This window comes from Xiphophorus maculatus, chromosome 8 (assembly GCF_002775205.1).
Source record: "Xiphophorus maculatus strain JP 163 A chromosome 8, X_maculatus-5.0-male, whole genome shotgun sequence".
Taxonomy (NCBI): domain Eukaryota; kingdom Metazoa; phylum Chordata; class Actinopteri; order Cyprinodontiformes; family Poeciliidae; genus Xiphophorus; species Xiphophorus maculatus.
In genome coordinates, this window is record NC_036450.1 from 27,275,489 (window position 1) to 27,493,894 (window position 218,406).

The 218,406-nt window shown below is 39.5% G+C and overlaps 6 protein-coding genes across 14 annotated transcripts; 3 read left to right on the top strand and 3 right to left on the bottom strand.

Moving 5' to 3' along the window:
* The first annotated feature begins 235 nt into the window (after window positions 1-235).
* Window positions 236-93,875, top strand: tln1 (talin 1). Of its 2 annotated transcripts, XM_023338296.1 has the most exons (58): window positions 236-421; window positions 19,278-19,334; window positions 20,747-20,909; window positions 24,838-24,935; window positions 25,107-25,236; window positions 25,376-25,528; window positions 32,485-32,627; window positions 32,818-32,945; window positions 33,076-33,136; window positions 33,341-33,445; window positions 34,312-34,467; window positions 35,754-35,855; window positions 36,005-36,081; window positions 38,266-38,446; window positions 39,013-39,126; window positions 39,524-39,632; window positions 41,406-41,614; window positions 41,698-41,796; window positions 43,358-43,420; window positions 45,526-45,693; window positions 46,140-46,434; window positions 47,729-47,895; window positions 47,984-48,112; window positions 48,230-48,343; window positions 49,304-49,417; window positions 50,990-51,124; window positions 51,238-51,366; window positions 51,516-51,618; window positions 51,872-52,080; window positions 52,173-52,292; window positions 62,173-62,370; window positions 63,129-63,268; window positions 63,353-63,446; window positions 64,412-64,501; window positions 64,696-64,818; window positions 64,895-65,038; window positions 65,128-65,289; window positions 65,592-65,732; window positions 66,711-66,892; window positions 67,644-67,776; window positions 68,783-68,884; window positions 69,585-69,755; window positions 70,349-70,597; window positions 70,782-70,901; window positions 70,991-71,137; window positions 71,807-71,973; window positions 74,043-74,226; window positions 77,157-77,282; window positions 78,115-78,231; window positions 78,386-78,571; window positions 79,226-79,333; window positions 85,818-85,923; window positions 86,567-86,691; window positions 86,960-87,085; window positions 87,273-87,335; window positions 87,423-87,605; window positions 91,785-91,910; window positions 92,558-93,875. In XM_023338296.1, the coding sequence occupies exons 3-58, from the start codon at window positions 20,780-20,782 to the stop codon at window positions 92,690-92,692; spliced, it is 7,689 nt and encodes a 2,562-aa protein (XP_023194064.1). In that variant the 5' UTR covers window positions 236-421; window positions 19,278-19,334; window positions 20,747-20,779; the 3' UTR covers window positions 92,693-93,875. The 2 variants fall into 2 exon arrangements, with proteins under 2 accessions (XP_023194064.1, XP_023194065.1); XM_023338297.1 differs by lacking the exon at window positions 43,358-43,420 and having other exon boundaries at window positions 237-421.
* A 3,350-nt stretch (window positions 93,876-97,225) lies between these two features.
* On the top strand, window positions 97,226-118,511 carry LOC102218310 (tropomyosin beta chain). Of its 2 annotated transcripts, XM_005809985.2 has the most exons (10): window positions 97,226-97,455; window positions 107,532-107,657; window positions 109,765-109,898; window positions 111,029-111,146; window positions 111,821-111,891; window positions 113,481-113,556; window positions 115,218-115,280; window positions 117,177-117,246; window positions 117,996-118,117; window positions 118,226-118,511. In XM_005809985.2, exons 1-9 carry the CDS (start codon window positions 97,342-97,344, stop codon window positions 118,076-118,078), a joined length of 855 nt encoding a protein of 284 aa, XP_005810042.1. In that variant the 5' UTR covers window positions 97,226-97,341; the 3' UTR covers window positions 118,079-118,117; window positions 118,226-118,511. The 2 variants fall into 2 exon arrangements, with proteins under 2 accessions (XP_005810042.1, XP_005810041.1); XM_005809984.2 differs by having other exon boundaries at window positions 117,996-118,511.
* Window positions 118,512-126,798: 8,287 nt separating this feature from the next.
* Window positions 126,799-153,985, bottom strand: dennd1a (DENN domain containing 1A). Of its 2 annotated transcripts, XM_023338125.1 has the most exons (23): window positions 153,833-153,985; window positions 150,254-150,318; window positions 148,178-148,221; window positions 147,844-147,893; window positions 144,539-144,658; window positions 142,869-142,938; window positions 142,506-142,586; window positions 142,013-142,066; window positions 141,218-141,328; window positions 140,149-140,249; window positions 138,344-138,389; window positions 138,077-138,178; window positions 137,804-137,929; window positions 137,375-137,476; window positions 137,154-137,241; window positions 136,012-136,052; window positions 134,057-134,128; window positions 133,781-133,837; window positions 132,413-132,562; window positions 131,092-131,156; window positions 129,721-129,858; window positions 129,293-129,533; window positions 126,799-128,802 (listed from the first exon to the last, which is right to left on the bottom strand). In XM_023338125.1, the coding sequence occupies exons 1-23, from the start codon at window positions 153,847-153,849 to the stop codon at window positions 127,762-127,764; spliced, it is 2,982 nt and encodes a 993-aa protein (XP_023193893.1). In that variant the 5' UTR covers window positions 153,850-153,985; the 3' UTR covers window positions 126,799-127,761. The 2 variants fall into 2 exon arrangements, with proteins under 2 accessions (XP_023193893.1, XP_023193894.1); XM_023338126.1 differs by lacking the exon at window positions 129,721-129,858.
* Window positions 153,986-161,817: 7,832 nt separating this feature from the next.
* On the top strand, window positions 161,818-179,646 carry LOC102221602 (serine/threonine-protein kinase Nek6-like). 3 transcript variants are annotated; one of them, XM_023338527.1, is made up of 11 exons: window positions 161,818-162,021; window positions 166,605-166,752; window positions 167,466-167,559; window positions 167,995-168,135; window positions 168,398-168,460; window positions 170,298-170,408; window positions 170,937-171,045; window positions 172,555-172,662; window positions 172,908-173,002; window positions 177,384-177,497; window positions 178,286-179,646. In XM_023338527.1, the coding sequence occupies exons 3-11, from the start codon at window positions 167,482-167,484 to the stop codon at window positions 178,394-178,396; spliced, it is 930 nt and encodes a 309-aa protein (XP_023194295.1). In that variant the 5' UTR covers window positions 161,818-162,021; window positions 166,605-166,752; window positions 167,466-167,481; the 3' UTR covers window positions 178,397-179,646. The 3 variants fall into 3 exon arrangements, with proteins under 3 accessions (XP_023194295.1, XP_023194294.1, XP_023194296.1); XM_023338526.1 differs by lacking the exon at window positions 166,605-166,752; XM_023338528.1 differs by lacking the exon at window positions 166,605-166,752 and having other exon boundaries at window positions 161,818-161,937.
* psmb7 (proteasome subunit beta 7) lies at window positions 179,558-190,516 on the bottom strand. 2 transcript variants are annotated; one of them, XM_023338529.1, is made up of 9 exons: window positions 190,433-190,516; window positions 189,689-189,782; window positions 188,006-188,103; window positions 187,735-187,875; window positions 182,608-182,723; window positions 181,857-181,915; window positions 181,615-181,766; window positions 181,239-181,265; window positions 179,558-179,762 (listed from the first exon to the last, which is right to left on the bottom strand). In XM_023338529.1, the coding sequence occupies exons 1-9, from the start codon at window positions 190,492-190,494 to the stop codon at window positions 179,651-179,653; spliced, it is 861 nt and encodes a 286-aa protein (XP_023194297.1). In that variant the 5' UTR covers window positions 190,495-190,516; the 3' UTR covers window positions 179,558-179,650. The 2 variants fall into 2 exon arrangements, with proteins under 2 accessions (XP_023194297.1, XP_005810040.1); XM_005809983.3 differs by lacking the exon at window positions 181,239-181,265 and having other exon boundaries at window positions 179,566-179,762.
* Window positions 190,517-195,703: 5,187 nt separating this feature from the next.
* Window positions 195,704-201,034, bottom strand: LOC102221339 (nuclear receptor subfamily 5 group A member 2-like). 3 transcript variants are annotated; one of them, XM_005809998.3, is made up of 7 exons: window positions 200,921-201,034; window positions 200,597-200,708; window positions 200,341-200,482; window positions 198,950-199,542; window positions 197,398-197,517; window positions 196,637-196,784; window positions 195,704-196,200 (listed from the first exon to the last, which is right to left on the bottom strand). In XM_005809998.3, the coding sequence occupies exons 2-7, from the start codon at window positions 200,696-200,698 to the stop codon at window positions 195,947-195,949; spliced, it is 1,359 nt and encodes a 452-aa protein (XP_005810055.3). In that variant the 5' UTR covers window positions 200,699-200,708; window positions 200,921-201,034; the 3' UTR covers window positions 195,704-195,946. The 3 variants fall into 3 exon arrangements, with proteins under 3 accessions (XP_005810055.3, XP_023193707.1, XP_023193708.1); XM_023337939.1 differs by lacking the exon at window positions 200,921-201,034 and having other exon boundaries at window positions 200,602-200,703; XM_023337940.1 differs by lacking the exon at window positions 200,921-201,034 and having other exon boundaries at window positions 198,950-199,072; window positions 200,597-200,703.
* Window positions 201,035-218,406: the final 17,372 nt, after the last annotated feature.

A 218,406-nucleotide genomic window follows, 5' to 3' on the forward strand; every position in this document is an offset into this window, starting at 1 on the left:
TTATCAGTTCTTCTAATTAGTATAAGATCGAGTGTCGTCGGGAGTACGTCATAAGTCAATGTCTATTATCATAAGCATCAGTCAGAGTGCAGTCCTGCGCGAGGACAACCCTGCAGTTGGTTAATGCAACAACGCAGTTCTATCAAGGGAATAGCTGCTCATTAGTGGTTTACTAATAAGCTAACATGAGTAGAACAATCTGGGCAGGAAAAAACACCGCCCTCTGTACGTAGACAAGCAGGGTGGAGTTTCAGGCAACGGCACCCCAGTTCGGAGCGGATAGGGAGGGGAGAGAAAAGTCGCTTTGGGCCTTTCCCCTGGTTTAAAACTTTATTCTGTTGGGAAACTGTTAGAAAAAACTTTTACGGACGTGACTTCATCGCTCGAAGAGCCGTCGACGGGACAGGAGTGAGGCGCTCAGGTCAGAGGGAATGTTTCTAACCTTCAAAAGTTTCCAGACTTGGTGCAAGACGTTTTTGACGTCACCAGAAAGCTGTAGCTGCAAAACTTTAGCCATCTAAAGCAGACGCACCTGCGGCGTTCTCAGACAACACTAGATATCGCGTTTTAAAATGCACAGGTTCGGTTACACAATCAGGAAACGGCTCCGAATCACGCCCGCCACATAGACTCGAGCCCTCCGCTCCACCATCACCAGTTTACTCACACACGCACTCTGCTAAAGGTTTTGTTCTGTATTATAGTGGAACATTCTGTTTGCGTTTTCAGGCTGTTACTGTGGCATGTTGCTCAAGATGTTCGTGTATATTTCAGTCTTGGCTGTTCTGAAACTGTGAGTCTGTGAAAGTTCCGTATTTCAAAGACGGTCTTGCCTTTGAGACCGCCCATCCACTCTTCTCTCACTGCGCCTTTTATGACCTACAGCACAAGTTCAGCTCCTAACTCTCATTGTGTAGGCAGCTCAGCTCAGCTCTCAGATTGTTGGGCGTGTTTAACCAGGCACAGCACGACAGAAATGTAGCCTCCGGCTGTGAATTCTTCTTCCACTCAGATCAGATCAAGTGAAACAAACTGATGGAATCTGAATTCAGATTTGTGCTTTCTAATAATTAGGTGTAATGGGTTGCAAGTCGAATTTATCTAAAGATTAGGTCTGGTGTAGAAGTTTTATGGAGTACCTTCGCCATTTATGTTAAATGTTTAGTTTTTTTATTATTTTTGAAATAACCTGCATTCAAGCAGGAGCTTTGGCTAATGTTTCTCTCAAATAAATCACTCAAAATGCTATTGAAAGACTTACTTTCAGACAAAGAGTGAGACAGATTTAAAAATCAGAAACGGTGCTAAACAAATCAGTATGTGCATCTGGTGAACACTTATTCTAAGTGTCTCTTAGTTTCTTTTATTTTCCAAAACAGAGCCACAGATGTGATTTCTATGCTTTATTGATCCCAGCCAGTCTTGCTTTATTGAAAGTTCGTGTGGAATTATCACAATTCCTTCTCTCACTGACTCAGGTTTGTACCCACAAATAAAAATGTTTGGCCATTTAACACAATATGGGGCCCAGGATGAAGTTCTAAAACAATTGACATACCAAATGTGTGTTACAAATTTTAGGTTAAAAACCACCACTAGAATGTCTTTTAGAATATCTGCTTTTAACAAATAGGTGTTAAAGATGACATTTAGTCTCTTGTGGTCACATGTGTTTTTGCAAAGCTTGCGATATAACAGCACTAAGAAAAAAGCCTATAGCATTTTAACAGTGGCTGCTTTTGAACAGCAGAATGCTATAACCTGGTCTTCATGGTATCCTGCTTTACTGTACCTAATTTTACAGATCATTTCCGTAAGTTTTTTTTCTCTTCTGCTTTTGCTTCTATACCACCCTGAAGATTTAACCCCAACCTTGTTTTCAGTACAGGCTGTCAGTTTTTAGATGCTGTCAACCTAATCCAGTGTTTCTCAGTGCTTGTCCTCAGCCCCCCTGCCTTGCATATTTTAGATGTGTTTCTGTTCCAGAACAACTGATTCAAATGATTGTATGGCCTCTTCTGTAGCCATCAAGTGAAGCAGAGGCTTGTTAATCACCCACAAATTCAAGCCAGGTGTGTCAGAAGGGAAACACTTAAAGCAGTGGTGCCCAAAGTTGGGCCGGCATCCTGCATGTTTTAGTTCTCTCCCTGGTCGTAGTAACAACCTTTTCACCATGTCAATGTTCTTCCTAGGCCTTCTAATGAGCCATCATTTGATCCAGGTGTGTTAAACCAGGGAGAGAACTAAAACATGCAGGATATCGGCCCTCGAGGACCGACTTTGGACACCACTGCTTTAAGTGTTTCCCTTCTGATACACACCTGGCTTGAATTTGTGGGTGATCAACAAAATTGTATAAGGCAGGGGGGGTGTGAGGACCCAAATTGAGAAACACTGACCTAATCTAAATAATTGTATAATCTTAATCAAAGTATGGAGCCAATTGTCCTTAGTTATTGGAGCTTTGGATTCCACATCATTACTGTTCAGATATAGCAGCAGAAGACCGATGGCGCTAAGTGGACTGTTGATTCACGTTTCAAACAGCTGATGATTAGAATGCACTAGAAGGGGAAGCACTCCTATCTGGCTGTTTTTTTTCTTCCTGTGGTGATGGGGGGGCTAAAAACCTAATAGAGTGGCATTGTATGAAAATTAGCAATAATTTTCAATATTGTGAATTTGGTCACAACTTAAGAAAATCATATAGACTAAAACCTAAACTGAAACAATGTAGAAGCTCAGTTTAACAGATCCACAGAATCATCACACAGTCATGGACTGCTCAGAGACACTCAGCAGACTAGTAAACATTAAAACCTCTCCAACTCAAGACATATCTAGTGAATGACTGCAGCTGCTCTAGCTGCTAAGATTATGTATATATGTTTTTATTACGCAAATTCTGTTATGAGATGTTAATTTGGGGTCTTCCCCTGAGAGGAGCAGTCCACCATGAGCCAGTGTATTTTTGTGTTTTAAAAATATTACAAGTTGACAAGAAATTTGAAACTATGACTTAGTAAATTACATTATTGGAAGATATTATTGACAATATTTAAACACCAATTATAGTCTTAAAAAGGCATTAAAAATATATAACAAATAAATCTAAAATAAAATAATAATATAAAATAAATAAAACTCTTTTATGCATGAGGCCCCTGGACTGTCTTTGTTGTAATTAAAATGTTTTTTCATGTGCTGAGCTTATGGTACTGCATGAGTGTGTCATGTATCGTCAGTGTAGAAGACTGTTTATTTAAATTGAAAAACTTAAGGACATTTTCAGAGTGAAGGAAAAAGTCTGTGTTTGAAAAGTTGGTAAATGTGGTGACAGAGGAGCTACTAGAAACATGGCTGTCAGCACTGGGCTTACAGTTTCACACCAGTTAAGGAAACCTGCTTTTCATTCCAGTCTGTTACACAGGATGGCGTGTTGGTATAACTAAGCCATATTTGGCTACAACAAGAAATCCTGCAACTTCTGCTACTACTCCAGCATAAGAAACAATTTTTTAAAGAGCAAACTGGTTCTCAACCCTCATCAAATACCTGGCTAGTTCAGTCTGACTGAGGAGACGCCTTGCTTTGTTTGGATCATATAAAACCATCTCCAGGTGGGATTTAAGACAGTAATAAACAATCCTGCTTCAGGAATTTACTCGATGTTAATTGGGAATTCAGTTAGACATATGAGTTCGAATTGATTTTGACATGATTTTACAAGTTTGTGGTGAAATAGAAATCTAGTCCTCTGGCATGTATGCAGAGGACACATACCACTTCAGGACAAAATTAGCAGTTCTGTTTTAGGGCTGGTGTTAAAAGGTGATCCTAAGTGCTTAAGTAGAAGGCACAACTTCAGCACTGTCTTATCATTAGGACTATCTTGTACTGGACTGAGAATCTATAGCATTGTGGGTCTAAGTTTATTTTCTGTGAATGCACTTGGATTTTCTATGGTCAAAAGCAGAGCTAAGGTATCACATAATTTTAGTCACATCATTTGTTAACCCCCTCGCTGGTTTGTGTTTTTTAAATCCCTGTTCAGGTCTACAAGACAGATCACACAGTTTCTTGTTTTACTACAAAAGCACGTCTTAGTACCATCTTTATAATCTATAATCTCTTTTTTTAAACAGTCTGTCTTTTTGAAACTCTGTTCACTGTCTCCACTTGTATCATCAAGAGTTGGAGTCACTACAAATTCAGTGACCTAATGCACTGAATTTGCAGGGGAACATTCACACAGGGAGGACCTCCCTGCTGTGCAAACCTGACACATAATTTCTTCTTCATATCTACATGAAATGTACAAGAATTTATTTTATGTGAATTGAATTAAAATCATTTTGTAATTAGGCGCTGACTTGTTTTTGTAGTGGTTGTGCCAAGGTGGAGTAAAAAAGACAGATAATAGTTACTGTGTGTGCAACTTAACCTTGTCAGTTTAACACATCTTCAGATATGGAATATAAATATGTTACATGAGCACTTGATTCATCTGGTCAAGGTATGTGTGTTTTGACGACATGCTAAATTTGCAGCATCATATAGTACATTGGCATGACAGCTACCTTGGATTCAAAGTGTCTTGACAGCCTTTTTCACACAGTGACTTTGTATAGCACATTTATGCTCATGTTGCATCTGTTTTCCAACACTAGAATGGATGCTTCAACAGTTCAAACTAAAAAAATCATTTGTTACTGGCTTAGAACGAGGACTGACCTGATGCGGTGATGAAACTCTCTCTCAACATGTCAAATAAGCATGGACTCCAATCTGATAGATAACACCAGGTAATTTGGTCATTTGATTTGTTGTTGTACCAAGAAGCTTCCTCCAACTTTGCACTGTGAACTTTCATGTCTCGTCTTTAAATTTATTTTTACCCCATATGTACCAGAATATCCAATGGGCAAAAAACAACATGCATCCAAATTTTTTTTTTTTTTTTTGTCTGTGGCTCTAATGGCCTTTATTGAACTGACCGGAAAGCAGGTTCTGAGAGAGGGGGAAGAGATGCTGCAAAGGTCACTGAGCCAGGACTCGAACCCATGAGAGCCACATCGAGGACTAAAGCCTGCATACATGGGTCTTACTTTACCCCTGTGCAAAAACTGTGTCCAACATGCATTCAAATTGCTGTAGTTACACTTTAATTGCATGCTCCAACATTAAGGTGCATTCATAAGGGAGTAATACTCAGAAAAGACTAGGCTTCAACTTTTCTATAGCAACTAACTTGATGAGCTCCAGGTTTCAGTCTAGCTTTATAAAAAAAATGCACTTATAGAACATTTTCAGGTCAATACTAATATTAAGCTTTATTTGAAGTAGCCTGACCAATTGTTACCAAAGCAAATTCCAACAGCATTTTAAGTCTTTCTATTCTTTAGTCTGTTTGCTTTTTCTGTGACACACAGACACTAATAAAAACCCCATTGGTAGAATGAGATTCACTGACTTGCAGAGAGAAACTTCAAAATACGAATTGAAGAAATTGGAGATCAAAACACTGACCTTCCTATCTTAAGGACACATCATCTGGGCAGAAACATGTACAAAAGCATTTGTACATGCTTTTGTACAAATGCTCATTCAACCTAGAGCAGTAGCTCTAGGTTGAAATTTGACAAGAAATTTCTTTCTTGTGAAGTATAAAATTTCTTTGCCAGAAGGAATTTGTTGTTGCCACTTTGTTCTTAAAAGAACAAATTTCTCTGTTCTTGTGGAACATGTTTTGACCTTGAATCAAACTGAAGATTGAATTGGCTCTTTTGGGAGTTGTTTTTGGGTAACGTACAACAAACTGCCATTCTCTACTGAGAACTTGCATAAAATATTCTGTTTTGTTGAATTTAGATTGTTGTTGAACAGCACCAGCCTGCAATGAATTTGAGACTAATTTGACACGGTTTGAACTTGTTTACTTTGCAAACAGTTTGGTGATTTCTGTAAACTAGTTTTATTTAGCGATAATCGGAACTGAAACTGGGATTAATTGGTATTCTCCATTAAATGTCATTCTGAATGTTCACAGGCCATGGAATACAACGTAAGCACCCAAATAGAAACAGACTGCCCTGCCCTTTGTTTTTGTAGGCTTAGCTAAGACTAAAAGTGTTACAAACATGTTATCTTCTCTCTGCCACAGGACCTCTGTCTTTATATTTTTTTGTTACTTTTGGAATGATGACAACCCAAAACCATCTACTGGTGACATATGCATGCGTCTCTCCCTGTGTTTGTGTTTTCCTGCTGCTATTCCAGTGCATTCCATTGTTGAATTCCTCTTCGTAGCAGCAGAACGCAGTCAAGCTGTTTTGAATAACAGCTGTGCTTCATCAGGCCTTCCAGTAGACACTGCTAATCCACCAGCAGTCTTCCAGAGGTTATCACCACAAATTAAATTAATAAAAAAAATATTATTGGAAGGTGATGGCATGGTACCAGACGATCATGACCTGTTCTGTTTTTCTCTGACAAGAGTCTGTTCCTTCTGTCTGTGTTCAGCAGAACATTCTTGTGTCCAGAATGGGGGGGGAAACAAAACTGGACCACAGCATCACAGTATTGTGACATATCAACAAAAAATGTTAAATTCATAACATCTATTTAAGAAAAGACAGAAAAGCAATAATTAATTTTTGTGGGTGTGTAATAATTTGAAAAATATACATTTATTATTATTGACACATGTATTTATTATTATTATTGCTCCCCATGTAGACATGCATGAATAGCAAGAGAATCATGTCAGCAATTCACCAATCAGTATCTTTTAGCTAAAGATCTTTAGAAAAATCTAAAGTTAAGTAGTATTTCATTCATATGTGGGGAAATGTATTTAAAGTTGGTGTCTAATGAAACTATAGGTTGTGTTCAAGGATTAGTTTTAAAACATTTTTTCTCAAAGATGTGTACTGTGATGCAGACCCCTGGTCTAGCCATAATGTGAAGAGGGTGTTGTGGCCCCAGCTCAATCAACATTCAGCACAGACTTGAGGGATTTTCAGCGGTTTTATTTTCTTTTTGATCCAGATCACCATGATCAACGTGAAAACTAAAAACATGCAAACTGCAGTAGCTCCCCAGCTCTTGATTTACTCAGCGCAGTCTTGACGGGTGATTTTCAGCATTATTTTCTTTTGATGCAGATCAATCACGATTATCACAGTCACATCAGTCATCGTGAAAACTGAAACATACACAAACATTAGAATACAAACCATAGACTTACAATACAAACAACAAAACAAAACGTACCTCACTGCTTTCACCAGGGAATGTTAAGCATTTGTGTCTTTGTGCCAAACACATTTTCCTGACAGCTGTTTAAGCCATTCATTGGTACAACTAATGCTGCCAGCTTTTACAAGGCATGCCCTCATTGGCTACGGCAGCCCGTGAGATACATACAAAATAAACAAACATTACAAAGTACAAATACCGTTAAACAAAATATAAATCACCAACAGTGTTAATCAAAACAAACATCCATAAACAATCTGCAACATTCATAATTTAGAAAATTCTCTTTCAATAATTTACAATTTTAAATAATTTAAACAATTTATTTCAAATAATTTACTATCTGTTATACAAACATTAAAATATGAAACGTGGGCTTACAATACGACTACTCTGGAGTGTTTACGTGATCTCGGAGTGCTACGGAAGCAAGACCCAGCGGTCCGTAGCGCAGCGGACTTGCCTAGCAGCACTAGCCGGAGGAGGAGAAAGCGAAGGCGGTGCGACCGGCAGCGGAAGCGTGGCTGTCGAAGTGGACTAACAGCTAAGCTAAACACTAACCCCCACAGATCGCCGCTTCCGTCCATCTTCCTCTCCAACGTCCGCTCTCTGGACAACAAAATAGACCATCTGCAACTAGAACTGTCTTCAACGAGAGAGTTGAGGAACTGCTGCGCTCTCATTCTGACAGAGACATGGCTCAACTCATCCATACCGGACAACGTTGTTAGCCTGGAGGGGCTCGCTACATTCCGCGCAGACAGGAGCAGCGCTCTCAGCGGTAAAACCCGAGGAGGGGGGCTGTGTATTTACATCAACAATAACTGGTGTAAAAATGCCATGACTGTTGCCAGTTACTGCTCCCCGGACATCGAGCTTCTGACTGTTAACTGCAGACAATTCTACCTGCTCAGGGAGTTTACTGTTGTTAGCATCACTGCTGTGTATGTGCCCCCCAGTGCTAACACTAAAGAGGCTATGAGTGTTCTCTACCGGACCATCAGTGAGTTGCAATCCTCACACACAGAGGGCGTTTTCATCATTGCTGGGGATTTTAACCAGGCCAACATGAAGACTGTTCTCCCTCACTTCAACCAGTATGTGGATTTTCCAACCAGGGGAGGAAATACTCTAGACTTGGCCTACACCAACATCAAAGAAGCATTCAGAGCAGCCCCCCGCTCCCACCTTGGCTCTTCAGAGCACCTATCTGTTATGCTAATTCCTGCATACAAGCCCCTGCTGATCAGAACAAAACCTACAGTGAGGCAGGTGAGAGTGTGGACTGAGGGGGCCATGGAGGCACTTTAGGACTGTTTTGAGTGCTCTGACTGGGAGATGTTCAAGGCAGCAGCCACTTACAACGACCAGATCAACATCGATGAGTACGCCATGACTGTGTCAGCCTACATCAACAAGTGCACAGAGGACGTCAGCATCACTAAGAACATTATCACCCGGGCCAACCAAAACCCCTGGATGACTAAGGAGGTACGGGAAATGCTAAAAGCACGGAACTCAGCCTTCAAGTCTGGCGACAAGGAGGCACTGAGGACAGCGAGAGCCAACTTGAACCGTGCTATCAGGTTAGCAAAGCGAACCCACAGTCGGAAAATACAGGAGTTCTTCCACGACACCAGCAACACCAGGAGTATGTGGCAAGTCATAAAGGCGATCACAGATTACAATCCATCCTCCCCCCCAGTGGGTCCAGTTGATGCTGACTTTCTAAATGGACTCAATAACTTCTTTGGGAGGTTCGAGGCACTGAACAGTACTCCGGCAAAGAAAACTGTTCCACACCAGGAAGAGGAGGCACTCTGCCTGGACACAGCCGATGTGTTGAAGACTCTGAAAAGAGTCAACCCACGGAAGGCCCCAGGCCCCGACAACATACCTGGGTGGGTGTTCAGGGAATGCGAAGGTCAGCTGGCTGGTGTCCTAACAGACATTTTTAACACCTCACTGGACCAAGCCACAGTGCCAGCCTGTCTCAAAACTGCCTCCATCATTCCGGTGCCAAAGAAACCTCAAGTCACCTCTTTCAACGATTACCGGCCTGTGGCACTGACTCCCATCATGATGAAGTGCTTTGAAAGGCTGGTAAAAGAACACATCGTCTCCAGACTCCCCCCAGTTTGCCTACCGCCGAAACCGCTCCACTGAGGACGCTTTCTCCTCTGCCCTACACCTGAGCCTGGCTCACCTGGAGGAGAAGAACACTCATGTGCGGATGTTGTTCCTGGACTTCAGCTCAGCCTTCAACACAATCATCCCACAGCATCTGGCAGAAAAACTGGGACACCTGGGCTTCAGCACCCCCCTGCGCAACTGGCTGCTAGACTTCCTCACCGACAGACCTCAGTCAGTCCGAATCGGACAACACACCTCCGATGTCATCACCCTCAGCACAGGCTCCCCTCAGGGCTGCGTCCTGAGCCCTCTGCTGTTCACTCTGATGACACACGACTGCGTCCCCAGGTTCGCCACCAATCACATTGTGAAGTTCGCGGACGACAAAACGGTGGTGGGCCTCATCAGAGACGACAATGACCTGGACTACAGAGAGGAGGTGGAGCAGCTGGTGGACTGGTGCAGAGACAACAGCCTGATCCTGAACGTTGACAAGACGAAGGAGATGATCGTCGACTTCAGGAAGAACCGGCCCAGCCACGCTCCACTGCTCATCAACAGCTCGGCTGTGGAGGTGGTCAGCAACACCAAATTCCTGGGGGTGCACATCACAAATGACCTCACCTGGACTGGGAACACCACGTCTCTGGTCAAGAGGGCACAGAAACACTTGTATTTCCTGCGGAGGATGAGAAGAGCACACCTGCCCCCGCCCATCCTCAAGACGTTCTACAGAAGCACCATAGAGAGCATTCTGACCAGCTGCCTCTCTGTGTGGTGTGGAGGCTGCAGCGCCTCCGACTGGAAGAACATGAGGAGAGTGGTGCGGACAGCAGAGAGGATCATCGGGGCCCCCCTTCCCTCCATTCAGGACATTTCATCCCAGCGCTGCGTGTCCTGAGGCCGAAACATCGTCAGTGACCACTCACACCCCCACCATGGACTGTTCCCCCTGCTGCCCTCTGGAAGAGGTTCCGCAGCATCCGGTGCAGGTCCACCAGGTTCCGAAACAGCTTTTTCCCACTTGCCATCAGACTGCTGAACTCTTAACTGGACTGCACTCAAAAACTGGTCTCCACTTCATACCTTGCACATATACATAGCTAAGTAACTTCCATTTTACTGTCAGTCCTGCACTTTATACACTGCTCAAAAAAATAAAGGGAACCCTTAAACAACACAATATAACTCCAAGTAAATCAAACTTCTGTGAAATCAAACTGTCCACTTAGGAAGCAACACTGATTGACAATCAATTTCACCTGCTGTTGTGCAAATGGAATAGACAACAGGTGAAAATTATTGGCAATTAGCAAGACACACTCAATAAAGGAGTGGTTCTGCAGTTGGGACCACAGACCACTTCTCAGTACCTATGCTGTCTGGCTGATGTTTTGGTCAGTTTTGAATGTTGGTGGTGCTTTCACACTCGTGGTAGCATGAGACGGACTCCACAACCCATACAAGTGGCTCAGGTAGTGCAGCTCATCCAGGATGGCACATCAATGCGAGCTGTGGCAAGAAGGTTTGCTGTGTCTGTCAGCGTAGTGTCCAGAGGCTGGAGGCGCTACCAGGAGACAGGCCAGTACACCAGGAGACGTGGAGGAGGCCGTAGGAGGGCAACAACCCAGCAGCAGGACCGCTACCTCCGCCTTTGTGCAAGAAGGAACAGGAGGAGCACTGCCAGAGCCCTGCAAAATGACCTCCAGCAGGCCACAAATTTGCATGTGTCTGCACAAACGGTTAGAAACCGACTCCATGAGGATGGTATGAGGGCCCGACGTCCACAGATGGGGGTTGTACTCACAGCCCAACACCGTGCAGGACGCTTGGCATTTGCCAGAGAACACCAGGATTGGCAAATTTGCCACTGGCGCCTTGTGCTCTTCACAGATGAAAGCAGGTTCACACTGAGCACATGTGACAGACGTGACAGAGTCTGGAGACGCCGTGGAGAGCGGTCTGCTGCCTGCAACATCCTTCAGCATGACCGGTTTGGCAGTGGGTCAGTAATGGTGTGGGGTGGCATTTCTTTGGAGGGCCGCACAGCCCTCCATGTGCTCGCCAGAGGTAGCCTGACTGCCATTAGGTACCGAGATGAGATCCTCAGACCCCTTGTGAGACCATATGCTGGTGCGGTTGGCCCTGGGTTCCTCCTAATGCAGGACAATGCTAGACCTCATGTGGCTGGAGTGTGTCAGCAGTTCCTGCAAGATGAAGGCATTGAAGCTATGGACTGGCCAGCCCGTTCCCCAGACCTGAATCCGATTGAGCACATCTGGGACATCATGTCTCGCTCCATCCACCAACGTCATGTTGCACCACAGACTGTCCAGGAGTTGGCGGATGCTTTAGTCCAGGTCTGGGAGGAGATCCCTCAGGAGACCATCCGCCACCTCATCAGGAGCATGCCCAGGCGTTGTAGGGAGGTCATACAGGCACGTGGAGACCACACACAATACTGAGCCTCATTTTTTTAAGGACATTACATTAAAGTTGGATCAGCGTGTAGTGTTATTTCACTTTAATTTTGTGTGTAGCTCCAAATCCAGGCTTCCATTGGTTAATAAATTTGATTTCCATTGATGATTTTTGTGTGATTTTTGTTGTCAGCACATTCAACTTTGTACAGAACAAAGTATTCAATGAGAATATTTCTTTCATTCAGATCTAGGATGTGTTATTTGAGTGTTCCCTTTATTTTTTTGAGCAGTGTATTTTATATTCATATTTATACTCACATTTTATACTGTATTTTATTCTGGAGTAACCTCACAACATTGGAACCTCAAAACAATGTCCTGAGCCGTATGCAACGAAATTTCGTTCTGTATACACCCTGTGCATGCAAAATGACAATAAAGTCAGTCTAAGTCTAAGTCAATTCAACAAAACAAAACGTACCTCTCTACTTTCACCAGGGGAATTTGTCTGTTTATACAAACATTTGAATCTCGCAGACAGTTATTTTCCAGCCATTCACTGATACAATTGACAGCTCCCAGCTTTTCTACTATTAAATCAAATGAAATATAAACAACCAACAGTGTTAATCAAAACAAACATCTATAAACAGTCTGTAAAATTTGGAAATTCATTTGAAAGAATTTACACAATTTATTTCAAATAATTCACTATCCATTGCAAACAGTATTTTTGATTTTTAACATGGATTTGACATCGGAGTGAAACTGTCAACAAGTCTGTCCATTTAACTTTTTTAAGAAAGGGGGAGAGCTGTCAAAATAAAGAGAGATTTGCTTTTACTGACTGTGGTGCTACCTGCTAACAGCATCATGTTGCCCTGCTTCCATTATGTTGCAGCAGCAAGTCAACAAGTGCTGGTGGAGCCCACAAAGCCACACAAGATGTGAACCTAGAATTCATACTGAAAGTCTTCAGCTCAACTAGTTTTAGTTTTACTGCTCGCGGTGCCATCTTGTCCTCTTACCCAAGGGTGAATGCAAGGGTAAAGTTTCTGTGGTAAGCAGGAAATGTAGAAGAACAGTTGTATCAGAGCTGTGGTGTGCCTCTTTATAGAAAATAATGACTTAGTCTGTTTGCTGTTTTTCTTTTGTCCAATACTAAAAATATAGCCACCAGCCTTCAGACTTGATAAGGAACATATCATGGAATTTAAGTGACACCTCAGACTTAGTTTGGAATCCTGGATTACTTCTAAAGAATGGAACCATATAAAAGATATATTTGTGTGTTTCGAATTAAACAAAATTAACTATTTAAATTTGTTGGAATATTTATTTGCCGGACAATAGAAATCAGATAACTTTCAGAATAGTTACCAACTAGCTTCACTGTGTTTAATAAAGCAAAACAGAATCATGTGCTGAGTGTAGAAGAAACAAAGCTGCAGTGTTTCATGTACATCTTTTTTGCTAAATCACCTTTTAGTTACAAGCCACGAGCAGAGTATCAAGGCTGATGTTCATAGAATCTGTGAGGTGAACTTTAAAAAGAGAATTCAAATAACTCCGAGCAAACAATGAGCAGTGAAAATGGCTCACTCCAAAGAATGAAAAACATGTCAGAACAATGCTGCCGTTTGAGCTCTGGAAGACTGAAACACACATTTCTACCCATACTAGTATTTTATACACTTCTAGTTTTTACTCTTAAATGAAGTCAAAGCAAATGGTTTTTATATTTCCCTAACTTCGTGGCATTTTATAATCTACCTATCAATCTTTTTAAAACAAACTTTCACCATGTTTGTAAAATAAAGAACCTCATATGATTTCAACATAGGTAAAAAAACATTCTTTTTTGAAAAAAAAACCAACCTAATTGTATCAAAGTTCAAAATACATTTTGTTACTTTACATAGTTATGTATAGTAACAAAATGTTTATAGTAACAAAATGTATTTTGTTACTATATTCAGAAGAAAAGGATTGTCTTACAATGTCACTCTTTTGCCCGAACATACAGAGAATTGTACGAGAGATTGTCACAGGTAGAACGCAGCCAGTACTTTCAGGAAATTCCTTCAGTTTGCTGTCAGCCTCTTGGCAGCTCCGCTTACCAGCTTCTGATTGATCATTCCATCAGTTTTAGGTAAATATTCAGTTTTTGGGAAAACTTGGCTTTAGCTACAGGATGCAAATGTTAGTAAAATGAACTTTATTTTAGGTTACTCAGATTCACTGTAATTGGTTGGTACATGACAATTTTTAGCAGTATCAGCAGTTTGTCAGAATGAGTTGTAAAACACAGTACATGCAAAATAAAGTCCAATGTACAATTTGAATGGCTGATGCACTGTCATTTCTTTGTGAGAAAGTGTTGAGAAAGTGTAACAGTTTATTAACACTCATGGATCTCCATAGCTTTTCATTTCAAAAGGGCACTTTTACTTATTTGTTGCTAAAAGAACCTGAAAACTTTGACCTAAAAGAATTGAATCTATTGTTGAGCAGGAAGATGCTTGGCATGTAGATTCTATGTATCACAAAAATGACCAGCTTTCAGTTATAAGTAATGTAGTTTGCTGTAGAAGAAACGTTTTAAAAATAAGCATGTTTTTTGTGGGCAGTTGCACTGTCACTCAACATATCATGGCCAAACCTGAAGCACAAGATAGAGACACTACTGTGTGACATTTGAGTGTCGGAAATAGAGCGGATGTTTGGTTCAGGGTGACAACTGGCTGCTGGAGCTTCACTATGGAAGAAGTTTGGAGCTTTTGAAGCTGCAAAGTCATTATTGGCAGCCTGCTGCTATAGATATATTAACCACAAAGAGGTAACTGTTCTGATGCATACTTTTGACAAACATTTTTATTTTCTGGTTTCTTAAAATTTTCAAACATCTAATAAAAGTTTGATTATATTTATTCACTTGCTGTTTTCAGAATACTCAGTTGATGAAGGCTACACTTCCTCATTCCTCAGTAACTACAGTAATTACTGTTGTGACCCTGCACTTCCTCTGGGTGGACTGAGAGATATTAACAGCACAATTTCAAAAGTCTCCAGACTTTGTGTAATTTGGACAAATTTCCTGTTTGCTTTGACTGATATTAATTGTACAGGAAGAGCAGTAGGTTTGAAGAGCCTTGTTTAAATACAAGATTTAAACAATGTTTAAATCCAGTCATAAATAGGCTTTTGGAATAGTGAACTTTTTTATCTTCCTTTAGTCAAACTAGCACTGTGCAGACAGGATTACATACTCCCAGCTGATTCATAGCTGGGAGTATACGGATGTCTAAAATGCCCTTTTATGGTATTTTTGGGCCTTTAAAAAAACAGGAAGAGGCATTGGGTCATCTGATCTCAAAAGAAACATGTCATTTCAGAGCTGTGGAGTTCTGGTTTGTCTCAGTGCAACAGCAACACTTGCACCAATATTTAAAATAACTCAGAAAATATCCAGTATAGACAAACAAGTAAATTAATGTGACTGAGCTTAGAACAAATACATATTTTGCAACAAGTGTCAGTAGCTTTGGGTCTGATTCTGTTTGAAAAATACATTTCAAGATTTGTAGGAGTAAAATCTCTGGTTTCATATGAACATGTTTTCTTTGAGTGAGGTGTACCAATATGGACGACCACAACTTACATAATTAAAAATAAGAACAGAAATATGTATATATTTTGTATCCTGTTTCATATGAATGTTTTTTCATCAAGAAATGTTTATATTTCTTGATGCCCACGCATTCTGTATGAGCGTCCACATGGAACTCCACCGAATTATGCTCATTAATAGACTATTTTAAAACTACAGTTGGTACGGAAGCTGGCTGGGCTCCCACATAAATAGCTTGACTATAATCTCCAGCAAAATTAGATGTTTCATTCCTAGTATTACTAAAGAAAGAGCAGAATGGTAGCTCACAATCAGTTGTACTTATTTGCACAAGTCTATGGATTAAACTCAAAATAACTAATAATGAAAGGCAATTAGCATTATTATAACTATATAAAAATAATACTAGTCTAGCAGCAAGATGAACTATTTGTGCTTTTCTGTGTTGATTAAGGCAAGTTATTGATCGTTATTGATTTTTGTTTAAAACTTTTATATTAATATTATGAAACTCCAATATTTTTACTTCATTGTTGAAATGTAATAAGGTTGTAGTACTGCTAGTACCCAGAGAGAGGCCAAGACATTATTTTGCAAGTCAATAGTTAGACTCAAATTACTACAGTCTTGAGTTACGTCACAATTTTTAATGTAAGGTCTTAGCCTGGTCATTTCAGAATAAACGGGCTGCATAGTGGCGCAGTTGGTAGAGCTGTTGCCTTGCAGCAAGAAGGTCCTGGGTTCAATTCCCAGCCTGGGGTCTTTCTGTATGGAGTTTGCATGTTCTCCCTGTGTATGTGTGAGTTCTCTCCAGGTACTCCGGCTTCCTCCCACAGTCCAACCTGTTAGGTTGGACTAACAGGTTGGAAGTTACAAAGCAGGCAACCTCACAGGTTGCCTGCTTTGTAACTTCTCCCTAGGTGTGAGTGTGTGTGTGTGCATGGTTGTGTGTCCTGTCTGTTTCTGTGTTGCCCTGCGACATACTGGCGAGTGGGTGTACCCTGCCTCTTGCCCAGAACGTTAGCTGGAGGTAGACAGCAGCACCCCTCCCAACCACTCTAAGGGACAAAGGTGTACAGAAAATGGATGGATGGGTTTCCTCCAGAAATGAGGTACCCTGACCACTTTGTTAAACCTGGTGGTCGGGTCACCGAGGAGGTCTGCAGGCAGCTCACTGTGTTTTTGTATTAAAAGATGTTAACAAGTTAACAAGAAATGTAAAATATTACTGGAAGACCTTACTGACAGTTCCCAAAAACACAACTATAGCATATTAAAAACAACAAATGAAAAAAATAGGGCTAAAATAAATATCAGTTATTTGCACTTCTGATAAATCCAAATGAAGTCATCAATCAGTCAGTGGATCTAAAAACATGATGCAATGCTGGTCACATTTGGAACCGGCCCAAGGCAAAAATGTACTAAGCAGCTGCTTATGCCCCCCAGCCCCCCCGCAGTCCTTCAGGGTCCCCATATATGCTAACATTTTAACACATACCACAGATATAGAAATTTAACATTTATTTACTGAGAATATCAATGCTGTTAAATTTGATTTAATGGTTTGAGCACAGATAAATTGAAAGATTTTAAATTGTTTAATATTTAAACTTAAAACTTTAAAGTGGTGGCAAATTTTCTTTGTAAAGTTCAAAGAACAATCTTCATAACAGAACAATCTAACTGTCTTCATAGTTAGATTGTTTTGTTACCACAGCTACAATCTGATGCTTTAAGTTTGAGCTTTGTTTGTTCACAAATGTATCTCAGGAAACTACAATTATCACTGATTGCTTTTAAGGTTGGCCATTGAAACTAGTCCCACTCTTCCAGAATCGATCTTCAAATGTTGTTAGTGGTGCTGATATTCCTAGCAGGAATATCAGCTAGATCAAACTTTGCACAAGGCCTCATGCAACCTTGGGCCTGCCCCGGATACAGAGGGACAGACTGGAGATTTAATTTATGTGGCTATAGTAGCTCTTCCATTTCATGTCTATTGAGTTTTTAATAAGCGCCAGAGACTGTTTTGGTTGCCCAAGCTTAGTGGGACTACTTTTCCTGATGTATGCGTGGTCACACTTCAACTCTGCCTAAAAGAACTTGATATGGTGCATTTTGATGCATTGCGTCAGTGCAAAAAATAAAATAAGATAAAATAAAAATTAAACTAGACAGTTAAACATCTCCTCTATGGGCTGAACTACTGGTCTACTAACCAGTGAGCACATCCTTAAACTATCAGTGCAGACACAGTCAGCGTGTTGAGATGTAAACTCACATGGCACACATAATGCTTTGTTCACAAAGATATATCATTCTCACAGCATGCTCAATGCACACCTCTAAACACGCATCTATATTTTCAGTTCACATTGAGCTTTGGAAGCAGAGCAAACACAGTGGCTTTTAAACTTGACTGATAGGTTGGGGCAAGTAAAGCCTAGTGGCCCGCCAGGCATCTAATACACTGGGGGAAACCCTGTAAACATTGGAGGAGGTTAAATATAAGAACAATGTGTATATACACCCAATATTTTTTGTGGTACTTCAAATATGTATATTTAGTTTGACAGTGGAGGATCTAACCACTCCACCTATAGGGTGCTCATTGTGTTCATCAGAGAGACAGGCTGGATGGAGATGATTGATCAGTGCAGTTTGGTCCTGTCCTGTTTTGTGGATGAGACAAACCACACAGTCATGGACATTAACATAACAGACTAAGTAACTAAGCAATGAGTAATGAGACTGTAGCAGATGAACCTTCCAGTTGCAGAGGAAGGTTGGGTACTACTTGAATTGCTGTAGGAAGTTTGATCTTTGCTGGGCCTTGCTCTGAATTGTGTCCATGTGTGAGGACTGTCTCAGGTTGTGAGAAAGAGAAGAACCAAGTGATCCACAGTGATGTGCTTCTTTTGAAACAGTGTTGCAGTTTTTTAGTGTGGTTTTATCTGTGGTGGGTTAGGTAATAAGCTGTCAGTATTTTGGAAGTTCACCATAGAGGTGTGAACTGTTAAAGCTGTGGTGGGATGTAAGCACCAGACAGAAAAAAATAGAACTCCCTCTGTGAATCAAATAATCTACAGTTTTAAAAAAAGTAAAAACGTGTAGAGGTAGCTCTACATGTGAGAACTACCTACATGTAGCTCTCACATGTAGGTGAGAGCTACATGTCTGTACTGATGAGCATAACTGTATTTTTACCATGTCTGTATCTCTGGTAATACCTACAAAGCATTAAGCACTGAAGCTATCTTCAGTGCTTAATACTCTGAAGCTACACTTGCATTGTACTTTCACCATGTGTACCAAGAGTAGGAGAATTACTCCTGCTGCGACATGCAGGAAAACAAGCTGCTGCCATCGAAATGAAATTAAGCAGATTTTAAAAAAGCTGATATCCTTGCCTGCTTTGTAAGTTTTTGCCACTGTTTTTCTGTGCACTGACTCTGCTGTCGGGAATGTGTGTTCACCTGCGTGGCTGTGCACCTGCAGTGGCGTGGCAGTGGGTCAGAGCATGTGAGTGTCACTGATGCACAGTAGAAGCATGCTTTTGTAAATGAAGGAGGGGGGAAGAGTGTCTCATGTCACCCCCACAAGATGCTGAACTGGCAGCTGCCCATGTCGCCCATACCAGAATCTGCCACTGTAGATATATGTAAGCAAATATCTAAAACTACATATGTTAGCAAAGTAGATTTAAGCAATGTTACTTTTACCGCTGGTTTGTGAGAAAGCTATTTTCAATTGAAGCTTTATGTATGTCACACTTGCATTTGTACCTGTTGAAACTAATTACAACATGGTTTCTGTTTTTCTTTTAGGACGTGTTCAACCCCCAACTTTGACTGGACAGTCTGTAACACACTGGTTATCTTCAGGTATTTATTTCAGTGCTCTGAACTTTGAATATGCAAGTAACGAGTAAAACAGAAATTAACAGAAAAAAAAATCTGTAATTTATTTTATTGCAGACAGTATCAACATGAAGTGTTTGATCTCGTTTGAACTTTTTTACGTGGTAATATACAATTAGTTCATCTCAGATCCACAAAACACAATATTAAAAAGATGGCACAACAGATCCTGTACCTCTTTGTAATGTTTTCATGGCTCTTAACAACACTTTACCATGTTGTGGCATTGAGGATATCAAGAGATAAACTTTTTGGTTTATGTTTTTTCTTTTACCTCACTGTACATACAGTGACAGGAACAAAAGAAGAGTAAAACTGACTTGTTATTTGGGTTTTGAATACTAAAAGATTCTCCTTCAGGTACCGATCAGGACAGGGATACCCGCCCAATGCTAGGTTCTTGTCTTCCTCATCCATGCCAGCAGAATTTGGTTTCCCACTGTCTTGTTGAAAAAAACTCCTTGGTGTTTCTGATCATTATCCCGGTAGACCATTAGTGAGGTCAGGATATGATGTTGGAATGAGAGGGGAATTAATCTCCCCTCAATTCATTCCAAAGATGCACAATACATCAGCATCAGTATTGGCCAATGTTAATAATTTTTTAACATATCCGTATCGGTCTGATAAGTAAAACTGAACCAATGTTGACTGATGTTTACTTCTATCTTGTTTCCATTTTATAATGTAAATCAGGACAGCAGGGAGGTTGGCTATGTGATATTTGTTCAGTCATGCGACAGTGGCAGTGATGCAGCACAGGATTATGGGATTGTTAAACAAGATCAGAAGAGCAATTCACATTGTGTCCCACAGATAGTGGAAATCCATCTGGGTTTCCACTAGTTTTGAGTTATGATGACTAATAATAATGTGAGGAGAGAAAGAAAGTGATTTAAAAGGTAAAAATATGTAGGAGGCAGGAATTCCAAGCATCCTAGGTGCCTGGGCATATCAGTAACTCAAAAGGAGCCACCCCCTTATATGTGCAGCAATGTATAATAAGTAATTAAATAAGTAATATTTAATAAATATGATCTGCTGAAAGTGAAAATTATTTTCCAAGAGTACACTGAGTTACCATTTGTGGTACTTGCATGTTAAGGTTTTTTTTTTAAATCTCATTTATTATTTTAACCTGGAAACTCAAAGTTTTACTAGGTGTGTTGCTTCATGTTGACACACCGGAGTAAAACTGGTTAGAGATCAACGGTTGGGTCTGGTTGGGCCCAAAGTTTGTCAAATTTATTAAGCAACATCTCGACAGGTTCATCTTCAGATTCATTGGCAGTGTTGATTCTCTGGATAACTTTGATTAAATCTGCCATTTTTGATTGCAAAATGACTTTCCTGGCTGACTTTTGTCCCTTTTACAGGTGTGGAGTGGGTGGCAGAGCGGAGCTGCAATCATGGTTGCCTTGTCATTAAAAATTGGTGTGGGGAATGTGGTCAAAACAATGCAGTTTGAACCCTCCACAATGGTCTATGATGCCTGCCGCATCATCAGGGAAAGAGTTCCTGAGGCACAGCTTGGCCAGCGTGAGTAACATTTCTCTTTCCCCACACACATGCGCACACACCCCACCCGCCGATACACACAGGTGAGTTTGAGTGGTTTTTCTGGGATGAACTGGATGCTTAAAGAGGGGCTTATTATTGGTCATATATCTGAACCATTTGGAGGAATTGTCTGTTTTAATGAACTGGATTATTTTAGTTTGACTCTGGAAAATCTGTGATCTTTTTCATTGTGAAATATTCTGTGACACATGTGAACTAAACTCAACCTTGAGAAGAATTATTCATTACATGTAGTAATGACTGACAGGGAGAGGCAAAGAGTCTGGAGGGAGAATGATTCTAGGGGAGAATGTATGCCCAAAAATGAGAGGAAGCCATCATCCACAATAAGCAGTATGGCAACGGTGCATCACCTACTGAATTCTGCTTGCTGTGTCTTTCTACTGTGCATGTAGTCTATAATTACACTCATCAAAAAACCCACTATTCATCCAGAAATCCTTTCAAATTACAGACCCATCTCCAATCTGCCTTTCATAACCAAAGTGCTACAGAAAGCAACCTAAAACTCAATAACCTCTATTTCAATCAGGTTTCTTTACTGTCACTCCACGTCTATAGAATGCCGTACCTGACACTCTGAGGGCACCACAGTCCACCGATTGTTTTAAAAATGAAGACATTTCTTTTTTTTAGATATTGGTTTTAATTTATTTTGTTTATGTATCCATTTATTTAAATATTTTATCCATTGCAATTCCTTGTTTTGTTCCCGTTTCCTGCCCTTTGAGATTTAAAGATATAAAGGGCATTATAAATATAACCTATTATTATTTATTATTATTAATCTTTACTTTGAGGGAAAAAAACTATCCTGTAAATTAATTAATTAAAAACAACTTATTGTTTTCCTCTGGAAGAGTTAAATAAGAAGCTGGTGAAAGAGTGGGGGTAGTTTCGAGAATTGGGAGAACTCGGGGTTTCTGTGGATCTCTCTCCTCTCTCTAGACTTCTTCCTTTTGGATCCTTGATTAAGAGGGAATGAAAATTAATGTTTGTTTCTTGCTCTAGCTAGTTAAAGAATTAATGTTTTGGAGTTTCTTCTGGACCTGCTTATTTTCCTTGTGAAAATTCAGAGTAAGATCAGTAAAAATGTTTAATAAACACTGTTTGCCTCTCTACATTCAGAAGAAAACAGTTCTGCATTTTGATTGTAGTCTACATCATCTGAATTCTATGATGCTGTTATGTTCTGTTACACAAGCTATTTCAACATTAGCTCCCTGCACAACTTGCTCCAGCATGTAAGCTATTTTACATTAGGTTGTGGGTGAGGTACATAATACCCATGGGAAAAGCTTGTCTCTACTGGCCAGTAAATTACACAGTCCAATTTTGCAAATGTCTTGCACAAAGCCCTTCAAGTTGGAACTTCTTAATATAGCTCAGCAAATGGAGAAGGAAGAGAACAATCAAAGGTTGTTTTTTTTAACGTTGTTAACAGTCTGACAAAGACAAAGCTCCATTAAACTCTGTTCCTTAAACCCTAAGCAGTAATAAATGTTGCTTCCTGTCAGATAAATGTAATCTCTTTTCATTTCAACCCTGTCTGACATGTGTCCTTTGGTACTCCAACTTCTGAATGACTGTTGGAGCTAAGTTTGGATTGACATTGTTTTGTCTTGTTGAACACTCTGAGCTCATCTCCAGGCCATTTAAAATAACTTTTGTCTTTCATTTATCTTTGGTGTCCAAATGTTGACTTGTTTTTCTTCCAGTAATTGGTGTCTCTATTTTGGATTGCATGCATTTATCATTGTGGATAAGATTCTCACCACAAGCTTTGAAGATTGCTGTAATGACATGAATAAATTATTTTGTAATTGAGCAAATGATTCCTTTGTGTGGTTTCAGCTGGGATTTAGAGTTCATCATAAAACCGGACCAAATCACAACAATCTCTTGTTAGATTGTGTTCTGCATGCAGTGAGCTGCGTCTAATTTTACTGCTGCATTGAGATGACAACAGTATTTTAGAGAATCTTGAGCAAGTCTTTGGAATTTAAAGAACATCACGTATTAAACTGTTTATTTCATAAATTTCTTGAATTTTTTTTGCACTAGCTTAAGCCACAAAAAAAAGCATTGGCTTAAGCCACTAATACACATAGAACTGAAACAAAGTTCTATATTTTCAGCTTTAACTACTCAACCAAATGCTGCTCAGCTTTTCTTATTCATAAAACTAAGGGACAGAAATCAGCTGTGTTGACTTCAGGGTAAGACTACAGTCTTACCCTGAAGTCAAGACTTTCTATTTAACTTAATTTTATTTTTCACAGTTTATTCAATGGTAAAGGTTTTGTGTTCTGATATGAACACATTAAAAACCTACAATGGCATGCAGAACATTGAAAATGTTTCTGATTATGATTCTACACCTTTGAATTTCCGTATCATTAAGTTTAGAACAATGGTTTGATCTGAATTCCTGGGATATTGTTGCTCCTCAGATCCCTGGTTTCCTCTGTTCTGAGGCATTTTAGAGCAACTCGTTTGCCTGAGGTTTTTTAAAAAGTGAATGAGACGGGCGTGCCGTGGTGGCGTAGGAGTTGGCGCGACCCATATTTGGAGGCCTTGAGTCCTCGACGCGGCCGTCGCGGGTTCGACTCCCGGACCCGACGACATTTGCCGCATGTCTTCCCTTCTCTCCTTCTCCATTCCTGTCAGCCTGCTTTCGTAAAAGGGACACTAGAGCCCACGAAAGACCCACTGGAGGGGTAAAAAAGAAACAAAACAAAAAAAATAAAGTGAATGAGACATTTCAAGCCCTGCCCCCCTCCAGGTCACAGAGTGTTCCACTCCTCCCCGTTCAGCCATTTTGGTAGATTGATGGCGACAATATGATTATTTACTGGCAGAGAAACATTTTATTCCAAAGTTTGTTAAAGATGTCAACAACATAAGACTTGTCCATCCACCTTACAAGTTGGAGCCAGAGTCTGACCCAGAACAGGAGAATGAAGACGACCATCCTGCAGAATGCATCACAGTGGTGTTATTAATGTATTTACACCCTCTACATCCATATCAACTACCTACAATATGGAGTGTAGTTTAATTATACTGTCCATGCATGTTAAAATATTAATGCGAAAACAATATGAATAAAGTAAATAAAGCCTTGACATAATTAAGGAGTTAGCTAAAGTGAATGTCAAGAATGTAGCTGAATTCATTTGGATTATTTTTCTCCCCAAGACAAAAATTGCAAAACAAAGCCAAATAATTATATGTAAAACATGAAGTACAGTTATATCCTCAAAGAGGCAGCTAACAGCTAGCACACAGTACTAACAGAATACTATTGAACGCATGCCCAGTATGTCATTATCAACATTATCAAATTCTCATTAAGACGTCAAAATAGCTTTAGAATGTCTGCAACTAATAAGGGATGTTTCAGCAAAACTTTGGAGAGATTAGAGAAAAAAAACATTTCTCTTAATTTTTCAATGACAAAGCTCTATCAGTATTTCTCATTCCTGGTCTTCAGGGACTGCTACCCTGCATGTTTTAGGTTTCTCCCTTCTACATAATTCCTAAATTGAATAAGTGGATGATTAACAGGATTCAGCAGCACTTGATGACATGCAGAAGACACAGTGCAATCACTTGAACCAGGTGTTCTGGAGCGACAATTCTAAAACGTGCAGGGCAGGGGACCTGAGGACCCATACTGAGAAAAACTGCTCTATTATATTCAAGCTACAATCTCTCTGTTTTGCTATTAAGCTGATTTAGAACTTGTACATAGAAGTGGAAGGCAGAGCATTCAGTTGACACACTGCTGTAATATACTTGTAGCACAAGCACATTATCTTCATAGTAGCTTGATATTTCAATCTGCAGCTACATCAGTTTTACCTTTTCTTTCTTTCTGTAGCCAATGACTACGGGCTGTTTCTGTCTGACGAAGACCCAAAAAAAGGTATCTGGCTGGAGGCTGGAAAGGCGCTGGATTACTATATGTTAAGGAATGGGGTGAGTGGCACTGAACACTTAATAGGGGTGGCAAGACATTTCTGGTGTGGCTTATTATGGCTCAATAATTTTTTCATTTTATTGAATTCCCTGCTGAGAGGGGCTCAGATGGAGTTTTTCTGTGTAGCTGATTTTTTTTTACCAACTATCAACCACTCCTTTCTCTGGTAGGACACCTTGGAATACAAGAAGAAGCAGAGGCCTCTGAAAATCCGCATGTTAGATGGCACAGTAAAGACTGTCATGATAGATGACTCCAAGATCGTCAGTGACATGCTCATGACCATCTGTGCTAGAATAGGTCAGTTCTTTTACAATTTCATGTTTTTATCTGAGGAACCCTCATCTTGTTTACAATACTTTCTGTCTTGTCTGCAGGCATACCGACCATAAGTTAAAAACAAAACTGAAATTAACTCAAAGCTGTGTTTGTCTACCAGGTATAACAAATTATGATGAGTACTCACTGGTGCGAGATATTGGTGAGGAAAAGAAAGAAGAAACCACAGGAACACTGAAAAGAGACAAGACTCTCCTAAGAGATGACAAGAAGATGGAGAAGTTGAAGCAGAAACTCCACACAGACGATGAGTGTAAGATTCACAGTGGGCTCACAATCCTATACAAAAAGGACATCTGTCAAAAGGGCCTTAAGAATTCTAAAGGTTGGGGTGCTGTGGTGGTGCAGGGGTTAAGCACAACCCACTTAGTCCTCAATGCAGATGTCACAGTTTCGATTCCCGGCCTGGCACTCTTTGCCACATGTCTCTCCCCTTCTCTCATTACCTACTTTTCCTGTCAATTCACTAGCAAATAAAGGCCACTTGAGCCAATAAAACCATTAAAAAAGTCTAAAGGTCCTGACAAAATCTTCAATGAGTTAATTAACTCACTTGCAGCTGATATTCATAAACACACTCACATGTGATTATGACTCGTTCTGGAATTTTTAAGGCAGGAATAATAATTCCTACCAGTTCCATGTAAAATATCAGCTAGAGCAGTAAAACTTGTCCTGTTGAAAAATTATATATTAGTTGCATGAAGTCAAATGTATTCATTTGGATTATGAGAGCCTCCTTAAAGTGTCTCTGCTGTTTGCTTTTTCTGATCAAAACTACCTTTGGCAAAAATCCTGACATCCGTGTTGTCTTTGTGAACTTAACATGATGTGTCCTGTGTGTGTTAATGTACAGAACTGGACATTATCTTTTTTTTTTTTTTTTTTTTTTTTTTTTTTTAACTTTATTTTTATTGGAATTTTTAGAATATTTTCAAAAAAAATAAAAAAATCAAACACTACAAAAAGACAAACAAAAATAAAGCAGAACAAACAAAACAAATATAACATAGTGGGGGGGGAGACTCTTATTACAGTATCACAAGATTCAAGGGTACCGTTCGTATCCAAAATTAGTCCTGTAACGTTGATGTGATGTTTATCCATTTTTCCCATTTGTCCTGGCATTGCTCTTCTTGTGTCCTCAGTCTATGTGTTAGAATCTCCATCTCATATAATGAGTTCACAGTCTGTATCCATTCCTTTCTGGTGGGAGGGTCAGATTGGCACCACTTCCTAGTTATTACCTTTTTGGCAGCCACCAACAGAATTTTAAATAAGTAACAGTCATTATTAAGAACAACATTCTCCAAAAGGCCAAGATATAAAACCAGCCCAGTCTTAGGTATTGTGTAGCCTAATATTTTTACAATCTCTTTGTGTATTTCGTTCCAGAACTGTGTAATTCTAGGACAAAGCCAAAAAACATGCGCATGGTTAACATCAAATTCTCCACAATTTCTCCAACACGGTTGGACAATAGATTTGAATTTGCTGGTAATTTTGGGTGTTATAAAAAATCTGATTATATTCTTCCAACAATGTTCTCTCCAAATTCTGGAAGAGGATGTCGTAGTTTGGGTCTTCCAGATACTAAGCCAGTCGTTTTCCGTTAGCAGGATATCTAATTCCCTTTCCCATTTTGTTTTAATATCCAGAGTATTTGTGCCTCTATTTTCCAATAGATGTTTATAAATTAAAGACACAGTTCTGTGTTTTTTACCCTTATAGGTCTCGACCAGCATTTTGACAATCCCATTTTCATTTTGGTCTACTCTGTGTTTTATCTCTTTGTTATAAAAATCCCTTAATTGTAAATATCTAAAATGATCTTGAGTACTCAGAGCAAATTCTTGTTGTAGTTCCTGGAAACTTTTGAAATGCCCATCTTTAAGGACTACACATAGAGCTGTTAAACCTCTTTCTAGCCATTGTTTAAATCTTAGGTCTTGAGTAAAATATTTATTATAGGCTGGCCATTGGATCAAACATAATTGTTCCTCTAGTTTGTATTTTCGAATTATATATAACCATTTACCCAGTGAGAAACTAGTAATAGCATTAACTTTCTCAAGTGTATTCTTGGTGGTCTCTATATCTCCAATGATACTCCGCAATTCTCTTCCATGGACTTTTTGTTCAATATTTTTCCATTTCGCTTCATAATTTATGTCACTTATATTTATTATGGGAGTTATTTGAGCAGCATGGTAATATTCTCTAAAGTCTGGTAATGCCATACCTCCCTTCTCTTTTGGTAATTGTAAAGTTTCAAATCTTATTCTGGGTTTTTTGGCGTTCCATATGAATCCAGATATAATCCGGTTCCATGTTTTAAACTGTCTGTCTGGGATTTCTATAGGTAGTGCCAGGAAAAGATATAGCAACCTTGGTAATACGTTCGTTTTTATGGTTTCAATTCTAGAGCTGAAATCTAGTGTTAAGACGTCCCACCTTCTGATGTCCCTCTTAATTTCTTGGTCCACTTTAATAAAATTTGCTTTATATAGGTCATCCATATTTTTTGTTAGCTGTATTCCTAGATATGTCATTATAGTAGCATTCCAATTTAATTTATATTGTCTACGAATCGTTTCTGATGGTGTGTAGCCGAATGTTAAAACCTGTGTCTTTTTCAAATTTAATTTATATCCTGAGTAGAAGCCAAATATCTCCAACTGTTTGATTAGACAGGGCAGGGAATTTTCAGGGTTTGATAGATAACAAATTACGTCATCCGCGAACAAACCTATTGTGTGAAATTCATTATGTATATCAATGCCTTTGAGATCATTATGTTGTCTTAGGTGTTGTGCCAGTGGTTCAATATAAATTGCAAACAGTGTTGGTGATAAACAGCACCCCTGACGTGTAGAACGTTCCAGTTTTATATTATCAGTTAGGTTTCCGTTAATCTTGATTCTGGCCACTGGTGATTTATATAAGGTCCTCACACACTGTACGGCCTTTTCATTAAAACCAAATTTTCCAAGTGCTTTATATAAGAAGTTCCAGCTTACGCTGTCGAAAGCTTTCTCTGCATCGAGACTGATTAAAATAGCTCTTATTTTTTTACTTTGAATATGGTCTATAATGTGAAGTGCCCTCCTGATATTATCCCGTGTTTGGCGACCTTTAATGAATCCTGTTTGGTCCTCATCAATGATATCTCCAATGAATTGTTCAAATCGTTTTGCTAATATTGAGGTATAAATTTTATAATCCATGTTTAGAATAGATATTGGTCTATAATCAGAGCATGTCTCACTCACCTTTTTTTTTGGAATAACTGTTATAATTGCTTCTCTCCAAGATGGAGGAAGCACTGCATGTTCTAGAGTATAGTTAAATGATTTTTCTAGTAATGGTAGGAGATCTTCACTAAAGGATTTGTACCACTCGGATGGCAATCCATCACTACCTGGTGTTTTACCGTTTTTTAACCTATTAATTGCTTTTTGTATTTCTATTCTTGTTATGGGAGAAGTGAGAAGTTTATTCTGGGTTTCTCCAATTGAGGGCAAGTCCAGTAAATCCAGGAAGGTTTCTATCTGTCCATCGTCAGCGGACGGAGGTTGACTGTATAATCTTTGATAGTACGTCCTAAACATGTCCTCAATAATTACAGGGTCGTGTGTCATTTGATTTGTTTCACCATCTTTTAATTTATAGATATTCCTATCCGACTGCTGCTTTTTCAGTTTCTTTGCCAGCAGTTTTTTTCCTTTAGGCCCGACTTCATGGTATGATTGTCTAATAAATTTTGATTTCTTTTCAATTTCATATGTAAGCATTTTATCAATGTTGTTTCTTACATCTTTTATTTTAATAAGCAGATTGGGATTTTGGGTTGATTTATGTTGTTTTTCTAGATCTATTAATTTAACTCTTTCTTTTTCATAGGCTTCCATTCTGGATTTTTTAAGAGCCACAGTTTTTGAAATCAGTTTTCCTCTTAATACTGCCTTAAGTGCGTCCCACAGTATTACCGGGTTAACCTGACCATCGTCATTCTCCTCTATGTAGGTTTTGATATCATTAGAAATTTCAGTTTTGAATGTTTTGTGGTTCAGCAAGCCTACATTTAATCGCCAAGTTGTTTTGCGTTTACTGGAAAGTAAGTTAAGTTTTAATGTTAGGGAAGAATGATCAGATATACTTGTTTCTTCTATTTTACATTCCTTTACTTTATATATGTCAGATTTATTCATGAAAAGGTAGTCAATTCTGGAATAACTTTTATTGGGCGCAGAATAGTGGGTATAATCTTTTGTTTTAGGGTTTAATTCCCTCCAGACATCAACAAACCCAAATTCTTCAAGTGCCAGTTTAAATTTTTTTGTAGTTAAATTTTGTTGTTTTTTATCATTTGTTGTATCAAGCTTCGTGTTCAATATCATATTGAAATCTCCTCCCAAGATCAGCATTCCCTCTGTTTCCATAATTATTTTATTGAGGAGATTATTAAGAAATTGAATATTGGTGTTTGGGGGGTTGTAGACATTGACCAGTGTTACCTTTACGTTTTCAAGAGTCCCCTTCACTATCACATATCTCCCTTCTTTATCTGATAGATCATGGCTGCAGTCAAATTTTACTGAGTCATGAATTAAAATTGAAACTCCTCTTTTGTTTCCAAGTCTGAATGAGCTATAAAATGTATTTGAGTAGCCAAAGCCCCTCAGTTTTTCATGTTCTGATTTAGACAGGTGTGTTTCCTGTAAATAAATTACCTGCGCATTCTCTTTTCGCATTTTAGTTAAAATTTTTTTGCGTTTTATAGGATTGTTCATACCGTTCACATTCAACGAAACAATCTTGATACTATCAACCATTATTTAGTTTAGAAAGGTCACCCTTTGATATCAGAAAAAGAACCCCCAACAAATAACTAAACGAGCTATTAAAACATAGATGAACAAATAGAACAGAAACTTCCAAAGGTAGAGATGTGTAAGGACATCCCTCCAGGTCCCTGCTGGTGGGAGGAAGGCAAAACACCACCCTAAGGTGGGGGCCCTCTCTAGTAGTAGCCTGAGGTCTACTTATACTAGATAAGTCCAACATTTGGTAAACTCTGCAACATTTACTCCATTCGGTATTTGGTTAAATATCTAACAAAGACCTATAACAGATAACTTTGGTAACAGAAGCTCTTATAATAATGCGAACCTATGGTTCAATGTTCAGTCACTGGTCTTCACGTCTGAACTCGGTAAGCTTCTCCCTCGCGCGTTGACCTGCATCGGTGTTGATAATCCGTTTCCATGGCAACAGTGAGTCGAGCCTCTCCTTGGCCAATCTTATCTTGTTTTCTTTTGGAACCCAGGTCAAGCCGAAGCCTCTCTTGATCATATCCGATGCCGTTTCGTCCGCGTTCTCATAGGTCCGCACTCCAGAGTCCCAGAAGATTCTCATCTTTGTGTACGGCGTCTGGAATCTGATACCTTTCTGTTTCAAAGCTGCCTTTAATGGGCCGTACGCTTTGCGTCTTTCTATGACATCCGAAGCATAATCGTTATCAAAATAAAGACGTTTGCCTTCCATCTCCATTTTCTGCTCCCACGCTTTCTTTAGAATAATTTCTTTAGTATTGAATTGCAAGAAATTCACAATTATAGATCTCGGGGCTTTGTTAGGAGGCGGTCTGGGTACCAAAGCTCGGTGTGCCCGCTGTATCTGGAGTTCACTTCCATCTGGTAACTTCAGCTGTTTATTTAGCAAATCGGTGACAAACTCTGAGACCGATCTACCTTCTTTGCCTTCCGGAACTCCATAGATACGAAGATTATTTCTCCGGCTTCGACTCTCCAGATCCACAAGTTTGTCGTTCATAGCTTTGTTCCTTTCTAATGTCTCAAGCAGCTCATTTTTCATTTCGAAGCACGCAGCTTCCAGGTCAGCCACTCGGGTCTGTATCTCGGTGATACTGCCCTTCTGGTTCTGCAGCTCGCACATCATTTCCTCCCTGAATCTGCTGAGATCTTCCTTCATTGTGGCTTTTACATCTTCTTTGAGTTTTTCTATGTCGTGCTTCATTTCGTTTTTAAACTCTTTTAGTTCTTTTGAAAGCGTCTTGATACCCTCCAGCAACGCGTATTGCTGTGAGTCAAGGCTAGCCTTCCTCGTGGTAGCATTAGCTTCATCTCCACTAGCATCTCCCGACTGTTCGTCATTTTCTTGTGTTTTAGTCGTTTTCTTTTCGGTCTTGTTAGTTTTCGGCATTTTCCCCCTTTAAGTGATTTAGCCTGTCGTTTTGATAATTATCTGAATTAAGCGAGGGGGAAAAGTTTAATTACCGTCACGGAGGAGCCTGTTTTTATGCGGCCATCTTGTTGCAGCGTTGACCCGGAAGTCCTGGACATTATCTTTTATAATGTTCTGGATCTAGATAAGTATAGAAAAAAGAAAACAGAGAATGAATATCCATCCATCCATCCATTGTCTGTACACCCTTGTCCCTTAGTGGGGTCTGGAAGGGTTCTGGTTCCTATCTCCAGCTAACGTTCCCGGCAAGAGGCGGGGTAAATCCAGGACAGGTTGCCAGTATGTTGCAGGGCAACACAGAAACAGACAGGACACACAACCATGCACACACACACACTCACACCTAGGGAGAATTTAGAGAGACCAGTTAGTCTGACAGTCATGTTTTTGGACTGTGGGAGGAAGCCGGAGTACCTGGAGAGAACCACGCATGCACAAGGAGAACATGCAAACTCCGTGCAGAAAGACCCTGGGCCGGGAATCGAACCGGCAACATCCGGTTGTTGTTGGTAGAGCAGCCCATGAGAATGAAAATATTTTAGATTTTTTTTCAGAGTTTTTACCTTCTCTAATTTACAAAAGCCAAAATGCTAGTAAGTCTTAAATGCTTTGAATACTTTATCCTATGAGTTTTACATATTTATTTCTTTAATTTGCAAAATCATATGATGTAGTATTTTTTTCAATATATTTTAATCAAAATGTCAACATTTCAATTTTGGGCTTGCTTGCTAAATACCTTTCATTATTGGTTTAACCTACTGTTTAAGCATACAGTTAAAACTCTGCATTTAAATGTCCAAAATGCTGTAAAAATTTCAGGACAAAATATCCGAAAGGTGTGGGATTTTGTAAGAAACAAATTCAGAACCCTGTGATCTACATCTACTTATTGATTTCTGGATGTTATTTATTGTCTAACATAAATGATTATTTTGTTAGTGAACTGGTTGGACCATGGGAGGACACTGAGGGAGCAGGGTGTGGAAGAGACAGAGATGTTGCTTTTGAGAAGAAAGTTTTTCTACTCAGACCAGAATGTGGACTCCAGAGACCCTGTCCAGCTTAATCTGCTTTATGTACAGGTAATTGAGAACATACAATCTTTGCTTTTATTTATTTATTATTCAGCTTGATGGGGTTGGCACTATTTGCTGCTCATGCATCAGGGTTAGTCTAATGTTTGTTTTTATCAATGATGATTGCTGTTGCTCTTCGGATTGATCCTGAATTTCTACTCTGTGTGTGTGTGTTTGTCTGCGTGTGGTGGAAAAGGCTCGTGATGACATCCTGAATGGATCACATCCAGTTTCATTTGACAAGGCCTGTGAGTTTGCAGGCTATCAGTGCCAGATTCAGTTTGGTGATCACAATGAGTCCAAACACAAGCCTGGATTCTTAGAGTAAGCACTGGCCTCATGTTTTATTGAGTTGTCTTTCTTTTGGTTCCATCATTTTGATGTTTTGATGGTTCTTTGAAATCCTGATAAAGTCATGCTGCTTGTTTGACGTGGTTGAACTGTTTCTTCTCAGTTTAAAGGAGTTCCTGCCTAAGGAATACATTAAAAATAAAGGGGAGAAAAAAATCTTCCAGGTAAGAGAATCTGTGGAGGTTTAGAAGTTTAACTGTTTTGATTAAAAAAGACTCATACAGGTTAAATAATATCTTATCTTTCAAAATGTATCCACGACAACTGAAATGGAAAACATGCTGCATGAGTCATTAAACTAAATGTAGAGGTCTCCTTTATGCAGCGGTGAGCTAATTAATGGACTTCTGTTCTTCCTGCGTCTGCAGGCACATAAAAACTGTCAGAACATGACGGAGATTGAGGCCAAAGTCAGCTATGTGAAGCTGGCCAGGTCTCTGCAAACCTACGGCGTCTCGTTCTTTCTTGTTAAGGTAAGTGAAAAATCACTGTTTTGTTTTTCGTCTGCTGCCTAAATCTACACAAAAATTATGGATGCTTCTACAGGCTATAACACTCTACTTCTAATGTGCTTCCAATGAACTGATGTCTTGTGCTTCTTAATTCAATTGTATGCTGGATGCTTTTAGTGGCAGTTTTAAAAATATCAAACTGTTTGTAGTAGCAGGGCAGTAAAATCATCCGATTGACCTTGTGACTTGTTGATGGTCAGTTCCAAACTCATCTCAAATGTTACCATATCACATCTGTGTGAGTCCTGCCTGAGTTAGTCCTTTTAAAGTAAGTGGGACTTTAAAGGGGAGCTGAAAATCTGTTTTTTGCTTCCCTCAGAAGATCCAGTCAGGGTAAAGAGACAGGACATCCCCTTTAAATTCTACCCTGTTTACTATTTTGTGTGTTTTCAGTAAGGAAAGAAAGGACAACTGTAATTTTTTCCCTTCACTTTTACCATCTTCTGTTTCCATTGTTTTTACTTTCTTTAAAATAAGTAAAAGCTTATCTCGAATTCATTCTTAGAGATCACTTTCTCTCATCTGCCCCTTTTTATTTTATTTATTTATTTTACATAATTTCTCAGTGTGGATAATAAACCCTTGCCTAGTGTTCACCAGTTTAAGATTTTCAAGTTTTACTGTTTCAAATCTGGAAACTAGAATATATGTTATAATTTCATGACAGCTTTCAGTAATAAATATAATTAAAGGTTATTTATTCACTACTGGAACTGTGAGTAGTGATGAATCAGCTTCCAGTAGATTTACTGAGTCCAGAGCTCAAAAGCCAATTGGGATTTGTCTGCTTTCAGTAAGAATATTCCGCTTTTCTTGATTCATTGCAGGAAAAAATGAAAGGCAAAAACAAACTGGTGCCTCGTCTGCTTGGAATCACCAAGGAGAGCGTAATGAGAGTAGACGAGAAGACCAAGGAGGTCATCCAGGAGTGGAGTCTGACAAACATCAAACGCTGGGCTGCGTCACCCAAGAGCTTCACTCTGGTGAGTTTTCCTGTCAACAGTTTTTCATTATTTCTCAGCACATAAATAAGATGACAGCGCAGGAGGTTGTTAGAACAGTAGATTAGGATTAGCAGTGTAGCTCTGATGGGACAGAAAATCCACTAGCATGTTCTGTGAACCTGCGATGTAAGCTGCCTTGAGGCAGGCCAAGTATAGGGCTGCCAGTGTCAGAAGCCATGGAGTCAATCACAACTTTCCTTGACCTGGTCCCCCACTGGTGGTTGATGTGAAAAACCACAATGGTGTTGTCTGACCTCACCAGCACACACTTACCCTGCAAGCACAAAAGAAAGCTCCGAAGAGCCAGAAACACAGCTCGTAATTCCAGGACACTGATGTGCTCCCTGTTCTGCCGCGGGGCCCATGTCCCCTGTGCCATCTGACCCTGCCAGGTCACACCCCAGCCTGTGGATGCATCCATAAGCACAACCTCTCGTCGACATGGGATGGAACCTATTGGGACCCTCTTTGTCATAAACAACCTCATCTTCCACTGGGACAGAGACTGAAGACACTGAAGTCTTTTGAGACAATGAGCATTCCAGTGGGGTCCAGATTCAACCACATCTGGAGGGGCTGCAATGACAGCAGCCCCAAGGGCACTACACCGGATGCTGCTATGAGCATGCCCAAAAGTCAAACATACCACACAAGAGGCAGCGTCACGCCGCGCCTGAATTTCCCGAGCATGCTCAATTTACTGTCGGGGCGAGAGGCAAGCAGTTATTGAGATGGAATTCATAACAATGCCCAGGAAGATTGTCTCCTATGAGTGAATCAGACTGCTTTTCTCCATGTTCACCTGGGCATCCCACATGATTGAACACTTATTAGGTGTCTCAGACCGCCTGGTCCCATGGTGCTGCAAAATGAGCCAGTCTTTCAGTTATGGGAGGATCCTCAATCCTTGTGCCTGCAGAGGGGACAGGTCTGCTGCGAAGCATCCTGTGAACACCCTGGGAGACAGCGAAAGTCTGAACGGGAAGACACTGAACTGGAAATGACATCTCTACATGTTTAAGAGATTGAGTTTAATGTGTTTAAAAAGCTCTTTAAAAAAACAACTAAAAATGATTGGAGAGCATGAATGTCTTAGTTCATTCATTGTTCTTCTGTCTTTCAAAACCCTGCATAACATGTTATGCAAGAGTTCAAAAACATGCATAACTGATTCATACAGAGAATCAATACAAAGTCCAGGACTTGAGTTCTACACTGCATGTGCTCATCTTTTAATCCAAAGCTGTCATTTGATCTGCTGACAGGACTTTGGAGACTATCAGGATGGGTACTACTCTGTGCAAACCACTGAGGGAGAGCAGATTGCCCAGCTTATTGCTGGTTACATCGATATCATCCTCAAAAAGGTCAGTAGGAACATTCAAATGTAGTAAATGACAATACTCCAAACAAGAAAAATATTTGTAAATAAAATATTTAGTTGTTTGAAATTCTCTGGTCAATCAGCGGCAGCTTAAAACCGTATGTGTGTCTTCATATTGCTGTCTTTTAATAGAAAAAAAGTAAGGACCACTTTGGCTTTGATGGAGATGATGAATCACCCATGGAGGAGGACTCTGTGTCTCCCAAAAAGTAAGTGTGTTTCTTTACAGATAAATTGGGTCAAATCAGGACAGAAAATCCACATGTGGATTTCAATACATACATTCAAAGAGTAAACCATTAAATATTCATTATACTCAGTTACTGTATACGTGTATGTATTGTATATTAAGGTTGGGGTTTTACAGTGTTAATATTGATTAATCAACTACAGATAAAAATAACACATTAAAAAGAATTACCTTATTTTATCACACTGCAGCACGCTTGAACGACAAACCCCTTTAAAAAATTATTAAAATATGAAAAGCCCATTTATTTCAGAAACTACAGATTAACTATACACAGATATTTTTTGAAAACCCCTATTTCTGTGAATTAGGATGATTCACCTAAAATTCGGGCTGAATTGGGCCAAAATTATTTACTTGATGGTGGGTCAGGCTTCTGTGGCGCATTTAATAAACCTCAAGTACATACACAGAGAATGCCAAAAGAGAATGCAGGATCAAGTTGTGTTATTCTACTTATTAGTCTAAGCAGAGGAGTAGATGTCTGTTAAAAGTGCAGTTCGCTGCACCGTAGTGCACCACAGTGGTGGAACAGCTCCACCACTATGCTCCAATTAATCACACAACCCAGATGACCAATGTTAAAAATGGAAGAAGTTGCATTGTTTACTCTAATGGTGCTCAAATAACAAAACCAGTTAAAGCTTAATTAAAATAATATTTCATCCCCTCCAGGTATCTAACTTCTCCGTTCTCTCTGTTGTTCTTCTGTTTTTTTTATTTGTTTTTGTTTTGTTTTTTTGGGAGGATCAGCAAATGACTTATTGATGCCCTGGAGGCTAAACCACATTTAACCTCCAGGGCAGCCCAGGAGGAAAGCCCAGCAGAAATAGTGGTTGCTTTTATGAGTACTAGTACTTGATGCTGTATCTGGTTCAATACTGGCAGCGGAATCAGTATTGGGACACCACTAGTAAATAATGGATGTCAGTGAATCCAATAAATAATAAATCCATTATTTATTGACACTATTTACTGACATCACTAAATATCTGGTAGAGGAAATAACATGTCACTGTTTATATGTCAAAATGGTTTTAATCCAGAAAGTTTCTGCTTTTGCTTTATTGGCTCTTGATTAATTATGCATCATTCAGACTGGGCTCGAGGCATTAATGGAAACATTTATCTGTAGAGAACAGAAAATTACATTTTCATTAGTAAATGTAGAACTAAATGCCATAAACATACTTTAAACCATTCAGAGTAGACTAGAACCAGAAGACCTGAGTGGTCTGGAAGGTTGATACAACTGCAACAGTATTTTAAAAACTATTCTCTCAGTGGAAGGACTTTATAACATGGGGTGATGTGCTTTATCTTCCTGGTTTTAGTGAGAACACAATCATCAGCATTTGAACTAAAGTTGAAATGCTGATGCATAGCATGGCTGAACACTAATGTGTTTAGCATGGCTGAGTTTATCTAGATCTTGCTGCAACATTAGTACTTTAAGTGTACAAATGTTCTTCAGGTGATAGAAAGTTGAGTTACAATTATCTTTATATGTCTCAGAAGGTTCAGGTTAGAGTCCATCACTACACTCAGAGTTTGGGCCTGATCTCTAGTTTTTGGTTCTAATAACTGAAGCTTTGTGATGACTCTGGATTGTTCCTCTATAGGTCAAAGAGTATAACTTCAGTTTTGTTTCTATTCAGCTGAAGAAATTTGTGGCACATCCACACACCTCAGCATTTGTTCTCAGCATCTGTTCAGTGCTTTGGAATCACTTGGTGACATTGTAGGTTTGGATAGTCGTGCATACATCGCATCTCTTGGAGATTCCATTTTAATCCAACTGTTTCATTTTGGTGTGGGAAAAGAAATAACTTTTCTTTCATTTAATCACTCATCATTCTAATGTGGTAAGAGGTACATATATACGTATATGGCATCGCTGTAATTATTATCATTCTTTTAGATTAAGTAGAGAATATTATGAGTTTGTGCAAAACACACTATAACTTTTCACTTAGCCATTGATGAGGTTTTCTTAAGAGTTGATTATTGCCACTTCTAGGAAAACAGATTTCCTAACTTTACACCGGCTATTGTGATATTGTACTATCTAAAGTTACTGCTCACTTTGTGGATGCATAAGCTGCTATAATTCTCTGCATATCCTAAACTTGTGTGACTCCAGGTCGACTGTAATGCAGCAGCAGTTCAACAGGATGGGCAAGGCAGAGACAGGCTGTGTTGCCCTGCCAGCCATCATGCGCTCAGGAGCTGGAGGTCCAGAGAGTTTCCAGAAGGGTTCCATGCCCCAGGCCAAACAGCACATTACCAGTGGGCAGATGCACAGGGGACACATGCCTCCTCTGGTAAAAAAAAAAACAAAAACACAAGACGACCTGTTAATGCTCATTGGTGGTAGTAGTGTTGGTGCTGGTTGCACTGCAATGGGTGGATCTAAAATCAGACATTTTGGGTACAGTACCCTCCCACTACATCCCCTGCTTCAGACTACCCTTAGCCTGACTTTAGTCAAGATCTGTGCAGATTTTTCATATGTAGCTTCTGGTCTTTTCAACCCCAAAATGATATTTAGCTCAATAAAGCTGAGTATATGAAAGGTTTGTGTGAACCCCTGAAGCCAAACACCATGTCCTCCTTATCAGTATCATTTAGTTTTAGGATCTATACATTGTTCAGAAGAAATGTTGGGGGTATAAGAACAAAATGGCTTCATTTTCGGTTTGAATATATTAGTATCTTGTTCTTGAAACATCATCTGAGCCAAAACTTTTTTCTTGCATGGTTTGCTACAACAATTATGTACAAATCTGCAGTAGGAGGGACTACTGAGGATCAAGACATGTACTGGCCAGAAAGAGGTCTCTGAAATGTGTTAATATTGACTTTAATGAGGTGTATTTTCTTTCTGCAGACATCAGCACAGCAAGCCCTAACTGGAACCATCAACTCCAGCATGCAGGCTGTCCAGGCAGCCCAGGCCTCTCTGGATGATTTTGATACGCTGCCCCCATTAGGAACAGACGCTGTGAGTTTTACATTTTGTCTGCTGGGAAAAGTGATTCCAGGGCATAATTCAGGAGACTGCTTAGCAAACTGTGAAATGATCATTCAGATAGCTGATTTTTTTTCCATGGGTTAGATTTATTGAATTGTGTGAAAGATCGAGAATACGAGTGCAACAATAGCTATTGTCAGATTTTTTGCATAATTCCCTTTGTAAATCGTAAATGTTCTTGGTGATTATATAAACCCTGAAATACAATAGCAATAGCAGGTTACAGATGCAGAAAATATTAAGTTTCTAATATAATATTAAGTTTCACCTTGCTTTTCACCCATCAGCACTGACAAACATGAGGACCCAACCTCTGTAGTCCTTTAGGGGTTATTGACATACACTGCATTATGTTCCTCTTTTTAAGGCATCCCAAGCCTGGCGCAAAAACAAGATGGATGAGTCCAAGCATGAGATCCATTCCCAGGTGGATGCCATCACAGCAGGCACAGCATCCATGGTCAACCTCACAGCAGGTAGAGAGAAGAAAAGATCAGCTTGTTTTCAGAGTTGTAGAACTGAATTGTATCTCCCAGAGAGGATAGAGCCGGTTAGCTCGATTGTGTAGAGCAGGAGTGTCAAACTCCAGTCCTCAAGGGCTGGTGTCCTGCAACTTTTAGATGTGCCTCTGCTGCACCACACCTGAATAGAATAATCAGGTCATTAGCAAGACTCTTATCTACACAAGAAGGAGGTAATTAAGCCATTTCATTACAGTGTATTGTACCTGCGGCACATCTAAAAACTGCAGGACAGCTGCCCTTGAGGACTAGAGTTTGACACTTGTGGTGTAGAGAAAGTAAAAATCACTGCAGAGACCTTCAAGCAGTTAAATACTTTTATCACAAAATGATGACAATGCTACTACAGACTTTTTAGTGTAAAGAGTCGTGAGATGTCTTGAGAATTGGTGCTATATATGCAAACTCAATAGAACAGCAGTGTGGCTTGCTGATGATGGGTATGAGCAAACCATCCTTACTGTGTCCAAATCAAGTAAAGAAAACCTATACAGCCAGCTGACCTAACAACATGCAGGTTAGTTTGGTGTACAGTATTTTCCGCACTATAAGGCGCACCACATTATAAGGCGCACCTTCAATGAATGGCCTATTTTAAAACTTTTTTCACATATAAGGCGCACCGCATTATAAGGCGCATAGAATAGACGCTACAGTAGAGGCTGGGGTTACGTTATGCATCCATTAGATGCGCTAAAGGGAATGTCAACAAAACAGTCAGATAGGTCAGTCAAACTTTATTAATAGATTACAAACCAGCGTTCTGAAAACTCCATTCATTCCCAAAATGAATAAACAGCTGTTTTATTATTTTCCCTGAGGTAAAGTAAGTGACGTGGTATTTTCGTTACACAGTTTATCTTTTAACAACAGCAAGGTATAACATATAGTGGAGGGGAAGTTTTCCTCGATTCAATAAACACGTAAAAAACAGTCTGATACTGTTACGGTAAATCAAACGTTAGTGCAATCACAATATATATCCACTTCCGCTATAACCATTGATTCGTTCATGTTAAATTCTCTGGCTGCTGCTCTATTCCCGTGTTCTACTGTGTGACTGATCGCCTTGAGCTTAAACTCTGCGTCGTAAGCGTGTCTCTTAATAGGAACCATTTTGGGGTCTTTACACAAAACCCAGCGTGCACCGCGCGCTTCTTCTTCTACGGGGGAAAATGAAGTTGGCAGCTGCTTTCCGTAGTTGCGAGACCTGTTGTGGCTCAGTATCGGTCCATATATAAGGCGCACTGGATTATAAGGCGCACTCTCGGCTTTTGAGAAAATTGAAGGTTTTTATGTGCGCCTTATAGTGCGGAAAATACGGTAATCACTCTGATTGGTCAGAGTGATGCGTTCAAATATTCTACTGATAATGCTTTTTGAAAATGTGACTCATAAATCTGTCAGCTGGTTTGTAATCAAATTTTTTCCCACAACTTTTATCAGATACTTATTTTTTTATCCCAGTAGAATATATGACAAACTCATTCCAGACTGCATAGTAGTCTATAGTATTCACAAAGAAAAAACATTTTATGGTCCTAGTTGTTCTATAGAAATTCTGTGATATGTAATGAGATTTACTCACTGTCGATTTTGCTGTTTAGAGCCCGATGCATACGGCAATTTAGATTTTTTATGTTCATTTCTCATGTAAATTTGTTTCTGATACACGAGAGAAATTATATTTACTTTGGGAATAAATGCAGTTGCTATTTGTGTTCTAAGGTGATCCAGCTGAGACGGACTATACAGCAGTTGGCTGTGCAGTCACCACAATTTCATCCAACTTGACTGAGATGTCAAAGGGTGTGAAACTACTGGCAGCCCTGATGGAGGATGAAGGTGGAAATGGGCAGCAGCTGCTGGGTGCTGCCAAGAATCTGGCCAGTGCTGTTTCTGACATGCTGAAGACAGCTCAGCCGGCAAATACAGAGGTAGATAGCAGCTTTAAGAGGAGGAGACATTGTTATGTTTGTCTTAAGTCATTATAGTTGTTGTTCATGTCTTACTTTTCCAGCCTCGTCAGAACTTGTTGCAAGCAGCAGGAAATGTCGGTCAGGCTAGTGGAGAACTCCTGTCTCACATTGGAGAGACAGATACTGATCCACAGTTCCAGGTTTGTCAGTCCTTACTTTTATTGAAGTGTTCTTTGATTTACAGTCTATAGTCAGAGAAGGTTTAATATGAGCCTAACCTATCTTTGCAAATATAACTACTTTAAGTATTCTGGGATGGTTTTCCTGATTGTTTAGGTGTGTTTTATGTGAATTACAATTTCTTCAAATGTGCATTTGTGAGGTCAGACCATAATGTTTAAGGGGACAGCCTGGCAATGGTACATGGTCATGTCGAAACATGAAAGTGGCAACTTTCATGTTGAACCCACAGATTGCTTTACAGGAGGTAGGAGTTTGTTATATAACCAGTAGGTTAATGGTTCAAACCCTGGCTCTGTCTGACTTTTCCTATCTATGGGCAAGACATAGACTTTACTGCTGGTGGTTGGTACTGGGTCCAACTGGTGGCGTGGCTGCATGGTAGCTTTGCCTCCGTCACTCTGCCCCGGGGCAGCTGTGGCTACTATGTAGCTCACCACCATCAGTGTGGAATGAATGACTGACTACTTGTAGTGCACAACGTTTTGGATTCCTCACACTATACAAGTACAGACCATTTACCATTCCCCAAAATGTCTTTATATGTTGTAACCTTAATAGTTCCATTGACTAGAACAAGGAGACAAATAGTTCCTCTCACTAGAATGTCTGCTCATCACAATAACCCCCATCATAATCCTCAACCTTTACACCTGACACATGCAGCGAGCCAGACAAATACTATTCACTTAGCAACTATCAAACCCAGACTCCAATCCATTGGCCTGCCAGATGGGAATCAGGATTTATCCCTCCAGAAAACATGTCTCCAGTTTTCTAGAGCCCTGTGATTGTGTTCTTCATTCCACTGCATTCAACACTTGGCATCATACTTGGGGATTTAAGACTTGGATGCAGCTGTTTGGCCATGGAAATCCATTCCATGGAGCTTACCACACACTGTTCTTTAAATTATCTATTTGCCACATGAAGTTTGGACAAACTTCACAACAGATCATGAAGTTTGGAGGTCTGTAGCTATTGACTCTGCAGAAAGCGGGCAACCTCAATATCTACTGAAAATGCTCTCATGCCCAATTGGTATAACACACTGTTATAATACCACAAAGAATTGACTGTGGAATATTTTATGACTGAACTGTTTGCACAGGTGGGATACTGTCATTGTTCCATCGTGGAATTCACTGAACTCCTAGGAAAGAACTTTTCTTTCATAATGTTTGTGGAAGCTATTTGCATGCCTTGGTGACCTGTACCTGAGGTCATGGGAACTATTTAAACATGTGAATTCAGTGATGTGTGAGCCAATACTTTTGACAATATACTGAAGTAAGAGTAGTATTACTGCAATATATTTTTGATTAAAGTAGAAGTATTCATCCAAAAAATGACTGGAGAGTTGAAAAGCAAGAGATAAAAAGTATTTGGTGAAGATACTTATATTTCCGATTTGGAGTGTACATTCAAACATGTGTGGTCCTTAATAAAAGTCTTATGGATGTAATACACATTTCTCACCATATAAAACTTTGTTCCGTGTTTAATGAATATATTTGACAGCATTGGCCTAAAGGATCTTTCAGGGATTCCAGATGGAGAACTCTCTCTAACGTTCAAGTGCTGGTAACTAACGTATCCTCCAGATAAAAGCATGACTCATTTTACCTAATCAAGCGTATTACTATGTTTCATACTGTATATATTACTTTATCTTTAAGATCAATCAACAAATCTTTTGCCTTTATAAGGTAGTAAGAATAAAGACTAAAAGCTTCTAGTTTTTAGTAGTAGGATTGGTTATTGGCAGCATTATTGATCACAATAACATATTGTTATATGTTATTGGTAAATTTACTCTGTAACAATCTGATTGTGGTGAAATGTTCCAGCATACACCTTAGCATCCAACCAGTCCATCATACAGTCATGGCCAGAGGTTTCCATGGTGACAAACTGTGGGTATAGAGTAAGAAATAACCTTTATTGTCCTTCAGTGGAAAAAATAATTGCTAACAAGAGAGCTAAGCTTTCTTTTTTATACCTACACCTGTACAGTATGGAAAGGAAGTTAGCTAAGTATTTTGCAGAAATATACTGTCAATGTGGATTGTGTTATAAAGTACACTTTAAGGATAATATGTTCTTTATGAATGAATGGAATGATTACATGAGCTGATCACTCTCTATTCAGGGTAAATGAAACTGTCCACACCAAAACCAAAGTTGTAAAATTTGTAATACACATTTGCCATTGTACTTTTTTTTTAAACAGAAAAGGATTGTTGGGGCAAGTATTAAAAACACGCTTACTGAGGAAAGCATATTTTCCTCAGTCACACATTTGTGGTTCTTTATAGCACAAACAAAGGATAATTTGCAATGATTTGCAGATGAAATATAGTTGATGAAATGGGGCCTAATTGGTTGCCATGGTTGGGGCCCATCAGTTGCTAATGCTTGTGTTGTGTTCAGCTGAAGTTCCCAGGCAGACTAGCTGGGAACTTTCTGTCCTAGCATGGAAGAGCAGCTAACTCTTTAGTTTATTAGCTAATCAAGACTATGTGAAGGTTTTTTTAGGTAACAGTTTATTTTTCTTCTGTTTACAGTGCAGAAGTGACAGATGTTTTGGGCAGACTTTAATAAAACCAATACACTACATAAGAAATGGTTAATTTTGGTAATTAGGATATTTTGATTATTGAGAGCCTGGTACATAAAATGTAGTAGGCTTTTAATACCTGCTACAGTAGGTAGCAGGTACAGTATTGAGCTTTTTAATTTGAAAAAGACCTAAGGAGCATTAAAAATATCAATTAAAGTGCAATATTGCACCTAAAATTAAAATTCACATGACCACAATCAGTGACATATTACTGCACACATGCTGGGATCATAAAACAGTAGCAGCAGTTTCCACAGCACTCCATCCGGGACTATTAACAGATGTATTCTGACAGTGGACTCTCACGACCACTCATGTTATGTTCTAGCTTATACTTGATTAACAGAGTATAATTATACTTTGTTAATTATACTTGATGAACAGAGTATCTATAGATTAAAAACACCTCAAACTCAGCACTGCTGTCACCTGACATTGCTCCGGATAGAACCCTCCCCAAAAATCTAGATTTGCTGTTGCAAAGGCTTCAACTAAAGAACTGCTCATCACAACAAACGGCTTCTTAGGAGCAGCAGACAAGGAACTTCATATTTAAGATTTCTTTTAGATTTTACACTCTGCTGGAGAGTCGGCAGTCTACTTTTCATCGTTCACTGAACTTGACATGAATGAAATCTATTTGTGCTAATTCCCACAGAAGTGTTAAATTAGCAGGTTGTAGTTTGAGAAAGAAGCAAACTTTGATATGCAATAATATAGGGTGGTGCATTCTGTAGAATTTAATAGGGCAGTCAGTTTTAAATAACTGCAACCTCATCAAAGTATGTGTTTCTCCTTTCTAATATCTATTTGGATCACTTGGTTTATCTTCCTACTGATTACTTTCCAAACTATTTAAATCAACTATTGGCTCGTTGATTAAACTATTGATTGATAGGACAACCTTGATTTCACATTTAATTGTGCAAATTTTAAAAATATTATCTGTGCAATCTTGGAAACATTGAACTTCTTTGTGATTGATATTATTGTGACTAGTGTCTGTCCCTTCTTTACCCACAAGCATGGAGGGGACAGTGATAATTAGGCTGTGCACTTTTGACAGGATATGTTGATGCAGCTGGCAAAAGCTGTGGCTAATGCTGCAGCAGCTCTGGTGCTCAAAGCTAAGAATGTGGCCCAGAAGACGGAGGACTCGGCCCAGCAGAACCGGGTTATTGCAGCAGCTACACAGTGCGCTCTCTCCACGTCTCAGCTGGTCGCCTGCACCAGGGTGAGTACTGGGACCTGCGGTGGTTGGTCAGAAAGATCACAGCTGATACTTTTAAGAGCTTTAATGTTCCTGTTAAAGTGGACACCAGTTAGGCAGAGCATTATGACCAAGGAAATGTATTCTGAAAGATCTTTTTTTACATTTAATACATGGAAGTGGCTGAGATTGGTTTATTTATTACAAACATATTCATAGCCTTTGAGCAGTTTCACAATTTACAACATTACAACTGTAAACTTAAGTCTGGACTTTGACTAGACCAATAGAATACATGATTATGCTGTGATCTAACCCTGGGGAATCAGTGCTCATATTCTACAGTACAAACTTGTTTGTTATATGTTTTATATATTTGTACAGCATATTGGTCTGCTGCTATGTTGATTCTAATGTGCTTCAGCTATAAAGTAGCAAGGTATAGTAAACATGTGTTCTCTTTCCACAAGGTGGTGGCTCCAACCATTAGCTCCCCAGTGTGCCAGGAGCAGCTGATAGAGGCAGGCAAGCTGGTGGCCAAGTCAGTAGAAGGATGTATGGAGGCCTCCCAGATGGCCACCAATGAAGAGGGTCTTCTGAAACAGGTTGGCCAGGCGGCCACAGGGGTCACTCAGGCCCTCAATGAGCTGCTGCAGCACATTAAGCAGTACGCCAGTGGAGGCCATCCTATTGGACGGCACGGAGAGGCCACCGACTGCATCCTGGATGTTACTGAGAAGATCTTTAATGCAATGGGAAATGCTGGTGAGTGGAAGTGGCCACCTTAGTGCTGTGGATGAATGGGTGGTAATGATGCAGGTCTTACTCTTACACCAGCAAAAAGGATCAAATCATATTATTCATATGTATATTACTCCTTATAAAGAGATAGATTTGAATTTTAAAATTGTGTTAATACTCTATAAAGCACTAAATAGATTTGTGCCAAATTGCATTTCAAAATTGCTGGTCAAATAAGTAGTGTGCCAATTGGTGGTCAGTTTAAAAAAAAGAAAAGGGTCAGAATATTTCATTCAAGTTTTGACCTGCCAGTACTCGGTACTAATATATGACTAATTCTGATTTCTCTTTGATAACAGCAATATAATGAAAGGTCATAAGAAAAACATTTTCGATTACTTTCTGCTGTAAGTGGCCATTTGTTATTTATCTTACAAGCAGAGGAGACATGTTATGTGTGGGTCAATTGCAGTAAAACATGATTATAATAACACAATAAAGCAAAGAGAGAGCTATTACAGCTATTTTAAATTGTCTTATGTTTAGTGTGGTTACTTAGGATAGCGTTGTTAAAATGGCAGTCCTTATTTCAAAAAGGCTGCAAACATTGATGACACATAGGTTGAAATGCCAATAGGATAAAATAAAGCAGCTTTAGTGTACTCCATACAGCCTTCCTGTTATCTGCTGAGAGTCTTGCTTTTTCTTGCAGCCGGAATGGACTACAAGTTGTTTAGATATGAAGTCATAAAAGTAACTCCCCCTGCTTTGAGCCTCCTTCTTTCAGTAACAGCCATGAGAGTGTTGCTGTCAAGACATCCTAGTAGCTATTATGTGTCATTCAGTTGCCTAATTCTTGCCACCAACTGATTTCTCGTTTCTGTTCTTGTGAGACAATAAACCATTAGCATCACATTTCCTTTTCCTAAGCCTTCTGCTCACATAGATGCAAGCAATTATATATATTTTTTGTTTTTTTACCAACATTATACAGGAAGAGTACAATATTCATACTTTTATAGGTTATCAGTTATGACTACTTTAATTTTAAACTACAAACTTCACTCACCTCTCTTCAAGGAGGTAATTTTGTTGTGGAATATTAAGTCTGTTGTTCCTCCCCCAATCTGCTCTAGTATGTGTGAAAGAGTAAAAAGTAAGAGTCAGTGAGTAATGAACATTGTAATGAAGGTTGTAAAAATAAAATCTGTAAAACACACAAAGGAAATAAAGCAGTGTGATGATATTCCATATCAAGGAACAAAACCTCTTCTTTGAACCACATTCTCTTTTTCTTTCTCTCTCTCTCACATACCAGGTGAGATGGTTCGCCAGGCTCGCATTCTTGCCCAGGCCACGTCTGATCTTGTCAATGCCATCAAGATGGATGCAGAGGGAGAGTCTGATCTGGAAAACTCCCGCAAGCTTCTCTCTGCAGCCAAACTTCTGGCTGATGCCACTGCTAAAATGGTGGAGGCTGCTAAGGTCAGCCCACTTCAGTATGTCCCGATCTAAATAGAAATGCTCTAATCTGTCTGTAAGTTGACTGTGAGCTGCTGTGGTGTTTCTGCAGGGTGCAGCTGCCAATCCTGACAGTGAGGAACAGCAGCAGAAACTGCGTGAAGCTGCAGAAGGCTTGCGGATGGCCACCAACGCTGCCGCCCAGAATGCTATCAAGAAGCGGCTCATCAACAATCTGGAGGTAAAATAAAATGGAACATACTCAGGTTATAACTTTTTACATTCAGGATATAGGATTAAGAAAACCAAACACTTTTCATGTGTAGCAGACTGAAGTCTTTAATATTTTCTCTGGTAGAATGCTGCCAAACAAGCCGCAGCAGCTGCCACTCAGACAATAGCTGCAGCACAGCATGCTGCCTCGTCCAACAAGAATCAGGCTGCACAGCAACAGCTCGTCCAGAGCTGCAAGGTGAGCCCTCAACCTGCTCTGATCTGTTCACACAAACCCACACAGTGGCATAATTCAGCACAGAACCCGAAAAAGTCAAACATTCCATATCCTCCTTTTTAAACATAGGTTTTAGTGCTGAAGTGTCTGGGTGTTTTCTACCAGGTGTCAACTATCTGCTCCAACAAATCCTGGCAAGGAGCACACATGTTGGTGAAAGCAATGTTTCTGGCAAACGTCTCAGTAACTTTTGCAAAACTGCTGCTGCGAACTGTGTTAAAGTATCTATATTGTTATGATAAAGAGCATGTGCAGATGTGATTAGCAATATAAGTTTGGTAGTTTTTTGTTGCAGCATGTTATGGACAGTCTTAGAGCTGATTGTTTGAATACAGTAAAATAAGGAGATTTTACTGAGGGACAAAAACAACCAAAATAATCCTTCTGACAGTGAAGTGTTATCTTAGAAGCTATTTGCGCTACAGTTGCCCCCCGCCTCAGGACACATACAAGATTCACTGATTTTGCAAGATTCTTTCATCTTGTCAAGTCAGCTGTATTTCTTCAATACATTTTGACACGACAGCTCCCCACATTACAGTACCTGCCTATGTGTCACAAGGAAACACTTGGTCTGGTAAAGGTTACTTTAAAACCCAATAAAAAAAATTTTTATGAGCGAGGGTAGCACTCAGTTGAAGTTTGGTGTTTATCTAACCTCTTTGAATTGCAGAAAGTAGTCTGGATCTGTTTAAATCCACTGCTGTCCACTGCACTGGAAACTGTTTTACTTCTACAAAACATCTCTTATTAGTAACAAAGCTGAACTTCAGCACTTTTGAACCAGAAATAATTAATTGACTTCCCATCTTTTGTTATATTGTGAAGTATAACAATGCCATAAGTATCCATGGTGTAAACTGAGTAGTTTTTAATGAGAGGTTATGCTTTGTGTGTGCATGTGTCTGTGTGTGTGATCAGGTGGTGGCAGAACAGATCCCTCAGCTGGTTCAAGGAGTCCGAGGCAGCCAGTCCCAGCCTGACAGCCCCAGTGCCCAGCTCGCCCTCATTGGTGCTAGTCAGAACTTCCTGCAGGTGACTGATTACCTGCATGAAACTGAATTGTGTTTTAAAATGTTTTTTATATGTTTATTTCAGTATTTTTAATTAAGCAGGAAAACAGATCAGATGCTAGTACGTCTCTGGTGTGATGAATTGATACTTTAAGTTGCTGCTCTTCTCCCAGGTACTAATCTTCAATCTATGCTGTCCAAACAAGGCAAACATAAATACATTTAGAATCAGAATCAACTTTATTTGCCAAGTTGTGCACACAAACAAGTAGTTTGAGTTTGATCCTGTATTTATTGGTGTTTTCAAACTAGAGTTGCTCCGATCAGGTCTCTTGTTTCCAATACACCAATCACCGATGAGGGCCGATCACTGCGGATCACCAATACTAATCACCTGCATTGGCTGTTAATTTTTGATTTAGGTATAAATGCTGCTGACTATGCGATCTGGTAAGAAGGATGACTGAAAAACAGTTATCAGTAATACAATATTTAACAGCTTGAAAACAGTAAGGCTCTCAACAGCCTAAATTATACAGAAAGTCAAATCAATCCCAATACACTGCTTATATCAAGTAATGTCAAGACAAAGGAAACATTCAAAGTCAAATGCAGGTTCCATTCAAATAAACAAACACGGGTTCCTAAATCTAAACTGCCTGAGAACATGGCTAATTGTTTTGTGCATGTGCAAACCCTCTGCTGTGCAGTGTCAAAGCATGACTGACAGTTTCGAGACTCTCTTTCTGACTCTGATTGGTTGTTTCTGACCAAGCAGCATAATTCTGCAGAACATAGGGAAGAGGTAGAGGAGCTTGATTTTTTTTTCTCTTTTTTTCTTGTTAAGGCATATGTAAAAACTTTTTTTTAAGTTGCATGCCGCAGCTTTAAAGAGACATTCGATGTGAGAGTCCACTGTCAGGTGGAGGTTGAACGGCGCTGCGTCTGTGAAATATTGCATCTCAGTAGCACGTAGCAGTCAGTGGAACCCAGCTTCTTCCTCCTCTGACAAAGGCTGGCCTTCTAGCCTGATGAATTTGATTCTTTTTTTTGTGTTATTTCAGTTCTGCCTTCTGACCGTCATGCTCATCTGGGCCAATGTTTGCAATTGTGCGCTGCTTTAACTGCTGTCTGACTTGTCTAGGCGTCTTTTTGTTCCTGCTTTGAGCCTCCAGAACTCACCATATTCCATCGACTGCTTTTTTTTAAATGTCACAAATTCTTTGTGTTGATACATTGTGATGTACTGGGCCCCTGAGGTATTTTTCCATTGCAAAATGCAAACTTCACATCACTAAGTGCAAAAAGTTCACATGACATTGCCTAGGATTTCCTGCATAGATGTTCTATGTGGAAAATGTATAGGTCTGCAGGGGGTGGTTAATTAGGTCTACAATTTCCGATAAATAACTTGTTATATTTTGCTTTACTATTAATCTTCAAAATGTAATAATTGGTGTGTTGGGGACTTCCATTCCAAAAGTTCATCTTGGTTCTAATATCACGCTTGGTGAGCACTTCAGATAATCTGCATAAATCACATTTGTCTTCCTATCTAAGTTAATTCAGTCTGTCTCTTCCTGTCCTCTTCCAGCCAGGAGCTAAGATGGTAACAGCATGCAAAGCCACTGTTCCAACCATCAATGACCAGGCATCAGCCATGCAACTCAGCCAATGCGCTAAGAATCTGGCCAGCGCCCTGGCAGAACTTCGCACTGCCTCACAGAAGGTAAAAGGTCATGACCTCCACCTGAATCATTGTCTCCTGCCCCATGTTGATAGATGACAGGAGACATGAAAACAGACAAACATGCTAAATGGTGTATATGTGTAATATTTCAGGCCCAGGATGCTTGTGGTCAGCTGGAGATAGATAATGCTCTGAACATGGTGAAAGATCTGGAGAAGAACATTCAGGATGCCAAGGCTTCTGCTCAAGCAGGCAAACTCAAACCGCTGCCAGGCGAGACGGTAATGAACACCCACCACCAGTTCATTTAGCTTGGACAAACGTTGGACTGAAAATTCTCATGAGATTAAGCTTCATTTGAAGCAGTGGCTGTAGATCAGAAGATTCTGAATCCTGGGCAGTTGGTCTAAGTGTTTGTTTTGTTGTTCAGCTTGAAAAATGTTCCCAGGACCTGGGCACCAGCACCAAGGCTGTCACGTCAGGTATCGCCCAGCTCCTGAGTGAAGCCACTCAAGGAGATGAAAACTACATAGGTGGGTAAAATGAATGCACCTCCCAGAAGAGCACAAGGCACTCCAAACATGCTCTGCAAAAGCTATGCAGTTTTACTGGAAATACGTGAAAACAGTCCTGTTGGTTTAAAGGTGGTCCAAAGTGGGGATGTTTGATTTAAGTCTCCTAATTACTTGACTTAATCATATAATTACATTCTCTTTCACCAACTGTTTAGTGTGACCTTCCTTGTTAGCACAGACTCAGGTTTCTCCGCCCTCCTATTGCATCTAGGCATGTCAGCCAGAGATATAGCCCAGACTCTGAAGTCCTTGGCCTCGGCAGCCAGAGGGGTCGCTGCTACCGCAGATGACCCAGCAACACGCAGTGCCGTGCTGGACTGTGCTGGTGATGTCATGGACAAATCAGCCAAACTGATTGAGGAAACCAAGAGGGCAATCGCTAAGCCAGGAGATGCAGAGAGTCAACAGAGGCTGGCTCAGGTCGGACACAAAGCTTCCGACCAATATTTCAATACACTCAGTAAGGCTGATAATCAGAGTAATATATTCTGTTCTTTATGACCTGTGTGTAGGTGGCCAAGGCAGTGTCCCAGGCTCTGAACAGATGTGTTAACTCCCTTCCTGGTCAGAGGGATGTGGACAACGCCATCCGCACAGTGGGCGAGGCCAGCAGATCACTTCTGGCTGATTCTGTTAGTACATTATCACCATTACATAGTAGAGTCAGAGTGAGAAAATCAGAGTTTTCTCTCTCTGGCATCAGGAGCCATGTTTGGAAACATTTTCACAGTGATCATCAGCAAAATTTGACAACAGTTATGATTGGGTATTGCATTTCAGTACAAGAATCATACTGCATCTTAATCTACTAGATTTCTTTACCATTTATAGTAGTGTTAGTGAACAAATAAAATAAATAATCTAAACCACGGGTGCTCAAACCTTTTGAGACTAAGATCTACTTTTTCTCTCATCAGCTGGCTGGGATCTACCAAATGACATGAAGATATAAAAATTGTAAATGAAACTCTCTATGCGAATATATACCAGTTATAGCTGACATATTAAAGTGGTAGAAAACCTGATGCAGTAACTTCCTCATTGAGATTTCTGACACTGGGAGCGGTCGCCTGAACACAGCCATGGTTGTTTAGCTAATTGAAACTCTTGCTCTGCTCTGCTCTGCTAGTGATGTCAGACAGTTGGTCTCTGAATCGCCTTTGTTTTTTGTTTGTTTGTTTGTTTTCTCACGATGGCGGCGCGCGTAGACGCAGCGGCTCTGTGCTCACCGACTCGAAGTTCGTCTTTTCCACTTTGCTCGGTTAAAAACACCTACAACCGACAAAATTTACTGGCCATTGGTCAAGCAATCGGGGGAAGTCTGTCACAGGAGCTTTTCCGTGTCCACAACAACATTCCGGTCGATATTGCACGGACACCGGGCTCTCCCTGGATTACAATCCCAGTAACTACGACAAGGCGACGGCGCGAGATCGTAAACAAAAGAGGGGGTGTCGCAGCGGCGTGTTAGCGAGGCTCAGGAAACAGCCACACAAACCACCGCTACCAAGCATTTTTCTCTCAAACGTGAGGTCTCTCGCTAACAAACTGGACGAATGGAAGCTGTGGATTGCAACTGGCAACCTCATCCGGGAATGATGCATTCTGTTGATCACAGAGACGTGGTTAAATCCAACTATACTGGACCCGGAGATCGAGCTAGCAGGCTACACAGCACACCGACAGGACCGATCGGCGAGCTCTGGTAAGAAAAGAGAAGGCGGACTATGCGTTTATGTAAATACCAGCTGGTGTAGGAACTCCACAGTAGTTGTTAGCCACTGTTCTCCAGGCGTGGAGTTCATCACAATTAAATGCAGACCCCGATACCTCCCACGTGAGTTTAAGGCCATTCTACTCACTGCGGTTTACATAGCACCGGATGCTAACGCTAGCTCGGCCGTGGGACTCCTGCATGATACTATCGGCAACAACCAGAACAAGTACCCCAAGGCTGTTCACATCGTCTCTGGGGACTTTAATCATGCTGATCTGAAATCAGTCAGTCTGGCAGAGGAGATGAATATCTTCTTTGCCCGCTTTGAGGCGACACCTACCACAGCTCCATCACAGCTGCCTGTCCACAGCAGCTCTGCTCTCACAGTAGAGGAGTGTGAGGTGAGGCAGGTGATGAGGAAGGTGAACCCAAGGAAGGCTGCGGGACCTAACGGTGTGTCGGGACGGGTGCTTAAAGACTGTGCAGACCAACTGGCTGGAATCTTCACAAAGATTTTTAACCAGTCCCTGTCTCAAGCCACTGTCCCTCCCTGCCTAAAGTCCTCTACCATTGTCCCCCTGCCGAAAAGAACCAACATCAACACCCTGAACGACTACCGTCCAGTGGCACTCACACCGATCATCATGAAGTGCTTCGAGAGACTGGTGCGGAGTCACATCCTCGCTGGCCTGCCTGCTGAGCTGGACCCTCTCCAATTTGCCTACAAAGCAAAGAGGTCCACAGAGGACGCTGTATCCACTGCACTTCATGCTGCCCTGACCCACTTAGAGAAGCAGGGGAGCTACGTCAGAATGCTCTTTGTGGACTTCAGCTCAGCATTTAATACTATACTTCCCCAATGTCTGGTGTCCAAGCTAGCAAACCTTGGGCTCCCATCAGCCACCTGCAGTTGGATCCTGGACTTCCTAACAGGTCGCTCTCAGAGGGTCAGACTGGGCCCCCACACCTCCACTGCTCTGAGCCTGAACACTGGATCGCCACAGGGTTGCGTGCTCAGCCCACTTCTCTACACCCTCTACACTCATGACTGTGTCTCCAACCACCTCAGCAACAAGATCATAAAGTTTGCAGATGACACAACTGTTGTTGGTCTCATCTCAGGCGGGAAGGGGGAGCTGGAGTACAGGGATGAGGTGAAGCGGCTGTCAGAGTGGTGCAAAGTCAATAACCTGCTCCTCAACACCTCCAAAACAAAGGAGCTGGTGATCGACTTCAGGAAGAACAAAACGGACATCCAGCCTCTCACCATCAGTGGGACCTGTGTGGAGAGGGTCCCAGTGTTCAGGTTTCTGGGCATGGAGTTGGAGGACAAGCTAACCTGGAGCACCAACACCAAGGAGCTGTTGAAGAAGGCACAGCAGAGACTGTACTTTCTGAGAATACTCAAGAAGAACCGTCTCCCCTCAGACCTGCTGCAGGCCTTCTATCACTGCTCCATAGAGAGTGTGCTCACGTACGGTCTGTGTGTGTCTGGTACGGCAGCAGCACATCTGCGGACAAGAAGGCGCTCCAGAGGGTTGTTAGGGCAGCAGAGAGAACCATAGGCTGCCCCCTCCCCACTATGGAACAGATTTACACTTCCAGGCTCCACAAGAAAGTTTTGGACATTTTAAATGACTCTTCACACCCTGGCCATGGTCTCTTCCAGCTGCTGCCATCAGGCAAGAGATACAGAGCAAAAAAACCCAGGACAAATCGCCTAAAAAACAGTTTTTACCCGATGGCAATCATGGCACTAAATTCAAAGGCATAAGAACTTCTGCTCTTGACACCACTTTGTTATAAATGTAAATTCTGTTGCGACACCTCCAGGCACTTCAACCATCTTCCGATGTCTAAGTTTATTTCTCATTTTGTACTATTCATTTTGGTATATTACGTATATACACATAACCTGCATCTTAACTCGAGTCGAGCAAATCTCAATCTCGTTGTAATCTGTTGATGACAATGACAAATAAATCTTATATTATCTTAACTTATCTTATCGTATCTTATCTTTTTCTTTCTTTTCTTTCTGTTCACGGAACCGAAACATATGGAAGCCTGTTTCCGCCACTCTTTAATGCAAAATTGCATTAAAAGTGCATTAAAAGTGTTAACTTGCATTATTTGGTAAATACTGACACTTTTTTTTTTTATCGCCCCGCAAGGGGTCTTTTTTTTGTGGGCTCTAGTGTCCCTTTTTCAAAGTAGGGTGACAGGAAAGGGGGAAGGAGAGGGGGGAAGACATGCGGTAAACGTCGTCGGGTCCGGGAGTCGAACCTGCGACAGCCGCGTCAAGGCCACGTTGCCTCTGAATGTGGGTCGCGCTAACCCCTCCGCCACCACGGCACGCCCGTAAATACTGACACTTTTAAAAGCAAAGTTGCATTAAACTTGCATCAAAAGTTAATTAAAATTGTCAACTTTTCATTAGAAGGGTCATTATTTACAGAATCACACTTACTGACAACAGTCATAAGCATTCATGAAATCTCATTCATCTTCATGACAGGAGTTACGTCACATTTATGACAGTTTCATGACAGTCTGATGGACACCCCGACAAATAAAGTGTTACCGAAGTTTTTAACAATGTATTGCTGTGCATTTTTTTTTTTTTGAACTTTATTTTTTATTTTATTTTTTTTTTTACAACACATGTTCAAGGTTACATTCTTCCGTCTCTTACTGACATTTGTCATCTGCATTACAACTTGGCAACAGGAGATGAGACAGTAGGTGTTCTTAACAAATGTAATAATGATTACAAAACAACAAAACAAAATCAACAGACAGATAACAGCAAAATAAAATAAATACAAAACATACAATTAAATCCTCCCTGAGTTAAAGTGGTTCCCACCATGGTATTTTAGACCGACCCAAGAGAACATACAAGTGCAAAAGGGCAATCCTGTAATTGTGTCACTGAAATAATAACGGTATGACAGAGCTCCACCTTATATTAACAACTGTTTTTTGAAGCCTTAAGGAATATGTGATTTCTTCCATCAAATGAATGTCCCAAACTTTTTGTATCCATGTGTTATATGTAGGAGGTCCTGGCTTCAGCCATCTGATAGTTATGCATTTCAATGCTGCTGTGAGCAAGATTCTTAGAAGATATCTATCATCCTTCCTGTCCAATCCATCGGGTATTACTCCCAAAATTGCCACCAAGGGGGTTTTTGGAACATTTCTTCTGAAAATTACCTTGAGAGCTTCAAAAATGTCCTCCCAGAATACACTTAGTTTAGGACAAGCCCAAAAGATATGAGTATGATTTGCATTCTGCGTTCCACAGTTTCTCCAGCACGGACTGGGTTGTGTTGGGTTCATTTTACTGGTTATTGCTGGTGTTCTGAAAAACCGGACTATTACTTTCCATTTGAATTCTCTCCATGTATTAGAATTTGTTGTTAATTGTGCTTCAGTACATATTTCTTCCCATGTGTCTCCTGCTATTGACTCCTGCAATTCAGTCTCCCATTTATGCTTTATGTTTGTGGAATCGTGCACATTTATGGACAGAAACAAGTCATATATTTTACTAATTACTTTATCATTTCCCTTTCCCCTTTGTATGTCCATTAGGAAATTTTCTATAGGTGTAGATTCAAGAAGTTTAGTCCAATTGTTGTGTGTCGTCACAAAGGTTCTAAGTTGTAAGTATCTATAGAAGTCCGTCTTAGGGAGGCCAAATTCACTTTTTATCTGTTCAAAGGTTTTGAAATTCCCCTTATTAATTAATTGGTGGATATGAGATAGCCCATAATTAGACCAGTTTTTGAACCCAGAATCTAAATTGTTCGGTGTAAATGTCTTCATATATCCTATATTTGATAAAAGTGAAATCTGTTTTGATAATTTAAAAGCCGATTGTATTTTGTTCCAAACTTTGAGGGTGTTTTTTGTCCAGATTGTCATTTCCTTTGCAGGAGTATCTAAGAAAGGTAATGTTTGTAGTGGTATTGAGCACCTGCTTTCCTCTATTTCCAGCCAACGAGTATCTGCACTATTCTGTAGCCATACTAATAAGGGTTTAAGTTGTGCAGCCCAGTAATAATATTTGAAGTTTGGGAGCTTGAGGCCCCCTTTGGGTTTAGGTAACTGCAGGGTTTTCAATCTGATTCTAGGTCGCTTTTTTTGCCAAATGAATCCAGTTATCATTTTATCTAAAGTGTCAAAGGTAGATTTGGGAATCTCCACCGGTAGCATCTGGAATAGATAGAGTAGTCTTGGTAAAACGTTCATACGGATACTTTCAACACGACCTATCAGAGAGATAGGGAGTGTATCCCAACGCTCCAGGTCATTTTTAATGACTCGTAGAAGTTTGCTATAGTTTGCCTCATAGAGGTCACATAGAAGTGGAGGTATTTGAATACCCAGATATTTGATACCGTTCTTGGGCCACTTAAAGCCACTCTGTACTTTTATGAAGTCTGAAATTGTGCCATTTACATCCATAGCTTCCGTCTTTTCTATGTTGATTTTGTAGCCTGAGTAAAATCCATATTGAGAGATGAGCTCTTTCAGGTGGGGGATTGTTGATTTAGGTTCCGTCAAATACAATAATACATCATCAGCATATAATGAGATTTTGTGTACTTTCTTGTTAATTTCTATCCCTTTAATATTAGCATCATCTCTAATGATTTGGGCTAACGGTTCAATACTAATGGCAAACAGAAGGGGTGAGAGCGGGCACCCCTGTCTACACCCCCGTTCTAATGAAAATCTAGCAGACCTAAAGCCATTAACTTTAACTGCTGCCTGTGGAGAGGAGTAAAGTGTTTGCACCCAGTCAACAAAATGTGGGCCAAATCCAAAACATTTCAAAGTATGAATTAAGTATTTCCAAGACACTCTGTCAAACGCCTTTTGGGCATCTAAGGATATGATTGCTGATTCAATCTTTCTCTCTTTTTGAACGCTTGTTATGTTTAGTAAGCGCCTTAGATTATCAGCATAGTACCTGCCTACAATAAATCCTGTCTGATCGGGATGTATGATTTGGGTGATGAATTTGTTAAGTCGTCTTGCTAGGATTGCTGTGAGTATGCGTGAATCTGTATTCAACAGTGATATAGGTCTATAGGACTGGCAGTCTGTAGGATCCTTACCCTCTTTGTGGATTACTACTATAGTGGCTTCTGTCCAAGATGGTGCCATAGTTTTGGATTTTAAAGCATGGTGATATGCTTTTAATAGCAGGGGGGCCAGAAGATCTAGAAAAGTTTTATAAAAATCGTTTGTAAATCCATCTGGGCCTGAACTTTTGTTGTTCTTAAGTGATTTAATTATCTGCTTGATCTCCCATTCCTCAATCGGTTGATCTAAGTTCAACGCCGCCTCATCCGTTAAGTGGTTCAATTTTATATTATTTAAAAAATCTGTGAGCTCTTGGTCATTATTACAGGTATCGGTGTTTGTATATAATAATTTGTAAAATTTTGCAAAGGCCTCTGCTATTTTGTCAGGTCTTGTCTCAATAGACTCTTGGGATTTTATTTTATGAACCATGTTGGAGGACTGTTGTTTCCTCAATCTAAATGCCAATAACCTACTAGCCTTCTGGCCATATTCATAATATTTTTGATTAGTGAACCTCAAGTTGCCCTCTACTTTATCTGACAATAGGCTGTTTAGTTGTCTGCGGGTTGCATTTAATTCCATCAAGATTTTAGCTGAAGCGTGTCTTTTATGTTTAAGCTCTAATTCTTTAATTTTGTCCTCCAAATCTTTTTGTTTAGCATTCTTCTGTTTTTTCCTCGCAGATGTGAAGGATATTATGCGGCCCCGAAGGAATGCTTTGGCACAGTCCCATAATATCAGAGGTGTTGTTTCTGTAGATGTATTAGTTTCTAGGTATATCCTGAGCTCCTCTGTAATAAATGCAATGAATACCTTGTCGTTAAGCAGGGACGTATTAAGCCTCCATTGTTTAGATGTTAGCCTGTGTCCTATATTCCATTTTAATAAGATAGGTGCATGGTCAGAAATAGTAATAGGTAATATTTCGATATCTACTATTCTATGCAGTTCTGACTTTGGGGTAAAGAAATAGTCAATCCTAGAGTAGGAGGCATGACTGTTTGAGTAGAAAGTAAAGTCTTTAGTTCTGGGAAACCTGCTTCTCCATACGTCTACAATACCCGTCTCTATAATCTGATGTTTAAGCATCCTACTCATTCTAGAGAGGGGGGTTTTTGGAGTGGGTAATCTGTCCAATATTTGTGACAGAGTACAGTTGAAGTCCCCACCCAGCAACAACAGCCCAGTACTGTGCTGTAATATTACCTTAAACAGTGACTTTATGAAATCAGGCGCATCCGTGTTGGGTGCATACACATTTACAAGCGATACTTCTATGCCATCAATTGTACCATTAACTAATACATATCTTCCCTCTGTGTCTCTATGTAGCAACGTTTGTGTGAAATTAATCTGTCGGTGCACAAGTATGACAACGCCCTTTTTTTTCCCCGACTGGTGGGATGAGTAGAAAGCCTTATCTGCCCAAGATTTTTTTAATTTTTCATGCTCTGTATCAGATAGATGAGTTTCTTGCAAAAAAGCAATGTGACAGTTGATTTGTTTTAATTGATTCAATATTTTCTTTCTTTTGGCTGGATTGTGGAGCCCTTTTACATTATAAGTTACGATTTTAAGTGGGTCATCCATTATCTCTATGTGGTCTATGTTTAGACATCTCAGAATATATCATAAATGGCAACAAACCCTTTATGCATAACACTGTCTTATCTGTGTGGGGTCTAAGGAATATGTACAGAATGTCCACAAAACCAAACAGGGAGGAATAAAGCAAATTTTTGACAACTGTGACCAGCATTTCTAGTCTCACAGAATGAGTATGAGCAAGAAATGAGGCAAAATGATAATAACAGAAACAAAATAAGTTTGCAAAAATAATTTGCGCAGGGTCCCCGGGGAACAGAGGGATCCGAACTAGAAAAACATAGAACAGGTAAATACAATGTTTGAATATTTGGGACATAGTCCCCAGCAGCTAAAATGAGCCGCTAAAGTGCACAACCAAGATTGAATATATGTGCAGTAGGTGCGCTTAGATATGTACACAAGGTGGGAAGTAAGCTAAAGTCATAATGGGGAAAATAATATAACCACGTAAGCTTCAAATATACTGCAGAAACTCCCGCAAATCCTAAAAAAGAAATCTAAAATAAAACAGCGTATTTGCTCCTATCGTTGAAATCTATAGATTTATCATCATAAACCTTATAAAGAGAGCTATATGAACGTTAGCCATGACAATGAGATATTTTCTAATATTATTGTCTCTATAGGCTAGCGATACCTTTATTCGGCTGACTCTGTTGGAGTAATATTGTTCCGGACGTATTCCATAGCCGTTTTGGGGTCGAGGAACTCCTTTTCTTCATTATGATATGTAATCCGAAATCGGGCCGGATAGAGGAGGCCGTAGCGGACCTCCTTGATGCCCTGCAGCGCCCTCCGTACCTCCGTGAAGGTGGCTCTTGCTTTGGCTACGCTGGCCGTGTAATCGGGGAAGAAGGCGACACGGTGGCCATTGTGAAAAAGCGGAGCTCTGCCCCGGGCTCTCCTCAGGATCTCCGCCGCGTCCCCGTCATGATGTAATTTAGCGATGATGACTCTTGGTGTCTCACGGTCCCTGGGTCCTCTCCCCGTGAGTGTACGGTGTGAGCGGTCCACCTTTATGTCTCGGTCCATCTGCAGAACTTCTTTGATGATTTTTGCCACAGCTTGTGGGGAGCTGGAGCCAGGACGTTCTTCAATGCCCGCTATACGGATATTAGACCTTCTCATTCTCCCCTCTAGATCTTCACATTTATCTTTGAGCGTTGACATTTCCTTCTGTAAACTTGTTACAGTAGACTGTAGTGAAGTAACCTCGTCTGACCACGTTGATAGGCCGCCCTTTAAGTCCAGAACGTCCGTCTTTATAATATCCATTTCAGCTTGTATGGCCTTTGAGTTGTTAGCAATTTCGGAACGGACCGCTTGCAGTTCGGATCTTATAGCTTGGAAATCTTCCGCTAATGCGCCTTTAAGCTCGTCTCTTATCACTTTAGCGATATCTCCTCTCAGTGACAATAAGATGTCCGCTTTCATTTCTTCGTTACTCATATTTGGCCCGTCAGACCCGGTGGTTGTCGGTGGGTCAGCGTCGCCTGTTGCCCGCTGTCTCGTGGTCCTAGCAGGCCTTGTAGCATTAGCATCGCTTCCGCATCTATACTTTTGCAGTTTTTCGGCCATTCAGGATGATTATGTTCGGATTGTCCGGCTGTTTATGACCGTAAGGTTTTCTCTCCAATTTTTCTCTCCAATTTTTCAACAGATATTACCGTGGTTAATGCTGTTTTTTTCTCTTTTTTTATGTAATTAAAACGGATTTTGCAGGAGCTCTGAAAAGTACGTCCTACGCCATATCTTGCTCACCAGCGCCCCTGCTGTGCATTTTTTAAACCATTTGCTACACTTCCTTTTTTCTTACATTTCCTTTAATTTTGTCCAAAACAACATCTCTTTGGTTTTTTTCTGGGGTTGAGCTTAAAGGGAAGAAAGTAAGGTAATTCTAGCTATAAAATCTGAAGAAGTATTTCATGACTAGAGTAAACACTGGACAGTACTTTATATTTTTCTAAATTTAAGATAACGACCTCTTTCTAACTTGTGCATTCTCAAGAAAAAAACCTGAGTTTTTTTATTTTGAATTTCCCTATGCCCCATTCAACATTGGTATTCTTTCTCTAACCTTGTAGTTCCCGTCCAGTGGACGAAGTTTCCAGGAAATTCAGGCTCAGCTGAATGAGGTGGCAGCTGGCCTTAACCAGTCAGCCAATGAGGTGGTCCAGGCATCCAGAGGGACCACCCAGGACCTGGCCAGGGCTACCAGCAAGTTTGGACAAGACTTCAACACCTTCCTGGATGCTGGTGTTGACATGGCTGGAACCTCCCAGGTAGGATTAGATAAGACTGCCACAGAGTTCATGTTGGCTAAGTCACAATTTTGAGACAACTGATCCATAGTAGCAGGAGTATTTGATTTCTAATAAGGAGATGGCAAAGAGCTATTATTAAATATAGGAAAGTGTCTTAAGGAAGTCACAGGAAACCAAACTAGTGGAGCATAAGCAAAGTGAGCACATTTCAGAAAAGAGTCTAACATGATATGGCAAGTAGTTGAACTCTGTGGCAGAGGAATGATGATACGTTATTATATATTAAACGTTCATTACTGAATTAACTTTTTTTGGTCATCATCATGAGACATGCCCTCTGTTAAATGGAAGCTGTTAATAAAATATTCCAGCATCTGCCTGGGGGAAAAAGACCATCGAAAAAGAATCTATTTTTCTTTACTATCCAGGAGAAATGAAGAAACTGAGACTTTTCCGCTTTGCAGTGTCCAGTTAGTTATTTTCTTATATAAATTTGGATTGTGGCTTTTAGTATTCCAAAAATGTCACCTTCAATTTTTGACACTTCGTTTAGGGTTTTAAGAAGCAGGTAAGTTCACATTTATTCATTTTGGTTTTTAAAAACACTCTGCATGTTGTTATCATGTGTGGCTTAAGAGTTCATAAAACTGGTCAATCAAACTTCTGATTCAAATTCTCCTAGCCTTACAAAACTGAACATTCAGCAGCTTTATTCAAGAATAAGCATTTAGTGCTCTAACTGAATTCAAACGTTCAGCCTTTCTTGTCTCCTGTAGTCCAAAGAGGATCAGACACAGGTAGTGTCCAACCTGAAAACTATCTCTATGTCATCAAGCAAGCTGCTGCTTGCAGCCAAGGCTCTGTCCACCGACCCCAGTTCACCCAACCTGAAGAACCAGCTAGCAGCAGCAGCTCGGTGAGAAATCCTCTCCCCCTTGTAAGACTGTGACTTTTCCATAGCTAGTCTGTACTTAACATGTGCGAGTCTTTATGTCTCCAGGGCAGTTACAGACAGCATCAACCAGCTCATCACCATGTGCACTCAGCAGGCTCCAGGTCAGAAGGAGTGTGACAACGCTCTCAGAGAGCTGGAGGTAACATCTGTTATGCTAGAGCTGCCATTCACAAGTCTCCATATAACGTTATACTATATGTGAAGTATCAAATGTGGTTTTTAGTTTTACTTTTCACATTGTAACTTTCAGTTCAGATATCAGAAGATTAGAAACAGGGATAATACTGTATTTGGCCATTGTGACTCATGTGACCCACAGCATATCTTTCTTAGACTGTTACCTTGCCAAGTATGTTGGCTTGTCTAAAACTGTTTTTGGAGCCATCATGGACCAAACATGCAGAAATGGAGCTCCTTTTACAAAACATCAAATGCATTCTAGTCTATCTTTTTATGTTTATGATGTGCTTTTGGTTGCATTGGGATTGTTTTTTTTCTCATACTTACTGGTTGTCTGACCATCTTAGGGTGAAAGTTGTTCTTTCAAGCCATATATTCATTAGATGTGCAGAAAAGTTATGCTGAAATCCAGGAATGGGTTAGTTCATGGTTCTTGGGGGATAAGAACGTTTAAATACAATAAAACATGTTATATATACTGTATATTATTTAATGTAATATATCTGGTATATTACATAAAATAATCTCAGCTCTTTGGTTTAATATAGAGAAGCAATAATAAATCCCCTTTCCTGAAGCAGACATTTTTTTTGCTTTTTTTTTACCCCTCCAGGGGGTCTTTTGTGGGCTCTAGTGTCCTTTATATGACAGTAGGCTGACAGGAAACTGGGAAGGAGAGGAGGGAAGACATGTTGCAAATATCGTCGGGTCCGGGAGTCGAACCCGCGATGGCCGCGTCAAGGACTCAAGGCCTCCAAATATGGGTCGTGCTAACCGCTACGCCACCACGGCACACCCCAAGCAGACATTTTTTAAAACTTTGATACTGATTTCCAGTCCATTAGAATTAGTGTGTCATCATATGTCATAGAGTGACAACAGTAATAGAAACATACTTTGCAATAGTTCGGTCTCTGTGTGCAGTCAGTGAAAGGGATGCTGGAGAACCCCACAGAGGCAGTGAATGAGCAGTCGTTCTTCGAGTGCATTGACAGCGTCATGGAGAATTCTAAGGTACATCACACACTGAGCTGCTTTTCTTATCCTATTTAGTTTCCTTTCTGCGAGGTTACTCTTACAGACTAAATTGTTTAGGTTGAAAACAAGCAATAGGCTTAAAATGATGCACTGTACTATCACTGAAACTAGTAGTAAAAACATGAAACCTCTCTATGTGGCACGGCTGATTGTCTGTTTGTTGTGGACAGGTTCTTGGTGAGTCCATGGCAGGCATTTCACACAATGCCAAGAATTCTAACCTGCCAGAGTTTGGAGACTCAGTCAGTGCTGGATCCAAAGCATTGTGTGGTCTCACTGAAGCAGCTGCACAGGTAAAATACTTTCCGTATAATACTATCTGTTTATTACCATTGAGTGTTGTAACCAACCACCTGCTGGTGTGTCTAGGCAGCTTATTTGGTGGGAGTGTCAGACCCTAACAGTGTAGCAGGTCAGAAAGGTCTTGTGGATCCCACTCAGTTTGCCCGGGCTAACCAGGCTATCCAGATGGCCTGCCAGAACCTGGTGGATCCAGCCTGTACCCAGTCTCAGGTTTGTGGTTACCACATTGCTTAAGCTGGTTTTGGTTTCTTTTAGAGTGATCCTTCATGTGGTGAATTGCTTACCTACTCTCTGCTCAGGTGCTTTCTGCAGCGACCATTGTTGCCAAACACACTTCAGCTCTGTGCAACGCCTGCCGCCTGGCTTCTTCCAAAACACCTAACCCTGTTGCCAAGAGACAGTTTGTCCAGTCAGCCAAAGAAGTGGCCAACACCACTGCCAACCTGGTGAAATCTATAAAGGTTTGTACTTTTTCACTTTATGACCAGTAATATGACAAAATCTCTCACTTGATTTACAAACATCTTGCTTGTTTGTGTATACTGGTTGCTGAGCTCAGTCCTGTTTGGATTTTAACGCTTGAAATTTGCAAGTAGAAAAATAGTTTTAAAATGAGTTCCCGAGAAAACTGATGGTTAGGAACTAGTTCAGAGGGGCCCATAACTAAGCAATAGTTATCTCTCAGCAAAATGCAGCTCAGAGGTCCAACTAGGCTCTAGAATTGTAGTCTTTTGGAAACGTTTGATTGATGTCTCTTTTGCAGGCTTTAGATGGAGCTTTTAATCAGGAGAACAGAGAGAAGTGCAAGGCTGCTACTGGCCCTCTGATAGAAGCTGTGGACAACCTGACTGCCTTTGCCTCAAACCCAGAGTTCGCCAGCATTCCTGCTCATATCAGTCCTGAGGTTAGTCCTCTCCTACCTTTCAACTGTAGACTGCTTTCTTAATTAGGCAACACATAGTGTTATTGTGATTACATTTGATTTGGATTATGAGTTATTTCACTTCTCCACTTGTCCACTAGTTGACAGCATCCTCTGCTCTAATTTAATAACCAGCAAACCTGTGCCTATTGTTTTTTTTTACTGTTATTAAAAAGTTTTCTTGAGAAACCTAAAAGTGGATAATTTTCTTTACTTGTGATGATAAAAGTGAAACATCTCGTTTATCCTTCAAATATATAACAATGCATCACCAAAATAAAAACTGATGATGCACCAGCAAATTCTTATGTTTGATTTGAACCATTAAAACTGTCATTCTTGTTTAAGAATGAATGCTTAAATAAGAATGCTTATCATGATTGTTCAACATGCTGTTTGAACCAGAGTTGGAAGGCTGATACTGAAAGGTGGGCAAACTGTATTGGGTACTGAACATTTTTGAGCAATCTGTTTAGCTGTGTGGTTGTTATTTTCACCTTTCAAAAACAAAACAGTAACTCTTACATTTACATTGCAATGACTTTTTGGATGCTAACAACATGTCGTCATTAACAGTTATGACGAATACATTTAAAAACTACAGGAAAGCATATGAACAACATTTGGAGATGTTGATGTCTCTTTTGCAGGCTTTAGATGCAGCCTTTAATCAGGACAACAGAGAGAAGTGCAAGTGTTTCTGCTGACTAAACACTTATTTAAGTCATATTTAATAAATCTAAGCAGAAAAAAAGCTAATTTATAAAAGTGGATATAAGCCTTAATTCCAGAGAGGGAAATATCCTCCATTAGTTACAGTAAAAGAGACGGGAGGCTGGAGTAGCAGAGGAAGTAAACTTGCAGCTTTTAGCCATTGATAACACTTATATCACAGTAGAACAGAAGCTGTGCCAAATGTTCTGGAGTCATTTAAAAATGAGTTTAATCCAAATTCTTCAGGGGCATGCAGCCATGGAGCCAATTTTAACAGCAGCACAGATGATGCTGGAGAGCTCGACAGGCCTGATCCAGACCGCCCGGTCCCTGGCGGTCAACCCCAAAGACCCTCCTAAGTGGTCAGTGCTGGCGGGACACTCGAGGACCGTGTCTGATTCCATTAAGAAGCTCATCACCAACATGAGGTATGCTTCAGTCTGACTGCTGTTGCTTCTCCTTATGATGAAACAAATTTTCAGCATCAATTTTTAAATTACAATGCAGAATAATATTACATGAGCAAAACAATATATACTGTAATATTGAATGATGAAGAAGCATCTTAAAGAAGCATATTGTTGGATTACAATATTTAATTATAGAGGCTTAGGTTCATTCACACAGTGCATTTATTTATTTTAGTTACATTATTTATTTATTTTATTTTTATTTATTCACTTTATTAATGTTACCATAACAATAATGTCTGTTTTCACATGTGGTAAATACAACTCTAAAAGAAGAACACTACAATATTGTCTGTCACTATCATTCAGTAAATAGTACATCAATGCAGATTTAGCATTGATGTAAATCTGCACTGATTTAGTATCAGAAACTACTTTTATCAGCAAACATTTAAAGCATGCAGCTTGTCTTCTGCCCATCAGCCTGTCTGTGTTGGGGAGAAATTTGGTCCAACTCTTCTTTACAACATTGCTTCAGTTTATTGTTGTAGATTTATGAAATCATATTAAACAATGACTCTATATCAAGACTTTAATCCTACATTTGGTAACTATTGTTATCAGTCTTGGTTTGTATATGTTTACAAATTACGTTTCTGGACTAAAGCTATTGTTCCTTAGCATTTATTAGGTTGACTTGAAGTATATCAGAGTAGCTGCTCATTATGCTCTCATCATTCCTTCCCTCCCGCTGTATGTATGTGTGCAGAGAGAAGGCTCCAGGCCAGAGAGAGTGTGATGACGCTATAGAGGTGTTGAACGGCTGCATCCGTGAGGTTGACCAGGCTTCTCTGGCTGCAATAAGCCAACACCTAACACCCCGAGACGACATCTCTATGGAGGTAAAGACAGCTCTAAATTCTACTTTTCCGCCTCTGTGGTTCATAATGAGCTTTAAAAGTTGACAATAAAACGCCATTTCTGATTAAACAAAGATGTTTGTTAGTTGAGTGCTTCCAAATTTTCTTGTTACAAACTTTGCCTTTCAAAATGTTATTTTTTATATTTATCTTGGATTTTATTAATGATTTATTTTAGACACTGGTTTGAGTGTGTTCTGTAAAGCAGTATTTTAAAGATTATTCAATACATACAGAAACACATTGACATAATCAAAAAAGAGGGACGCTTTTGGTTGCTTTGATAGTTTCTCTCTTTTTTGTGCTGTTTTATTGTTGGGAAGAAAATTAGTTTCTTAAGTTATTCCCTTTATATGCACTAGTAATGCACAATTTAACAATTGTGCATTGTTAGATTTATTGTGTTTTATAGCATGTTTACCACTATTATCACAATATGTCTGTTTACTTCTTAAACATTTTCAAAATTCGGTCAATTTAACATACTTTATATACTGCTGGGGATTGGGAGAACGAACCAGACACAGTAATACTGGAAGTCAGCACTCTACTTCCCACAGAGCACTAACTGTGTGAGTGGAAAACAGTGCACAGGGCTCATGCCATGGTAGCAGTTAATCACAGCAGTAACCTCTGCAGTGGCTTTGTCCAGGAAAGGGAGAGAGAGAGGAGAAAGTTTAAAAATCTTCTTGAGGTGTAACAATTGATATATTGTAAGTGGTATCTAGAATATATATTTCTGAATGAGTGGGGCTCATTTTTACCACCTTATAGGAACTTTGGGTAGTAATCCAAAAACTATGATTTTTCTAAACCTATAAAAGGTCAAACTATAAAATATATCAGCACCATTTTTTTGACAAATTGTTTTTCATTATAAAGATTACAATGAAATGACCTTACCGGGCAATTTTTGATCAGCTTCTTTATCTAGAAGTGAATGATAGTTGAAGTGACTTTCCCAATGTTCTGCTGCCGTGTACTGTAGACTCTTCATGAACAGATGGCTGCTTCAGTTCATGAGATCAGTAACCTGATTGATCCTGTGGCAGTGGCGGCTCGATCAGAGGCCTCCCAGCTGGGACACAAGGTAAGCACAACTACAAACACATCTGCCCTCACACACACTGTTTAACATGGTGTTTTAGATAGCCATCTGTGACTTCTCTTACAAAATGACTTGATGTCTCCTAATGTAAATACTAGCGCTGCATTTATTGCAGTTTTCTGGCCAATGGCCAATTAAAAAGTCTGACTTGCCAATTCAGATTTTGGCCCATACCAATTTTTTTGACTGAAATGTTAAATATAGCAAGAAAGTCACTGAGTTTTCAACAGTGGGGTGATCATTGTTAACTGCAAATGTACAGACAGGAGCTGGTGGACTGGTCTGTCAGTCAAACCTCTCACTGTAGAGCAGAAGTGGACAGTGGCTGATTTTTAGACTTTGCTGAGGTAGAAAAGATTGGTGGATACTGATCTGCTTACTGCTTACTACTTACTGCTTCACATGTAAGTATCAGCTGATCAAAGATCTCCCAACATGAAGGAAATTGTCACCAATAAATCTGCTGGCCGATAAATTGGTGCACCCCTAATAAATACTTAGTAAAGTTTACAAAGCAATGTTTTAAATACTGCCCCTATATTGTTTTAGAATATTCTTTCTAAAAATCAGACATTGGCTTCACAGTTCAGATCAGTACATGCCCAAACATTGGTGTTCATCAGATGGTGGTGCATTGGAAGGCTGATCATGTGCTTCTCCTTCCTGGAACGGTTTCTCCCAGGTTTCTCAGATGGCCAGCTACTTTGAGCCCTTGATCATGGCTGCCATTGGCACAGCGTCCAAGATCCTCAGCAGCCAGCAGCAGATGGCTGTCTTAGACCAGACCAAGACCTTGGCAGAGTCAGCGCTGCAGATGCTCTATACTGCCAAGGAGGCTGGAGGAAATCCCAAGGTACTGAACTAAGTGCTCTGGATCTTTAACTGTACTTCTCACGTCCTTGTTCACAAAACGTGATGTGTTGTATTTAAATGTTTTATCCTTACATACACCATGCAATTCAGAATCATGTAAAAAATGATTGTGACAGCTTATAATTTTGAAGGAGTTTCCTTCTAAGCAAGCCTGACAAAATGTACTGGCAAAAACAAATGAGTGCTTTTTGCCATCTTTTTGATCAAATTGTTTTTAATTTTTAAATATTCCAAAATATGAAATGCAGCACCTCCCTTTGTTGTTTGGAAAACCTCTCTTTGTCATGTGCTACCATAATAAAATTATTATTATTCAATGAATTGACTATATCCACTCAGTTTTCAGTTTTTCTTTGATAAAGAAAAACCCTTATTAGGAGTTACCTATCTTAAATCATTTGATGTATTTGGTGTCTTTTAAGAAATGCACTGATCCACACTCAGTCCCAATCAGGATAACGTTAGTTGAAAGCATGTGGGGGGGGGAGGATCGTCTTTTGAAAACAAATATTCTAAATCTCTGTGATCCTGAGCTGTCAGCCTTACCCACTTGTCTATTTTTCCTTGTTGCAGGCAGCACACATGCAGAATGCTCTGGAGGATTCAGTGCAGATGATGAAAGAAGCAGTAGATGACCTGGGGGCCACGCTGGCTGAGGCAGCCAGTGCAGCAGGTGCTGTGGGTGGCATGGTGGACTCCATCAACGACGCCATCAATAAAATGGAAGACGGGCCTGCAGATGAACCAGATGGCACCTTCGTAGATTACCAGACCACCATGGTGAAGACAGCCAAGGCCATTGCTGTTACTGTACAGGAGATGGTAAGAAATCTGTTATCTGACAAAGTTTTAGTATTTCTCAGAAATCTAATTAGGTTTTTCTGTTAATGTTTCAGTGCCTTCATGAAACTGTCATAGAGAGCTTTCCTCAGACAGCTGTTCAGTTTTCTGAACACCTCATTCCGACTGAATTCACAAACTGTAATATTTTCTCATTGCTCTTCAGGTGACCAAGTCCAACACCAACCCAGATGACCTTGGAGGACTGGCCAACCAGTTGACCAATAATTTTGGAAATCTAGCAAATGAGGCCAAATATGCAGCACTCACTGCAGAGAATGATGAAGTGAATAAATACTTCTGCTGGCTAACATGTTGTTCATTTTTATACATTTCATGTATTTTATTTCTTTCTTCTACTGTTTTATTTCTCAGATTGGTTCTCACATTAAGAAGCAAGTGGGAGAGCTGGGCTTCACCTGCACAGGTCTGGTTACCAAAGCTGGAGCTCTGCAGTGCAGCCCCAACGACACATTTACTAAGAAAGAACTAATTGAAAGCGCCCGCAAAGTCTCAGAGAAGGTCAGATTTTTGAACATATTGATGTCTTTTTCTGTTTGTGATTTGTAGTTGTAATTTAAGCATTTTTATTTTCATGTTTCTTACGTATTTCTGTTTTAATGTAAAGCCATTTGGCTACCCTAGCGGTTTTTGAAATGTGCTAAAAATAAAGTTGATTGATTTTTTTTGATTATCAGTGCAAAATTACAGACCACTGACCACAGAACTGTTTCTCTCTCCTTTATTGCTGCCTGTTCCTCAGTGAGACAAGCTGCTGTGGCGCTGTTAAATCACAGTCATTCCAAAACCTTCTGCATGTGTTCCTGGTTCTGCTTGTGATTAAATTCATAATTGTGCCTCCGTACTGAGCAGCTCTCTTATAGCAAACAGCATGTCTGCTGTCCACAGCTAAACTATAATGTTGTTTTGGAGTTTGATGTGAGGTCATCAGACCAAACCAACTCAAATTGGTTTGGTGCTGTACTCGGCTTGGTGTGGCTAATACTACCCCTGAAGTAGGTATCAATACATGAGAACTGCTGGGCAGAACAGCGCCGGATTTGCTAATGGAAAATGACTCTGGTTGGGACTGACTGAGACCGAATTGGTTAGAGACGGGCTAGTAGAAAAGTGCCTTATGTTTGCTCTGACACAAACTCTCAAATATGTCCCTTTGTTTTTTTGTGCTAGGTCTCTCATGTGTTGGCATCCCTTCAAGCTGGTAACCGTGGCACCCAGGCCTGTATTACAGCTGCAAGTGCTGTTTCTGGAATCATTGCAGATCTCGACACAACCATTATGTTTGCCACTGCTGGTACCCTTAATAGAGAGAATGCTGAAACTTTCGCTGACCACAGGTACCAGGTTCTCATTTAGGACCCTCTCACTTGATGTGTGTCATGAATCATTTTGCTAGTAGCTCTGATGATGCTTATCACATCATATAATTTAAAAGTTTTAATTCTCTTAAGAATAAATTGAATATGATAAAAAGTATACCAATAACTCGCCTAGAACGACCATGTGTTTTCCTTAAATTGGTTGCAGATATGGCCACAGTGCCAGAGAAAATGGAAGGTTTATCTTGCTAATGGGCCTGAAAAATGTTGCTGCTCCCTGCATGGATAAAAACATTAAACATCAGATTCCAACCTCTCCCAAACAGACTAGAAATATATGTGTATGTCAGGACCTGCAGCCTTATTAGACATTGTGCACCTTTCTTTAAATACCAGATAAGCTGATGTTAAGTGCATGATTACTTTTCTGGTTTGGTTTACCCTTTGTTAGTAAAAGTAGTCAGTAATAATTGTTTGTCTGTAACTGGAACCACTTTGTAGGAACATAATTCGATAGTTTGACAAAATCTTCATTCTATTTAAGGAATTCAATTAACTACCCAAAACCCCTTTTGAAAATTAAAATATATCATTTGTATTTTTTCTGCTATGCTAAAAATTCTGATGATCAATACAGATATTTGGGGAAAGAGAACAATGAACCTAAAACTGTCTACATTTCTCCCTGCCATTCATGCAAATTTTCCTCTGGACTAGATAAATTGCTGTGCAAGAACAGACCATTAACTGTTCTGCTTGATCCCAAACCTCAGCAGGCTCTGCTCAGCATAATGTTTACGCAATTACAGCATAAACGTCAGTTTTTATATCTAATTCACAAGAACTCAGACTCATTTAGTACTTTAATTATGGGAGTAATTAATTATGGGAGTAAATTATTACAAGTGGATTGTATTAGCACATTTATTAAGTTTTTTCATAATGTATGCTTCACCTACTGGCATAGATCTGTAAAGTCATATTGGGCACACATGTAGACTTATTTGATAATTTAAAACAAATTATTTGTTATTCTTTAAAGGGGCAGTATTAAAATCAACTTTTTTGAGGTTTGCATTATATCATAAAGTTATTCTCTCATCAAAAATATACCTGGAGTGTAGGGATGTACAATATCCCTAAAATTCATATCTTGATAATCACACAAGCACTGTGATTAATCTCTATTGATCACAACACTTAATTTTGTATGTATGAAATGTAAAAATGCACATTGTCCTAAAAATGTTCAAGAAAATCCTTTCTCTCAAACTGAACATTTTAGTTTTCCAAGTTGTTATATTCATGTCGGTCTAAAGAAGTTATTTTGTATCAAACATAACTAAGAAATGTTAACTATAAACTGGTTGTGCTTCGATGGAGAGATAATTTGTCACTGTAGTAAGTAAGTTACATACTGGCTTGGTGTTATCCAAACATTCATCGTGGTGTATTGTATAGCAAAATGTGCCACTGAGCACACCAGTCTGCCTGACTCTCCTCGCTCATCTTTTCATTTGCGTTTGTGACTCTGACAGCAGTGCAGTCTTGTGTGCTCAGACAAAAACATAAGAAAGAGTCTATGCTGTCAGCAATGCAACTAGATAACCATCTGAGGGGGAGAGGTGTCTGAGTCCAAATAAGTCATCCGCATTACATAATATTAAGGTGTTAAATGTTTTAGTTAACGTTGACGGTCATGGTTTAATCCAAACCAGATCCAGATTATTGATGTTTTGCACTTGCCTTTTTAACCAGCTCCTCCCTTATGCTTCCACCTCACAGAGCAGCCCTCCCTTGCAACAATCCCGATTTCAAGGTGTTAAATTACTTAATATTTCTTTTAAGTCATGTCTTATATTTAATATTCATAGCATTTTTTAAACAACTGAAGGTAGAGTAGTTACCTGATTTCTGCTACAAAATGGCACTATGTGCCTGGATAACACACATTACTGCGTTGAATGAGCATAATAATCATAGCATTGCTTTGTCTTGTTTAACAAGCAAGTAAAAGAAATATGTCTAAAATTGGAGGCGGTTATGTTGCCATGGTGATTTAACTCAAAACATTTGCTGTTTTTCAGAGAATGCATTCTGAAGACAGCTAAGGCCCTAGTAGAGGACACTAAGCTGCTGGTGTCTGGTGCTGGAGCCAGTCAGGAGAAACTGGCTCAGGCTGCCCAGTCTTCGGTTATCACCATAACCAAACTGGCTGATGTGGTCAAACTGGGAGCAGCCAGCCTGGGTTCTGAAGACCCCGAGACTCAGGTAGTCTTTGCAGAGCATTTCAAATATTTTTGGGACAGCTTGTTTTCTAAAGTACTCTGTTGTTAGGAGCAGATGGATTTTCATTTCATTTAGTTTCTTTTCAGAAGAGGAGCATTTCGTATTAATGATCCTTTTTGAACAACACAAATATAAATCCACCCAACAGCCAAGGCAGGTTTCCATTGTTTGTCCTCCTGTCAGATAGTACTGTCTGAACTAGAAAATTTCGGAAGAAATTTAGCCGGGGCCTGCCAAGGCGTGCCCGTCGGTTTGGGCCCGGCGTTGTCACGCTACAAATTGGCATCGATGCTAAAGAACGCTGCAATGTAATCAATAGCATGCTGAGAATCACAAGAACGTTAAGTAAGGTGGACGTGCACCATTCAGTATGATTTAAAATGTTGTCAAGGCTTTTATTTTGGAAGTTTTGTTAAACTTCATTTCAAAGGGCCAAACTAATCCCATGCGTAATAGTCCTTGGGTTAAAATAGTTATGTAATGCTCAAAACACAAGTAGTTGATGTAAAAATATTAAAGGCTTTTATTTTGAAATGTTTGTTAAGCTTCATTTCAAAGCGCCAAACTAATCCTATGTTTATCAGTGCTTTGGATGAAAAAGTCAAATAAAGCCAAAAAGAGCAATTACGTCATGTAAAAATATTCAAGGCTTTTATTTTGAAATTTTCAGTATGCTTCATTTTAAAGTTCCGAACTAATACCATGTGTAACAGTGCTTTGGATGAAAAAGTCAAATAAAGCCAAAAAGAGTAATTACATGATGTAAAAATATTCAAGGCTTTTATTTTGGAATTTTTGTTAAACTTCATTTCAAAGGGCCAACCTAATCCCATGAATAACAGTCATTGGATAAAATCAGTTATATAATGCTCAAAACACAAGTAGTTGATGTAAAAATATTAAAGGCTTTTATTTTGGAATTTTTGTTAAACTTCATTTCAAAGGGCCAAACTAATCCCATGTATAACAGTCATTGGGTTAAATCAGTTATATATTGCCCAACAGAGCAAATATCTGATTTAAAAATATTCAAGGCTTTTATTTTGAAATTATTATTATGCTTAATTTTAAAGTTCCAAACTAATCCCATGTGTAACAGTTACTGAGTTAAATCAGTTATATACAGCCCATAGCAGCAAGTAGTTCTAAAGGCCAGTTCAGTCCTGATATGTTTCAACTGATGGTTCCACTATAGCACAGGTGTCAAACTCCAGTCCTCGAGGGCCGCTGTCCTGCAGTTTTTAGATGTGCCACAGGTACAAAACACTGGAATGAAATGACTTAATTACCTCCGTCTTGTGTAGATCAGTTCTCCAGAGCCTTAATGACCTAATTATTCTATTCAGGTGTGGTGCAGCAGAGGCACATCTAAAAGTTGCAGGACTGCGGCCCTCCAGGACTGGAGTTTGACACCCCTGCACTATAGATAGGACTACAGTGATGCGTATTTGTAGTCCTAATCAGCAGCCAATAGCCTCTTGAGTTCCGTTGCTATGTTAAATAAGTTTCTCACCAAGGTGTGAACTGTTAGTGAAAGAGCCTGAGACAGCCTAGAAAATCCTGTCGCATGACTTTGCTCTGAAGCACCGTGACAGAAAACCGTACGGTCTAGATAAATTTCGAAAACATTTTACCGGAGCAGACATGTGTATCAATGTGAGGACCGATTTTGATACCAATCGTGCGATATTTGTGGGCGTGATGGCGATTTCAAAATTATTTTGGGCTCAAAAAATCTCTTCATTTCTCACTCTAGCTGAGATCTAAAGGCCCTGGCTCTCACTCTAATTTTCGGAAAAATGAGAAACTTTGGGTCGCTTAGAGACAAATTGTGGACAAACCGTAACTGGTATCGACGAGCCGTCTTCACTTTCGAAGAGATCACAGACGTATCTACAAAATGAAATTTGAATGGTATTTCTACGTGAATTCGTGACGACACAGAAAATCCTCAAAAATAGGGCATTTCTAGGATTTTTCCCATTGACTTATAATGGGGTTTTTTTCGTAGTTTTTTGCGAATTATGTTGCCACGTTAAGCCCAAATCCCACCAAAAGCAATAGCTCCAATGGCGTGAATTTTCTGCACGTTTTGATACCTCATTTGTAGGTGTGCACCCAGCGGTATGAGCCGCATTAACGGTTACGGATGAAAAATAAAGAATTGGGAGAATAGTAATAGGTTCCTGCCATTGCTTTGCATGGCAGGCCCCAATAACCTAAAATTACAGTTAAAAATAGACAGACAAGGAAAGAAAAAATAAGAAGTAGAATATATAGAACATTTCAAGCTAGTTGTCAAATTCCATATATAAACTTTTTATATATATATATACTTTAATGCTAAGTAATTTTGTCATTGAGTATTTTGCTCATGTTTGGTACCCAGTTGTTCATTTGTTTTATATATATGTTTTAATTGTTTTATGTATTTATATATTTGTTTATACTGATGATGCCGACATTGGTGGGTGTTGGACGGATCTGGATGTGAAGTTATTTTTACTGACTTCCATTAGTAACTGTTCTAAGAGGTGATTACCATCAGCGACAAAAACAATAAAATAAAGAGAGGCCTTATAGATATTGTGTAGTGATATTTAGAAAGTTGCATCACATCTGAAAGATATGTTCAGTCAAATCAGATTTCTTTTAAGACATTTGAAACCATAACATGTTGGGACAAGACCATGTATAATTCTCAGGCACTTAATCCATGTTCTCTAAAGCTGATCAATGCTTCATTAAAACAAAGAAACAATAAAAAGAATGGAAAAAAATATTTATAAATCATGCAAATAAGATGTTCATCTTCAGAAACTAACTTTCTGAGAAACTGTATGCGCTGAACATGGTGTGTGGAGACAAAGGCTGATTATATGCAGCTCTCTAATTTGCTTTGTTCTCTTCAGGTGGTCTTGATTAATGCGGTGAAGGATGTGGCCAAAGCTCTGGGTAACCTAATTAGTGCTACTAAGGCAGCTGCAGGTAAACCTCATGATGACCCCAGCATGCTCCAACTTAAGAGTTCTGCTAAGGTAATATTCAAAGGCCACCACTACATTTTTACTATCAATCTGTTTTATGTAGTAGAATTGTGATCCACACTACAGTATATCTTTCTTGTTAAATACCACATCTATATCGAGCCAACATTATAATTATTTAGCTTTGCACCAGTGTAACTTTGCATTGAATGTTGCATGCGACTGAACAACAACCACAGAATAAACATAAAGGTATACGGTAAGACTAGAAATAGCAGTGTTATTGCACAGGTAAGGCAGAAGAAATATCGATATGCAGAACACCACAATATGTGGTCTGGAATAAAACACATTGGATTCAAGCAGACAATTATCTATTGGTACTGCATGACTGTATTTCACTATAGTGTATCACTTTAAGGTAAATTTCATAAACATTTTATACAAAAAGACTTCTGATGTTATTTAAACACCTTTTAAATTAAATCTCAAACACCAAATCAGGATTTAATGTCCAGTCTGAGGCTGGTAAGATACAAGATTATGTCGTCTATGGAAATACTTTAATGTGTATGTGAACTATTTTTATAAATGCTAATTTAACTATGAATGCAGACGCTTTTGCTGTGGTTAATTAGTTGCCTGCAGACACACTGTCAATGTCAGAAATGGGTTAGAAAATTTACTGCAAAAGAACTGCTGGGAACCTCATATTCACAAGGCAAGAATAATGTGTTCTGTTTTAACGTACTTCAGCAGCTGCATCCAGTCTCTGTAGAAGGTGATAAAATGCCCTGCAACAATTCCCCTTGTGTAGTTTTACATTGAGGAACGTTGAGATCAGCCTGATTTGTGGCAATTAAACTCGACTTTCCTTCTGCAGGTGATGGTGACCAATGTGACATCTCTGCTGAAAACTGTCAAGGCAGTGGAGGATGAAGCCACCAAGGGAACCAGAGCTTTAGAGGCCACTATTGAACACATCAAGCAGGAGCTGACTGTAAATCTCCACATATTTGGTTCTGCATAATTGGTGGCCATACATAACCTTGCTTTCAGCTGGGATGGATTAAGAATTTCTATTGGAGAATACATGCACAAATAATTGTTGATGAGTTATGTAGTCACCATCTACTTATGTTATTGGTACACAGGTGTTCTGTAGTTCTGATCCCCCACCAAAAACGACCGCGCCAGAGGAGTTTATTCGTATGACAAAAGGAATCACCGTGGCAACAGCGAAAGCAGTGGCTGCGGGGAACTCATGTCGCCAGGAGGACATCATCGCCACTGCTAACCTCAGCAGACGAGCTATTGCTGACATGCTGCACTCCTGCAAGGTACAACAGATATTTATTTGCATAAGTTGGGCTCCTTGTTGCCTTCAAAACTTCCCTCAATCTTCATGACTTGGATTTAACATGGAATAAAAAAACATCTCCCAAATGTTGGTCAGTATGTACATTATGACATCACACAATTGCTGCAAATTTCTCAGTTACACATCCATGATGCAGATCTTCCATTCCACAATTTCCAGTTTCCTCCTTCAAGATTGGAATATATTTTGTATACCTTGGTTGTAAAAGGTTGCTGTTCATTGGATTATTTATTTATTTCATTTTTGGAACATAATTTGTAAACACAAAATGATTAGAAAACCCATCAGATCAGCAGTTTTTGAAATGCTCAGATCTGTCTATCTGGCATCAACAGCCATGCTGCATTTAATGTCACGTACATTTTCTTTCTTTGTTATCATGTTTGTTTTCACACTCTGACCCTTGCACCAGGTCTTGATGCTTGTATCTACCATGTGTTGGAGGGATCTGTTAGCTATTGAACAGGTGTAGCCAGGGTTGTTGCTAGCTGTTTGGGTGCCGTAAGCATAAATGCTTTGTGTTGCTTTTTGGTCAATATTGTGAAGACCAATTGTGCCCTGCTGTGGCTCTCAATAATGGAAATGGAATGCATGTTCCTCTTTTGTTTTTCAGGCAGCTGCCTACCACCCAGAGGTCAGCAAGGACGTCCAGATGCGTGCTTTACGCTATGGTAACGAATGTGCTTCAGGATATTTGGGACTGCTAGAACATGTCCTGGTGGTAAGATGGCATTCTTTCTTTTAACTGTTAAGTTAAAGTTTTGAGATTGGTTTGAGTACAAGGGCAGGTGGGGCCATCCATCACCAACAGAATAGAGCCACCAATGTGTTCTGCTACTCTATTTTTAGGTTGTGTTTTCTTTTTACATACCATTTGCTGCCATTAAATGTGTACATCAACTGAAATATCTCTGAGTTATCTTCCACTTGTTTCCCCTCTAAATCTGCAATACGTAACTTGAGTGTAATATGTTCTTTACATTGTTAAAAGTGTCACCATGTCGTGACAGTGTAGACTTAGACTTAGACTTGTACTTTATTGATCCCTTGGGAAGACTCCCTCAGGAAATTGAAGTTACCAGCAGCTCCCAGGCACACAGTAAGCAAAAGTGCAAAAGAATACAAAATACAAATTAAATACTAAGGTACACACCAAATGTGAGTAACCAAAACCTTAAATTATGCAAGAAAAACCTTAAATTATGCAAGAAACAAGAATATAGAATATAAGTAAATATAAATACAACACAAAAAAATATAAGAATTTGGCAGATAGATTGACCAGTGATATCGTATTGCACTATGTGGTTTGACCTGATAAGTATGGAGAAAAATACAAGGGGTCACTACTCCTTCCACCCTCTGTCCTGTGTCACCTCCCCCCCCCAATGAGGAATTGTACAGTCTGAAGGCATGGGGGACAAAAGAGTTCTTAAATCTATTGGTCCGGCACTTGGGAAGCAGCAGTCTGTCACTGAACAGGCTCCTCTGGCTGCTGATGACGGCGTGTAGAGGGTGGCTGCTATCATTCATGATGTCCAGCAGTTTGTTCAGTGTCCTCGCCTCTGCCACCGTCACCAGAGAGTCCAGCTTCATGCCGACCACAGAGCCGGCACGCCTGGTCAGTTTGTCCAGTCTGGACGTGTCCTTCTTGGATATGCTGCCTCCCCAGCACACCGCGGTGTAGAAGAGGACACTGGCAATCACAGACTGGTAGAACATCCAGAGCAGTTTGCTGCAGACGTTAAAGGACCACAGTCTCCTCAGGAAGTACATCCTGCTCTGCACTTTCCCATACAGGTGGCTAGTGTGTTTTGACCAATCCAGTTTACTGTCCAGCCACAGCCCGAGGTATTTGTAGGAGTCCACGACCTCAACCTCAGTTCCCTCTAATGCGACTGGTCTCGGCTTTGGTCTGGACCTCCCAAAGTCTATAACCAGCTCCTTTGTCTTAGCGGTGTTGAGTTCCAGGTGGTTTGTGTGGCACCAGAGAGCGATACTCCTCCTCTCTGTCGTCTCTGATACATCCGACTATGGCTGTGTCATCAGCATACTTCTGTATGTGACACAGCTCCGAGTTGTAGTGGAAGTCAGAGGAGTACAGGGTGAAGAGAAGAGGGGCCAGCACTGTGCCCTGGGGGGCTCCTGTGCTGTTGACCACAGTGTCAGACACGGTGTCCTTCAGCCTGACATACTGCGGCCTGTTGGTGAGGTAACTATGGATCCAGGTGACCAGGTGCGGGTCTACTCCCATGCTGTTTAGTTTATCCTGGAGCAGAAGGGGCTGGATTGTATTAAAGGCACTGGAGAAGTCCAAAAAAAGGATCCTCACCGTGCCGCTGCCCTTATCCAGGTGGGAGTGGGCCCGGTGCAGCAGGTAGAGGATGGCATCCTCCACACCAACATCTGACTGGTAGGCGAATTGCAGGAGATCCTGGGCATGTTCCACCTGGGGTCTGAGGAGGCCGAGGAAGAGCCGCTCCAACGTCTTCATCAGGTGTGAAGTAAGTGCCACGGGCCGAAAGTCATTCAGCTCGCTGGGCCTGTTCTTCTTGGGCACTGGGACGATGCAGGATGTCTTCCAGAGGGTGGGCACTTTCCTTAGCTGCAGGCTGAGGTTGAAGATCCACTGTAGTGGCTCTCCCAGTTCAGTAGCGCAGGTCTTCAGCAGCCTTGGACACACCTGGTCCGGCCCTGCTGCTTTCCTGGGCTTGAGCTTCCTCAGCTGTTCTCTGACCTGGTCTGTGGTGAAGTGGGGCAGGGGTTGTGCTGAGGTGTGTGGGGGGGTTGTCAGTGTAGTGTTGTCTGGGGGGAGGTGTGTGGTAAGGAGCAGGGGTGGCTGCAGTGAGAGAGGGGGTTGGGGGGCCATGGACTGGTTGAACCTGTTGAAGAAGTTGTCCAGTTCGTTTGCCCTGCCCTCTCCATTGTTCCCCCAACGACTCTGGTCTTTGTGTTGAGGCCAGTGATGGTCCTCACACCTTCCCAGACCTCCTTCATGTTGTTCTCTCTCAGCTTCTGCTCCACCTTTCTCCTGTAACCGTCTTTTGCTTCCCTCACACACCTCCTGCTGTGCTGCCTTCATGGCCTCCCTGTCTCCTCTCCTGAAGGCAGCCTTCTTCTTATTGAGGATAGTTTTGACTTCCCGCGTTACCCATGGCTTGTTATTAGGGTAACAGCGGACAGTCTTGGCAGGGGATACCACATCTGCACAGAAGTTCAGATAGTCCGTCAGGCAGTATGTCAGCCCCTCTATGTCCTTGCTATGCGGGCTGAACAGTGCATCCCAGTCCGTGGTGTTATAACAGTCTCTCAGAGCACTCTCCATCTCAGGGGACCACCTCCTGATGGAGCGGGATGTTATAGGCTGCTTTTGGACCAGGGGGGTGTACAGTGGCTGTAAGTGAACGTGGTTGTGATCTGACTTCCCTAGTGGGGGCAGGGGTGTTGCTCTGTATGCATCCCTCACATTGGCATACAGGAGGTCGATTGTCCTGTTATTCCTAGTGTGGCAGTCAACAGCTTGGTGGAAAGTGGCCAAAGTAGAGTCCAAAGTCACATGATTGAAGTCCCCAGAAATTATAATAAAAGCGTCAGGATGTTGTGTCTGTAGCCTTGCTGTGACAGAGTGGATTTTTTCACATGCAGTGGTAGCGTCCGCTCTCGGTGGGATGTAAACGCAGATGGAGATCACGTGACTAAACTCCCTCGGCAGGTAGAATGGCCGCAGGCTAACGGCTAGTAGCTCGAGGTCCCGGCAACACCAAACAGTCTTTACAGTGATATGTCCTGGGTTACACCATCGGTTGTTCACATACATGATGAGTCCCCCACCATTTCTTTTACCACTCGCTTTCGTGTCCCTATCAGCCCTCACAGCGGTGAATCCTGGCAGGTCCACGTTAGCATCCAGCACGAGGTGGTTTAGCCATGTCTCTGTAAAGATGAACAAGCTGCTCTCTCCGTAGATCCGCTGGTTGTTCAGTGCAGACAGCTCATCGATCTTGTTCGGCAGCGAGTTCACATTCCCCATGATTACAGTGGGAATCGATGGCTTGTATAGCCTCCTATTGTCCGCTAGCTTGGCCTTCAGTTTAGCCCCAGCCTTGCAGCCCCTCGGTCTCCTCCTCAGCTCCACCGGAATGTTGTGCCTTATGCCGGCTTGTCCCATTGTTCTCCAGTCCAGCAGTTCCTCTCTTGAATAAGTGAGAAAAAAGTCTCCTGGTTGCGTATTTGGTTTGAAATTATGCATGGGATAAATAAAGAGCACACACAGCAACTGTGTTTTTATAAAAATTACACACTTCATCTTTAAGTTTTTTAATAATAATTTAAAGAACCTCATATTCCTCTTTGGCAGTCACACAAGTTTCTCCAATGGAATCTTAAGCCAGAGAACTTAAAATAAACAGTTTAAAGAAGTTTTTATGTAATGATATATATATATATATATATATATATAGTTCCAGAAACATTTTGCTTCATTCAGCTGCAGCTTTGCATACCTTCAAGACCTTTTCCTGGGAACTCTTTGGCTTTGTGTCATGTGACCCTCAATTGTGCCCAGAGCACAATTCTCACAGAATGTCTGATTTGACATTTTCATTTTCATTCTCTTTTTTTTTTCCAATGGTTTGCCTATGTTTCTTAAAACTGATATCTCACTGATGTTGGGGCTAGCCGGTGAGTAGTGAGTACACAGCATGATTGAAGTGCACATGTGTGGGGCTGTGTTGTTTGAAAAGTAGTCTGACCATTCAGTGTCACTCCCACTCACAATAATGCATCAGTATTCTGAATTCCAGGTGTGTAGGCCTATTGTGTGTATACTGCTGACTGTAGGTGTGTCTTTCTGTAGTGATTTGACGGTTAAACAATAATAAGATTCAATCTCTTAATAATGATTGTGCATGTCAGTGTCATTAGCTGTTTGGTTTTGCTAATTTTACCATAAAGAAATAAGAATAAAACCTTTAAATCCCTAAATATCATACTACCCTTCATAAAGCTTACAGATATTTGATTTTGTCTGAAACCAAGTATTTCATATTCAGAAAGAATCGTTTCCTCATGATGATCCACCAAATGTGTCCTGACTGTTTCCACACACTGTAACAACATCAGATTGTTGTTGGGGAGTTTTTGTTTGCCGTCGGCATTAGCTTGGCTCCCTGCATGCGTTCCTAAGGTGTAATGTCAATCTTCTTTTGACATCACATCTGAATAAAGTTGAGCTGAGTATGGCCTGAGCTCTAATTCCCTGCACCTGTTGCACACTGCTCCAACCTGGATATTTCCCTTCTAGGACAGTGTAAGGACACCAGCTGAGCCCCAGCTATATCAGAGCACCAATGTATCCCAGTTGTCTGCTGTTCTTGTCACTCAGTCATCTGATGGCTGTAGATATTTATGTTCAGGGTTTGCTGTCATGTTATAACAATGCATTCTAAATGTGAGTTGAGCAAGATGGCTGCAATACAAGCTAATAGCTAGTCAATTTTAGAACCAGATTCTTTCTCTGTTTCCTTTTGGCATTTCCATGCTTTCTTAAAATAAAAAGCACTGATTTTATATTATTTAGAGTGCATAAGTCTTTTTTTTTACTCCATTCATGTGAAGTTTCTCTATTTTGCCCAACACCCGTTACTTGGTAACTGAAGGGCCTGTTCTGTCTGAACAGCTGCTGCCTCAGAGTATGAAATCAGTGAGATCATTTGGTTCAGAATTTAGTTGATTGTATTCCATTTAGTGTGATCACAGATTTGCATTCATTTTGGTGTTACTTGAGATGTTAGACTAAGTCAAACAGTTTCATACATCATCTGCTCTCCACATGGCATCATCGATCTGTCCTAAACCAAAAACAGTAACCTGCTCTCAGTCATGATCTCGCCTACATTTCAAAAACTAAGATATAGCTGAGAAGAAAAGATAAGTTTAAGTTTAAGTTCTGCTCTGCCAGATGAAACATAAAGCACATAATCAGTCAAGCACTATGTCCAGCGCCCCCAGGTGGCAAGTTTGGCACATGTTTCATAGGGATCATTTGCATAACTTTTAAAGTTACATTTTTCAGACTCCTGACTTTCAGATTAATGGTTTGAGCTGCACAGTAAGATGGGAATGATAATGAACAAGCAGTTTGCACTACATAAAATACTATCTGTATATTTTGTCATAAATTTTTTAACATCAAAATTTTAATTTGTTCTTGTGAAGGTCTGTTTCTTGTTCCCCTGAAAAGCCCTCACATTACTTGGTGTTTTTGGGTTAGTGTTTTTGTAAAGAACTTCATTTAAAAACACACAGGTGGTTGTCTATAACTTTTATGTTTCTCCAAGCAAGCGTTTTTTTCTTTTTACATTTCCAAGTGACCGTCAGGACCAGATAAGTGAGGCGCTCTGACCAAATCTAATAGTCAGAACGCCAGTTAGGAGTGTGCATTTATTATATCATTTATTATGATAAATTTCTTATCATAAGATTTTCATTTATCGTTGTGACGATAAATTCCAGATAATGATATTTAAAGACCCCTAAAACTGTTGGCATTGTCAATTGTTGGGATAAATGCTTCTTATCACTTTTATTTTTATCACAATGTTTTGTGATAAAAATAAAAGTGATAAAACTTGAACTATGTCTTGCCCACTCCTAGGGCCAGTGATGCTGGTTGTATAGCAGCCTGGCCTCTGTCAGTGTGGGCAGCTGTGGCTACAGTGTAGCTCACCGCCATCAGTGTGTGAATGTGTGTATGAGTTGGTGAATGACTGCCTGCAGTCGTTTATCAGACTTTGGAGTCTGATAAAGTACTGTCATTTATTCAAACAGCATTGAAGTTAATGTATAGGAGTTTGTTCGAGGTTTGCCTCCTATTAACATGTCAGTTTACCTATCACAAGTATCCAGAGCTATGGCATCATCATCTGGGGTCTTCTTGGTCATTTCTCTGCCTTTTTAATTGACTAAGATGCTGCTTCATGACAATCTTCAAGACAGAGTCGAGTTCTGAATATTTCAGTCCAGCGTAGCTGTTTTTTAACCTGGTTCTGCTATGATGCTGTCCAAATATTTACTTAATCAAATATGGGATATTAATTTCTGAACATAATCCTATATGTGAAGAACGTTTTTAATAATTTTTGTGTGTAAAAAAAGAATAAAAAGTCAGCCTTGGATGCAAGTTTTATGCAGTTTTTCATCCACAGATCATCCAGAAGCCCACACATGATCTGAAGCAGCAGCTTGCAAACTTCTCCAAGCGTGTTGCTGGCAGCGTCACTGAGCTCATCCAGGCTGCTGAGGCAATGAAAGGTATGTGCAGCTCAGCCCTGTAACAGCAGCAGAACAGTCTGCTGTTCCAAAAGAGAACAAGATCTGTTCTCATTTGGAAATGCATTTTAACATTGAATGACACTGATGTTGCAAAAGTCACTCACTGTGAAATAATTTCCAGCTTTAGGGTAATAAGAATAAAATACTAATGGTAAAATGAATGCAGGGAAATTTCCTTTGGACAGTTCAATAAAAATAAATAATACTTTAAATGATTTAAAACACTATCTGCATAAAGCAGCGCAATGTTAAGCTGTTCTGCAGGCTTTTTGTGTTGCTCAACATTCTGCTGCCTTTTCTAAAACTGCTTTCTAAACCTTGTTTGAAGTAAAAAGAAATGGGAAATTCATCTCCAACATGAAAACAACTGCTCACTTTCCTGTTAAACATACCCTGAAGCTCATCAGGGAAAAGCCCTGTTGAACTTGATCAATTCTCTTTATCTTGAGGAGTTTCTAGTAAGGGATAGCTTGTCTCATCCCCAGAGAAGATATTGTTCGTGTCTGGAGGAGTATTTAACATGAGCTCAGCTTTCTTATGAAGCATGAGTGTCTTTGGAAAGAGTGAAGACTGACATTGTGTTTGGTACAGACTGAGTCAGTGTTATTTTTGTGTGCTCTAGGCACGGAGTGGGTGGACCCTGAGGATCCTACTGTCATCGCAGAGAACGAGCTGCTGGGAGCCGCAGCCGCTATCGAAGCAGCTGCCAAGAAACTGGAGCAGCTGAGGCCAAGGACCAAACCCAAGGTTACCAGGCCTTTTACAGGCCACAGGCATTCACACCTAATTTGTTAACCTCACCTCAGGCTGCCATTCAGCATGCATTGCAGATCTTATGTGCTGTGAGCCCTGCTGCCTTTTCATACTTTCCGTTTCAAATTTATTTAGAACTCTATTATCTTGAGCAACTTGGTATATTTATTAGTAGTTCGGCCCTTTAGTAAAGACATGGCCTTAAAGTTGTCCACTGGTCTGAGCCACTATGTTTCTCATCTGTTGGTTTTCCTCCTAACAGGAGGCGGATGAGAGCTTGAACTTTGAAGAGCAAATTCTGGAAGCAGCCAAGTCGATTGCAGCTGCCACAAGTGCTCTGGTTAAAGCAGCTTCAGCAGCTCAGAGGGAGCTTGTTGCTCAGGGGAAGGTATGTCAGCACCAACACTTAAAAATATAACTATAATCAACATCACTTTGGTTTAGCTAAAAAAAAATCCAGATCAGCCATGTTCCTTCTCTTCTTGTCCACTTTAAAGCTATAAAATCTGCTGATGTTTGAACTGCTTAGTACACTAATAAATCCAGAATAACTCCAGTCTATCTGATATTTTCAGGTGGGAGCAATTCCAGCAAATGCGGTGGATGATGGGCAGTGGTCTCAGGGCCTGATATCAGCTGTAAGTCAGCCATTTTGAACTTAAACTCAGATGGTGTAAGACAATCTCTGTAAACTGTTTTGTCTTTGGTTCCACTCGATCATTTAGGCCCGGATGGTTGCTGCAGCAACCAACAATCTGTGTGAAGCAGCCAACTCTGCGGTCCAGGGACATGCCAGTGAGGAGAAGCTAATTTCTTCAGCTAAGCAGGTGGCGGCCTCTACCGCTCAGCTACTGGTGGCCTGCAAGGTCAAGGCTGACCAGGACTCACAGACCATGAAGAGGCTCCAGGTTAGCATAAGCTGTTAATGTTTATGTATTAGAATACACCTTCTGTCTGTATGTTGTAGCTTTGCCACACTATGTGTTCATGTGAGTATGGCTACCAGCCAAACTCGCATAAACACAACCAAGGATAGGGTTCTTGTAACTAAATAATTAAAGTTGGGTAAGAAGGAAAAAGACAGATGGATCCATGGATTATTTATGACCCGCTTGACTTCCAAATTTCCCCTTCTATGGCAGACCTGAATATTTACTGTGGCTCCACGTCAGGATAGATCTGATGAGCAAGTTGTTCTACAAGAACAACTACAATCACTACATGATTGTAGTCAATAACTGTAACTTGAGTTGCCACTTAGTAATAACTGCTTACTGACTCCAATGATACTCATGATGATAGTTGACACAGATCACCTTGAAGTACTGAATGAAAATTTGGTCAAAATTCCAAATTGAGACCGAATGAGATCACCTTTTAAGGACAGAGTTGTTACAGATCTTCTGAAGAGCTTTTAGAATGAGTCTATCTGTTAAACAGTCACTGTTTAAGAGTGCAACAAACCCCAATCTCATTACCTGACCTATGGTCTATTTATTAAATACTTTACTATGTCACTTGTCTTGATCCAGAAATTTCTTGTCCATTTTAATGTGGCCACGAAATATCCAAGTGGGATATCTGTTCTGGGTCAGTTCATCCCTTTCTCAGTTCTGTAGACCCATCTCTCCAACCCATTTGTTACTATTTCTTAGCCCTTTGATATTGTGAACCAATTTATTTTCTGTGGTGGCAAAGTGTGTTTGAGGAATTAGGGAAATAAGTTGTTATAAGAATATGAAAATCTTTTATACAAGATTTCATAAACCCTTATTTTCATTAATTCTGATTCTGATCCCAAATTGGACAATTTGACTGCGTTTGTGTTTTTTTTATTTAATCAGTACAACAATAATTGTCCTACTGCTCATAGATACTATGTTAGTATTTATCTAGAAAGTTTGTTCTAGAGATGAGTAATTAATTCATAGAAAATTACTTAAGATCTTCATTTGTAAGTAGGTATGAAATCTAACGCAGTTATAAATTGGTGCATGTTTGGAATGAAATGTCTAGTGGGAAGGATCCTTTAATACCTCCCTCTGGTTATTGGCTAGATATAAAAAGAGAATCTTTAGGCTTCACCCAGGCACCACTTTAATGTATTTCCAGTATTGACTCCCTCTCGTCACAAATCATCTGATGTCTATAACATGTGCTAAAGGGCTTCAGTAGAAAATAGGCAGAATTCCAACAACTGCCAACCTGTATAATTAGCAGTGAGAGAGTGACTGTCATTTTTGTAAAGAACTGCTTCATAGGCTTCAACATTCAGCTCATCAGTCCAACTGGAGTTTGTTTTTTAATCTCTAACTATGCTTGACAGAGCTTCTCTAGACTCATCAGGTAAGCAGCTAGCAGAGCAACCAGTAGCTGAACAAATGGAACTCTGTGTAAAAGAATCCTTTAAAAGCCCTGACTCAGTGGTGGAAACACTGTAGCTCAGCAGGGTGGTTCTGACCTTTAGCTGTAACCAATGCAGTCACTTGTAAATCACAGCAGAAAGCACAGGTATCTCTTCCCCCCTCACCCATCCAAAAATAAGGCAGTGTGCACCGTGGCCATGAGCTCTTGGGCTTGCCCAGACCAGCTCATATTCTCTGATCCAATCAGCGGAGGCTTATCTCCTCCTCGTCTGAGCCTGCAGCTGCCACCATGGTAATTCCCATACATTTACGTCTACAGAAGCACTGGAAACTATCCACCTAGTCCTTCCATGGCAATTGGAACTGGAAACATTAGTCCTGATCTATGATTACACTTAGAGCATTTGCTCTTCATGTTACTTACCATACTGCTTCTTAAGGTTGTAACTGCACAGTCCTTTGAAATTGAATGTGGGGCAGCCACTGATGCTGAAGACATAAAACTGAAGACACTCAGTTTTATGTCTTTTGTTTGTGGAAGACATAAAACTGAGTGTCAATAATACTCATAATACAATTGAATTGTAATTTGAATGTGTCTCATTATTGTTGTCATAAGTGAATTGGTTTGTATAACATATTCAAAAACTCCCCAAACTACTGAAAATTGTCCCTTTGTCCCTGAAGGGGCGTGGCCAAGCAGCTCTAGGTGCCCCCCAAACTGAGATAAGTTAAATGGCACATTGTAGAGACCTGAAATTTGTTGCTAAAACCCCCTATATCAAGAAAAAGTGAGGTGTGGCCGTTTTGGGTCAAAGGACCATTTTTGCTTTCACACACCTCAAACTTTAGTCAGCAAACTTGTCCTGGAGATTTTTGATTTATTTTGATTTATTGATTTATTAGATTTATATTTGTTCAGTATGCAGTTAGGGGATGGGAGATTAAAAGTTATCAAATTCTTTTGTTTTGAAGCCTTTTGTTTTGATGTCTAGGGAGTGTGGCCAGGTCACAACCATGGCCCTCTCTCCACACATTTGGGAACCTATAACTTTGACATGCAAAGGCTGAGTTGCATGTGCATCTAATATGAGTGATCAATGTTAGATGCGCGAACATACTATATGGTCATATCCTGGCATCATCAAAGCCACACCCCCTATGAAGAAGACATACATTTTTTAACTGAGGTCAGTTTCTGACCCCTTTCACCTAGTTTACTAGACATTTTGTCAGAAGCCTGATAACAAGTTGGTCTCACTTGCTATTTCTGTAGACTGATTCAGTGTAGCGAAGTCTGACATGATGCCATTGTCATACGTTTGGCTCTAAATTCCGCACATTTCATCCGATCTGCACCCAATTTCATATAAGACTTCCCTCTCCCCAGCCACTTGTTCCAGCTCCTCCATTGAAATCCCTAGACGTTCCCAGGCCAGCTGAGAGACATATTCCCTCCAGCTTGTCCTGGGTCTTACCCGGGGCCTCCTCCCGGCCCCGGGGAATTATTTTAATTTTTAATTAAAATAATTTCTTTTTCATCTGCAAAAAAAGTACTTTAGGCTGATTTCTTCACAATATTCCAATTTTTTGACTATCTGTTTTTGTGGATTTTATGAGCTGGAAGCCCAGATTATGTAACAATAAACAAATACTTGAAATCATTTAAATTGTGGACCCTGAATCTAGCCCATAGTTAGACTTTTCATTGGAATTATGGAAATTAAACAACTTTTGATATTCAAATTTTTTGGAATAGGTCTGTATTTGTTTCAAAAGCATTTTGATGTGTTTAAGTGCTTTAACAAGATAAAACGTTCTTGTTTCCAGTGTGATGATGGTCACAATGAGGAACAGGGTATGTTTTATGTCAGTCAGAGTAGCAGCAACATTCCAACCAGACATAAACCAGTGAAGAAAGTGTTAACCACATGGATTGAAGTGTTGAGACCTCACCCAGTAGAATGGCTGCTTTCAGCTCTCACAACCACAAAAGGGAAGGCTGCGATGTGTGAAGTGATCTGCCCAATGAGAGAAATGTTTGCTCTGTTTGCCTTTTAAAGTTGGCCTCCAGCTCTCAGCAGGAATCAGACTCCCTGCACACAACTGGAGCTCTTCTTCCAAGAGTTATTGTCCACAGTCTGCCTGAAGCCACTCTCCCAAACTTCAATGATTCATCTATGAGTCATTGTAATAACAATGCATCTGCATTTGTTGTTGTCCACCATTTCCAGACAGTTCCACCAAAAAAGTGTTTCAGTCAGATTTAAAAAAAAAATCAAAATTAGAATTAAAACGTCCAGCTGTGCACTGTGGTGGCGTAGGGGGAGGCCACAATGTGTGTATGAATCCTGGGTCCTTGGAATTGCCTTTACAGGTTAGAGTCCCAGCTGAATGACCTTTGCCTTTCCCCTGTGTCTCTTTTACGACCCCAGAGGGGTTTAGCCGGTCTAGAGGACCGGGGTGGCTATATAAAAATGAGTTCAGAGAAAAAAAAGTGGAGCTTAAAATGGTCTATTACAAAAAAAGGTTTCACCTACGAGAGTACACTTGAACCCGTTTAACACTAGACTAGACTCAAAACAACCCAAAAGAAAATGGTCAGGGGTCGTAACACTCTAATTGCCCACTTTCTGTCTGACCACACTCAAATAGAGGCCACTAGAACTGATAAAACCTTTAAAAAAAAGAATTAAAGACTCCTAAAATGTTTTTCTGCAGGCTGCTGGAAATGCTGTGAAGAGGGCATCAGACAACCTGGTGAAAGCAGCGCAGAAAGCAGCGTTTGATGCTCAGGATGACCAGGCTGTGGTGGTCAAGAGTAAGATGGTTGGAGGCATTGCTCAGGTAAGTTATGTCAACACAGACTGAACACATTTACATGTAGCTACAAACTGGGACAAGATGAAGATCTAAAGCTTTATATTCATGCTTGTAGAGATTGTTCTGAAATCTCATGAATAACTTGCATATCATTTTGCTCTTCTTGTCTGCCTTTCATTCACATTATAAAAATAAACAACTTTTTTATTACCATATTAATTTACTGAATATGACTTGATTTAAAGTATTTACACATGTTTACAGAATCTGAAAATGGAGCTAAATGAGAATGTTTGAACCTTGTGTCACTGCATGAGTATTGATCCACAGTGATGTTCTTGGCTAACTGTGTTGATAACTCTTGGCTAAAAAAAGTAAGTTTCAAGTCATTTTACACCCCAGGGAAACAGAAAGTCGTGTGTTCCTGGCTCAAAGTTCTCAGAAACTCATCACCTTGAAGAAGCAAAATGATAACTTAAGAAAATTTTTAAGTGACATTTACTTTGTTGGGAAAGTTTGGAATTTCAGTAATTATTTATTTAGTACTATATTAGCTTTCATAAGCCTAAACTCAATTCTATCCTTAGAACAGAATAAATGTTCACTAGTTTCATTTTCTGATTGATCTGTGAGTTTGAAGCTGCTCTGATAATCTCCGGTGGATCTTTCAGATTATCGCCGCTCAGGAGGAGATGCTGCGGAAAGAAAGGGAGCTGGAGGAGGCAAGGAATAAGCTGGCCATGATCCGAAAGCAGCAGTACAAGTTCCTCCCCTCAGAGCTGAGAGAGGATGGCCAGGACCAATGAGAGTGTGGGGGGGAGGTGCCAACAAACCGCAAATCAGCTACGCAAGTCATTGTGAAATGCTCAGGACCTAATGATTCGGATCAGATCAATTCTAACAGCAAGTCAAACTCTGTCTACAGTAACATATCCAAATGCTTTAACAGTAGAGCAAAACTATGCTAAATAGTATATCATGACAGTGATAATAAATGTTTGCTTATACTGAGACATATGCTTTCACGTGATAATTAAGTTATGTATGCTTCTAATTATATATGTTTATATTCCTTAGAAAGTGAGTCTTTTTTACTCCTCTGTGATCTTGATGTGAGGCTTTAGAAAGCCGGAGCAGTTCATTCCTCTGCCCTTCTCTCTTGGACTCTGTTACATCGCATTGCTATGAAAATGGAATATTATGGCAGGTTTATCCTTCAGTGACAATCTATGCAAAGTTTCTAAGCAGATTTTTATGTTTTATTTTTAGATGCATATCTAAAATATATATATATATGCATTTTCTTGTGTCTGAACACACTTCCAAAGACTGTTAGTAATAGATGTTTCTGCCATTTTGTCTGAGTATTTTCTTTTTACTGTACAAAAACTATAAGAAAAATAAAAGGTTTGAATTTTACAGTTTAGAACAAGACTATTTTAAACAGATCAGTTAAAATAAAATGTGTTCAACAAATGTGATTTTTGAGTTAGTATTTAGACTAGGATCTGATTGGAGGACTTGTTGGTGTAGTGAGTATGAAGCCATATATTTAATGTCCAAAACTTTCACATCAGTCTGATGTGTGCTGGACTGATGTTTATTGATCCATTCCACTCAAATGTGTGCCAAACATGTCTGCCAGAGGTGTGACACACATCTGGACTAACATGCTCATGTTCAGCTGTTTTTAGAAACATACATCATTGTTAAGAAGAGCAAAATTTGTGCTTAAACGATGTCCCCTCTTTCAAGTTAAGTATTAATGTTTGATGCCATTTGTTCCTAAAGTGCAATAATTTCATCACTCTACTCAATAAAAGCAGAAGTAGTTTTATTTCCTTTGGAGTGTTTAAAACTAACCATCCAGGTTTGTCATTCATCCTTCAAACTTTTTTTTATAGACCATGATTTTATTTGACTTATTGTTGGAATGCAGGTGAACCCAATGGACACTGTCATACACAATAAAGCCTATTTTCACTGAAATTATTCACATCCTTTTCTTTACTTTTTTCCTCTCATTTAAGACACAAGTTATCCTCTGACTTCTAAGAGAAACTTGTTTGGAAAATTACCAATGAAAATGCTGATAGCTTTTTTATTGTAAAAAGATTAATATAGTGAACCACATCCTGTCTCTAACACACCTGTTTCTTCTATTCAGTATTTCATAGCACTTGGTATTTGGTTTTTACTGTACTATTATATGTCTCTTTGATGTTGGGAGTATCTCTAATCACAGGCCACCATAGTTCATGCTACTCTCCTATTGAACTCTAGGGGCTTTGAAGAACTTGGTTCTAATAACTTCAGTGGATTCCCATGTGCATCACAATACTGTGGTCAGGTATTCTGTTTGCCTCTTGTTTTACATTCTAAATTGTTTGTCACCCTATTATTGTATCTGCTTTTCACCCACTCAGTTGAGAAAGCGATACTTTTCTATTCTCACATTTCAGCAAGGTTGAGGTCAGAGTAGGCCATGAAGCTTAATGTTTGGATTTGGATGGAATAAATTAAAAAAGGCAATGTTTTTGTTTGAGTTTATTGTCTCATTCAAAAACCAAGTTGTGTCCAGAATTCCACCACCTACATGCTGATGTGAACGGAAACTGTATAATTTGGAAAAAACGAAAGATGTCATAAATGACATAAAGTGAACAGCTGTTGTTGGAGCTGTGACTGCCACTAACACTCTGACAACTTAGAAGATGGCTAAATAAAGCATCCATTGCTACAATTGAAGAAGGTAGTTGGTGCTTCTTATTAGTTGATGCAGCAGTGTTTTTGGACTCAAAGTTCAAACTATGAGTTTCAGATGTGAAAATCCCTGAACCTTGGAAGCTCCAAGGTTTCAGCTAAAGATCCTTTAAGACACAGGTGTCAAACTCCAGTCCTCGAGGGCCGCTGTCCTGCAGTTTTTAGATGTGCCACAGGTACAAAACACTGGAATGAAATGACTTAATTACCTCCGTCTTGTGTAGATCAGTTCTCCAGAGCCTTAATGACCTAATTATTCTATTCAGGTGTGGTGCAGCAGAGGCACATCTAAAAGTTGCAGGACTGCGGCCCTCCAGGACTGGAGTTTGACACCCCTGCTTTAAGACCTGGAGGAGAGCAGACCAGAGGAATTCAGCACATTTCACAGAGTTTGGACAGATCTGTAGAATATGGTGGAATAACATCATGTAAACACACTCACACAAAACACACATCATCTGTAGGATGTACTGTATAGAAGCAGAACATTTGCAAAAAAAAAAAAGAAGCTTAAACCCCTTAATTTCTTTTAATATTTTATATTAAGCTCAGATTTTTAGGTTTAAATAAATAGCTTACCAACACATTTAACTGGAAGCAATACTGTTGTATTGAGTGACTTAGTCAAAGTCCAGACTTTAATTTTTAAAGTTTGAGAAAATATGGAGGGAGCAAAAGATTAGGGTGACATCAAAAAGAAATTATTGGGGGACATGATTCTAAAAATATGTGATGCTGAAATTGAACGAGTGACAGAAATACAGTTTTTAGTGATTATCGACTATAATCAACTTGGAGACAATATTAAATACATAAAGGAAAAGGCCGCAAAAACAATAGCAATTTTCTATAGAAGTATAATCAATTATAAGGCTTTACATAGCCTTAACGATCTCAGATGGAAACATCTGAGATCGTTTGGTTTGTTTAGTGACTGCTGGCAAAAAACTGACTGATGGTAAAACTCTCCTGGAGGTCAGTGGACTAGTCTGAACTGCACTGACTCTGCTTTTTGCGGTTTGTTAAATATAATTATTGCTTTTGTTGAAGGTGCAGTTTAACTATTATTTGAATTTTTTTTCTTTTACATATTTGCTGATATTTGCTCCCTTATGCTGATATACTGTATATCATTGTGTGGAATTATTGGGTTTCACGCATAAATCAATACACCAATAAATGACAAAAACGAGCCATAGGAGTTATTAATAAGACTGGTTGCTGTGAACATACAAATCCAATGATCTGCTATTATGAAATATGGTTTAATTAATTATAAAATAATGCAAATAATATTTAGAGCAAAATTAAGCTTACTCCCAGTTTAGATGCAATTTTTTACATTTATTTTAAAAAACATAACATAAATCAAAATATTTGAGACATGTTTGTAAATATACAAACAACTAAAAAATATGGAATGATTATGAAATGATGCAAGCACAGACTTAATAGTGAAAACATTACTAGAGATTGTGAAAGAAAATATTTAGTGGTTACAAGGGCAAATAACTTCAGATTGTGTTGTATCTGTTTTGGTTTTGAATTGTTTTTTCCCTTTTATGTTTCTGTTTATTGACTTAAATATAAGAAGTGACATGTTTTTAGATTTTTTTATATTGTAATGACTGAAGTGGTAATTTTGTTTAATTTGGCGTGTAAGACACATCAAATTAAACTAAATGACTGTATCTTTTCAGTCAAGTTGTTTAAATTGCTGATGTGTTTTGAGGTATGGATAACAAGTTATTGGATAAATGACTGAATAAGTAAGAAAAATAATCAATAAATCCAATAAAACTTTTTTTCAAAAATAAAAAAATTGAAACAGATATTCTTTTTCTTTTAATCTGATGCTCTTTGTATCATTTTCTTAAAATGTCTCATCTGTTGTAGTCTGGTTGAATAAAAACATTTTTAAATTTAAATCTGCAAGGATAGGAATGATTTTGGACATAATTGTACAACCAGAAACCTCTATGTATTTCATTAGGATTTTATACAAAAGGTTAATGCAAAATAGCCAGTAGCTGTAAAGTGAAGAAAGCAGAAAATGAGAAATTATTTGAATATCTTACAAAAAAAATCTAAAAAGTTTGATTTGCATTTCACTTAGCTCTTTCATTTTAATAGCCTTAAATAATTATAAAAACAAGACCAACGAACTCAGAAGTCAAGGCAAGAATAAAGTTGTGGAGACATTTAAAGCATTTGTATATATATATATATATATATATATATATATATATATATATATATATATATATATATATATATATATATATATATATATATATATGCTTTATAATGAAAAGAGAATGGGAGAATTGGGCTGCAAACCAAACAAGGATCGCATTAATTGAGAAGCAGCAAAGGAAGGTGTGTAGTTTTTCAGGATGTAAGTTGTGCAGCTGTGTCTCACGCTGAATGATGACACATCAGACCTGTTTCATTCACACGCACAGTGGGCAGCACTGGCTGTCTAAATATGGACAATGACTGGTGCTGAACTATGTGGTTGGAGCGGCTGTAGCTGTGGGAGGGGTGGGGGTGGGGGTGTCCATCTGAGAGCTGTTCCAGAGTCTCTCAGTAGTCTACATCTTCACAGAGTGTCCTCTCCTCCTGTTGGTCTCCATCCGGATAACCAAGTCCTCTTCTCTGCTCTGCTGAGAGCCAGACAACAAACGCAACCATGGAGGCCATCAAGAAGAAAATGCAGATGCTGAAGCTGGATAAGGAGAATGCGATAGACCGGGCAGAACAAGCAGAGGTTGACAAGAAGGGAGCCGAGGACAAATGCAAACAGGTGGGGCCAAAAAGCAACTTAGTTTCACACCAAAAACAGCATCTTCTCTTACACCGTCTATTGTGCACTCTCTGCTGAACATATTAGCATAAAAATATTAGTGAAAAAATACCTCCTCTATTAATCTACAAACAAAACTGTCATCAAAGCAAAGGACAGAAAGCTGCGTGTAAGAGGTTTCAGATTTTAAAGGCTGTAGCTGTAAAAACAACAAAGATCATTTTACACTCTTGAAATCCAACAGTAAAACATTGAAGCAGCCAACACTTTGATGTTCTCCTTAACACTGTACCAGAAGATCTTGGAAGCACCAAAATTTTATTTCTCTCATTAACAAGCAGTTTGTCAGAGACTCAAACAATTCTCAAAATTTGGGGATTTGGGGATGTATTTATTAATTTTTTTTCTACTTAATGAAAAAAAGTAGAAAAAAATAAGTAAATACTTTTTATTTAAAAAATAAATCTTCAATCGGTGCAAGAGAACTAGATTCAGATTCTGGTCGCAACTTTTTTATGCATTTATTAAAACATAAATCTCAAGACATGAGATCAGAGCCCTCATCACTAGTTTTGATAGATTATATTCTGGAGCCTCTGGCTCAACATATAGTTATCTTTGAGAGAAGATTTTACTGACTGGAGGCAAACAAGCTGCACACCTCATCCTGTTTCTTAGAGTTCATTTAGAAAGTTATGTCTGAAGCAAATATGACAAATTTAAATCAACAGTAAACCAACAAATCATTATGCTAATAAAGGAGTTGGTCACTGGCTCTGCCAGGTTGGGTGTCATCAATTTCTATTTTCTAAATTCCAATATTACAAAGTGCAGGTAAACCCCCCACAAAATAACAGTTTCTTTATTAAAATATGAGATTTAGATCCTACATACAAATTCAATGAATTAGAACATTATTATAAAATATTATTATTATTATTAGAACATTATTATAAAGATACATTACCTAAAGTAACTACTTATCTATATAAAGATAAGTAGTTACTTTAGGTAACTACTCTAAAGTAGGCTTTATTTATGTTAATTATGACAATATTCTGTTAACAACTAATGAAAATCTGACATTTAAATAATATTTATAATATTTCACCAGATCAATTAAAAAAACTATTTTTAAAAACACAAATGTAGGTTTAATGAAAAGTATGTGTAATACTGATGATTAAGTATTAAACAAAGATCCCAAAATTCATATTTTTATTAATTTCTACAAACTGAAATAAGAGAAGTGCTCTGTTGTGTAGTTGTGGTGTGTTGTGCTGCCTCTTGACGTGACCTCTCTATGGATGAAACTGATTTCAGGAGCTTGTATCTGGGTTCTTGTTCTTTTGGACACAAACAGAAGTTCTTGATCATAGGTGAGGGTCAGAAAATAGACTGTAAAATCAGGAACTGCTTTCAGATGAGGCTGTCTTTATTAGGGTTTGTTACTGTGGATGAGTCTGCTGCTTTTCATATCCTGCCAACGTTCCTCAATAAGACACCAAGATACCGGATTTCGTCCTTGAGGGAAAGATGATTCCCACCTTGAAGCAGTAAAGAGAAAACAAATCCATGGCCAAACTTATTTATAATTCTTGACTGAATGCAGATCAAATGATTATTTGCTATTTTTCTTGAACAATTCAGAAAAAACTGAATTTTGTGCATAATACAGCTGCATGATCTGCTCAACAGATTCCCCCCAAACACTGACATCAGTCACAGAGAACTGATATCAGTTGGCATTTCATTTTCACACATTATTGAGTTGAAAATATGACCAGTTTTAAGACCTCTTGGCTAGGCCATGATTAGCTAAGTTCCATTCTTCAAACTCACTACATTGGTTGGGAACAACCTTGTTTTTGATCAGTGCTTCTGAGTCAGTCTCCAGATTCTGTCACCCAACCATCCAGTACATCATCATAGATCAGCCTGCAGGTTCTGTAGAATGAGTTGGTAGTTTATATAATGTGTTTGTTGTTATAGGATGTGTTAGGAATTTATAAGATAATTTTTGATTGGTATAGGAAGTGTTGGTAGTTTACATCTTATGTTGGTAGCTGATGTGCAAATTTATGAGCTTGTCATGAGACAGACTAATATATACAAACATTAGTTGAAATACCTGAAACACAAAAACTCTTTCTTTTATTTATGTTCTCTTTTTATGTGGGCATCAGAATGTCTTCAGGCCGATAGATGAACTGACCCTAACGTTCCTCTTGAGGCAGGACAGTTCCTAGCACTGTTTGCAAGCACTGACCAAAAAAGCTGAATGATGGACCAGGCTATTATGTTGTGTCAGTTTTTGTTGAAAGGTACCATGATGGTTTAAGCCACATTCACCATCAGTTTATGCATCCATTATTTCACCCTACTGATTCTGATGTTTGCTTCACATCTCATCTGCTCTGAGAAAACATGAATTCTCTCATTGCTTTAATCTTGTTCAGTTCTGATTACCAAACCCACCTCAGTGGGTCATATGCATCAGGACACAGGCTGTGAACTGCACCACACTGACACTTTGCAGAAAAGATATGCACTGAAAACCTTTTATCAAACTTTACATAAAACCCTGTTGTTTCTTTCTTAATTTAGAAAGAAAATCATTCAAAACTGCACAAGTGAACAGCAAACCTACGTAACTCTCCTGTTTAGAAGCATGGCTTTTTTTACAAGCAAAGCAATTTTTACATCCCACAATTGCAGAGTAGTGAGCAGTCTTATGTCAGCCAGAGTCTTTTTTCATTCTTTAAGTTTGTTTTCATTCAGTTTTTTTGATTGACATATCAACAAGGCATCTACAGCTCTTTTCCACTTTGACTGCAAAGACTACACATAATAACTGTTCAATGGATTTGCTTTTGATTTAGAAACACAGACCTGGACAGGATTCTTATGGGACTGTTCTTCAGGTGCCTTTCAGAAACAGGAAGTTAAATAAAAAAACTTCTGACCTCTGACCTCAGAGAAGGATGGATGTTCAGTTAATAATCTGATCCAAGCCAACCAGTGTTGAGCATCACATTTGCTATTGCCAAACTATGTTTTCATTGGTCATTTTTTCAAATATTGACATTATTAAACATCCAGCATTGCTCAAGTTTTGTCTCTGAATGTCATGACAAAATTGTCAAAAATAATTTTAGAATCATTTATGTCTTCATTCAGGTGTGCATGACATCACAAGCAGACTGGATTGTGCTTTCTCTGTAGTTTTCACTCCGTGGATCGTCTGCCTGAAAGATGAACAGATTTTGTCGACTGCAGCTGGTGATAGTTGGGTCAGTCTATCCACTCAGGAGTCTCATTGATTTTAAGCACTTTTTTCTGTAAGTCAGAGAATGACAGTCTGTTGGAGGAGACAAGCACTGTTTGATAAAAAAGGCCTGAAAGGTCTTTACTTGCATAGTCCTGTATTACGTCCAGGCAACCCCAAAGTGTTTCACACTCCATCCAGTAATTCACACATTCACACTGATGATAGTGAGCTACTGGATAGTAGCCACTGGTTCCCTGAGGCAGGGAGAGACCAGAAAGAAAGACAGGTGACACAATGACAGAACCAGCATCCTTACAGGACAAACATACAGCCCCGAGTTGCTAATTTAACATTAAACTAGCAACTCTTTATTCTAAGCAACATTTTAATCCATTCATATTTCTGCAGCAGCAGAGCTGAGATGCTTCATCTGCAGCAGCAGCAGCATTAGGTTGGATAAAGAGATGATGCCACAGCCCAGCAGGCAGATTACTGCTGGGCTGTTACTTTCTCTAGTTGCATCTGACAAGATCAGGTAGCAGTGTATTTGTAAGTGACATTATTTTAACCTCAGATCTCATTGTTCCCAGAGGAATTCAACTGGGAGTCAGAAGATGTCCTACACTTCTACATTTCTTTGTTTAGGAGTATTGAAATTTGGAAAGTCTATTTCTGTGTTCCCTCTGCAGACCTCCACCTTCTTTGAATTGTTGCTGTGGGTTAGGGAGGCTGGACTCTATTTGTGAAGCAGAAACCTTAGATGGCTGGAGGCTGGGGGAGGATGCCACAGCTCAAATGGAAAGGACATTTGTTCTGGGACATTGTCACCAGGCCTTTAACTCTGCTTTACCCCAGGCTTTTTATAGTTCTTTAAGCTGCAACTGTCTTTGAGATGAGTCACTGGTCAACAAAAGGACAAATTAAATCTATAGCAGATGGTAATATTCTAAACAACATTTTAACATCAATCTTTGTGAAATGAATTATTTGAATCATGAAATAAAGAAGGTTCTGTTGTTAGATCTTTGCATTGTTATTTGTTGCTGTGTGTTCAGATTTTAACCTGTAGTTTGGTGAAACTTGGCTAAAACATGAACTTTCTCTCACTGTGTTTTCCAATCATCAAGGTTAATAGTAATTGATGGTCACAGAAGTGTGATGCATGTTCTTTGAAGATGAATCAGGACCATTACTCCTTTTCCATTTTGCGGTTTATTGGTTATTTATTGGTTATTTGTTTAATTAATTAATTTAATTTATTGATAATCAATAAACCCCTTTTATCCATTGAATGTTTCAAATTAGCACATTCAGCTGTTGCGCTGTGTAAAGAAGTCACACATAAAAGTAGCAGTGATAAACTTCTATTGTCATATCACATTGCCTATGTTTATGTCTGAAAGCAAGTGTTTTCCTTTAGTTTCTATTCTATTTAGTTTCTATTCTATTCCCCAAAATGTACTGGCAGAACAGACAGAACAAGCTTAGCTCTGCCTCTGGGTTTTCCACAGACATCATAGTTCCTCTTACTGGTTCAGAGGTGAATCCTTAGGAAGGAGCAGTGGTGGAGAAAGCACTCGTCAAGCACTGTACTTAAGTCAAAGTACAAGAAAACAGATGGAGATGTACTCTGGCAAAAAGTACAACAAAACCATTTTTGTTTGTTTTCATGAGAGGATACTCTGGGAAGGCACAGCATCTTCAGTCAGAGGCATCTTCAGACTCAGTGCAGTACAAACCACTGCAGGAGATCTTTCCAGCCAACAGTCATCACCATTTTTAATAACTCTTTGAAGAATCTAAATTAATGAGTTACAACATTTAATTTCCCTTTGGAATTAATGAGATTATTTTATTTCAACATAAGCCAGTACTTGCTTGTAAGAATACTTAAAAGTAGTTGCTGAATTTATTCTCTACAATGGTCTATAATATCATTTAGTGTGCCTTTGTATATATTCCATATATAACAGTGGTGCATTTTTTCATGAACAAGGCTGCAGAAAATTAATGTTTTAATTATGTTTTCGCTCTGTGACACAGTTCACATTTAGACTTTAGATTCTGTGCATCAGAATTTCAGGGATGACCTGCAGCAATAAATGATATTAAGCAATACAAGAGGAATAATTATACATTTGAAAGTTTTTATTAAACACAAACCAAAACCATTGTGTTGTTTTAGCTGCAGTAAACTCATTGAAGTTTAAGGTGTTTGCCTAAAAATAGGGCAACTAGACTCTCCTATCAAAGAACGGATCATTTCACTAATATTTCAACTCCAATTTGTCATCAATTAATAAACACTCAATGTAACATGTAATGCAACACATTATAGAAATGTAATGGAGTAGAAAGCACTCTCAAAAGATCAACTCAAGTAATGTTCAGACATGAAAAAAACATACTTTAAGTACAGTAACGAACTACGAACTACTTCACTACATTCCACCACTGGGAAGGAGTCATTTAGTTTACAGATTTGATGAAAAAGTGACACTAAATTCTGCATGATGTGGCTGATTTAGTCTGCTCATCTATTACATGCACTCTGTCTCTATTAAACACAGTCAGGTCTTCGACAGTGCATTGTATTGACAGTACTCTGGACGCCTTGAAGCAAAACTAGATGTTGCCTTCTGTGCAACACGTTCCAGTGTAAATGATGTGAATTACATTAACTGTAACTGAACACTGACAGGTAATTAAAAGACCAATTAGCTACTGATAGACACATTAAGATACATTGTTGGTCAGAGTTTTAAACTGCCAGCTGTTCTTCCTAAAAGCTATAGGATGTCCTCTCATGAAAATGAGAAACACTGGGCAATAATGATAGAATATTACATCATAAATGTTTCAGTAAAATAAATTGAAACAAATTACTTGATATGCGCCATACATCCATACATCTTCTTCCGCTTGTCGGGTTGCCGGGGTAGCAGCTTCAGAAGGGAGGCCCAGACTTCCCTCTCCCTGGCCACTTCTTCCAGCTGTTCCGGGGAAATCCCGAGGCGTTCCCAGGCCAGCCGAGAGACATAGTCCCTCCAGCGTGTCCTGGGTCTTCCCCGGGGCCTCCTCCCGGTGGGACGTGCCCGGAACACCTCACCAGGGAGGCGTCCAGGAGGCATCCTGACCAGATGCCCGAGCCACCTCAACTGGCTCTTCTCGATGTGAAGGAGCAGCAGCTCTACTCTGAGTCCCTCCCGGATGACTGAGCTTCTCACCCTATCTCTAAGGGAGAGCCCAGACACCCTACGGAGAAAACCCATTTCGGCCGCTTGTATCCGCGATTTCGTTCTTTCGGTCATGACCCAAAGCTCATGACCATAGATGAGGGAGGGAACGTAGATCGACCGGTAAATCGAGAGCTTCGCTTTTTGGCTCAGCTCTCTCTTCACCACGACAGACCGGTACAGCGCCCGCTTGACGGCAGACGCTGCGCCAATCCTCCTGTCGACCTCCCGCTCCCTTCTTCCCCCATTCGTGAACAAGATCCCGAGATACTTGAACTCCTCCACTTGGGGCAGGACACCCCCCCTGACCCGGAGAAGGCACTCTACGCTTTTCCGGCTCAAGACCATGGCCTCGGATTTGGAGGCACTGATCCTCATCCCGGCCGCTTCACACTCGGCTGCGAACTGCTCCAGCGAGAGCTGTAGATCATGACCTGATGAAGCCAAAAGGACCACATCGTCTGCAAAAAGCAGAGATGAGATCCTAAGGCCACCAAATCGGATCCTCTCAACACCTTGGCTGCGCCTAGAAATTCTGTCCATGAAAGAGATGAACAGAATCGGTGACAAAGGGCAGCCCTGGCGGAGTCCAACTCTCACCGGAAACGAGCCCGACTTACTGCCAGCAATGCGGACCAGACTCTGACACCGGTCATACAGGGACCTGACAGCCCGTATCAAAGGGCCCGGTACCCCATACTCCCGGAGAACCCTCCACAAGGCTCCCCGAGCGACACGGTCGAACGCCTTCTCCAAGTCCACAAAACACATGTAGACTGGTTGGGCGAACTCCCATGCACCCTCCAGGACCCTGCCGAGGGTGTAGAGCTGGTCCAGTGTTCCACGACCAGGACGAAAACCACTCTGCTCTTCCTGAATCCGAGGTTCGACTATCCGACGGACCCTCCTCTCCAGGACCCCTGAATAGACCTTGCCAGGGAGTCTTAAGAGTGTGACCCCTCTATAACTGGAGCACACCCTCCGATCCCCCTTTTTGAACAGGGGGACCACCACCCCAGTCTGCCAATCCAGGGGAACTGCCCCCGATGTCCATGCGATATTGCAGAGTCGTGTCAGCCAACACAACCCTACAACATCCAGAGCCTTAAGGAACTCCGGGCGGATCTCATCCACCCCCGGAGCCTTGCCACCGAGGAGCTTTTTAACCACCTCAGCGACCTCGTCCCCAGAGATTGGAGAGCCCAACCCAGAGTCCCCAGGCTCAGCTTCCCCAATGGAAGGCATGTTGGTGGGATTGAGGAGGTCTTCTGCCCACCGGCCCACAACGTCCCGAGTAGAGGTCAGCAGCACACCATCCCCAACAGTGTTGGTGCTGCACTGCTTCCCCCCCGAGACTCCAGATGGTGGACCAGAATCGCCTCGACGCCGTACGGAAGTCTTTCTCCATGGCCTCTCCAAACTCCTCCCACGCCCGAGCTTTTGCCTCAGCAACCACCCGAGCCGCATGCTGCTTCACCCGCCGGTACCCATCAGCTGCTTCTGGAGTCCCACAGGCCAAAAAGGCCCGATAGGACTCCTTCTTCAGCCTGACGGCATCCCTCACCGAAGGTGTCCACCAACGGGTTCGGGGGTTGCCGCCGCGACAGGCACCGACAACCTTGCGGCCACAGCTCCGATCGGCCGCCTCGACAATGGAGGCACGGAACATGGTCCACTCAGACTCCATGTCCCCCACCTCCCCCGGGACGTGTTCGAAGTTTTGCCGGAGATGGGAGTTAAAGCTCCGTCTCACAGGGGATTCTGTCAGACGTTCCCAGCAGACCCTCACAACTCGTTTGGGCCTGCCAGGTCTGACCGGCTTTCTCCCCCACCACCGGAGCCAACTCACCACCAGGTAGTGGTCAGTGGACAGCTCCGCACCTCTCTTCACCCGAGTGTCCAAGACATACGGCCGCAGATCCGATGAAACGATGACAAAGTCGATCATCGAACTGCGGCCTAGGGTGTCCTGGTGCCAAGTGCACATATGGACACCCTTATGCTTGAACATGGTGTTCGTTATGGATAATCCACGGCGAGCACAGAAGTCCAACAACAGAACACCGCTCGAGTTCAGATCGGGCGGGCCGTTCCTCCCAACCACGCCCCTCCAGGTCTCACTGTCATTGCCCACGTGAGCGTTGAAGTCCCTCAGCAGAACAAGGGAGTCCCCAGGAGGAGCACTCTCCAGTACCCCCTCTAAGGACTCCAAAAAGGGTGGGTAATCTGAACTGTCGTTCGGCCCGTGAGCACAAACGACAGTCAAGACCCGTCCCCCCACCCGTAGGCGGAGGGAGGCTACCCTCTCGTTCACCGGGGTAAACCCCAACGTACAGGCGCCGAGATGGGGAGCAACAAGTATGCCCACTCCTGCACGACGCCTCTCACCTTGGGCAACTCCAGAGTGGAAGTATGTCCAGCCCCTATCAAGGAGACTGGTTCCACAACCAGAGCCATGCGTCGAGGTGAGACAGACTATTTCTAGCCGGAACCTCTCGACCTCAAACACTAGTTCCGGCTCCTTCCCCACCAGAGAGGTGACATTCCACGTCACAAGAGCCAGCTTCTGCAACCGAGGATCGGACCGCCAGGGTCCCCTCCCTTGGCCGCCACCCATCACACAATGCATCCGACCCCTTTGGCCCCTCCCACGCGTGGTGGGCCCATGGGAGGGGGGACCCATGTTTCCTCTTCGGGCTGAGCCCGGCCGGGCCCCATGGGTAAAAGCCCGGCCACCAGGCGCTTGCCATCATGCCCCCCCTTCAGGCCTGGCTCCAGAGTGGGGCCCCGGTGACCCGCGTCCGGGCGAGGGAACACCAAGTCCAAGATTTTCATTCATCATTGGGGTCTTTGGGCTGCGCTTTGTCTGGTCCCTCACCTAGGACCTGTCTGCCTTTGGTGACCCTACCAGGGGCATGAAGCCCCAGACAGCATAGCTCCTAGGATCATTGGGACACTCAAACCCCTCCACCACAATAAGGTTGCAGCCCAAGGAGAGGACATACAGTACATGTTATTTGTTTACTGATTTATTTAGCTGTCTATCCTACTTTGTGCTTCATTATACAATCCTACAGATTCACCATTAGGTGTTTTCTACTGCAATAATAATGCAAATATTTCATTTTAAAGTAAATGAAATTTTACTAAATTTCACCGTACTAAGACATTATTAAATATTAATACCTCTGTAATAAAACTGTTACATCATAGAAGCATCATACATTTTGTAACATACAAATTTATAATGAAATAGAAACTTACATTTGAGCATTTTTAAAGATAGTTTTAAAAGGTAAAAAGCTTTCATTTATCTATTTAATATACTGCAAATCAAATATGCATTTTAATAAATAGATCAAACTTCATCTTAAAATGCATAAGGAAACTGAGATCAATAGGTAGAAAATCTGATCTTATTAATCTAAACATTGATGTTAAGTTTCTTCTGCTGGAAGATTTTAAATGAAATAGTTTTTGTAGAAAACCTTACATGAAAATACAATCTTCTAGACCCTTTAATCACGCTGTTAGCTGTCTGTCTTTGTGTCTGTGTGTCTGTCCTGCAGCTGGAGGAGGAGCTGCTGGGCCTGCAGAAGAAACTCAAAGGAGTAGAAGATGAGCTGGACAAATACTCTGAGTCTCTGAAGGATGCCCAGGAGAAGCTGGAGCAAGCAGAGAAAAAGGCAACGGATGTGAGTGCTCGAACAGTACAGTGGACTGCAGAAAAGTAGTAACAGTGTTACTGAATGTCTAGTATACCTTCTTAAACTAGTCTTTTGTTAAAAAAACAGGACTCTGGTTACAGACACAGCTCAGCATGATTTACAAATTTTTACCATTTCCTGTTTACCTCCACAGAACTTCCAATAATATCTATGATGTAACGATTAGTTCCTGTAAAAACTGCTGATTCCTCCTGCCGGAGACAGCAGCTGCACAGATGGCATCAGAACAAACAATACTGTCAACATTCCAAGGTCACCATCATATAGGGTGACCAAACGTTCGTATTTCCCGGGACATGTCCGTATTTCACGTCCTGTCCCGGGCGTCCCGGGTTTTTTTTAGAAAGTGAGGAAATTTCCTGTTTTTTTAAATTTCCTTCATTGGACCATTAAATTTACAGGCAGTAGGGCACTGCGCACGGCGCTGCGTGTGACGTAATCCCTGAGCCGCGTCAGTGCGGGCAGCCCTGTTCTTAATCAGAAGATAGATAGCGCGGCTGGCAGTACGCCAACAACATGCCAAAGCGCAAATGTATGGACTTTCCCCGCTTTTAGAGCCCCCCCCCCCCCCCCCCCCCCGCTCCATGGTGTTGTGGTCCCCTCCCCCCCCCCGTTCCAGGTTGTCCTGGTTTTCCCAAATTAAAATATGGTCACCCTACCATCATAGCCTTATTGAATAAGATAGACACACACAGGAAGACTCTGAAAGTCTAGTTAGTTCCAGTTGCAACAACATCTATGCGATTTCCCTTTGGAATGAATAAACCTTTATCAGTTTGATTTGAACTGAAATAAAATACTGGAATTATACTGTCTGCAGCAAAATAGGGACGTTTTATCTGTAAATTAAATATTCGGTTATCATCAAGAGGCAAAAGTTACAAGCGGACAGTGTGATTCATATAATGACAAATTGCCCAACCTAATCAAAAATATAATTCATATGACTTACACTTAAAAATGAGCCTTTTGAAGTTTATATTAACATTATTTTGAAATTACAACGGGGGAACTTTCCGGAACAGTTGCCATGGAAACGCCGTGACGCCGTTGGGAAGCTTGGGGCTGAACTTTCACGGAATGGCGACCTTAACATCCATAGACGCTGTTAGGAGGAAAATCCAGAACCTGCAGCAGCAGGCTTACGAGGCGGAGGACCGGGCCGAACTCTTCCAGACGGAGGCGGACATGGAGAGGCAGGCCAGAGAGAGGGTAACCACCAGGACCGGACCGTCCGGCCTCCAGGGGGCGCTGCTCGGTCACTGGCTCATTTATTCGCCATTAGGTTTGAGGGCCAAGATCATATTCAACCTGATCATTAATAAGTTTAATTTAAATGGTCTAACTAATCTAACTTTGTCATTTAGTTCATGAACTCTACAGTGTCGTCACAGCCGGTCTGCTCTATTTGTAAACAAACTCCTCAGACATATCAGCGGATTCTAATGTTACAGAATTGATTCAAAAGAATTGAGCAGCAGAGGAGTTTAAGATGAATTTTAAAAACCAGGTAGCAGAAACTCAGCCACACAACACTGAGATTTTCTGTACATTTATTCATTCATTGGATTTTTCATCAATGACTGAACTGTAACTAAAGGGTATTACAGGGAGAGAACACAAACAAGCAACATGTTACGTTATGAAGTGTTGGCACACTATTGATCAAAATGCATGTTGTTAATGATCAGATTTTCAGCCTTTCCTTACCTTTGAATTTGCTACCTGTTTGAAACAATAATATTTTGTTTACAATCATATTCTAACAAGACAATTTATTAGAAATTCAGTTTACATTAACAAAGTCAATGTTCAGCTTTTATTCTGGTGAAGAAAATGTTAACCTATACCTGTAAAAGAGCCCAAGGTCTTTAACATAAGTAAAGAGGCATCTTCTCATTTGTTCAGACATTTGAGCTCCCAAAGGTGAGCTGCTCAGAATGTTTCTCAGCAAACAGGTTAGAAACTAATTCTTGGAGAAAATTGCTTTTGTGGATATCAGGGTCTATTTGTTATTTAGGGTCACTGTTCATCTTTACTGAGGCTTACACCCAGAGTGTTTCTGTTCCTGCAGGCGGAGGCAGAGGTGGCGTCTCTCAATAGACGCATCCAGCTGGTGGAAGAGGAGTTGGACCGAGCTCAGGAGAGGCTAGCTACTGCTCTGCAGAAGCTGGAGGAGGCAGAGAAAGCTGCAGATGAAAGCGAGAGGTGAAGAGCTTCCTGTTGATATTAGGGTGACCAGACGTCCTCTTTTTCCCGGACATGTCCTACTTTTCAGACCTAAAAAGATGCCCGGGGGGAATTTAAAAATTGTCCGGGATTTTGGTCAACTGCCTCAAAACACATTACATAGCTTACAGTGCATTGTGATTACATTGCCACTCCGTTCCACTACTCCATTCCAGGTTTCTTTGTATGGCAAATTAGTCACGCCCTTCTCCCCAAATCCAATCACGTTGCATTATGTGTGCGAGTGTGTGTGGGAAAAGTAAAGATAGCTGAGTTGACTTGTACACCGGCCGCTAGACTAGTTAATCTTTAGTGTATGTCATACACTAAAAATTTTATTTTAGCAGAAAAGGCTTTGGACTAAACTGTTACTCGTGTTAGCCACGCTAGCACCAAGTACAGCGAGTCTAGGGTGACCAAACGTCCGTATTTCCCGGGACATGTCCGTATTTCACGTCCTGTCCCGGGCTTCCCGGGTTTTTTTTAGAAAGTGAGGAAATTTCCTGTTTTTTTTTTAATTTCCTTCATTGGACCATTAAATTTACAGGCAGTAGGGCACTGCGCACGGCGCTGCGCGTGACGTAATCCCTGAGCCGCGTCAGTGCGGGCAGCCCTGTTCTTAATCAGAAGATAGATAGCGCGGCTGGCAGTACGCCAACAACATGCCAAAGCGCAAATGTATGGACTTTCCCCGCTTTTAGAGCACCCCCCCCTAAGCCCCCTACCCCCGCTCCATGGTGTTGTGGTCCCCTCCCCCCCCCCGTTCCAGGTTGTCCTGGTTTTCCCAAATTATAATATGTTCACCCTATCTTATCACTATTCTTTACTTTTACTTTTTCAACTTCTTTTTCTGGGACCAAGAAATACAAAATATTTAGTCAGGTTCTATAGTTTAAAAATTAAAGTACATTGCATTACTGGTTCATGCACAAATAAAATCGGAAATAAAACACCAAGTAAGAAAAGTGTGACTAGAGCCAGTTGTCTGATCTGTAACACAGAATGTGAAATGTTTAGGTTTTTTTCTGGTAGAGAAAAATGTATTCCAAGCTGGCGAATACTGCACCATGTCCTACCTGACCAGCGTTTACGCCTGTTTTTCTCTTCAGAGGAATGAAGGTGATAGAGAACAGAGCAACAAAAGATGAAGAGAAAATGGAAATCCAGGAGATGCAGCTGAAGGAGGCCAAACACATTGCTGAGGAGGCGGACCGTAAATATGAAGAGGTGGGACTAATTCTGCACATTCTTTCTGTTTAGAGTTTAGCGAAGGATTACATTTAAAGATGGAATTACAATTTTAGTATTACTTAGAAATACTAATACATCAAAATACCAAGCCCTAGCACCACAGCAAGTCCACTTCTGAATGGTTCAAAACACAAAACTGAACCTGCAACCCACTGATTACAGGATGAACTTCAACCACCAGCCAATTAAAGAGCTGCTAATTTAACATAATACCTCCAACTTCAATTCTTCTGGCATCAGTTGGCATGTGACCCAGACAAGATTTGTGCTGCAGATTGCAGTCAATGAATCATCCAGCAAGTATTAAAAGTGTCTTATAAAGAATTAGACGTGACGCAATCTGTCTTGATTTAGAATGGGATAAAGATTCAAACTACAACAGCAAATCTCTAACAGAATGGCTAAACAAGACTCCACAATGGACCAGTCAAAGTCCAGAAACAGTTCTTAAACCTTAGAATTAAAAGAGGATAGTTTTCCCTTTTACCCTGTTTTTAAAATTCAGTAAATAGATAATAACTTCTTATTCACTTTGATCAGGATGAGGTCACAGTAAACAACTGGTTCTAAAAGTCAGAGTTGAGGTATCGTACTCAACAACATGAGCAGGTTTTGTGTGGAATGACGTCAGGGCCTGAATATATTTGCAGGTTGCACGTAAACTGGTGATTCTGGAGGGAGATCTGGAACGCTCAGAGGAGCGTGCTGAGGTGGCTGAGGCGTAAGTATCATGATCACCTACAGCATGACCTGCAAACCAATTGGATCTGATTATGGTGGCCACACAGATAATAAATAAATACATAAATAGATAAATAAAAACTTAACAGTAGCAACTTTTTCTACAAATGGCAGGCTCAGTTAGGTGATTTGATTTCTGAATGTACATTTGTTTTATTTTGTATTCCTACACTTGAACAGCATGTAAAAATACCCCAGTCACACATGTTTTGTTGTGTTTTTGTGAAATGTGCATGAAAGCATGAAAGCATGAATGCATTCTTGTTTCCTGTCTGACGCTTCGCCCCATCCTGAACTAAACCCCTAGGCGAGTCAGGGAGCTTGAACAGGAGCTCAGGGTTATGGACCAGAATTTGAAGTTGATGGTGTGCGATGAAGAAGAGGTATTTGATGCATCTTGCATTAGCCTTTTTATTCCTGCTTGTCAATTCTGTTTAATTTGCATGTTTTCTCTTCCTCTCCATCCTTTACTTAATACTTCATAATTTTGTTTGGTATTAATATTTTTTTAAATACTGTATGAAAAGTTCTGATCAAACAATATTTTTTGACAAAATGAAGATTTAGTTTTAATAACAAATGGTTACCATTTGAGATGCCATGCAGGTGCAGCTCATTAATCTATTTTTGTTTTTCCTCTTATGGCTACATTTAATTTTAGGTGGTTTTATTAAAACATTTAACTACAAATATGGACATATTTTCTTCAATATCTGACCAAATTTTTTCAGATCAGTTTAACTCAGTTTATTTACATAGAACCAATTTGCCACAAATACATCCTAAATTTTTTATGTTTGTTGTCATGAGCCAATATCAATTCATATCTAGTGCAGGATATTGAGGAGTACATTTTATTTTTTAGCTGAGGCTCTTTAGGTCGCTTGGCATGGGTGAAAGTCCTGGAGGTATGAGGGGGGTTTGGTTCTGACCCCCAATCTAGGAAAAGTCTAGAATCCTTTCTATTTAAGATGAGATATTTATTTCTACCTACATGTTGGTTCTCAGCCATGACCAGGACATGGAAAAATCAGAAAAGGTTTCAAAATAAGGCAGCTTAACAAGTTATAATATAAATGGCATATAACTTGTGTTGACAGACACTACAATAAGTCAATGTTTATGAGGAATTTTATTAAGTGGTGTTACTCATTAAAACTTATTTTTGTTTAGAGCATACATTTTTTGAAACATGTAGCAGAGATCTGTTTTTGTATGTTATGCTTTGCCCAATGCTCACCAAAAATGTTTATTAGATTTATTTTGAATATTTATGTAACCTTTTTCTCCAGACTCCCTGGTATTTTACTGAATCTATGGTTCCTTTGCATATTGCTGGACCTTAAACATTATATCCATTGTTTCCAAAGACAATATCATTTACTTCTTCTTAATGTAATAGTCAAACGTATCTAATATTTTATTTTATTTTGACATATATAAAAATTTTGACATATAAAAATGTTTTTGGTCCATCAAATTGCATCTGGTTTGAGCTTCTCACTCGTTTCTGCCTTTCAAATTACTGCCTTTTCTTCTGCTGCTTTTCTTCTTTCCTATGTTGTTCAGTAAATCAGCTGACCTTGAGGAAGAATTGAAAAATGTCACCAACAACTTGAAGTCCCTGGAAGCCCAGGCTGAGAAGGTACAGTGAGAGATGAGGAGGACTTTGCCGCTAACATGATTGGTCAATAAAAAACATGCAAAATATCAAAGAACAACATGTTCATTCAACATCTGCACTGAAAAAAATGAACTTCGGGGGTTATTACATTAACAAAAGAATGTCATGTACTTTTAACTAAATAATTTCATGTTTCAAATGAAAACGTGATAAAATCATGTTGGATAAACAAGAAATTCAACAACTTAATGTTTATGAATTTTAATCATGTTGAGATAACATGATTCATTATAGTCATATTGATCTCCCTCCGAGGAGGGTCTAGCGAGATAATCTCACGAGAGATTATGGAAGATTATGGAAGATCACGCCACATAACTTCAAAGCGGTTTTAGTTACACATTAAACTATAGATATTTGTTTTTCTCTGCAGAGCACTATTGGCATTTAAGAACTGCACTGTAACAAATGGCTGTAAAAACTACAGCATAAAAATACAGTAAGGTGGCTGGGTTTTGAAAATACAGTTCTGTTCTAATTGTTGTGTTCTTTCTACCTTTTCAAAAAGTCCTGTATTAATTCAAAGACAATTTTTTAAGTTACATTAAGTGTTTTAACATAATTAAATCATGGAAAGGATTTCCACATGATTAAATAGCTTTCTTTCAGCATGAAGCATGTTTGTTGAGCTAACTTAATTTTCATGAGTTGGATCAACTTAATTAAGTAGTGTGAAGGTACCACTGTAATATAAGTTGGTTTCTCAGGGCATGCTGTGGTGGTGCAGGGAGTTAGCACGCCCCACGTTTGAAGGACGTCACTGGTTCGACTCCCGGCGACCTTTGCCACATGTCCTCCACCCTCTTTCCTGTCTGCCTACTGTCGCAAAAAAATACGAGCCACTAGCGATGCAAAAAAAAAAAAAGTTGGTTTCAACTAATGCAATTTTCTAAATTTGCATTAGTCTTAATCAAGTAAAGTAAATTATTTGGTCCAAAACATTGCAAATTAGTTGGGCTGGCTCTTTTAAATTACATTGGGTCCAACTATAGTAAATGAGTTGAATCAACCTTAGTAAATTAAATTGAGACAACACATTTGCTTTAAATTGGAATAACCTTAATAAATTAAGTTGACCTAACACATTTGCTTTAAATAGGAGTAACAGAATCACATGGTGCTGAAATAAAGCAAAGTAAACAGGTGGAAATCCTTTCCATAATTTTTTTATGTTCATCCAAAGAGTTTTTTTTTCAGTGTGCATTGCTGGTTGAGTTAAGATGGTAACGACAACATCACCAGAGAACGATGGTGAGGTTGGTCTATGTTAGGTTGGTGGTAGAAATGTGTTGAAATGCTGACAGAAACCAACATATGAGGAAGAAATAATTCCTGGTCACATTTATGTTACTATACATATACATACAGTATATGAAATTAGGAAAAGACTTAAATAGTATGACTGTAACATTTTCCAGCTTAATGTTTCAACATCTTGTTATTTTCTTGCATTTTTCTAGATATTCAGGTCATTAGAGTAAAAAAAAAAACACGACTAAATCTAGATCAAGGATTTGCTACATTGAAAGCTTTCTTTCTCTTTCTCTGTTGATGTTAAAGTTTAGGTTGGAAATGTCACTCCATGGAACTTTTTTGTTTATACTTATTGTTTTGGATTTCAGTACTCACAAAAAGAGGACAAATATGAAGAAGAGATTAAAGTGCTTACAGAGAAGCTGAAGGAGGTGAGAATATTTATCCTTCTATTGCTCTCCCTTTGTTTTTAAACATGTACCCTAAATCATGTATGCCCAAATATAAATGTGTGTATATTTCTGCAGGACTCTGAAATTATTTATTTCTAGCTGTCTAAACAAAGAAATTAAAATTAAGTGAAAATAAGACAAAGATGATGGTAAAATGCAAATTTACCTGGGAATCCAGGGTAGGGCCAGTGTTTTTTCGTGGGCATACTCAACAACACAAAAAAGAAACAAAAACAGAGCAATGGAGTACTGGAGCATTTAGTATGTTAAGCAAGCCAAAGAGGCTTGGAGCTGCAGTTTGCAGACCCTAGATCCAGCAGATGAAAACTGTGATCCTGTCTCAGTATGACTTAGGGGTTGCACCAACAATCGACTAGTCGATTCTTTACTCTGCAGTGACATTTTACAGAGCTAGTCGACTATTTGTTTTGTTTTGTCACATAATTATGTGACAAAACAAATTTTTCCAAGAAGATGAACTAGGAGCCGTAAATATGTTATGGCCCGACTCTGATGACCGCAACAAGAAACTTGGAGGACACGACAACAAGAAGCATTTTAAGCTCTTCAGAGGCATTTATAAGTAAAATGATTGTCTAGGGGTAATGTGCGGCAGCCCAAGAACCGTTACACTAGCGTGTGCCCCCTTCGGCCTGGACCTCCATCGGTGCAGATCTCCCTCAGACATTGACTGGTTGGCCCCCACAGGTCTCAGCCTCTGCTCCCAGGTTTGATCAAGCGACACCTCCACATGTGGTCCATCCGAACCACGAACTGGCTCCCACACCTTGTCAAGCAACTGACGCGCCCCACGCCGGCTGGTTCTGGCTCCAGCTCCGCCTCTGATCCTGGCCTCTGGCTTTCATCTGCTTCTGGGCCTGGATCTCGTCTGCCATGAATGTCATAAACGCTCCTTATATATGTGATCCAAGTGGACACGAGACCATAAACCCAGTAGTGGTGTGCAATTTACCTTTCACTTAGAATAAAACTGCAGGGAAAAATTAAAATAGTCCAAAGTACCAATTCTTTACTGACACATATCATCATAAGAAATTGATTTAGTATTATCTGTTCAGTAAAGATAATACTAAATCAGCCCCTGTTTAGAACTGCTCATGCTCCGCTTTTAATTTAATTTAATTTTCTTTCAATTAAAACTTAATTTAATATTAATTCATTTCAATTCGACAATTAATTATTAGATAGACAGTGAAGAGAACTGGCCCACAGACTGTGGGAGTCAGACTCCATAACTAAGTGTCTTGGAAAGCAAAGAGAACTAGTCCTTTGCATGATGAGGAAGTAAAGAAGTTGTATATTTTTATAATGGTTGGTCTTCTACAGAGAGGGTCACTATCATGTCAGCAAAACATTCAGTCCATATTTAGAATGATTAGGTTTCAGGTTGGAAAGAAACATGTATATGAAAAAGCTGGAAATGGAGTTTAAGAAGTTAAATTGTAATCTTCAGAGATCACCTAAATTTACTGTGGTCAGCAAATTTTTGTGTGCGTGATTATTTCACACATCAGATGGTAAGACTGGCAATAGAAGTCCTTTGGGTTTCTATTACCATGCAACCAGAAAGATAAAATGTTTGGAAACTCTGTTTCCACCAACACAAACAATCTAATCAGATTGTGCATCAAGTTCCATTGGTGTGTTACCAATTCAGAAATAGTTTTTCTTAGTTCTGCAGAAAATAGTGTTGCTTTCATCGCTATGAAAATGAGTGTTCTACTTTGACTAATATGTGGCATTATTGTGACTGACACATGATATGTCATTTTCATATTACTGTATGGTTTAGTTCTTGTGCTGTGCTCAGTTTGCTTGTTACTGTGGGTCATTAACTGTTTGTGTGTGTTCCAGGCTGAAACCCGAGCAGAGTTTGCAGAAAGGTCTGTGGCTAAGCTGGAGAAGACGATTGATGATCTAGAAGGTATGTAATACTCTACCAGGTCTGCTTTCAGTCAGTGTGTCAATAAGACCTTCCAGTCATCCAGTCCTCCCAGTTACCCTTGTGTTTGCAGGCAGCTTTTGCAGATGTAACTATGAATCTGTTAGGTGATTGGTTTTAAGCTACAGAAATACTTAGCTTCCCTTTTAGTTGACAGAGTCAGTGTGTGTGTGTGACCTTGTTTTTTGTAAGGATCATTTTTCCAACAAATACTACGTTGAGAGGACAGATTTCTTCTGTTGGGACCCAAACCCTGGACCCAGGCTTTGGGATGTTTTTTGGTTATAATTTATGTTTAGGACTATGGTGTGAATTGAGTTTTGATTAGGATTAGGGTTAGGCATATACTAGGCATATTTTGCACCTGATAAATTATGCATTATTATTGCCTTTGTAGGATTTGCTAATATTGTGCAGACTGAAACACAGACTGTTACAATCTGTGTTTCATTGTAACAGAAAGAATTTGATCTGTTTCTGCTGCAGCTGCCAGCTAAGGTTAACATCAGCCTGTTGAGTGCCATAAACGTGTCTCATTGAAGTCTATAGAACTTAGTATTTGTATGATTTCAACTTCATTGAAAGGTGTGCCAGATATTATCCTTCCTGTGAATTATTTATTTTGAAGTTGGTCATTTTTTAAACCTTTGTTCTTTTCTCTTTCCTGTTCTTTCATTTCAATGTGTTCCCATTCTTCCCTGTGTTGTCCTCCTGTCCATGTCCTCTTCCAGATGAAGTGTATGCTCAGAAGCTGAAGGGCAAGGCTCTCAGTGAGGAGCTGGACCTGGCCCTCAATGACATGACTACACTGTAGAAAATTCCTCCCTTCCTCTTCTCCCCTGTTGCTTTGCTGGTCTGTTCTTGTTCTGCAGAATTGTTATTGGCTGGAAGATTTCTAAACATAATGCAGTAAATTCAGACTTTTTTCCTCTTTCCATTCTTTTTTCCTTTGAACTTACAGCTAGCTCCTTTCTGTCCTGAGGTCTGGAGTTAATGTCATTTGTATTTATTTGAACCTTCATCTCCCTCCTTTCTGTAATAAAACTTTTTATCCTGATCAAATTCTATATTTTCCCAGTTTTACCTTCTTTTTGTTTGACTTGACTTCCAAACGTTAACTTTGCAGTTAGTGTGAGATGGCCAAAACTCAAATACTGGTTTTCTTGACGCTAAATTTCTCAGCATTGTCTTTGTCTGACCACGGGAAAACGTGTGAGCAATGTTGATAAAATGACAATGGTTTTATACATGGGGCTCTTTAGTCTTGTTTGGTTTGGTCTGAATTTCATTTTTGGTGGTAATAACAGCACTAAAGTTAGCATCTGTATGAAAAACTACTCAGAACTTGAATAAGGAGCTACTTTGTGGCTTTTAATCAATCAGAATTAACTTTGATTTAATGATTCAAAAAATAAAATTATTTGATCAAACCTGGATTAGAGTACTGTACACACCTCTGATACAATCCTTGTAAAGCTGGAACTCTTGCTAACTAGATGCTAACTTGAGCAAATTATATCCCATTGAACAAAGATGTATACTATATATGAAAAATGTAAAATTGAGCTGCATTGTGGTACATTTGCTACACTGTAAAACATTTGAGCAGCATTTTATTGCATCTACTATCTTCTACTCTTCAAGTCAAATAATTTTAGCAAGTTTTGGATTTTGAACGTGTGAGTTTGTGAAAAATAAACTTTCACAAGTTGTGTTAACTTTTTATTAATTTTGTCAAACCTCCAAGAGTTGAATAAACTAAAGTTTTTAGCTTAGCAGTTAAAAAACTGAAAGAAGAAAAAGACAGGAGTGGGAATTATTTCCCAAAGTGCTTATCGGCATGTTTTTGTTTCCCGAGATGAAAGTGTGTTACATTGATTTGACTCTTGTGCTATTAAGGCAAATGTTTATTTAATGCATCTGACAGTTTGCGAAGCTTGAGGATAATGTTCTGTTTACACAAAATGTTTCTGAGCAGAATTCAATGTGATGATTAATAAAATTCATTATCAGATCAGAAAATCTGTTTATGCAATTTCAAACAAGATCTTAAATTATTCTTAAGTAAAACAAGTAGTTATTTTAACTTGATATTGTGAGTAAAAATAATAGAGAAGTGTGTGCTCTTTTACTAGGTGAGGGCAGTAGTTTTTTTTTGCACATTGTGAAATAATTATTTGGTTTATATTGCAGCATTAAGTTAAAACTCACAATTCAAGATTAATGAGCTTAAAAATAATGTTTAGACACCTTTGTCTCTTGTTGTTAAATCAACTTCCTGAACTTTGATCCCTGAGTTAAAACCAATACAATTTTCTTGTTGACTTAACTGCATTTTCAAGTTAAACCACCTTGAAATGTTTTACAGTGTAGCTGTGTTCCTGTCAAGCTGGAAGGTCTTGGGTTTTGAATACCACTTGAGGTCTTTCTTCATATCCTCCTTGTGCACATATTGGTTCTCTCTGGGTACTCCAGCTTTCTCCCACAGTCCAAATACATGACTGTTGGATTAATTGTCCCAAATACACTTTTGAGAGTGCACTCTCAAAAGTGTATTTGGGTTGTAGTTCATGTTATGGACTGTTGAGAAACGAGATATTTGCTACCTGCTGCTCGTTGTTCTCTCGTCTCCCCAGGTCCGTTAATGTCATGTGTAAAAGTGAAACCACAAAGACAACAGTCACTGTTCAACTTCCCAATCAACCAGAATTTATTCAAATAATCAATGCATAAAATCACATCAACAGCTCAACATAATCATCAGAAACCAAAGCCACAAAGAAGAAATTAATTACCTTAGAAAAATACCAATATAAGAAGACCACTTCGTATATTCGGAGACCACTGAGTGTGGCAGTTAAGACAGTTCCAACGCAAGTTGTGTATCCAATTAAATTTATTATGTCTAACCAACTCAATTTTCTAAGTTTATCCAAATCAATATATTAAGTTTTTTTAACTGAATTCATTAAGTGTGTTTAAAATGACTAACTTAAGCCAGTCCACTCAAATCATTTAGATTACTTCAAATAAAGTAAACTAATAAAGGATCTCTCTTTTGAATGTTGTTCTTTTTTCTTTGGCTCAGACAGCCTTTATTTGAGAGTATTTAGACAGGAAAGTGGGTAATGAAGGAGGGGGAAGACATACAACTAAGGTTATCATGCCGGGAATCAAACCTGCGATGGCTACATGAAGGACTAAGGCCTCCTTATGTTTGTTGTGCTCTACCCCTGCTCCACCACAGCACCCTGGTTGAGGTCAGATGTAGGATACGAATGTGGCATTAAACTTAATTGTTTCAAGAAAAGTCAAAGTACAAAGTTCCTTTAAATTTGTAAGTCCATAACATCAACTACAACCCAAATACACTTTTTAAAGTACTGTACACTTTTTAGTGGGTGTGTAGGCGTCTATGTATTAGAGCGAGTTAGTGTGTGACCTTTGAACTTTTTTCTGGTGTTGTAAATGGTTTTATATCATTTAAACACCAATACAACAATACGTACCCAAAGTATTATGGGTAAGTATTGTTACCCATAGTACTTTGTATTATGAGTAACAAAGTATGCTTTGTTTTATGGGTAAAATTACCCATAAAACCATCTTTGTACCCTAGTGGTGCTCAGCTCACACAGAAATAGAAACAGAAACAAAGTATCACTTTTTCTAAGGATGTGGTCAATTTAGGAAAAGTCATAACATTTTAAGTTGGAAAAAGAGTTTAAGGTATTTTTTCTACAGTTAAATATGGTAGTGGATCACTTTTGATCCGCAAGACAACGCAAGGGTTAAAGGAATCCATTAGTTGTACTAATACTTTGAGAAATATTAATTCTAGATTTAAAAATAATGCAGTAGGTTGTTTAGTTTTTAGAATTTTTATTAAAATTTTGTCACACTTACGTTGTCATGTTGGTCACGTTGCAATGCAGTCTTGGTAAATGACTCCTACTTGGTCCGACTGCGCTAGCTCTGTCCAGCCAAAGCAGCAATGAGTGACATCTTTAAGCCTTTTCAAATTGAACTGGAGCACATTGAAATTGATGGGAATATAGAAATCACAAGAGGTAATGAAGATGAGGAGGACTAAACTGAGGAAGAGGACAGAGTTGGCAGTAGAAGCTGGTGTTTGTGCTTCAGCTTAATAAATCAAACAATGAATGACATGTCCCTCTGATGTGTCATTAACTACTGTACATCAATAGGTGTTTAGGTCTTCCTCCAATGTCTGATCGGTGGTTTCACGTTCAGTACGGGAGTAGCATTAGCTCCGTCAAGGTAAGAAGAGAGGCAGGTTGAAGTGATTACCCATCACGCCTCTTGCCTACTGTACAAACCTGGCATACTCCAAGATAACAATGGGCTCGAATTGTGAAAGTGGTTCAGGGAGCATAAGGCATCATTTTCACACATGGATTGACCACTGCAGAGCCAAGACTTTAACCCAATTGAGAATCTTTGGGATTTGCTGGAGAAAGTTTTGCACAGCTGTCAGACTCCACCATCATCAATGCAAGATCTGGGTGAAAAATTAATACAACACTGGTTAGAAATAAATCAGCAGAAGCTTGAAATCCAAACAATGCCACAGTGAATGCATGCCTTAATCAAGGCTACAGGCAGTTCAACAAAATATTAGTGTGGCCTATTTTTCTGGCCAGGCAGAGGCAAAAGCTCTGACTGAAGACACTGTCGTTGAATGTCTCTCTGACCAGTACTGTGCACATAATCACCAGATTATCAAAACAGATTCATAAATGAGGTGTTACAACTTACATTTTAGTGAGTTGTGCTTTTAAAAGCAAACAGTCTGACTTTTATACTTGACACATACAGTATGTTGGTGCAGTATTCTCCAAAAATGAGCCCTTCTCAAGGGATCACATAATACTAAACCCACTGTACAGGAGGACCTTCCAATTCATCCAGTTAAAGTGAAAGAACCCCCCCAAACCCAAACTTCTTACCAACTTGTGATTATCCACTAAGGTTTGGTTTTATATTGTGACAAAAAGGGTTTATTCTTTCTTTGTTCACCTTTCTATAACTAAAGAGTTCCTTGTTCCTTCCTACTTAAATCCAGTGCCAATCTATTTCATGGTAAGAATAAAACCAGTTTATAGAAGTTTCTGGTATCAAACATAAAACTCTTCAGGTCCACCCCATACTTTAGTTCAGATTCCATCAGTACCATAAATATATGAATGTGTATTAATTTGCATTGGTATGGATGACCTTATTGTCAACTATCTACGTGTCAAAAGAAGGTGTTACATTTTGCTTTTATCCATCATTGAAAATATGAAATACAAGAACAAGCTGGGTTTTTTTTTAACTTCAGAGAAGCTGGCCCAGGCCAAAGAAGAGAACCTGGATATGCACCAGGTGTTGGATCAAACCCTGCTGGAGCTCAACAATCTTTAGAGGCTCCCGCCGCTGGATGAAGGAACACCTGAAGGACCAGAGCACAGCAACGCTTCCTCTGCACCCGCTCCAACAACAGGAACCATCATTTTCATTGTCAACTAAGAATCATTTTTTGTGGCCCTTGTTATGAGATCAAACTGTGTCTTCTAGTATAAATACAAAATAGTTTTAAGTCAGTAGGAAGCTTTTGTTTAAAATTATATAATGCAGTCAAGTAAATTCTCAAATATAATAACATAACAAAGGTACAATTTTTAAAACAAATATTTCAGCTCTGTATCTCTCATTTAAAATCAAATGTTTCCTTTGCAGTTATATTCATATATTTAAATGTTGATATTTGTATTAAAATAATAAAGAAATAAAACACCACTGGTCTCAGTAGACCAGTACGGTTTTGTCATAAATAAATTAATCACAGAAGGAGAGCATCTATCCAATACTTGATTATGAAGATTAATATCAGTGATGACCAAACACCACTCATAAGCAACATATATTTATACAGACGCATTCATCATAAAAGGCTATAAGTAGAAATACGTTAAAAACCTGATAAAGTGACACATGATTTTATTCTGGAACCAAATAAAAACTTGTTTGTTTTTATATTTCTCTGCTCTTCCCGTTTATCTGTCAAAACATCCAAATCTTCTTGGTGTTTCATGGTAAAAACCTTGTTTAGCTTCTGATGATACTGGTAAACGTAAAGTATACATTGAATTAGTCAACATATACTTTATTGTCAATTCACCATTGACAATAAAAGACTACAAGGACTTTTATTACTTGCCATCCCAAGTGAAACTAATAACTTAAAAACATCACATGATAAAAACTGATTAATTTTCTGTTTCCACATCTTCAAATATGTGTGCAATTTGTGACTTTGTTTTGTTGAATATGAACTTGTGTTCTAATAAACTAATCCATAAAAAGACAGCTGTAATTGTATGACTTTTTCTTGCCATGTCAACTTTAAAGACATTGTTTTTATGAGGCTTTGCATCTCCAATGAGCTTTCATATTTTGAAAGAGCACTTACTTAAAATATTTACCATACTTTTAAAATATTCAAACATTTTATCCATCCATCCATCTTCTTCCGCTTATCCGGAGTCAGGTTGCAGGGGTAGCAGCTTCAGAAGGGAGGCCCAGACTTCCCTCTCCCCGGCCACTTCTTCCAGCTCTTCCGGGGGAATCCCGAGGCATTCCCAGGCAAGCCGAGAGACATAGTCCCTCCAGAGTGTCCTGGGTCTTCCCCTGGGGCCTCCTCCCGGTGGGACGTGCCCGGAACACCTCACCAGTGAGGCGTCCAGGAGGCATCCTGACCAGATGACCGAGCCACCTCAACTGGCTCCTCTCGATGTGAAGGAGCAGCGGCTCTACTCCGAGTCCCTCCCGGATGACTGAGCTTCTCACCCTATCTTTAAGGGAGAGCCCAGACACCCTACGGAGAAAACCCATTTCGGCCGCTTGTATCCGCGATCTCGTTCTTTCGGTCATGACCCAAAGCTCATGACCATAGATGAGGGTGGGAACGTAGATCGACCAGTAAATCGAGAGCTTCGCTTTTTGGCTCAGCTCTCTCTTCACCACGACGGACCGGTACAGCGCCCGCTTAACGGCAGACGCTGCGCCAATCCGCCTGTCGACCTCCCGCTCCCTTCTTCCCCCATTCGTGAACAAGATCCCGAGATACTTGAACTCCTCTACTTGGGGCAGGACACCCCCCCTGACCCGGAGAAGGCATTCTACCCTTTTCCGGCTCAAGATCATGGCCTCGGATTTTTAGGCACTGATCCCCATCCCGGCCGCTTCACACTCGGCTGCGAACCGCTCCAGCGAGAGCTGTAGATCACGACCTGATGAAGCCAAAAGGACCACATCGTCTGCAAAAAGCAGAGATAAGATCCTAAGGCCACCAAATCGGATCCCCTCAACACCTTGGCTGCGCCTAGAAATTCTGTCCATGAAAGTGATGAACAGAATCGGTGACAAAGGGCAGCCCTGGCGGAGTCCAACTCTCACCGGAAACGAGCCCGACTTACTGCTGGCAATGCGGACCAGACTCTGACACCGGTCATACAGGGACCTGACAGCCCGTTTCAAAGGGCCCGGTACCCCATACTCCCGGAGAACCCCCCACAGGGCTCCCCGAGGGATACGGTCGAATGCCTTCTCCAAGGCACATGTAGACAAAGCACATGTAGACTGGTTGGGCGAACTCCCATGCACCCTCCAGGACCCTGCTAAGGGTGTAGAGCTGGTCCAGTGTTCCACGACCAGGACGAAAACCACACTGCTCTTCCTGAATCCGAGGTTCGACTATCCGACGGACCCTCCTCTCCAGGACCCCTGAATAGACCTTGCCAGGGAGGCTTAAGAGTGTGACCCCTCTATAATTGGAGCACACCCTCCGGTCCCCCTTTTTGAACAGGGGGACCACCACCCCAGTCTGCCAATCCAGGGGAACTGCCCCCGATGTCCATGCGATATTGCAGAGTCGCGTCAACCAACACAACCCTACAACATCCAGAGCCTTAAGGAACTCCGGGCGGATCTCATCCACCCCCGGGGCCTTGCCACCGAGGAGCTTTTTAACCACCTCGGCGACCTCGTCCCCAGAGATTGGAGAGCCCAACCCAGAGTCCCCAGGCTCTGCTTCCTCAATGGAAGGCATGTTGGTGGGATTGAGGAGGTCTTCGAAGTACTCTGCCCACCGGCCCACAATGTCCCGAGTAGAGGTCAGCAGCACACCATCCTCACTATAAACAGTGTTGGTGCTGCACCGCTTCCCCCCCCTGAGACGCCGGATGGTGGACCAGAATCGCCTCGAAGCCGTACGGAAGTCTTTCTCCATGGCCTCTCCAAACTCCTCCCACGCCCGAGTTTTTGCCTCAGCAACTACCCGAGCCGCATGCCACTTCGCCCGCCGGTACCCATCAGCTGCTTCCGGAGTCCCACAGGCCAAAAAGGCCTGATAGGATTCCTTCTTCAGCCTGACGGCATCCCTCACCGAAGGTGTTCACCAGCGGGTTCGAGGGTTGCCGCCGCGACAGGCACCGACAACCTTGCGGTTTTGCCGGAGATGGGAGTTAAAGCTCCATCTCTCAGGGGATTCCGCCAGACGTTCCCAGCAGACCCTCACAACACGTTTGGGCCTGCCAGGTCTGACCGGCTTTCTCCCCCACCACCGGAGCCAACTCACCACCAGGTAGTGGTCAGTGAACAGCTCCGCACCTCTCTTCACCCTAGTGTCCAAGACATACGGCCGCAGATCCGATGAAACGATGACAAAGTCGATCATCGAACTGCGGCCTAGGGTGTCCTGGTGCCAAGTGCACATATGGACACCCTTATGCTTGAACATGGTGTTCGTTATGGACAATCCATGACGAGCACAGAAGTCCAACAACAGAACACCGCTCGAGTTCAGGTCGGGCGGGCCGTTCCTCCCAACCATGCCCCTCCAGGTCTCACTGTCATTGCCCACGTGAGCGTTGAAGTCCCCCAGCAGAACAAGGGAGTCCCCAGGAGGAGCACTCTCCAGTACCCCCTCTAAGGACTCCAAAAAGGGTGGGTAATCTGAACTGTCGTTCGGCCCGTAAGCACAAACGACAGTCAGAACCCGTCCCCCCACCCGTAGGCGGAGGGAGGCTACCCTCTCGTTCACCGGGGTAAACCCCAACGTACAGGCGCCGAGATGGGGAGCAACAAGTATGCCCACTTCTGCCCGACGTCTCTCACCTTGGGCAACTCCAGAGTGGAAGTATGTCCAGCCCCTCTCAACATTCAATTAAAATATTCAAACAACAATATTCAAATATTTTTGAAGTGAAATACTAAAATATTATCTTATTTACACTTTACATCACTTTAGAGCCTTTTTTCCCTAAATTTTTACTAGAAAAGACCTACCCATGGTACTTTGTCAAAAACTTGTATAGTCGATGTCAGTAGTGATTCTTCCTTTTGGCTGGAAGACCATTTATGGTTTATTTTCATTTATGGTGAAAATAAGAATTTAACTGACCAATGAAAAAAAAATCTGTAAAACTTAAAATAAAAAGTTGTAGGAAGAAAACACACTATGCAAATGCAGTGTTTCAAAAACCTCATTTGTATTTATTTATACAGAAATTTTAAAATGATCTTGGGGATATTAGTCTAGTGTAGCTGAGTGATTTTGCTTAAAATATTATATATTTTTAAGAACAGAGGAAACATTTTCACAGGTCAAGTACAGAAGCATAAAAGCAAGATTCATCATGAAGGCCAAGAGAAAACAGCACAATATAAGAACCAACAAAAATATAAGCAAAACAATGGCAGGATGGAGGGGCACAACCATTTATAGCTACTCAACTATAGTGATATCTGGATGGTTAGCTGGAAAATACTGTGTGCTTTGGAGATCTATAGAGAGTGTTAATGTGATAGTACTAAAGTCTGGTGACACTAGAGAGAGATAGAGGGGAAAAAAGTGTGTTGGCAATTAGCAATATGCTACAAACTGTTTTTGAAGCGAAGCTGTCTTTAGATGGGATTTTATGCCACGGGTCCTGAAGAAGAGCCAGAACCAGATACACTCTGAGCAGCAGGACAGAAGGAGTCTGGACGACGGCTGGGTGGCCAACCCACTTCATCTAGACTGTCAGTTGTAGTGTAGAAGCCATACCACTAAGTCATCAGATGAACTAAGCACAACAGCAGTAGTACGATATTCTACAGTCAAAGAAAAGATCATTATAGAGCATTTGAACCTTGTAATAAATAATCAAATCAAAAGACATTTCAGTTTCTGAATCCAGAAGATTTAGTGAGCTAATGAGCCAGCCATGTCTGAATTCAGTGCATGACCAAACTGCTCAGCTCTGAACCTAAGTGTGTTTAGTAAGTGTTGTTAACACAATGAGCTTATTCTTTCGGATTAAAGCTCACAGCTAACAGTCCCTGTTGTGTCTGCGTGTCGGGGGTTTTTTGCCCTGTCACTCCACTGCAACATTAGAACAGCAAAAAAACCTAGACAAAGAACATTGTGCGTATCACATATGATGCACACAATTAATCAAATGTTTCCCACTTCCTCCTGAGGTCCTCTACCTTCTTCTTCTGTGGTATAAGAGGTGAGGCCATATGAAGCAGGTCCCCAAAAGGATCTGGAGGGTTCTGATGTTCTTCTTGTGCCTGTAGAGGCTTTGGCAGCGTGTTCATAGGTGTGCTGAATACACAAGCGGAATCCACCAGGGCATGGCTGCTGCCAGAGGAGCGAGGCAGAGTACTGACTGAGGGGGCGGCCGCTGACGGGGCCAGTCCGTGGCTGGGGGGTAGGGTGGAAATGCAGGGGGACGGCTGTCTGTGGAGTCCTGATAATGTAGAGAAGGGCTGAGGCTGGGATGGAGCGTGGATGTATGGACCTAAAGGAGGACCATAGACGGCTGTAAAGGGATTTCCACTGACAGTTGGTGAGTAGTGCTGCAAAGACTGGGCAAATGGGTTTAGAGATATGTGAGGGTGAGGAGGAAAACGGGGCAGACTCTGTGGGTAGGGTCTGGGTGCTAGAGCTGGCTTGCATGCAGGTGATGCCCTGATATCCAAAGCATCTGGGAGAGCAGAAAGGTTAGTCTGTGCTGAGCTGCTTAAGGGGTCCAAAAGCCTGATCAGATCGACACCGTCCTCATCAGGTTGTGGGGGCCTCTGCTGGAGTTCATCTGAGGTCATGCTCAAAGCCTGCCGGAATTCTTCTCTTCCTGGAGTAGTTCTTCCTTCACCATTCCCTGAAGTCTTGTAACGCATTTGCACAGCAGGGGGCACCAGAACAGTTCCCAGCTCGGGTGTCTTCCTTCCGTGGGGTCGAGGAATAGTTATGTTACCAATAGCAGAGGGATCTAGAGAGTCTACTGCTATGCCAGAGCTTTCACAGAGAGGGGAGCAGGACTCCATTTGCACTGGAAGTTGGACAGACGGAGGCCTGTCAAAGGCAGGAGGCACACAGACAGGCAGGAGAGACGGCTCCTGGCCTAGACTGCCCAACTTGTTGTAAGGATTGGAAAGCTTGAGCCCTGGAAGAGTTCGGGAGTTTTCACTGATGCTCAGGTCCAGTCTCTGCAGGAACAACCAGACAAACAGAACACTGCATAGTTCATGTTTCACTACAGAGGTCAGCTAGATTAAACATAAACCTTCTGTTACTGTTGTTGCCTGCACATCTAAAATGTTTCCTGAATCATATAAATGTGTTCAGTTTACTACTTGTGGCATTTAGTTGAAGTTTTTTACATAGTAAAAATAGATCTAATAATTTGACTAAAACTCAGTCATGAAAATTTCACATCCTGCTAAAAGCAGGGAAACGGATGGAGAGAGAAGTGCTGACAGCAGAATCAAGAACAGTTCTAGCCTTGTCAATGAATGGGATATTTCACATGAACATTCATTTAAAGCACACATGGTTTCTTTGACTAATCCTGTAAACCCAGTGCTTTCCATTCCGTTTAATTTCCTTTGTATAGTATTATATTGTGATAATCTAAACTTTTATGCAGCCTGCTGGGCTTTTCGTTGTTTTTGATGTAACTCCTAATGGATGGCTGACCTGGAAGGTGAACTTTGCTTGTAACTCTCCAAAGTCTTTCGGTGTTCTCAGGTCCTCCAGACTCTTAGCCAGGGTGATTGTTTGACACTCGGGTTCATCCTGGCATCCGAAAATGTCTCCCAGCAGGTTGACATTGGAGAACCTTTCAGTAACTGGACTAGGAGGGGCAGTGAGGCTTTCTGCCCCCAAACCACGATCATCTATCAACTCCACCTCCTTCAGGGAGCGGTACGGCTGTGGCCTGCAGACAGATGAAGACTTTTGGCTATTTAAGTCTTTAGTAACACAGGATTCTGTCATAAATAAGGTCCAAAGAGGTTTTGTTTTTAGGACATAATGCTAGCGATAGAAATATAGACATATTTCACTGGTAAATATGGGAAGGAAGTAGAAAAAGATTTATTTAAGGTGATCAAAGAGATGCATACAGAGGTGACCAGTCAAAAGGAGTGGAGAAAAGAAAACTGTCAGGAAAGCCAGAGATGGACTCATCATCATAATGGAGCTCGTCCCCAGATGAATCCTCTGACAGAAACACTGTATAGTGACGAGTAGGACGGACAGAACTACAGAGCAAAGACAGAAAAAGAAAATTTACAGTGCATCACACAGATTATCTAGTAAGTCAAAAAGAGACAGAAAGTAGAAAGGGAAATTAAGTCAAGAAGGACCTGTAATAAATTTTTTTAGACACTGAACATTAGATCTGAAAACATTTTCTGTTAATTAGTCAGGCAATTTTTTAAACATGTAGTGTTTTTAAACATTTTTAGGGATTTTCCCCCTAAAAATGCAAGTGTGTGAATCACTGCAACTAAGCTACTTAATGCTTTTAATTTCAGATATTAAAAATTGTACGATAACACTTTATGTGACGGGGTGTGCATAAGACTGACATGACACTGTCATAAACATGACATAACACCTGTTATGAACATGAAGGAGTCTTTATGAATGTCTATGACTGTTGTCATGAAGTGTCATTTGGTAAATAATGACACTTTTAATGCAAAGTTGTTCTAAAAGTTGCATTGAAAGTCCATTAAAAGTGCCAACTTTGCATTAAAGTGTCATTATTTACAAAATAATACAAAATTACCAATTGTACAATAAAAACAAGTAACATTACAGATCCACCTCTCTACTTCTGAAGTCAATAACTGAAAATTATTTACATAGACTAGTAAAACTTTGAAAAAGAAAACTGTTTTACCTATTTTCAACCTAGAGCCTAAATCCAACCGGCTGAAGGGGTTCCTATTTCATATCGAATCTAATAAAACATTTGTATAATGTACCAAGTACATGATTAAAAGAACTGTTAATAAAAAAAGACCAAATGCATGACTACCTGATTGAGAGGAGAATCATTACAGATGCACTCATTAGGGTTTCTCAGTTGATAGAGGTTTACAGAAAACCTGCCCACTCCGATTTTAAACTGATCATGACTTCTTTTTGTAGAAGGCATGAAATAGAAACATGTGATGCAGGTTATTTGATAAGAGAAGTTTCAACAGAAACTGAATAAACATTATTTCAGCTTGGGTATCAAACCATATCTTTCTGACCTTTAAAAATGCATCAGAGGGAATGGAACTCTACAGACCTGCCAACCACCGATCAGAGACAATACTGAGAAGACAGGTCAATTTTGATCTCTGGTCTATTTCATTATTTCTGCCAAGTTCTGTCAGAACATTTTAGTAGTCCAGGCATCTTTAGTGCAGGTAGTAAGCCTTTTGCCATACATACATTTTATTTTTAACTTTAGTGCATATAATTAAATATATGCTTACTGGTCACAGCTGCTTTCCAGACTCATGTTACTGCTTGGTCTCTTTAATAGTGTTGGTGGTCGGGCCTGTAGTAATGACAAAGCAAAGGATGCAATTCCACATCAATATGCATAAATTCCAGTTCTCCAAAAACACAATGAACAATTTGACCAGAGAGAGATGGCTGAAGTTCAGTTCAGTGAATGCAGAGCTTGTAGTTGAACACAAAAAGTCATCCTTTCTGCAGGACAAGTCAAGAGAAAAAATAACAAAATTACCAGAATAATACCCTAAATCCATTGCAAGCTGATGGGGAAATATTGCGAATGTAGAGAAGTAGCAAAACAGGAAAAAAGTTCACAATTCCTTATAAAAAAATGAAATCACTGCTTCATAGTCAATGTTATTCATGTAATTAAAATGCACTTGTTTAAATGAGCACAATTACCAGAAAAATAATTTAGTAACTGGCAGAACAAAAACAAATATTTTTTTGGATTCTAATTGCCTCTATTTTAGATCAAATAAGATGACTCATCACTGTGGCAGACATATCCAAAAGTTATGTCAATTTGACAATTTTATCAATTTTGTTTCTCACAGAATGTCCCAAACAATGCCTACGGTGGGTAAAAGGGGTCTAAATTGTCTTGATACAGATCTTACTACAGGATTGTAAACCAGGTCTTTCACTGGTCTGCATGAGGACAATGAGGATCCAGAACAGCTGACAAGGGAAAAAGATGACACTCATTGTAGTGTATATGTATATGAGCTGACTCCAGCTCATATACAAAACATCAACATTAGTTTATCTGCATAAATCTGCAATGATCTCATGCACACCTCCTCCTAATAAACAGTAATATTCAGTAAATTAGAATACATGTCCTGATGAATCTTGTTCGTCAGATTAAAAGTACCTTTTGAAAATAACAGCACACTTTTCATTAAGCTCTCATTTCGGTTTTTAAAAATACTATTTTTATTGGTGTGACGTAACAATCTAGTTTAAAATGTCATGTTTTCACTGTAAATGAAAGTTGATTATAATTACCATAACAGAAATGAAGGCTTTCAAACATCCATCTGTGCAGAATTTGTTCCTAAAATAAATAGGCTTTTCAATATAATTTATTGAATGGGTTTGTACTTCAAAAGGCTTTAAAAGTGCCTTTATCTTCTATTTAGAATTCTTTTCCCTAAACAAAATATAATTCACGATATATATTAATACACTATTAGGCAGTTCAATTATACTAAATATAATCAAGCTTCATTATGCACTTTTCAGGACTATATTGTCCTTCTTCCAGTTCAGCCCATGTTCACTTTAGCTCACCTGTCCAAAGTGCACAGTGACTGGCCTGTGGCCGTCCCATGTTCGCTCGGGTTCCTCCCTCATGACGGCAGCAGTGGAGAAAGCAAATTCTGCTGTGCTGTCATCATCGACTGCTGACTTAGGGGTGGTGAAGCCGTTCTCGCCCTGCTCCTGAGAATGGGAATCACATGAAGGAGGACTGAAATGCCCCTCGGGTAGGGAGAGTATGTTTCGGGTTTTTCTGTGTGTGTGTGTGTGTGCGTGTGTTGGCGTGTGTTTCAAAGAGAAAAACTTTTCAGTAAGGTCTGAGTATTCATATGTAGAAACTACACAAGCTTGTATAAGTGTTACTTGTTCTTAATCTTTTCAGTTTTATGAATCTCACAGAATACAGATGCAACAGGTTTCAATCCGGAACTTGCCTTGAAAACAGCACAATGACTGAATTTAGCAGCCATGTACAAACATAACTCACTGTGCTCACTACACTGTGCAATGCAGTCTAAAAACGTCTGATGCTACAGTACTTTAAACTGCATTTATTTAGATTATGGTAAGTAGTGTTATTATTAGTATTATTAGTAAATATTAGAAATAGTAAAACATCCATCCATCCATTTTCTGTACACCCTTGTCCCTAGTAGAGTCGGGAGGGGTGCTGGTGCCTATCTCCTGCGAACGTTTCGGGCGAGAGGCAGGATACACCCTGGACAGGTCACCAGTCTGTCGCAGGGAAACACAGAGACAGACAGGACAAACACGCACACACTCACACCTGGGGAGAATTTAGAGAGACCAATTTACCTGACAGTCATGTTTTTGGACTGTGGGAAAAAGCCGGAATACCCAGAGAGAACCCAGGCACGCACAGGGAAAACATGCAAACTCCATACAGAAAGACCCCAGGCTGGGAATCGAACCCAGGACCTTCTTGCTGCAAGGCAACAGTGCTACCAACTGTGCAGCCCTAGTAAAACATCATGTTTTATTTTCTTTTTGTTCTCTTACTAGAGTAGCATGTTTTTTTGTCCTTTTTTTGTTTGTTCAACAAATGACCATGCAAACCTTGTATGAACCCAATGTAATTACAAACTGCTCCTCAAAATTCCACCAAATATAGCAGAAATTTTCAGTTGTTCTCAAACAAACATATTATTCCTCCATCATAATACTCGTGGTACAACACTGGAGCAGTAAAAATGAAAACTGAATTAAAAGCATAGGGTAACTTATTCTGTAATAGATTTGGGTCTATTACAGTAAACACATGAGGAACATTGTTTACCTGATTGAAACATTTTGGTCTTGATAAAGATCCTGATCTGGCTATTGAGATTGGATCATACAATTTTTAGAACTCATTGGGTAAATACCTACAGAGTTACATACCTTCTGCTTCAATCGGCTTTTGACTTCTTTGATGCGCATTTTAGCATGGTCCTTTGCCTGTTAAACAAACACAATTGGATCTTCACTGCCCTTGCAGTTTATAAGCAACTTAAAAGTTGAGTCTCAGGAGGAGGCAACCATTTTGTGACTTGTCATCATAATGTTGGCTGCAGCAGAATTAACTATTCTGCAGAACGTGTGTTTTTTCAAGCTGTTTCCTAATGACAGAAATATAATGCATTAAATGAATAGTTTTGAACAAGGAAAAAAACTTACAAACTTGTACACAGTCTTCATGGCTGGATTTGCCTTGGTCTTCACTGTTTGGAAGATAGCTCCACCCCCTTTCTGTTTCAAAACATTAAAGAGTTAGAGGTAGAAGTCACACCGTTAATACACAAAGTCTCACAAATGAAACATTACTGCATGAGCAAGGATGTAAAATCTCTAAATGCCTCCAGCCTTTATGTGATTAATTAATGACTAAATAATCCATCAATCTAATGTAGTGAATAAAAACTGCACCCATACATATGATTGGAACCCAACAAGTATCCCAACTCTGGCAGAGGTTCCGGAAACAAGGAAGAAGTTAAGTGAAGCTGTTCTATGAACCAAAGCATGTCCTAAAATCCAGTGTACAACAGAGTATGGAGGGCATGTAGGTCATACTATGTGCAATCCCAGGTTTTCAACAGCTGGTGCAAAAACAAAAATGGCCATTGCCAGGATTTGGTTCTTAGCTGTCTCCAAGAACTTCAGGCCTACAGGCTACAACCTACAGGCCTGAAGTGCTACTTCAGGCCTGTAGGCTGGTTGACAGGCCTTAGTACCTCTGAGGCAGCATTCAATGAAATCTCTTTGGAAGCTATCTGCGCTGCTGCCTCTTGGAATCTCCCGATACCTTTGTGAGATTCTACACAGTGAATGTGGGCACTGGTTTCAATGGTGTTCAGGGTTTCCCCCAGTGTATTGTAAGCCTGGCGGCCATCATGCTTTCCGCTTTAAATAGCGTTTCACTGGCAATATTTTCCCGCAACATAAAATTACCCAGTAATAGTTTTACATTTCTTGCCTACTTGTTTTTGTATCTTTTAATACAAAAACATGGTGGACCTCTGATGGACTGCCCATGGACCACCTCGGCGAACCGACCACCAGTCTTAGCAAGTTTTCTCAGGGAAACCATGGGTGTTGATTCAGACAATATTGTTTTTTTAAGAGCAGGCTCAAGACCCATCTTTTTAACTTCATTTCCTGAACTGGATCATTTCAGCTCAGTTTATACATTTTTCATATAGTTCTGTGTTTTTCCATGTGGGAAATAGGAGGGTAACGTTTGTTTTTATTTTGTGAGTATATTTTGTATAAATCTGTACAGCACTTTGATCTGCTTTTAGTATGAAGGGTGCCATAAAATAAAATAAGACTGACTGACTGACTGACTGACTTGAAGAGAACTTGTTGCAGCGCTCTCTGTAAGGTGGGCACCATTTTCTTTTTTTCTCTTTTCTATTGCGATTCCCCAGGGCTCTTGGTATTCATCATTCAACAGAGATGCCTAAAGCACTGTCAGTAGGGAGGAAATAGAACTACAACTATGACTAGCTATCATCATTATATGAATCCTGGATGAATCTTGGATGACCTGGATGACTAGCGGTCATCATTGTGTTTTCACAAGAAGATTAAGGGACTATGTCTGGAGGCACGTGATTATACCTATTCACTGGTACCACAGGTGACTTTGTTGGCATAAAATACTCAACTTGTGAATAAAGAATTTAAAAAAAATTCAGTGCTTAAAGCACCGCCTGTGGCTGTCATCCAGGATTCATAGAACCATAATTACAGTCGTAACTTCAATTTAGTCCAACATCTGTGACTCTACATAGCTATATTCAGCAGAATTATAACATCCACAATTGAATTCTTCTTTCATACAGCACTGCAACCTGAGCGTGGGTCAATAAGAAGTTGTAAAAATAAACTGTTATTAAATGTTTCTGGGCTGTTTTATCAGCAGAACATAACCAATATGTCCCTTACCATGGAATAAAATACAAGGAATTTTTGTGGTGTAATGCACATTAAAATCAGCAGATACAATTACAGTGTGTGTTCATAACAGTCAACTGCAGCCAGTTATCTAAGGGATTTCACCAAGTAACTTGGAATTAGATGGAAAAACACATCAATATAACTAATGGATGTATGACAAATCAGCTCACCTTCACAGTAAGCAGCCACTGGTGGTAGGTCCTGTCACTGCCTGTGGGAAGGAATAAATGAAATTCATGTCAATATAACATGACTAACAATACAAAAAATAAGAAACATATTTCTTTAGTTCTGTGCCTCTCCTATATAAAAACACAGAAAGAGCTTCACTAGCCTTTAGCCCTGTTTATTTGTTCTTATATAGAAAGAACCCCTGAAACAATGTTTCTGTGTCTGATCTGCCTCCCTCCACCCCATGTTGGTTGTTACAGATAATTGTTCACAACTGTAATTAACAATTTACTTTCACCCCATGCTTTCTCAGGGAGATGGATTTCAGCAAAGCTATTGACTTTGCTGAACTCTCTAGGGTGATTGTGAGTTGTTAGTGTAATTATTAGTGTGATTGTCTTGAGTACTACAGTATTATAACTCAGCCAGTTACTTTCAACCTACATGCAGATTTTAAGTAGCTGCTTGCATAAAGTTATGTTGTCAATAATGCAGCAGCCCGTAGGCAAAGAGGTACAGGGAAAAATATATAGAAATAAAAGCCCTGACTCAGCAATGCCGATACCACCTCTCATACAGGCCAGGCCCTTAACCCGGTCCTCTCAGTAGCATGGCACAACCACCAGCAACAAAACCGCCTTTCACCATGCAGGAGTCTGCATGATTACACGTGTCTGATGGGAGCATACCACTCAGAGACATGGTTCAAACACCCATACAAACAACACTCCCATAGATGACAGAGGTGCCATCTATGAGGGATGCCCCCCTGCCACACCAACAACAACTTTGTAGTTAATTTGAACGTATGTAATTCAATTTAAAGCTATTTATTTGACTTGATTTAATTATGTATTTCTGTATATTTTTTTTTTGAAAAGTGCCTTGAGGTGACATTTCTTGTACTGTATATTGACCTTACATAACTAAACTGAATTTAACTTGAACTAACTTGAAAAGTAACCTTACATAACTTCTGTGACCTGGTTCCCCCCTTATATTATGGTAGCATTATGGTAGAGGGAACATTGCGCAAAGTTAAGTTTAGAATTTAACTGCCAGTCTAAAGTCATTTTCACTGTTTTAAATGTCTGTTTCACACTTTAAACACACAGTTTTGTAGAACATGTAGGTGGCTCACCGGCATACTCTCCCATGTTGATCTCGTCTTCAAAAATGTCATTGAAACCCTCTCCTGCATTTAACAGGTCCAAGCGACCATCAATGAACTACATTAGAAAAACAAAGTTCGGAAAAAGAAGATCCAAATTTTGCATGAGCTCATAGATTCCAAACCCATTGAACACAATTGATGTTAAAGGTGAGATTTGACAGGAGCAGCAGTGGGTGCTGTATTTATACCTGTTTAAAGAGCTGAAGTTGAATGGCATTCTGAAGGAACTGTCTCATGGCACTGGAGCGATGGTTGATAAAAGTCTCCTCGTTGAATGTTATTGGTTCCCCCTAAAAACATCAAAATATACAATTTGGGTCACACCGCTTGTTTGGGTCATGCCTAATTGTTTGTCTCTGTAACAAACAATTAGGTGTGAAGTTGTTGATGAACTATATTTAAACATAACACATGAACAACTTGATATCTAGATACAGAGAAAATAGCAATTCCAACTACCAAAAAATGTGATTCTGAAGGCTTCTGGTTTATGTAATAATTTGAGGAATGAAACTGGTTCTGAGTACGAAACTGGACCTTATAAAGAGTGCCCAAAGATAAACAACACGTTTTGTCTGGAAGCTTTTTCTTTTAAGTCAAATCCATTCCAGACTGACCGCTTCAAACTGCAGAGCATTCCTGTAGCTTCCAAACAGAGACACCTGACTCTTGAGAAAGGCTCGAGCCACACCATCTCCCGTTGTAGTTGAAACTTTCTTCAAACGGCTTTTTAAGGATGAAACCTACATATTATAAAGTCACACTCATTAATACAAACTTTATGATGGGTTTCCACAGAATAATGAGTATTTTATCTAACAATGGTGATTTTTTAGTTTTGCCTTCCTGATCTCTAAAAAGCCATTTGTAGCTGCCCAGGAGTTTCTCACCACATCATTGGGAAGGCTTTGAAGGTCATCATAGGGGGTTTCTAGGGTGTTAGTGTCCACATTTAAGAGGACCACATCATCCAGAGCCATCCCTTGAACTTTCTACAAAAACAACAGAAGCAAGTGGCACAGTGACATGATATATTTTATTTATGAAACAATTTAAATCATCTCAAAGCTAACACAAGCCGAGCTAAATATAATGCAGAGACTCAGATTGCTTTTCATGATCCAGTTCAAGTGGGCAATAAAGTCATAGACCACTACCTCCATCAGGCTGGAATGTACTCCTATGAGGAAAGGCATTGGGGCACTGAGGGAAAAAACAGAAAAAAACCCTGTTTATTTAAGGTATGACAACACCTGAGACTATGACATTAAATAAACACTATCAATTCCCATGCAGTTTAGTAGCTCTATAGATCCATTCAACAAATTAGAATATCATGAAGTGATAAAGTCATTTTAGGAACTATGTCACTAAGCAAAACACATCATGTACATTAATTATATACATATACATGTTTGTAAGGCTTTATGTCTTTTACTTATGATTTTCTACTTAGAGGTAATGAAAATATTTTAAATTAGAATATTCAATTTTACATTTAAAAACAGAAATGTGAGCTTAGTAAAATTATGTTTAATACCTGCTTAAGTTGTTTTCTTTTTCAAAAGGTACTTTAATCTGACAAACTGGACTCACTGGGCTGTATTCTAAATATTTGAATAGTATAGTACTTTGTACCTTTCCACTCTAAAACATTATTCCTATGTGCTGGAGATCTCTCAATTAAGAGTCAGGTTTTTCCATCACTGCTGTTGGTTTATGTCACAACACAAACATCACTTCAATACGCTCACTGTGTCTTCATCAAATGCAGAAGACTGCAACAATTACAGTCTAAACTAAATTTTCTACATCTGTTTCCAATGATTAAGTGTTTTGTTATGGGGGATGCCAAATGCATGACTTCATCAAAGCATGACTGTTATTATACCAGCCATTAATGGCTGACAGTAGGGACAGCTACAGTCATTTTCACACCTTGTAATCCAGGAGACTATGTCAGCTACATCTACCAATAACGTTTTGCTTACTTTATTTTTAGAAGTATGGCTAATTAGTTACGAGTGAAAGTATTACAACTTTTTTTGCAAGCTAGCAGATATCCAAATGGCAGAAAGCAAGCTCTCAGAGACCTAGTGGCACACCAGTTGCTGGACAGCCTAGCTTTCTGTCCACAGGTGCAGTCACCAATGGGCTTCTCATCAAAGCGGGGAGAAGAAGGAGTGAGTTGAATGACGACTGATGTTATGTCAGTCCTATTTACAGAATCAAGTTTTAGAGCTGTCCTGACAAACATCATAATGCCATTTAACCTTCTGAGTACTAAAATACAGGAGGCCTTCCACATAGTAAAGCCTCCTTTGTCATATCAATGCTATGAAAACGAACAGAACATATATATATATATTTGTTTTAAAGGTTTTATTTGCACTAGTGGCCTTTATTTGAGTGGTAAGACAGGAAAGGAAAGACAGGAAAGTGGGTAATGAGAGAGGGGGAAAACGTGAATCAAAGGTCATCAGGCGGTGACTTGTAACTGGGTTGACCATGTCAAGGACTAAGGCCTCCATACAGGGATTGTACTTTACTCGTGCACCACCAAAGCACCCTGCATATTTTTCACTTTTAGTAGTTTTGTCACTTTTTAGTTCTGTGTGACAGCAAACAGCAAACAGAACTGTATCATAGTACTTTCAAATTTAAGGCCACACGTATGCATTTAGTTGTTTATTTTCAAATGTTTTTGTGGCACTAGTGGCTTTTACTAGTATGAAGACAGAGAATGAGCGCAAAGAGAAGGGGGAAGACGTGCAGTAAAGGTCACCAAGCTGAGAACCAAACCCTGGATGGGTGTATTGAGGACTAAAAGCCTCCGTACATTAGGCACCCGTGCTTCCTCTACATGACACCAGAATTTCTTACAGTTTTCTTACATATTACACATTGGCCTTGGTAAAAATTTAGGGCTGTTTCCTTACAAATTTTAAAGTTTCAAACTCACCAGCAGTAGTCTAACAGATGTTGAGGAAGCACAGGAATGTAAACATGTTGCCAGTACATAGGATACAACATGGCCGCAGACCCATGTACACAAGCTGTCAACTGGAGACAAAGATCAAAAACACATGTGACAACTCATTTTCTACCCTCCTTCCAACAGCCATTTATGCATGATTTAAAAATACAATACATGTTTGTCAGTTTCATATGGGATATAAAACAGCCAAGAATGTAGAAAACACCTGCTTTCATCCATTATATTACTATCTGAAATTTTGCCACTAGATGTCACTAATTCCCCTTGCAATAAGTTCAATTCATATTAATAGCTATTTAGTAGTTCAATAGTTGGACTTAAACAATATTATTCATTTAAGTTGTAATTGTCACATACTGTATATTATGAATTTTAGTGATTTGTATAGCACAGTTTAGCACAGTTTTTCATGCTCCTCAGCTTTTGAAGGAAAACTTTGTCTCTTAGCCTACAACTGTACCAATCTGTTAATTAAACAGCTCCGTGTGTCTCTTAACTGCTTCCTGTTCAGTCAATTTCTGAGCTTTATCAATTTAAAAAGCTTGCAGCTGTTAAAATGATTGCTTTGGGAACATGAGACTGAAAAGAGCTGAAAAGGTGTGTGCTGAAGCTCACAATAATGCACCATAAAAACAATAAACTGGAGCGTTTGCACTTGCTGCAGTAATTCAATGTCTAGAGATGACACCTTACAAATACTTGTATGAAAAGCTCACACATGCCTATCCAAAAATACAATCTGTGTCAGTAACGTAAAATGGAAAAAAATAAAATAAATAATGCTCCTCCAAACAATGATAGCTCTAAAAATAAAAAAATGATTTTAGGTGGAGTTGTGCTATACCACAACCCCCACACTAACTAAGCTGGCTTTACTTAGCACCAAGTAAATCAAATTCTTAACAAATAATGTATGTTTTATACTAAATGAAAGAAAACAACTACACAATAACAAAAAGGCCAATACTGACAACTAACTTCTGACATGATGAGCAGGACAAAAAAAGAGGAGGAAACAGGAAGTACTACTTACAGTGCTCAGTTTGCTACAGCAGATGATGATTCGACGTTCATAAAGCATACTAGCATACAAATGAAGCATGTTATTGACATCTACTGCTACAAAGTACTCTGTTAGGTTTCTCTGTAGAGGTAAAACATGAAGAGATACATAGTCAGGACAGTTAGTTGTGGCAAAATCTCCATATGATACAAATTATTTCACATAAATTTTATAGGTTTTGATGCATTTTAAACTTCCCAAAAGAGCAAAGAACACTCTTAGAGGTCTAACTACGATATTTATATATCGATGCTTGCTGATATATTATTCTGAGCAGTAAGTACCCTCAGCTGTCTGAATTACCAAACCAACAGGACATAGTTGGTTTAAAGAGACCTGCTTAGATTTTAATAAATGACAGGAATTCCATCCTAATGTACTTCAGTATCTATTAGGTATCTATTACATTATCATCTAGATATCATAATATCTGTTATCCATCCAAATGATAGGTGGGGCTAATCTCCACTGGTCATTAAGCAAGATGCAGGGTCCACCTAGACAGGTGAACAATCCATGCAGAAAGACCCCAGACCAGGATTCAAACCAGACCTCCTTGCTGCAGAGTGACAGTGTTAACTGGTCCAGGATGCCACTCTATATTAATATCAACTCAAATCCATTTTTAAACTGTCAGCATATGAAGTCACAAAATGTAGAAACTCATTATGCCTTCTAACCTAATCAGGATGCTAACGTTCAAACAGTGTAAAGACAATATGAATAATGAGGTTACTGACTCAGGGTAGGGAATTCAACACTCACATTCTCGGGTATGCTTGGGAGTTCCCTTATGTCAGGCACAGTGAAAAAGGAATGCTAGACAAAAAACAGTGAGACAGCGTGAGAGAGAGGTATAAACAATAGACTTGCATTTGCTTAAATGATTACTGAGGATAGTTAAGCTCTAAAATATTCCAGATTTAAATTTTAAATTATTTTTACCAAGATATTTGAAAATGAGGCAAGCATCTCTCTTTTGCATCTTTAGCTTACCACATATTATCTATGAAGCCAAGACCCTGCCTGGGCCACTCAAAATCATTAGTTACTTCCAGACCGAGGCAACATAGTAGTCAAAATAAAATATCTAATTGAATTTTGAATAACTTAGGACTATATTTTATACACACAAAACACTTCTGAGACAGTAAAATATCATAGGTGCTATGAATTCATTAACAGAAATGCAAATGTGCAACAGCCATAACTATTCAACTGATTTCAAATGCATGTATCGTGAAGAATTGGAGCTTACCACACCAAGGTGAACGGGGACTCCAGGCTCAGGTATGGGGAGTGTATGTAGTGACACCAGGAGCTCTTGCCACTGGCTTTCCTGTAATATTACACCAATATCAATCCATACAGCTGCAATAAAAATTTTCCACTGGAATAATGACTAATTTCAAAAGTCAAACTGCAGAGTGTGGACACAGAAAAATTAAGCCCACAGCTGATATGAAGACACTAGACAGATACAAAAATATATGTTAACATATTCCATCATTACATGTGAAAATCAGCGGGTATCAAGGAGATCTATGTAAACTCAAACACCCAATGATAATTTGGAGACAAACAAGAACCAAACATAACATGCGAGAGTGGAATGAGTAACCTGGCCTTTGACAGTGCAGTCAGCAAGGATATTCAGCAGCTTGTAGAAAACTTCAAACCACGGCAGGTAGCTGAGAGAAGATACATTTTTAATATACATTTAGTAAGGCATCATTTCAATTCTAAATTAATCATTGGTTGTAAATTTATGGACTCATCACTATTTTTTAAAGGATTTAAAAAGTAATGGAAGCTTATTTGAAAGCTTTTATAGATTTTAGGTTGATTAGCATGGCCAAAATAAAGACATAGCACATGCCATAAATTATTTTTAACATTGAGTAATGAAAATTCTGACATTGCACTTCTAAAACAATTACTTTTCATTCAACTCAGAGAGAATACAAAATACAAAAATAGTTTATTTTGAGGATTCATGATTATTTTGTTTTTCTCCATATCCTATTACCATCATATTACAAAGCACCATAGGGGGCATAGGGAAATTTTTTCTTTTGCGTTACCTTGCAAAACTTGTGCGTTCCCTCACAATAGGTTTTGCCTTCCCTTGCAGTAAATGTCAATTTAAAATTTCATATGCAGACACGTTTAAAGAGCCTCAGTGAAAACATGTTTATTCTTAACTCTTTGGTGCAAAAAGATGTTTGAAGATCAATTTATTCACTGCATGTTTATGTCTGTGTAAGGTTGTGACCGAACGGCACATGAAAATGGCTCCTTAAACTATTCAGACCAACACAAGAGACACAATCAAAACTGTCAGATGACTTATTACCCCGTGATAATAACTCAGAAATAGTCCAAATAGTTTGGATGTATTTTTTCTTCCTTTTCTACTTACTTTAAAGTTTCTGTTTATATCATAGGTTTGTGTTGCATTTCGATCCTAAAGAAAAAGATAAAAAGCTTCCGATATTTCACAACAAGATATTAACATACATAGAAAAGCCTTAAGAAAACCTTATACTATAGCAGAAAGTATACCGTAAAGAAAGGCTTACAGTATTCAAATATGCCACATAAACTGATCAGTACATTATTGCGAGAGAACGCAAAACCTAATGCAAGTCAATGCAAAAGTATTGCGAGGGAATGCAAATGTTTTGTGAGGCAATGCAAAAATATTGCGAGGAAACATAATACTTTTGCGAGGTAACACAAAAGAAAAAAAAGGGGCTCCGTGTCATAGCATCATAGACATACTCTATAATTTTCATCTCCAAAATAAACTGTTGTATGTATCCAACAAAAGAGATTAAGACATTTAACTGTCCTGCAGGACTCTTCATACACAGAAAAGCTCGTAACAAATATGCAAGTCCAGTATGGCTTCACTTAAAGTTTAAGCAATGTGTAAGATAAGCTGTTCATTTACAGAGACAATAATTGCTTTTTATTACCATTTTACATTGTTACACTGATCATGTTTTTTCTGTCAACTTTATCCCTTTAATTGCTGGAATAAAGCTCAGATTTTCAGATATTAAAACAAACAACAACAAAAAAATCAACAATACTGCCATCAAGAAAAACACAGCTTTGAGCTCCAATCAGATCAGTTTCCTTTTTTGACAAAAATGACCATCAGAATTATTAACCTTTTTTAATGACTAACACAATTACTTTATTATTTCAAGGGCTATGTTTAAATTGTTTTCACAGGATTGTGCAAACAATATGTGCTTCAGATCCTAAAACACTCAGACCAACCTGAGAATGCAATAGCAGGTGTGAGCTCCCGAAGAGAGGCGACAGAAACCAAATCTCTGTTTACTCTCAATGTCAGTCAACACAAATGTGAAGTTCTGGCCAACCTGGTTGATTGTCAGGCTGCAGGGGGCAGATATTACATGAAATGAAGAGTTAGAACATCCAGACTGAATTCAGATATCTGAAAGATCAAACTGCAAGGTACCTTAGACTCTGAGGAGAAAGAGAAACAGGCTCAGACCAACTCATGGGTTAATGTAAAGGAATAGTATGCATTGTATTTGGGGCCTTTTGTCATATTTGGGCCTTGTGAGGCCCAAAGAGAATCCCGTGGTTGTGGCTGACAGATCCAGAGAATATAGATGGGGAAAAAACTGTTGGAAATGAGGAAACACCTTGCAAAAAACTGGAGAATGAGTAAAAACCTTTGACATGATCACTCGCATTTTATCATTCGCAAAATGATTTTAAAAAAAGAAAAGGAATCGAAAGACTGTGCTTTAGGGAGATGCATGAATGATCACTTTTTTCCATTTTCATTAATTCATTAGATTGTTTTAATCTTGTTTCTGTGTTGTGAATGTACCGCTGTTGAGTCCTTTTCATTTTTTCTTTCCTTTTTTTTCTTTTTTCATGCGTTTTATTAGCCAACAGGATGCTATCCTGGTGTACACATAAACATTCTCATGCTGGTCCAACACAGAGAGCACTTGTGTGCTCTCTGTTGGATCATACATGTTCTAGCTTGTAACATACAATGTTACAAGCTAGAACATTGTATGTTTCATTATTAAGAGGAAATCATTAAAAAATTTCAACAACTGAAGAAAACATGATGTTCTAATACAACTCCATCATAACTTAAGAGGAGAGTAAATTTAGGCGTTGCTTTCTCCAACTACATTTTGGAATCAGAATGAAAATTCCTTTTAATGTCACTGTGCAAGAAAGCACAACGAAATGTAAAAAATAGCAACTCTCAAAGGCATTGAAAATAAATAAATAAGTGTATTTCAATAAATATAAAAATTATTTTTAACATGTTGTGTTTAGAGCAGATAATACATGTAGCATATGTATATCTGCTCTAAACACAAAACTGGCTCTCACAGAACAAAATGTTCATTTAATTTTTTGATTAGATATTTTTAACCATGTTTCTTGTCACATAAATAATCTAAGTCATACTTTAACTTATATTTTCCCATTTAAAATGTCATTAACAGTTATTTCTAATGCATTTTTGGCACTCTACGTATCTAGAAGAGATACTTAGCCTACAAAAATAGTCTACAACTGCTTTAAAAAAATTTGTTACAAGCTAGAACATTGTATGTTTCATTATTAAGAGGACAATAAGAATAATTCTAGATTTCTTATAAGTACAGATGTCAAACTTACACAGAGTTTTAGCTCTGCTGAGCCATAGACTCCCCCAGATCTCAGCAGTAATGACTTCATGGCATTCTTCTTAAATAAAATTGATTCCATTAGAAGTAAAATTATTGGCATCCTCACAAATGTGATTGTTTCATCCTCTTTAAGTGATACACCACTGAATGCAACTATAAAACCTAATAAGTGTTTGAACTGTTTTGAATCAGTTGAGCTTTTGGAGTTGTCAAAAATATTCGTTTCTTCCAAACCCCTCTGGACCGCTTCACAACCAAATTATCAAAAGTGTTGCGTTTGATTACTGCCCCAATTTTAGATATGATTAATTTATCCTTAGTAGATGGACATGTACCACAAGCTTTTAAGGTAGTTGCAATTAAACCTTTGCTTAGCAAACTTTCCTTAATCAAGATGACTTAATTACAGAACTATATTAAATCTTCCTTTCCTACCTAAAATCATTGAGGAAATAGTTGCTAATCAAGTGTGTGAGCATTCAAATAGTAATGACCCGTTTCAAGAGTTTCAATCAGGTTTCAGAGCTCATCATAGCACTGAAACAGAACTTGTGAAAGTTACAAATGATGTTATCTTGGCTTCAGATAATAGACTTGTGTCTGTTCTGGTTTTGTGAGATCTCAGCGCTGCAACACAGTTACCCAAAATATTCTGTTGTGGGCAATATTGTGAATATTTACCATGCAGGTAGGGAAAAGCACTAGGCTGGTTTAAATCCTATTTGACCAACAGATTCCAGTTTGTTCATATGAACAATAAATCTTCACACTCCAGGGTTACTTGGGGAGTGTCACAGGGCTCTGTGTTTAATCAATTTGTTTTACTATATGTTTCCAATTGGAAAAATTATCAGGCAGCATAGGGTAAATTTTCATTGTTATGGTGAATACACACAGCTACATCTATCCATAAATCTTGATTCCAAGGTAGATTACAGGCATGTCTTGAGGACATTAAAACCTGGAAACATTCTTCTTTTAAATTCTAACAATACATAAGTTGTTGTCTTTGAACTAGAACATCTGAAAAAGAAACTTAATCAATCATTTGATCTGGATGGCATTAAAATGGACTCCGATAATAAAGTTAAGAACATCTGTGTTATTTTTTTGTCACTTAAATTGTACAAAGAGGTTTCTAGAATGTTCTCCTTTCATCTCTGGAATACTGCCATAATGAAAAATATTTTGTCCAGGAGTGATGCTGAAAAACCAGTCCATGGATTATTACTTCAAGGTAGGACTACTGTCATTCTTTGCTAAAAGGAAGTTCACAAAATACAGTTAAAAGCCTTCAGCTATAGCACTCCTACATCAATCTTCTGTTTCTATTTCGTGTATTTGCTCTGTCTTCCGAGATGGTCTTGGCAGATGGCTTCTCCTTTTGAGCATGGTTCTGGTTCTGTTGGAGGTTTCTTCCTGTTAAAATGGAGTTTTTCCTCTCCACTATCAATCACTACATGCATATTCGCTATGAGTTATTGTTATAAAGTCAATGACACAATGCAAGTGATTGTCTATGGTCACTTATCCAGGAGAATTGAATGCAACATGTCAATAATTCAATGAAATCTGTTGGGTTTCCTTAGATTGAAACTTTTCTTAACTAATTTGAATAATTAACTGATCTTGACAAAGAGGATAAATTGTTATATACAAGTAAAATTATATTGAATACATTTTTTTCAAAAAGTGCCTTGAGATGATGTGTTGTTCACTGCTGCTACTTAGCAGCCAAACTAAGTTTAATGTCCTATTATATTCAGTTTTTTGGTTATTGCTTGTTGTTCCTGAAGTGCTTTATGAATATACACATTTTGCTTTGGAAATTATAGTCAAAATGCATGTTTGGATTGTTGAATCCCAATGATGTCTGTATTTAAGTGTATGTACCTGTCCATGCTGAAGGGGAAGCAGAACTTTGGCACAGTAAGAAGAGTTTCCTGCAAAGCAAAAAGAAATTGATGCACAATATATCTGACAGACTGTACATAAGTGAACAGATTTAAAGAGATAGACATGTAAAAAGTGGTGTTGCAAAGAGGAAATTTCAAGGTCAACAGGCAGAAACATAGACAGAAAAATAAAATAACTCTAATTGGGTGTTATATACTGAAAGCAGCTGAAAACAAAATCCCATGCAAAAGAGCAGCAGTGTGTCAATTCATTTAAACTCTTTACAAAATCTGAACGTTAGAGAAGGAAACATGATAGACTGTGTTAAAACCTGATCAGGGTAGTCAGAGGGAAACTGCCTTTGCACCTCCAGTCCTGTTTAAAGTGGACACAAAGAAGTCAACAAATTAAAGTTCTACCATTTGATGTCAAGTTCCACAATTCAAATTCAAAAACATCTAAATTGTGGTAAATAAAAATGAAACTGTTTGCAACAACATATGTTGCTGATTCAACATGTTTGATTCAACATATAAAAACAGCATGGTCAAGAACTGGTGAGGTAGTACACAGGAAATGAGCAACAGGAAGGACTTCTTAGAAATATAGCTGACAAGTTCTCCTCAGAATCCAGGAAATCAGTCAAACACAGCAGTTAAAATCTGCCTTATACAGAAAAGGAAGAGTGACATTTTCATAACTATTAAATTAGGTTCTGCTGTTTCCAATTGTTTACTCTTGGAATGGTTCTTCATTAGGCAGCAGTTACTGTGTCCCCTCTGTAGTGCAGTAACCAGATGATGGGTGCCTAATTCCTAAGACCCCACAGGTTCTTTACTCCATCTGGGATCTGGTGGGGTCGCTCTGACCCCATGTGAGCTTTTACAAGGTTTTTGTGTATGTGTGTGTGGTTTCAGAAATTGAGTCTAATGGGAAATTTCTCCCCCCGGACCCACTGTCCAACCGTGACATTTTCTGGGCTTCTCCAGAGCGTTGCAAATCATATAATAAACTGAACTTGACTACACTGTTTGATAATGAGAAACAATTTGAATCTATGGACTTTTGGAATCTGTATGACTGGACAGAATGGACTTTATATTTGTGTAAAGTTCCTGGAGGCGACCTTTGTTGTGAGTTAGCTCCACAGAGCTAAACTGAACCAAATATGTTAGGACTGTGATTGTCTTTACAGGGGCTTGGGAAAGTTATATTTGTTGGATTGCTGCATAATTTTTATGAAATGCGAGAAATTGTCAACAAATTCATAGAGAATAGACATGGTTCACATTGATAAGTCCTCTTCATTGTTTTTAATTGCAAGGAAAGAAGCCTGTCGCTGACCTGGTGGAAACATGAATATTTGGGAGGGGTGGGGGGGCAGATCCAACAAACAACTTGGGATCTGGAGATGTTTCTCTCTTGATTAAAACAAAGCAAAAAATCTGTTTGGGACCAGTTCTATAATCATAAGAAAAAGATGATGACTACAACCTGGGCAGGATTACCCTTGGTCTGAGTCTCATTAAAGCTGCATTGCGTAATTTTTATTCATTTGGTTAGTTAAAACAGTCACTATTCCAGGAAAACTCTTTATCTGCCGACATCAGTGGCCATGCTAACCAGTCTGAGCCATGCTAACTAGACTGAGCATTCCTGGCAGACACTGTTATTAGAAAGAAGCTATAGCGCAGCAGAGAGCAAGGGGGAAGTGGGAAGGAAAATGAGCAGCTCATACATGAGGATGATTGCTAGCACTAAGACCGTCCTCCTTGCTCTGATTGGTTGTTTCTAGTTAGAACTGGGAGAAAGCAGAGCAGCTCAATTTTTTCATAGATTATATAGCTCATACCATACTGTCACAACATGGTGAAAGTTTCAACAAATATGTAAAAATATGTGTAGGTTTATATACTGCAGCTTTAAACACAAAAATAGGACAATGATCAACCGTCTAGACCAGGGGTGGGCAACTCCAGGCCTCGAGGGCCAGTCTCCTGCAACTTTTAGATGCATCTCTACTTCAACACACCTGAGTCAAATAATGAGGTCATTAGCAGGACTCTGGAGAACTTGACTGTTCTTAGGAGGTGATTCAGCTATTGGATTCAAGTTTGTTGGACCAGGGAGACATCTAAGAGTTGCAGGACACTGGCCCTCGAGGACCAGGATTGCCCACCGCTGGTCTAGACATATCAATGTTGTTGAAAAGTGAAAGGTGGTCCATTCAGCCTTACATCTTTGCAAGACTGAGATTAATGAGAACATGAGGGTTAAAATGCCCCCCTTTCTTCATCACATGTTCTGATCTTAATAGTGTAATGATGGTTGACCTGACAGGGCCATAAAAAAAGATTTTCATGGATGTCTGATGATACAATGGCTAGATTAAAGTCCACAAACTTACCAGAGATATGCTGCCCTGGCTTAGCTACCTCCAGATACACTTCAAAGGTTGACTCTGGGCTTTCCCTGGAACAAAACGTGAGAAATTATATTGCAAGCTGTTACAAGCCAAACTTAAACCCAGGGTATATATGTATATATATATATATATATATATATATATACAGTATATACAGTATATGTATGTACGTAAGTACATACGTACACCAGTATCAACTGATTCTATAATATTGCTGACTATTTTTTTTACTTCGAACATAAACAGGCAAAGAAGATACCCAGAAATATTTTTTCACCCCAGGCATCCGGTCGAAATCATCATCGCACTAGTTCTGATTATATCACACATATAGCGAGTCCACAACATCCTAAAATTGTAAGCCATACTTTAATCTTTGTCGTTTTTCTGTACTCTTTAAAATACAAGTGCTTTCTCTGGTTAATGTTCTAGTTTTCTTTTTTTGTAAGTTTCTGTAAAGTGCGATGGTGCAGTGAATGGGAATGTTCTGTCATTCATCCTCACTGTTCTTAGGAAGGACAAATGTCAGTTTGTCTGGAACAATACTGGAATACTGTGACATTTTATTAAAACAATACTCTGTCCTTGATGAAATATTTTTTACATTTCCTCAGAAGTGTACCTTTTTTTAATGCGCTAATTGTTGTGCTAATCATTGTGCATGTTGTCTGTAAACTTTTAATATATTGACAATTTGTACAATTCTGTGATAGTATATTGGCAATGTACTCTTGAAAAATTTGAATATTTTAAATACACAATGTATGTTTTTTCAGCCGGAAATGTTTTGTAACTGATCCTTCTATGTACTGGTAGCCTGATAGGTTTGCAATACTATAATGTGTATGAAGCATGTAATGTACTATGGCGAAGAAGAATAATAAGACATTGACAAGTCACTGAAAAGTGTACTTCGTTAGTAACTATAATGAAATAAAAGTGTAATTGGAGCATACTGTGATCACACTACTAATATATAAAATATGTAATGCTTATATCCTTAAAATACATTCTAAATATATTTTCAATGTAATTCAATCACAAAAATAGTACACTTAAGATATACTAATCACGCACATTTATATTACATGAAAAGCTATATACTTAAAGTATACAAAGTACAACTTTAGTTGTTCCAAAAAAGCACATCATGTAGAAAATCACTTTAAATTGTGATTTTCTACAATTTAATTACTTAAAATACACCAAGTACAAAATTTGTTGTTCCAAAATAACACACTTCAAGTATACTGTTAATCAGTCTGGCTTCAAGTGTTTTTATGTATGCTAAAATTGAACATGCTTAGTATATTTATTTTTCACTTGGGTGAGTTTTGCTCTTGCTGTTGGACCCCCGCTACGCGCTACTGAGACATGTTCTCTCACATCGAACATCTCCTTATTGCTGAAGCATGTACCTTTAAAACATAAATAAATGTTTTTGATGTCCTAAAAACTTTTAGGACATCATAAGTTTTAAAACTTTTGATGTCCTAAGAAGAGACAAATAATCTGTGGAAAAAAAAAAAAGAAATCGAGCTCCTCTTCCTCCTCCCTGTGATCTGCAGAATTGCTCTGCTCGGTCAGAAACAACCAATCAGAGCCACCACAAAGCAATCAGCCATGCTCTTAGGAAGTTTTGACTTAGTAACTTAGGATTGTTTATTTTAATGTAACCTGCACTTGACTTTGAATGAATGTTTACTTTTTTATTTGACACTACTTGATATAAACGGTGTTGTGAAATTAATTTGACTTTACGTATAATTTAGGCTGTTGAGCCTCAGTGTTAAATATTGTATTACTAATTGCAAGTTTTTCAGTTGTCTTTTGAATACTTGCTGCACTGTGCCTGCAAGTATTTTGCATGTTTTTTGTCTAAATTATTAGATTTTATGGTTCCATTTTGCCAGATCGCATAGTAGCATTTATACCTAAAGAGAAAAATTAACAGCCAATCCATGTGATCGGTATTAGTGATTGACAGTGATTGGCCCTAATGGGTGATCGATATCAGCAGGAATAAACCTGATCAGAGCAGCAGTAGTTTATATTGATTGTATTTATTGTATTCATTGACAAAATCTGTGCAGATAAGCCATATTAATCTTGTTTGCAAAACCTTTGTCTGTTTTAGCAAGAAATTACTCATTGTCCAGGGGCAATAGGCGAAAATAGCCTTTTGGCTAATTCTGGCACATTTATAAAAATGTTAATTAATGTGCATTGTCCTTACCAAATTAATTAAATTATTATTACACAGTTTGGTCAGAAATAGACAGTCTGTTTCCCCTATAGCAAAAAAATACATTTTATATGTCTCCATGCAGAATAAACTTGTAACAGAATGAGACAGATAAAGAAAAAAAATCAGAAAGGAGTAACTAAACAACAAATAACAGATTGGTAAACAAACATAAACAAAATAAACAGAAATCCTACCCAATATAATAAATAAGTTTACACAGTGTAAATCATCTCCTCTAAATTGCTACTTCTTAGCACAGCTCTTTCTGACACTTCGCCTTCAGCACGTCATCACAACAATGTCACCACATTATGGAGTTTACAATCACTCTTAGAAGTGTTACACTGAGAAGTATTTCACCTGATAAACTTAACAGATGTGCAATTCTAGGTGTTTTGTTAATTGATGCTGTTGCTAGCCTGAAGGAGCTGTGTTGTACAGGATCGGGGAAGGAGTGCTCAACTGGGGGACTGCAGCTCTAGGGAGGAGTTTTATGGGAGTGAACATTTATGCACCCTGAATGGGTGTAAGAACAATGAGAAAAAGATAAAAGAAGAAAATAGTTATATATTGGACCTTACAATGCCATCGCACTAATGTTTGCTTTGTCTTCACCATGTCTAAATGCGTCAGTGCATTGAGTTACTGCCATGTGACTGACTCATACTTTAAAAAACAATTGAACAACTTTACCCAATAGCAGGTGATAGGTGGCCATTCATTCAAAGGAATAGGAGCTAACTGTTGGTAGTATTTCTGTTCACTCTTGCATTTTACTTATCAAAACTTTAGATATTTTCTCTAAATAGTCAATTTTGGTAAATGACTCAAAAGAGAGAAAATGCCTAAAGAACCTTACTAAGCAGACGATAAGAATCACATATAATTAACACAATTGAAATCCATAGAAAAGCAAGTTTGACAAGTCATATTTCCAGATTTTATCATTAACTTTTTTCAGCACGTCAGGCCTGAAACCTCTCACACTGTTTAGTAATAATGTCCCACAGTTACCATAACAACTGCATCTTTCATAATGACGTTCGGCGCCACTTATCTGTTTTTTTGTTTAGCAAAAGCACCAACTAACTAGCAGCTTCTATGGATGATGGTTAACCTCACAGTCTAAAAACCTTAATAATGTAATGTTATTCTCTGGTCAGATAAGTGGATGGAGAGGCACCAGTACTTCAACTAGTGTCGCAACAAGTCAGGGCCTTCCATATTCCTTCGTTCTCAGGGACTATGAGAACAAAGCTAACAACAGCAGCTTGCTAACAACCTCCAGAAAAACTGTGGCAAAGTACTCTTACTTAATTCTGGAGCTCATCTTTAGTTGTCGTCCCGCCGTTGCTGGCAGAATGTTAGTGAGCGCAGACGCGTCGGTCCGGGGATGTTTTTGAGATCCTAGCTTGCCTGTCAAACACGGCTGTGTAACGCCATAGTGTTAGTCCACGCGTATGTCACGCTCTACCTCGCAGCTGACGCTGGGGTTTGTAGTTCTCTTGTAACCATCTCAGATACATTAAAATGCTTGATAAACTACAGGTTCCATACTACATAACGTGAGTGACGTGGTTTCTTCCAGCGGCCAGTTTGATTCATTCAGTCTTTTGTGTTTACCGTTACTTGTCAGGAGTTTCCGCTGGGATAGTATAAAAATTAGACAGTCTTTCACTTTGCAGACACAATAAAGAAAATCTGTAACCTCCTGAAAAATCGCCTTGCGTTTATATACTGCTATTTTATGTGAGATGTTAATGTAAATAAGCCAGTTATGTTATTCATTATTAATTTTAGTTATAATTTTTACATAACCACGTTACATCCATAATAATACTGACAATCTAACTGTTCATAGTGAATTTTAAATGTTGTGATGTTAATGTCGCTTTATAAAAATAAACCATCCATTTATTAAAATAATACCACAATGTGAAATTCAATTACCTCTACTGCGGCTGCCACCTTATCGTGGCATCAGTGTCCCAATGATCCTAGGAGCTATGCTGCCTGGGGCTTCATGCCCCTGGTAGGGTCACCCAAGGCAGACAGGTCCTAGGTGAGGGACCAGACAAAGCGCAGCATGAAGTCCCCAATGATGAACGGCACCATTGGACTTTGTGTTCCCTCGCCCGGACGCGGGTCACCGGGGCCCCACTCTGGAGACAGGCCTGGAGGGGGGGCACAACGGCGAGCGTCTGGTGGCCGGGCTTTTTCCCATGGAGCCCGGCCAGGCTTAGCCCGAAGAGGAAACATGGGTCCCCCCTCCCATGGGCCCACCACCCGTGAGAGGGGCAAAAAGGGTTGGGTGCAGTGTGTGATGGGTGGAGGCCGAGGGAGGGGACCCTGGCGGTCCGATCCTCGGTTGTAGAAGTTGGCTCTTGGGACGTAGAATGTCACCTCTCTGGTGGGGAAGGAGCCGGAGCAAGTGTTTGAGGTCGAGAGGTTCTGGCTACAGCCAGCTTCAGCGCCTGTACGTTGGGGTTTACCCCGGTGAACGAGAGGGTAGCCTCCCTCCGCCTACGGGTGGGGGGACGGGTCTTGACTGTCGTTTGTGCTTACGGGCCGAACGACAGTTCAGATTACCCACCCTTTTTGGAGTCCTTAGAGGGGGTACTGGAGTGTGCTCCTCCTGGGGACTCCCTTGTTCTGCTGGGGGACTTCAACGCTCACGTGGGCAATGACAGTGAGACCTGGAGGGGCGTGGTTGGGCGGAACGGCTTCCCCGATCTGAACTCGAGTGGTGTTCTGTTGTTACTTCTGTGCTCGTCATGGATTGTCCATAACGAACACCATGTTCAAGCATAAGGGTGTCCATATGTGCACTTGGCACCAGGACACCCTAGGCCGCAGTTTGATGATCGACTTTGCCATTGTTTCATCGGATCTGCGGCCGTATGTCTTGGACACTAGGGTGAAGAGAGGTGCGGAGCTGTCCACTGACCACTACCTGGTGGTGAGTTGGCTCCGGTGGTGGGGGAGGAAGCCGGTCAGACCTGGCAGGCCCAAACGTGTTGTGAGGGTCTGCTGGGAACGTCTGGCAGAATCCCCTGTGAGACGGAGCTTTAACTCCCATCTCCGGCAAAACTTCGAACACGTCCCAGGGGAAGTGGGGGACATGGAGTCTGAGTGGACCATGTTCTGTGCCTCCATTGTCGAGGCGGCCGATCGGAGCTGTGGCCTGTCGGGGCTGCAACCCTCGAACTCATTGGTGGACACCTTTGGTGAGGGATGCCGTCAGGCTGAAGAAGAAGTCCTATCGGGCCTTTTTGGCCTGTGGGATTCCGGAAGCAGCTGATGGGTACCGGCGAGCAAAGTGGCATGTGGCTCGGGTGGTTGCTGAGGCAAAAACTTGGGCATGGGAGGAGTTCGGAGAGGCCATGGAGAAAGACTTCCGCACAGCTTCGAGGCGATTCTGGTCCACCATCCTGCGTCTCAGGGGGGGAAGCAGTACGGCACCAACATTGTTTATAGTGGGGATGGTGTGCTGCTGACCTCTACTCGGGATGTTGTGGGCCGGTGGGCAGAGTACTTTGAAGACCTCCTCAATCCCACCAACATGCCTTCCATTGAGGAAGCTGAACCTGGGGACTCTGGGTTGGGCTCTCCAATCTCTGGGGACGAGGTCGCCGAGGTGGTTAAAAAGCTCCTCGGTGGCAAGGCCCCAGGGGTGGATGAGATCCGCCCGGAGTTCCTTAAGGCTCTGGATGATGTAGGGTTGTTTTGGCTGACGCCACTCTGCAATATCGCATGGACATCGGGGGCAGTTCCCCTGGATTAGCATACTGGAGTGGTGGTCCCCCTGTTCAAAAAGGGGGACCGGACAAAGGGTGTGCTCCAATTATAGAGGGGTCACACTCTTAAGCCTCCCTGGCAAGGTCTATTCAGGGGTCCTGGAGAGGAGGGTCCGTCGGATAGTCGAACCTCGGATTCAGGAAGAGCAGTGTGGTTTTCGTCCTGGTCGTGGAACACTGGACCAGCTCTACACCCTCGGCTGGGTCCTGGAGGTGCATGGGAGTTCGCCCAACCGGTCTACATGTGTTTTGTGGACTTGGAGAAGGCGTTCGACCATATCCCTCGGGGAGCCCTGTGGAGGGCTCTCAGGGACTATGGGGTACCGGGCCCTTTGACACGGGCTGTCAGGTCCCTGTATGACCGGTGTCAGAGTCTGGTCCGCATTGCCGGCAGTAAGTCAGGTTCGTTTCCGGTGAGATTTGTACTCCGCCAGGGCTGCCCTTTGTCACCGATTCTGTTCATTACTTTTATGGACAGAATTTCTAGGCGCAGCCAAGGTGTTGAGGGGATCCGTTTTGGTGGCCTTAGGATCTCATCTCTGCTTTTTGCAGACGATGTGGTCCTTTTGGCTTCATCGGGTTGTGATCTGCAGCTCTTGCTGGAGCGGTTCGCAGCCGAGTGTGAAGCGGCCAGGATGAGGATCAGTGCCTCCCAATCCGAGGCCATGGTCTTGAGCCGGAAAAGGGTAGAGTGCCTTCTCTGGGTCAGGGGGGGTGCCCTACCCCAAGTGGAGGAGTTCAAGTATCTCGGGATCTTGTTCACGAATGGGGGAAGAAGGGAGCGGGAGATCAACAGGCGGATTGGCGCAGCGTCTGCCGTCAAGCGGGTGCTGTACCGGTCCGTCGTGGTGAAGAGAGAGCTGAGCCAAAAAGCGAAGCTCTCGATTTACCGGTCGATCTACGTTCCCACCCTCATCTATGGTCATGAGCTTTGGGTCATGACCGAAAGAACGAGATCGCGGATACAAGCGGCCGAAATGGGTTTTCTCCGTACGGTGTCTGGGCTCTCCCTTAGAGATAGGGTGAGAAGCTCAGTCATCCGGGAGGGACTCAGAGTAGAGCTGCTGCTCCTTCACATCGAGAGGAGCCAGTTGAGGTGGCTCGGGCATCTGGTCAGGATGCCTCCTGGACGCCTCCCTGGTGAGGTGTTCTGGGCACGTCCCACCGGTAGGAGGCCCCGGGGAAGACCCAGGACATGCTAGAGGGACTATGTCTCTCGGCTGGCCTGGGAACGCCGTGCGATTTCTCCGGAACAGCTGGAAGAAGTGGCCGGGGAGAGGGAAGTCTGGGCCTCCCTTCTGAAGCTGCTACCCCCACGATCTGACCCCAGATAAGCGGAAGAAGATGGATGGATGGATGGATGGATGGATGGATGGATGGATGGATGGATGGATGGATGGATGGATGGATGGATGGATGGATGGATGGATGGATGGATGGATGGAAATTCAATTGGCAATACAAGGACCCATATTGGAATAATTTTTCTCCAATATTAAACTATAAAAGGGTCCTCATTCTCTAAATTTGACACATTATGACCACATCTGATGTACTTTTCTTTTCAGATACTATCTACAACTGTGTAAATTATTATGGTTTATTTGCTAGTAACCAGTCAAGTTTTAGAGATAAACACACAGTATAAATTCTCTTACAATTACGGTAGTTTTGATAATTATAAAATATCTGTTATTGTTCTTCTTGACCTCAGTTCTGTTTTTAATACTGGTGTTTATGCAATTTTTTTTAGCGACACAATTGCTCATTACATTAAAATTTGTCTTTCGATCTGTGTTTGTTACAGTTTTGCTTTTAACAAACACAAAGTTGCTGCAACTTTGTATTTGTGTTTGTAGGTTTTAAATTTGATGGAATTTCTTTAAATGAATAGGGGAAAACATGTTTTATGCACGGATAAATAGAAAATATATCATTTATACTTTGTAGAGATTTGGTTGAACTTTTAGAGCACATTCATGAATGTTGGTATTATACTTGCAATTACAATTAGAAAGACAAACTATCTGACTGAACTGCCTCCTGCTAGCTCGGTTATTGCAAAAAAAAAATAATTGTTGGTCTCTGTGTTCATTACTCCTGTCAGTTATTTCAGTTCTCCATCAAATGGCGGAAAAGGGCACGGTTGGCGGAGTTGGCTACTGTGGGTGTGCACATAATCTTGCTTAGTGACAAAAACATCAAATATCTTTACTGTCAAATCAGTCTATGACATAAAAGAAAACTTTAAACAAAAAGGGAATAGAATGTCAGAGCTCGAAAGCCAGTGCGGAATGATATCTCCAGGAGCAAAATTGTCAAAAGAAGAATTTTCATTACAGAAAAGAGGGTCGGACGAAAAAGGTGGTTGGCATAAACTGGTTTTTGACTGGACTGGAAGGGTGGCTCAGATAGAGGATAATGATGATGATATGGATTTGACTAATTAGTCAAGTTGTTAGTGGAAGAGAGAGAGAGAAAGAGGGAGATTCGAGAGAGAAAATGAAAGTTTGATTGGGACACAGGTTAGTAAAAGAACTTTGGAAGATTATTGTGGGGAACGCGAGGTCTTTGGTAAATTGGACAGACGAACTCACGGCGCTGGTTAGGACCCAGAAGGAGTACTGGGAGTGCAGTATCTTCTGCTTCACGGAAACCTGGCTGCACTCGCTTATTCCGGAAAACAGCGTGGAGGTTCCTGGATCTTCCTTGGTGCGGGGGACAGGGACTTTTCCAAGAGTCGGAAGAAGAGGGGCGGTGGGATTGCACTTATGTGAGTGAGAGGTGGTGTAATCCCGGCCATGTTAACGTGAAGGAACAGATTTGTAGCCCGGAACTTCTGGCTGTGGGAATGCGGCCGTGTTATTTACCGAGGGAGTTTACGTCCGCCATTTTGATCACTGTTTACATTCCCCCATCAGCTGATGCAGCGGTGGTCTGTGACGTCATCAGCTCTGACACAGCCAAACTCCAGACTAAACACCCGGACGTTGTTATTGTGTCTTGTCTCTTGTCTTGTCTTGTCTCTATGCTGTAACTGCGAAGTAATTTCCCTGCTGGGATGAATAAAGTACTTCTATTCTATTCTATTCTATATTCAGAGGGTACAAAATGCTGCTGCACGTCTTTTAACAGATACATAAAAATTTGACCATATTTCCCCTCTTTTAGCTTCCTTTCACTGGTTGCCAGTACATTTTAGGATTCATTTTAAAATCTTCTTTGTTTTTAAAGCTCTTAATGGCCTTGCCCCTCCCTATCTGTCTGAGCTGTTACATTCTTACACACCTTCCCGCTCCCTCAGGTCAGCTGATCAGTTGCTTCTGAAGGTGTCAAAGACAAAGTGCAAGCTCTGAGGGGACCGTGCTTTTTCCATAGCTCCATAGCAGAAGACTTAATGATCCTGGTGTTAGCCAATTAGAGCTTACAAGACAATTGTTGGAGAGTGTTTTAACTTTTCATTTTTGGTTAGTATAATCACATAATTTGACAATTCAATTGAATACTGCTTGAACCATAACAAATATAACAAAAAAGGGTATAATAAATTGAGAAACAATTGATACTGACATTCACGATAAACAATTGATACTGACCTATATTCTGCTTTGTCAGAAAACAAAGCAAAATATAGACAAGGTCAAGATCTTGCATGGAGCCTCAGTCCACCAGACATAAACAGTCATCGAGCTTGTTCCATTTTCTAATGATTTCACCAACGTGCTTGCCTTTTTACCAAGTTGTTTTCCATACCTGTGAAGTCTCCCGTTTTGGTCGGGAAAATACTGTTTGTTTACCCCCTTTCCTGCTGTGCTTCCGTATTAGTATTTTCCCGCAAATATCCCGTAATTTGGCAGCCTCCCCTACAAATTCATCAGAGTGGGATGCAAAAAGGGATGAAGATTCAGGAAATATTCTGGTGCACATACAGATTTTTGATACAGGTATGTCTACATATATGGAATAAAATTGTGTATGTATACAACCCCTTGTGGAGTGTGTAGCTAATTACCTGTACATCTGTTTTGTGGTGAATACAGTCAGGGTATTGAATACTACAAATCATGGGCGTAGGTTTGGGTATGGACGGTTGTGACATGTCACGACCAATATTCAAGGGATATAAAATAGTCCCGACCAATTTTTGCCATATTAATAATAAAAAAAAACATATGTATTTTTTAACAAATACAAAATAAATAAACGAAAATCTACATTGATTAGTTTAATATTTCAATATACTACGCAGTGGTAGCATTCATTTTAAAATTCGCTGTTCTGAACTATGACGACCCATGCCGCTATTGGCTCAAAGAACATGGATCTACGTTCTTTGATTAGCTGCACCAGGCAGCGGCCAGCTGGCCACACGCGGAACGGAAGCTTGGTCCATGGTGCTGAAAGTGAACGCGTCTCCTTCTGAGTTTGACATTTATTATGAGTCTCCGAGACCATGTCGCCACCAAAAAAGAAAAGGACGACAGACATTAGAAGTTATTTCGCTACCTCGGCTGTAAGTACAGTGAGTGGACCCATAGTTAGATATCTATCACGCAATAATATCTCAACAATTGGATCTTTTTCCTGAAGTACAAGAAGTCATTTTTTGTTCTTATCTGCAATTGTGTTTGTTGTATAATCAGTAGATCCAGAGGATATTTCTTTTGATCTTACTTGTAATGTTTGCTGAATTTTGAAAAGGAAAAAGTAAAGTGTTCTTGAACTGATCTGCTGAGCATGACTGTATCTGGTTGTATACACAAGATGCATGATCAAGTTATGGTTATGGTTGGGGGAGGGGGTTATTAAGCCAATGTTGTGCCCCCCCCCCACCCCCCCACTGGTCAAAAATGGTCGGTGCGGAGGGGGGGGGGGGGGCGCAGTAAGTTGTAAGGTCCCACCAAAACTTAGACCAAACCTACGCCCTTGCTACAAATGTTATTTGATATGCCCCTGGCTCTCATACAGACATAAGCAGTCATCTTGTGTCATCTTGTGGTCGAAGTGTGAACTACATTTGGTTCATGTAGCGGGAGTGTGAAATGGGAAGGTGATAGGGAATTTGGTGATAGCCAAAATTATTGAGTAAATTATTTTAACCCTGAGATTGCGCAGTAAAATATATATTTATGCTTAAATAGACAAGATGTGATAAATTCTAGAAAATATTTCCAATATTGGCAAATATAAACTTGAACTTAAGAGATGGAGATGAATAATATTAGTATTAAAACAATACTTTGTTATAAACGTAGAACAGTTTCATTGACCTAATCGGCACATTCACTTTTGACATCTTTAACCTGAAGTATCTCTTTGAACATCATTTCAAACAAAAACAGTTACTAAATATGTGTTATAAAAAAGTTGAACTGAACCTGAGCTGCTTTCAGGTATGTTTAGATTTTCATTGATTAGATAATAGCTCCATATCACATGTCGGAGCTGGCAGATGAGACGGGGAGCGGCGACGTTTGACCTAGTTTGAAGGAAACGCTTGTCATATCTCCTCCTCATCACTTCACAGCTCATAGGTCTTCTCATTCAGAAAGTTTGACAACTTCGCTGGGCTCGGGATACCCGAGATGGGCTTACTGCCAAACACGCAGGCTGAGCTCGAGGTATTTGTCGTTTGAAGAATTGGACAACTAGAACCAATGTAAACTGTCGACATTTCTAGTTCTCCGACAGCAAGACTGACTTAGGTAAGACATGCAGCTAGCTAGCAGAGTTTTGGGTGAGTTAACATGTTGACGGAGCGGATATAGCTGATAACATTAGCTCGCTGCTGGAAGCTGCGGACTCATCTGAAAGAGATGACAGGCTGCATTGTGTGTGTAACTTATCTGCTTAAAACTAGTGGACGTCGGCTATTAGTTATACGCAACCGCTTAATATTCCACTGGGATTTATGAGATTCACAATGTCCGAAGTTCTATTTAAATTAATACAATTAGGTTTCTCATAGTCCTTCTATTGAGAGACTGCGTGGGCATGCAGCATACATTTAAATATTTTGACGCACGTGTGTAGTTCAAAGTAAAATGTGACAGGATAATAGAAAACCCACCTCTGCTGACAACACACCTCCACAGCTTCGTGCTTGTGGTAATCAGTTCAGTTTGCATGCTGCAAGGTGGGCGGTGATCAAACTGTGGTTTCTGAGAATGCCTGGGCATTTAAGGTCAAAGAACTGCCTAAAATTAGTCACGTGTCAGTTGTGTCATGGAGCTGATGTCCTCTGTGACTGCAGGAGCTTGATATAAAGTCATGGACTCATCATGTCTTTGTTGCTGCTAATCTGTCCTTCTCTGTGATTTATAAACACTATTAGACTGGGGAGTTTAATCCTAATATCATTTTGTTTTGTGCATTTGTGAGAGCTACAGTAAGTTTAAATCAGAAACTCTCCAACCTATGTTCCCTAAATTAGGGTAACACTTTATTTGAAACTGTCATAAACATCACATAACACCAAAGGAGTCTTTGTGAATGTCTATAACTGTCGTGAAGTGTTATTTGGTAAATAATAACACCTTTAAGGGAAAGTTGACATTTTTAGTTGACTTTTCATTCAGGTTTTAATGAAATTTTGTATTAAAAGTTTCCTTATTTACTGAATAATGCAAAGTTGACACTTTCAACTTTTAGTGCACCTTTGCATTAAAGATGTCATTATTTGCCGAATGACACGTCATGACAACACTCATAAATATATATGAAGAGTCATTTATGTTATGAAAGTGTTATGTCAGTCTTATGCACACCCCTTCAAATAAAGTGTTACTGATATTAGATATTATATGTCATGAATTGTTTGTTGATTGGTGGTGGACCCAAATTCAGAACTGCAGAGGCATGAAGGTGATGATGAAAAAGGTTCAATAAAAAATAAGGAACAAAAACTCACAAGATCCACAAGAGAACAGGCCAGGAAACTAATAATAAATCCAAGGAATGTGAACACAAAGAAACAGAGCCAAACGAGGAGGAATGGAAGGAACCATTAGGAGTGGGTTAGAGAGAGGAGCTTAAATACTGGGAGGTAGATTACTGATTGCTAAAACACAGAACTAGGCTGATTGGCAGTCTGATCACAGGTGTGAGGGGAGAGAGGAGGAAGGCAGACTGAGAGAGGTGCAGGGGTGAGGGAGAGTGCACAGAGGACTAGAAAATAAATCTAACACTAAAGAATAATTAGACTAAAGAAACATAATTAAACTAGAGGAACTAGAAATAAGAAATAATCATAAACACTAAGAAGAAGTGAACTGAAATAAATCAAAATCCAGAAAAGACTAAGAACACAGAATAATTGAATTAAAATAGCTAAAGAAAAGGACTAGCCACAAAAAATAAAATACAACTAGTGATGGTGAAATGAAGCTTCACCATGAAGCACTGAGGCATTACCAACTGTTCGTCTCATGCGTCAATAAAGTGGACATTATGTAAAACAGGCAATGTGAAAACAACATGAAGCCTTACAATGAATAAACAAGTAAATGATGTTTGTGATTCTGATACATAAATTCTGATTATTTTCTTAATCTGTTTATATGAAACAGTGGCTGGATCAAAAATAAAACTAGAAATAAATGGGGGAAAGAGTTGTGATTGGCTTGTTACTCTAACCAAGCTTTGTAACTAGGAACAAAATTACATTATTTATTTATTACTTAAAAATAAAAACTTTATTAAATGTTCTAGTGGATGTGTACTGTCTCATGTTTGCATCCTAAAATGACTTGGCCCACTTGGTAATATCCTTGTCTTTCTGCCGAACTCAATAATGAGGTTTCTTATACATGTCATTAAAGTTCATTTGGACATGACACTTGACACTTGATTGGACACTCCCAGTGAATGGATAAGTGTCGTGTTCCTGTGGTAAAGTAGAACACATAATCCACTGTGTTGGTTTTTGGCATTATAGACAATGGTTTATTATGGTTGAAACTATTTGGAGAGATTAAAATATTACCTTGTTACCAGACAAGGGAAAATTGGGTCCATCAGAAAAAAGACCCTCCAATAAATTGCAAACACAATAAAATCCTAAAACAAGAAAATGTGACAAGTGAAACAGCAAGGGTTTGCCATTTAATTCGATCCGCAAACAAACTGACTAACCAGTTCCTGAAACAGTTACGAGGTATGGCCTGAAACAAGGTGGTATTTTGTCAAAACTAAGTGTCAGACTAAGTTTCTGTAAGAAACATACAATACTCTGATCTAAAACCATGTCAAGAATAGACTTGTTTTAATGAACTGATATTCAACAGTTACCACAATTTTCTCACAGTTTGTATTTTTAAGTCTGAGTTTATGAATTATGGGAAGTTTGACTTTGGAGTTTTCAGTAAGTCTTGAGGTTCCAATAACAGAAACATAATTGGAGAAAGTTCAGTTCCAGTGAAGCCTGTACTGTTCAAAGGGGAGCTGTTGTGATAGTGACTAGGACTGGATGATGATCAGTTCATCACAGATGGTGTATAATTGTGTTTGTTGTTTCTTTAATGTTGTGATCTGTATAAAATGTTGGAGGATAGGGTTAGAATAGAATAGAAACATACAGTAGCAGTGCTATGTGTGTGACAGTTAATGACACTCAAAAGAAGTGCTATTGAAAATTAATCTGTCACCAGACTATGCACAGGATAACTGTTATATGTAATTTTTAAATGTCTTTCTTTTAGGGGGTGATGCATTTTCTTGAGCCTTCTTCTGAGCATTCAGGAATTCATTCAACCACATGAATGAATTCATGCCTAATGGACAGTAGTCATTGCCTAATGTAAGCCACTGCCGGATATGAGTGACTCATTGGCAGTTAGTAACAGATAAAAGCCTCTTTTAGATCAGTGTCGCAATAGAGTCACAAGCAGAGTCCCTTCCCTTCCTTTACAGATTCATTTTTAATTTGTATCAATCAAGTCATTCATGCTCTCTCGTGCTGCTCCATGCAGCCTGACGGGTGTCCATGCTATGTTATGTTTCATCCTCCTATTATTATTTGCATCCCATTCTATTAACTGACATTTCTCAGATAAAAGGTCATTGGACACTCACGTTGGAGCATTATTTGCTGAAAATGAGCCTCATAGAGGGATAAAATAAATGGTACTACAGGCGAACCTGCTCAGCAAGAGCATCTTCCAATTCATCCATTTTGAGCGAAAGGTGATGCGTGCAATCACTTTTTCCACACAGGGCTAGTTGGGTTTGGAGTTTTTGTCTCATTTAAAAACTATATTTTGTGTTTACTTGTGTTATCTTTACATATTTAAATTGGTTTGATGTTCTGAAACACTTAAATTTGAGCATTGTTTCCTCATTTCCATCACAAAACTTTTTTACATAGAGTGTTTGACATGACAATGCTTCATTCAATAACCTGGGCTGATGAGTTCACTAGTGTGAGTGAGAGGAACACGAGGCAGACTGAGGAGAGGGAGAGAGAAAATGGCAAAGGTGGCGAGAGAGACAAAAACAACCAAGCCAGTGTGGGCGTAGGGCTTCTGGGAAGGAGGATTAGAACTAAAACAAAAACAAAGCTATGTTCATAATGCAAGCAAGAGTATGATAGCCTGGTGATGAAGGAGGCAAGAGTCTGCTGGTCTGGCAACGAAAGAGCAGATACTTTGGAAGACGCCTTTGGAGAAGGTACCTTGAAGTGCCCTGGCGGAGCAGCAACTTGAAGTCTGGAGGTCGACCATGAGGACGGAGGAAGCCACAAAGAGGGTCAAAGAGCCTCCAGGCTGGCCTTTCAGCTAGTGGCGGACTGTAGCACTGGACTAGGAGCTTGACGCATGCAGGGCTACGGCACCAGGAGAGCTTGTGGCATGTTTTGGACGTAGAAGCTTTGGAGCTGGGAAAGGCGGCCAACATAGAGGCTCGGGTTGCAAGTGGTTCAGCCTACACCATGTGACAAAGCTGCCTACAGCAACCCTGTACTAAACCTCATCACCAACCAAAGCTCATCACCGATACAGCCAGCAACAGCTGAGTCATTGGAGAACTTCTATAGGTGACAAGTCTCAATAGCTGAAATCAGTAGTATAAAGGGTGAAGAGGAAGGGAGAGAGAACAGTCCCTTGTGAAGCCACTGTGTTGCTGATAAAACTGTTGACTCATGCTGTTGCAGGTTCACAATAGATAGTACACAAACCAGGACACAAGGTGGGGTTCATCCGCATCGCCATTAACTTCTGACCTAGTAGGGCCGGACGAATGGTGTTGAATACACCAGAGAAGTATAAAAATATAATTCTCATTGTGCTTGCAGACTGGTCCAAGTGAGTGTATGCACACTTGAGCAGGAAGATGATGGTATCCTTAACTTTTAAGTTCGGGTTGGTAGGCAAACCTCAAGGGGTCCAAGTGTGACTGGAACAGGGGCTGAAGCTGCCTCCTGGGTCTTCACAACGTGAGAGGTCAGTACTACGGACTTAGTCCTCGGAGCCACGGGGTCATTGTGTCTTCGGCATCCTAACAATGCAGGACATTTTCCACACCTCAGGGACCTTCTGTAGGCACACGGTCATATTAAAAATATGCTAGAGGATTCCACAGAGCTGGATAGCACAAACTTCAAGTACATGTGGGTTTAACAGAGAATAAAAGGCAGATGAAAGCAGAAAAAATTAGATATAGACGCTTATCCCTGTTTGACCTCTTCCCCAGTTCATCCAAACTATTCTTTTATGCTTCAAGGTTAATTTTGTGTTTTGTCATATTTTTAGGGGTGCACTGATTGCAGTTTTCTGACCGATTGCCGATTACTGTTCTTTTAAAGCCTAACTTACCAATTCCGATTTTGGCCAATACCAGTTTTTGTCTGAAATGTTGCTCAATATATCAAGAAAGTTGCTGAATAGGCAACAATGGGGTGACTATTGTAAACTGTAAATGTGCAGACATGACCTGGTTGAGCGGTTTGCCAGTAAAACCTCTCTCACAGGAGAAAAGAAAAGCAAAGTGGTTGATTTTGAGACCTTTGCAGAGGTTGATAACATCGATGAATAAGATCGGTTTCACATGTAAAAATCAGCCGATAAATCGGCTGACCGATAAATCGGTGCACCCCTAATTTTTGTCAAATAAAATGCTGTGCAACTGTTAAATAATCAGCTATTATTTGTTGCAGATGAGTGTGTGTTGACATGGAAGCACAAAACAACAACCAAACTGCTTTGGACAATCACAACATCCTGTGCATGCTTGTTGCTCAGGAGGATCAGGTGAGAAATCTGACTGTTATGTTTATTGTTGGGTGATATCAGAGTGCCTTCAGAAGAGAGGAACCCTTTGTTTATAAAAGTTGTAACTTCTTGTAGAAAACACAACATCCTCACAAACTGAATTTTTGCTTAAGTCATTGACTGTTCTATCCAAACCCATTAACCATGTTATTATGACCGCTATCATTATTTTTCACTAAATGCTAGAATGTAGCATTGTAGTATGCTACATTGATACTACAATGCTACAATATAGCATCAATGCTACTACAAGTTATCCTGAAACTTCTAAGCTGGTTCCAGATTGACCACTATTTGTCGATCTGGAACTGACTTTTTTTAAAATTGTATTACACAGCTTTTGCTAATGCTGTAAAATTTCTTTTTCTGCCATTTGAGTTTGACAGTTTTTCCCCTAATCCTTTCCTTGAACAGAGAAATGTATCAAGCCTTCAGTTTTTCTGCACTATGGCAAACTTCCGCATTGAAAAGAAGATTGGTCGTGGTCAGTTCAGTGAGGTCTATAAAGCCACATACCTGCTGGATGGACAGCTGGTTGCACTCAAAAAAGTTCAGGTATAGTGCTCCAATAGGGCTTCAGAACAATCTTCTACTGGTGGTTAGTAAGCCAGCTGCTGCCAGTGGGCTAATATCTGTATAAAACTGAAGATTTTATGGTGCAAAATAATGTTGTGATTTCACAAAATATGGACAAAATGTTTTTAAATAGATTTATTTAAAATCTATTTAAAACATTTAAACATCTCTTAGACATCTCTTTAACTTGAATGCTGTTATATCTCTGTAAGAAAAGACCATTACAAATTTTCCACTGCAGATTTTTGAGATGATGGATGTGAAGGCTCGTCAGGACTGCCTTAAAGAGATTGATCTGCTAAAGGTAAAGTCCTCCCATGCTAATGTATTCATTTGATAAAATTAATTAACAAGTGCATAAAAAAACTGCACGAATTGATTTTTGACTGAAATGAAATTTCCTACAGAAACAATCTGAGAACAACAGACAAACACTATGTTGAATTTTCAGTAGGCAAGCACAACACTGCAGTTTAGTTACTCTTCTGACCCACATGCAGATTTACTCTTAAACAGGTGATAACCGGCTTGATTTGGGAGACATGGAACATAGGGTGGACATGGAGATTAGGGGAAAGTCAGAGGCGAACAGCTGTGGGACTGATGATTGACTCAATGACATACAATGAAGCGTGGAATGAGCTTCTTCGAGATGGATCTGAAGGGAATATCCCTAGAAGACAGAAAAACCTTCTGTCCCAGTGAGTATTTGGGAGCCAGTATATGGCGACGATCGACGAAGCGATGGTTCTGGTCGGCAGTGCGCTGGAGGGCGGTAACTGTGTTGGACCAAATGCAACTACACCATCGGATGTGGTGGCTGAGGTTACATAAATATCCTTCTTGTCCTCCGGGTAGAGGGGCAGTTGGTAACCTAGTGAGATCTCAAAATGGGAGTGACCTGTGGCTGCTGAGGTGTGAGAATTATGAGCGTATTCTACCGAGGATAGAAATTTACTCCAATCAGACGGATTGGAGGATGAGAAACAGCGGAGAGTTGATTCAAGCTCCTGGTTCATATGCTCTGTCTGTCCATTTGACTGGGGGTGATAACCAGATGAGAGAGAAACTTTAGTGTTGAGGGCGAGACAGAACTGTTTCCATACCTGTGAGATGAATTGTGGTCCACAATCAGACAGGATCTCCATAGGAATACCATGCAGCCAGAAAACATGCTTGATGAGGAGCTGAGCAGTGGAATGCAGAAGGAAGCTTTCTGAGAGGGACAAGGTGACATGCTTTGGAGAAACGGTCAACTATGGTTAGAATAGTGATCATGCGTTGCGACGTGGGAAGTCCGGTAAAAAATCTACTGCGATGTGGGATCAAGAATGCTTGGGAACCTTCAAAGGTTGGAGAAGGCCTGCAGGTGGCTGATGGGACGGTTTATTACGAGTGCACACTTGACAGGCGAGGACATACTCTTTCAAGTCCTTGTGCAAGGATGGCCACCAGAAACGATGAACAATGAGTGATATGGTTCCAGGGTGAGCCGAAAACGTGGCAGAATACCAATGAATAAGTTGAGAACGGACAGAAGTGGGGGGACAGGTCCTATTTGGAGGCCCGTTACCTGGATCTGGTTTCTTCCGTGAGGCTCTATTCACAATGTCTGCAATTTCCCACATGACTGCACCAACTGTGCAGCTGGGGGGTAAAATGAGAGCCGGGGTCTCCTCGGCGCCATTAGGTGCGTACTGCCAGAACCTGCGTGTTCACCAATTGCGAAAACTAGTAACAAATATTATATTTTGATGAGTGCCATCATCAATACACAGCAAATATGTTGGTCAATTTTCCTTTTATTTTGACCACTCCTGAAGACAAATATTCTCCTCTGATGCGCCACCAAATTACCTACAACAACCCATGAAGCAGCATGGTTCATCGCACTTTTATTTTGAAAACCGACATTCAATGAAGCAGTCACCAGGTAATACGAAGCATCGTTTGTTGTCAATCACGTGGTTTTCAGTGGGGGTTTCATCTGACACACTCCCTTTTTACTCAGTCCACAACATCAAAACCTGGCTTCAGATGTCACATCTGTATCTGAGGGTAGCTAAATGCTAGCTAAAGATAAAAACGTTACATTGAAACAATGCCTCCTGAAGCATGCACTTCCTGTTTGTGTGTTGCAGCAACTGAATCACCTTAATGTAATCAAGTACCTGGACTCTTTTATCGAAGACAATGAGCTGAACATTGTTCTGGAACTGGCAGATGCTGGAGATCTTTCTCAGATGATAAAGGTCAGATACAGGTCACTGTAAACATCAGATTGCACAGAAAGTAAAAACTTTCATCCACAATTAAGTTTTGTTGCATGGAATTAGATACCTTTTTATGTGTAAATGTGAAACAACAACCATGACAGTATTTCCATTTTACTTACATGTATGTTAGTAGAAAAGAAAACTAGAAATGCCACAACGAAGGCAAGAATATACAGATGTGTGTGTGCAACAGTCTGACTTCATGACCTATGAACAGTTGTTGCATTGCCACTTCCTGTCTTTACATGTAAATACTGGTCATTCTTCTCTACATGTATCAAGTATCAAAAGCTTCGAGTTTGTAGCAGCAATTCCAGAGCTTTGCTTGTTGCCTCAGTGAACCTTGTTTATTTCATGTTTCCCACGTAAAAAGCAGCTACTTATAGTTCTTGTCTAATCTCTCAATGTACAGCACTTAAGCTATAAACATTTTTGGTTCACCTAGATTTAGAATAGAATAGAATTAATATATTCTTGAATGTATTATTTCTTATATCCTTGCAGCACTTCAAGAAAAAGCGACGGCTGATACCAGAGAAGACGATCTGGAAATATTTTGTACAGTTGTGCAGTGCCCTGGAGCACATGCATTCACGCAGAGTCATGCACCGGGGTAAACAGCTGTGTACAGATTCATTCATTCCCCAGGTTGCATTTTCAGCATGCACACCTCATGTCTGTCTCTATGTACATGGGCCCACTGATCGTATAAATGTTAGGATCTCTCAGTTAAAAAGACAAATCAATAACTGTCTTTAGAAAGTGAAAGATAATGGTGCTTAATTTGTGTAGCTGAGCCAACATGGTCGATATTGAAATATATCCAGAGGTGTGCCTCTATTTAACATGGATGAACCATGTTGGATGGATGATCCATGTTGGATGGATGAACCATCAGCAGATTTAATGGAGTTTCATAAGCTTGTTTATAGGACATGGTACTGTGAGGTGTTTCCCCCCCTGATAGTCTGGTAGATTCTGTTTGTTTGGGGACCAAACATATGTTTAATTTTCAGTTCACTGTTTTGGTCACTGTCAAACAATCCAAACCATTTGAAAAAAAACATGTTCCCCCCCATCACCTGTAGTGGAGCTACACCAGGACCTTCTGAAGGAAACGACATGAAAAGTTCTGAAGAAGACACTGAGCAAAACGTCCTTCTCACAAAATGTAAACAAAAATAAATTTTATAGGTTGGAGGATCTCCCTTCTGTCTTTGTTAAAAGACTATATAGACATTTCTCCCACCAGCGATAGATATGCGCATTTGTTTTGGTTGTACTAACCCAGAATGTAGTCCACTTCCTGCTTTTGGAGCAGTGTCCAGTCCACTTGGCGTTCACATATGCATTATAAATGCACCAGAGTTTGTAGGACCAAAGTTCACTGTTTTGGTCCGAAACAGAGTTCCATTACAAATTCACACCTCTCCAGATTAACCAGACTTTCTTGGCGAATGGACTTTTGGATTAAAGTGGATTTGTAGGAATGCACCTTTAGTGTATGAGATGTCAAACTTTGAAGAAATTAATAAATAATGTTTCACATTACTCTCTCTCTCATTATTTTGACTAGCAAACAGAAGCAATATAAAGAGTCTCTACTGACCAAAAACAGCTAACATTTAGTTTGATTTAATGTCAGAGTGAAGGTCAAAGGCTATGGGTTATGAATTTGGTTTCTGCTGCCACTTGTTTAACTTCTTTTATTATAGGAGACCATGCATAAAGAGAATTGTTTATGCATCAGGAATATCAAAGTATTTTTAAGTGAAGAAATACAATAAAAGAAAAATGCTATTATTGCTAAAATGTCATAAATATTAGGAACATCTTAGCCTCTACAAGTAAGCAAACTGATCAGCAGTGATGGTGTTGACTTGTCCCTTTCATTCAGCCCTATGTCCCCTGCCAAGTAGAGTGTTCATTTATACTCGCTTTGAAGTATAGACCAGTGTAATGTTTAGCTTGATTACCTAACAAAGACGATTTCCATCTTGAAAAAGGGAAAAAATGTCTTTATATTGTAAAACTGTCTTTGTATATCTCTTGTAATTTGAATGTACATATTTATAATGAATTATGTTCTGGATCTGAAAGAGGTTTGGATGTGTGTAAACAGATATCAAGCCAGCCAATGTGTTCATAACAGCCACAGGGGAGGTAAAACTGGGAGATCTTGGATTAGGACGCTTCTTCAGCTCTAAAACCACAGCAGCACATTCTTTAGGTAACACACCCACACTAAACAAATTCTAGTACCTGCTGTACATGAATGCAATGTGTATGTATTTTACTGAAGTGGCAGTTTGAAATTAGTGTTATTAAAACAAGCATATAGACAGTTTGTAGACATTTTCCTGAAGTCTTCCTTTACTGTTATTTTAGTAAGTTTTATTTTCTAGAACGCAACTCTTCTCTCGATGCTGAAGATTATGCAGTAACCAAACTCTAACTTTCCTTCCACCTTCACAGTGGGAACCCCTTACTACATGTCACCAGAAAGGATCCATGAGAATGGATACAACTTCAAATCAGACATCTGGTCCCTGGGTTGTCTTCTGTATGAGGTGAGCTGCCATAACCATGATCTGGACAAACCAGGGTTTTGGTGTCTGCAAAATTAGCCTGGTCTATAGAAAAGATTTTTAATCATTTTGTTTGATTGTCTCAGATCCATACTTACATACACCTTCATCTCTATGGTAGACTGTATCCCTAAACACTTATGTCATGAATTTGCGGGTGCGAGGTGGTGAGGCAGACGCAGTAGACCCAGGTAACGTGAGAAATGACGGTTTTAATGATAAATTAGTCCAAAATAGTCCACAAACAACCAGGCAGCACGACTGAGCAGAAGCCAGGGCTCAACGCCGGTAGCAACTGGTAAATTGACTGGACAACACGAAGGACTGAACGCACATAAGACGCATTGACAAGGACCCGACGAGGAACAAGGAACACAGGTGGAGTTAAATACACAGCGGGTAATCACAGAAAGAGACACACCTGGGAACAATCAAGGGGAAGACAGGACAACACGAAGACTCGGGGACACAGAAAACTCTAAATAAATACACAGAAAACACAGAACATGACAACTTACAAAAAAAACAGTATATTTTTAAGTATTAAAAAAATACTTTACCTATGCATGGTAGATTCTGATTCATTTGTCAAAAAAATTAAGCTAAATATTTGCTTAAAAACTAAATTCAATTAATGTGGCTGGTTGAACCATGATTAGCCATCACTTTGGCTCTCTTTTCTTACCAATGTTAAGTTATCCAGCCAATAGCTTGTCTAGGAGAGAGACAGAGTTAAACACTGAAAGACGGGGCATAGTGCTTTCTGTTGTTCTTTTAGATGAAGAGACATGAACTGTTGTAAAAAATAAAAAAAGGAGGGACATCTTCTGCAGCAGGAAATGTTAGACTTTCAGTGGAAAAAAATTGTTTCACTCAAAACAGACTGTATAGAACTACAGATTTTATCAGCTAGTTATAAAACTGTCAGGATTTTCACTACTAGTTATCACAATCAAATATGCTGATATCTAAACATCACAACAGATGATGGCCCAGCCCACTTCTATTTATTTCATTGTGGGAATGTTTCTTTATTCATTTTTGTTTTGATTTACAAAGAGGAGGTTGCTGATTTCTTTAGGAATAAAACAGGTTTTACAAGCTATATGAAATGAGCTGCCTGAAGGGAGTAATGTCTTCTGTACATCCAACAATGTGGTGGTGGAAAGATTTTAGCTGACTTGAAAGCATCATGTCTGCACATCTGCTTTTCCTGATGCAGTTTTCAAAGAGAAATTTTCCTGTCTAAGTGATAACTGCAGAGTGGCTTGCTCACAGAGCTCCTGCCGGTAGGAACTGGTTGCTCTGTGGTTAACTTGCTAGTTTACCACCTTTCACCAACAGCCTCCCGTGACCTTGAAATGAAAATGCTTATGGTCAATGGATGGATAATTGAAGAGTAATCCAGCAGCTAATAGCAGCTGGAACTCACTGACTGTTCAATGGGACTGCTACAATATCAACCACTACTTGAAAGATTGATCTCATATGCCTGCTGGACAGTAAAACAGCCTACTTCAATTATCAAATGTAAGCAGCAGACCATTCAACTGCCACTAATGGTAAGCAGCCACCATTAGTGGCAGCTGTTTTTATTTTTTCTTTATTTTCTCAGAGATTGTGAGGAAGTATTGACAAAAACACTAGAAAGTGAACAGATGGTTCTTGTAGTGTTTAGTGAAACATATTGATTTACTGCAAAGTTTAAACTGAACATTGGTTCAGATGTAACAGCCAACTTCATTTAGGCATCAGAAGCCTAGCAACTAAAGCTTGGTGGACATATTCACTGTTCCTTTAAGTCTGTCTGGAAGAGTATTTTCGTCTTTCTGAAAATGTCAAATTAGGTTTTAAACCTGATGTAGTCAAAACTGATGTGACAAAAGGGGTCTATATGAACCTGTCTGTACTACTTTCCTAACTGGTGCAGGAAGCTAACAGTGGTTTATTCTGTTCAGTCCTGAGATTAGCAGCTGTGATTGGATGTAATGTTTCTCCCATGTGAAGCGCTCTGGGATTACCTTCTGTACATTTAAAGAAAGCTTTCTCTTGCTTTGCAACTGAACTGGTATTCCTTACAATGAATAATGATGCAAAGATTTCCCACAGTGATGCCATGATGGAAGCCGTTGGGATTTCTCACTCTTTGCTTTATAAAATGTGTGGAAGATCAAATGACAAATCTTCTTATATTACTGGATGTCTTCAACACAGACACCGCCTAGAGCCCAGTCCATTGTCTTCCATAGTTGGCTTTTCACCAGCAGAAATGTGAAAACTGACTGTTTGCGTCTTTGCCTGAACTGCTCTGTGTTCAAGTAAAACAGGTTAAATATAAGCTCACTTCATGAGCCAACTTAATGTAACGGACATCTTTGTTGTATTTTAACCCCACCAGTTATGTGCAGATCATTTTCTCAAGCTGTCTGAAATGAGCTGCCTGAAGCAGCAGGGAGTAATGTCTTCTGTGCATCCAAAAATGTGGTGGTGGAAAGATTTTAGCTTCCACCACCTGGTGACAGTGTGGAACAGATGGACTTCTTCTCATGTTGATGCTTGCCTCCTGTGTATGAATAGAGACCTCTGTTTTCATTCACTTCCTTCAATTATATTGGAATGCTGGGCCATTGTTCACTATTAATATGCAGAGACTGACCTTAGACTGACCTTCTGGAGTGTGTCAGAGGATCTGATTGGCCAGTAAACTTCAAATGTTGTGCCAGGCTGGATAGTGTTGATGATGTTCTCACAGCTTCATTCTGTTTTGCTACTTGCCTTCTTTACAAAGTCTAACTGAAATCTGAGTACATAGATCATGCCTCAGCCTTGAAATGAATATTCCTGGAAGAACATTTAGTTCCTCTCAAATGTAATAAACATCTTCCTATAACACTGAGAACAATTATAAAGACTCCTATGCCCTAGCTGTCCCAATACTCGCACCCTTGACTCTTGTTAAAAAAAAACTAAAAAAAAACTTAGACAGTGGTGCCCACAGTCGATCCTTGAGGGCCAGCATCTTGCATGTACTCTCCCTGGTTTAACTCACCTGGGTCAAATGATGGCTCATTAGAGGCCTAAGAAAAACATTGACATCCTGAAAAGGTTGTTACTACCACCAGGGAGAGAACTAAAAAGTTTTGGATGCCGGCCCTCAAGGACCGACTTTGGGCACCACTGCTTCAACCTTGTACCACGCTTGTGTCATTCAAATGCACATTCATGTTGAAATATTTGACTGTGTAGTTTGTCCCAATTCTCCACATCTGGCCTTCGCCCCATTTCTTTTGGGTCGTATTTCTGCACTTCTGGTTAGCTTGCATCCAGTCGGATCTCGGTGAAGTATATTACCCACAATTCCTCACTGCATGTGACATTTTGAAAGGTGGAAATATGGCAATTTTTTGTCTTTATTGAGAATTAATAAAAAAATAATATAAAGCACACGTCAGTAACAAAAAGATTTGATATGATAAACTGAGCAGAAAAAGGAAGAAATAAAAAGAATAGTCACAAACTAAGTGTGAGGAAAGTAAAACAAAATGTTACAAATGCAAGAGGAAATGGTATTGATATTTGTATTGAATTTTGTTTTCAGAAAGTTATTATAGGAAAAACTTGATACAAAATTTTGAAATTAATTTCTTTATTTTTTGTGAGTGGAAAAGAAAGATATTTGGTTCTTATTTTCTTTAGAGATATCATGATTTTGAAACAAATGTTTTCTTCTCAGGGGGGATGTCAGAGTGCTCCTTATCAATTTATTATAAAAAAATTTGTCACTACAACTATACATAATCAGACATGGCTCTTTTGGAGTAACAGCTGAATGTAATCATACCTTAATTAGATGAATTGCCTTTAAAACTTTTAAATTGAATGTATATTTTAATGCGTATTTTTTGATAAAATCATCATAGTTGCCATTGGAAATATGGCAATCCTCACAGAGCAAGTTGTGTTTGTTGTAAAAAAGTAATCTGTTTCAAATGTAAAGCATTGAAATAATTTTTGTTTTGCTCTACTGAACATGTGAGAATACATAGAATTTTGCTCAGTCTTAAACAAGTCATAAAAAACATTTTTGAACAGCCAGCAATGACTTCGGGAAACAAAAATGCCTATACTGTACATTTAAAATCCCTTTTTGTTGTTGTTGTAGTTGTGCCTTTTAGCAGCACAGATGCCTAAACAGATCCAATGTGAATGTGAATTCGAACCCTTGTTCACTTTGATTTAGTACACACTTCATAAAGGGGCATAGGGTGCAGTGATCAGGCCCTACTCACCATGAGAAAATGTGCTTCTTGATTTTTCTGGCAGGATTTTGTGTCATTGACTCACTGGCTCCCTCTGTCTCTAGATGGCTGCACTACAGAGTCCATTTTATGGGGACAAAATGGACCTTTTGTCCCTTTGTCAAAAGATTGAGCAGTGTGACTACCCTCCACTCCCATCTGACCATTACTCCAAGAAGGTAAACTACTTTGTCTAATACCCAACTTGTCTTCCATTTTCCTTCAACAGTGATTATTCAAGTAGATGTGTAAATGTTTATTGGTTTGAGATGTGTTCACAGGATTTGTACATCACAGATTTTAGTCTCTGCTGCTAAATACAAATGGTGTCCACAGTTAGGTGCATTTATTCTAACTGTGATAATTATGACAGCAGGAGATGGGATGGGATAAAAAGCTGCTTCCTTAATTATATTAACATTTTTCTTTTTTTCTTTCACTATTGTCCTTTGATGTATTTTGTATGTAACTTCCTTATATTTGCTCATTTGGTTTCCTTTAGAGCCCTCTGAATCATTGTGTATGAATGGTTTTGTACACATAAACTTGTCATGTGATGTTTCAAAAGGGAAAAACTGAGAACTGACAAGTCTTCACTCAGACTGAACAAACTCCTCTGTGTTTACTCTGTTGGGTTTTATCTGTTAGTTTAAATTTCAGTTGGAAGCTTTAAAACAGAATCCTGGGTACTTTTGAAAAAACTGGATTAGCTGATTCTTGCCACTTCAAGCTCCAGACCCCGCCCAGATCAGAGAGCTGTAGAACTGTCTTTGCTTAGTGCTGTTTTTACATATTTAGCTGTTCTTAACTCATTTCAGTGAAAAAAATTGGACAAATGGGTTTATAACATTATTATAATAGATACACATTTGTTGAAAATGTTCTTTGAAATGAAACAGGATTTTTTTCTGGTGTAAAACACAGTTCTCTGTTACTGACAAGATAATGAATCCCACCTTATCCCCAGCTACGTGACCTGGTCAGCATGTGCATCAACCCAGACCCAGTCCAGAGGCCTGACATTGTCTTCGTGCTACAGACAGCCAAACAGATGCACATCTGGACGTCCAGCACCTGAATGCCACTTGGAGCCCACTCTGCCCAGTCTGAGGAGCTTAGCTGCATCTGCTGCTTCAGAAACCAGCCCTGGCTTCCAGGCCAAAATCTACATCTCTAGCAATGACTCTCAAACAAAATCTAAGAGATGTGTTTTAGTGCACTAAGATGTTTTTCTGTGAACACTTCCAATCCATTTGTCATGACTGTGGTATAGAGGCACAGCAGCAGAATTAGCATTCAGCAGGTGAGTTTTTCTATGGCTGGTGTCTGATCCTGTAGAAATGTTTGTTCCTCTCATCATACCTTACAGTCATTAGACTTAAGTTCTAACTGAACAAATGATTGGGGCCAAGTCATACCAGTGAGTCATACTTACAGACTGGTCCAAAAGTTATTCAAATTGGATTAGATTGTGAATCTGCCAAATGAGCTGTTTATAAGTGATGTTTATGAATTTCGTTCTTATAAGCAGCAGAGAAAATCCAGCCCCATGCTTAGGAAGAATTCAACATTTTCAGCTTTAAGAATTTAGTTTCTACGGACAACAGATCCTGCCAAAATTGAGAACCAATATAAAAATAAATAAATGGCTTGATAAAGTGAGTAATGTGCTAAATACTTCATTGAAATTATAAAATACAAGGACTGTCACAACTGATTTGATTATACAGTGTGATTTACTGCATCAACTTATCAATTAATTTTTCAATCTTAGTTTAACTAGTTTCCTCAATTCATTTACAATTTTTCTCATTTTGCATTTGATTTCACCATATATTTCAAACTTTCCATACTCTGTATTTATTTTCTTCATACACTGATATAGTTTCTCAAATATTGCCTCTGCATTTTCTCTCTTCCTATTTTCTCTGTCTGCCCATTTATTTAGATTCTATTATTTTCTAATATTCTTTTTTCTTTTTCTTCTGACTAAGTTAGTGAAGGGATTATGTTTCCACTCACCTACCAATCACCCTGTGACTTAGGTTAACCCTAACCCCTAACTCTAATTTCCTCAAATAATTTTGAGGAAATTATCTTCCAAACTGGATTCAGCTTCGTCTTTAATTTTTAGTCTGAATTATTCAATATTTAAAATCTCTTAAAAGTACTGCCAACAACGGTAATGTGTTTCTCGTTTGTTGAACCAAAATGTTGATCTTGATTTAAAAAAAAAAAATTAATCAGTCAACTCAAAACTTTATTGTTGACCATGGACATAATGTGTGTCAGGTGTTCTAAAAGGGAGAGGTACATCAAAAAAACAAACATTTTAGGAAGTGTCCATAGTTTGGATGGACTCCTCCACCACCTCCAGGTCCAGTGGGGTTACACACTTTGATAACACAGCAGTCGTTCCTCTTTTGTACTTGTAATCACCGGTTCTGCATTGAGAAAAAGAACAAGATAAAGTATAAATCCTTATTCATTATGTCTAGACCACATCAAGAACAAAAACAAATTCAAATCCATGGTTAATTTGCACACAATAGGAACCATCAGCCTACAGACAAGCCATGCATGCTAGCTATTAGGGATGCTCCGATCAGGTTTTTTTGCAGTCGATTCCGATCACCCATAAGGGCCGATCACTGCTGATCATCGATCACTGCTGATTACCTGGATTGGTTGTTAATTTTTTGCTTTAGGTATAAATGCTACAATGTGATCTGGAAAAATGATCTGGCAATAAATTCACCTAATTTAGACATAAAACATACTTGCAGGAACAATACAGCAGCTATTCAGTCAAAAGGACCTGCAATCAGTAAAATAATATTTAGCAGTAAGGCTCAACAGCCTAAATTATACACAAGTCAAGTAAATCTCACAACACTGTCCATATCAAATAATTTCAAGTGAAAAAGAAAAACATTCATTTTAAGTTAAATGCAGGTTGCATTCAAATAAACAATCCTAACATACTAAATCAAAACTTCCTGAGAGCATGGCTAATTGTTTTGTGCTGTTCTGATTGGTTGTTTCTGACCGAGCTGTGTAATTCTGCCCCATGCTTTCAGTGAGGAGGAAGAGGAGCTCGATGTTTTTTTCCCCAAAGATTTTCTGCCTTATGTTAGGACATAACAAAAGTTTTAACGCTAATGTAAAAACTTTTTTTTTTAAGTTACATGGTGCAGCTTTAAGAAGCTGTTCGATATAAGAGTCCACTGTCTGGTGAGGTTGGACGGCGCTACGTCTGTGAAATATCAATAGCGCATAGTCTAAAAGTGGAGGGCAGAATCCAGCATCTTCCACCGCTATCCCCATGACTTTATTTTTTGGGTTGTTCCTTTAGCTTTCTGACTGTAATGTACATCTGGGTGAGTGTTGGAAATTGTGCGCTGCTTTACCTGCCGTCTGATCGCTCAGGGAGATGTCTTTTTACATGCAGTGGGCCTCAATAACTCACCATATTCTTACAAATGTTTGTTTTTTTAAATGTCACATTAAATTCATTGTCCTGATCCTGATTTTGACGTGCTTCACACCCAAGGTATTTTCCTGTCTCAAGATGCAAACTTCCCCATTCACTCTCAGAGTTATAGTTAAACAACACATTGCTTAGGATTTGCTACTGCGTGCTTGCGTAGTGTGAAGGGACGGGGAGATACGCTGCAAACAGATTCCTCTGCAGACTGCAAAGTGAGTTACAGATGATCAGTTTTTGTGATTGACAACAAAAGACAGTGATCGGCAATCACATACTTTTTCACGGAAAACTGCCGATTGTGATCGGTGGCCGATTGATCGGCACATCCCTACTAGCTATGCAAAGTTGGTAAGAGCTGGTTAGTAGAGAACTCTGACAAGTTATGGTGGCTGGTAAGTCAAGTCTGCACTAAACACTCCATCTTACTTACAGCTGCAAGGCCTCAAGCTCATTTAGTCTTCAGGGAGAACAAGCAATAAAACAAGTTGTCAGCCAAGGTTCATAGACTGATGCAATAAAGCTGCTTTTTAGAGGCAAGACACATGATGCACTGTATTCATGGTGAGACAAATTGTAACATGAGAAATGCCACAACAACCATGCACTAGTGAAATTGGATTCATCTGTTGCATCCCATTACACTAGTGGGATGCACTAGCCCACTAGTGTAAGGGCTCTAGAGCCAGCAGTCTCTAGGGCTGTTTTAAGACATATTTATAAAGTAACATGTAGCAAACTGACAACATTCTGGCTGAATCTGCCAGGAAGTATCCAATTGAAGATCCAGATGTTGCAGTAGTTCTCACCTGACCCCCTTCTTGTTGGCCTCATCGTGTGGTCTGATGTAGTCCACGTTGCCCTTGGTGATGACGGTGAGGTCAATGTTACTGCCAGAGCCCAGGTCGTTAAAGATGCCTGCAGCGATGGCGTCACGCACCAGCCGCTTGGCTTCCTCCTCCTAAAAGGAAGCAGCAACATGGAAGCTCAGGTAAAGCGTGAACCGTCATGGTTACTGAACTGATGTTAAACTGAGCAGTGACTGGCTCACCTCCAGGTCTGGCTTGTAGCGATCTTCAAAAACAGCCATGGCAGCCAGGGAGCCAGAGCCTTAAGAAGAGCGAGACTTGGGTCACTGACCTAACAGTGTCCTAACCTCAGTAACCCCAGTAATCATAATGCTTTGGGTTACAGGGGTTTTAAAAAACAACTCCAAGGCAGAAATAAGACTGCTTCATTATTGACAGACTATGTGGTACAGATTTATTCAAAGAAGAAACAACAAGTCTCAGGGAGAAGAGACTGCTGCTGCAGAAAGGTGCAATTAATAAAGAACGTTTCCAAAAAACTACAACAATCAGAAAAGAAAAAAGCATAATAGCAAGTACCAAGCAGTAAGAATAAACTGAGTAGTACTTCTAAACGTAGTTTTTATTGAGCCTGAACTGAACCTACACATTCTTTGTGTACTTCTACTGAATGTGATTAGTATTTCTTGATTTTGTAGTGAGTAATGCAGTTCTCATCCTGTTGACTTTGTCTAACCTGCACAGGACAACAAAAAAATCTAACTGAATCTGAACCTCTACCTGGTTTAGAAAATAAAACCCTGAAATATAAATTACTGACTCCAAAACAACATCAGCAGTCTGGAAACAGTAGTTCGTCTTACTCTCTTCCACATCTATCCAGAAACAAGTGAGGATAAATGGAACAAAAACAAAGTAAAAACAAATAAATTAAACTATGGTTTGCATTTAAACTATCAGAAAAGCTAGAAGCTGTTAGTGAGACAAACTGACCCATAGTTACGTAGGGCAGCTTATCAGTGGAACCATGGGGGTAAATGCTGTACAAGTGAGGTCCATTACAGTCCACTCCGCCAAGGACCAGAGCAGCGCCAATGTAGCCCTGATACCTGAAGACACATACACACACACACACAACTGCTAACTCACAAGTCAAAAACAGATAACTTACAAATTTACCAGAGTTAAAAAAAAAAAAAAAGATATTTTACAGACTGATTGCAGTGTGATGCCATGAGTAGCAGCTCCACCTCTTGGTTTCCGGCTACCTGGGCAAAGAGCCCCACTGCTGAATGTGAAAGCAGGCATGTGCAGAACAAGCTCCATGAAAAGCCGAGAAGTGACAGTAAAAAGTAGGGCCGGGAACTCTAAAAGTTAATTTTGTTTTATTTATAGATTTTAATGCGATACAACATAATCAAATTTTTTACCTTTATATTCACATGTTTCAGGCACAACTGCAAATCTGATGCACAAGCCACATCAGAAAACAACAGCAACGGACGGCTAAGCTACCATTGGTCTACTTTTGCTTCAAAACCCAATATGACTGGATTTTGAATTTATGAATGCTGGAAAAGTCTATTCAAGTTCAAGTTGTGCTAATAGGAGTTAGCTTATCAGTGAAGCTATTCAAACTTAAAATCTCAATGCTAAACATGCAGCAGCAGAATAAATGTCATAAACGCTAATGTGAGCATCCACAGTTCACATTTCTAAAGAAGTTCCATAAATGATCAGGAGTTCTCGAAACCATGGAAAGCTGGATGTACAGAAAAGAATTTTTTCCAGGTTTGTACCGGTCATGGAAAACCTGGAAAGTCATGTCATTTCATTTTTCCATTTTCAAGACCTGAAAAGTCCTGGAATTTCATTTCAGGTTATGGAAAGTCATGGAATTTGCAAATAAAATGCTGTTTTTTTTCTGTGGTGCGTGTGTCTCTGTGGTTCTGGTCTCTGACACGACAGAGTTTGGTCTCGTCTCGGAGTCGGACATTGAGGACTCTGGATTTTATTTCAAGACCGTAACTGTGTAAGTGTCACTAAATTGCCAGCATAGTGTCCAGTATATGTTAACATCCTTGTTTTCGCTTTAGACAAAACATACTGATTAAAATTCAAGCAATAACGCGACTAACTAATTACATGTTTCTGTTGCCGCTGCCACGTATTGCCTCCCCCTTTTACTCGCACACGGCGCTCCAAGACATGCGCAGTGTTAGTTTTGGAGTGGGAGAAGATGTCCGTCTAATCATTGGTAATAAGCGATAAGCATCAGGGAGTAATTTCTCATGATGGTGGACTACAGAAAGTATGACAACAGAGCACAGGAAAAAAAAAGAAGAGCACGACAAAGAGGTGATGAAGAAAATATCCAAGTTAGTAGGGTTTTTTAAACCCCATAATTATTCTCTGGTTCTCAAAACATCAGCCTTGCTAACAGTGGCTCAACGGTTTCACCAGAACCTGGAGCTGTGTCTGATCTGGGGTCTGTTTAGTTGGAGGAGGTAGAAGTGCGATCTTCTTCGCCAGTCGCAACAATGACCACGGACAATCCATGCAGTACTGATCCTGCGCTTTGGATAAAAACTGCTGATGAGTTTGTGTGGGCTTACTAGGGTAAGCAAGAAACAGGGAGCTGTCAAAATATGGATATTAATATTCAAGCATCGGAACAGGTTTACAAAAAAATCAGAAACGGCTCCTCTCCAGATGGCGTTTTGAAAACCAGCTCCAAGTGGAGCCAAACATAGGCTGATTTATTCTGCATCCACCGTGGCTGTGTTTTGCTTTGCATGTCATATTTTTAACGATGCTAAAAGTCAGTGCTGCTTTGAAACTGGTTTCCTGACTGAAAACACGCAACTGAACGATTTAAAGAGCAAGAAAACAGCAAAAGTCACAGAACAGTGATGTGACTGCTGTGCTCACTCACACTGGTGTTGCAGTGCGAGTGCCTGTCTGTTCTGAACTTTTGTAGATGCAGTTAGTTCTGCATATATGTACAATCTTGTGTTTGCATTATTGCTAATAGGTTTTTGTTTATGACATTATCATCATATGATTCATCATATTAATTGACACTTTTCAATTCATACCAGTCTGTGTGGCTTTCATTTTCAAATGTTTGTAATTTATACTTCTTCCCCATCTTCCTGCATTACACTTTTACATGTTCGCTATAGTTCAAGTTGGTGGGGTTAGTCTGTCAGTCATAAACATTTCTTTCTCAACCTGTTCTGTGGGTCATGGAAAATTTTATTGAAGGTCATGGAGAGTCATGGATTTTTTTCCCCTAAATACCAGTGGGAGCCCTGTTGTGGCTGCCATCAGCAGCAGTTTATACAGTTTGGGTTAATTTCATGATTCTAAGTTGGTGTAGATAAGTTAAAGTGATGTAAAATATTTATATTTATTATTAAAGTGTGCAAATGGTTCCGAAGCCAATGTTTAATGTGTTGTTTCGTTCCGGCACATTTTATAGTGACACGCAGCACTCTGTGTAAGGCAGCATGCTTCTTTTTTGCTGTTAGTTGATGGAGAGGTTTCGGTGAGGCATTAAGGCTCGTGTTGCTGGATTACAAGAAGACGTTGCAGAGATTTTGTATTAACCCTTTCAGGTTGAAGCGGCCAATGAGATACGCATTTTTTTGTATTTTAATTTTGTGTGTAATAGTTGTCTATTCTCTAAGTTAATGTGTTTCTGTAAATATGTATTTTGTGTTTGTACAGTTCTCACGGCATAGTTATTAAACACCAGTAACAACAACGCCTTGTGTCCGTTTTCTGCTTGGAGGGAGTTACACCTGTTCTTCACATTAAAAACTATAACTATCTTCTTTTCTCTTGAGCTCTTATGTCTATTTATTTAGTAATTCAGTTCATAATTAACTGAATTATATATTTGTGTATATATATATATATATATATATATATATATACACACTGCTCAAAAAATAAAGGGAACACTCAAATAACACATCCTAGATCTGAATGAAAGAAATATTCTCATTGAATACTTTGTTCTGTACAAAGTTGAATGTGCTGACAACAAAATCACACAAAAATCATCAATGGAAATCAAATTTATTAACCAATGGAGGCCTGGATTTGGAGCCACACACAAAATTAAAGTGAAATAACACTACACGCTGATCCAACTTTAATGTAATGTCCTTAAAACAAGTCAAAATGAGGCTCAGTACTGTGTGTGGCCTCCACGTGCCTGTATGACCTCCCTACAACGCCTGGGCATGCTCCTGATGAGGTGGCGGATGGTCTCCTGAGGGATCTCCTCCCAGACCTGGACTAAAGCATCCGCCAACTCCTGGACAGTCTGTGGTGCAACGTGACGTTGGTGGATGGAGCGAGACATGATGTCCCAGATGTGCTCAATCGGATTCAGGTCTGGGGAACGGGCTGGCCAGTCCATAGCTTCAATGCCTTCATCTTGCAGGAACTGCTGACACACTCCAGCCACATGAGGTCTAGCATTGTCCTGCATTAGGAGGAACCCAGGGCCAACCGCACCAGCATATGGTCTCACAAGGGGTCTGAGGATCTCATCTCGGTACCTAATGGCAGTCAGGCTACCTCTGGTGAGCACATGGAGGGCTGTGCGGCCCTCCAAAGAAATGCCACCCCACACCATTACTGACCCACTGCCAAACCGGTCATGTTGAAGGATGTTGCAGGCAGCAGACCGCTCTCCACGGCGTCTCCAGACTCTGTCACGTCTGTCACATGTGCTCAGTGTGAACCTGCTTTCATCTGTGAAGAGCACAAGGCGCCAGTGGCGAATTTGCCAATCCTGGTGTTCTCTGGCAAATGCCAAGCATCCTGCACGGTGTTGGGCTGTGAGCACAACCCCCATCTGTGGACGTCGGGCCCTCATACCATCCTCATGGAGTCGGTTTCTAACCATTTGTGCAGACACATGCAAATTTGTGGCCTGCTGGAGGTCATTTTGCAGGGCTCTGGCAGTGCTCCTCCTGTTCCTTCTTGCACAAAGGCGGAGGTAGCGGTCCTGCTGCTGGGTTGTTGCCCTCCTACGGACTCCTCCACGTCTCCTGGTGTACTGGCCTGTCTCCTGGTAGTGCCTCCAGCCTCTGGACACTACGCTGACAGACACAGCAAACCTTCTTGCCACAGCTCGCATTGATGTGCCATCCTGGATGAGCTGCACTACCTGAGCCACTTGTATGGGTTGTGGAGTCCGTCTCATGCTACCACGAGTGTGAAAGCACCACCAACATTCAAAACTGACCAAAACATCAGCCAGACAGCATAGGTACTGAGAAGTGGTCTGTGGTCCCAACTGCAGAACCACTCCTTTATTGAGTGTGTCTTGCTAATTGCCAATAATTTCCACCTGTTGTCTATTCCATTTGCACAACAGCAGGTGAAATTGATTGTCAATCAGTGTTGCTTCCTAAGTGAACAGTTTGATTTCACAGAAGTTTGATTTACTTGGAGTTATATTGTGTTAAGTGTTCCCTTTATTTTTTTGAGCAGTGTATATATATATGTATATATACATATACATACACCCACACAATTCAGTCATGGCGCTCTATGAGCCATCAGAGGAGATGTCGGCATCTTATTCAGGTATTGGAGAGACTAGCCACGTATACTTCAGAGCGGCTACATATGCTGTGTTTTAGGGAAATTATTGTTGATTATACAGAAGAGTTATGGATTCAACATGTTGATGACAAAACTTTCTATGAATTGTGTTATCCCAAAAAAACTATCTTTTTCCTACTACTTTCTGCCGTCTTGTTCATTATTTCACTGTTAGTAACATCTGGCTGTTGATAACTTGTGTGATGTGAACAAAGTGTTTTCATTAAGCAAATGTATTTTTGTCATTTCAATTGGAGCAATTTTATGGTTAATAGAAAACCATCTACTGTCTGAACTTGTTCCAAGTTTTATCCAGCACTGCTATGTCAGTGTTCTCCTGAGTTCTGCCACAAACAGCAGCAAATGTAAAGATGCAATGGGTCTGCTGAGTGATAAGATCTGATAACCGAAGCTTTCTGGGCTAATAATGACAGTGGGTTAAAAAGTGAGGATGTTCACTGTTCACTCAGCAACACAAACACAGAAGCCTACCTGAAGAGCATCTGCTTGAGCATGCGGTTAGCGGTTGCCACACGTGGTAGCCTGCCTGTGGACAGGGAGTGCAGCTCCAGGTTGGACGAGATGATCTGAGTGGTCATCTCAGTGTCTGCAGCGGTTCCTGCACCGCAGCAGCTGGACAACAACACAAAGGAGCAGTAAGGAGGGGGTTCACGATTTCTGCTATAATCTAGCAAAACCTCCATTCACAGAGGCTACATAATGCATAATTTAAGGATAAAGGAAGAGCTGAGCTGTCACTTACTAAATGTTGGGGGAGATATAGTGGATCTTGGAGCAGTTCTTATCAGCCACCACCATGCCTTCAGTGGCTCTGGTGTCAGCGCCGAGGACAACTCCATCCTGAACACCAAATCACATCATCATCTCTGGAACTGCTCGATGAGCTGTTCTCGGTTAGCTAATCCTCAAGCATTTTTTTGTGGATTGAGAACATCTCTGATCAGGCACATTAGGTTTAAGCCAGCAGTTTAAGAGATGAGTCGAGTCTTTCATTGTTGCTATTTACAAACTAATCCAATATTAATTAGTTGATGTAAAAGGTTGCAAACATTATATCATCATTTTGAAGAAAAAGAGGTACAAGACCAGACTCTGATCTGCAAATCCCCCTCTTTTTTCTTGATCCTGGCATACTTTTACCTTCTTGTAATATGACAACATGGCATAGCAACTAACAGTACACATTAATATAATCATGAATTTTCTGCTAGCATGGTTTCTCAGTGCTCTTTCACCATGCAGTAACAGATACTAAACTAAAACCCATTAACAGTTTTGCTCACTTGTGGATCTTTTTACCTACGACTTTTGAATAAAAGTCGTAGGTAAAACAATGACAAAAGACACACACAGAGTTGTGGTCAGATGCTCCTGTTCTCCCGTGAAGAAGATGTTGTTACAGTGTGAAGTGAAGCACAAGGAGTCAAGCCAAACCATACATGTCCCTCAACAAAAAACGCTAAATCAATACATAGTGACTTCATTATTGATTCTTGCCAGAAGAAGGTATTACACAATGGGATCAAATTACAGAAACTAGAGAATGATCATTTTTATGGATAATTTTGGATAACATCAAGTGTGATCTGGCCAATATTTACTACACGTTTTATTTCTCACGGTGTATGCTGTTTGATTGTTTTTTGTTCTTTTTTTTTTTAAATAAAACAATATAAAATAAAATATTGAAAAACAATATTGTTTTTCAGTTAATTAATGCTATTCTTCCTTGAACAGGTAAGATCAGGATAGGTCTATGTGCTATACAAAGCATGCTCACAATTTTATGTACAAAATCATTCTTAGATAATTAGATTCTCACCTAAGCCGTATTAGGGCCTCATTCGCCCATTCTCACACATTGATGGTGGTGTGCTACTAGATAGTAGCCACAGCTGCCCTGGGGCAGTCTGACAGAGATGAGGCTGCCATGCAGTGGCACCACCAGTTGGGCCTTCCAGCTGGCAAGGCAGGTGCAGTGATTTGCCCAGGGACACAATGACAGAATCGGATGAAGTGGAAGTCGAACCATTGACCCGGCAATAGTGTGACGAATTCCTGCTATCATCACCACCATCTGGGTGAAGGCCATAGGTCGTAGGTAATGGGCCGGGTTTTACTGGAGTTGCTGGGTAATAGGCAGGGATTCACTAGGGTTGGTAGGCGAGTGGCAGTGTCTACCAATTTGCTACAGAAGGATTTTGAAACAGCTCATTTTCAAATACCAAAAAAGAATAACTTATAGCCAAAAATGGCTGGGTGGTTTCTTAAGTCCTCATCCTTGTCCTTTTGCTTTGGGGATGAGGAGCTGAGCTGAACTTCACTTTGAGCAAAAAATCTGATAGGTGAATCACTAGTATCAAAACATATGGTTTAGATAAAACTGGCTATCATTCCAAGTCCAGTATCTGCTTCTGTCACTAACCTTGAAGACCACACCGCAGATGGTGGTTCCGGTTTTTCGAGCAGCAGGCAAGCTGCATCCCAGATTATTGACTTCACCTTCCAAAATCACATTTCTGAAATCAAAAACATTAAATCATGAATATGAATGAATGATTTCATCAGTGTAAAGAGTAAAACATATATCATCACCGGCAAAGGCTCGTTCGTGCTCCCTCTCCAACTTTGTTGACTACAAAGTTAAAAATGTGGCAGTAAATTCCATTTCTCTGCTTACAACAAATTCCCATCAACTTCAGTAACGGGTATCATTTCAATCCCCATACAATAAGATTAAGCACTTCAGTAGAAACATTTGATATTTTATTACACTTTGATATTTGAATCTAAACACTTCATTTAGGTGGCTTTGAAGGGTTGAGTGGCCCGGTGTGCTTTTTTTACCTGATGCGGAGCTAAACTGGAACAGTATTAAAAACACCTCAATTTCAGAAAGAATGCGGACTTATTTCGTTTCTAATTAAAATAACACACTAAACTCATTCATAAAACAACAGAGAAGTGAAACAGAGCATGAGAAATAAGCGACTGCAACGGCGCATCAGAAAATCCTGAGTCATTGTAACGCAACTTCACATGCGCTAGCATCACTAAGCCGTTTTAAAACAAAACACGTCTAATAAACATAGAGCTCGAAGGATTAAACATGTTGTATACAATAATGTCTTAATTCTTAAATAACTTTCATAGATTTAAAACCGTTTACCTTCTACAATTTTCGAAACTGAAACCCGCCACAGCAGGTCTGCTCATAGTTAAAGTCGCCATCTTGGTGGATGAAGGTTTGTGTTTCCGGGAAGTGAAGAAAGAAGCTCGCGAGAGATGCGGCATTTGCGGACTCCACTCATAGTGGGGAAAGGAGACCCTCTGAAACAATGTCAAAAGTGTTTTTTTCTTTCTTTTTTTAAATATGCATTTTATTTAAAATGGCACATCGAAAGTGAACTTCAATAATAAATGAAAATGAAAGTCAGAAGACAGATGTTGGGTATTATGCGTTTATATTGATCCCTAAGTGGTGTTGGGGGGTGATTTTATTTGTCAAAGCACAACACACAATAAAAATTAAAATAAGTAAATAAATAAATAAATAAATAAATAAAGTAATAATAATAAAAATAACAATAAATAACCATTACCAGTGAAAGTCTTAAGGACACACATATATTGACCAGTACATTGCTAAATATATATTCAACATTTAAGACGCACAGCTCTAGAGACTATGTATGTATTAAAAGCCCGATAGCCTCAGGCAGAAAAGACTTGCTGTATTTCTTAGTGTGTCTCGGTTGCAGTAATCTTTCACTGTGTCTGGTCCTCAGACTGTCCACCATGGCGTAGAGGGGATGAAAGGCATTATCCTTGATTGCTTGATATTCTGTGCTTCCCACAGCTCTTTTTTTAATTTCACTTTTTTCTTCCATTTTCTTTTCAGCAACAAAATCTATATATTTTGGGTACACAATAAAACATGTGGGAAATTTCTAACAGGATGTCCACAAATGTACAGAATGTTTTGTGAAAATTCCTGATAAGCAAGTTCCTATTGCTTCAGGGTAAAGCAGATATCTTTAATCTGGTGCCATGTTGTGTCCTTGAACAGCACAGGTGCCAACTGGATGCCAGCTGGATGTCAAGGTCTAGTAATATGTTTTAGGAAATAGTGCACCACCAGAAAACACTGAGAGTGCATTATGCTGATTAAGCTTTTTACTTAAGCCGGTGTTGGGCTTGGGGGAAGAGAAACAGTTGCTTGGAGATATAATCGGTGGGATTTAAGTGGCCAATAACAAGGATTTGATGTACACAGACTTTTACTTACAGGAAATGTGTCTGCTGACCTTCGTGTTGCAGCAGAATATTAGATTAAAATAAAGACTCATCACTTCCATTGCAACCTTTTTTTTTTTTTTTTAAAGATGTAACATAACAGTTTGGAATGAGGATTGCCCATTTTTTCCAAAGTTCTTCAACATCTCACAATCCAAAAACATGATTGTTAGGTCAATCGATTAATGAACATTACTTTTTGACATAAGTATGTGAGTATGTTTTTGTTTGTCCCGTGTGTCTCTGCGTTGTCCTGTGATGGACTAGCTACCTGTATGGATGGATGGACGGATGGACAGATGGATGAATGGATGGGTGGATGGATCTGCCAAGGCCTTTCCCAGTGAAACTAGCTTGTTTGACCCTACTCATACATGTTTTTCAGGTTTAATGTCTTCCTCTTACAATCCAAAGAAAGTAAAAAAAAAGTGCTGGGATCAGCCCTGGTCATGATGCTACAAAGGATTGTATGATAGCACAAGATTTATTGGTGCAGTTGTTTTTATTTGCACAACTCTTGGCAGCCGCCAGAAAGAAGTTTGTCAAGATTCCAGCTTGCTATGCAAACCAAAGTCGGTGAGACTAAACCAAAAATGCTCCACAGCTGTGCAAAGATAGTTCTTCTGGCATAAATCCCCAAACTTTTGCCCGATATAACTCTACAGCTAAGCAATAAACACACACCAACTCATGATGAAATCTGAATTCTGATTTGGAAAGCCTGATTGACTTGCAGTACGGTGAGTCTACACATATAAAGTCACAGCTGCTGAATGATTTACTTGTAAATACAGATACCTCAAGCACATGACATTGTTTAGTCTAAAATAAAAATGTGTTGCATAAAGTATTTGTAAATTTTTATATTTTATATTCTTAACAGCTATCCTTATTAGTAAGCTGGACAAATAAATATTTTTTGTACACAACTGTTGGTTTTAGCTCTTTAACATGACACAATTTAGGATTTATTCATGTAAATTCCTTCTAATTAACTTTTTAATACACAAGTTAACAAAAGTGAAAAATTTCTGCTGCATTCCAATCCTGTACATTTGCTATTCAGAATAATCTTTTTAAAACAGTTATCATTGTTCTTTTAATCAGCATTCTAGTTGTATTTAAAGCCTAGTTTGCAAAAACAATGTGGTTACAGGTAAACCAAAAATTATTCACAATTATTCCACATCTGGAAGATCCATATTTAAAATCATTTTCATTCAATCAAGAAGTATGGTTGTGATAATCAAAAAAAAAAATCAAAAAAGAGAATAATTTATTTAAGTGATTTTCTAATCTTTTATTACAAAGAAAATTGTAATAAAAGAAAATTGTTTATACTCATCTGTATGAAAAACTAATTATTCGACACCAGCGATATTCAAATTTGATTAAATCTAAGACATTAGTTTTAAAAAGTAACTTTTCAGATGTTTTCGTAGAATTTTGGTTAGAGCTTGAACATGTTTTAATCAAAACAAGCAGAAACTTTATTTTCATAATTTTTCAGGCAGCATATGACATGCTTTCTTTCTTGAACTTTTTTTTTTTTACATACAGTCACAACCTCTCTTATTTGTGTTTTCAGTGGTAAATGAAGGGAAGTGCAGGTAAAAGCCACCAGCTGATCCAAAACGCAGCAGAAAGATTTCTCATGAATATGAAAAAGAGGAACATCAAATTTCTTCAGTTTTAGCTTGCCTTTAGCAGACCCTGTGAAATTATATAGACCACTATTCAGCTCTATGTTACTTTCTTCTTGTTCTTTCCAATTACTTATTATCTGTTCTCTCTGTTTTATTCCCTTCATAGAAGCATAATCTGGCATGCATCCTGGCATTCACCATCTTGGAAGGAGGAAATTAGTTACTGCTGCCAATAACTTCACTTTCTCCTTCAATTGATTATACACTTTTCCCCACCTCTTTTTGTTTAATCCTGTCTTTCTAGCAAAATCAATTCAAGGAGTTTTTCATTAGACTAACTGTGTTTGCTGTTTTTACTGTTTTGATTTTACAACAGATGAGCTCATTTGTTTAGCTGTGTTTCTGCCATAAATATTTTTACTTTTCTTTAACATAGAAAGTATTCCTGGATCAGTGCTTCTGTGTTTCATGTGTGTATGCTCTGTCTTCCCAAACCTCCAGTGGGCTGCAGGAGCTGGTCGTTCCCACTGAGTGAGTTTATGCTGCAGGTTTCTGCCTGTTATAGGGGATTTTTGCTTCTCCACTGTTGCTACATGCTTGCTTAGGAGGGATTGCTGATGTGATCTGTTGGATTTAATGAGACAGAAAACTTTTTTAACAACTTGAATAATAAACTAAGTCTGATTGACTTAAACTGGAGTATTTCTAATTGACTTTGAGTCAGTCAGTATGATTGGACTGAACTGACTTTATATTTTTACTGATAAACTGGATGTTTGAGATGACAATCATCTTGAATTGGTGCTACATAAAATTAATTGTGTACCTATTAATAGGTACACAATAGCCGTAATAATAAAATAGGGTTATTACTCAATATTTGGAAATGAAGATAAAATGAGGCATAGTTTTAAAAATATTTCTCAAATGCTGCATATGTGGCTTGCATTATTAAATGTTAAAAGTTTAGACCCGTTGGCGTGCCGTGGTGGCGTAGGGGTTAGCGCGACCCATATTTGGAGGCCTTGAGTCCCCGACGCGGCTGTACCGAGTTCGACTCCCGGACCCGACGATATTTGCCGCATGTCTTCCCCCCTCTCCTTCCCCATTTCCTGTCAGCCTACTGTCATATAAGGAACACTAGAGCCCACAGAAGACCCCCTGGAGGGGTAAAAAAAAGTTTAGACCCGAGAATCTGAGAAGATTTGAAAATGGTTGCTCGCAGATGCTCTTCATCCAATCTGAATGAGCAGAAATGTGTCACCAGATGTACAAAATTGAGATATCCCACCAGGGCTGTAAGAGAGGCAACTTGAATTGCTTTAAAATGTAGCTCTACAAAAGACTCATAGGGTCTGGTTACAAAATGCACATAATGTTTTTAGATTCTTATTCATAAAATATTTTAAATACCAAAAATCCTGTCATTCCTGGCTTTGAGTCACACATTGAGACTGTTTCCCTTTCTTGATTCTTTCATTTTCTAAAAAGAGACATATGGTCTCCAGAGTTGACCTAGAGAAAATCCTTCATGCTTTTGTGCCATCTTGTCTGGACTACTGTAATGCCATTTTTACCTGCCTGGATAGGTCTCCAATTTCATGTTTGCAATCAATACAGAAAGCAGCAGCTAGACTTCTCACCAAATCCAGTAAATTCAGTCATATCACTCTGGTTATATTCTCTACACTGGCTACCGGTCGATTTTAGAATTTGTCTTAAAGTACTTGTGCTGATGTACTGAGCTTTAAATGGTCAGACTCCAGATTATCCTTGACAACTTTAAACTGAATTCTCTGCTGCTCGCGGCTTTTGTTCCAAACACTGGACCTCTTGGTTGCTCCTTGTACGGTTCTTTCAGTTAGTGGCCCCAAGGCTGTGGAACAGTTTTCCCTTGCCGCTCTGTTTTGCACACTGTGGATGTTTTTGAAAAGCAACTGAAAACAGTTTTATTTTCCCAGGTTTTTATGTTGCAATTTTATTGTGTTTGTGATGTTTGTTTTATACTTTTAATAGTTTAAGGTTGATTTTTATTGCACTATGCTTTGTGACTTTATGTTTGTGAAAAGCACTTTATAAATAAATTTTACTTAATTACTTCTACTTTTGCACTGTTTTGTGCTGATTTGTCATATAAAATCTCTGTAAAATATATTGGATTTTATTTTCATGTGACAAACTGTGAGATCTAGGGTTATTTTTGTATGACAACCCTTCCTATTATTAATTTCAAGTTTTAGGAGCAATATTTTTAAAATAGACTACAAAAAAGGACGTTTTTACAGCTTAATCACAATTTGTGACCTTATTAGTTTTATATGAAAAACGTGTTACATTTTATCTGGAAAGGTGTACTGGGAAGCCTTGTGCTGACGATACAGAAGAACATTCCATTAAATATATAGCAAATTCACAGAAAATCATTTTACAATTTGTCCTAAAACCAAGGAGCATACCAAAACAAAACCAAACACACAAACATCTGAATTTATGTCAGCACAAAAGCAACAATTTTAATAAGGAAAGAGATAATTTGCTTACCCACGAATATATATCCACATACATAAACTACAAGTACATCAAATAAATTTCATTTAACTGATGCAGCAGTTGTACAGAACAAAACTGAAGCAGAACTTGTTGAAAATAATAGGATAAACACAAATGCTTCATTACACAAACGTAAAGTAGATTTTTGACTTTACAGTAGTGTCTTGCATGTTGTTCTAGAACAATTCAGCTCATGTCCAACAGCATTTGGCGTGTAGCATCTCATTAAGCAGATTGTTGCAGGGCACCTCACCACTCAGATGTTTGTAGTACAGATAATCTTCAGCCAGTATGCTGAGGGAGCGTAGCTCTGACAGATACAGTTGCAGACAAGTGAAACGGTTGCAGGACTGCGATGATGAGGTCAATGTGTACTTCAGGAGGGCTCCTTCAACCTGCTGCTGCACACTTTCTACAAAATGGTGTTCTTCAAGCTCCTTGACATCTGACAGAGAGAGTACAATCTGAGAAACTATTTTCAGGCTTTTATTCAAACTGTTCAGTGTGTAGGAAACTTGAACACATGAAAGTGTAGTGCCTGAAAACAAGTTACATTTCAGTGTCGGTAACTTATCTAAGCAAAAAACTATAAAGAGGCAACGGGCTGTACCTCTCTGGAAAAGAGAGGTACAGCCTCTCTCAAAAACTGAGAATTTGGGTGACTTAGGTGACCTATGGAAATCTATGAGAAAAAACTCTGTTAGTTTTGATTTTCCTCAGGTTATGTGCACCAGTATGTAATACGGGCTTGTTTGAGTTAAACTCTTGTTTTTGTTCATCTCACATTGTTTACCGCAGTCTTCTGCATCTCACAGTGGCTTAACAATAGACAACCAATGAACCTCCAATACACTTCAAAAGGGTACAACTTGGTCACTCACCAGGGGCAAACAGGATTAGAAACCTGATGCAGGCAAATTCTTGATGGTCTACCTTCAGCATTCGAAGCTTCTCCACAAGCTCTGTCCCTCTTTGATTCAGGCTGACTAAAGCAGAGCCAGCATGAGACGCTACATATGACAGCTCCCCCTGGACCAAGAAAGCATCTGCTGACATCAAGATGGTGATCAAGCGTTCTCTGAACTAGAATAGTTGTGTTTATTAGCACATTACTCATTTAAGCATTTGTATTATGGCAGGACAATATTAAGAAAAGAGCAAATGTTAATAAAATTGCTATTGCAATTACAAAAATAAACCTACATTTTCCTCTCTCTTTTCTTTTTTTGTCTTCTGTCATCAAGATACTCCCACCTTACACTTTAGCATCTTTAGTCAGTATCAAAATTGAGAACGGTCAAGCACAATGGGACCCCGCAACTGGTTAAACGTAATATTGTCAAAGGATGAAGAGTGCTGACCAAAAATTATAGTTCAAGCACTCCTTTGAGATATCAATGAGTAGTACAGTATTATTATTACAATTTAACTTTGAGACTTGACATATTGACCACAGTGCACAATATGTGGTCAATTTATATGATAACATAATAAAATTACTTCATAGAAAATTTATTTGGACCATACTTAAAGTCTAATACAAGAATATCATGGTATTAGTAATACATGTGAGCTTGTCATTGGTATTTATTTTAACCAAATGAAATCAGAATGAATATAAAATCAGGCTCATCCCACCCACCTGCTGTCCAGTGATCAGTAGCAGACTGCCATCAATGCCATAAAGTACCTGTCTGGAGATTATCTCCAGAACCAACAGCTCACTCCAGCAGCTGTGTAGCAACCTCATCTGGTCAGAGACCTTGGAAGAAAGTAAGAGCAACTGACACCATTGGAACATTATGCATCCTGTTAATTTCTCATGTATTTTTAAGATTGGACTTATTTTGTAAATAAAGTGTTCCAAAAAAATAAAATTTAATGTTAAACATTGATTATTATGTTATAGTGGGGAACTTCATCATTCATACTGACACTGAAGGTGATAGCTCAAATGCAGTTTTTAAAGTTATTGGCGTTAGTGGCTTTACTCAAAGAATTCTCAGTCCTAACTACTTTTGTCATCATACTTTAGATCTTATGCTGACATATGGCATTGAGTGTGAAGAAATAACAGTACTTCTTCATAATCCTGGGCTTTCTGACAGCTGCTTTTCTGTGTATTCCCATCCAGAAACAAAATTTTGTTATATAAGATCTTTGTCAGACAATGCTGAATTTTTTTAAAGAATCTGTTCTATGTTTAATTTCCTCAGAATCTCAGAGAAACGCAGCAGAAAGCAGCAATTCAATCTCCTCCCTCTATCAAATTGATGATCTTGTTCAGACCTATTGTTATCTCTCATTGTGTGTGGCATTAGACAATGTAGCCTCCTTAAAAAGTGGAATCATCCATAGGAGGCAGAACTGAATGTGTTTGGACTGGTTTGACTTAGTTGAGTTTTCTGAGTTGTTAAAAATAGCTTCCTCCAACAGCTTCCCAACCAAATTACCCTACAAACCCTACAAAATTATGTCTGTATTTTGTAGTATTCTATGGCTAAGTGAGTCAATGGAACTTATACTTTCAAAGATAACAGAAAAATGGACAGATAGGACATCATCAATTACTGAGACTTGGGATAAGAGGTAATAAAAATGACCACCATGGGGGGTTCTAATGCTGACGCAGGGGTAAAGCTCCTCAACATGGATGTCACAGGTTTAAGTCCAGGCCTGATGACCTTTGCTGCATGTCTTACCCCTCTCCCACTTTCCTGTCAATTCACTTTCAAATAAAGGCCACCAGATCCAATAAAACCTTGAAAAAAATGACCACCATTATAAGTACTCTACGTCAAGTCTTTTTCAGTTAAAATTTCAGCTTTAGGAAGTAGACCACCATAAGGGATGGGATTACCACTATGATAATTGGCAAATAACAGTATGACCTAGTTTTGTGCAAGAGCACATATTGTGCAAGAGCTGCAGAAGTTTTCAGTAAGGTTGAACAAAGAAGAAGCAGAGGGTTCCTGTAAGGAAATATGACAACTTTTATCTGTTGTTTTTACAGCTGACAAAACTAACACAGCTGTCAAGGCCAAATCTGAATGAGTGCCATGATTAACCTTTTAAGCCAAAAATAGCCAAAAATAAACATTTCAATTCTGACATGAACAGTCATGTCACAATGTTGGTCAGACTCAGATTAACATATAATCAAGACACACAAAACTAAAATCAAGAGATCTTACCTTTAGTTCCTTAAAGAAGATGGATGTACGAGCCCACTCCACAATAGAGCACAACAACTGGTCAGCCATGACACACACTGAGCTGAAGGTGTTGGCCTCTCTGTGCCTGCAGGCTTGCTCCTGCTGCAGGCAAGAAAAGATCTTTTTCTGCAGCTGAAGCTCATGTGGATCACAGTGTAGGAACTCTATCTCAAGCTGGGGTATCCTTGGACTTTGTGTAGAAATGGATCTAGAGGATGTGTGATGTAGACCAACAATTGCCTCAGCAAAGGATGCCAAATCTGCAGAGTTGCTGCAGTTCTCTAACCTCATAGCCCAGTTAGATGGAGAGGTGATTTGGTGCTGTATAACAGCAGGTGAGTTGCAGGGCTGGGACAAAGATAATGACGGAAGCTGGTTTGGATTTAGTTTGGTGTTGTGAAGGATAGCAATTGAGTGGATGTTGCTGGTAAAAGTAACTTCTTTTTGGTTGCTTTCTATTCTCAATCTTCTGGCTTGTATCAAAGCCTTTTTCTGTTGCTTGAGGGCACGATTATGCTTGTACATGGGGCCAAACTTGTTTCTGCCTCCTCTCATTCGATCTGCACGGACAGCTGATGGGAAAAATTAATCTGTTAGTCTGTTTTAAGGTGACTTTCCATTTGATCATGAGATAAATTCTAACTTCAAGGAAATCTCATAATATTTTTTGGTGTTTTCTGCTTTGTAGATTGACTTCTTAATGCATATAAAATTAAAAGGCCAATGCTGTTGTTAGATAAAACAGAAGAAAATATTTTGTAATTTGTAAGGCAGAAGACATTTTGCCATTAATTTATCATATTAATTTCTAAAACATTCCCATGAAGCCGTGTAATTATTTAAGGAAGTGTGAAAGTTTAGGAACATGACAGAGCTGCTGTGGCTACTGTGACATACTGAAATTTCTTTGAAAAATTATTTAAATATGGACAGAAGAAAACACCAAATTTATGTCAATTTTAATCTGACATTTTATACCACAATTTGAAGGAAAACAAACACCAAAAGGCTCCTCGCTGCTGCTCTGTCAAATCCAGACAGAATCTGCTTGTTTTTCACAAGTAAAACAAACTGTGAAAGAAACAGCAGCTTTGTGCAAATAAATAAATACATTTTATTGTTTTCATTTATTATCAACAACTATCCAAATGCATATTAGAAGTTTACATGTAGACTTTATGAAGACAGTTATGAAATGATAATTGCTTTCCTTCTCAAATCTCCTTAAACCTATTTTGTTCACCTCAGAGATTACAGCTGAGCATGTGGCTTAAAAAACATTTTTGTTAATATTTCCATTAATTTAATTGTTTCCACTTACAGTCAGCTAACATTACACAATTAGATTCAGAAAAAAATGCCCACTTTACCTTCCAGCCGCATTCCAACATTAAGGCACTTCTGAAATCTGCAAAAAGGGCATCTTTTTCTTTTACTTGTATCAATTTTGCACTGCTGGTTTTCCACACAGATATATGTTTTGTTGTTTTGAACAGTTCTTTTGAAAAATCCCTGAGGACCAAGAAGAAACAATTTGATGAAAGCAGTTTTGTTGCTACATATTGGTCTTGTGCTGTAGGAAGTTATGGTTAACAAAATAATATACTACAGTAGGGTTTGAAGTACCTTACAGCTCTCGCAAGTGAGGACGCCATAGTGGTATCCAGAAACCTTATCTCCACACACCGGGCACTGCTCCTCTAAATCCACTTCACATGGGAAATTCATGAGAGAGAAACTAGAGAAAAACATGTAAAACAAAATCTGAGGATTCCTTTGTTCTCTTCTCAAATGTGTAGTGAAAAACACAAACTTACACAAACAAGTTATAACTAAACATTAGGTTATTATGAAAGTCATTTAAATGAAAATCCGAAATTAAAACTAGGGTAGAAACAGAACATCTAAATCAGTGTAAGTTCAACATAAATGCAGATATTGGTTCAGTACCCTTCCCTGATGGTCTTCCCTGTGGAATCAGCATGGACTCAGACATGTGCACTCATCTGCTTTTCTTCCAGTTTTACTGCTCACAATGTTGATCTTGTCATCACCTGTGGAGGAGGGAAGCCTTCGAATGTTCTTTTCCAGTGCCAAGGCTCCAACCAGAAGGCATGCTTAATGAGTCACCTGCTCATCTGATTTCCTCTCTGAGGGACTATATGTCTATTGTATTTACAGGCTAACTACATTTGTTTCTCTTATGCTGCCAGTGACTTCTTGTTCTCTGGTGGCAGACACTCCTAAAGTTAAATAGCAAATTATAGTCTGCCATTTCACAATCACTGTGATAGTTCTGCTTTTAATGGGTAAATTTCACAATTCTACATTAAATCTGATGCATTTTTTTCGGTAGGCAAGAATTATAATTTCATTTTATGTTAAATCAAGATTTTTTTGAAATGTGATATTTCAGAAACTTGCTATTTCTGTTGTCATATTTTGAGCTGGTGAAGGACCCTTATGAAGGGAGAAAGACTGAAGGCAGATCCAGGAGCCATATGCAACAGAAACAGTAAGAGGAATGAAGAGCCAACCAGTGGCAACTTGGAATGATAGAACAGGAGTATCAGTCCAGGAATCCTCTCAAAAGAATTAATCTATGTGAAGTCTAAACAAATGGGTTTTTAACCTTGATTTAAAGGAACTCAGTGGTTTAGAAGTTTTAAAATTTTCTGGAAATGTATCCCATTATTTCTGGCGACACATTTTAAAAAATAAATAATTTATTTCTAAATATTAAAAACAAATAAAATGGTGAACAATACTAACAATAAATTAGTTTAAAGAAAGAATAAACAGAACAGCTGGATATGTTCTGTTTGAAGTATTAATTAATTTCAAGCTAAATAATAAAAACAATAATAAACAGCTAAAAACTTAGAAACCAAATTTTAATTAAAAAAATTGAACAGAACAATAACATTATACAAAATGAAAACTCAGTCCATAGAGCAAAAAACTGTTAGGAAAAGACAGTAACAAGATCATCTTATAACGTGCTTTTTGAGGCAGCTTGTTCCAAGAGTAAAAAGGTCCCATTTCTGATTTACTTCAGCCTTCGTCTAGAAGTGAGAGGTCAGCAGATGTCTATGAGGCTCATTTGTTTGAAAAGATCGAAAACAATTCCATGCCATTGAAAAAAATTGAAAAAAAGTTTAAGTCAATCCTAAACCAGAAAGAATCTGTGGAGGGAAGGGAAGCGAGTGCAGCAAAGCGTGCTTTCTGGTTCTATTAAAAGATGAGCTACTGCATTTCAGACCTACTGGTATTCAGATTTAGGGGCATTACAGATGAGTTATAATGAAATCATTTACAACCATCCTGAAATAACTAAGCACACGTTAACTTTGATAAGTATGTGGAAGCGTATAAACCTGGAGACCATCTATACTTTATTTGTATTTTAATGCAGAACATGTTAAATGGTCCCATTTTGCTTCAGGGACAGATAAATTTGTTTACAATCTGAATGAAAGTGCTGTGACTTTCACAAAGACTACATCCTTTGATGTCAGAATGCACAAAAAGAAACTGATGAACTGATGTAGGATTATTTTGATGTTCATAAAAGTAAAACGTTCACAGCAGGAGAGGGAGAACGATTAGGTGATGGCAGCATTATGCCAGTCGATGCCCTCCTCCAGGAAAGAATCATAGCCAATCAGAATGCCGGACCAGGTGTAGCTTATATGGAGAGAAAATAACAGAGAAAACAAAAAGTTAACAGTTAAAATAACAGCAAAAGAAAAAAAAGGAAATTGGAAGGATAACCTAAGCTAGTTATCCTCCTGATGCTAAGAACCACCCTCCTGCTCCTGACATTCCTGCTTTGTGTCAAGAGAGTGGTTACGTCCTTGTGTGTCGTTTATTTTTGTACCCTCTAGATGGCGCCAGGAGACGTGGAGGTGGAACCTTGCAGATGTGCTCCGGAGCACCTACAATTCATCTACACTTATTAACTTGTATATAAAATCTGGTTGCCAGATTTTATATACACGTCGTATATACGTCTGAGTGTTTCCTCCATAATAAACCAAATCCTCAGAGTCAATCAATCAATCAATCAAATTTTATTTGTATAGCACATTTCAGCAGCAAGGCATTTCAAAGTGCTTTACATCATTATAAACACAGAAACACAATGCAAGATAGAATCAACAATCAAAACACAGCATTAAGTCAAGTTCCATCAATAAATTTGTAATTGATTACATTTCAAATACAATCCTAAACAGGTTGGTTTTTAGTCGAGATTTAAAAGAAGTCAGTGTTTCAGCTGTTTTACAGTTTTCTGGAAGTTTGTTCCAAATTTGTGGTGCATAGATGCTGAAAGCTGCTTCTCCTCGTTTGATTCTGGTTCTGGGGATGCAGAGCAGAACCAGAACCAGAAGACCTGAGAGGTCTGGAAGGTTGATACAACAACAACAGATCTTTAATGTATTGTGGTGCTAAGCCGTTCAGTGATTTATAAAACTAACAACAGTATTTTAAAGTCTATTATTTGAGCTTACAGGGAGCCAGTGTAGGGACTTTAAAACTGGTGTTATGTGCTCTATCTTCCTGGTTTTAGTCAGAACGCCAGCAGCAGAATTCTGGATCAGCTGCAGCTGTTTGATTGATTTGTTGGACAGACCTGTGAAAACGCTGTTGCAATAATCAATACGACTGAAGATGAACGCATGGATGAGTTTCTCTAGATCTGGCTGAGACATTAGTCCTTTAATCCTAGAAATGTTCTTCAGGTGATAGAAGGCCGACTTTGTAACTGTCTTTATGTGGCTCTGGAGGTTCAGGTCAGAGTCCATCACTACTCCCAGGTTTCGGGCCTGATCGCTGGTTTTTAGTTGTAATAACTGAAGCTGTGCATTGACTCTAGATCGTTCCTCCTTAGGTCCAAAAATAATAACTTCAGTTTTGTTTCTGTTCAGCTGGAGAAGGTTTTGGCACATCCACACATTTATCTGTTCTAAGCATCTGTTCAGTGATTGGATGGGCTCTGAGTCACCTGGTGACATAGTAATGTAGACCTGTGTGTCATCTGCATAGTTATGGTAGCTAATATTATTTCCTGTTATAACCTGAGCTAGTGGGAGCATATAAATATTGAATAAGAGCGGTCCTAGGATTGAACCTTGGGGTACCCCACATGTGACCTTTGACCTCTTTGATGAGAAGTTTCCAATTGAAACAAAGAAATCCCTGTTCTTTATGTCTCAGTACCTTGGCCTACTCTATTCAAACCTGTTCATGCTCTGTCTTCAGGATTGCCCTTCTCATTTGGTCTCTCCATTTAAGTAATCTGGATTACCTTGTCAAGTAATCCGTCAAATACTCTGTCCAGCCAAAAAGAAAAAAAAAACCCTCTGTTGCCGTCTTCTGCCAAATCAACACACAAGGACAAATATCCTTCTCTCACTCCTCCCTGACATCATTTACAACTTATACAAGTAGCTCGTTCCAGATTCTATCTCACATCTTCCAATCAACCTGTTATAGGAGGGCGGCAATGTTCCTGACTGCCGCCCTCCAGTTCCTCTCGGACCATTCAGAGATTCATTTATTTATTGCAACTAACTTTTACATGTCTCCTGAGAATGTGCATGTTGGTCAGAAGATAACCACCATAACAATAAGCTTATCAAAAAAGAATGTAGCAGGGCTTCATAGTCCACTTTTATGAATTTCTGGATAATTTATGCAGTATTCTGTTAATATATATCACTCAGCCCTAGATGGATATATTGGCATTATAGTATCTTTCAGTAATGCACATTACCTGCAGATGGAGATGTTGCATCAATGGCCACAGCAGCTCAGTTTCAGTTTTAGATTTTTTCCATATCTGCTCTTTAAATTAATTTTTTTTCTCCACTGTTTTGTTTTAAAGGGGTGTTTTAATTTCAATACAATTTTAGACATTAAACTATCCTGATGGTGTGTGAAGGGATACGTGCCACAGGCTTTTAAACTTTCTGTAAATTAACTTTTACTTTTGAATGTTGCTCTTGATCCAAACAACATAATCCATTAGAAACCAACAGTCAACATCAAATCTGCCTGATTCTGTTAAAATAATAAATGAACATTGTAAAGGATCTCACAAAAATGTTATTTTACAATGACCGTGTATTGTTCAGAGAAATGATAGAAAATACTATAAAATTCATAATGTATGTTATTCAAATCTAACAAAATTGTACGAGGGTTTCCGGTTTGCATGTCTCCTGAGAGATACTGTGGCTCTGACACTAAAATACATTAAAACAGACATTTAGTCATTATGCAAGTCCGAGTTTGGACCAAAATGCAGACTGGAGCAGGGAGTATGAATCGTATTGAAAAAATGTTTCATAAAAAATTACAAAGACAAACTTACAAAAATCTCAGGGAGCCAGAGCAGAACAATAAAATAATAATAATAATAATAATAATAATAATAATAATAATAATAATAATAATAATAATAATAATAATCACAGGAACCAGGGGCCACAGGGAAGAAACATGAATAAACATAAGGAGGTGAGAATGAATAGTATATATACTGGAGAGGTTGATTACTGAATAAGGAACAGATGGTTCATTAGAAACTGGTTGCAATTGTGAAATGAGAGAAAGTGAAAAAATGGCACAGTGGGAGCACACAGAGTACTATGAAATAAATCTGATATTAAACAACTAGACACTAGAAACATAATAAAACTGGAATAACAGAGTAACTAGAGACAAGAAATAAAGATAATAAATTTGAATGACTAAAGACTGAACTAAAATAAAACAGAAAGAAGACTGATCAAAGAAAGAGACTAAGGAACACAATATAATCAAACCTCAAAAACAACTCAGGATCCTAACACATTTGAACTTTTGGTCTTTCAAGAGTGGATCTACAAAGAAAGAGGCAAAGCATCTGGATCCAGTTCACAGTCGGTCAGAGCATCTGCTGGGATATGGGCTAGCTCTTCTTAATCCAGGAGCTCCGGGCACTTTGGCATGACCTGATTTGGCTAGGCTGCTCTGGGTTTCCTGGAGAAAGTTGAATCAAGCTGTCCTCACTGTCAGGGAGCACATAAAGCATATAAATGCTATGTTCCTATGTCAGCATTGAATATAAATGTGTTGTAACTATAGATACCCTGCAGTTGCTTTTTGTGTTTTTATCAAATAAGCACAATCGAGTTGCCATTTTTATGGCCCCAACTGAATTTTTAGGCAGAGCTTCTTAAATCCTGGTGAAGGTATAGGACATCCTACAGGGGTTTATTTCCCTGATCCTCTTATGATGCATGACTGAGAATAAAAAGGTCAATGTTTGGACAGAAAAGCATATCAAATGGATCAAAATTTTATTTGTTCTGTGAACCTCTTTGCATAAATACCATAGCATACCAACTTTATTTATGAAGCACTTTATACACCTACAGGACCAAAGTGCTATACACAATCATAAAATACAATGCAGTTATAAAATAGAAAAGATTGAATATAAAATACATATTACTATACAGACACAATAAAACAAAATGAAACATCTCAGATTGTGCCAAAAGTCAAAGAAAAAAGATGGGTCTTAAGAAGGGACTTAAAAACAGCGAGTGAAGAGAAGAAGAGTCTTATGCCCAAAGGAAGATCATTCCATAGCTTGGGAGCTATGGAAAAGCACGGTCCCCTCAGAGCTTGCACTTTGTCTTTGACACCTTCAGAAGCAACTGATCAGCTGACCTGAGGGAGCGGGAAGGTGTGTAAGAATGTAACAGCTCAGACAGATAGGGAGGGGCAAGGCCATTAAGAGCTTTAAAAACAAAGAAGATTTTAAAATGAATCCTAAAATGTACTGGCAACCAGTGAAAGGAAGCTAAAAGAGGGGAAATATGGTCAAATTTTTATGTATCTGTTAAAAGACGTGCAGCAGCATTTTGTACCCTCTGAATATAGAATAGAATAGAATAGAATAGAAGTACTTTATTCATCCCAGCAGGGAAATTACTTCGCAGTTACAGCATAGAGACAAGACAAGACAAGAGACAAGACACAATAACAACGTCCGGGTGTTTAGTCTGGAGTTTGGCTGTGTCACAGCTGATAACGTCACAGACCACCGCTGCATCAGCTGATGGGGGAATGTAGACAGTGATCAAAATGGCGGACGTAAACTCCCTCAGTAAATAACACGGCCGCATTCCCACAGCCAGAAGTTCAATGTCCGGGCTACAAATCTGTTCCTTCACGTTAACATGGCCGGGATTACACCACCTCTCACTCACATAAGTGCAATCCCGCCGCCCCTCTTCTTCCGACTCTTGGAAAAGTCCCTGTCCCCCGCACCAAGGAAAATCCAGGAACATCCACGCTGTAGTCCGGAATAAGCGAGTGTAGCCAGGTTTCCGTGAAGCAGAAGATACTGCACTCCCAGTACTCCTTCTGGGTCCTAACCAGCGCCGTGAGTTCGTCTGTCCAATTTACCAAAGACCTCACGTTCCCCACAATAATCGCCGGTAACGCTGGCCTGCGCCATCTCTTCTTCTACCTCCGTTTAACTCCAGACCCGCAGCCCCGTCGTCTCCTCCGTAACTCTTCCGGGACCACAGGCCCATCTCCGGGCAGCAGCAGAGGCCCACCACGCAATCAGCCGTTCACGCAAGCAAACAATGCCGCTACTCCGCTCGGCGAGGTTCTCCACATCCAAGAGTAGAAAAAGTAGCAGACGAACACGGAGAACATCGACAGAACCACATCCAGCCATTGAGGAAAGCCCAACTGATGATCCATGGGTTCTTCAAGCATGGATCATTAATCGGTTACAGCAAATATACACAGACAAACACACACAACGGGAGCTGCGTCTGCAGGCAGCCAGCTGCGCCGGCGCCATCTTGACGAAAGTTGAAGAAGCTGGGAAATATATAAATTATTGACTCCTGTATAAAGTGCATTACAGTAATCCAGCCGTGTGGTCACAAATGCATGGATCACTGTTTCGAAGTGCTGTCTGGAAAGAATACGGTAGGTTTTACTTTGGCTAGCTGCCTTAAGTGGAAAAGGCTGGATTTTACAAAGGCTCTAATGTGTGCTTCCAGCTTAAGACCAGCATCCATCTTGACCCCTAAATTTGTAATAACCGACTTGACATACTGGGCCAAAGAGCCAAGATTGGTCAGGGAATCTACAGTGGATCTGCCAAAAATCACTACCTCTGTTTTGTCTTCATTAAGTTTCAAGAAATTTAGGGTCACCCAGGCCTTCAAATCTTCTAGACATAAAGACAGAGACCGAAGAGAGGTGGAGTCTGCGTTCTTTAGTGGTAAATATATCTGTGTGAATCTGCATAACAATGAAAAGCAATCCCATATTTTCTAAAAATAGAGCCAAGAGGAAGAAGGTACAACAAGAAAAGAAGAGGGCCTAGAACTGAACCCTATGGGACACCACACAACAGTGGAGCAGAAGGGGACCTATGGGCATCAAGACAGACACAGAAAGTACACTTGGCCAAATAAGATTTAAACCAATCCAGAGCTATGTGACCGATGCCCACCCACTGTTCCAAACGGGAAAGTAAAATGCCATGATCAACTGTATCAAAAGCAGCTGATAAATCCAACAGCACCAAAACAACACAGTCACCAGAATCAGTTGCTAAAAGTATATCATTAAAAACTTAACTTTCACACAAATTTTGACTCAATAGGCCACATGACCTAGAAACTATTGATGAAAAATATTAAATTTAAATTTTAAATATAGGTAACAAAATAAAAAAAATTAGTTAAAATGGAATAAAAATGCATGTGCCTCATATATACAGTTTAGTACACACAATTACAATTACACACTGATTTCTAGTCAATGTGGCACACGATATGGAAGCTATTGAAGAAAACATTATATTATTTAATATTAAAATTATTTAAAATATTGAATATGACTTGACATTTTAATAGAGGGTAGTGTGTCTCATGTAAAAGCATGAATTACCACTTTTTTGTATCAGTTGGTCACAAGGGAAGGTATTTATTAACATTTGTTTGACAGGAGTGTTTTGTTTGGAAATTTGTTGACAGTCCCTAAGTGAACTTCCGAGCTTGAGGAGGAAGCTTGAGAATGGCTGGCCGAAATTAGCGTTCATAAATCGGATCAACCTTGAGCTAAATGCCACTTGCTCAGCGGATATTGGAATGTCCAATATCCAACTCGATACTCTCTTCACTGCGTTCGGTAGCACAATAAAAACACAAGGATAAAGTTTGTTTTGGTCTGTGGCCTGTAAAGATGGCACCGAGCAACTGCATGAGACGTAAACGCCCCACGTCTTATGCAGTGACGTTGGTTCCAAAGCTCTATTGGCCAATAGTAGGAGCTGGACATAGAAGGCAATTCTCCTCATTAATATAAAGATGCACATGGAAAAGCAGAAAAAGGACAAGCAGAAAAAGGACAAACAGAAAAAGGAGAGGAGGCAATGACAAAAGAAGAAGGGCTTGTATAAGGAAAAGACAAAAGAAAAGCAGACTTTTCTTGACAAAATCTATTTTTCTTGACAAAAACGCATGTTTAGGGGAAATGAAAAAGAATATATATACATTTCTTGATGGAAACTCATGTGTAAGGAGAAGGAAAATCTATATATATATTTATGCTTTTTGTTCTTATTATGTCAGTTTCCATAGAACATGTCTATTCTAAGAAGAAATATATTTTACAGACAAAAACAGTAAGGAACTTATCATTTATTTATGTTTTTAATTAGATTTTATTTAATATATTTATTTCTTCAATATTATTTTTCATGTCCGTGTTAATGTCATGATGCTGTTAGGTGACTCCATAACACTTTCAATTTGACTCATTAGGATTCAATTAAGAACCAGCTTTGTTCTTTATAATATCTGTAAACAATAAAACTATTAATCTATAACTCAATAGACAGGTTTGTTGAAAAATATTATCAATGTTTCTGTCCCATATTTGTATGGCAGTAAGAGGGTCTGAAAGTTTTGTTTTTCCACTGAGCGCATTGGCTTGCACAGTAAATGCCATATGGGTGAAATTTTATAGAAGATACTCTGATCTCCTAAAGGCACTGAAGAGAAGCAGAGCCATGATTGATATTGTTGCAGTTCTATCCTTGTTTTAATGTTGCAGATCACAGTCTTTTTGCAAATTGTTCAAAGTTTAAACTGGTATTGCTGTACATCTTTTATCTGGCCATTCTGTGCAAGATTTAGGAACTAACGTCAGAAAATGGCACAGAACAAGAATTTCTTTCTGCTGATTGGCTGCTGATAGGCCTATCGATTTTAAGTTGAATGTCTATTGCATTTTTTTTTACACACCTTTATATTCACATGGCTTTTTTGTTCTTTGGAAACTAATAATTCAGTAATGTTTTTCTCTTTTAAGGATTTTTGATGATAAATACAGAAACGCTAAAAATCAAGATGGCAACAATAATGATAGTATGATTAATCATAAAATAATATTCTGCGCAAGTAGCCTATACCTTCCGTGATGGTGTGCAAGGGACCTAGATAGTGGATAAGAGGGCACTGGCCCAAAAATGGTTGAGAAACACTGATCTAATTGATGTAAAAGTTACCAAACCCTATCCCCTAATACGTAGTCTTGCATACTAGATAAAGTGGATTAAAATGACCACAGTAAGCAGGTTCCTGTAGTATATCACTCTGAGGAAAGATTGGCACCTTTTACAGCTATGAGATGAAGAGGGGCTTCTTACAACCCATTTCAAGTCACCCCACTGAATGCAAATGGATGGATCTGATTATAACAGATAGAGTGTGCTGTAGGGCTTATGATGACATGTTGGTGTTTTTGTTATTAAGAATATGTAGAAAGCAGCAGGTCTTTCTACACCTGCTGCTGTAGAAAGCATGGATGAACTTTCTTGAAAGGCCAAAACTGGGCCCTGCAACTTGTAGAGTCAATTCTATACAGTTAATGGCCAATGGGTGACCTGGTAAATCCTTTTACCAGACAGCTTTTTGGATCCCACTATGGTGTGTTCACTCTCTTTCAACAGCCAGAAGCATGCCTAATGTTTAAACAGGTCAAAAATCCCTTTCCACACACATGAATCTGATTTAATATGTATATGCCTGCTTTTAGCTGTTTTAAATGGGAATGAATGTAGGATGTCCTAATTTATTTTGCACCACAAATGGAATTCTTAAATTATATTTTGCAGAACATTTTAAATGACATCTTCTTCAATTTTTGCTGTTCTTTAATTTTAGTTTTATTTGTTCAAGGCTGTCAAAATGTAAATTAAATATTCATTTTAAAATTCTTAGAAAAACATAAAGGCTCTTGTAGAGTGACCTAATGTTTTTTTCTCGCATGAATGCATAATAATGGTTTGTTTAGTATAATAATAATACACAACTTTTGTGAATGAATGTGTCGTGATTTACATTTGAAATATACTATTGTGGTTCTTGTTCTTTAGCTTCTATAATATGATGGATGTGTATTCAGTTGCTGAGGAATATGTAGAAAGCAGCAGGTCACTTGAGAAAACATATTTTACTTCTGGCTTCAGAATCTTGGACATATAGCAAGCCGGCCTGGTAATGTAACTGCAGACAGGTGTCAGCCATCTTTAATGTTTAAGACCAAACTTATTTTTTCTGTGTAGCAAATGTCATCAGGACCCTGCTTTTATTAATGATTACTGCCTGGCAGCCAAAGGTTTTGTTGGAAGTTCATGGCTAACATTCCATAGCTTTCAATGATCTCAGTAACAGGGAGAGAAGGAGCTCTTTATGTAACAATAAACAAATCTGAGTCGTGAGACGGGAAGCAGCTCTTATTACAGGCCACAATAGGCCAAAATGATCACAGAGACAGATTTTAGAATGAGAGCTGCTGCCGAGATTCAATGTTCTTGCGTTTGGCTTTAGGGAAGATTTATTCTGGAAAGGCTTACAAAAAGAGTCTAAAATGAGATGTTGTCTTGGGACAATTAATCTGTCCCCAGAGATTAAACAAGACTGGTCCCCAAACACAGCTCAGCAGGATCCCTAATGGAAGGATATGACTGTTTGTGTATTTTCCGGCAATTCGTTTTTTTGGCTTGAAATAAATTTTAAAAAAGACTCGTTTTTTGGTTTTTCATTTATCTCAGCAAGTCATTCTGTCATTTTCCACTGCTTGATATCTGTTTGTAGTGGCTCAAAGTGTGATATGAAGAGTTTAATGTGTTGACATATGTACCGTTTGATACATGTATCAAAATATAACATTCTTTTTTAAAGATTTCGATACTTCTTAAGATGTTAGTGTATTGTAAACTCTGCCACAGTGTTTTCTTCCAATACAAAATATTCCCTTCCTCTGATTTTTTTTAGTTTGTAAATTTATATTATTTTGTATGTGCGGGCGTGTGCGCGTGTGAGTGAAATATACACTTCCTTTCGATAGGCTTCTTATGTGTGAACGTTTTTGAACATTTTTATTTATCTTTTATTGTTTTAGGAAGGTGGCCCTTCAGGAGAGGCCATAGCTCCATGTTTGGATGCAGCTTCCCAGAATTCCCCAGTGATCCTGGGCTGAATATCAGATTGTTTCTTATTCTAATAAATACATTTTTATGAATACGTTTTATTCCTGTTTATTTTCTAAGTTATGAGTTTACAATCTGATGATAATAAGAGAAAATAACTTTGGTAAGCATCTAAGTATTGTAAATAAATAATGTAGTTAAAAAGCACCAACTGACTACAAGTTGATAAAAATTTTTATATGAAATAATTCTATTATTGTTTCTTGCTAATAAATCAAAGGAATAATGGAAGACATCAACTCAAAAGTTGTTCAATATGTTTAGACAGTTGAGACCAATAATTTAGCAAATAGTTTCATGAAGGGGACCAAAGTTGTCATTTCATGTTGGACAGCCATACTTCACTGATTAAAGTGTGAAAAGTGATGAAGTGGAAAACCGCGAAAGAAGATTAGGATCTTTTAACATTTAGCTAACACCAACTGATGTGCAAGATTATTATTTTAGATTAAAGTCAGAATTTTGAGATTGAAGTCAGAATTCTGACTTTTTTTTTTACATGGTCCTAATCTTCTTCCAAAGGTAGACATTTATTTAGTTAAGCTTTTAATAATCTAATAACATTGGCACATTATTTCAAACATTTTCTACTTAGAAATAGCTAAATTTTTATTGTATAATTTTGAATAATTATACTTTTCTGCATGCTTGTTCACGACATAATGGATTATAATTGGTATACAAATGCTATTCATAAAGGCAAAACTTAAACAAAAAACTAAAGGGTTTGAATGACTGGCAGAATTTTCTAGTCGCAGTTTGAGCGTCGTTTTAAGCCAGAGCAGATTAAAGACTCAAGGTTGTGAAAAATTGGGCGGACTAGCCCTTTAGTCATTTACTGAATAGGAAGCAGAAGCCATTAGCTTCATATACTGAACAAAGTCAGAATATAAGGTATTCTGTTTAAAGGTGACATGATCAAATTACCGTAATTGCATGCCGCTATGGAGGAGTGTACAAAACGGGTCTCAGTACAGGGTGTCAGACAGAGAGAACTTCCGGGTCATACTGCTTGTCAAAAATGAAATCATGAAAATCGAAATTGAACGCTCGTTATCCATTTCCGTTTTGTGCACTAAATGGGAAATCAGATAACAAGCCGAGTGAAGCCATTATCCGATTTCCGATTTTGGTTTAATAAATGAAAAAAACGAGTCTATTTATTTATTTATTTATTTCATTTTTCATTTCAAACGAAAAAACAAACTGCCCAGCAGCATACACGGACTCATTGATTATCCAATTTCTCGTTTTGGTTTAATAAACAAAAAAAAAAAAAAAAAAAAACGAGTCTACTTTTGTTTTTTCATTTTTTGTTTCAAACGAAAAACAAACTGCCTGAATACACTGACCCATGACATGAGCTACGTCAGGCCACTTATAACTGACATTTTGGGGTCAATAGTTTTTAAAGCAAAGAACTGTCTTTTGGTGTTTTTTTTACCGTAAGTGAAGTAATATTCAGAGGTGCAGATATTGGTGCGCACTACTGTTTCTCCAATGCACATTTTTCACAATTTTCTTGTCCCCCATACAAAAGTAACTGAACTTGATCTGAAGCAGTGTTTCTCAACGGCCCCCTATCCATTATCCAGGTCCCTTGCCGCCCCCCACCAAAGAAATTGTAGGTTACTTTGCACTGAATATTATTTTATTACTAATATTACTATCACTATTGTTGATGTTTTGATTTGTATGCTTGTTTTTGTATTCATCATCAAAAGTAATTTTCCAGAAAACAAAAAAGCAATATGAATAGAAATTATTTTTACAATCAGAGTGGAAAAATTATTCCTGTTCTGTGCAATTTTCTGATGTTAGTTGCTCAATCTTGCACAAAATGACTAGATAAAAGATGTACAGCAATGCCAGTTTAAACTTTGATCTATTTGCAAAACGACAGGGCTCTGCAACATTAAAATATGGATATAACTGCAACTATATTAATCACACCTCCTCTTCTCTTCAGTGTTTCTGTGAGTTTCTGGTGGAGCAGCTCTGTGCTGCATTCAGGAGAATGGGGCATCCATTTTTATCATCCATATAATTTCACCCACATGGCATAATTGTGCAACAGAGCTTTCAGTGGAAAAACAAAAGTTCCCGATCATTTTAATGCCATACAAATAGGAGACAGGAACATGGATTATATATTTTTTGTTTGTTTGTTTATTCTTGCCGTATAGTCCTCTGTATTAATTATTGCGCGACAGGTCTTGCCATACCAGCTTATTCCTCTGTATTTAATTTAGTTTCTTACTTTATTCTTGTATTTTGTTCTTCATTCATTTCCATTTAGTTTTATTTGATTAGCAATGTCCTCTCTTGGTTTATTGTTATGTCCTCTTTAGTTTCTTTCATCGTTTATTGACGCTCACCACCAGTAATCTTCACTCATCATGCTATTCATGCTGCGCCGCCAAATCATCATGTGTTTCACATCATGCGTTGATTCGCCACTCATATTGATTTTTCACTGTTCAGCGTCGGATTCTCTGTTTATATGATTCACATCTAGTTTCTCGCTCCGTTCTATTTCCCGGTTCTGAGTTTTGCAACTTGCGCATCGATTTTTGTTTTGTTTTTTGTTTGTTTTTTTTTGCCTTCCCCCCATCCCCATGGTGCGGAGCGGTCGGGAAGCGTATCGATGGAAAAAAGCAGATTGACTTAAGCTTTTTGAAACAACGGAAAAAAATTCCGGTATTTTGATAATTGAAATTCAAAACTGCTGTGGTACTACCGTTTCATACCGGATCACTTACAACACCGATGTGAACTGTATAAAATGAACGCCGTATCGTGGTATCACCCAAGGAAGGATTTTTAAAAATTATTATTCAGTTGGGTTCATTTTCTGAGGGATACACAGTGAGGGCATCGTGATTTTAGTCATCACATGTTTATAAAAGCGATATTCTGTTGTCCTTCTATGGAAGAGTGCCAAATCCAAAAGATCAATAAAACACGTTTTAATATAAGTTGCTGCTTTGACATGATCAGAGCACTGCCAGAACATGTGTACAAAAATCATCAATAAAACATAAAATATTTGAAAATCAGACACCAGACAAGTGAACCACAGCAATGTTATCAGCAGGTGTAACGCTGAACTGATGCGGTGAAGCTACCAGTAGCAGGACCGCGGAGCTGCGCCAAGAAGCTACAAACACTGAAGAGATCGATACAGTCGTAGCCAAGCATGTTTTAATGTTACACAATACAGGTTTAACAAGTTGCTTAAAGTCTAACCTGGTATTGTTGTGCATAACAGGTTACCAGGTGTAAAGTTTACCTTCGAGGAAAACGCCCCCCAAAGGAGTCCCAGCGCCCCCCTTTTGTAAAAAATGTCCGCCAGCGCCCCCTGCCATCCTCTGAACGTCCCCAGAGGGAGGCACCGCCCCCGTTGAGAAACGCTAATCTAAGGGTTTCTGTTTCAACAAAATAATAAAAAAAGCATGACATTTCATGTCAAAACTAAATATTATAAAGTAGTTAGCATCATAAAATATGAATTTTGTAAAAAAAGAAAAAAGAATCAATGTTGCCCTTTCTGCTAGTCTGGTGTATATTTTCTAAGCTGAAGGCCTGGAAATCTACTGGGAAGATTTCCTGAGGTCAAGGATTTGTTTTGCAGCAGGTTTTATTGTGCACGGAGCCACTGACACCTGTCTCAGTCTGTATCTTCCACTTGACTGCATTCAGACCACAAACCTTTATCTACTGAGAAATGTATGCAATACTTTTTTATGATCAGTTGTTTGGCAAAGAGATAGCTGTTTGTCTTTTACCTAGAAACTTGACAGAGTGAAACAAATCAAGTTATTCCACTTGTGTTCACTAGCAGTTCATAAGAGAAGATTTTTTTCCACTGTGAATAAATTGCTGCCCCTACTATTAATGAAACCAAGCCAAGTGCTAACATAGACAAATAGTCTATGTTGCTCTGTATTGCTGGTAATCCAGAACTAATTTCATGTAGTATGGAACCTCTAAAACCTTGCATCACTTGCAATAACACTTAACTGTATTTATTTAAAAAAAAACTTGGATGCTCTCCCCATGGGTTTTCTGTCCAGAGGATCAAACAAGATAGAAGAACAGATGCATGAATAGATAGATGGATGTGCAAGGGTTGTGTACCTCATTTGTCCCTCTGTGCATATATAGATACATGTTTATGTTATTTTATTAAATTTTTCTTGACCCTGCATTATAGCAAAAAATACTCCCTCAATCTTTAAACAGATTGCTGTGTCCTCATTGTACCTTTGCAGCATTGCATCCTTATCTGGTGTAAGGATCATGAACAAACAGGCTTGCAAGGTGTTTCATTAACATCCTACTTATTACACACCTGTAGAGACCTTTTTCCTAAAGACTTGTTGCATCACTGCAGATAAATTATAGAAATGCGCAAACCACAGTTTTAAAAGTAGAATCAGTTGGTGATGTGCCAAATAACTTTGGGAACATGACCAGGATCAGAAATATTCATACACCGTAAAATCCCATTTTTTAAAATCCATTTTTGCAAATGACTTTTTTGGAAAGTGATTTGCAAAAAGTAGTTAACCTTTTAACTACCAGCAAAATGCACTTATGACTTATGTATGAAATAAAAATTGCTTAACATGGTGAAAAATGCAAAAATACTTATTGTTTTTAGTGAGCATTATTTTATTTAGAGCTAAGCTCACTTGCCAACATCTCTTTACGGTGCATTCAAAGAAGTGCGCATGCACAGTTCAGTCTCTTATGCTCTGTAATAGACCAGTTGCGAAGGACCCCACTGCAGCAAACAGAAAGGGCGGGGACAGACCAGATGTCAATCCCATACCTTATTTTGAAATTGCGGCATTGTACTCCGGAACTGAGGGGGCGCTATTTCCTATATTATCCACGGTATCAAGATTTTTTAACTTTTGAAATCTTTTTGTATTCAAGACATGATTAAAACATAATTATGAAACACAATATATTTGTAAATATTGTAGTTTGTTGGTTGTATTAATATTATTATTATTATTAATAAACCTGAACACAACTTTATTCCACTTTTGAGAAGTGTGCAAGCACAGCTATTTTAATAAAAGTAATAGAGGCAGCGCAGCTCATCTGAGCTAATGGAGAAACTGCAAAAGTATGCGGTGCATTGGTGTGCATGTGTGTGTATTTTTTGTATTTTAATTTTTTCTATCATGTTTTCCTTAACAATGCTCAAAATCTTGTCTTTAACCTAAATACATTTTAAAAAACTAGAATAGCTTAGTAGTCAATTTATCATGGTATATTATTATATTGCTTTAATAATGAAATAAATGGTTTTAGAAATGTCAGGAAATATCACCCACTCCCCTCAAAATATATACTCAAAATAAAGTATATATTATAAATAATACCTATGCATCTCAATCAATTATAGGAGGAATAAAATAATTAGGGAGCCATGAAAAGTAACATGAGTAACTATAATAAAAAAAAACATTTACAATGTCAAAATATTAGTGAGTCCACATATGAGAATTTTCCTTTTATTTTTACTTTTCCTAAGAAACGTAATTGAGCAAAGTTCAATAACAAACAAATGAATGAGATTCACAGAAGAATTCATGAACAAACCAGGGTTGAGCAACACATACAAGCAAAAAATTCACATATATAGCCTTTTTTGGCAGAATCTTATATTGATTCTATGTATAGGAAAAGATAAATCTATTTTGTCCATCAAGGTGGAAACTTTCCTTCTGACTCTAAAACTCTAAAATAAAATTCATTCACAGAATCACAATATCAACAATGTGTGTATAGAATAAAACACTTTGCATGCCATAGGTAGATGTTGTCAATCACT

Excerpts from the sequence above, each read along its gene's own strand:
- tln1 (XM_023338296.1), top strand. The coding sequence starts at position 20,780 with ATGGTTGCCTTGTCATTAAAAATTGGTGTGGGGAATGTGGTCAAAACA. Across the intron at positions 25,237-25,375 it reads GACCATCTGTGCTAGAATAG|GTATAACAAATTATGATGAG; the intron begins GTCAGTTCTTTT and ends TTTGTCTACCAG. Across the intron at positions 45,694-46,139 it reads AGCTGGTCGCCTGCACCAGG|GTGGTGGCTCCAACCATTAG; the intron begins GTGAGTACTGGG and ends TCTTTCCACAAG.
- LOC102218310 (XM_005809984.2), top strand. The coding sequence starts at position 97,342 with ATGGAGGCCATCAAGAAGAAAATGCAGATGCTGAAGCTGGATAAGGAG. Across the intron at positions 113,557-115,217 it reads TGGAAGCCCAGGCTGAGAAG|TACTCACAAAAAGAGGACAA; the intron begins GTACAGTGAGAG and ends TTTGGATTTCAG. Across the intron at positions 117,247-117,995 it reads GACGATTGATGATCTAGAAG|ATGAAGTGTATGCTCAGAAG; the intron begins GTATGTAATACT and ends GTCCTCTTCCAG.
- dennd1a (XM_023338125.1), bottom strand. Across the intron at positions 147,894-148,177 it reads CCTCTGACTACCCTGATCAG|GAAACTCTTCTTACTGTGCC; the intron begins GTTTTAACACAG and ends TTTGCTTTGCAG. Across the intron at positions 128,803-129,292 it reads AAGCAAAGTTCACCTTCCAG|AGACTGGACCTGAGCATCAG; the intron begins GTCAGCCATCCA and ends TTGTTCCTGCAG.
- LOC102221602 (XM_023338527.1), top strand. The coding sequence starts at position 167,482 with ATGGAAGCACAAAACAACAACCAAACTGCTTTGGACAATCACAACATC. Across the intron at positions 167,560-167,994 it reads TTGTTGCTCAGGAGGATCAG|AGAAATGTATCAAGCCTTCA; the intron begins GTGAGAAATCTG and ends TTCCTTGAACAG. Across the intron at positions 177,498-178,285 it reads CTGACCATTACTCCAAGAAG|CTACGTGACCTGGTCAGCAT; the intron begins GTAAACTACTTT and ends CCTTATCCCCAG.
- psmb7 (XM_023338529.1), bottom strand. The coding sequence starts at position 190,494 with ATGGCGACTTTAACTATGAGCAGACCTGCTGTGGCGGGTTTCAGTTTC. Across the intron at positions 188,104-189,688 it reads TCTGCGGTGTGGTCTTCAAG|GATGGAGTTGTCCTCGGCGC; the intron begins GTTAGTGACAGA and ends TTTGGTGTTCAG. Across the intron at positions 179,763-181,238 it reads GAGCTTGAGGCCTTGCAGCT|AACCGGTGATTACAAGTACA; the intron begins GTAAGTAAGATG and ends TTCTCAATGCAG.
- LOC102221339 (XM_005809998.3), bottom strand. The coding sequence starts at position 200,698 with ATGAATTTCCCATGTGAAGTGGATTTAGAGGAGCAGTGCCCGGTGTGT. Across the intron at positions 200,483-200,596 it reads TCACTTGCGAGAGCTGTAAG|GGATTTTTCAAAAGAACTGT; the intron begins GTACTTCAAACC and ends CTTGGTCCTCAG. Across the intron at positions 196,785-197,397 it reads TACTGATCACTGGACAGCAG|GGGGAGCTGTCATATGTAGC; the intron begins GTGGGTGGGATG and ends TTCTTGGTCCAG.